Source organism: Schistocerca piceifrons, chromosome 5, assembly GCF_021461385.2.
Source record: "Schistocerca piceifrons isolate TAMUIC-IGC-003096 chromosome 5, iqSchPice1.1, whole genome shotgun sequence".
Lineage (NCBI taxonomy): Eukaryota > Metazoa > Arthropoda > Insecta > Orthoptera > Acrididae > Schistocerca > Schistocerca piceifrons.
In genome coordinates, this window is record NC_060142.1 from 267,265,080 (window position 1) to 267,553,437 (window position 288,358).

The window sequence follows — 288,358 nt, forward strand, 5'->3', positions numbered from 1 at the left end:
AAGTTTATGTGGTTATGGTGATTGTATGATCGTGAAAAAATCTGACTCTTTTACGTCGAGGCTATTTGCTTGCTTTCTTCCATCGCTGCTTCCAGCGGTCTCCGCAGTGGCTGTTCGCCTTCATGGCGCTTAAGTAAAGGTCGTTCGGCAAAGGTAAAGGTGAAGACAGCGACGGTTAGGAAGGCTGATGGTGTTCTTTGAATATGTTGAGAATAACGACTGAAACTTCAGATTATCCGTTTTTCTGTAAAATTGCGCTTAAGTAGAGTGATGAACTGAATTTGTTGAACAAGCAGTTGACACTGTTCTTTCATTATTTATCCCTAAATAACTTGTAAATGTATATTAGCGGACGTTTGATAGCAGGGAAGCAACAGTTAACAAAAAAAAAGGGTTTAAAGGAGTTTGAAGGGTGGATCTGACCAATTCGCATAGTAGTGCCATCTCGATTATTATGAAAATAAATTGGTGAATACTCGATTTTGTCTTGAATTGCCATCCGATTGTGACAAAATTATCAAAATTCACAATCTGCGGAGATGTGGTTCATGCAGATGCATAAAATATTTCGTTGGTAAACTAGTACACCATTCGCCTTGATTGTCTTGAAATTGGTATATAGATTTCCGCTTACGGTCACAAAAGGAATTAAAAGCAAATTACACGTTCAAACTGCCACACTTTCTTTTGGATGAATATACAGATTATGTGAGCACATACTACATATAACTCATCGTCATGCGTACCTGACGGGCATTCCTACCTTACAGTCTATCTTCATAAAATCAACGTAAGAATGTCGTTAAGAACACTTTCTTGTAATTGAGAGAATCCTTTACGGACAGTATATGCCATTTTCATCTTTTATCTGGCAGTTTATCGAAAATGAGCTCGTTATTGGTCTCATAGCTCATGATAACGCTGTTTCACCGCCTGGAAAAAGTAAATAACAAAACAAACGACTAGCGCCACTAACAGTCTGCCGAGTCGTTGTGCGTGCAAATCCATACACAGCCTCAATGCGGAATTTTGTCACTGGTCGTCTGTATAGGATCACCCTGAAAGTTCAGACATCGGCCACCATTGAAATTCAGAAATGCGACGTGTACCGCTCTACTGCAACTAGTTATGTACCTCTCAGCTGAATTACATAGTTTTTGTCGCTACTGGAAATTTCTTTGCCTGAGGAAACCGCTACATAGAGGCACCTGTCTAATGGAAGGAAACTGAGGCTACATTCTTGTCGTAGTTCAGTAGTGGGTGCGCTAACGTTCAAAGGGTCACTTCAAATGATCACTTCAGCCAGTGGTAGTCAACGTCAAGCACTATAGTTTTTCAGTCGAAAAGGCGTTGACCACTGTCATTTCGTTTGAAACCACAGCTGCTAACGTGATCCACAAAACATTGAAGCTGTGACTCGTTGTAGTCTTCCTCGGTGAACAATGGCAGCTGATGGCCGCTACTTGCAAATTTTGGTCGTAGGTAAGTTGAGAATGATACGGAATTGCGAGCTGTCTTTTTGTAGAAAACGGGGCGTCGTTTCGACCTCCTTCGCCAGTATGAACTGAATCCTCTTAAGCCCAAAAAGGGTGATACCGAAAGATAACGGCAAGGCAACAGTTGCAATGAAAGCTACAGTGATGGACGAAAATATGAAAACACTGCGAGAAACGCATGCTTGAACGTAAAAGCAGATGATAGCTAAGCCTGCTAGTTGCATTTTTTTATCTGGATACGTACGGTACCTGTGGAATGTCCTCAACACATTGCAACTGTCAGTCGTGGCCAGAATAGTGTTCTCTGTAGTTCGGAGTGAATTATGTCGGAGCTCACTGCATTCTAAAGTGGGAAAATAGTTTCTGCTCGTATGGTGGGTGCTTCGTAGCGAAGTTAGCCAGAGTGTTTAGTGATTCAAGAGGCACCGTATGAAATGTGTAAACAGCGCATACATTAAAAACGTAGAAACGACATCCGCTAAGTGACAACGCCGATTAAGGTGATTGTCAGTGAAATGGATGGCTAGGAAACGTAAGTGGACGACAGCTGCAAAAATCATTGCAGAACTGAAAGTAGCACTCACGAACTCTGTGAACACCAAAACAACACGAACGTAGTTGCAAAATCAGGAAGCTGCAGGGCGAGAAGGAACCCAGAACCGCTCATTAGTGATGCAAGTGCCGCTAACAGCAACTGTGGAGCCGAAGCAATAAAAGGTGGATTATGGAGCAATGGGAGAATGCTATTTGGTAGGACGCGCCTATTGCACACTATATCCTACTTCTAACCGAGTTTATGTCCCAAGAGTTGAAAACGACAGGTGTTCAGTGATGATTTGGGCAGCCGTATCGTGGTATTCCATGGGTGTCATGGGTACTCTGGAGTGTGGCATAATTGCGAAGAATTATGCAACCACTTGACTTAACAGGCCCATCGCGTGGTACAGTTTTTGTTCCGGAGTGGTTATGATGCGCTGCCAAGATCATGAGACTTATCAGCATGAAACTGGACTGTCACTCTTGCGGTTTATTTCCTACAAACAAGACCGATATAAATTTTTCCGATTCTTTAATACATTAGGAATCTCTGGATTGTTGCAGCGGCAAGCTGTTTTATCTTTACAACAGCAGAGCGTGTAATGACGAACTTAAAGGACACAGGAAAGCATACGAACCGAATCTGAGTAACAGCGGTTTGAAAAAAAAGATGGAAACATAGCGATAACTGCTTGCTTCAACGTAAATACAGACGCTCGCCAAGCGTGAAGGTTGCGCTGTTGTATCTGACTACGAACTGCTCCTGTGCAATGCACTCAATACGTAAAGGTGTCAGTTGTGATCAGAACAATGTTCAGTGCATTGCGACTGTATTATGTCCTGGGCAAATTGTAACTGCTGGCATGGTGCATGCTACTGTAACCAAGCGAGCCGAAGTGCTTGATGTTTCGAGACGCAGCGCATCGAAGATTTATACCGCATCAGTGCAAGCGGACAGAAGTGTGCGTTCAATGATCGCGAAGGACGGACACTGAAGAGGATTGCGACGAAAAATAAGGGTATGACAAGTGCAAAAGTCTCTGCAGGACTGAATGTCGCAATCGCGAACCCTGTCAGAACCAAACCAGTGCTAATGGAGCTGAACAAGCAGGAATTGCAGGGCGAGCTAAATCCACTCATCAGTAAATGTGGTGTCGAAGCAATAAAACCTGGACAGTGGGGAATGGAAGAATATCGTTTGGTCGGATGAGTTTTGTTTCACACAGTTTCCAACATCAGGCCAAGTTTACGTCGCAAGCGTGAAAAATGGTCGACGTTCGATGATGATTTGGGTGGCCATATCGTAATACGACATGAGCCTCATAGGTGCTCTCCAAGGTAACATTACTGACAAAGATTATGCGAACATTTTGGCAGATAAAATCAGTCCCATGATACTATGTGTGCGTTCCCCAATGGTGAAGCTGTGTTCGAAGATTCCCCTCGCGTCATCCAAAACTGGTTTTGTGATCACAATGATGAATTATAGCATCTCCCCCGGTTACAAGAGTCGCCAGATCCAAGTGTCATTGGCGTACTTTCCGGATACGTGATCCCTAACCCTCCACACCATTGTTACCTGAATTTTGCCACTATTTCCACAGAGGCAAAGTATACAGTTCCGTGTCAAACCACACGGGGTCTGTATTTATCCATTTGCAGGCGACAGGAAGATGCTTTGAAAGCCATCAGGTTTCCTACACCGCATTAGGCACCCATTGCGTTACGTTTTGGTGTTTCCAAAGTTTTGTCCCACCCCTGTAAGTATTTGCTTGCACTTCATCAAGTAGGCAGAACGTTGCTGGTACCTTACGACCAATTGATCGAGTCCAGACAGGGTTCACCAATGCCACAGAAAATGTATCTATTTCCACTTAAAAACAACGAAGTCTATGTCATATGATTGTAAAAACTACTTTCGTACGTTTCAAAATCTGTCACACTGTCAGCATAGCTTAGGAAAAACTGGACCTCGATACATTTACTCGTTCTCCATACATTTGGGGTTGACCAGCGTAGCAGCCTCACCATGTACATGTGTAATTGGATTTATTGGTAAAATATGGCAGACGAGCAAACTAATAAAAAAGAATTTTCGCTTAAATCCAAGCTATGACTCTGTAATATATCATAGAGTTTCCAATAAAATGATTCTGCTGTAGATCGTGTTGAGTCAGTTTGACTGAAATACTGTTTCCCTCTGGACATACCTGTAATAGTCCACAGTGCTTACATTTGATGATGTAAACACCAGTTTGTTGTAACGATTTGATATGATATAAAAAACATATAATGCTTGTTATCGCTATATTAAAAAAATGATATTCATAGGTTTTCAGCAGCACGTGGTATCGAGCACCATTTTCTTTTGTGCAGCAGATAGTGGAGTTTTGGGTGTCCTACAGATGTATTATAGTTCTTTTCGTGGGAAACTTCGTAATACTTTTTCAGCGAAAGTCCTATTTCTTCCATCGTCTATGATTATGACTGAAAATATACGTCAGTTTATGGAATAGTCTGCGTTGGGGGCATGCAGCAGCTTTATTAGCGTCAAGTGATGGTTTTCTGTTAATATTGAATTACTGCATGGAGTTATGTCTCTTTTGACACCTTTTCTTCAGGTGACCTACGCTGTGAAGTCTATGCGTGGCAAATGTAATTAGCTGAATCATAATTTTCGCAGTACTCCACCTGTAAATGGCTACCAGATTAGTTCTAACATAAATTTGAGATTCCTGTTACCAGAACGGTGACATTTCAGTGATGAAGGGAATTCAGTTCACTCATCTCAGATGGTAATTAGAGATATGGAATGTGAAAAGATTAATGCGTTACTTACCTGATACTGATTTCTCGTCTGCATTACGTAGTCCTAATGAGATTTCTGCGAAAGACAACTTGGAATAATATCAGTTAAAGGTTATTTCGTTTCTTGAAGTTTATTAAACAATTCTAATTTCAATAATAGTTATATACATTATTTGGTACTCTTATTCTTTGTTTTAAACTTTGTAATAACTAATGTAACCATTATTACATAGTAATTAACATTTTTTTCTTTGACCGCCACGGTTTATTTCGCGTAACAGTCAGTAATGAATCGTATTAAAACAAATTTATTTACAGTCAAGAATAGTTTACGCACCGCTGATACAAAAATATATATTGACTGTCCAGCAGCAGAACTTCATTCTGGTTATTGAAACACTCGATTTTCTCCACACAAGCGTTGGGAGAAATTCTTTGGATTTGCACAAATATATTATTTCTCCATAATATACAGTAGCACGTCTCACAAACGTTTCGGCACACAAAAGGAATACTTCAACAGGAGTGATCAACTGATGAAGGCGCTTAATTTACATTTTCTGAAATTATTTATTCCATTCGTTCCACAAATAACTCTTTCTGTGATTTTATATTAAGATGAAAAGTGTGATGTAATGCTTTTGTAACAAACACGACACTTAAATGACCGGTGTTCGAAAACCGATTATTGATGAAGCTTCTTCTTTGGAATGATTTCATATTGTGTAGTTCGTATAAAAAAGTACTTAAAAGAAAGTTCCATTACTTCCGTGGCGTGGTACTGCGTAGCCTTGACAGGAAACGCTGGAGTCCAGGACGCGGGGAAAAATGGGAGGTTTTAGCTCGTTGCCTCAATCATCATCCTGCTGGGAACATTAATATTCTGATCAGGAGCTGTTAGAACGGTAAAAATATGTATATGTAGCATAGATTTTCTCGCAGCTGTTCTCATCATAAGCGACCTGCCTTACTCATTTCTACGTTCAAATAAAACAATGATGTCTTAAGTCAAATGACACCACGGTCTCAAGAGTCCAACGTGCCCATTTACTGTACAATGATATGCGAGATGTTGCATGGAGAGTTGCGTACGAGCGGTTGTAGGAACGAAGGAGACTTATGTTGAGTGCAGTTTATTTCTAATTTTCATCCAGCGGTAATTTCAGAATAACATGGAGGTAACAGAAAGAGTATTACGGAAGACAGTATTTTACCGTTTCTTCACGACAGCTTTTGCGTATATGTCGTAGAAAGGGCAATTTATCCCTCCACAAATTTAGGTTTGTTAATATTTTCCCACTGAGCTATATGGACCATGGAAGCGATCTATACATTTTGCCTTTCCTTTCAGTGATATTTCGGTTATGTGGTGCACATGAAAGCGTGAGTTCCTAATCTGACCTGTGCGTATTTTTTATGCATAATTCGGCCTAGATGAATTAAGAATGATTCCGTTACATTATTCCTCGGTAAGTTTTGGGCTTGTCCCATAATACAGTGCTGTACTTAAAAACACTATTACCAAACTGAGAAATGTTGAGTAGATAATACGTCTAATTTTGTGGTTGTTTTTGTTCTTATTTTCAGGATCCAAATGTGGTAAAAGAGGAAACAAAGAAAGTGGAATAACACCCAGTTAATCACACAGGTCAATCTGATCGTCAACTCACGTCAGGAAATAATTTCCTTGATTTTTAAGCCCCTGCTCGTTATGAAAATTTGCATCACTGTTTATTCCGAGAAGTTATTTCAGTATGAGCATGTATAAAACACATATTTCGACATGTTTGTCTTGGAGAAAACATGATAAATTATCATTTGCTGTCTCCTGATGGATGATAAAACAACCCGCCTTGACAAGAATTAAATACTTATTTTAAGATACTCAAGGTCTTTTCGGAGTTTCAAGATGCAACTTTAAACGGTTTTACAGCCGTTTCCCGTTGACGCTTCCTACGATGGGCCTTTTGTGATGAAAGTGAAATAAGAATGGTCAATAATTAACGTCTCGTTGACGGAGGAGTCAATAGAGACGATATACAAGCTCGATTTAGACAAGGACTGGAAAGGAAATAAGTCATATCCTTTCCTACAGAGCAAATAAGGTAAGCCCCATGAGTAGATTAAAGTAACAAGACGAATTTTAGATACGAGATTTAGGCCGCAGGTGCCATAACAAACGGAAAGTAATTGGTGAGGCCTTGTGTTTTGTTCACGGCAGTCATATCGTCCTTCTACATATACAAACTAATTCATTTTACTCAGCAGCCTGTCGGAAGCTAATAACGAACGAGATCAGACAAGTAAAATGGATGCTACGATCCTGAAAACTGAATCGGATAACACTCGTCAATAACGAACAGACAAGTGAATTGTCTAATGTACGCTGTGTCTGCTTCGTCGGGTCCTCAGTGCTTACGTGTGCTATTACCAGTATATACGTGCTCCATTATCCATCCACTAAACAAATTCTCGAATTCCTTCTGCATTCTTGCTTGTCGCTTCTTGACCGGAATATCTCGCGCTATAAACAACATGAGGTACCCTGTAGCATATATGTAAAACTGAAGCACTTCCTCTCGTTATCGTAATATTTCTATCTTGAACCTCACGTCCATCATACAGGGAAGCGAATACTAACTTGCTCCCAAATGAAGCTGCCTTCTCTAACCTCTTTCAGGTAGATATACCATTTTATTACCCCTCTCGTCTTTCTCTCCTACGTACGAACTCGTTTCCCTTTCTCTCACCTACTATGTGTCTCTCACAAGATATTGCCATCTCTGTTAGTTCTGATATAATAAGCTTTGGCTCCATTATTGTTAACGTAAACTTTTGAGTTAGTGTCCGCAGAAAATAATCTTTTTGTATCATAAAAACGGAAATTAAAAATTGGTTCGGTGTAAGACGGTTCTTTGTAGGTCTTAGCTAGCATTGAGAAACAAATTAATAGTACATTAAAAAAGTAAAGAAAAAGTACGAATTCGCATAACCACTTTCCATGCCCTGTAGTGTCAATTACTTTCTTATTCTGATAAAGGGATAAGTATTGGGAACGGCTGCGGATTCGAAACGTGTCCCTCCAATATGAACGTTGAGTGACTCCTAGTGAGTATGAATCCATTTTCTTCACCACCCCACCACGTCATTCGGTTTCTGAAAGTGCTGCAGCATCCGAAAATTGATAGAGAGCATGCTTTTAAAACGAAAAAGCCTAACAATATTAGTTACGCATTTAAGTAAATAACACAGCAACAGCGCTCGTTGCAAACTTTCCGTCGTGTTTTATCTCCCGTTCAAGGTACTGAAAGTCCGTTTCAGGACGCGACACAACTAGGATTCCGTTGACAAACAGATAAATCTCTCCTGATAACCGATATTTCTACTCCAAACACATCATGGACCACCGTCTCTAAATTTCAAAAAAGTATTTTCATTGTCCCTGTTTACCAATTAAAATTTTTCTACCAAATGTAGCCCCTTTGGTCCACATTTCCGTTTATAAAAATTACGTTTACTTACACCTGTATCTATTCTTAATTTTGCTTGTTGCCAAGAATTATTTACTGTAAGCAGAATTGTTATTTGGAACTTAATTGATCTGGAACTAAAATACATTTTCGTTTGATTTTTTTGTCTTATGAAACGTAATGTGAACCACTTTGCTGGTATTATGCAATTTATAAATTTCATAATTTGTTTTGTACGTATTTGATTGCCGCGTTGGTACTAAGTCCACAGTTTGATATTTAGTGCTCCGGGAATGTTTAAAGTAAAATGAAGAAATAATGCAACGAGAACGTGTCACTATCGAATTACGCTCGTCTATCTCTTTCATTGCACTCAGTTCCACGAAATCATTGCACCTACTGTCAAGAAGTACGAGTGTTCAGCCTTGGAAGTAGCTGTCCGTGTATTTTGTTGTGCATTGTAAAGGAAAAGAATAGAATAAATTCTGTGCAGGCAGTGCGTTAGAATCATCGCTACACAGTTGTTTTCATTAGGTTCTTGTTTCGGAAATGCACCATAAACGCAGGTGCTATTTGTTCGCATGTGAGGAGCAGATGGAAACTAAAGATAACTTAGGCTGGATAAAGAAGAGGCACGAGCTACCTCCTCCACGTGAGATGTTAACGCAAAAGTGCTCCTGGTGTCACATTCCTGTTGCCAGACTCGCTGGTAGCACTGCCTCTGTGACGCGAGGTGCTATCGCGGTCGAGTGCGATCCCAGGTAGGCCCGCCGGCAGTAGCAGTGCTGTAAGCACGCCACAGACGCGCGCACTGTCCGAGTTCCCCAGTCTCCCACCACTGCACCACGGCACCACCGCCAACAGCACCAGTAGCAGCGCACCACCGCCTCAGGCCACCGCGCCGCATCACCTGCTGGTCAGCACAGCCGCCGCAGCCGCCAGCAGCGACGCAGCCGTCGCGACGATGGACAGGCACCGCGGCGCCGACGCGCCCGTCTGCATCGCCTCGGGACGCTCCCCTGTAACAGCGGAATGGAAAATACGTGTTCAGTAACAGTGCATGACACTGGCTACAATGGACTTTCACTCACGAGTTGTGGTCTCCCAGAATGTGCAAGAATTTTTGCACTCGCTCTCCAAGGTAAATTCTGTCGAAATACGCTACTGGCCATTAAAATTGCTACACCACGAAGATGACGTGCTACAGACGCAAAATTTAACCTACAGGAAGAAGATGCAGTGATACGCAAATGATTAGCTTTTCAGAGCATTCACACAAGGTTGGCGCCGGTGGCGACTCCTACAACGTGCTGACATCAGGAAAGTTTCCAACCGATTTCTCATACACAAACAGCAGTTGACCGGCGTTGCCTGGTGAAATGTTGTTGTGATGCCTCGTGTAAGGAGGAGAAATGGGTACCATCACGTTTCCGACGTTGGTAAAGGTCGGATTGTAGCCTATCGCGATTGCGGATTATCGTATCGCGACATTGCTGGTCGTGTTGGTCGAGATACAATGCCTATAAGCAGAACATGGAATAGGTGGGTTCAGGAGGGTCATACGGAACGGCGTACTGGATGCCAACGGCTTCGTATCACTAGCAGTCGAGATGACAGGCATCTTATCTGTATGGCTGTAACGGATCGTGCAGTCACGTCTCGATCCCTGAGTCAACAGATGGGGACGTTTGCAAAACAACAACCATCTGTACGAACAGTTCGATGACGGTTGCAGCAGCATGGACTATCAGCTCGCGGAGTCCATGGCTGCGGTTACCCTTGACGCTGAATCACAGACAGGAGCGCCTGGGATGGTGTACTCAGCGACGAACCTGTGTGCACGAATGGCAAAACGTCATTTTTTCGGATGAATCCAGGTTCTGTTTACAGCATCATGATGGTCGCATCCGTGTTTGGCGACATCGCGATGGGCGTACATTGGAAGCGCGTATTCATCATCGCCATACTGGCGTATCACCCGGCATGATGGTATGGGGTGCCATTTGTTACACGTCTCAGTCACCTCTTGTTCGCATTGACGGCACTTTGGACAGTGGACGTAACATTTCAGATGTGTTACGACCCGTGGCTCTACTCTTCATTCGATTCCTGCGAAACCCTACATTTCAGCAAGATAGTGCACGGGCCTTTCTAAATGCAGAAAATGTTCGACTGCTGCCCTGGCCAGCACATTCTCCAGATCTCTCACCAATTGTAAACGTCTGGTCAATGGTGGCCGAACAACTGGTTCGTCACAATACGCCAGTCACTACTCTTCATGAACTGTGGTATCGTGCTGAAGCTGTATGGTGATCTGTACCTGTACACGCCATCCAAGGTCTTATTGACTCAATTGCCAGGCGTATCATGGCCGTTATTACGGCCAGAGGTGTTTATTCTGAGTACTGATTTCTCAGCATCTATACACCCAAACAGCGTGAAAATGTAATCATATGTCAGTTCTAGTATAATATATTTGTCCAATAAATACCCGTTTCTCATTTGCATTTCTTCTTGGGGTAGCAATTTTAATGGCCAGTAGTGTACTTTTATACCTCCCTACTCTAATTACTCGCCAGCACCACAATGTTTTAATTTCGGCTGCACTACAGCCTTCTTTGATCTTGATATGTGTTGTCCACTCGTATTTATGTCTCTTAGACTGCGTCTCATGAAGTACATACCTGATTTCTTCAGTTTAGCACAAAGTGCCTCAAAGGAACGGGCCAATTATAGATATTCTAAGTCTGATGAAGTTATTATTCTGTGGACGGAGGAAGATATTAGTGACATACATCAATAAATAAGTGCAAAAAACCATAATTTTGCAGTTTTCAGTGATCATAATTCTGCTAGGGAGCCAGAGGATCATCGAAAGGCCTAACTTCAAGACAGGGGTGATGCAGTAAAAGGATGATAAGGACTTTTCCTTTTCTCTAACACAATAATTAGCGTTAGTTAAAATCAAGTATGTTCTGAGTTGTGGTAAAGAGAAATACATATCGCAGCATTCAGTTTCAATTTCGGAAATTTCCTTTTTGTAAGTATCGAGTGCAATTTTTGTGTGGAATTTCAATCCCTGGCATTTAGTTTTGTGTGGATATCGACTTGCTACAGAGTCGCTATAACTTTTCAGAATTGTAATTCTGTTTTATAACACCTCATTTATGTATACTATTTAAATAACCGCACTTAAGTATGTTATTATATGTGACATAAGGTAAAATACTGCAGGTTTTATTCAGTGCAATAAAACAAAATAGAAGGTATTTAAAGAATACTAAAATAATTGTAAAAATGAATGTTCTATAAAAAAATTGAAATTTTTCAATGATCTATGCCTTAAAACGTGGTCAAAACGATGTGGTCCCCGGGACCCCATCTCGTAGTATACGTTACAGAAAAGTCATCTCCTGAGTTGAGGGTTAGTACAACTTCTAGTTGCTGTCTCAGTTTATTAGGCTGTTCTGACGTTCTGCTTGACTATGAAACCAAGACACTGGAAAAATCGAGGCACTTCCATAAGACTGTTAACTTCATTTCCCTACCCAAGGACGTTAACAACAGCCTAACAAAAGGTGACTCTTTACCTCGCAAATATTACGGCCTTCCTAAAATCAACAGAATTAGACAGAAACAAAAGTAAGTGGTTCACAAAAAAAAGTAAACGTTATGAAGCATGTTTGGAGCAGATAATTCAACCGTTAATATTTAGATCAACAGTGAATTATATAGATGTACTTGCTCATGCGTTGCCCAAATGCTTAGCTTCGTTGTTGTGACTTCTGCAGGTAACTGTGTAGATAATATCAGCAATACAGAAGATTCTCTCAGTAGGTTGAAAACTTTGAAATTTAACTCCTCTGATTTACTGGTGAGGTTTGATGTCGTCTCCTTGTTTACTACAGTACCTATTGTTGATTCTTTATCACTGATTAGCAGCAAGTTTGTGGAACACATAACCGCATAATTCAGGCGTGGGCTATCTTCGCTTATTTTTTATTTCATAACCAATACTTTGAAAAGATTGATGGTGTCATCATGGGTAACAGTCTCGCATTGATGGTAGCTTACTTATTACATTAGGTTAAGGACAAAAAGCGTTCTAATCTGAAGTCATAAACACTGAAATGTTCTGAAGACATATCGACGACACAGTCATAGCTAATTCACTAGTAAAGACACATACATGATTTTCTAAGTGGTTCTAAGTTCTAGGGTACTGATGACATCAGATGTTCAGTCCCATAGTGCTCAGAGCCACTTGAACCATTTTTCTTGAGTGTCTTAAGTTCATTAATGAAAATAACACATTTACCATGGAACGGGAAACAAAGGGCTGACTAACGTTTCTCGATGTATGATTTCTACGTCAAAAGGATCGGTTCTCAGGGCACTGCGTTTTACGTAAGTCTATACCAGTCTATACTTGCAGGTGTCTAGCTGCCAAAATCCTTCGCAACCTATGTAATTAAAACAGATGTATGTAAAACTTATGTAGCGTCAGCTGCTGACAGCCTTAAGGGTGATCTGGTAGACTAGGATGAGATACTGAAGAAAAATGGGTTTAAAATCCTCAAATTAAGAAAACAGTGCAGGATAAAATACCACACCAACAGAACGAAGAGCAGGATGAAACAGATGTACAGTCAGTCACCATTCTACCGGATGCGGGAACTGATTCTTGAAAACGTATCAGGTTAATGAAGAAGTATAAGATGGATGTGATGTTCGCACCGGCCAAGATGGCAGGTATTCTGAGATCTGTGAAAGATAATCAGCGTTTACGAAAGGCGGGTGTATATGAAATTGTTTGTCAGTGTGGTTAAAGTTACATCGGATATACAATACGGCCCCTACAAGAACGCTGCATCGAACAATAGTGTCATTCGCCTTTAAGAGCTCGACGAATCTGCAGTGGTTGAAAATTGTTATTTTCACTGTTTCCTGCACTGCTCAGATACTGCCAACAGCTTCACCCTGTTCAGATTTAGTGGTCGACGAAGCCGTGGTAGAATAAGTAGCAGTTGCCCTGATTAGTGGGGACAAAGATTTCTAACTTGTCAAATCACGGAAACCACTCTTAAAACGGGTGCTTTTAGGGGACCTATGTTTCGATTCTTCACCACCTGGCGTTCCAACACATGTAATCTATTTCAATAACCAACCACATAATTCGTAAGCACTGTGAATTTGCAGACTCTCGTCTTGTATGTATGTATGTATGTATGTATGTATTAAACCGTGGATATTAAACTGGGGACCTAGAAACGACAGTGAGGCTTCGTGCGGCCGTAGCCCTCAGTGTTTCACAACCCCACAATAGGCCACAGCAGTCCACCCACCTCACTGCCGCCCCACACCAAACCCAGGCTTATTGTGCGGTTCAGCCCCCAATGGGGCTCCCCTGGGAATGTCTCATACCACACCAGTGTAACCCCAAATGTTTGCGTGGTAGAATAACTATGGTGTGCGCATGTGTGGAAACGGTGTTTGCACAGCAATCGCTGACACAATGTAACTGACGTGGAATAAGAGGAACAGCCCACATTTACCGAGGTAGATGAAAAACAGCCTTAAAAACCATCCACAGGCTGGCCGGCACACCGGACCTCGACACTAATCCCCCCAGGCGCTGTCGTGCTGGGGACTGGCACGCCTTCCAACTCAGGAAGCAGCGCGTTAGACCGCGTGGCTAGCCGGGTGGGTGAATCAGCGCTTGCTCTGTATTACTCTTAGACGCATAAAGTCTGATGTACGAATGACACTCTTGTTGCTGACAGTCTTATCTCTGATGCACGCGTGTTTCCTCCAAAGTCAAGTGGTTTCAGTTCTGTCACCCATTCACATGGAAGATGACTGAAGAAGAAATTATTCTGTTCCGGATGGACATCCGAAAGCTGATGGAATATGGTGCAAGATGTTCTAAATGTTCAGGAAAGCAGGTGAGAGTTATAGAGAAAGACGGTTAATCTACTTTATGATGAAGAAGGACGAGGAATAACAAAAAAGGAAAACCAAGGAAGAAGCACTCGGATGACAAAGGAAAGAAGGATGGAACGCAAGCATGGCTTTTAAAGCAACCATCCCAGAACGTAGCTCAAGTCATTTATAGAAATCATGGAAAACCTAAATCTGGATGGTCAGAAGTGGATTTCAATCATTTTCCTTCCCAATACGAGTTCACCACATTCGGCTGAATGAAATAGGGTATATGGCAACGATGCTGTACAACCTATGGGCTTACATCAAAGGAGAAATGATGGAAATAAAAAGAAAATTCTTAGGAGTGGGATAAAATTCAAAGTAAGATGATATGAATTATAGAATTCGTTGATCGTATTGCTGTCTTCAGTGAAAGTGAGGAAGAACTGCAGGAGCATCTCTTGAACAGATTCAGCTGTCTAATGAGCACATACAATGGATGGAGACTAAACCGAAATAAGGCGTAAGTAATGAAGAGTACCAGAAATGGGATTAGTGCTGTCTTACATCAAACCTGGTGAACATGAAGTAGATGAAGAGAAGGAATTCTACCACCGTGGGAGCAAACAGAATACAGTAAGCTGTGTAGCACGGGCAGAGAGGGCATTCCTGAAGAAAAGAAGTCTACTTGTATCAAATATCGTCCTTAATTTGAGGAAAATATTTCATGTATGTGCGTAGCATGGCAGTATATGGAAATAAAGCCCGCCCGGCTAGCAGTGCGGTCTAACGCACTGCTTTCTCAGTGGGAAGGTGTGCCGGTCCCCGGCACAAATCTGCCCGGCGGATTAGTGTCGAGGTCCGGTGTGCCGGCCAGCCGGTGGATAGTTTTTAAGGCGGTTTTCCATCTACCTCGGTGAATGGGGGCTGGTTCCCCTTATTCCGCCTCAGATACACTGAGTTGGCGACTGCTGTTCAAATACTGTCTCTACTGTCTCCACGTACGCTTACACCATGATTACTCAACCACGCAAACATTTGGGGTTTCACTCGTCTGGTATGAGGAGTTCCAGGGGGGGGGGGGGGGGGCGGGGTGTCCACCCGCACACTAACCCCGGGTTCGGTGTGGGCTGTCGGTGGGGTGGGTGGACTGGTGTGGCCTGTTGTGAACAACGGAGGGCTACGGCGGGATGAAGTCTCCCCGTCGTTTCTAGGTCCCTGGTTTAATACACAGTATTGAAGCTAGACTGTGGGAAAGCCAGAAAAGAGGAGAATCGAAGCATCTGAGATATGGGGCTATAGAAGGGCACTAAAAAGTAGGTGATGAAATGAAAGATGAGTAGAACCTACGCACATTAGGTGAGGAAATGAATATGTGGAAAATACGGACAAGTAAAAGAGACCTGATGGTAAGGATGTGTAAGACCTTATGTAATAATATCTACTATTCTTGAAGGAGCTTAGTGGTTAAAAGCTGTAGAGAAAGACAGATATTGGTGTATTCACCCAAGAAACGACTAAGGACATTGGATGTAAATGCTGCTGTGAGAAGAAGGGGATGACTAGGCAGAGGGATTCGAGGGGGCTCGCATCGTACAATTCAGAAGATTAATGACGATCTCTACCGACGGGATCAGATGTGTTTGATGCCAAAACTTGATACATTGATATTTTTAGTCTATAGTCATAGTTTTATTTTGTCAAATAAGTAACTGTTTATGTACCAGGTACTATCATCACGTCACTCTCTGTAACGCAGTAGTCAAGTGGTTAACTAATATGTCGACTGCACACCAGAGGTGAGCTTGAAAAGGGTACTGCATATCGAAAAATTATAGTATGATAAATATAACAAAATAAAAATGTGCGGTAATAGTTGCTTAAGATAAATGCAAATGTTATGAAAATCTGTCTACTTAGATTTTAATAACTCGAAAAACAAACGGTTTGACGGATATTTTACCAATTTCGTTTGTAGCTTCTGACTCAGTCTTTCCTAGTCCACGTTTACGTATCTCCCGTTTATACCTCTTCCCCTTGAAAATCTGATTCATTTAATGGAAGGCGTCCTGTACCATAAATTATGTGGGGAACTGGAACTTCTCCCAGCCAGAGTCAATCGTAGATACCACAGAGTCCAAAATGGAAAGAAAACCTCCGGTAGCGGCTATCTATAAGATTTTCGCGTATATCTAGTGACCCAGCCTCTTGTTGTGAGTCTGCTGTAGCATTGTGTAACGACATTCTTCCTGCATGAAGACGCTATTGTCGAATGACCAAACCTCTCTGCGGCGTCTCCAGCACGACTGACAGGGCTGTAACGTTGTCTGTCGTTTACAAATATTATGAAAAATAACTGTTCAGTTAACGTTAATTGAGAGTAATTTTCCTCAAAACAACGCCTCTCCTCTCTTAAGATGAAGGTATGGATTAGTGTATTTACGAAGTTCAGTCCTGTCACATCTCCGTTCCATCAATCCCTATGCCCGTGAATATTTTCGGTGTTTTAACAAAAGGATTTTTGAAATCAGAGAACATGGCATCAACTTGCATACCCCTATTTTCCGTTTACTGTCCATGATCAAATAAAACATGCATTCACGCAGTCAAAACTTGCGGAATATTTATTTACTCCTCCGAAGTCCGTTTGCAACACTAAACGATACTCTGTAGTGCAAGGATTAAGTACACGGTCAAAGAGAAACATTCTAAATAGGTCTCTCAAACCACAACACGGCAGACTAACCGATTATGAAAGATTTATATCAAGTTACTGGCCGAAAAATCGCGACATATTTCCGGAGAATATATTTCATACGACGAGAAGCCAACAGTTTTCAGTGTATATGTTAGGTACAATGGGTAAGTCGAATAAGCCCTAAAACCTTTAGTGAACGGATTTTATGGAAATGATCGCAGAGGGACACATAATTTTGTCATATTTCTAATACTTTCAGATGTCTCATGGAGATATTGAAGGATTTATTAAACGATGAAGTATTTTTACTACGACGTTCTAAATCTTTTCAAATCGCTATCTCAGTTATCTAATGTGTCTTAATGTTGGCGCTGTGAATTTCTGCTACAAGTTTTGACCATGCGCTAAAATTGGGAGATAAGGCGTCTTTAAACCACGTTTCCGGTGTGAACGTCTCCAATATGGCAGATGCAGTAGTTACATTTAACCTTTCAACTTTTTGTCTGCATCACAGAGCAAACAAACAAAGCATCCAGTATTGACGTGCCAGTTCTCTAACACAACTGAACTTCTGTATCAACGTTTCCTTCCTGCAGACAATTACATCAAACAGGAGAAAGTTGTTGTGTGTGTGAGAGAGAGAGAGAGAGAGAGAGAGAGAGAGAGAGAGAGAGTGGTGCTATCAGGGCAATACAACAGTAAATGTACGAGTATATCGACGCTGAGTAGAGTCCATGAAGAATAAGGTGCCCATTAGACCCACAGTCGGCAGGGCAGGCGTGGGGAGAGCAATAGTGGTGAGGGTTATGGGCAGGTGCTGTAGGGGAATTACCGGGCGCTGGTGGGGAAGTACCGTTCATAACTGAAGTCTACACTCATAATTTTTGTAAATATTAAGTAGAGCGCATCCGTGCCCACAATTGCATCGTGATCATTCAAAACGAGCTAAAGAGATTTTACCTGAAAATGCACAAAAAGCAGAGATTTATATTCGCCAGGCTTGTTAACAAATTGCAACTTTCAGAAAAGAGACATGAGTGGCGAATTTTGAGTAAAACCTACACATTTCTCTTATCTCTTATTGCCACATTGAAATTTGCTTCTTTTGCTACAACACAGCAAAGTTAGCGCATTGTCATCTCACCAACATGTCGTGCAAATGCAGTTGCAACAGAATTCCGAAACTGTGCTTTATTAAGTTTGTTAAGTAAGTAACTGAGGAAAAGCAAAGTCAATAGCTTATAAAAATCAACATAATCTGTACAGAAGTAAATTTACAATGTTTTCACCTGTGTAGTTCCAACTCCTAAGGCATTTCTTGTTTCATCAGCTATCGACGGCCCTTAAAAATTACATTATTACATAGAAAAACTCTGTAGTTAATGGAATAACATGGTAGTGATTGAAGTCTTGCAGACTAACCATTTGACAGAATACTCTCTTCTTGGCACACTATCATTTGCCTAAATCTCATCTTACACTGTTTATGAAATACGAGGAAAGTTGTGGATATTTCAAAAAATGGTTCATATGGCTCTAAGCACTATGGGACTTAACATCTGAGGTCATCAGTCCTCTAGAACTTAGAACTACTTGAACCTAACTAACCTAAGGACATCACACACATACATGTCAGACGCAGTATTCGAACCTGCGACCATAGTAATCACGTGGATCCGGGCTGAAGCGCCTAGAACCACTCGGTCACAGCGGCCGGCTAGATGGATATTTCACTCTAGCTTTGTCGCTGCCGCTCGCGATCGCAAATGAGTGTTCTACTTCAGATCTACTTTCTCGAGATTGGTGATAGATAGGGACATCCACCCAAATCCAAAGATAAATTCAATATGTCAAGTAAATTTCATACGCAGTAACATATTACGTTATAGGCACTAAACGCTAAGTCATGGCGATATTATTTTTCTTTGCAAACATTTTCGAATTTCGCTCATTGTTTACTTCCTTGCAAATATCACAATAACAATGACCATTAACGAAGCGATTGGCAAATCATCATAAAGGTCACATATAAAGCTATAAAAAAGGAAAGATGGAATTGTTTTACCGAATAGTTTGTGTAAAATCGTTTGAGAAAGTTTGCAAGGGGTACGCCTCGATTCTGCGATCGCCGACCTGCCGAAATGGGGCAAACACTTGTTCGACTCCCCTTCCGAACAAACGAATGAACTGGCCGTGCACTCTGGACGAAAGCTGGTCACTTCGCGTCGACCACCGTATCCTGCTTCGACACTACCTGTGAAAGAAGAGGCAACACTGGGAGGAGGTGTCAGACACATAGCGCAATGAATGCACAATATCTTACAGCAAATTCTTGACAGAGCATACCCAGTGATAGTCAAACCCGTAAACCAATCATATCTAAACAGGTGAAAGTGTTTTAGGCGGACATGACAATGTGAATAGCGATATGATTTATATTAAATAAGAAATAACAGAATTTAGTAAGCCACGTGACACAGGATGGCCGATACGAGGAAGGTACCACAAATACGTATATGCATTTGAAGAAACTGTACTTAATAAGAACCCCTAGTTGTACCGGACGTTCATATATCCAGTTGACAAACATGTACGTGATGTTTACGCCTGGAGGAGCACAAAACTATGTGGGAATAGACACGGACATCACAACTTTAGTTATAAGGCTTTTATTTTTAAATCACTACTAGTTTCTGGCTAACAAATGACAATCATCAGTCGTAATTTCTGAAAACAAGCAAGAGGAGTGCGCAAAAATAACATTTACATACTTTTGTAAGCGTGTATGTATGGGAATAAAATGTGGAGCAGGGAAAATCTAGTAAAGAGGTAAACTGAAGAACATGAAATAATACGCTATCGAGTAGTGATAAAAATTAAGCGGACAAATCAAAAAAGGAAATGAAGAAGTAATGAAGGGAATACGCGGGTGAGGGACATGTAAAATAATTATACAGAGAATATACAGTAAAGGATAATACCTGCTAAAGTAGAGAAACGATGCTGTTAATGCGATGATGAAAGTGCAACAGAGGGGAATAACTACAGGCAGACAAAAAAGGGAACTTGCAAAACAGATTAAGATAGATATTAAGTACATGCCTAGAATGAAAAGTTCAGCAGAAGGAAGGAAAATATGGAGGATGTCCGCAAAACAGACTGAAGCCTATAGAATTAGTTTTTGAAATTAAGACAGTTGAACGCAGTCAGTGTGAACCATGAATAGTAAAACAAGCAGTTGAAATACCATGGTTAAGTAGTTACATAAGATTCAATGTTTTATAGCAAATGTTTTTCGGATTTTCGTCGCCACTGATGGTACTTCATTCAGGCCAGTCGCTTTATACAATAATTCAATCGAAATTTCCATCATTCAACAACAGAAACCGCTTTTCGTTTTCTTTTCGTGTGTTTCTGAGACCTTGGCGTCGTCGTGGCACTCTCTTTGAAATTATACTAACATAAAAACGTTGTAACACGGTAACACCACACAAGAAGTGGACCAAACTAGATACAAGATTTTGGCGTGTCCCCAGTCTACAGGTATAAATGAGAACAAGAATTGTCCGAGGGATGACATTACAAAAATGACAATAATTCCGTCAACTTATTTGTTCAAATGTGAGTGAATTTCTAAGGGACCAAATAGCTAAGGTCATCGGCCCCTAGACTTACACAATACTTAAACTAACATATGCTAACAACAACACGCACACCCATGGCCGACGGAGGGCTCGAACCTCCGGAGAGAGTCAACTTGTTTCAAAGTAACTAACAACTTGATTTTCTAGTACAAAGTTTATATCAGCGTGAAAGAATAAGCGCTTTGATTTTTCCTTAAGCTGTCTACTACAGAAAGATAAAAGGGGCGATCAAAAAAGTTTCTATTCGAAGGCCGGACATTCCAGAAAAGGTTTTCCAACCAGTCAAAATCGCTGGGAGCATTGAGGCTATCGTTCCACCTACGCACCAGGTTGACGATACCAGGTCGGTAAAACACCGTGTACTGGTGAGTGAAGAATTTCGTAACTGCCTGCTGCACAACCTCGTCCGACAGCAATCGTCGACTCTTCAAGGACTGTTTTAAGCGACCAAAGACGTGATAATAGTGTGGGACATATCAGGACTACAGGGCGGGCGCTCGAGTGTCTCCCACTTTGGTTGGCTGGCCTCCAACATCGACCCGCGTTTTCTGTCGAATCGTGGTCAGTACGGAGCTTGATGCACCAGTGCTCAATGGTGGTTTTCGTCACACGTGCTGCCCCATGCACAGTCCCCATTCTGGGATGCATGTCTACCGGTGCTCGTCCTTCGATAGCTAAGAAAACGATACCAGCGCGTTGGTCCTGTTTGGACGCATTTGGCAAAAACGTCGCTATAGTACCCGTTTCCGCATTACCCGCAAGCAAGTCTGTTACCACAAGCACTTCCGAAAGACAAAAATGTCACATTAATGGCTTTCCCACGTACAGCTGCTTATACAGGGTGGCCCATTGATCGTGGCCGGGCCAAATATCTCACGAAATAAGTACCCAACGAAAAAAGTTCAAAGAACGAAACTTGTCCAGCTTGCAGGGGGAAACCAGATGGCGCTATGGTGGGCCCGCTAGATGGCGCTGCCATAAGTGTGTCTTTGTGTGTGTGTGTGTGTGTGTGTGTGTGTGTGTGTGTGTGTTGGAAATTATGGGCGCTCAACGTCGAGGTTATCAGCGCCCTGACACACATTAAAAAGAACGAATGTGGACAGACCTAATAAAGCTGAAGCACACACGCAAAGAAATCAAGAAAAGAAGGAAAATGCTACAAAGAAAGTAAAACGTAAGGAAAGGGAAAACGTAGCAACAAGAATGCCACAGGAAATTGTCATTGACTGGCCACTTACATAAAATATGGGCGAGCTTGTCACGTCAAACGGATATAAACTGCGTTTTTTTAAATAGAAACCCCAATCTTTTATTACATATTCGCGTAGTACGTAAAGAAATATGAATGATTTAGTTGGACCACTTTTTTCGCTTTGTAATAAATGGCACTGTAATAGTCACAAACAAATGGTTCACAATTTTAGATGAACAGTTGTTAATAGGTAGGTTTTTTAAATTACAATACAGAACGTAGGTACGTTTGAACATTTTATTTCGGTTGTTCCAATGTGATATATATACTTTTGTGAACTTATCATTTGTGAGAACGCATGCTGTTACAGCTTGATGACCTGTGAATACCACATTAATGCAATATATGCTCAAAATGATGTCCGTCAACCTCAATGCATTTGAAAATACGTGCAACGACATTCCTCTCAACAGGGAGCAGTTCGCTTTCCGTAATGTTTGCACATGCATTGACAATGCGCTGACTCATGTTGTCAGGCGTTATCGGTGGATCGCGATAGCAAATATCCTTCAACTTTCCTCGCAGAAACAAATCCGAGGACGTCAGATCCGGTGAACGTGCGGGCCGTGGTATGGTGCTTCGACGACCAATCCAGCAGTGATGAAATATGCTATTCAATACAGCTTCAACCGCACGCGAGGTATGTGCCGGACATCCATTATGTTGGAAGTACATCGCCATTCTGTCATGCAGTGAAACATCTTGTAGTAACATGGGTAGAACATTACGTAGTAAATCAGCATACACTGCACCATTTAGATTGCCATCGATAAAATGGGGGCCAATTATCCTTCCTCCCATAATGCCGCACCGTACATTAGCGGGCCAATGTCGCTGATGTTCCGCTTGTCGCAGCCATAGTGGATTTTCCGTTGCCCAATAGTGCATATTATGTTGGTTTACGTTACCGCTGTTGGTGAATGACGCTTCGTCGCTAAATAGAACGCGTGCAAAAAATCTGTCATCGTCCCGTAATTTCTCTTAGGCCCAGTGGCAGAACTGTACACGACATTCAAAGTCGTCGCCATGCAATTCCTGGTGCATAGGAATATGGAACGAGAGCAATCTATGTTGATGTAGCATTCTCAGCACCGACGTTTTTGAAATTCCCGATTCTCGAGCATTTTGTCCGCTATTGATGTGCGGATTAGACGCGACAGCAGCTAAAACACCTACTTGGACATCATCATTTGCTGCAGGTCGTGGTTGACGTTTCACGTGTGGCTGAACACGTCCTGTTTCCTTAAATAACGTAACAATCCCGCGAACGGTCAGGACACTGAAACGATGACGTTCAGGCCACACATCAACACGATATCGACGTTTTCCGCAATTGGTAAACGGTCCATTTTAACATGGGTAATGTATCACAAAGCAAATACCGTCCGAACTGGCGGAATGTTACTTGATACCACGTACTTATACGTTTGTGACTATTACAGCGCCATCTATCACAAAGAGAAAAAAGTGGTCCAACTAAAACATTCATATTTGTTTACGTACTACACGAATGTATCATACAAAATGGGCGTTCCTATTTTAAAAAACGCAGTTGATATCCGTTTGACCAATGGCAGCGCCATCTAGCGGGCCAACCATAGTGCCATATGGTTACCCCCTTCAAGCAAGACGAGTTTCGATCTTTGTAGAGCCGGCCGGTGTGGCCGTGCGGTCTAGGCGCTTCAGTCTGGAACCGCGTGACTGCTCCGGTCACAGGTTCGAATCCTGCCTCGGGCATGGATGTGTGTGATGTCTTTAGGTTAGTTAGGTTTAAGTAGTTCTAAGTTCTAGGGGACTGATGACCACAGATGTTAAGTCCCATAGTGCTCAGAGCCATTTGAACCATTTGGTCTTTGTAGTTTTTTCGTTTGATGCATATTTCATGAGATGCCCGGTCACGATCATTGGACCACTCTGTATACAAGCATAGCGGTCGCTCTACGATGCATATACGGTGCTGCAACACACTCAAACGGAGACTTTTAGATCGTCCCTTACGTAACACCAAAGACAACGAACGTAAACAAATATGAAAAACTAGAATAGTCACAACCTGGTCTGACAGGGAAGGAGAAACTCACAAAACCGCTGAAAATTTTTAAGTGACGTAGAATGACGACTAACTTACTGGGAATGCTCTTACGTCTTCACAGGAACAGGCAGTGACTGAAGACAATCTACTTACGATCCTTACTATGAACCGTTTTGATAGGCCCTACTGTCCAACTATGAATGGGACAGGAAACGCCTGAGAACGTACTTTGTTTTACGGAAAGAGTCCACTGTTACACTGGCGTAGTGAGTACAGATGTAGAAGCAGAGGATTGTAATCTTTAGAAAAGAGCGCTTTGTTCCGTAAATGCCAATAAAGCTGTCCAGGAAGCGAGGCAGCTCTCTGCCCTTTGATTCCCTGATAATCGACTGTTCGTTATGCCGTCGCCATGGCTACTGAAAGAGCGTTCACCATCGGGACGATTCCGAGAGGCGACCTCGTCTGCGTGCCAGCTCTTTGTGATTTCCTGCCTTAATTAGAACCGGGGGCGGCGATGCTATTAAAACTGCCATTGGGATCGAGCGCACCGGTACGTCCAACCGCCCTGTAACATTCCGGGAGAGGCGGTTCAGTTGGCACGGTGAACTTCTGCCGTTTTCAAACAAGCATCCTGTTTCGACTGCATCACGAGCTTGATGTTGCGTTTTAAATGGAAGGTATCCTTCTAATGCATAAGTTATATCAGTTTATTCTCTTCTCGTCTCTGCACTGAATTAGCTGTTTCTTGCTCTCAGGAGACCTACATGGGTACAACAGCTAACTTGCCATTACCATTAGTACTCATCTCCTTTCTTGTTTCTCTCGCAAGTAGAGAGAGAATGTGCACTGTGCAGCAGTTTTATGCTTAATCCGAAGAGTAACGTTGTCATTCAGGGGATTATAAATTATTTAAATACTTCGTAATATAACGAATTCAGTAACTCGTTTAACATATATGTAAAAGGAGATGTTTGTGCCTAGGGAGCAGTGTGTGCATGCACGGTATCTGAATGCATCGGCAGGCGTTAGCAAGCAAGCACACGATTTAATTGTCCAAAACTTTAATTTAGTGGTTAACCCTTCAAGATTTTTTTACACAAAAACAACGAATTAATTGCGATTAGGGAAAGCTAAAAGGCTGTTGTTTATACGACAGGAACGTTTAGCGACAGATCAACTTATTAGTTGCCGGTTTGCTTCGTTGAATGGTTTGGTACATTTTAATGGAATACCAGTCAATTACAAATAATTCGTATGAAAGTTATATATCGCTTATATTTTATTGCCTCGTATGTACTAGCTACTTAATTCGAACACAATAATCGTTTGTTGATTACATGCAGTTGTACATATAGTCATTAATACGTTACTTGAACAGGAAAAGTGTGCTGGAGCGGCATTACAAAATGTTGTGTGTACAGGATATACCATCGGAAAATGGAAAATACGCACTCACTGTACAAGCAAGATAATTTTGCCAAAGGAGCGTGTCATGACTGTCTCCGATATTAGGGCACAGTAGTAGCGCAATAACCATCATATCTTATTCTGACACTGTGCAATAGATTTTTAACCTGATCTCATTATTACCTTAAACAGGAAATTTCGGCGCCTTGAGATTGACACTTTTTTTTACTTATGCTTGATAGTGTACAACGTACACCCTGCTCGTTGTATTGTTTCTGGTAAATAAAGTATTATCATAAGCAGTTGGTAACTAGTTTGTGCCTAATAAGTTACAGAAGACTTCTACGTGACAGTGTCTCCCTCCAACGTATTCTTCACTAAAATGTTTGGGTTGCAAAAATTATTTATGCCTTTGTGCTCGGCTGTTTTTGGCATACTGTAAATGATACACCTAATCCCCGCTTAAACTTTTTCCAGAACGTAGTTACGACAGTTTGCGAGAGGAGGTGACCGATATCGTCAGAACTGACAAAAGACACGAGATTAGTTCGAACTGAGAGCCACCCCCCCCCCCCCCAAAAAAAAACAAAAACAAATGAATGCTACATTTAGTGACTGTGCTATGTAAAAACTGTTTGTCGGTGGGTATAATGAAATAAAGTGAGCAGTAAGTTCAACCTATACAATATCGATAAACAAGCAGAGGACAGACAGCTGTCCCAATTCCCTTCACCCTGCCCCCCCCCCCCCCCAACCTCCACCAACAAACACATAGAAAGGAAACTTTGCAAACCCAGATCGCTACTTGCTCTGCAACATAGACAAATTCATCACAAATTGTATTAGTCTGAAGAAAGCCACTGAATCATTGATGATGAAAGCTTCCAGGGTGTTATGCCACATTTTGTTCTGCTTCTTCTACACGACTGACGCTTCGACCCCTCTGCTGCGTCCTTTTCCTGATGATTTTCTGACGTTCGGTGTTACCTGAGTGTTTAGCTAATCGTGAACACCAGAAGATCCTGAGTAAGATTCCAGCAGAGGGGGTCTAAACGTCGATCGTATATAAGAAACAGAACACGATGCAGCCTTACCTAGAAGATCGTACCTTTTGCATTTATATCCAGGTACATACTTTGCAAGCAACGGTATAGTGTATGCTGGAGTTACATTGGGCCATTAGTGGTCATCTCCTTTCCCTTTTCTCTTCCAAATAGAAAGAAAAAAACGACTGCCTGTCTGACTCCGTATGAGCCCCAGTATGTTTTGCCTTGTTGACCATGGTCTTCATGGTCTTCGTTGGTGGCAGTTGAATTGTTTGCAGTGAGCTTCTCTAAATTTCCTCAATAGCATTTTGAGAAAAATAAAATCTCGTTTATATTTTGAGGGATTTCCATTTGAGTTCACAAAGCATCTTCGCAATACTCGGTTGCAGACTGAACCTACTAGTAACGGATCTAGGGCTCGCCTCTAAAATGATGTCTTCCTTTAATCAGATCTGGTTCTGTAACGGTGTTGGGGTAGGTTGAGGGGTGGAGTGGAGGGATGGGCTTGGAGGGTATCTTGTGCACACGAGTAGTAGTTTAGAATGGGACACCTTAGTGTTGTACACGTGGTATCGTTTATAGATCAGCTGTACTCTCCTAGAATTCTGCCAACAAACCGAAGTCAATCACTCGTCTTCTCTATTATTGCCTATATGTGCTCGTTCCATTACAAGGCGCTTTCAGTCGCTGGGCCTAGATATTTAATTGATATGACCGTATCAAGCAGCACACTTAGTACTTCTGTATTAGAACAGTATGGGATGGTTTTTTTAACTCATCTGAATTAACTTCCATTTTACTACATTTAGAGCAAGCTGCCGTTTATCAAAACAAATAGAAACTTACGATACGATTCGATATTGCTGTGCATGTGTTATTTAGAATTACGGTGCAAGGATCCTTCGGAGATGCATGTATAATTCGAAACAGCAAGGACACCGTAACATCGTGTTTATCCTCTGACTTTCAAGCAAAATCTCCTCGCTATACGGGAACATACATAACGGATGTACAAGTACAGGTTGTGGACAGCTGTAGATGACATCTGGACGTTTTGGTCGGGCCGTGAGTTATGCTCGGGCGACCGCTTGCTAAAAGTGGGAATACGGGTTCGAATCCTGCTGCGGTACATCGTTTCATTGTCGTTATTCCATTATACACATTAAGGTTGTCCGTATTCGCAACTACGAATGTATTTCATGTATAAATAGAAACTTTGTCTAAGTCACCCTGTATCCTCCTACGTCACTCATCGACCTCTACAGCATGCAGAATTACGCAAAGGAATTACTGTTTTGCCGTGGAAATTTGCAATATTGAATGTGGAGTGGCTGAATGTTTATTAAGAATAAAAACGGTAAAGTTAAACGGCACTTCAAACGAAACCTCCATGATTTCAAATGTCATGATGCTGCCCAGGAAACTCGTTCTATTTTGAGCACTGCCTCTAAAATGAATAAAAGATGATACCTGGCAATCACGCAGAGTTGTTACAAAACCAGATTAATCGGTAACGAATTTTTATGTGATTACTCAAGATGTGATGTGGCACGTTTACGTAAGGTTAGACACAATCTACATCTACATCTACATCCACACACCGCAAGCCACCTGACGGTATGTGGCAGAGGATACGCTGAGTACCTCTATCAGTTCTCCCTTCTATTCCAGTCTCGTATTGTTCGTGGAAAGAAGGATTGTCGGTATACTTCTGTGTGGGCTCTAATCCCTCTGATTTTATCCTCATGGTCTCTTCGCGAGATATACGTAGGAGGGAGCAGTATACTGCTTGACTCTTCGGTGAAGGTATGTTCTCGAAACTTTAACAAAAGCCCGTACCGAGCTACTGAGCTTCTCTCCTGTGTGGAATAGTCGATCAAATTGTATATCATGATATGTCGGCGATATAACTAAATAATTTCTCAGCCTTCCAACCAATTCAAGTGGTTGAACGATCACAAAGTTTCGACCGCGTCTTCGTCGGACATTGACAAGTGGTAGCTGAATTCCTTGTGACTGTCTTTCATTCTCTACGTTGATGGAGTTGCTTAGGTAACGAGCCATGCTAAAGTAAGGAATTTCTCAGCCAAATACCACAAATTCTGACACTGAGGTTTTTGGACTGGTTTTCCTGTTAAGAAATTTTCCTTACAACTATTGGCCCTAAAGTGGGTGGTGGGCGGATGGGTCGGCGGGGAGGGGGGGAGGGAGGGGAAAGGGGCAACTGGGAACTTGGACATCCACTGAAATCGAGCGCCCAGAGTTTTTATTCATTACTCAATTCTCATGAGCTGCTAGATTTGTGTGTGAATTCCTAAGGGACTGCACTGCTCAGGTCATCGGTGCCTGGACTCACACGCTAGTCAAAATACCTTATACTAAGAACAACACACACACCAGTGCCCAAGGGAGGACTCGAACCTCCGGCGGGAGGGGCTGCTGGATTTCCCGTGATTCCAGTACTACCATGGATTTAGCAATTTCTGTATAACATAATTTTAGAGTCTTTCCTCTCACTCTGGTTAAATTTCTGTGGACATCTATCCTCAGAACCAAGGAATGCTAAAAATGTTGGTTAGAAACGTTTGTAATTTAATCTTAGGACAATACAGTCAAGGGAAAACACTTAAAGGCTGGAGTACGTTAAAGTGTATTTCCTTACGTGAATACAATGTGATGACCTGCTAAACATGTGCAGCGAGCAGTCTTGTAGTAGCAGACCTCTCACCCTTAAGCGTACTTGTTACAGGCTGTGACGTCGGCCAAATAATGTAACGTTGTCGTCCCGCGATTATCGCGAGCGCGCTTTCATTTCACGATTATAGTGTTCCACGATGTTCTCAGCTACTAGCCGCCCTCTTTAATGAGATATCTTCAGGTATTTTGATCTCTATAGCATCGTTCATTTAGCTATTACAGAAAACTTCAGCTTCCATGGCGGTAGAGGTGTTGCTGAAGGCAGTTGATGGTCACTTACCGTCTGTTACGCAGTACTGCGTAGTTGCGCTCGGTCCTCCTGAGGTAATACTGTCCATACTGACAGGATATTTCTTGAACACCAGTACTTCCTGCGGCCTACCTTAACTTTAACCAGCCACGTGGGCAGCATAGTTTTAGTTGGAGGCGTGAAGAGTGACTTGACGCTACATCTCACCGGAAGCCGGGTAATTGAAACGATTTTGTAGATGGTTCGACTTTTGTGCCAAGTTTTCGCCAAAAGCGCACTGTCGATTCATCAAGTGGAAGCCGTCTGGCAGCTTAGAGTGGAACTGAGACTACATTACCTGTTATTTTACTCGAAATAACCCTCGGACGGACTCAAAATCAGCTTACTGCAACTTGTAATGCGTCTGCAGTGCTCTGTGGAGTTTGATTATGGAAGGAAGAATTATGTAACAGCAACTCGTATTCTTAAATAGTCTTGCGCAACAGCCATCACCACCGCATCTCAGCGCATCGTCGCCTACAAACTATGTACTATTTCATCCGATTTGTGAAAAATCCATCAATCAGTATCTCCTTTGCTGTGATCGAATACATTTGTAGAATTTAATATTCACGTGGTCCGACACAATTATCGACCTTAGGCACGTAACGTGCGCTAGGGTCATATTCCTAACTCCCAAAAATATTTGAGCGTCAGTAATTTTTAATCTAATTATAAAAATGACCTTAGTAATAAAAATAATTCAAGACCGAAAATATGAGTAAAATCACTACTACAGTTAAAGAATGGCTGCACTTTTTAAACTGCATAATCTGAACGGAATATTTACTGTTGGAAGAAAATAAATACTGGCCAATTCCATTATTTTTTTTGAGATATTTTGAAATAAGTGATTGATACATTGGTTGAACATTATGTAATAAATTTCTGCTTTAAGAGTGTTCCAAATAGGAGTTATGACATGTTATTATGTTGACAGGGACCCAATACTATAGAAGCTGGTTTTCTCATTGCATTGATATGATTAGAGAAATAATCTTTAGGTGATAGACATTTTGAAACGTCCCCTTAGAACAATTTATATACGACTGTGCTTAAACTGACACACAATATTTTTAGCGCAACGCAATCTGACTTTCAAAACTCCCTACTAAAGAATGGCCCTGACAAACATTAAACTATACCTTTCACAAATCACTTACCTCACAAAAATCTTCGCTGCTCAAGCTACTGCAATACAGCGAGCGCCACTACTGCCAGCTAAATAAAAGATTCAAACTACTGAAGGCACTAACTACTGATAGGGATAGTTAGCAAATGAAAGATATTAATAGAGAACAAACAATGTATTTACCTTGATATCATCATATATAAATATAGCAGTTCATGACAAATTTCAAAACTCCGCCATCTCTCTCCCCACATCCACCACTGCTGGCGGCTCACCTCCAACTGCGCAACGCTACGCGCTGTTCACAGCCAGCTGCCGCTGCCCAACACTACAATGGCAGACAACAATGCAAACTAGCCACAGACTGTACACAGCACAGCCAGTGATTTTCATATTGAGCGCTACGTAACGTTGCCAATAAGAAAACATAAACAGCCTACTTACATAGAGAAAACATAAACAGCCTACTTACAATTTCAGTTAGAAAATGTTATTATGAGGGAGAGATACATAAATATGTTAATATCTCATTTCAAAGAACTCTACACAAACTGTCGAAAAAGACCGATTCTGTCAATAAGTGGGTTAATGATAGAATGTTCCATTTTATCAAACGAGCCTCATAAGTTTAAAATAATTAATCATTCTTTAACTTTTCTAGTACTTTCGTCCTGAGCTACGTGCCAGTAATTGCTGTAGGTTCGTCTAATTACAACTGACTATAACGAATTTTCTGTCTCATACACACCTCTACTATATTACTTGAAAGGCATCATCATCAAGCCCAACATTTTCAAGAACATCCATAACAACATACAAAACATAAAAAAATGAGAGGTTATATCCTAGTGCTGTGCAAAACAAATTTCGTATGGCTCTAACAGCGAAACAAGAACACCTGGAGGGCAGTTTCTACGATATTTCCTAGTTATGAAGCCTTTCAAATAATAAATACATAACGTGTACGGCACGAAATATTCGTTTTATTCAGTTCTGAAACTAGCGTCGTACCTAACAACATATTATGTACATATATTTCAAAATTATCTGTTTGATTTGGATTAGAGAACTTATTTTACCTGTCAAAAACTAATTAGAACTGTTAAATGCATCCGTGTTCAGAAACTGCTCTCGAAACTATATTCTCTCGTATAAAAAAGTTATGTTTTGGAGACAAATGGCTTAAAATTACTTAAAACAGATTAGCTACACGAACACTGTCATAAATCCATGTAGATACGTAACATTAACTTGCTATTATAGTTCTGTAGTAAAGGGATATTAAAACAAATGCAGTATTGTAGCAACTATTCGTTATTTGCACGTGCCAAAGACGAAGCGATTGTTCTGTCTGCCCCATATATGTCGGGCACTTATAGTTGCTACGAAATTTCCGTAACCTCAGATTCTAATAATTCCACATTGTTCGTAATACGTAAAATCTTCTGAGGCTGTATGCTATTCCTACCGGCATCTTTGTTTAGCGTCAGTTGATACTGTTGATAGAGGAAGTAATGCGCTTCGTCAGTGAATTGTGTAACCTTCATTGTGGATAATTTTGAGTTGTAAATAGTTAAGTGGTATGTTTAGCACATAATAATTCAGGAAGAGCCGGACATTTGTCTAAAACCCTAATGTAAACCACTTAAAATCACGTTATGGGTGCCCGATAACTAAACCGACGACATTTACGTGGTGGACACATCCAATCTAGATATGGACCATCACAGTGCCTAAAAAATCAGCGCCATAAGCTTTAAACGTTACTAAAAGGGAAGGAAAATTCAACAAAGGGTATTAGAATGGTTTCTTCAGTGTCGACACGGTAAATGTTTACAACGAGAATAGGCAAACGAAAGCAATTGTGAAGCAATGTTTTACAAATTTTTCGTAGTTAGTGTAATTTCAACCACTGACCACAGAATTATAAGAAAAAATCATGACTCTCCGGTACCAACATTCCAACATATGGCTATGACTTATACTAATGCGAAATATGATTTCCACTGCTACTTGTAGGGATACAATTATTTTTATTTCGTTTATTTAGTCAGTCTTCCACAATAAGCCTACAACCATCATGAACGTAACATGTTATTCGTTCCTCTTAAAAGCCAGAAGTTTTTCCATGAGTGAATTGTGTCTTTCTGGGCGATCATCTGACCATGTGTTACCATTTATTCGATTTTCGTCTCGGAAAGTCGAAACATCACTACAGCTGTTCTAAAAACGACACGGTTTCTCCATCTTTCTATTTTATGCTCATTTCGTCCGCATATCTTTCCGTGTGCATGACCATGTTTCGAGTCAAAGATGTTGAAGATGCGTTGGGTCCCTTTCGAATCATCAATTATTCGTACATGACTATCAAAATGAACTCGTTTATGAATGGTGTTAGAATTTGTTATTTCAGTACTCTAACATACATCCCAGTGTTGTTATAGGGATCTCGTTTACTGCGTAAGCTCTTTCTTCCTTTTGTTTCTAATGACCTGGTAAATACCTCTCAGCGAGAGAGAGAGGGTAAGACACTAGGATGCATATGGACATCCGGTTTTATGACACTTGTAATGACAAATTTTGTAAATCTTTTTTTCTTTTTGTCAATGTCTCTTGTTCACTGGTAACCTATTTCTATTTATATGGCTCTTCCTGTAATTCATCTGATCAGATATCTGAAGTTATTCAGGAGTTTCTTTTTTTTTTTTTTTTTTTTTTTTACCGTGTCTGGTGTTAACATGGCCGTATTGTGCTTAACATGTGACATTACTTACTGCGTACATTATGTGTACAACTTTCATGTAATACTTTGCTACGGTGTAGCTGCAACAGCGAACTTATAAATTAATTTGTTCGTTGAATTTGCAATTGCTGCACCTCTGCGTCTATCTTCCGAAAGGGTTTTGTTAAAATTTGCGTTATGTATGACCTAGATACGATTAAATATGTCAGCACAAGTATAACGTACATAGCTGATATTCTTCAAATTATTACGTGAAATTCTTTCAGAATAGAAACCGTGTTGCTTGCTAAATTATTTAATATCGATGAAGCTTTTGAACCGTCATCTGATGGTAGAAACGTACTCCAAGATGTAACGCATCCGCCATAGAGCCGTATAAAATGGAAAATTGACAGAACATTAACTGGATGTCTAATCCATGCGTCCGAGAAACATATAAAATGCAAAGTGGACGTTAATAACACTAACTCACTCTGTCATAGCAGTGTAAAATAGGGCCACGCCTAAGAAATAAACGCGGTATGAGCCTCACACAGCACAATGTCCGTTTGAAGTGAACACAAATAGTACTGTGACCAGTACATGAAATTGTATTTTGTGCACGCAGTATGAGGGACAGAAATCGTATAATGCAAACAGTATTAATTTTTCATGTATCAAATCTATTGGTACCGCTTCCAAATGGATAAACAACAGATGATTGTACACAGAAAAATGTACGTGACAAATATTTTAAACAGGCATCAATAATGACATACAGTAAGGAGTTGATTCCTGAACGATTTATAATGTGATTCTTATGATCTTTTTATGGGATATTTACAGGGGAAATATTAGAGAAATAGTAAAAGGAAGAATAGAGATAGTTTACAGCAACTACACTCCTGGAAATGGAAAAAAGAACACATTGACACCGGTGTGTCAGACCCACCATACTTGCTCCGGACACTGCGAGAGGGCTGTACAAGCAATGATCACACGCACGGCACAGCGGACACACCAGGAACCGCGGTGTTGGCCGCTGAATGGCGCTAGCTGTGCAGCATTTGTGCACCGCCGCCGTCAGTGTCAGCCAGGTTGCCGTGGCATACGGAGCTCCATCGCAGTCTTTAACACTGGTAGCATGCCGCGACAGCGTGGACGTGAACCGTATGTGCAGTTGACGGACTTTGAGCTAGGGCGTACAGTGGACATGCGGGAGGCCGGGTGGACGTACCGCCGAATTGCTCAACACGTGGGGCGTGAGGTCTCCACAGTACATCGATGTTGTCGCCAGTGGTCGGCGGAAGGTGCACATGCCCGTCGACCTGGGACCGGACCGCAGCGACGCACGGATGCACGCCAAGACCGTAGGATCCTACGCAGTGCCGTAGGGGACCGCACCGCCACTTCACCCAAATTAGGGACACTGTTGCTCCTGGGGTACCGGCGATTACCATTCGCAACCGTCTCCATGAAGCTGGGCTACGGTCCCGCACACCGTTAGGCCGTCTTCCGCTCACGCCCCAACATCGTGCAGCCTGCCTCCGGTGGTATCGCGACAGGCGTGAATGGAGGGACGAATGGAGACGTGTCGTCTTCAGCGATGAGAGTCGCTTCTGCCTTGGTGCCAATGATGGTCGTATGCGTGTTTGGCGCCGTGCAGGTGAGCGCCACAATCAGGACTGCATACGACCGAGGCACACAGGGCCAACACCCGGCATCATGGTGTGGGGAGCGATCTCCTACACTGGCCGTACACCACTGGTGATCGTCGAGGGGACACTGAATAGTGCACGGTACATCCAAACCGTCATCGAACCCATCGTTCTATCATTCCTAGACCGGCAAGGGAACTTGCTGTTCCAACAGGACAATGCACGTCCGCATGTATCCCGTGCCACCCAACGTGCTCTAGAAGGTGTAAGTCAACTACCCTGGCCAGCAAGTTCTCCGGATCTGTCCCCCATTGAGCATGTTTGGGACTGGATGAAGCGTCGTCTCACGCGGTCTGCACGTCCAGCACGAACGCTGGTCCAACTGAGGCGCCAGGTGGAAATGGCATGGCAAGCCGTTACACAGGACTACATCCAGCATCTCTACGATCGTCTCCAAGGGAGAATAGCAGCCTGCATTGCTGCAAAAGGTGGATATACACTGTACTAGTGCCGACATTGTGCATGCTCTGTTGCCTGTGTCTATGTGCCTGTGGTTCTGTCAGTGTGATCATGTGATGTATCTGACCCCAGGAATGTGTCAATAAAGTTTCCCCTTCCTGGGACAATGAATTCACGGTGTTCTTATTTCAGTTTCCCAGGAGTGTAGTTGGCAACACACTGAGGAAACAAAGGTTCTATTTGTTTATTCAGCGGTTTATTTTTCCCTGTCGCATTAGTTAAATATTTCAAAAGTTGGGACAGATGGTCGTATAGTGGATATGGTATACAGAACATGGTATAGTGAATCAGCGATGAATTTAATTCGATAAGGAGCTATGATAATTACCCCTAACGCTGAGAAGTAAAGACATCTTTTTACGAAAGCAATCACTTTGCATGGTATTTATAAAAGAGACATACAGCAGACCTCGATGTTTAGGCCTGAGACTTACTTCCAGCATTTTCTGTTCGCCCCTGGCTCTAAAAGGTCAAGAGCTGTATGAAAACAAATTTTTCAGCATCGTTGATGTATGCACCGGGCTTCTAACTTTCCCTCCCCCGAACCTCTAAAAATTTATTTACGCTTCACGGAATTGCAGCTAAGCCTTTCATTACCCATTATCGTTGTGGATAGACGACGAGGTTTACTGTTCCAGCACTGTTGTTAGATCAACCTCGAACTAAGGTTTCCTTGAATCGGTTATAATTAGATTTTAAATTCAACTGAGATTTTACATCGCGACTGCTTACGCGAAAGGCGCAGAACACAACAATTTTGCGGATAACAATTTTCGTACCTGTGCTTTACTTCTAAGAGTTTGGTCATGTCATATTCATCTGCGAAATTGTAGAACACTGACGTTTCGACACCTACGCTGAGACCATTCTTCGGGTGCACATTTGTATTCAAGAACCCAGGAACACCAGACGAATCCTAAGAGTCATCTCTCGAAACGTCGAGTCCTCTACAACTGTGAAGAGGAAAATGGTGCGGCAGACATTTTTATCTTCTTTTAACAATCACAAAGGTCACAGAAATCTGTACAGTAATACAATAAAACATATTCTTTTTCAAAATAGTTTCTGTTTTATTTGAAGCTAGATGTTACAGCATTTCAACTGACTACAGTTCACTCGAACGATTTTAACAAGTAACATTGTTCGGTCATGGAAAGGTACAGAGAGGCAGGAACTGTTGATGACATGCCTCACTCAGGCCTCCCAAGGGCTCCTACAGCAATGGATGACCGCTACCTACGGATTATGGCTCGGAGGAACCCTGGCAGCAACGCCACCATGTTGAATAATGTTTCTCGTGCAGCAAGAAGACGTCGTGTTACGACTCAAACTGGGCACAATGGGCTGCATGATGTACAGCTTCATTCCCGACGTCCATGGCGAGATCCATCTTTGCAACCACGACAGCGTGCAGCGCGGACACATGGGCCCAACAGCATGTCGAATGGACCGTTCAAAATAAGCATCACGTTCTCTTCATCGATGACTGTCGCATATGCGTTCAGCCAGAAAATCATCGGAGACGTGTTTGGGGGCAACCTGGTCAGGCTGAGCGACTTAGACACACTGTCCAATGACTGCAGCAAGGTGGAGGTTCCCTGCTGTTTTGGGGTGGGATTATGTTGGACCGACGTACGCCGCTGGTGGTCACGGAAGGCACCGTAATGGCTGTACGATACGTAAATTCCAATCTTCAACCGATAGTGCAACCATATCGGCAGCATATTGGCGAGGCATTCGTCTTCTTGGATGACAATTCACGCCTCCATCACGCACATCTTTCGAATGACTTCTTTCAGGATAACGACGTCGCTCCACTAGAGTGTCCAGCATGTTCTCCTGACATGAACCATATCGAACATGCCTGGGATGGATTGAAAAAGGATGTTTATGGACGATGTGAGCACCTACCACTCTGAGGCATCTACGCCGAATTGCTGTTGAGGAGTAGGACAATCTCGACTAACAGCGCCTTGATGAACTTGTGGATAGTATGCCGCGACGAATAGAGGCATGCATCAACGCAAGAGGACGTGCTACTGGGAGTTAGAGGTAAAGGTGTGTACATTAGTCTGGACCACTACCTCTCGCTTTATAGAGGCACGACATGTAATGTGTGCCTTTCATGAGCAATAAAAAGAGCAGAATGTTCATGATTTGATCTCTATTCCAGGTTTCTGTACATGTTCCGGATCTCTCGGAACCGAGTTGATGCAAAACTTTTTTTTATATTTGTAATTGTTCTCTTTGTTCACAGTGTAATGGAAGATCATCGAGCAGACAAAAATCTTGATTAAGCTTAAAGTAAGAAGTAATTGCAGTGACTGCAATATTTCCTACAGCTGTTGGCTGACTGTTTCGTGGGAAGGGACCAAACAGCGAGGTCATAAGTCGCATCGTTTAGGGAAAGAAGTCTCCCGTGCCCGTTTTTATGTTATTTTTTTTTTTTTCTTTTTTGATGGGAAATGAATCAGGTCATGGGGTGGTGGAGGCAAGGCGGGCAGAGGTCGCAACCCGAGTCCTGGCCACAATGTCTCCTCCTTCCCATGGTACAAGGGATGCAATGGTTTTATTAGTTTGAATGTTTATTTACATTTGTTTGTAGTTAGTTACTTGGTTTTTACACTACAGGCCATTAAAATTGCTACACCAAGAAGAAATGCAGATGGTAAACGAGTATTCATTGGACAAATATATTATACTAGAACTGACATGTGATTACATTTTCACACAGTTTGGGTGCCTGGATACTGAAAAATCAGTATCCAGAACAACCACCTCCGGCCGCAATAACGGCCTTGATACACCTGGGCATAGAGTCAAACGGAGCTTGGATGGCGTGTACAGGTACAGCTGCCCATGCAGCTTCAACACGATATCACAGTTCAACAAGAGTAGTGACTGGCGTATTGTAACGAGCCAGTTGCTCGGCCACCATTGACCAGACGTGTTCAGTTAGTGAGAGATCTGGAGAATGTGCTGGCCAAGTCAGCAGTCGATCATTTTCTGTATCCAGAAAGGCCCTTACAGGTCCTGCAACATGCGGTCGTGCATTATCCCACTGAAATGTAGGGTTCGGCAGGGATCGAATGAAGGGTAGAGCCACGGGTGGTAACACATCTGAAATGTATAGTCCACTGTTCAAAGTGCTGTCAATACGAACAAGAGGTGACCGAGACGTGTAGCCAATGGCACCCCATACCATCACGACGGGTGGTATGCCAGTATGGCTACGATGAATACACGCTTCCAATGTGCGTTCACCGCGATGTTGCCAAACACGGATGCGGCCATCATGATGCCGTAAACAGAACCTGGATTCATCCGAAAAAATGACATTTTGCCATACGTGCACCCAGGTTCCTCGTTGATTACACGATCTCATGCGCTCCTGTCTGTGATACAGCGTCATAACTGTAGCCATGGTCTCCGAGCTGATAGTCCATGCTGCTGCGAACAGTTCGCGCAGATGGTTCTTGTCTTACAAACGGCCTCATATGCTGACTCAGGGATCGAGACGTGGCTGCACGATCCGTTACAGCCATGCGGATAAGATGCCTGTCATCTCGACTGCTAGTGATACGAGGCCGTTAGGATTCAGCACGGCGTTCCGTATGACCCTCCTGAACCCACCGATTCCATATTCTGCTAACAGTCATTGGATCTCGACCAAGGCGAGCAGCAATGTCGCGATACGATAAACCGCAATCGCGACAGACTACAATCCGACCTTTATCAATGTCGGAAACGATTTGGTATGCATTTCTTCTCCTTACACGAGGCATCACAACAACGTTTCATAGGCAACGCCGGTCAACTGCTGTTTGTGTATGAGAAATCGGTTGGAAACCTTCCTCATGCCAGCACGTTGTAGGTGTCACCACCGGGGCCAACCTTGTGTGAATGCTCTGAAAAGCTAATCATTTGCATATCACAGCATCGTCTTCCTGTCAGCTAGATTTCGCGTCTGTAGCACGTTATCTTCGTGGTAGCAAATTTAATGGCCAACAGTATAAAATTAATGTTTTTTAAGCTGTAAGTAACTGAAACAAATAAGGACACTCGTTGCGTCGAACAGGTGACGCACATAACTGAAAACATACTCATAGTTGCAGCAAAGTGCAAAAAGAAAGAGAGCAAAGTGTGACGATAAGGAAGCCATTAAAAAAACCTAAGGCTGGAATCCGTACTACCATTATTCGCTACTATTTTTGCACCCGCTGGAAAACGGAAACCGCGAAGAACCTTTCGCACTGGGGGCAATAGGAGGAAAGGGGGTGACGCCGAAACACTCCATCGCCTTAACATCCAGGTATGACTTCTCGCAGTTACCAAGGCAGAGTCCACTTTGTACCGCGTAGTGCTCTATCATCGTCTTGTAATTTTAGCTTGTCTTAACCGTGATCTTCGAGCTGCTTGGAGCGTCGCATTCCACAAATAATTGGAAAAATATTGTCGATATGAAACTTCCTGGCTGATTAAGACTGTGTCCCGGACCGAGACTCGAACTCAGGACCTTTGCCTTTCGCGGGCAAGTGCTCTACCATCTGAGTTACTCAAGTACGACTCACGCCCCGTCCCCACAGCTTTTTAATCTGCCAGCAAGTTTCATATCAGCGCACAGTCCGCTGCAGAGTGAATATCTCATTCTGGATATCGTCGATACTTTGTGTTACGGAGGATCTTGCAATGTCGTTCCTGCAAATAGTTCCACAAGTCTAAAGTGTCCTTATTGCCGTCTTGAAACAAATAATGCACTGCATGTTCATTAAGCCACGTCACTGCATTAGTTTCGGTGCGTGGGTAATACTTATCATCCGGGAATAATATAGTCTTTGGTTCGATGTGATTCTCCGTCACTCAAAGGAAGTATTCTGACGTATGCTTCATGAAGTGCCACACTGCCGGAGACTCGCCACAGCTGAGACTGTGTTCATCGTTGTCTTGAACAACACAGTTCGTTCACGTGGGTGAGTCAACAATATGGATCGCATGTAGCCTTGATTTAGTCATCTGCTTACCGTTGACAGTGATATACCACATCGCCGTGACGGAGGTGTCCAGTGTTACGTGGTGAATTGTCTTCCACACTACTCGGCAGTTAACGTTTGGGTGCTTCCTCTCCACGATGTTATCGGGTTGTCCATGCTGCTGGACACGATAAACCGTTCCTGCCGTCGCCAGTCGATTCGCTGGTAAGGCAAGTCGAACGTAACTGAGTTCAAGGTAAAAGACACTGATGTAGAAGAGTGAGGAGGGGACTTGGTGCATCGGCACAGGTGGCGAGAGGGAGGGTGGCGCTAGTCCTTCCAATAACAAACTCGTCAGACTGTCCCGACAGTGGTGTCATAGTTTGACTAACGTGCTCGCAAACCGCTCTGTCATGAACGTGATAAAGGCCAAGCCCTCTGCGATCCGGGGAAAAGGTGAGAGTCTTATGTTTGATCTTAAAAAGCATACCTGAACTCAGAAAGGACATAAACGCCGCCAGTATACGGCGAGCTAACATCACCGGAATAGATAGTATCTGGGTGGAATGGGTGACGCTAAATGTTTGTTGACATACTGGGTCCGTTGGGCGATGTCCAGTGCTCGTACGCAGTTGTTGGTTATCCCAGCCATCGAATGTTGTAAGCCGCGGTTCATCGTGTATCGTCTGTGAAATCAATGCCGGGGCATTTCAAAGTGAGCTGTAAGGGGGTGACGCGTTCCTCAGGGTCCGATGATGATGATGTTTGGTTTGTGGGGCGTTCAAGTGTGTGGTTATCAGCGCCTGTACAAATTCTCAAACTCTGCTCAATCCAAACTGGCCACTTTCAAGAATGATGATGAAATGATGAGGACAACACAAACACCCAGTCATCTCGAGGCAGAGAAAGTCCCTGGCCCAGCCGGGATTCGAACCCGGGACCCCGTGCTCGGAAAGCGATAACGCGACCGCGAGACCACGAGCTCAGGCATTCCGACCCAGATATTCATTGTCACTAAGTTTGCCACGATGATACGACTACCAGTGGCCATGCTACATGTGGCTGTGCAATTCAGTTCGCTGAAATGTCGTCACCGTTGTGCATGACAATTACCAGGTCGTCAGCGTATGCCTTACATCGGAAAGAGTGACCTCGTAACACCATCCCGTTAGTCGTTGGCGCAGGCCGCATAAGATTGGTTCCATAGCGTAAAGTAAAGTGGACCGTGTCCTTGGCGTATCAATCGAGAAATGGTGAGGGGCTGCGTAGGTCTGCCGTTGGCGATCACCTTGGATGTCGCGCCACGGAGTAGTCGCATCACGGACAGTGACAAATGGCTATGGATATCGCATATGTTGGAGGACCGCTTCTAAATTGAAGTGGTTCACGCTATCGAAAGCTTAACTGAAATCGATTGCCGTCAGCGCACCCTTCGGACGACATGCCCTCGCCGGTGATATCAAGTCACGATAATCACTGAGTGCTGTTTGAATGTTATTGTTGCCTCCTAATGACGTTTGATCAGGTGAGATGACGTGTTGTAAGGTCTGGTGTATCCGCGCCGTCAACAGTCGAGAAAAGATCTTAAAGTCGCAATTCAGTAGCGTCAGCGGGTGGAAGTCCTGCTTCCGTGAGCCACCGGACGGTTTGTGAATAGGGATAATTATCCTTTCTACGAGGACCGCAGGGAGCGTCACATTTGGGGATACTAGTTCACAACAGATGTGCGTCCATCGGGTGTTTAATACATATTGAAAAGTCCTGTGAAATTTTAATGGGGGCCATCAGCAGCTGGAGACTTGTTAACGGCTTCTTTTCTAATGGCGTCGATCACTTCTTCTTCCGTAATTTCATCCATCGAAGCCGCTTCCATTGCCATAGTGATAGTGACGTAAATCATCTGAGAGACGTCCTCCAGTACTGTCGAATCTGGAGCCTGATCTCAATAGATGTGGGAATAATGATCGTAGAACGCTGTGCTTATGTCTTGTTGCGTGGTGAGGCGACGACCGACCTCGCTGTCAATGAAGCGTATCAGCGCACTTTGGCGTCGTTTACGTTCACGAAGTACGTGGAACATCGACGGGCGTCCTCTAGCGGATGACCACCCCCTCTGAGCCTTAGCACAGTGAACTGCCGTTTGTTATTCCGGAGACGGCGCATAGCATCGCAGTGTCGCATTACCCTGACGCATAAATCGAGTGTGTGACTACGCCAAGCGCCGTGGTTGCGACCGTAGTTAACAACGTTCGCCTCAGTGCCGGTTTGGCGCAGTGCAGCCACCAGCAGATCGTTTTGCCACATACACGGAGGCGATTTTCACACGAATGCTAGGTATCCTCAACGGCTTGGCGGGTACGACAGGTGAGCGACGTTTAATTTCCACGGGCAGCGGCTTTTCCATACTTGTTCCGCCGTAAGCTGATTGGCCCGAGAAAGCTGCAGGGCACAGTTCCGCTTCCTGTGAGACATATGTCCGGTCGATGATACTGGAAGAGAGTGAACTCGTGAAGTGTGGGAATCCCGGTCGGTGGCTGTGAAGATGTTCCAAGTGTCCACCATCTGCAGGTCTCGGATCAGCATTTCGAGTACGAGGCACGTAGAACGGGAGTTGGTCTCTGGGTGCCAGTACGCAATTGCAGTCACCTCCAAACACCAGATGGTCGTGGCGGCCTTGGAAGAGCGCAAAGATTTGTGAACGTTCGCGACGTTTGTCCATCCCGGAAGGTGCGTAGATATTGATAATTCAGACACCCAGTACTGTGAGTGGCATTCCTCTTTCCCCGAGCAGAAAGAGGATAACGTCCGCTACTATCACTTCCCGAAGATGTACAGCGACACCGTTGCCTGTGGGGGAAGCTGGAGAGAGATATGCGCCATAACCGTACATTCCTGGGAAGTCGTTGACGTACACCACTTGAAGAAGAGCGATATCAATGGAAGCAGAATTCAACGTATCCTGAAACAAGGATGTCTATAGTCGCAACACGATAAGTTTGAAGTCTAACCATAGTACCCGCGTTGGCCTTCAACACACTTGAAATGGGTGTGTGGACGTGACGTCAGGCTGCCTCATCGCACTGATGGTGGAAACGGATCAATACTGGTGGGGTGAATTCCCCTGCGTGTCGTCCGACTCGATGGGCTAGGAGTTTTCCTAACCGTCGTCCGCCCAGTCAGCATGATATACCATCGGCTGTTGGTGGCTGTTGGTGGCTGCTGCGCCACTCGGCGCAGATACTTTCGGCGCTACTGGCTGGTAATCAGCAACGGCTGTCTGCATGTGATCCCGCTGTTCTGTGGGATCGGAGTGACTGAAGCCATCACCATGGAGATTTGTTGGATGCTATGTTACTGCTGCCTCTGTACCGCTGGTACCGTCGTCGGATTGTCCATAGTCCGTGTCAGACATTCGCTGCAAGCACTCCAATGGAGCACGCCGCCGTCTCTTGTGTTTCCGCGGGGATCGCTGTTTATGGACGTGTATTTCAGTATCCGAATGTGGGATACTGCGGGATTGTGATTTCAGCTGCTCCGGTGTCTGCAAGAGAAGCCGCGGTCTGCACAATCCGTGGATCAATGTTCATCCCGTCATTGTCCTCGGGAGGGGGCACCGTTGTAGTGGCTGGATCCAGTACTGCAGAATCCTGCTTGGCCGCGCTATCTGGGGCGGCTATCGGACGAATGTGGTCAGCATCGGAAAGGGTGGCCGCCCCTGCAACACCGGGATAAGAAGGGTCGTCACCGTAGAAGAAGTCATACATTCACCTGTCGGTATTGAACAAGCAGTCGTCGGAGACAATCCGACATGACGTGCCCTGCTTGGCCACAACCGCAGCAAGTGCGTGGCTGTCCGTCATACATAATGATCACCCTACAGCCGAGGATGAAAATATAGGATGGTACATGTTTTGTCAGTTCAATTTTGATCTGTGGTACCCCGTTAAGAACCGGATACGTTGTAAATGTGGTCAATTTTCCGGCCATGTGGCTGACCACTTTGCCGTAAGTCTGGAAAGCCGCTGTGACTACGTCCTGTGGTACTTCGAACGGGAGTTCGAAGACTCGTATTGTACGGAGGGCAAGTCCCACGTGATCGATAGAGTCTGCAGAAATCTGACCATCAGAATGTTTGAATTTAAGATCGTTCGCATGTGCGCGCACGATTCTGTGGCATACCTCGTCACTTACTAACTTGAAGTAGACAGCACTGCTCGTGACAGAGAGACGGATACCAATAATGTCCTGCGGATCAATTTTAACGTCGTCACGTAGAAAACGCTCCACTTCAAAAGCTCGCGGACTTGCAGGTTCGGGTTGAAACCTGATCTTGATGGTGGTTTGTCCGTATGAATGCGCCATATTACGTCGGTAGTGATGGACTCTAAAACTAGCGGAGACGAAATAGTAAGCAACTACGGACAATCGTGACCGTGCGGACGGGACGTAAACAGGACGTCCTCCCCGCAGCACTGCGGAAAGCAGACTGAGCCCTTTCAAAGGAACCATTTGCCTGAAGTGATTTAAGGAAATCACGAGGAATCTAAATCAGGATGGCCGGACATGGGATTGAACGGTTGCTCTCCCGAATGTGAGTCCAGAGTGCTAATCACTGTGTCACGTCGCTCGGTCCTTCCAGCTGTTCCGACATATATCGTACCAATAGATTATAGAATCAGATTTGCTTATAATAAGGACCATGCAAAACGCGCTTCCTAAAATGAGAAACCGTGCCACAATGTGACGAATTGCCAAGATCGCTATCTGTAAACGTTTATAAGTGAAGGCTCACTAACAGTGAAACGATCACAAACGAAAGATTGTGGAAGCGACGACAGTAAAAGAGATCTCTGTGATGTATCCACGAAAATTATCGGATTACTCTTAATGAGATGATGACTGGTTTCCATATTCACAAGGTTCTCGTAATACTGAAGCCGTGTGACTAATAACGCTTGCAGTAGAATTCATTGTGCTGCAATGGCCACAATGAAATGAACCGTTGAAATATAGTTCAGTGATATCGACCAAATTGTTCCCAAGCTGCTGATACATAAGATGAATTGTCGGACCTTAATTTACTTCCAGCAATCTTTACTTCTTCCCTAATTTCGATTCCACAGCCGGTATGAACTGTCTGACGATTGAGCAATGTGGATTGTAAGGCAACGAGTAGTGGTGACACTTCGCAATAAAGTTAACATCGATCCGAGGAACGTTTTTATATTTATTTGAGTTACGGACGACAATATTTTACACCAAAATTTAATTTCGGTATATGTCGATCGCCTTCAAGACCGGAGCACCAACAGTTGTTCAGTCACGAAGCCTTTGTCGCGCTGATGACGTGTTCGGCAAGTTACTTCGTATTACATGAAAAAGCGCCTTATGGCCAGATCGGAGCACGCTTATAGTTTAAATTTTGTGAAATTCTTAGAGTAACAACTGAACGACGTTTTAACTTTTAGTTTAAAAAAATTCTCGAAAGGAACTGCAGTTTAAAAAAAAATGTCGATCATAAGTTATTTAATCCTCTTGGCACCTGAATATTCACCGAAGTTAATTAACTTCTACTAAAATTTATGCTTGTTATGGCAGTTACTGAAGCCAGTGAGGAGCATTTGGTATAATACACCTGCTGTTAAGGATTTCTCCGAACTTCATTAATCTATAGGCTACCTCTTACACTCGCTATGGTAAATGTGGTAGGTTCAAAAGGCTCTGAGCACTATGGGACTTAACATCTACGGTCATCAGTCCCCTAGAACTTAGAACTACTTAAACCTAACTAAGCTAAGGACAGCACACAACTCCCAGTCATCACGAGGCAAATGTGGTAGGAAATAGACAGAACAACGTACACGTGTAGCTAACATAATGTAGACCCTCCAGCTGCCTGGACAACCTAATCGACCCCTTGTTCTGAACAGAGATCCAATGGATATTACGTAACACCTCACACAATAGCTGTTCCACTTCTTTGAGGGATGAGAAACAGTATCGGTACTATTATTATTTTACCACTGCAGACAATAGTGGCTTTATAATTTTCAGATTTGGTTAGTAGAGGAAATGAGTATGATTCATTTCATCCGCAAGAATGGAAAAATTACAGTGAGGACTGTAAACTGCCGTTTGGTGTTTTTCGCACGAGAAAACGTCCTGTGTGATAAAAGTTAAACATTTTCGATAGTTTGTACTGGAGGTATTTCATCCTTGTTTTAATTTACATGATATGCACAAGATTCCTCCAGTCCCATATCTTTTGCTGATAATGTTGAAAACATGACTGTTCATTTTTTCGGGGCAAACAAGTCGAGAACTTAGTTCATAGATGGGTTGTAAGGTCATGACCACAAACGATCGTGTTAGTGACAACGTGGTCGATCGACTAACTATTGAGGCCATTAGACATCGAGAAACGGCCATCCGTTCCTGAACAAATTTCTCGAGGTTTTTTCTAGACGTAAATTGTCTTACTTTCACGCACGTTGAAGTGTTGATTAATGTTTATTATCCATTTTTAGATTTAGAAGACGAGGATGAAGTATCTCCAGCTTTCCCCGGTGGTAACTGTTGTAGTTAATGATAAAACTAAAACAGTTTCAGTAATTTGCCATAGCTGGTGTCTGTATTCAGCATGACAGCAGAGAACACAAAACGACGATGATCAAGGCGTACTGACAGCTAAGGGTACCTCCGGTCGCATTGTAGCAGAATGGGATAACAGATTACACCTGAGTTTTGCAGGTAAGGAAAAAACAAGATGCGAAAATGTGTTTCCACTGCGATGCCCATAGTAATCCGTTCTTTCGTACCTAAGTGTAAGCCTTTTAGGTCACTGTGAGGGTGAGTGGTATGTGCGTGTTTGTGAAGCTGCGGGGTGTGGTCCGCTGCCTGTGGAGAAGCCACAGCTGCGTCCGCTGCCGGTTCCCCGCTGGGATTTGATTCAGTGGCGAATTTGCGCCACCGGTGTGTTCCCAAAGTGCGTAAGTACAAGACAAATGGCGGCAATTTGATAAATGTTCCCGTATCTGGCACGGTAATTCCTGCCGGTATTCACAAGAGAGAAAGACAGAACGAAACATGTACAAACTACACCTAGAGGGCGGCCAAAATAAAAACTGGCTCTGATAACCTTTATGTGGCTGACAAGGCACAAGTTACATCAGTTAATGCTAATAACTGCTGCTTTTTACAAAAGATAGAGGAAATGTCTGGCGTTAACGACGGTAGCAAACATCACTCTTAAGATCATTTTACGCATTTTTTAAGTAAAAATCTTGCACCCAGAGGAGACTACACGACCTCGAAGAAATACCCTCCCCGAGTACGAGGCGGCTGGTGTGAGAACGCTACTTATTTCAACCTAGATCAAAATTTCGGAATTCGGACCCTGCTTTTAAACTGATAATATTGTGTAACGTAGTAAGTAGGAATATTTAAAAAAATACTTTGACGAATATGGCGGCACTGTTAATTAAAAGACAATTTTTGACAACAAAAACGTGGTATTAAAACGTGCACCAAACATAGAAAGTAAAATACGTCACAAATGTCGTACGTACTACAGCAGAAAGAAATCCGACTCACAATTTACAAAAAGATATAATGAATTTTCATGTATATTACATGAGCTGCAGCTCCCACTAATTTGAAAAATGTCGTTTAGATGAAACAAGCGTTTAGAGCTTCGGCTTGCGTTATTTAATATTGTGTTTAATAACCGATACTGTCAGCATCGTACAGCTGGCCTTTCTTTTCGTTGATGTCGCAACACGATCATTTTAATGAAATTACATCGATTACCTGACTATCAACTGGTTTTTTGCACGACTACGAGGGGGAGCCGAAGGAGGAAGAAGAGATCAGTATCTAACGTACAGTCGACAAAAAGGTCATTAGAGACGGAGCGCAAACTCAAATTAGAGAAGGACGAAAAGGAACTTGGCTGTGACCTTCTAAGGAACCATCCCGGCATTTTCCTTAAGCGTTTTAGGCAAATCACACAGATTGCTCGGACGTATGTTTCAATCGTCGTCCTCACGAATGCGGGTCCGGTGCGCTTACCACTGCGCTACCGCACTCGGTACGCACGACTGGAAATAGTTTGTATTTGTATAAATACGTCTGTCTGCCGTTTTCAAGCACTAACGTTTTACTTCCTATAAAAAACAATCGAAATGACAAGGAGACGAAGCACGTGCTTTGAAACTGTTTACCATAACCAAATCATGTTACGAAGATATACCTTGTGGGGAATAGTAGTTTAGTTGATACTATTGCCCTCTGTGGTACTATCCGAAACTAACAGGACCTATGCACTAAATGCGGTTTTACGTTATTTTATCATTTATGACACGCTTTACAAGAACGAATCTTAATAAAAAGACTATGTGACGAATATTTTAAACCATTAAAAAAAATTTAGGTTCTAAAAAATTCTCCTTGGTCTAGCCACTTAAGATAAAAAACAAAACGAAAAAATGCCGGCCGAGGTGGCCGAGCGGTTCTAGGCGCTACAGTCTGGAACCGCGCGACCGCTACGGTCGCAGGTTCGAATTCTGCATCGGGTATGGCTGTGTGTCATGTCCTTAGGTTTGTAAGGTTTAAGTAGTTCTAAGTTCTAGGGGACTGATGACCTTAGAAGTTAAGTCCCACAGTGCTCAGAGCCATTTGAACCATAACAAAAAATGCACAGCACCTGGCAGAAACATCGAGGCTTGGTCTCAAAGTTCTCGTTTTTTTTCTCGGTCTTCAACCAGTATTTTCATGAGGTCGGCATGTTGATGATTATATTAGCCAATGTTTATGATAGTGGGTGGCCGGATGGCATTCCTGTCGTCACCCATGTCCCTCCATCCGCGGAATTTGTGTACGTCAGCTGTCAGCACTGAACGAAATGACGCAGTGGTTACCAAACTGGACTCTGATTCGTGAGAACGACGGTTGAAATTTCCGCCTGGCCACCCGGACTTACGTTTTCCGTGATTTCCCTAAAACTCTTAAGGCAAATTCAAGGATTGTTCCTTTGAAAGTGTGCGGCCGATTTCCTTACTCATCTTTCGATAATCTGAGTTTACACTCCGTCTTTTATGATACCTTTTTCGAGGGAACGTTAAGGACTGACTTTCCTCTATTCCCACTGTGCCTAGCGTCACTGCATGTGAAAAGTGTGTGAACATTATCGATATATTTGTTAATAGTGTAACACGCGGTTTGTGGTTACAAGCCCGGTATTCAGTTACTCACATGTGGTAAACCGCCTAAGATGCACGTTAAGTGTGGCCAGCACATGGGTTCCCGTCGTTAATCGTCTGGCGGATTCCATCCAAGACCGGCGCACCTCACCAAAGCAGGAAGCGACTTGATAACGCGCGTCAGCCATCTCGACGGGTTGAATATTTATCTGAATATCATAGTCGAAACAAGTTTGCAACTGTTCTTTTATTTTTCGACTGTAAGTTAATATATCTTGCGACTGATGTAACGCTGTCAACATTTCTCCTTTTATAGTCTGTTAATTTTTTTATAAGTACAACATGCAATATCCTTAGCTGCCTTTTCCACGTGTTCTATTCTATTCCTTATCTGCTAACATTTTCCTCACTGCTTCTATCAGAGCCAATTTAATTCCTTTTTTTCTGCAGTGTACTTTCCATTTGACAGGCCCTTCTTATAGCAAGGCGTTCGCACAGTCACTTACTCAGCCGTGTTATAAAGTACTTACATTTTCTTACGTCTTGTTTTCTCCTGGTTTCCCTCTACAGCATTGTACTCGATGTGCTTCATTACAATATATTTTTTATTGAATACTGACTACGGTGAAGCCCATTGTTTTAATGTTTCTTTGCCTTCACCGATATTCTTCCTTACTCCAGTCACCGCAAAAGGTCACAATTCTAATTGAGACACCTACTTGTATCTCTCTTTCCCTAAGCCTGATATCAGAGAGTGGGTATCATCTTCTTTTCACTTGTGTTCATTACCTCCCTTAATTGATTTTCTTGTACGTAACCCAGAGTCAGTACTAAGTGTTCTGCCCTCTCTAGAGACATCCTTTTTATCTGTCTTGAAGGGCTACGGCGTCTCTTTGCCACTGATCTACATTCCTGTTCATTCACTTCTTTCTTTACTTCTTCAACATACACGTGCGAGAACTGTACCTGACGTCATTCTTAAGAATGACTTTAGGTCATTCTTTGGTGATCTTTATGCAATAACGTTTTTCTGGGTGTAACGCCACGTCAAAATGCAAAATAACTATCACTGGATGCAACACGATGCGGGAACCATACGCAGATAAGATTTACGTTAACTAACGGACTCTGGCCGCGGAAACTCACGCAAATATGAGACCCCCATACTCAATCTTTGTCTTTCAGATACATAGATAACGGCATCCATGTGTTAATCTTATTCCTTAAGGGATTTGAGACCTATGCTTTTACATTACTTTCTCGGGAACGTTTATATATCCACAAATCCTATGAAGAAGATCCATTTGGTTGTAATTAAATAGTAAATTGTAATATGCAACGGCAAATTTCCATCTCTCATCTACGAGAATTTTAATGCTTCGCGTGATATATTGGGTACTTTGGGAACGATAGCTTCCATAAAAGGAAAGGAGCAATAGTTTACGTCTCTACGACGTTTGAATTTTAACGCCAGTCACATAATGGTACGTAGATTTATAATCCTAGAAACTAATAGAGTGAAAAACAATAATCGTTCTCAATCATAGTTCTTCTTAGACGGGAACGTAGAACACCCACGCGCGTGGTCATAAAATGCCTTCGTTTGACTGGAGGATTCAAATGTCATCAACTAATGATTATTTCGGTTAAGGATTATTATTTGGCCTCTCTTGCCAAATGTGGCGGTTTTTGAATGATGACTGGACAGATGTTACCACGTAGTAAATGCTCCATGTGATGAAAAGTACACTACAATGTCAATACTGAAAAGATGATTCAAAATTTTCCTGTTACGTACTTCTCATGTAGTGCCATGAACAACTAAGTGTTTCGGAGCACAGTTCGTCCATGGACTGCTATTATAACTTATGTAATTAATTGTTTTCGAATGGATTGAGACTATAAGGGATTTTATTTCGGAAAAGAATAGAATCTACGGAGATTTACACGTCACAACAGGAAAAAAAACTGCTTTTTGTTAAACTTGTAATCATCTGTGTGGTGTCACCGCCAGACACCACACTTGCTAGGTGGTAGCTTAAATCGGCCGCGGTCCATTTAGTACATGTCGGACCCGCGTGTCGCCACTGTGTGATCGCAGACCGAGCGCCATCACAAGGCAGGTCTCGAGATACGGACGAGCACTCGCCCCAGTTGTACGACGACATTGCTAGCGACTATACGGACGAAGCCTTTCTCTCATTTGCCGAGAGACCGTTAGAATAGCCTTCAGCTAAGTCCATGGCTACGACCTAGCAAGGCGCCATTAGCCTTACATAGTTTGATAGTTAGCGTATGAAATGTCTCCTCAAGAACGTTGTACCACAAGGATAAATAAAAGTTAAGTAAACCGACGATACATTCTTTTCTTATTAGCATTCAATAATTATCCTGTTCCAGAATTCACGCCAGTCGGCGTGTGTGTACGCGTGCCTTTCTTTCGGCTACCCGTCACTGTGGACTGGCTGCGTTGTCAGTCCACATCAATCTGACTCTTATACTGATAGAACAGTGGGTTGTATGTTCTGTGGGTGAATCTGGTAATCTTCTCACGTGGATAAGCGGTTTTTAAATATTGAGGTGTCATCTCTCACTTCAGACTATTCTTAAAGGCAATATGGAAATCTTATACGAATAATGCATTCACTGAAGAACATTATAACATCTAAATGGCATAACGCTTGGAATGAATTATTTGATGATGTTTACAAGTACTGTGCGGGTGCAAAGACGTAGATTCGTAAGTCATGCGTCAGAAAATTAACTGTGAGTTCTCAGTATATGTTCCATAAATTTCTATCTGATAATTGGAACTTTCTTATAAATTAAGATAACGAAAGGAAAATGTTGACAGTCTGAACTATATGAAGCCCCAAAATGGGACATTAATATCGAAAAACGCAGAGCTAATTAAAATTTCAAGGGAATTTGCAAACGAGGAGCGAGAACCTACCAGTCTTTGTAAGTATATCAATATTAAATGTAGTACCGTAAGCTGACGTTTGTTCTCAGGTTCGATAAACAGCATCTCAGCGAGCGAAGACGGAGACCATAGGAGAGAATCAACTGTACGACTTGTCCTTTCGGTGCTTATAATCGGGGGTGTTAGTGCACTCCGCATTAAATGTAAGAATTTATCTCTGTCCAAAATGGCCTCGTCGTTGACTGAACCTTAACTCCTAGTAGCCAAAGATTTTTGCTGTTAATGCTGACAGTCATCAAATGGTTTTCTTTGAAAGTATGATATACTACAATTATTACGAGGGCAGTTCAATAAGTAATGCAACACTTCTTTTTAGTTGAAAAAACCGGAAATTTCTTGTGGAATATTTTCAAACATTCCCGCTTCGTCTCGTATAGTTTCATTGACTTCCGACAGGTGGCAGCGCTGTACGGAGATGTTAAAATGGCGTCTGTAACGGATGTGCGTTGCAAACAACTGGCAGTGATCGAGTTTCTTTTGGCGGAAAACCAGGGCATCTCAGATATTCATAGGCGCTTGCAGAATGTCTACGGTGATCTGGCAGTGGACAAAAGCACGGTGAGTCGTTGGGCAAAGCGTGTGTCGTCATCGCCGCAAGTTCAAGCAAGACTGTCTGATCTCCCGCGTGCGGGCCGGCCGTGCACAGCTGTGACTCCTGCAATGGCGGAGCGTGCGAACACACTCGTTCGAGATGATCGACGGATCACCATCAAACAACTCAGTGCTCAACTTGACATCTCTGTTGGTAGTGCTGTCACAATTGTTCACCAGTTGGGATATTCAAAGGTTTGTTCCCGCTGGGTCCCTCGTTGTCTAACCGAACACCATAAAGAGCAAAGGAGAACCATCTGTGCGGAATTGCTTGCTCGTCATGTGGCTGATGGTGACAATTTCTTGTCAAAGATTGTTACAGGCGATGAAACATGGGTTCATCACTTCGAACCTGAAACAAAACGGCAATCAATGGAGTGGCGCCACACCCACTCCCCTACCAAGAAAAAGCTTAAAGCCATACCCTCAGCCGGTAAAGTTGTGGTTACAGTCTTCTGGGACGCTGAAGGGGTTATTCTGTTCGATGTCCTTTCCCATGGTCAAACGATCAACTCTGAAGTGTATTGTGCTACTCTTCAGAAATTGAAGAAACGACTTCAGCGTGTTCGTAGGCACAAAAATCTGAACGAACTTCTCCTTCTTCATGACAACGCAAGGCCTCACACAAGTCTTCGCACCCGAGAGGAGCTCACAAAACTTCAGTGGACTGTTCTTCCTCATGCTCCCTACAGCCCCTATCTCGCACCGTCGGATTTCCATATGTTTGGCCCAATGAAGGACGCAATCCGTGGGAGGAACTTCGCGGATGATGAAGAAGTTATTGATGCAGTACGACGTTGGCTCCGACATCGACCAGTGGAATGCTACCGTGCAGGCATACAGGCCCTCATTTCAAGGTGGCGTAAGGCCGTAGCATTGAATGGAGATTACGTTGAAAAATACTGTTGTGTAGCTAAAAGATTGGGGAATAACCTGGTGTATTTCAATGCGGAATAAAACAACCCCTGTTTCAGAAAAAAAATGTGTTGCATTACTTAGTGAACTGCCCTCGTATATGCGTGAGATCGGAGTAAAGGGTTAGTTTTATGCTGCTTCGCTGTCTATAATGTAATATGAAAAAAAAATGTAAAAATAAGAAGTACTGAAAATGTTTCGAGGTGGAAATCTGGAATTTGTTCTAATCCACCATAATTTTTTTTCATTGTTTAGCATTTTATGTTTGTAGATTATTCCCCACTCAAGCCTACCGACTGCCTGTGAAGCAAAAAAAGGAAATTTGTAAACCAAAACGAACCGAAGCATGTCACGGGAAAACGCTGCCGTTTTAATATGTGTGCCTCATGCTCTGGGTAACTAGTCCTAGCCTTCTTGTGGCGATAATTAAGTGTGCTTTACCTGTGTAAAAACACACGACAATGGGTTAAAAACTCGTAGCGACTTATCTAACGAAGAAGAGGTCTACATAAAAACATCTTACATACGAAAACGTCGCCTTCGTTTACTAAATTCTTGACTGTGGTGCCGACGATAACGGAGAAGCATAAAAATGGTTTTCCTTTTTGTAAACAGCTCATATCATCATCAGGACTGGGACTTTTGGTCTGTTCTACTTCTTTAAACAAATGGCCAGGCAATCTTTTCATTGGTCTTCCTAAAGACTTTTTATCTCCTAGTTTATATGATTTTATAGGTTTAATGATACTTGCATCTGCAGTACGGTCTTGTTCTTTCCATCTCATCTGATATTCTTTTATTGCTCTAGTTACGTTTTGCATTTTCGGTTTAGCTCGAATGTCATCATTTCCCATTTTATCCATAGAGGTTTATCAAGCCACGTACATAGTGAAATATTTCCTTTCTCCTCTCATTTCTATTCTTAAGGATCCACTTTTGACACTGACTGAGTAGATCAGGTGTACAGAACTTGTGTAATCTCTGTGGAAAGTTTCCCCAACGTTTTGTGTACTGAACCACAAAAATAGTTAATTAGATCTAACTTAATTTATGTTTGTGCTTCCTATGCAATACTGCACCATCAGTATTGAAGTATATTATTTTTCTCTATGATCCGCTTGTTAATTTAACTCTTAAGATGTATGTGATGGAGTGTAAAAACTGTCACTGATTCTGAGTTCGTAATGGGGATATTCAGAGTGCATTTTCTGGCTACGTTTCTTAAAAATCTTCTTGTAAAACTTCTTAATCTAACTATCAATTATTCGGTCGTCCACCAAAATTCGTGTCTTTAACATCAACAATATTAATTTTAAAATGTTATACTGTCTCTACCCCAGCTTCAGTTACGTGTTCGATATATGTATTAAAAAGAATGGGTTGAAATGAGACACATTTATCTAATTCCGTGGTTCATCTCAGCCATATCAGGTATGATTTACGCTCTCTGTATTAGTATTTTGTTACTCATATACAAACTCTGTATAGTTCTAACAAGATCAGATGGGATGCCTCTACTTTTTAAAATTTTCCACATTTTGTTTGTTTCTGCTATATCAAAAGCTGCTTGGTAGTGAGTGAAGGGAAGAAATGTTGGTAAGTTGAATCCAAGGTGTTTTTGTATTTGTTGTGTCAAAGTGAAAATCAGTCTACTCTTCCTTTGACAGAACCATATCGACAACGCAGTTTCAGCGATTGGAGATGGTCTGTTTTTTAAAGTTCTGCCATACAATTTACAACATGTATTTAAAAGACCACTTCCTCTGTCATTCTATCTCCTTCCCTACACTTTTCAGCTGTATAATCATTGTTCCAGTACTTACTCGTAAAACAGTGTAGTTTTATTTTTGCAATGTTCTGCACAGTTTTCGTCTGTTCTCTATAGATTGCATCACGATCTGGAGTTTCTTATTGTACGTACTTCCAGTGTTATGAAGCTACAACCAAAATAAAGAGTGTGTCTAGTAAATATTTCCTAAGTTTTTTACAGTACTGTTTTGTAGAATTTACTCAGAGTATTTTTCCATGTTTTGTTTTTAAGGTTTCCGTTAATTTTTTACGTAATTTGCTGAATTTATTAAGCTTAAGTTGTATATCTTTGCTGTAGCCACATTCCAGCTCACATCCTAAGTTAGTAAAGTGGTTTAGTTGCTCTATGATTCAATGATGTATCACTATTTTGGTTATAATGTACTCTTTCTCCAAAAAGGCCATTGTCTTGGTTTTTCCTGTTGGGATTTCCAGGTCAAGTTTCGCACTTATTTCTTTCAGTAAGTAAATACATTCCTGGCGATTACTAAATGTGATATCGACCTAGATCTCAACGGATAAATGACTAATCAGATACCAACTAACAAAGTAGTACGACATAGCTGCTGAGTCTCCCCAAATATGTTTTAACACTTACATACATGAAATAATGCGTACATGGAAAACACGATTTCAGAAAGATGTACGCCTAGATAGGAACTCTTTTTAAATAACTTACTATAGACTATGCTGAAGACGCAGTGATCAAAGCGGGTAAAGAAGAGGACTTTCAGGAAAGACTTGTGCTAATCTTACGTGTTTCATGTTTTTATGTGCATATGTGAAATATATACTTCTCCGAAGACTTGTTTGAAGGAGATCTCCATTTTACTCTACCCTGGAGACTGCATCCTTCTGAATTGTTGTTGTTGTCTTCGGTCCTGAGACTGGTTTGATGCAGCTCTCCATGCTACTCTATCCTGTGCAAGGTTCTTCATCTCCCAGTACCTACATCCTCCTGAATCTGCGTAGTGTATTTATCTCTTCGTCTCCCTCTACGATTTTTACCCTCCACACTGCCCTCCAGTACTAAATTGGTAATCCCTTGATGCCTCAGAACATGTCCTACCATCCGATCCCTTCTTCTGGTCAAGTTGTGCCACAAACTCCTCTTCTCCCCAGTTCTATTCAATACCTCCTCATTAGTTATGTGATCTACCCATCTAATCTTCAGCATTCTTCTGTAGCACCACATTTCGAATGCTTCTATTCTCTTCTTGTCCAAACTATTTATCGTCCATGTTTCACTTCCATACATGGGTACACTCCATACAAACACTTTCAGAAACGACTTACTGACACTTAAATCTATACTCGATGTTAACAAATTTCTCTTCTTCAGAAATTCTTTCCTTGCCATTGCCAGTCTACATTTTATATCCTCCCTACTTCGACCAACATCAGTTATTTTGCTCCCCAAATAGCAAAACTCATCTACTACTTTAAGTGTCGATTCCTGATCTAATTCCCTCAGCATCACCCGACTTAATTCGACTACATTCCATTATGCTTGTTTTGCTTTTGTTGATGTTCATCTTATAGCCTCCTTTCGAGACACTGTCCATTCCGTTCAACTGCTCATCCAAGTCCTTTGCTGTCTCTGACAGAATTACAATGTCATCCGCAAAAAACCTCACGATTCATCTCTTGGCATTCCTATACGATTTATACCACCCACACGCTTGCCTCCAATACTAAATTGGTGACCGCTTGGTGTCTGAGAAGGTGTCCTGTACACCGATGCCTTCATTTGATCAATTTGAGCCAATTTTATTAGGTATCTCCTCATTAATTAAGTGATCTACCCATCTAATCTACAATATTCTTCTGTAGCACCATATTTCGAAAGCTTCTATTCTCATTTTGCTTAACTGTTTATCGTCCATGTTTTACTTCCGTACATGGTTACACTCCAAACAAATACTTTCCTACTACATAAATCGATATTCGATGTTCACAAATTTATCTTCTTCCGAAATACTTTTCTTGTCACTGCCAGTGCTTCAAATGGGTCTGAGCACTATGGGACTTAACTTCTAAGGTCATCAGTCCCCTAGAACTTAGAACTACTTAAACCTCACTAACCTAAGGACATCACACACATCCATGCCCGAGGCAGGATTCGAACCTGCGACCGTAGCGGTCGCGCGGTTCCAGAATGTAGCGCCTAGAACCGCTCCGCCACTCCGGCCGGCGTCACTGCTAATCTACTTTTTATCTCGTTCAAATTGCTCTGAGCACTATGGGACTTAACATCTGAGGTCATCAGTCCCCTAGAACTTAGAACTACTTAAAGCTAACTAACCCAAGGACAACACACACATCCATGCGAGAGGCTGGATTCGAACCTGCGACCGTAGCGGTCTCGCGGTTCCAAACTGTATTTCATATCGTCTCTACCTCAGCCATCGTCACTTATTTTGCTGCCCAAATAGCAAAAATGGTCGACTCATTTAAGTGTCTTCATTCCTAGTCTAATTTCCTTAGCGTCACTTGTTTTAATTCGCTGACATTCCATTATCCTTGTTTTGCTTTTGTTGACGTTCATCTTGTATCCTACTTCGAAGGCAGTGTCGATTCCGTTCAATTGCAGTCCTTTTCTGTCCGTCGTTTATTCAAATGTGTGTGAAATCTTATGGGGCTTAACTGCTAAGGTCATCAGGCCCTAAACTTACACACTACTTAATCTAAATTATTCTAAGGACAAACACAGACACCCATGCCCAAGGGAGGACTCGAACCTCCGCCGGGACCAGCCGCACATCTGTCGTTTACTGCTGGTTCAATGCACCGACTGAATAAGATAGGGCATACGCTAAAACCCTGTCGTTTTCAACCACTGCTTCTCTTTCATGCCCCCCGACTCTTATAGATGCAGTCTGGTTTCTGTATAAGTTGTAAACAGTCTTTCGCTCTCTTTATATTGCTCCTGCTACTTTCAGAATTTCAAAGAGAATTCAGAGGCCGAACATAATTATTTGTATGGAGGCAGCGTCACTGACGAACAGCGCAACGAATGTCGTTTGTGGGGCCTCAGGAGCAGAGCAAGTGGGCGGCAGGTAGGCACGTGCAGACAGGCCGCACTCACCGTCGAGCACGTGCACGGTGACGGTGGCGACGTCCGCGTTGCTGGGCCGGCACGTGTAGTGGCCCGAGTCGGAGGGCCGCGCCTTCTGCAGCAGCAGCCGCGACGTCGTCTGCTCGCCCTTGTCCGTCACCACGCTGACGCCGCCGCGCTCGCTGTCGTAGCTGATCACCTGCCGACAGTCACGCACACACGTACACTGAAGCGCCAAAGAAACTAGTAGAGGAATGCGTATTCAAATACAGAGATATGGAAACAGTCACAATACGGCGCTGCGGTCGGCAACGCCTGCGTAAGACACGTGTATGGCACAGTTGTTATATGGGTTCCTGCTGCTACAATGGCAGGTTACCAAGATTTAAGTAAGGTTGACGTTGTGTTACAGTTGGCGCACGACCATTTCAGGAGTGTACCGCGAATATCAGTAATCTGGCAAAACAACAAATCTCTGGCAAAGCTGCGGCTCGGATAAGATCCTGCAAGAATGGGACCAACGACGACTGAAGACAATCGTCCAGTGTAACAGAAGTGCAACCCCTCCACAAATTACAGCAGATTTCTATGCTGGGCCATCAACAAGTGTCAGCGTGCGAACCATTCAACGAAACATTATCGATATGGGGTTTCGGAGCCGAAAGCCGACTCGTGTACCCTTGACGACTAGACGACTCAAAGCTTTACTCCTCGCCTGGGCCCATCAACACCGACGTTGGACTATTTATGGCTGAAAACATGTTGCCTCGTCGAACGAGTCTCGTTTCAAATTGTAACTAGTGGAGGGACGTGTACGGGTTGAAATGTCTCTGATGGATTTGTTACTTACGTGACATCCAAAGAGTAATCCACGTACGAAGCCGCAGAGCTCAACCGACCCATTCTGCTCTTATTGCTTCTCTACAAATAAACGCTATACTCCCCACGTATTATACTGCCAGTTCTGTTTCCCGCGACATTTAGTAATAGCTTTCGCATTGCATGGGGATGTTCAAATACTTTTGATAACATACTACATTCTCAGTCGATGTATTATTCCTCGCTGGGGCCAGGGGCCCATCCTATCAGTTAGTTTGGACTCCAGAGCCAGATACCCTTATGTGAGTGACAAAGGAATTTCTCCAGCGTGGAGACGTTGTTTCAGACCTATTACAGTCCAGAACGTGTTGTTGTCGGGGTCTACCACAATTGGGTACAAGCAAATGGCTATCCCATGGCAGACTATTTGAGATAAACGTCTGAATAGATTACTGGAAACCGAGGAGTTACTGGGAAATGTGCAATGAAAGTGCCTGCTGCATAATAGTTCGGCTAAAATCTGAGCAGATGAAAATTTTCTGGATCGCAAAATGAGGACACTTGTCGGAAGCGCTGGGGCGTGTAGGAACCAGGTCGCCGCCTCTGTAAGGTTGAGGCAATATTTTAAGAGTGTCGCGTGTATGAAGTAGGGAGTGAATCATCCCCAGTTATCGATAGACTTCTGTTACCACTGTTGCGAGACGAAGAGAAGTGTAATATGGTTAGAGGGAGGAGGAAGATGACATGGTCAGAGAGAGGGCCAGGAAGAAAAGGACAAATAGAAGGGGAGAACACATGCAGGTACAGATAGAATAAGGGGGAGGAGGGCATAGGTAGAAATGAGGGTATAAGTTGGTCAGAGGGAGGAAAATTTGAAGGAGGAGATGTGTCCAGTATGTGCCTAAACGTGAAATGCTGTATTGATTGCAGATGGAGAGCATTCTGTGATCAATTTGAGTAAAATGCCTTCACGTAGAGGGCTATGGTGACTACTGGGGCATCTGTATACGGATAATGCCAGAAACAATGCACCATGTGAAATGGTTGGCATGTTCGACTGGCCGTGACAGATAGGTGAAATCTGGCGAAATATTACAGGCAAAGGGTCACCATGAATACATTAGTGGAGACTTCGTTGAGACCTCATGTAGCCTTGCGTCGTTTATCTCTGATATCATACCACAGGCCACACAGACTTGTATGATGTAGAGCCAAAAATCAACTGGGATACTAAGTGGCATTATGTGGTGTTAAAGATGGGATCACACTTTTGGTTTTGAAGGCCAAATCGACGTCAGCATGCCCATGGATGACATGGTGAAAGGTCACAAGAAGCAGGAATTCTCGAGACACATATGTTTCCAGTTACTGTAGTCAGAGTGTGGGGGTATATATATAAGAACAGAACACATTTGGCAGTAAGTACGTGGCAAGAATAGTAAGCACTGGCCTCATATCTTTCACGATTAGCAGTCTTGCAAGTCTACTGACAAACGCCTTGAGGAGTGCATGGATCCCAGACTAGCCTGCACAGTAACCCACTTATCATCCACAGAGTGGGTCTGGGATACAATGAGATGAAGTAGACTTTCAGACCAAACTCCAGTGAGCAGTCAACGGGAAGGTTCAATGAATGTGTTTCAGTCATGTCAAAAGATTTATGAAGATCTCATTCCAATTGTGTTCCTCAATGCCACAACGACTACAAGAGTGGAGGTCACATCCGATAGTGGTGTTGAACATCTGAATGGAATGAAGGTTTCATTATTTATTGTAGCAACGCTGCTTTCAAATCTCCACTAACCTATCTGAAATTGATGTAGTGCTCTTCTGAACTGTTTTACTGTTTTTCAGTGCCCCCTCTGTGTCTTATTTCGTTGTGGCGTCACCAATTTAGTTAATATCCTTTTGGTATACGCAAGAGAAATCGTGAAGCAAACTGTGTTTCATTAGTCTTAATTAGTCTGAAGGTGGTCAGGCGTGTCCGATATGAGGAAGCGCCGTTTACACAGATATTTGCCTAACTTTCCTGCTGGGTTCCCACGCGTGCCGTTTATAACGCGAGTGTCGGCTGAATCAACAGGCGGCTCGTCGGTGCCTGTGTGCAGCTGATGAGCTGCGAACGGCAAAATGGTCCCTTTGCGTGCGCTTACACTGACGTGAAAATGTTAAAAAAATGGAGAAGACAGAGGTGAGCTGCTGCAGCAATGAAGTGGCGTGTCATGTCCGTCCCACAACGGGGTTTCAGTATTCCCTACAAATTAATATGTGTCTGCAGTATGATAGAATGGTGTTTGCAAAAGTGCACCTACGGTTTCATTCATATTGATGAGAGATTTGCATACTCCATGAATAATTAAACAGTAGCTATAAAATAGCTCGCCGAGGAGGGCTCTAGCGCTGCCCCCGGCAGGTGCGTCCGAGAGGTGCCGTGTATCTCAGCAAATGACCAGTCGCATAAATTAAAAGCCTCCCCGCAGACCAGCACTTTCGGGACTTACACGCTAGCTGAAAGGATCAAAAGGAATGGACTACCGTAGTTGTGGACTCTGCTGTTGTTGATTATTTTGTTTGCAATACAGTGGAACCTAAATGTTAAGGAAAATCTCAAATGCGGATGAATTTCTGGAAAGCTGAATAATTGTAAGGATGACGGTAGTGGCCAGGGTGGCTAAAGAGGACAGTTGTTTTATTCTTTTGGAGATTACTGCAGACTAATGACGAACACTTAAAACTATTTCCAGAGATTTCTTTCGCATTGTGGTGATAGTTGCACGTGCTCCTCTGCACGTAAATATATTTCTGTTTTCTATACGTCTGATGTAGAGTAAATGACAAATTCATTTGCATGTATTAAAAATATATACAGGGTGTTACAAAAAGGCACGCCAAACTTTCAGGAAACATTCCTCACACACAAATAAACAAAAGATGTTATGTGGACATGTGTCCGGTAACGCTTAATTTCCATGTTAAAGCTCATTTTTGTTTCGCCAGTATGCAGTGTACTTCCTCGATTCACCGCCAGTTGACCCAATTGAAGGAAGGTAATGTTGACTTCGGTGCTTGTTGACATGCGACTCATTGCTCTACAGTCAAGCACATCAGTACGTAGCATCAACAGGTTAGTGTTCATCACGAACTGGTTTTGCAGTCAGTGCAATGTTTACAAATGCCGAGTTGGCAGATGCCCATTTGATGTATGGACTAGCACGGGGCAATAGCCGTGGCGCGGTACGTTTGTATCGAGAGAGATTTCCAGAACGAAGGTGTCCCGACAGGAAGAGGTTCGAAGCAATTGATCAGCGTCTTAGGGAGCACGGAACATTCCAGCCTACCACACGCGACTGGGGAAGACCTAAAACGACGAGGACACCTGCAATGGACGTGGCCATTTTTCGTGCAGTTGACGATAACCCTAATGTCAGCGTCAGAGAAGTTGCTGCTGTACATAGTAACGTTGACCACGTCACTGTATGGAGAATTCTACGGGAGAACCAGTTGTTTCCGTACCAAGTACACCGTGTGCAGTCAATGTCAGCAGCTAATTGGCCTCCACGGGTACACTTCTGCGAATGGTTCATCCAACAGTGTGTCAATCCTCATTTCAGTGCAAATGTTCTCTTTACGGATGAGGCTTCATTACAACGTGATCAGATTGTAAATTTTCACAATCAACATGTGTGGGCTGACGAGAATCCGCACGCAATTGTGCAATCACGTCATCAACACAGATTTTCTGTGAACGTTTGGGCAGGCATTCTTGGTGATGTCTTGATTGGGCCCCATGTTCTTCCACCTACACTCAATGGAGCACGTTATCATGATTTCATTCGGGATACTCTACCTGTGCTGCTAGAACATGTGTCTTTACAAGTACGACACAACATGTGGTTCATGCACGATGGAGCTCTTGCACATTTCAGTCGAAGTGGTCGTACGCTTTTCAACAATAGATTCGGTGACCGATAGATTGGTAGAGGCGGACTAGTTCCATGGTCTCCATGCTCTCCTGATCTCAAACCTCTTGACTTTCATTTATGGGGGCATTTGAAAGCTCTTGTCCACGCAACCCCGGTACCAACTGTAAAGAATCTTAGTGCTAGTATTGTGGACGGCTATGATACAATACGCCATTCTCCAGGGCTGCATCAGCGCATCAGGGATTCCATGCGACGGAGGGTGGATGCATGTATCCTCGCTAACGGAGGACATTTTGAACATTTCCTGTAACAAAGTGTTTGAAGTCACGCTGGTACGTTCTGTTGCTGTGTGTTTCCATTCCATGATTAGTGTGATTTGAAGAGAAGTAATAAAATGAGCTCTAACATGGAAAGTAAGCGTTTCCGGACACGTGCCCACATAACATATTTTCTTTCTTTGTGTGTGAGGAATGTTTCCTGAAAGTTTGGCAGTACCTTTTTGTAACACCCTGTATACGCAGAGTGAAGCGACGAATGAAAATTTGTACCTAAACTGCGATTCGAGCCCTGATCTTCTGCTCAGTAGTACGACGCGCCACACCACCGCCACACCACCCTGGCACAGTGGCTTTGCACAATTATACAGACTATTCTAACCGCTCGCTCTTCAGTCCAAATTGACATTCATGCCTCAGGCCAGTTGGCATTCGCCCTTACTCAAAGTGTATTGCAGATGCTATTCGACAGTAGAACAGGGTTAGAAAAAACAGTTAGTGGTACAAAAGTGCCCTCCGCGACACACCATTAGGTGGCTTGCGGAGTATGATGTAGGTGTAGATGTAGATGCAGAGGATCTTTAACTGTGTTCGAATGACATCTAAGCATCAAACGAAACTGCAAATCCTGCCTAACACCCGGGCACAGGGCTTTAATGAAATCAAACCGTAAGGTGCTAGCGACACTGATAACTCTCAACATGTATAATGAATATATGCTGACCGAAGCGACGGATGAAGATTTATACGAAGGATGATGTTTGAGACTTGAAATGGTTTTTGGAACCATATAATTTCAACGAAAGAAGTGTAGGTTGTGACATTTAGTTGCTTCAATGCCGACAAAGGGATATATTTTCGCCTTGGAAATCACGTGTAATTTTGTATTCAGACAACATTTAACCTCGCCTGGAACGGCGAAGTGGCCATCTCGCGAGTTTGTCCAAACATATTTTTAAAGTAAATTTACCTTCCTCCAAGACAATTGATTTGATAATAAGACAGCTGGATTTCATAAAGTAAGTATGCTAAGGCAATAGCGTATTAACAGCTTGGAGGAGAGGTAAGTTCTTTTATTTCGTGATGTGTTTTAAAATTCTGTCCGAGTATTTAAAAATTCACTGCAACGATTATGGGGTTCCAAATAGTGTATTTTCAACATGAGGATTGGTCCGTTCTCTTACTTACTGATATGTCTTAAAGTGCTACCTAATTACTTAAAAAATCACTACAACTATCGTGACATTGCGGATAGTACATTAACAACATTGTGGAGAGGTACATTCTTTTATTTACTGATAAGTTTTAAGACGCTGTAAAATTATTTTAAAAAATCTCTACAACAATTAAGGGATTCCATAGCTATGTAACTGATATTGGATGCTGTAAGAAAAGAAAAGGTGCCGATGAAAATGGTGTTCTGCCTAAAAGAGATAGTGAGTGACAATGACAACAACATAGGCCCATTTTTGACTGATGTAAATGAGACGGCGACACAACCGTCCTGTTTAGCAGTAAGTCCAAGACACTCTGCCTCCGCCAGAATTAAAATTAGACCAACAATAACAACAAAAAACAAAAGCCAAAGAAGTGGCAAGTCAACAATAATAACGTTGGGCCCGTACAGAACTGAACTGTTAAAAGATAAATTTGAGAAAGCAATCCAGATTAACAAGAGGAGAATCAAGCCACTAGAAACGTTCGTAAAGAATAAAAGGTCCAAACCTGCTTAAATACACAACACGAAAGCAAAGATGCAACAGCTAAAGGAGGCCAGTGAGGCGCCAGGAGCAGCGTTTTGGAGAGTGCACTGAAGAAGACGAGTATACTGAATATTTGTATTGTATTGAAACCACCTTCAACTCTAAGGACAATGAAGGCTAGGGTAGATGCTCTAATTGCACGATGAATATGCTGGTTGTGGTAAGATGACATGTTTATGTGTAAATATTGTATTAATACTTAACATTTGAATCTTCCTTGACTCTGAAAAGATGACGAGTTTCATTGCGTAACTTATAAACTGAATCTTTTGCATAATTTGGTAAATTACTAACATATTAAAATTTTTTTCTAAAACTGAAATACATTTCATTCCACTAACATGTAGCTCCTTCATTTTACAATCTCTTGCTGTTCACACTGACCCAACATTTTCCCTGCATGTTATTTTTCTTCCCGGTTTGTGGCCACTTTGTCCTATATACTGGGCAAAGTCGCCATTATGCAGACTTCCATTTAACCGCTCTTTTCTGCTGCAAAAAGAGAATAGTTAGACACTGTATAATTTATACAAATGTATTTCATGAACTTATCTTCGAAATGAGTTGAGAGAAAACAACATTTTCCTTATGTTGGTCACTATAGCCAGCTTACTCCCTCATGAAATGTAGATGACCTGAAGAAGCACAAGTAAAATATGGAAGAGGACTATCAAGAACTTAAAATCGAGTTTACGATAATTTTGAAATTTTCAATAGAAATTTAAAGAAATTAGTGTTGTATATATAACCTCACTACTTGGTAGCGATACAACATGTATATATTCACCAGAAAACGGATTTAGCACGTAGAAATTGGGAAGCACTGAAATGAAACTTCAAATATTGACAGACTATGTAGTACTACTCAGTGATTAGAAAATGAATCTAAAAGAACAATTTGTTGTTGTCAGTAAGACAGTGAACCATGTTCGGTCTGAAATTTGGGACTACCTTGATGGATGTAACCACTGTATCCTCTTGCGAGCGACGGTGGTCAACAAGTATCGTAACAGGCTTTGGGTATTCTTTATGTAGCCACGGGATGGAGCTGATGACCTAGTTGGTCCTGCACAAATTGAGAATAGATGAGGGTCATATTGTGGCCAAGTGAGTTGATCACAATCAATATAATGTTAGGAATAATACGAGCGAACCTGTCCAAGATTCTTACAGAAAATATCCTCACCACTTGGTGTCATCCTGGAGACAATGGTGAATTACAGTCGAATCGTGATCCATCGTTCAATATGTTAGCACAGCATCAACCAGTAGTCCGTACTGCGGCAAGAGAAAGAGAGAGAGATAGAGAGAGAGAGTGGTCGAGCATTGGTTCAACAAGGGAAGGTATAATATAGTGGAGGAGGTACAGGACTCAAGACCCCCATCGAAGAAGGGATTAAAAGCCTGAATTGCTAGAGAATGGCCAGAAATCTGGAACAGGGTGGAACTAGGTGAGAGTACCAGTTATTTCCTAAGTCAAAGGAAAAACAAGAATGCCATATTTGTAGCTGTCAAAGAGAGCAATACACTCTCTGTCCAGATACTAAAAATGTCCCAAACAGTCGGCCGCGGTGGTCTGGCGGTTCTAGGCGCGCAGTCCGGAACCGTGCGACTGCTACGGTCGCTGGTTCGAATCCTGCCTCGGGCATGGATGTGTGTGATGTCCTTAGATTAGTTAGGTTTAAGTAGGTCTAAGTTCTAGGGGACTTATGACCACAGCAGTTGAGTCCCATAGTGCTCAGAGCCATTTGAACCATTTTTGTGCCAAACACCCGTGAATTTGGAGTAAACGGCACCCCAGACAGCATCATCTGGGAATCTGCCAATAGACAAGATGTTAGAGACAGAGACAAGAACATCTTAGGTAGTCGCCAATCAATAGCACAATTAGGAATGAGGAGGTAAAGTAGAAACTGAACTTCCTTGCAGTAAACACATCATATTACAATGTACAATGCTACATAGCCGAGAAACAGACTAGAAGCTATACACTTTGGGAATGAGGCGCATCAAGGCAGAGCACACGACGACATCGTCATTGCGTAGGAGTCAGGACGTGGCAGCCATATCCCCACCTCAGCACCTGGGACGGCAACGTGGCACAGCCTCTGTGAATCCTGAGGTACGGCATTATGACTTAACGAATCAGGAGATAACAATCTAACATAATGAGCATAACAAATTCTGCTTCTAAGACCAAGTTGAGTAGTGTGGTGTCTTGATGTGTAATGTAATGTATTTTTGTACAGCGTACTGTAGAACTGCAAAATGTATGATGTAGCAATGGCTTGCAGTACTATGTTGGAGTTGCATGTGCGTTTTCTATTTGGGACGAGAATATATCTCTCTGCCATGCAGCCAAAGCGTAGAATGTGAAAATTATTACTTTAAACGTAATTACTCCTCCTCTTTCTTTTTCTCTTGCTCTCGACTTATCTTCCTTCCTATTTATTTTACTTTCGTTAAGCAGCATAATTCTGAGACATAGTAACACATTTGCAATACTGCGTCTGATTTAGTATCTTCAAAACAGACTAAAGTAAAAAAATGTATAAACAAATAAACAGCTCCATGCAGCAAGTATGACCCGTCCCAGACATAACCGTTTGTGTTGTGATGTTAGCAGCATCCTGTTCACGTGATGGCGAGTTAATAATCTGTCTCCTATTGGTCTCCAATTAATGGAGTTTAATTACATAGCGTGTCGTACTGAGACCGTCTCCAGTCCCCGAATTTCAAATGCGGGTATGAGGGTATTACAATTTTCTTGGTATGGAATAGACTAATAGAGCAGTCCTGAGTTAGTATGGTGATTACTTTTCTCCCAGAATTATGATAATTTGTGTGGTGTCGCTCATGTTATCATATAGTACACTATTGGGCTAGTGCCACATAGAAATGCCCACACGTCTGAAAATGGCACAATTTGGCTGTTGGCCATAGGCAAACCCAAAATGATACGTTTTCGAAACGTTTTCAAACGTTCGTAACGCTATTTTCTTCCACTACGTAGATGCTATATAGGGTGCAAATTTTAAGTTGACAAACCAGAATAACTCGAAAAATAAGCTTCACACGAAAAAAATGTGTAGAATCCAGAGTGGATTATTTTCGAGGGGGACATCTGCTGTTGCTAAAATTTGACCGCCACCCCAGCCCCCTGGGGGTGGGGTAAGAGGAAACATTAAAACTTCAAACGGGAACCCCAATTTTTATTGCAGAATCAGATTCCACATAAAAAAGGACGTACATTTTGTCTTAAACATTTGTTTTGATCCTTGGTAGTTGGCGCTATAATTCAAGAAAATCCATGTCCTCATTTTTGCGTGGAAAATGGTCACGGGTAAATAAAAAGTAGAATGTTTGGTTAGTTAGTTAGCTAGTTAGATGATCTGTTTGATAATTAAAAGTTGTGTGGCCTCATGACAACGAAACAAACAAAATATATCCGAATCTGCGGAAAAAATTAATAGAGTGTTTGGGTCAACTTTTGTAAAATTCTAATTCCTCTCTCTCAATCCCCACCCTTTGAGGAGACAGAGAGAGTGTTTTATTTTTAGCGAATCAAAATTTACGAACAAAATAAGTACTTTTTATTTATCTGTAACCATTTCCCACGCAAAAATGAGAACATGGATTTTTTTGAATTACAGCTCCAACCACCAAGAATCAAAGCAAATGTTGAAGACAAAATGTACGTAGTTTTTTATGTAGAATCCGATTCTACAATAAAAAGGGGGGTTGCAATTTGAAATTTTAAAGTTGCCACTCGCCCCAGCCCCAGGGTGCTGGGGTGGCGGTCTCAATTTAGCCTGAGCAGATGTCCCCCTCGAAAATAATCCACTTTGCATTCTATTCATTTTTCTTGTGGAGCTTATTTTTCGATTTATTCTGGTTTGTCAACTTAAAATTTACACTCTGTATGACTTCATTTCCTTATCGTCTAGTAATTTTTAATGTTTAGATTGGTACATACGATATGTCAGTTACTGCAAATATATATGTCAATTTAGACGTTAAAGTCGGCGAGTTGAAACTGAATCACATCTGTCAGCTTCGGACTAGTTAACTTGTTTCTGTTGCTGTAGAAAGTATTATGATGTTGGTTTGCTAACTCAACGCAAAATCTCCTCCTTTCTCGACCGCGATTCTGCAGTCTTTGACATCCTTACACTCTGTAAGGCTGTCAAAAAGGCTTCGGTTGTACTCTCCTATGTGCCTTCCAATGGCCATTTACGCATGTGACACCCGTAAAATGCACATAAAATCGGAGCAGAAAATCAATATTTTTCACCAACGATGGTTGTGAATAATTCTGAAGATCAGTTTTCGGTTCGCGTTTGGAAAGGTGAAATGCTGAGGAGTCGTCCAAACAGTCTGCACAAAACCATTGAAAGAAAACTGACGCTTGCGGAACAAATTCTGTCTGTGAAAGTGAACGATAACTACGTATGCACATTGTCCATGATCGTATGTATCTGTGCGGCACTGGTTTCACATTGCACCAGTTTCTGTAGGTGGTTAACAGTACTTCTGATAGCAGCTTTTGTGGGACCCCTAGCAAATGCACTGCACTACTTGTATAAAGCCTTTTTCAGCTCAAGAAAGGAATGAGGAGGCTGTTCCAGGCAACAATAAATTATTCCAAGAGGCGCATCAGGTTTGAAGAAGGTCGCATCAAAAAATGCTGCATCTTATACCTTAAGATTTGGAGACTGCTGCTCTACAGGTACAATTCTTTGTGACGCGATGTTGGTCCACTTTACGTTCCCTGTGTGGTCGTATATTACCAGATGCATCTACTAAATCTGCCGAAGGGATATATTTGAGATTCCTAAATGCGACATTCTCAAATTCGTGTCATCACAATCCGTAGGGTAAGACATAAACTTCTGAGTGCTCGCCAAAACGTATTCTACGCAGTAACACTGTTCTGCCTGAAGGCCTCTCTTCCGCAGATGTTTGATGTATCGCAACTGTTTCTGGCTGACATCATATCAAAACACATCCGTTATTACTTTGCACTACAGACTAGAGCTCACAGGTGAAGGGTCCGGTGCTCCACTGATACGCAGTGCAGTGGTAATATTGACGTACTTGCTAATGCACTCCTTCCTATGATGTGATGTGGGCACTGCATCCATGACTGGTGTGTCGCTTTACGTGTATATATGACATTATCGAAGCCCTTTGTGTATGGTGCTTGGTGGCATAGCCCTTCTGGAAGTTGCAAGAAAGGACAACGGTACTTCCTGTATGGTTATGTCCCTATCTCTTGGAGCGTAACAACAGCAAATGGTGTTGAACTTTATATATCTTGGCTACCTGTTAAGACTGTCTATCCTATGGTCGTCAGGCAAAGATTAAAACAGCCTCCTGTTGCGGTCTGTATGTAAATGGTGTCAGGACGACTTTTTTGTTATACCAAACGTCTTCTAAGTACTTTTGTGGTTTTCTCTCTATCGGGAGAATCTTATAGATACAGAGATGAACGCTTTGTTTCTGTCGTTATATGAACGATACTTGAATATTTTAAACGATTGCAAACTAATTACTTGACTGATTTGTGAAAACATACTTCAGAACGTATATGCCAACTCAGTTTGATAGTAAAAAGTTTCAGAATTTATATTTAAACATAGTTTCTCTTTTTTTAGCTCGCAACTAGTTTGATGCAACACTCCACACTAGTCTATCTTGCACAAAAAGCTTCCTTTTCTGAATAGCTACTGTGGTGAGCATTGAGATCACTTGAACCTGTTTACTGTTTACAAGCCTCCGTCTCACTCTATACTTTCTCTCTCTCTCTCTCTCTCTCTCTCTCTCTCTCTCTCTCTGTCTCTCTTCCCACCCATACATCCCACCACTGCCAAATGAATTATCCTTAGTACCCAAAAATCTAACCCCCTTTCTAATCAAACTAAGGCAATAATTCCTCTCCATAATTCGATTCAGAACCCTTACATTAATTACGCGATTTATCCATCCAATCTTCAACATTTTTCTGTAGCATCACATTTTAAAAGTTTCTGTTCTCTTCTTATTTGTACTTCTTAGCTTCCAGATTCCTCTTCCATGGCTATAGCAGAGAAAGTCATTTTCAGAAAGGACTTCCTATCATTTAATTTTGTATATGATGTTAACGCATTTAGGTGACAAGATACATTTCTTGCTCTTGCCCGTCAACATTTTATATCCTTTTTTTCTGTTGTCAAAAGTTATTATGTTATTCAAATAATTTACCTCTGCTACTACTTTTAGTCACTCATTTCTAAATCTAATCCCCTCAACATCGGTAGATTTAATTAGATAACATTCCATTCTTCTTGTTTTTTCCTGTTAATGCTGATCTTATAGGCTCTTTTCAAGACACTATCTATTACGTTTAATTCCTAGTTTAACCCCTTTGGCGCCTGTGACAGAATTACATTGCTTTTCTTTCGCTCTGAATTTTAATTGCCTTTCCTAATGTTTCATTCATTTCCTTCACATCTGACCCAATCTTCAGACTGAATAACATTTGTTATAGGCTACAGCTCCGATCCACTCTCTTCTCAATTACTATTTCCTTTCCACGTCCTTGGGCTCTTACAGCTGCGGTCTGATTTTTGTAGAAGCTGTGGACAATAATTCTCGCCCTTTGTTTTATCTTTATTACCTTCAGAATTTCAGAGTGTGTTCCAGGCAAATTTGCCTGAAATCATTTCTAAATCTATAGAGACTTCAAACGCAGGTTTCTCCTTCTTGAGTCTGCCCTGTAAGATACGCCAAGAAGTCAGTATAACCTCGTGCGTGTCTTCTTTTTACTAATGCAAAATGTCCTAAAATGGCATTTCAGTGTTTCCGTAAAATGAATACAGCAAATTGCTTTGCGTATTAGCAATGTTGTGTCCTCTGATAGCACTGCTTAACGTTCGGCTGTATCGCCGCACACACAGCTCGAGCATTCGGTATTTATAGGTCCAATGGCTGTGCAGCTGCCACTGCGACACTGGGTCGATACCGGAAATTAGCGTCCCCACCGGAAATCGAGTCTGCGACGGCTGCATGTGAAACCTTGCATCTGAGCTAAAATACTGTTGGGACCCAAGAACGCAGCGGCACGGTTCTAAGGCAGTGTCCATGGACATATAGAAGCGTGGCCCACTCTTATGGTACTTTTCATCTGCAGCCTGACGTGGAAAGCTATTACTACAACTCGACAGATAAGGGACGGGGTTTGGCATGGGCCTTTGCTAGCGGAGTATCATAATTGTACAACTATGCACGTAGCATGGAAGCGATTATACGTTAGTGAGACCTTTGAACGGACATTATTCAGTGCATGTTGTACTCCAGTAAACTGATCAAAAGCATCCGAACGCCACTATGAGATACGGAACTGACCACAACATGGCATGAGAGGCGTACACGCGCCTATTAAAAGAGGCGGGTAATGCTGAGTTGGCAATACTGAGTAGTCAGAATACAAACAGTAACAGGAGAATGGATCGTTCAGGAGAGTTCAGTGACCTCCAACAAAGATTAGTCTCTGGATGTCACTTGAATAACAAATCCATCACTGATGTTCCTGTGTCGTGATGATGACGACACCGTTCCACGGCTGCCAACTGCGCAAAGTTGTATTTCGCAACGATATCGCTCTCTGCAGTAGCGAGGCATTCGAGACCGTACCTTTCTTGGTGCCGGTGCAATGGCCAACACCGCATGGTTAACTGCTTCACCTCTGCTAAGATTTGAAAGTCTTCCCGGATGTAGTGCGATCCTCCTCCGCTTCACACTAATAAGGATGTCAGAGCCCAGAAGGAACCTGAGGAAGACTATTTTTAGCTTTCCAAACAGGTGCTGAAGGAAATCTTCGTGTCTGTAATTGTACAAATTAATATTCAGCCTGTGAAGAGTCAGATTACCGGAGCTAGGTGTTATATGTTGCATTTTGGATGCTGGTGTGGCTGTTCAGTTCAATTTATTTTTTTAAAAATGTGTTCCTGGTGAAGTGGCTGTCAAGCCTAATCACAGAATTCAAACTGTTGTTATTGTTATAGCTCCTGTCGTATCTCAATCAAATTAAAATTTTAAAATATTTGGTAAAAAGATCATTGGCTCTAATCACGAAATTAAAATCTGAAGACTTTGTTTGTTAAGTTGGCCAGTGGGTCTAACGACTGAATTGAAATTGCTTCTTGTTAAACTCAATGTTGAAAATTTTTTGGTAAAGTTGCCGCTGTGCCTAACTGATTCAGATATGTTTCATTCAATTGCGATCACTAGGGAGCGATTAATGTTTGTTAAAATCTATAGGCAATCTTTAGGCTGTAATAAAAGTGGTTAAGAATAACCCAGAATGAGATTTTCACTCTGCAAAAAGAGTGTGGCTGATATGAAACTTCCTGAAAGATTAAAACAGTGTGCCGGAACAAGACTCGAACTCGGGGCCTTTGCTTTTAGCGGGCAAGTGCTCTACCAACTGAGCTACCCAAGCACGACTCACGCCCCGTCCTCATAGCTTCACTTCTGCCAGTACCTCGCCTCCTACCTTCCAAACTTTACAGAAGCTCTCCTGCGAACCATGCAGGACTAGCACTCCTGAAGGAAAGGATATTGCGGGAACATGACTTAGCCACAGCCTAGGGGATGTCCCAGAATGAAATTTTCACTCTGCAGCGGAGTGAGCGCTGATGTGAAACTTCCTGGCAGATTAAAACTGTGTACCGGACCGAGACTCGAACTCGCGACCTTTGCCTTTCGCGGGCAAGTGCTCTACCAACTGAGCTACCCAAGCACGACTTACGCCCCGTCCTCACAGCTTCTCTTCTGCCAGTACCTCACCTCCTACCTTCCAAACTTTGCAGAAGCTCTCCTGAGAACCATGCAGGACTAGCACTCCTGAAAGAAAGGATATTGCGGAGACATGGCTTAGCCACAGCCTAGGGGATGTTTCCAGAATGAGAAGCTCTCCTGCGAATTACTTGCCCGCGAAAGGCAAAGGTCACGAGTTCGAGTCTCGGACCGGCACACAGTTTTAATCTGCCACGAAGTTTCATATCAGCGCACATTCCGCTGCAGAGTGAATATCTCATTCTGGAAACATCCCCTAGGCTGTGGCTAAGCCATGTCTCCGCAATATCGGTTCTTTCAGGAGTGCTAGTCCCGCATAGTTCGCCGGAGAGCTTCTGTAAAGTTTGGAAGGTAGGTGGTGAGATACTGGCAGAAATGAAGCTGTGAGGACGGGGCTTGAGTCGTGCTTGGGTAGCTCGGTTGGTAGAACACTTGCCCCCCAAAGGCAAAGGTCCCGAGTTCGAGTCTCGGTCCGGCACACAGTTTTAATCTGCCAGGAAGTTTCAAGAATAACCCAGATAATCAACAGCTTTTCCACTCTCCTATCACCTTTATACAGCAGCCAAAGTTGACTGTTGGCAATGTGGTTCTGAAGTCAAACGCGAAGGTACAACCACGGGTAACCCAAACACGACTATTTTCTTTGGGATAATGCAGTGCCTGTATTATTCTGATTATGACACAAAGTTTCTTTGGACATGCAGGCACTGCGGCGACCACAGCCGATACGAAACACATCAAATGGATTCGCAATTGCGCAAAGGGACGACCATCAGCTGGAAAACGGAATGACGACAACGAAAATTTGTGCCGGTCCGGAACACGAACCGGATTTGTCGCTTGTACCAGTAGCAAGCGGGCACCATACCATTTGGCTGCGCATGCACAATCACGACCAGAGCAATTGCGAATTCGTTTGATGTATTTTCTCTATTTTCGGCTCTTGAGGCAGAATGGTCTACAGGCATTCAGATATCTCACTGAAAGTGTCTCTTGCAAAGTTCAAGCTGTCATATAGATGAAGAATGGACACATCCTATGTTAATGTCCGCTAACAGACGTCAAGATATAATGGGAAATCTAAAAGTTTCAGTTATAAAGCCGTACAGTACTGAATCGGTATGCCAATCAGGCAAAATCGCCGTGAGCACTGAAGCAATCATTCCAACGACGAGCCAGATTGAAAACAACCGTTTAGAATAACACCATCTTCTGCTGTACGAAGAATCTTATAACTACCTGCTGCACATCCTTGTCAGACAGGAATCGTCGACGATTCAAGAACTTTTTTAAGCAACCGAATGCATGATAATCGCGTGGGGAGAGATCAGGACCATATGACTGGTGTTCGTGTCTCCCACTTGAGTTGACGTAGATCCTGCTTTACGACATTATTATGAGTGGCCGTGCACCATCATGAAGCAGCTGCTCGCAATGTCACTATTTTCGTGGACATCTCGCCTTTAGTGCAAGAAGTAATTTCTCCAGCGTTGGACAGCACCGTTCTCCAGTGATGGAGACACCGGGTTTCTCCAAATCAATAAGCAGTGGGCCCCACTAATCGAAGAACAGCGTGATTATCAACTTTGCAGAACATGGATAGCTCTGGAATTTCTTAGGTAGGTGGTTTTCGATAGACACGTGGCCCTACGAACGTTCTTCATTCTCCGATGGATATCTGCCAGTGTTTGTCATTCGGCAACCAAGAGAAAAATAACATTACTTTTGTCTTTTCTTGGTAATAAAGTCACCATAGTTCACGTTCGGGCATTTAGCGCACGCACTTTGGAACGACTTGATTGTCACACTAATATCTGGCCTAATAGTCGGTGCTTATACACACGCATCGGAGTCGCGCTATGTTGCACATCCGCTGCAGCAACAATGCCCTCAAAGCGAAACCTTTTGATCGTGTAGTGGTTTTACCTGAAGAAGGTTATCAAGCACTATTCTTTATTTCCTCCGTATATGATCAAAATGATCAAATCAAATGAGTCGAAACAAGGCCCCGGGAGTAGACAACATTCCCTTAGAACTACTGACAGACTTGGGAGAGCCAGTCCTGACAAAACTCTACCATCTGGTGAGCAAGATGTATGAGACGGGTGAAATACTGCCAGACTTCAAGAAGAATGTAATAATTCGAATCCTAAAGAAAGCAGGTGTTGACAGATGTGAAAATTACCGAACTATCAGTTTAATAATTCACGGCTGCAATATACTAACGCGAATTCTTTACAGAGGATTGGAAAAACTAGTAGAAGCCGACCTCGGGGAAGATCAGTTTGGATACGGTAAAAATATTGGAACACGTGAGGCAATACTGACCCTACGACTTATCTTAGAAGATAGATTAAGGAAAGGCAAACCTACGTTTCTAGCATTTGTAGACTTAGAGAAAGCTTTTGACAATGTTGACTGGAATACTCTCTCTCGAATTCTGAAGGTGCCAGGGGTAAAATACAGGGAGCGAAAAGCTATTTACAATTTGTACAGAAACCAGATGGCAGTTATAAGAGTCGAGGGACATGAAAGGGAAGCAGTGGTTGGGAAGGGAGTGAGACAGGGTGTAGCCTCTAAATGGCTCTGAGCACTATGGGACTTAACTACTGAGGTCATCAGTCCCCTAGAACTTAGAACTACTTAAACCTAACTAACCTAAGGACATCACACACATCCATGCCCGAGGCAGGATTCGAACCTGCGACCGTAGCGGTCACGCGGTTCCAAACTGACGCGCTTAGAACCGCACGGCCACACCGGCCGGCGTGTAGCCTCTCCCCGATGTTATTCAATCCGTATATTGAGCAAGCAGTGAAGGAAACAAAAGAAAAATTCGGAGTGGGAATTAAAATCCATGGAGAAGAAATAAAAACTTTGAGGTTCGCCGATGACTTTGTAATTCTGTCAGAGACAGCAAAGTACTTGGAAGAGCAGTTGAATGGAATGGATAGTGTCTTGAAAGAAGGGTATAAGATGAACATCAACAAAAGCAAAACGAGAATAATAGAATGTAGCCGAATTAAATCGGGCGATGCTGAGGGAATTAGATTAGGGAATGAGACACTTAAAGTACTAAAGAAGTTTTGCTATTTGGGGGGCAAAATAACTGATGATGGTAGAAGTAGAGAGGATATACAATGTAGACTGGCAATGGCAAGGACAGCGTTTCTGAAGAGAGAAATTTGTTAACATCGTGTATAGATTTAAGTGTCAGTAAGTCGTTTCTGAAACTATTTGTATGGAGTGTAGCATGGACGATAAATAGTTTAGACAAGAAGAGAGTAGAAGCTTTTGAAATGTGGTGCTACAGAAGAATGCTGAAGATTAGATTGGTAGATCACATAACTAATGAGGAGGTATTGAATAGGATTGGGGAGAAGAGAAGTTTGTGGCACAACTTGACTAGAAGAAGGGATCGGTTGGTAGGACATGTTCTGGGGCATCAAGGGATCACCAATTTAGTATTGGAGGGCAGTGTGGAGGGTAAAAATCGTAGAGGGAGACCAAGAGATGAATACACCAAGCAGATTCAGAAAGATGTAGGTTGCAGTAGGTAGTGGGAGATGAAGAAGCTTGCACAGGATAGAGTAGCATGGAGAGCTGCATCAAACCAGTCTCAGGTCTGAAGACCACAACAACAACAACAACAACAACAACAACAACAACATCAAACTTGCATATTACTACCTTTGCTCTCATGACTTTAGTAATCTAGGAATGCTAGGTTTTATCGGTTACTAACAACCCGATCTAGACAGTTCCAAATGTTTCGTGCTTTACATGCCGGAGGTCATCTGTCTACTGGAACATAAATCTTGATAATCTAAAAATGACACTTGTAGCCACTTAAGTGGACGTCCGTTTGCGATCTTGGTGTGCGAATTCCAGCCTTCTTCGCCTTGCTTCGGCCACGGTTTTGGATAGCAACATTTTGGCATGCATGGTATACTTTAGCCACAATGACAAACGAACCGTTTACAAATTTAGCCGTTTCGGAAATGTTGCCACACTTGCCCAGGAAGGCGATGATCGTGTCCTTTTGGACGTCAGATTAATCGCTTCGTTTTCGCATATCTAGAATGGCTGCACTGTATTCCTCGATCCCCACCCCCACGACACCCTTTATATCTACTCAATTGCTAGTGCTGCCACATGCCATCTGTGAGTAGTTAGCTCCCGTGGACGTCGAACATGGACGGCGGTTGCATTAATGGGACTAGACCGAGTATTATAATACTTAAATCACCTTCATTCATTTCCTTACCTGAGTAAACACTGCATGCATCTCCACCCCTCCCACTTTCTGTGAACCCTGTGATTTGCACTTCGCTCCCTTTCTCCGTTTGCCTATGCTCCGCTCACTCCCTGAGCTGCGCGAGCACAACTCAGGACCAGATCAATTGCGAATTCATTTGATGTATTTTCTCTAACATCTACATCTACATCCATACTCCGCAAGCCACCCGACGGTTTGTGGCGGAGGGTACCTTGAGTACCTCTATCGGTTCTCCCTTCTATTGCAGTCTCGTACTGTTCGTGGAAAGAAGGATTGTCGGTATGCCTCTGTGTGGGCTCTAGTCTCTCTGATTTTATCCTCATGGTCTCTTCCCGAGATATACGTAGGAGGGAGCAATATACTGCTTGACTCCCCGGTGAAGGTATGTTCAACAAAAGCCCATACCGAGCTACTGAGCGTCTCTCCTGCAGAGTCTTCCACTGGAGTTTATCTCTCATCTCTGTAATTCTTTCGCGATTACTAAATGATCCTGTAACGAAGCGCGCTGCTCTCCGTTGGATCTTACCTATCGCTTCTATCAACCCTATCTGGTACGGATCCCACACTGCTGAGCAGTATTTAAGCAGTGGGCGAAAAAGTGTACTGTAACCTACTTCCTTTGTTTTTGGATTGCATTTCCTTAGGATTCTTCCAATGAATCTCAGTCTGGCATCTGCTTTACCGACGATCAACTTTATATAATCATTCCATTTTAAATCACTCCTAATGCGTACTCCCAGACAATTTATGGAATTAACTACTTCCACCTGCTATATTGTAGCCAGATGATAAGGGATCTTTCTTTCTATGTATTCGCAGCACATTACACTTGTCTACATTGAGATTCAATTGCCATTCCCTGCACCATGCGTCAATTCGCTACAGATCCTCCTGCATTTCAGTACAATTTTCCATTGTTACAACCTCTCGATATACCACAGCATCATCCGCAAAAAGCCTCAAGGTCATTTATGTATATTTTGAATAGCAACGGTCCTACGACACTCATCTGTGGCACACCTGAAATCACTCTTACTTCGGAAGACTTCTCTCCATTGAGAATGACATGCTGCGTTCTGTTATCTAGGAACCCTTCAGTCCAATCACACAATTGGTCTGATAGTCCGTATGCTCTTACTTTGTTCATTAAACGACTGTGGGGAACTGTATCGAACGCCTTGCGGTAGTCAAGAGACACGGCATCTACCTGGGAACCCGTGTCTATGGCCCTCTGAATCTCGTGGACGAATAGCGCGAGCTGGGTTTCACACAATCGTCTTTTTTGAAACCCATGCTGATTCCTACAGAGTAGATTTCTAGTTTCCAGAAAAGTCATTATACTCGAACATAATACGTGTTCCAAAATTCTACAACCGATAGACGTTAGAGATATAGGTCTATAGTTCTGCACATCTGTTCGACGTAACTTCTTGAAAACGGGGATGATCTGTGCCCTTTTCCAGTCCTTTGGAACGCTACGCTCTTCTAGAGACCTGCGGTACACCGCTGCAAGAAGGGCTGAATCGTGCTTATGTACCTTTTGGCAGGTTGTAAACTTCCCTGTTCGATGTCACCCTCAAAATTGAGCCCCAAAACTCCACTATATCCCCCATCGTTGAGATCTTTGTCTTGCTGCCGCGCCTTTGTCACCACGCCCCACTTCCCTTACATCGCCGTGCGGGATTAGCGGAGCGGTCTCAGGTGCTGCAGTCATGGACTGTGGGGACAATTTAGGTTAAATAGCATGTAAGCTTAGGGACTGATGACCTTAGCAGTTAAGTCCCATAAGATTTTACACTCATTTCAACATTTTCCCTTACGTCTTCGCACTGAGTCTTCTTTGACGGTAATTCCGCTTCATCCCCTTCCCTAACATCTACTCACCGTCTCGATTACAATATCTACTAACTCTTTTTCCAATGAAGGCTTTACCCCACCCTTACCCGTAGCGACAGCAATCCTGCCGCATCCTACCACCTGTAAGACATGATAATCTTCAATTCTTTCTCATTCTACTTTCTCCAACGCCACTGGCATCGAATCTCCAGAGACAAAAGTGTTTTCTAGGCCCAGAGCACCTTCATTCTTACAGATATAAAGTCCGCATACATGGGTACTGCCTGACCATCTCCCCTAAGAGACTAATATCAGTTTGGGCCACTTGTGGCGATTTTTAACATTGCACTAAATTTCACACTCCCAAAAACTCCCCCTCCAGCTCAGTTAGGATCCTATGCTGTTACTCGTGTTTCCTGCACTTTTTATGTATGTCTATTATTCTTTTGTTTGTGTCCCTGTCCTTTGTGTTTTCTATTGCTGCATGGAGTTCCCCAATATCTTTCCTTAATTTCTTTCATCTACTTCGTGGTGGTCTTACGTTTCTTAGTCTACCTCCAGATTCTCCAAAGCAATGTGCTGTCTCTAATTCTACGGCAATTTGTGGAAGACTTTAGTCGTCCTTTCCTCATTTCATTCGTCAATTCATTTGTGCGAATTCGTTCCACATAGCTTTTCGTTTTCCAAATGTCTTCCTCCGCTGAAGATCCCAATATGTTCCTTCAAATTTTTCATCTTATTTTCTCATCGCGTCGGTATCGGTTTTCATGATGTGGGTTAGACAATCGGCTGGATTAGGGCTTATGGCAACATCACAGTGTTATAGGTCCTCAATTTAATATTGATGGATATTGATTTAATGTTGTGTGTTTCTTGAGCTTGAAGAGGAATTCTGATATCTCCAGCCTATTTCATTAGCTTCTTCGTCTTGTCAATTTGGCTGTACCACTCGCAGAGATATCTGAATTTGTCCACTTCGTTAATTATTCCATATCCTGCTTTACATTCTGTCGCCATATTCATCAGTTTTATCACTTTAGTTAATACTTTTTGGTTTGTTTTCAGGGTTACTTCATGCGGCTTATGCAAGATCATTTCTTTTCAGTCGTCTCTTCTTCGACTGACGATCACTATGCAGGGCTATGCAGCTGCCCCTACAGTTGTCGTTTTATGCAACCCGCAATGTTAAAGCTAGTCTTCACAAACCACGCGCGACATTTTCGTACTCTCGCTCGCTAGTCGCAAACTGCAGGAGAGGTGAACTAGAGATACCTTAAGAAATTTGATGTAGGTAGATATTGTACTGGGATACGTTTGCACTAGACGCCGTAGTTTTCGAGTTATCAGAGAAAAACTTACAAACGTGACCTTCAAACGCACTTCCCTCAACCCCTGCTCCTCCCACTCTCAGCCTCTTTCAGTCAGGATTTATAGTACGTTGGTATTCTTTCCTACCAATGAGCAAAATTTCCGACTGCACTAATTCTATTCCACATTCGATCTTTTTTTAGTTTTCTTTCACTGGCATTATTACGCCAGCGGCTTCGCCGAGTACTTAGAGATTGTAAAAGTCATGTTTGTGTAAACTTTACCTAATAATTTTGTGAATAAACAGTTACAGCTCTGTATTCGTCAAGAATTCTGACTACGAACCTACTTCGCTTGTAAGTGCTAAGTTTGGATCGAGCTGTCAACGTAATTAGTTTTAGTGTAATGCTTACAACAGTTTTTCTTTCTATCATTAAGTTGACGGGCACGTTGAAATTAATAATGCTAACGTAGTAGCCGACTACGATGGTGGATGTTGTGCCCTTCATACGGGATTGCTCTATCCATTAGAGCATTAATATTGTGCTTAAATTACACTATTCTAGCACTGTATCTTACACAACTCTTGTTCTTAATTGACTCTGATACTTCACCCGGAAAAACGTGTAAATCTAACTAAATGTTTGAGCCTCCTTGGTGTGTTCTCTGGTATTGAGGTAATGCTGACTTCCTCCGAGATAGTATAAAGTGCATTTATAGGGAGTCGTACGCCTTCTTAAAATCCGCAGTCGTCCATATTCTTTTTTTCTTAGTTTCCAAATTTTTACGATCAGCTTCTGTTTAACATCTTACTTGTCAAAATTCTACTTGGTATTCGCTTGGTAAGAGCTCACAAACGTGAGAATTATCGCTCAAGCAGCTCGACAATTCTTGCATCAGAGTTACTTATAAGAATAATATACAGAACAATTGAAAAGAAAATCGATGATGTGTTAGATGACGACCACTTTGGCCTTAGGAAAGGTAAAGACACCGGAGAGGAAATTCAGACGTTGCGGTTGACAAGTGAAGCAAGAATAAAAAGAAAAGAAACATGTTCATAGGATCTGTCGACAATGTAAAATGGAGCAACATGTTCGAAATATTGAGAACAATAGGGGTAAGCTGTAGAGAGAGACGGGTAATATACAGTATGTACAACAGCCAAGAGGGAATAATAAGACTGGATGACCAAGAACGAAGTTCTCAGATTAGAAAAAGTGTAAGACAGGGATGTAGTCTTTCGCCCCTACTGTTCAATCTGTACACCGAAGAAGCAATGACGGAAATGAAAGAAAGGTCCTGGAGTGGAATTAAAATTGAAGGTGAAAGGTTATCAGTGATACGATTCGTGATAAGTGAATGAAAGTCAAGAACAATTATGTGATCTCCTGAATGGAATGAACAGTCTAATGATTACAGAACATGGACTGAGGGTACATCGAAGAAAGATGAAAGAAATGAGACGTATCAGAAATGAGAACAGCGAATAACCTCATGGTTGCGAAGTAGATGTAGTTAAGGAACTTTACTACCTAGACAGCAAAATAACCAATGGCGGACAGAGCAATCGGATATCAAAAGCACTGGAATAAAGCGCATTCCTGGCCAAGAGAAGTCTACTAATATCCAACACAAGCTTTAATTTGAGGAAGAAATTTCGGAGACAGTACGTATGACGCACAGCATTGTGTGGTAGTGAAACATGGACTGTGGGAAAACCGGAACAGAAGAGAATTGAAGCATTTGAGATCTGGTACTACAGACGAATTTTGAAAATGAGGTGGACTGAAAAGGTAAGGAATGAGGAGGTGCTGCGCAGAATCGGAAAGGAAAGGAATATATGGAAAACACTGACCAGAAGGCGGGAGTGAATGATAGCACATTTGTTAAGACATCAGAAAATGACTTCCATGGTACTAGAGGGAGCTGTTGAGGGTAAAAACTGTAGAGGAACACAGATGTTGGAATAAATCCAGAGAATAAAGGTAGCAAGTGCTACTCGAGATGAAGAGGTCGGCACAGGAGAAGAATTCAAAGCGGGCAGCGTCAAATCAGTCAGAAGATTGATGCCTAAAAACAAGAAATTACCGATGTGGCTTTCCCTGCGGATGTCACTCTGCTGCAGTTAATAGTATCTTTTGGATCTGTAATCATATATTTCGTAGCTCCTTCCTTGTGTAACGGACATACAATCCACATCTTACTCATCTGATATTTTTGTCCTTTCTCCAGATGCGAATAATTATTGTAGTAATGCTCTCTGTCATTTTGTTACCTACACATTTCATAATTTCAGTCGATATTTGTTGTCCTATCGCCTTGTCGTTTTTGAGCTCCCTAATGGCTCTTTCAACCTTTTCTTCCGGCTATTGACGCTGTAAGTTCGTTAGTGTTTCGTATCTCTTCTGGCCCTCCGCAATTCAATAGCTCCACGAAGAAGTGAGCTAATATTTTGCATTTAGGTTTATTATTTCCTACTACTCTGCTGCTTTTTTGAAATATTTTTTGTTTATTTATAGACGCAATCACATGTTTATGATACAGTCTAAGGCGGAGGAGCGTGCCATCACCTAAAGCAGAGAACTATACTCGTCGTCCTGCCCGTGTCGTCATTGTCGTACCCGTGGACAACGGCATAAACAGGCAATAGTAGGAAATACAGCGCCATCGGGCGTCGGAAATACACTCTACAGCCGACCAGAGTGGCCGAGCGGTTCTAGGCGCTACAGTTTGGAACCGCGCGACTGCTACGGTCGCAGGTTCGAATCCTGCCTCGGGCATGGATGTGTGTGATGTCCTTAGGTTAGTTAGGTTTAAGTAGTTCTAAGTTCTAGGGGACTGATGACCTGAGAAGTTAAGTCCCATAGTGCTCAGAGCCATTTGAACACTCTACAATGTGCTACTACTATTTTCATCTATAGCAATGTTTTCTCCTTGTTCTGAAATGTTATTTTACTGATTTAACGATCTGTTCTGTAATCTTAAATTTTATGTACAATTGACCTAAATATTAATAGCAAATTTGTTTATTTTAGGCTTTTGAAAAATTAAGACTATCTTATACAGGACACGCGCATCTAACGCAAAGAGGGTGAACAAAATCTAATAAAAATTTTATATCTATATAAGACCGGAGTTTTACATTTTATAGGTAGTTCGACAACGCATGAACCTGTGTTCAGTGTATGCTGCCTTTAGGTATGAACTATATGTATTTTCCATAAATTCAGTTAGATTACTAATAAGCTTTGTTAAATATTACACTTATTTTTAGGTTGTAATATAAATCTTCTTTTCTATTGTTTTAGAATCTGAAGATGGTCACTGTATGGCCGTAGCCGGTAATGACTGTGCCATAAACATGTCATTGTGTCTATAAATAAACAAAAAAAATTTTCAAAACCATCAATCACGCATCTCCATAGACAAAATGTCGTTTTTTCCTACCACTTTTTTCTCTGAAATTTAGTCTCCTCTGGTAAGTCTCACCTTTCTGCTTTTTAACACTCTACATGGAACCCTTAATCTATCCTTTCTAAAATATACTTGTATATCATCTGCCACAGGAGGGCGTAAAATAATGGAGATGTGAAAGTATGAACACCGTTGGCTCCTTCGGGTCACGTTACAGTCTGTCGAATGATTTTGAACACTTCATATTGATTCCACGCTTCATACCAGAGCACAAATTTTGGTCGCGCTAGACTCCAAAGGAGTCAGGTCACGTTCATTATTGCTGCAGCACCGCTTTGAGAAGGGGTGTGTGGTTCAGGTGTTGTTGGCAGTGTAAAATGTTATCAAGAATGTCGTTTTGGTGAACATCGCAGTGGAAACGTTTCCGACCGTGAAATTTGTGTGAATGAACGCCCTAAGGGAACTGGTGGGTCCACTGACGCTCCATACGCCTCCTCCTGAGGTCTTTTCCCGTCGATTCCGAGCAGATGGGTATCTGATAGTTTTCCTCAGTCGCAATAAGTAAACCCCGCGACATTAACACCGTTCCGACCTCCATCGCAGAGCCGTTAAGAGAAAGGACGAGATGTGGTTAAAGGTTGTATGACGATCTTCGTTCGCAACGTTTCACACGTTCACAGTGGCGTTGGGCAGAAATATGGTGAAATTTGATACTAATGTGGCCTCATTAACCTTCCTTGCACCTCAGAGTAACTTCTGAGCTCTGGTTTCTTTGACTGTGTTGGAACCTTGCTGTATTAAGCGGCACCAAGTGACACTGCAGGGGCACCGTTGAGAAAAAATTCACACTCGATTGCAACAACATGGGAAATGACAGGGTTTGAAAAAAGAGTTTCTTTAATTCTTTTGCGCAGTGCGTATATATAAACAGAAGGAAACATGATAGGAATATTTTAGGAACTACCGGTGCAGCGAATAGAAGCCTTACTGTAACCTGACTGGCCATATACACAGAAACAAAACGCAGTTAATTTCTCACGGTTCCGTTGCTCGGTATTACTCGATTACTCCCGAATGTTTGCCCTGTGACTGGCACCAACGCTCGATTAAACGACATGTATGTTCGTCCTAATGTGTACATAACTCGTTTTGTCAAATGTGCAAACAGGACTGTTTGAGTACCGTAAGTTATCAGAGTGCAATTCCAGTGCTGAATGTGGTTTCTGCCCATCTGTTGATCAGAGAATTCGATAAACTTTGTTCAGTCAACATTGCACACCTCTTCGCTTCATGAAGGTGCAAATCGTCCTTGCGGAAACATGTGATTTACTCTAAATACGGAATGTAAGTAAACTGTGTTAAAGAAACTTCGCTCGGAGCTTGCTATTCACTTCCGACTGCTATGCACATCACCAGGCTTGAATTGTTTGAAACTCAAATAATTACTATGTGGCTCGCGCGGGAGCAACAAATCATTCTCTGTCTCGTACTCAATGTCGTGCATGTAAGTAAATCAGGAGACTAATTTTTTTCCTTGACTTCATTGTATACATGATCACTGGTTGCCGCGTCTATTGTATTTACAATAAATTCACGGTGTATGTTATGCACCATTCTCCGAGTCGAATACAACTAAACCGTTAACTCGCGGGGTCTCTTATCGCGAAGGCAGCCGACTTCTTTACGTAGTCGGTGAGGACCGTGGAACTGTCGGTGGATCACATTCGTTTCCATTCACTGATCTTCTAGGGCATTTTTCCTCTACACCTATGTCTTGCGTTCATTTCGTTGAAACTGGATTTGTTTTTAGCACTATTACCCCAAATGTGTTGCTATTATTATTCCGTCAAATTGCTCTCTTTAACATTCTAGCCGAAAGGCGCCAATAGTTTCAACCTAGGATCACAGATGACAAAGAACGAGCATAACGTCATTATATTGAAACCATATCCATCTGCCCCTTAGCAGATTTCGTCGGCAGACGGTTTATGTTATCAGCATTATCTTCTTTATAGTCACATTTTCAGTAAAGGACTTTTTTACCACGGTGAAGTCTTGATCAACTTCTGGTAGCAACGAAACACATGTGATGGGAAGATACTTCATTCCAAAAATAAGGTACTTTTAAAAAAATATTCGAGATCAAATCAATAATTATAGGCTGAAACTGAAGCCCGTTATAGTTATCAACCAGGAGCGAATGGTATCGTGTCTAATATTTACTTTTTGTGTGTAAATATTATCAACTGGAGATGAGGTTCGCCATCTGCAAACATGTCTTCAAGGATTTGTGAATTATTAACTCCACAGTTTTTATTTCTTCTGTCCACCTCAAGACCTTCATAATTTCTTTCTTACGTTATTCAGCAGTGTTAGCAGTAACCAATGAAATAGTTTTTGACCCTTTGCCTAGAAGATAATTTAAAAACAAAGGGACACAATAATCCACGGTGTGGAAATTTTTCGCCTTTTGACACAAAACTCTTTCGTATCAAAGGAGACCGAAACGACATGATATACCACCGATTTTTGCTTTTCCCCATGTATTTTGTATGTAAAAAAAGAGAAAATTGCTATACTTTGGTTCCATCTACAGCAACCTTTAACTAAACTTCGGCTTCGTCTGTATAAAACTCTACGGAAAACAACATAATTGTACGTAGTCAATGAGATCTGCTATTATCAGATCATTGATAATCAGGATATTGCTCGCAAGGCCCCTGTTGCAGACTGTAATGTGTTTGCTTGTAGATGTTAGCAGAAAAATATTAATTTATGCCCACAGTCATTGCAGAATATTTAATTAGCACGATGCAGCAGAACTTCAGCTTTTGTGGTCAAAGGAAGAGCTTCTATTATCACTACAGTCCTTTGCTCATGTTTCTGTTGCGTTCATTGCTGTAAATCTAAGGAATGTCTTAGGCCCAGGCCAAGAGAAATTTTTCAATTAAAAGAAATTTCTTTTTCAGTGACATCGGACCAGGTAAGACAATTGTCCTTATACTCCCCCGCAACTTGCATTACTTACTGTTAATTTTATCTGAAACGTAACTAAATTGTTCTCAATGTGCATCCTTTTTTAATTTATTCTTCCTTATATACTGGCATTGTTTCAGCAGAAGCGCGGAATTTAGTAAACATCATGAAACACAGTTATTTGATGTATAAACCTGGTGTGACTACCTTAATGATTGTAATTTTCTATAACATCATTAAAAAGAATTCATATTTATTTCAAGCATTCTTCTGAGTAACAACTGATCCGTGCCAAACTGTATTGTGTCTTACATTCTTGTGGAAGCGGTGATCATGCACAAAGTGTAGCATAAATGTGGATATCACCGAAGAAGTAATTCTGGTGTTGTTTGTGCAGAAACTACTGTACGTATAATGTTTCAGGGTTTGTTTGTAACGCTTTCACCTGACCTATTGTTAAAACTGTGTAAAAACATATAATTCTATGTGGACCTACGATAAACAGAGTATCCGTCCACAGTCCTAATGATTAAGTCTTCTAGAAATGATAGACAGATACATATTTTAAGTCATCTCATTAGTCGGATTGTCTCTTGGATTGAATTAGCGAGGTGTATGTTTGTTCACCTTGGGACACACTATAAGAGGCCCATCTACATATCCTCAGAAGACTTTTGGTTTACGTTCCAGTGACTAGAGTGTTTCCTCCTCAAAGTCTTCCATAAAAATGGTTGCTACCAAAGGGAAGAGAGGACTACGAATGGTATCATCGTAAATTTGCTTAAGTATTCACTTTTGAATAATGTGGATGTAATTTGAGGAAACTTAAATCGAGGTAAACACACGACACAACACCGCTGTTACAACAGGTGCAAATTTACTGTCGATGACTACCAAAGAATTCCAGGAGAAATGTTAGACGACATCTAAACTTACTAATAAGTCCAAATCATTGAGTCGTAGCACCTTAGTCTTTTAATAAAGTTGACAGAATTGCGACTTGATGAGAACATTTCCCCTGAAAATGTGTCAGCAGCGAAGAATGATGTGTTGTTAAGTTAAAAGATTTGTAGGTGAAGATATAACCTGTGTGGAATAGAGCTTTAGGGTCTCGTCTGTTCCCTTCCGGAAGAATAGAAGAATTTAACAACACTGACGTTTTCATTTCAACTGAACCTGTAGAGTCCTTATCAGTCATACGGTTCGTTGGTTAATTAAAAAGGATGTTAATCTTCAGATTGTAGACATTAAGTGGCAACAGAACAGTTCTTTTGTTGGTATCTGCTATGTCCGTCTCTGTGTGCCCTTGTTACATGTTAGTAGCTCAATATATTCATTTGCGAAAAATATTACACGCACATTTGCGTATTTACCAAACATTTTTATAACAATTACATCTTAGCTACATATGCCGCTGTACCTTTGCGTTAAATTCATAGCAGCTCGTCAAAATTGCCATCTTCCCTTTAATTGGGTAGCTCTGTGACAAACACTTCCAACTCATTTCTTTTCGAAGTTGATGTTTAGGTTGATTCTTACGGTACTGATCATACGGAATCTAGTTATGACGCTATCTAGTGACGAAAATGCCCACAAAACAGTTAATTTGTTACAGGTACAAACTCATCCATCTCCACAATATGGTGACGAAAAAGGCTAACTCCAAAGCAAAACAGCTAACAGCATCCTTTGAGGCAGCATAAATGCTTACACAGATCCTCCATCTAAAGGGGTTCAAAATGGCTCCGAGCACTATGGGACTTAACATCTGACTCACTCAGTCCCCTAGAACTTAGAACTACTTAAACCTAACCAACCTAAGGACATCACACACATCCATGCCCGAGTCAGGATTCGAACCTGCGACCGTAGCGGTCGCGTGGTTCCAGACTGAAGCTACTAGAACGGTTCGGCCACACGGCTAAAGAGGCACCGCTGTAAATCACACTGTGTACCAGTGTACCACTTACCGTACAATATTTGCAGTAATAATCTCTGTGTAAAATCGAACGTATATACGCACATACACCGCATACATACAGTTTTGAGACACCAGAATCATTTTTAAAATGGAGAAAGGAAAGCTTCTAGGTGGGCTAAGTTGTGCTGTACTGGTTCCTGGCACAAAATCAAATACTTTAGAGAGATGTAAAGAATTTATTTCAGAGATGTCATAGTGATAATTGCGTAGAAATTAAAAAAAGGTTTTTTAAAACTTTACAGACAAAGATACAAAATCAGCTGTACTGGTAGGTCTCGGAGAACCCTCATACGAGGTTTCTTGATGTGACTTGATAGCTCAATAACCTGAAAGTATCTGTATAGCGCGTAAGAAGTTTACATTTAAAACTTAATAAACTATTTTACCTGTTTAATAAGACCGAGAGTTTATCACAAGTGACGGTACCAGTTGTGAGCAATGTGTGCCACATAGCTTTGTCCAGTTTCTAATTTCAGTTGCATAAACTTACAACTTCATCTCTTAGTTACATCCATGCACAATTTCATATTTCAGTTACAATTTTCTGCTATACAACCTATAGTGGACATAATATTTCAATGATCATCTAACTTTGGCTTTTAAGGTGCTACTCACTTTCCTTCATAAAAAAATCATCTTAGATTTTCCTCCACTCAACAATAATTCTAGATAACATATTTGGCCACTAGTGTAACTAGGCTGCACATTTAATCCCCGCTTTTCCTCCTTGTGAAACTTGCTGGGACGCAGTAATTTCCCTAGTGACCTCCTTCTTTAAACAACGGAACCTGAAAGACTGCTTTGCTTACCGCCTTTTTGGTCGCTAACAGTGAGGAAACAGTCCTAATGATGTGGTAGCCTTGTCATTTCATCTGAGTGACTACTAAAGAGTCATTGTCAGCATCATGTAACACTATTGACAGTTTAAGTAAATTAGCTCTCTCCTCTCCCTCTCCATCTCTTTCTTTCTCTCACTATCTCTCTCTCTCTCTCTCTCTCTGTTTCTCTTTCTCACACACACAAACACACACACACACACACACACACACACACACACGTATACACACACCCGCTGAGACAGGTGAACAAGTTGACCGCAGCAGCACCGTCGCTTGAATGGTAAGCCAGAAAGCTCATGACTAGAGATACTGGCAGTAGTGAGTTATATGAAATGGCTAAATACTGTAAAGAAATTGTGAACTACAGCTCCGTACTGTGCCTCCTTTGCCACCATATTGTTTCGAATTTTAAACTCTCAAGAAATTTCTACCAATGCTATAAGCCACTTCATAGTTAGTACGTCTCGAGAGTGAAATGATATCACTAAATGGGTATAATTTTATAATTCTTAGGCGAGTCCACTGCTAGATGTTAAGTAGATCTATTTCAGTCAATGTTAATTAATTTTAAATTATTTTCAAGGTAAGAATACAGGGAGTACTCAAGAAAGTCAGGATGTTTTCCCTCAGGAGGAAGAAGAAAACAGAAGGTTACCTACATTTAGAATTATTATATAAAGCATCTTCTAGTAGCCACAATGTAACTGTTTATTTAGGATATAATTAGCTTCGAGAGCCAAACTCTATTTTAAAATATCACACGTATTACAGGATGTGCAGCCATAACTGAAATACAGTAAAACATCTCTCTCCAAGCGGTACGTGTGAACTTTTCCATTGCAGTGCAAATCGTTATCAAATACCCGATCCCAGTTGTATAATTCAGCGGCCAAACAGTCCCAAATTTATGGTTTAGTGTCGGATTTTCATCGAAATTGTTGTAGAAAAAATTGAGCTGGTGGGGAAACGAAACTCCTGCATCGTTTTCACACACACTATGCTTAACCCACAGCGACACTTCACTCTGTCAATGAACAAGCTTTCTCAGCAAGTATCACAATCGCATATACAATCTTCTTTTCTTTGACTCATCAGTCTTCTGACTGGTTTGATTAATCCCATCACGAATCCCTCTCCTGTACCAACCTCTTGAAACCACTTGAAACCTACATCTTCAGTTATTTGATGAAGATATTCCAATCTCTGCCTTCCTCAACAGTTTTTGCCCTCTACAGCACCGTCTAGTACCATGGTACCATGGAAATCATTCCCTGACGTCTTAAAAGATGCCCTGTCATTCTGTCCCTTCTCCTTGTCAGTGCTTTCCACGAAATACTTTCCCCGCCAATTCAGTACAGAATCTTCTCATTCATTACTTATCAGTCCACCTACTTCTCAACATTCGTCTGCAACACCACATCTCAAATGCTTCGATTCTCTTCTGTTCCTGTTTTCTCACAGTCCATGTTTCACTACCATACAATGCTGTGCTCCAGACGTACATTTTCAGGATATGCTTCTCAAATTTAGGCCTATGTCTGATACAAGTAGACTTCTCTTGGCAAGAAATGCTCTTTTTGCCACTGCTTTTCTGCTTTTGATGTCCCACTTCCTCTGTCCGTCATTATTTTGCTGCCTAGGTAGTAGAATTTCTTAACTTCATCTACCTTTTGACCATCAACCCCGATGTTAAGTTTCTCTCTGTTCTCATTTTGGCTATTTCTCATTACTGTCGTCTTTCTTTGATTTACTGGGAATCTACATTCAGTAACCATTTGGCTGTTAATTACATTCAGCAGATCATGTAATTCTTCTTCACTTTCACTCAGGATAGCAATGTCATCAGTGAATCGTATCTTTGATATCCGTTCACCTTCAATTTTAATTGCGTTCCTGAGGCTTTCTTTTATTCCCATCGTTGCTTCTTCGACCTACAGGTTGAACAGTAGGGGCGAAAGACCATATCCCTGTCTTACACCACTTTTAATCCTGTCACTTCGTTCTTGGCCGTCCACTTTTATTATTCCTTCTTGGCTCTTGTACATATTGTACAGTACCTGTCTCTCCCTGTAGCTTACCCATATTTTTCTAAGGATTTCTAATATCTTGTGCCACATTACTTTGTCGAACGTCTTTCTGCAGGTCGACAAATCCTATGAAAGTGCTTTGTTTTTTCTTCTGTTTTGCTCCAGTTATCAACCGCAACGTCAGAATTGCCTCTCTGGTGCCTTTACTGTTCCTAAACCCAAACTGCTGGTCATATATCACATCCTCCGTTTTCTTTCCCATTTTCCTCTTTATTATTCTTTCAGCAACTTGGATCCATGCACTGTTAAGTTGACTGTACAATAATTCTCACACTTGTCAGTTCTTGCAGTCCGCGGGATTGTGTGGATGACATTTTTCGCTAAATCACTTCGCCTGACTCATACATTCTACACGCCAACCTGAATAGTCGTTTTGTTGCCACCTCCCTCAATGATTTTAGAATTTCTGATGGAATGCTACCCATCCCTTCTGCCTCATTTGATCTTACGTCTTCGAAAGCTCTCTTAAATTCTGATTCTTGTACTGGATCCCCATCTCTTCTAAATCGAACACATCAGGTAAAGTTTCCCGCTCATGGAAGCCGTCAGTGTAAGCATTCCATCTATCCGCTCCCTCCTCTGCGTTTAACAATGGAATTATCGTCGCACTCTTAATGTTACTACTCTTGCTGTTAATTTTATCGAAGGTTGTTTTTTGACTTTCCTATATGCTGAGTCAGTTCTTCCGACAAACATTTCATCTTTGATTTCTTCAAATTTTTCACGCAGATTTTTCGTCTTAGCATCCGTGTACTTACTGTTTATTTCAATCTTCAGCGACTTGTATTATTACATTCGTAAATATCCCTGAACATTTTGGTACTTCTTTCTTTTATCGTTCAGCTTAAGTATTTCTTCTACTACTCTTGGTTTCTTTGCAGTTATCTTCGTTGTACAAATGTTTTTCTTTCCAACTTCTGTGATTGCCCTTTTTAGAGATATCCACTCCTCTTCAACTGTACTGCCTTCTGAGCTAATCCTTATTGCTGTATCTATAGCCTTAGAGAACTTCAAACGCTTCTTGTAATTCCCTAGTATTTCCGTATCGCATTTCTTTGCATATTGATTATTCATGACTAATTTCTTAAACTTCAACCCACTCTTCATTTGTACTAGATTGTGATCTGAGTCTATATCTGCTCTTGGGCACACGTTACAATCCAGTACCTGATTTCAGAATCTCTGTCTGACCATGATGTAATCTAACTGAAATCTTCCCGTATCAACCGGCTTTTTCGAAAACATCCTGTCCTGTTGTGATTCTTGAACAGAGTATTCGCTGTTACTGAATTTATTGCAGAACTCAATTAGCTTTTCTCCTGTCGCATTCCCTGTCCCAAACCCATATTCTTCTGTAACTTTAAGGCATAAAAAGGAGTTACGCACGAAGCAATTATCAGAATGGGACGGAAATTGTTAAATGTCATGTGCAAGGATAGACAAACAAATGGTTCCAATTTAAAAAAAAATGACTGATGTATTCAAGACAAAATGGTTCACTAACTGAGCAAGGTAGTTACGCATTAGTCCTCCTGTGGCCCATATGCAAGAAATTCGGATTGCTATTGATTGATAGAGTTGTTGGATGTCCTCCTGGGAGATACCGTACCAAATACTGTCATACTGGTGTGTTAGATCGTCAAAATCTGCAGCTGGCTTTAGGGCCCTAACCATGATATTCTAAAGGTTCTCCACTGCGAAGAGAGTCAACGATGTATGGTTTTAAAATCTCGAAAACAAGCAGTAGAAACTCACGCTGTTTGCGAGGGAGAGTGGGGGGGGGGGGGGGGGGCGGCATTATCTTGCTGAAATGTAAGGCTAGGAAGAGCTTGTCTTGAAGGGCAATAATGCGGGGCGTAGAATGTCCTAGACATATCACTGTGCTGTAAGGGTGACGTGGATGGAAACCACAGAGGTTCTGCTACGAATATAAATGGTACCACAGACCATCATTCTTGGTTTTCGGTTCGTATGGCGGGCGGCAGTCAGGATGGCTTTCCACCGGTGTTCGAGGCGTCTCCAGACACGTCTTCGACTTGGAATCACATTTAACGGAGTAGAATTGTCTTCAGCGATGCGTCCCGTTTGAAGTGAACCCGAATGGACAACGAGATCGCTGTATTTCTCTCCAAGTGAGAGGATTTGGAAAATTATGGACAGGGCACTCCAACCAGCTCGGGATTTTAACGGTCTAAGACGCCGACAGAATTCGACACGATATCTCTGAGAAAGACATCCAACAACTCTATCAGTACCAAGCCGAATAATTTCTTGCAAATATGGGCCAGAGGTCGACAAACGCTCTATTACCTTGATCAGTTTGCGAAGTTCTGGAATAAATTATCTATTTTTTTTTCAATTGCAATCAGTCGTCATTTGTTTCTATATGCATGTAAACCACATCTACCAACTTCCGTTCGATTCGGATAATTTCTTCGTGGTGAGATTCTTTTTCTTCTTTTTTTAATCTAGAATGTACATCAGTGCACATCTAATTATTGTTTGCTACACGGTACCTCTGGATAGAAGCACATCGCTGAAGTATTTCAATCGGCTCTTTCTGCACTTAAATGTATTTGTTGCAATGAGTGTATCAAATTCAGAGAAGATTTTATTATTGAGACGTCGCTATTTATTTACATAGAAATAGTTGCTGAGGGACAGAACTGAAAGCCGTGTCCTCATAGCAGATCCCGTTCTTAACCCACTACTCACGTCACTCGGCCAGTGAACAAGTGCATGTAAGTTCTGTTTTTATTGTGATACTTCCTTTAGATCCATTACCGGTAACTTACATGGAGTACAATCTGTTAGCTGCATGTTGGGAAGCTATTTGTGGGGCGATGGATTAGTTCTTTACTCACGATAGGAAATCCACGCAATACATTTACGTGTAGTGTTAGCAAAAATGAAAAGCAATACCATTATTTATACAAATTCAGCAATGCAACTCATTGTTTTCTTGACCACAAAATGTTTTTAATTTAGACAATGACTAAATTGATGGAAGTTATTCTTAAAAAAATTAGTTAACAATTTACTCTGAAGTTTGAACTAAAACACCTAATCAAGTACTAAGATGTGCTATAATTTGGGCGTCTTAATCTCAGAATTATTGTTCTGAAACAAAACTATCACACGTAGATTTCTCTTTATGAATGTCAGTGGAACGTACCGCACATTGCCTGGTAAGGTAGTTCTCATGTGACTTCGACACCATACATGTGAGGCCCAACGTATCTGAGAACTGTATTGTTGCTTGTGTTTAGCAATGTCAAGGTGGGAACGGACCAGGCATTTAGAAGCCATGACGCTACTGTTTATGCTAACTACGAAAGTGCTGAGCGACTTTATCGCAGAGTAAATATCTTACTTATATAACAGCAACGCCCACCACAGCATGACGTTATCGAACTCTCTTCTCGGCCCTGACGTTTGACTTAACTCACTCTGACTGTGTCTTTGTGTGTCATTCGACATTTTGAATTCTTCGTGCCAGGGAAACAGTTACTTCTTAACAACCAAAGTTACTGTCGAATAACCCACAACTTAAAAACTCCAAAAAAAAAAAAAAAAAAGAATAGCATATCTACCTGAAACCACATACATAGACTAGTCACATTATTGAGACCACATCCTACGTTCAACGTCAACGTGCAATAAACACTCACAGACGAGAAGTGACCACACTAGCAGTGGGGATGTATGAATCGTGTCGGAGGGCGCTGAAAACAGTTCAGTCGTTATCACAATGCGGAAACGGAGGGATTTATGTGGCCATTGTCATTGGCTTTCGGGCCAAGGGTGGATGTATTTCCGAAACGGCTAAGTATGTAAACTGTTCCCGTACCGCTCTGGTTACATATGCCGTGCATGGCAAAATGACGCTATCGAAAACTGGCGCTGACGCAGTTGCAGTGCTGAACGTAGATGGCGTGGGTGAACGACGACTGTGGTAATGTGCGTGCGTGAATAGACGTGCAACTGTTGAGCAACTGACAGCCCACATGAACCAATGGGCTACCAACAATGTCTCCTCAACAACTATTCAGAGAACGCTGCCACGTATGGGTCTCCGCAGCAGGTGCCTGGTTCATGCTCCCATTAGCGCTGTTCACTGGCATTTGCACGCCAATGACGTACACACAGTGCAGACAGGTGGCCTTTCCTGATGAATCGCGTTTTATGCTTCATCGGACATATGGGTGTAGGCGTGCACAGCGTGAAACGTCTGAAAGCAAATAGCCTGATACAAGCGCCAGCAGGATTCACGCCAGAGGAAGGAGAGTTATGGTCTGTCGAATATTTTTGTGGCACTGCCTGACTGCTCTCGTCGTCCTAGAATGCACAGTAGATTTAGTACGCATCTACATTCAGCTCGTAAATTAAGGATAATGCTGATACATGGTGAAACAACGATCTGCTGGGAAGTTTGCGTGTTTAAATCACCTTGAGATATGACTATGCGGTGCGTTTGACCTGCGGTCGTTGCACGGTGGCGCTGGCAGCAGTCCACAAACGCAGAGGTGTGTTGGTGCATGTCAGAGTACGGTATAGCGAGAAAGTTTGCAGACATTTTCAGGCGTGCTAATGGTGACTGTTTGTTGAAAATGTCTCAAAGAACACATCAGGGGTAGAATACTAGGGCGACTGGAGGCAGGTCAAACACAGCAGGTCGTAGCACGGGACCTCAGAGTGCCACAAAGTGTGATATCAAGATAATGGCAACGATTCCAGCAGACAGGAAACGTGTCCAGGCGTTACAGTACGAGACGTCCACAGTGTACAACACCACGAGAAGACCGACATCTCACCGTCAGTGCCCGCAGACGGCTACAGAGTACTGCAGGTAACCTTGCAAGGGATCTTACCGCAGCCACTGGAACAGTTGTCTCCAGACACACAGTCTACAGACGACATAACGGACATGGTTTATTCGCGCGGAGACCTGCAAGGTGCATTCCACTGACCCCTGGTCACAGGAGAGCCCTTAAAGCCTGGTATCAAGAACACAGTACATGGTCATTGGAACAGTGGTCCCCGGTTATGTTCACGGACGAGTCCAGGTATAGTCTGAACAGTGATTCTCGCCGCGTTTTCATCTGACGTGAACCAGGAACCAGATACCAATTCCTTAATGTCCTTGAAAGTGATCTGTATGGAAGTCTTGGTTTGATGGTGTGAGGTGGGATTATGATTGGTGCACGTATACCCCTGCATGTCTTTGACAGAGTAACTGTAACTGGTCAGGTGTACCGGGACGTCATTTAGCACCAGTATGTCCGCCTTTTCGGGGGTGCAGTGGGTATCACCTTCCTCTTGATGGATGTTAACGCACAGCCCCACCGAGCTGCCATCGTGAAGGAGTACCTTGAAACAGAAGATATCAGGCGAATGGAGTGGCCTGCCTGCTCTCCAGACCTAAACCCCATCGAGCACGTCTGAGATACTCTCCATCGACGTATCGCTGCACGTCTTCAAACCCCCACGACAATTCAGGAGCTCCGACAGGCACTGCTGCAAGAATGGGAGGCTATACCCCAGCAGCTACTCGACCACCTGATCCAGAGTATGCCAACCCGTTGTGCGGCCTGTGTACGTGTGCATGGTGATCATATCCCATTTTGACGTCGGGGTACATACGCTGGAAACAGTGGCGTTTTGTAGCACATGTGTTTCGGGACGGTTTTCTCAACTTGTTACCATTACCGTGGACTTACAGATATGTGTCGTGTGTGTTCCCTATGTGCCTATGCTATTAGCGCCTGTTTTATGTAGTGTCACCTTGTGTAGCACCACATTCAGCAATTATCCTTGCCTACCGCAGTGGCCGAGCCGTTCTAGGCGCTTCAGTCCGTAACCAAGCTGCTGCTACGGTCGCAGGTTCGAACCCTGCCTCGGGCATGGATGTTTGTGATGTCCTTAGGTTAGATAGGTTTAAGTAGTTAAGTCTAGGGTACTGATGTCCTCAGATGTTAAGTCCCATAGTGCTCAGAGCCATTTGAACCATTTTGCAATCATCCTTAATTTATGAGCATGAGTGTGTCCTTGGAGATGATGTCGATCCCTGGATGCTGTTTTTTACCCCTCGGCGCGATGGCATCTACCAGGAGGAAAGCGCAACGTGTCACAGAGCTCGCAGTGTATGTTCGCGGTTCGAAGCACTACAGGATGAGTTTTTGGTACTTTTGTGGCCACCTAACTCTCCGTATTCTAATCAAATCGAGAATCTATGCGACCACCTGGATCGTGCTGTGAGCGGCATGGATCCTCAACTGAGACACCTTGTGAACGAGGTCACGGCACTGGAGTCGGCAGTGGGCACATTCCTGTCGCTACCGACTAGAACCTCTCTAACTTCTTCCTGCGCTGCAAAGGTGGTTATACAGGCTTTCCACAGGTGGTCAAAGTAAAGTGATTGGGCACTGTACAATTAGCCCTCCGAGACTGTCAAGGAATCAGCAATTGCTATATTGTGTGGAATCGAAAAACATACCACTCCGGGCATAATATACATCCCAACATTTGGTAATACAACAGTTGTCGACACCAACCTATTATCCTTAATAATTTTTATGATAGCAAACAAGACACCATACGAAAATTAGTGAAGAACCGTCTAGATCGCCAAACTATGTCAGCAACTGAGGTCTACTGACTGATCCGAACATCGTTAACTGTAGCTGATGTTGCTATTCTGGAGATGGCGTAAGACTAGGCCAAAACCCGTCATTTTAAATAAAATAACCTTTGCGATCTAGACTGTTTTTAACTAATTTCACATAGGTTAAAAGAACGGGTGTTCTCCGAATATGGTACCAAAACCTTTGAAACACCGTACCGTCAGGTGCTTCGGAGAAGTGACAACAGTTTCTTTCACATCGAAAACGCACCGTTGTGGAAGCATAATGGAACAACTGGTTTAGAAAATGGATATCGTGACGTGAGTATCACTTCCCGACAAAGAACTGGGTATGTCCGCCAACTGGTTTGCTGAAGATGGACGTAGGAAACACTCGGGCTGTTGGTGGCGGCGCGAGATGGCGCGGCTGGTATGGGCTGCAGCGGGCAGCTAACGCGCCGCCGGCACGCCAGGGGAGTCGCACGTGCAGATCAGGACCCCAGAACGAGTTCGCCGTGAAGAGGGGAAGGCAATAAGAACGTCTTCCTGGCGGGTTGCCCACCCTGCAGGCACGTGCTGCCGGTCCGCTTGCATCGCTGCCCCCACTAGTGGCCTCGACTACAGTCTGTCTGTTCTTCCAAGTAGTTCTCCGAAATGAACTCGTAACGTGTCTATCGACCGCTGACGTCTCCAAGTGCAGGTATATGACGGACGGAGCGAAAGTTGCAGTCGAGTGACGCTTCGCAACTTAGTATAACTCATCACCTGAGACCCTGCCAGTATCGCCATATGAAATGCACCTGTTTTTGGTTTACGTAAGAGTCTCTGAACGGAAGTTAGGACAAAAATAAGAAATATCAGCCGAGATCACAGACGTATTTTGCATCTAATGCTGTAACCTACTTATGTCATTACAAACATTAATAGCCAAATGTAGTTGGACACTTAGAATAGTATGTTTATCAGTCCATTGTGTGAGTGCCGTTATATTTTATTGTAACACTAGCTGACAAAACCCTCGTTAGTCGGGTACTCTTTTGGCTGATTACCTATTAGAAACGAAAAGAAAAAGAAACTCCTTTGCGGAATACCGAAAAAACTCGTTTCCATCTAATCATGAAGACACCTTTGAAATTATGAAACAGTCGTACCAAGAAATATGAAAAATATACAAATGCATTAGTACAGTATCCAAATATTGAACCATGAATCCAGACAGTTTCTACACCCTGGGCGCAGCTGCTTCGTGTCTCTTTAACGCGATTTCGTAAATGACTTTATGGCAACTCCTCTTCAGAGTTCTATAGATGGCTATCGTTTTCACCTACAACGTATGCTCTTCGCTGTTGAAAGCTGTCAAAATCTCTGCCGGGATCTAGAATTTCGTTAAGTTGGCTGTAGCGATGTTTTACTATTAGATAATAAATATGTATTAAAACTTTAAGCAAAATACGGCATTTTTCGGGTATCTCGGTGTTTATGACGTCGTATATCATGTACTATGTCTCCTACAGCAATATATCTGCGTAGGTACATTCAGCGGCATATGTGGATACTGTCAGCGAAATATGTTGCGAACAGAGCTAGTGTCAAAGAAGTAATAAATTTAAACGTCGTGCATTATGCTGCAGTTCTTCACGGATCTTAGGGCTTATGGCGTCGTATCTCCTGATCTATGTTCAGATAGTGATACAATTTCGTTGGTGCATTCAGCGGCATATATGGACGCGTTCTGCAAAACTTGTTGCGAATAATTATCAGAAAACAAGTAACAAATTTAAACGTCATGCATAATGAGGCTGTTTTTAAGACGAAATATCTCCTAAACTATGTGCGGTACCACCATTTTATTTCGTAGGTGAATTTAGCGACGTATGTGCACGATGCCTGCGAAATTTAGTGCCAATACAGTTAAGTGGAACAGAAGTAATACATTTGAAAGTCCTCAATCATACGGCTGTTTCTCATGCTTCTCAAATTTTTGACGCGATATCTCCTTCACTGTGATAGATAGATGATTTTACCTCTACAGCAGTCGTTGCTTGACGCCAAGTGTTTGATTGAAATCGGACTAGTAATTTACGAGGAGATGTTGAACATACTCACTCGCTCTCTCTCTATCTCTCTCTCTCTGTCTCTCTCTCTCTCTCTCTCTCTCTCTCTCTCTCTCTCTCTCTCATACACACACACACACACACACACACACACACACACACACACACACATTTTGAAAATAGAATACGTTACAGTTTTTCGCAAAGGCATATTTCATCTTGTAATAGACGCATTTCTCATCATTAACGTAATTTTCTCTTCCTTGTACATTTCCAGTGACTAGCGAGAAAAAGTCATGTGGTTTTGTATTCCAGCACCTTCCTTAATATACACTAACGAAAGTGATGTTGCGTCAACGGGCTCTGCCCGGAAGCCCGGAGGATATTTTTTTCTATGTTTTGTCGTTTTCCAAGCTTTTCTTCTGACAGCGTTTACTCAGAGAGCTTTTCGAGTTGGTCTGATGGGAAATCTAAAGTGAAATGACAACCAAAATTCGAAAATGTAAAAGAATATTCGGTTGAACGAGTTCACTAAAGGATTAAATGTGCTTCCTTTACACTTTGGACTACAATCAGAATGAATAGAACACTCTTGAATGACACAAGCTGGTGTGTTTTATGAAAACACTTGCACCAGAAGCTAATGTTTGGGATAACTAAAATGGTCGACGTCGGCTTTAAGTCTGTGACCTCATGACAACTCTCCTTATTATACCTCTGTGGTGGCGACCGTTGGTGTCCCCCAAACATCCATTTCTAGACTGGCTATACCATATGTAGTATAACTGAAGTAATTGAAGACAGCACTTTAGAATTGCAATATGGCAGCGGGCACAAAGGTCGTATAAACAGCTGTGTGTTCATTGATGACACTATCATAAGGAATGGGTATGCACAGATATAACAACGTTAACGTTTGAGTTTTGACGTAATAGTCAATACATGCGTCAGGTTAGTTTTTCGTACAGCATACAGAATATACAAGGAAAGGCTCAAGTCTTAATGTAAAGATAACTAGAAACATCATACATGCTTTAGTACTGTATGTAGGTCTCAATAATTACATTACTGTTTGTATTATCTGAAATATTGGCTGTGTTTAAATAGTTTGTGTATTTTTAAGGAGTTTAATAAATCTAGTATTAACAGACATAGCTTAATGATGTGTTTTAATTATCTTTCATCAGCTTCGGCTTTTCTTTGAACAGTATTTTCTTTACGAAAGTGATCCCATAAGTAACGCGTGTATTTGTCTATTAATGTGAGTGTATGCGGCAGAGCTCTATCTTGTTGAAAAATGATGTTGGGTGGCAAGTCTGTGATCTGAGGGTACACAGACTGTTCCAACATATCCAGATAAACTGACCCATTCACTGATTTAAAGTTTGTTCCGCAAAGAAGAACGGTCCAACAATCCTGTCGTGCATTAGCACGCACCAGACGTTTAGTTTAGGGCTATCTCGAACATGTTCAATGACAGTGTGCGGATTTTGCGAACCCCAAATCCGAACATAATGCCCATTAACCCTTCCCAGGAAGCTGCCATCCGTTTCAATACGGTGCAGTATACACGCAGAAAATTGTTGTAGGCGTGGTTTGTCTTTCGGCGTCAGATCTTGCAGAAGTTCTCTTTGTAAGCACACATACAAGGACGCTGGTGAACTACACGATGCAATGTTAATCGAGATACATCGAGTTGCCTAGATGCTTGAGGAATTGACTTAGGTGTACTTCTGAGAAACGTTTGTTTGATGTTCTCCAGTGTCTCTTCTGAAATTACGTAACGTGCACCGCCAGAATGTTTCAGAACACTTCCTGTTGCCTGAAACTTCCTGTACAATTCGTTAATTGTTTTGACATCAGGTGGATCTTATCTATACACACGAAGATAATTCCTTTGTACAGTAATTGGTGATTTTGTTTCTGCAAACCACACTACTGCTTGCGCGCGCTGCTGTGGAGTCGCCATTTTCACTTCATGCGAACATGCTGCAATCTAGCGACGATATTTGGCAGTTCTGTTGCGGAAATATACATTCTTTGAGACGCTCTTCAATGTGGTGCATTTTTCATTGTCTTATCTATTGTGGTTTATCTCTCCTGGGTCCTTGAATTCAGGGAGGTTTGAATGGGACACCTGTATATGTTAAACTCAACTAGTACACAGGTATTTGCTTAACTGCAGTACTTGTATCACATCTGCAAACTACTAGTAAATTATCCAAATAATGCAGTACACTGATGCACAGATACGCAAAGAACTCGCAAATCACCGAAATAATACAGTACTACTCGTAAAAGCCAGCTGCTGGTCGCACTATCAACTGTGATGCTTATTATCACAGTACATCAACAGTGTGTTTTCCATCACATCCATCCCTGGTACCCTGTTGGTTACGACACAGTAATTAATAGAAATCAATTTTTTGAGATAGAGAAAGAGTTTTGGTGGAGGGGCAACATCTTCTGGGGATGGCTAGCGCCAAAACAATAATCACGTAAATGAAGCATGCAGAGCCATCAGCTATTCTGTCACTGTGACAGATGAGTTTAAATGTAGAGGTCGTCAGTCACCTTCGGACAGCAGTTTGGAAACTCTTCACAATGTCACCAAGCTCTTGCAGGTTCCTTATATTGTAACTGTACTTTCCTTAAAATCATCCAGTGTGTGTGATGTGTTATGGTAGCAGCAGTAACAACGTGACTTATACGGTGCGAAATCTAGTTTTATGAGAAAGGCAATGGATCAGAACATGTTAATGTCAGTTTAGAACCTGACACAGAGCTCGAAGTCGTGGCGAAAAAAATGTATGGCAGTGTACAAAGCGTGTTACAGCAAAAAAAAGAGAGTGTTTCGAACAACGATACAGGGTCACAGAGAGTGTCTCTTTGACTTATAGTATAGTTTGTGGGATACAGTCATCCTCCTACAGTACAGGTACTGCAGCTTTACACTGGTCCATGCAATGAATCAGTAGCTGTATATTTAACAGATTCACCACATGTGCTCGATGCCAGCAAGCAGACGGTCTTTGTTTTCCATATTTGAGGGGAGAGGAATCCAGTAAAAATCTTATCGCATTCTCTATCGAATGAAGTTAGTGGAGTTGTTGTGGTTTGTAATTTTTCTCTGTTGGATAGTACTGACTAATGAAGATAGCATGCTGGGCTGATAGATGTGAATGGGCCCTGAAGGTCGCGGATCTGTTTCAGGTTGCGGTACTTGTATGTAGTTTGAGGACGCACCACAATGCAGTAGCAAAATACTCGTCCTTCCCCCATTTCCCATACTATCTTTTATACTCCTTCGTGTTGCAAGAGCAGGCTTCGTTTATCGCTGACTTTACACATCGTACCTGTTGTCGGAGCTACGACCACATGTTCCCATTTCCACCAAAAGGTCAAAACATGGCCCTGTCGCACTAACTCGGGTAACTCTGTTTCTACCCGGATTTCAGAAGGTGGTATATACTTCTCTCTCAGGCTTCAGCTCAGTTCCTACTTAAATTGGAATGATGACAAGCGCAAAGCTGCAGAAATGGCAGCAGTTGCATGAGGCACAGAGACTATCTAAAATTTTACTGCAGCTGATAGGTTCGTAAAAGGTGACTCGTTTCAGGATGTGAGAGTGCGAGAAATATGATTCACTAGTGGCTGTAATCATTGAAGGAATTCTCCATAGGGTATGTGGTTGAATGGAAAGACTTGATACCAAATCCCGGACCTCATATCTACTGGAGAGGATAACACTAGAGATCTGATGAGGTTGTGTACATTTATTATAACCTCAATCAGCACACCATCTACTGTTTGTGATCCTTCTCAATCAACCTTCGCCTATTACTCAGTAGCATTGAGACAGAATGCGTTACAAATACAGGAGAAACATCTACTGGAAGCATGAGGGAGTTGCAAATACTGGTTTCATACCATATTCCTTACCTTAATCACTTTCTAAATTCAGTGATTTTATTACTAGGTTGCATCGCCAGCTATGTGTAGCCACACTGTTGGTTTCTTAAAAAGACACTCCAGCGATCACCATCTGTATTCAGTGTCGCAGTATTTGTCTGGGAAAACCACTCCTTTTGGGAGGATTGGCATGCCTCGATTTATAAAGCTGGTATAACTATTAACATTGATATTTGTGTGTACCTGTAGAACCAAGACGCTTGCGATAGTAATATGGTCTTTGCGATCGTGTTTTTTTAACGTATGGCGGCTGGTAACACGATTATGCCTCTCTTTCCAAGACATAGTGATACCACTATCAAGAAAAACTTATGAGACGTGAACATCCATTGCTGATTTTCGGTCAGTATTATTTCGTATTGCTGGCAATCTGTTATTGGACAAGTATTACACTTCGTAGTAGGGGATGCATGATAGTTTCACCTTGAGCATCAGGCTTATAAAGTATGTGTGTGTTCTGACATGTACAAAGGAAATGACTGTATCCCATTGAGACCACGATCGTGTCATTTAATTGTAAGTGAATTGATAAAATATATATGTGACTGGTTTCCTAGGATGATTCTGTCTGTGATGGTGACCTGCAGCGGGAATGATTCACGTTTCCGACTAACTGTAGGAGCTGTCCAAATGAAGAGGCCTGTTGGGATGCAGGAGTGTAGCTGACTTAACCGTGTCGTCCTCTAGACGGCCGAATAGCGAACTAAAACTTAGTTCAGTTGTTCAAATGTGTGAGAATTCGTAAGGCACCAAACTGCTGAGGTCATTGGTCCCTAGACTTACACACTACTCAATGTAACTTAAACTTATTTATTCTAAAAGCAACAGACACACTCACGCCCAAGGGAGGAGTCAAACCGCCAGTGGGAGGGGCCACGCTATCCATGACATAGCACCTCAAACCGTGCAGCCACTATGCACGGCAGTATATACTTAGTATGTGTGTGGAAATTTGAGAAGATTCAATGTGGACGAGTATTTGCCCTCGACCATTATTCCCTGCAATGTAATTTGTCCGAGTGACTGTTTCAGCATATTTACCACCTTTATTTGGTTGAGAGAATATCGATTGTAGTGTGTGCATCTAGCAGGTGAAAGACAGGGGAAGAAACGTTTGCTGGTTATCTAGATATGAGAAACACCTTAGTTGACTAAGTAAATTATGAGGATGATTTCCAATCTGCTATAACACTGACATTTCCATTCACAAGCGGAAATATCAGTTTTCTCTATTTTCTTCGAGTTTTCACATAAAGTTCTGTGCAGGTGAGAGAAGTTTCTAGATGTACACTGGTTTACAGCACGCTCCACCTCGCTAAGGTTTTGGGTTCCTAGAAAAATAATTTTCAGTCTGTATCTTCGGAATTATACAGTGCAAACCATCGGTAGCATACTGCTATATACTTGATATCGAGAAGTATCGCGAAATTGATATGATTTTCTGAGAAAACATGTGAAAATACCTGTGTTCTTGTAATCCCATAGTCTGGAGATTGGTATAGACATAAGCAAGCAAGCAAGCAGTTCAGGACCAGAAACGGTGACACCTTTTTGCGAGGTGGACCGACCCAGCCTTTGTACAACAGTTCAGGGAGTGACTTTGGTCTGCTGAGGGCGCTCTGGTCACTCGTCAGAAGCTGTTGTGACTTGTGACTGAAGGTTGTGGGAAAATGTCTAGTGCTGTAAGAAGTACATATGGTGCTGTCTGTATTCACAATGGACGTACGAGTGTCTGACGGTCGATAGCTATATGGACGATGCAAAAGGGGCTACTTTATATGGCACAGGGTACGAATTGTATGTTTACTACATCGACATGGTATGTGGTGATATATTGCCGTGTTGGAGATCGGTTTCACACTCTAACATTCAAGCTTCTGTTTTCAGTGGCAGAGCAGTGCAATTGAGTCCTATGGTGAATGTGCTTATGCTGTCTGACGGTCAATATCTGTATGAATAACGCAATTGGAGCGATTTCATATGTCACAGGGCACGAATTGTATGTTTACTACATCGACAAGGTATGTGGTGATATTTTGTCAGGTTGGAGATCTTTTTGACACTCTAATATTCAAGCTTCTGTTTTCAGAGGCAAAGCACTGTAATTAAGTTTCTTTTTGTATTTGACGATCTGTAGGCCACTTTTGCATGGTTTAACTGTCAGTGCAATATGGCCATATGTGCTAACTAGTTTTGTTGCTGAATGTTTCATTTGCAGAAAGAAAAAGGTGGACAGTGTTTCGACACCAGCAGCATCAGTAATTTGGCTGGTAAATTCAAAAAGAGCCGATCATAATGCTCCATTCATTTATAAGACATCCATTGTACCATTGCATAGGAGCTTCTATATAGTGGTGAGAACGTTTGCATTTCAGAGATGTTTGTGGAAAGCAGCACTTAATGATATCCTGGAACGGTAAACCATGATGGATGCGTTGTACTTGTATGTAGGTGTCAGTCACAGTAAACAAGTGTGTGGCTGGAGGCGTCTCTTATGTCCCATTAGGACTGCTAGAAACAATGCATGCTGTGCTATTCTGGGAAGCACTGGAGCAGATTTCTATAGTGTGACCTGTGATGTCAGTATAGCATTGAGAACCTTTTAGCTGCGTCTGCGAGGATGAGTAGGCGAGCAATTAGGTCTTCAATGGAATGCAGGTAGAGTGACATCACACCAGCAACGGTGAACACATGTGCGTCCTGAGGGTGACTTGGCTCTCATTTACACTGACATTTCATGTCAGTATAACAACCATATACCCAAAATTAGATGCAACTTTCAACTGTTTGCTGTAGGCAGCAGTGGTGCTAGAGTGATGGCTGGCGCTAAGGCGCTGGCTTACATCCGGCTGACAAAGCACCTGTGCGGTGTCAGCATGTGCACGCATTGGAACAGTTTGCTGATACATCATGGTTGACAATAGTTCGAAAACATGTTTTACGTGCACTGAGTGTTCGTGTATTACATTATTTTCAGTTAAGTGTTGTGAGCATGTTGGCAGATAGCTGTATACGCGTTGTTTATGTGACTGACGAGTAGTCTGCAGGTCTGTAGGCTATATACTACGTTATCTGGACAGTTTAGGATTAGTGCGCATGTGTGGAGAGCGTTTTACATGTGTTATTTTGATGACTTACGAGTTGTTTGCGTGTCTGCACATCAGTGAACTGCATTATTTCAGTAATTTACGAGTTGTTTGCGTGATTTTGCATCAGTTTACTGCATTATGTAGATGAATTACGAATAGTCTGGAAGTCTGTAGGCTATGTATTATGACCCCAAATGTGCCAGAGTGAGTGCTTTGTATCAGTGTAATAAATAAACTACATGAAATACATACCTAAGTAAATTGTTCCAAAATAAATAAAGTACAGTCCTTCCTCTCTCCAGCAGAGCAGAACAGCCTGAGTCCTTTTCCTGTCATTTTCCTCACCCCAGACCACCATGGGACCACAGAGCCCTCTGTTGGCAGTACTGTGCACTACGTCAGTTGGACTCCAGACCTCATGGTGAACACGCTGGATAGAGCTACTGCCTCAAATTGTTTAAACATGCACTGCATGCAAAATAAGGACTTATACTCACCCTATTCAGTAGCCCAGCACAGGCAGAGTCCTTTTACTACCAATTCCTAGGAAGTGGTGGCGGTCAGATCACTTATCTTAGTGGAGGTAGCCCAAGTGAGCTATTTTCCTGCGATTTTCTTAGGTTAGTGTAGGTAGCTATGGTGTGTTGCATTGTCCTACTGGAATTTGTACTTACCACCACTTTCTGTGAGATGGGAGGGGATGGTGGGAGGGGAAGGTGTTAGGTTTGTGGAGGTAGCCCAATAGACCTATCTTCTCTCCATTTTCTAAATTTATTGGAGGTAGCCGTCGTGTGTTCTATTTTACAGCAAGAATTTTGACTTCCTGCCATTTCCTGGAGGAGGGGATGTAGAAGAGTGGGATTGGAGGGGGTAAGGTTGGGGGAGGTAGCCCAATTGACCTATCTTCAAGCCAAAATTTGAACTTTACGCCATGACGTCACTGTGATTTGCCATACCTATCGTTGCCATCTTCTATTCACCATCTTGAATAAATTTGGCAACAATGGATATTGGGGCCATAAGAACTTTGTCCCACTATTGTCCTTAATTCTGATCTTAAATTTGTCCCTTATCTCGTATATGCTCGATTCTTAAAATGGAGGAAACATTTTGAAAAATATTGTAATTCCATGCACCATGTAAATATTTAAAAATTAAAAGGTGATAACTACACTAGTTACTGTTGTTGGTGGAACAAGCATGAGATACAGAAAGTTGCCTTGGGAAGACATTGTTTTCAAAGTAATGTTCCAACTTAAAATTTTCGAAGGGAAAATGTAAACGCAACGGTAATTACGTGCCACTCACAATAAAAATGTCTTCATCTAACGCACGAAAGGAGGATCAGATATAAATAATTACGATGTGAATGTGATCTACATGCAAACACACAGACGAAAAATTATAAAGAAGCGGAAGAGAAACTGGATGTACCAGTAATAAACGTATCATGCAATAACTTGCAGTAATAAAAAATCACTTTTAATGAAAAATTTGTTTGTGGCAGCACAACAATAATGAGACTAGTTCTACACATGTGGGAATAAACGAATCAAACAAATATAATAAACAGTAAAACATCAAGTTTATAGTTAAAAGCTGCGACAGTATCCAAAATGAGGAAAATGAGATCACTAATAAAATGGCAGTGTTACGTAAAACATAAAAAGATAATCGTTACACCACGTAATTTGTTCATAGCAAAATAAAATGCTTGTGGGTCCAACAGGACTAGCTTAACTGTTATCTATTCACAGGTATAAGATAGACTAAGGCTTCATGCACTTGCGCGAGCCGAGGCAAAAGTTGGTAGAATACCATGACGGGCTGTGCAAGTGTAACAGTTACATATATCGACTAATAAAACGAATAAAAGCTAATATAATTACATTTGCGTGTACACAGAACAATGCATGATAAAAATACTTGACGAAGACATCTAATTACATAAAAACACAAAAAACAGGAATTCACATAATTAGTAGTTACAAGAAAATTACAATTAGTATGCTACACAGCAATATGGCATGTTACTGGCAACATGTTAAAAGATCATTATACTGCCGGCATATCTTACTACAAAATAAAATTAACAACTTCAGCAACAAGGCAGGTGTTACAGACGAGATACCACCTAAAGTGATTTGAAGGCAGTCCAGTTTATAGTCGAAACATGCTGACATTCTTACCATGAGTGATAAATTATTACCTTTGTATTTATATTGTCCCTTCAAACATTTAAACATGTCATTACTGTGTAAAGAAATTTATCCTAAGGCGACTTCCTGCTTTTTGTGCTTGTTCGTCGGTCTGATGATGACTGTATTGTCTACAAAAACTGGTGTAGTAACCATATATTAATTTTTATATTTCTCCGCGATCTGGACAATTAAAAGATTTTTTAAATAAAGATTTTCTAAACTTTAGTAAATACGTAGGATCACATTCTCCTTCCCTGAAGTTTTCAGACATAACTCACTTAAGATGCACCTCGGTACTTTCATCTTTTCTTAGTTTATTCTCGTTCCATAGTTTGTGATCAGTAGAATATTCATTCCACTCACCAAACGTAATTTATCCTCACTTCCAGAAGGAATCGCAATGTTATCAGCGAATCTTTAATTGACATCCTCTAATACTGAATTTTTAGCCCACTGTTGAAACTTTCTTTTAATTATTTCTATACTTATTCGATATAATAGCTCCTAAACTTTTTCTTCGAGCGATTTTCTCTTGGTCCTTCATTCGTATTGGTAAATTGATATACTGCACTACAGGCAAAATATTGAAAATCAGGCTCTATTCATGAGAGTTAGGAGTCTTACCTCATCGTGGTGATACCAGAAGATGAACGCAGGCGGTTCAGGCGAATACCTGATGGTACACGTGAGGTTTATGGTGCTGCCCTTATTCACGTACAGATCTGGACCGCCGAGGATGGTCGCAGTGGGAACTGGAAAAGATAAATACAACCTTCAGGCTTCTGTTAGGTAAAGCTTCCGAGCTAATGAGAGGAAACTTTGGAGAGAGTCACGGCGCTCAAAAGACAAAATTCCAGAATGTGATCAAAATTAATCCTTCATTACATATGTGAAGAACTCCATTTCTCTTTTCGACACATTTTTTTATTTGCGTACGTCGCAAATTTTAGATTGCACTAAAACAGATTGGAGCTAAAATAGACTGAATAAACATAAGAAGTTCAACCTTGCGGTAAGTACAATATAAAAAGAATAGAAAGCGTCAGAGAACTAGAACTTGCCGTTTGATTATCGTTACATGGTGTACTCTAAATGATTGAGTCATTAAAACTCTTGTGGGTTCTATGATGCTGCTATTACAGAAAGAAACAAACATGCATTCGATAAGGGTACCACTGTATGCAAAATTACACAGTAAAATTATCGTGTAAAAACAGAAACGCAACAAAAATGTTAGTACTTTAATTTAACAAATTGAATAGGGTTCAATAACTAATAATAATATAATATCGTGAGAGTATATGGGACGATAAAACAATTATTCCAATGAGCTAGCTGATAGTTTTTAATGGAAAGGTGCACATCAAGAAAATACGAAATAATTTAACAAACAAAATACAATAAATATTTTTAAATAGATTCGTTATTTGGTGATGTGCACCATTCCGTTACCAGTTAGTGTCCTGTTCATTTCAACAATACTATTATCTTCTCACATACACTCCCCGAATTTCATTAGTATTAGCTATGGAGCTCCTTCACTTCCTGTAAGTCAAACCGTCACCATTGGTTTAGTTACTTTACCGTTTTTACACGATAATTTAATTTCGTAATTGTGCATAACGTGGTGCCCAGTAGCAGACGTACGTTTCTCACAATCTTTTAATAACAACATCACAGAACACACAATAGTTTTAATGATAAAGCGCTTGGCTGCATATCACGTGAGGAGCTGCAAGGCAACGATAGTTGTATGATATGTTCTATGACACTTTCCTATCTTTCAAAATCGTGCTTGTCGTAAGTAGGTAGGACCTTTTATTAATAATGTATATTTCTTCTTTCCATTTTAGCTATCAATATAATTACTAGCACAACCAAAACCGGTGACAGCATTACCTTAATCTGCAATCTAGGTGAATAAAAAATCTTATACTGAAAATTAAGGTCGCTTTTCAACATATTTCACCATTTCAAGGCGTATAATAATTACTGTTGTTTAATTAAACCTAGTATAATTACCAACAACGCTGCAATATTGATAACTCAAATTAATGGCTTTTACATTACTTCGTTTGTACACGGTCAGATGACTTAACATTCAAAGACAATGACTAAGATAATACACAGGTGAACATCAAGATGTTTCTCAGCAAGTAACACCTGACAAACTTAAAAAGACATGAAGTATTGAGATGTCGAAGTTTAAGAACAAAGGCGCCGCAGCTCAATTGAAGTGTATATTTTATTTTATACAGTTATGATATTAGTAGTCAAAGTGATTTCTCTGGTTATCCCTGCCTACTACTGGGTGAATGCCCCATCCAGATTTCTCCTGCATTGCTACCCCGTCTACTGTTGGATGAATTCCACATCTATACTCATATTTTTCCATGCGACGCATCCCTCAGCCACACGTATACGTACCCACAACGTATATGCATGTTTGCTAGTGTCATCTGCCAGCTGCCTATCACGTCGATTTTTGTGTCTTTTTATGTCTTGAAATCCAGCAGATACCTTTCTACAGTCACCTTGACTCTAATCTATTCTTCGATACTATAAAAAGTGGAAGGGAAAAAATATAAAAATTGTCAACCTCTGAAATTTCTAACTCTCGTAGGCTGACTTCACGATGTAAAGACACCATTAAATATATCATTTTACTAACGCTATTCGTTATGTAGACGATGTAGTCACAGACATGTGGAAAGGCATGATCTTCTTCTTACTACAGAAAAAAAAGCGTCAGAGACCAAAAAAGCAGTGTGCTGCCTTGTATGATGTGTTCATAAGAACATTACAAAACGAATAGCAGGAAGGAAGAGAAAGAAACCATTGTTATTTTCTTACAACGGTGACAGTATAAAATTTAACTGTTAGGTCTTTTGAATTCAAGACGTAATTGCAAGAAAGTATTTTAAACACCTCCGATAATCCCTGTTATCCGGACACAAATTTGGTAAAATTTCAGATACTTTCATATACATTTTAATCTGCTTTATACACACAACAGACACACATGCAGTCACACTCACGCGTATACAATCACACATACACACACAATGTTAAGACTACGTGTTCAGTAGCGTGTTGGTCCGCCTTTGTTATTCTGCCTGCTTAGCATGGATTCGACATGACCTTGTCATGTCTCCGTAGGTATGTGGCCCCAGACGTCTACGCATGAGTCACGCATTCCCGTAAATGAGGGACTGTGGTGGTGCATGGGCGCGGAACTGGTGCCCGACATCGTCCATTGGTTTCCGACAAGTTGAATTCGATACCAGGCTATTTCTGACAGCTCTTTAGTGTGGTGCTGTTCATCTATTATCATCTCACATTATTAAATTACAATGTGTCTCTGCTACATATCTGAATGTGCTTCTGAAATATGTTAGTAACATTCGAGCGTAATGAATTGTATACATAGGACAGAATTACTGCGTTTCAGATGTTCCGTCATAATAGTTGAATGGGAATTAGGTTTCTACATTCACAACTCTGAGAACATAACTAAAATCCCCCTGCGCTCGGAAATACAGTGTTTCTTTCTGTGCATTTGCACTATTCACATTTACTCTGATGAAGATGCCTAAGGAAATGAACAGTACTATCAAAGAAGATATATTCGGTACGCTATGTACAACTTTAATTATTGGAAAACATTAAAAATTATTATCTTTTATCTTCACTTGTTCTTTGGGAATCACAGTGCTTGTTCGGGAGACAGAGAACAACACTCTTGTGTATAAACGGTCAGAAGAAATGAGTGCTTACATTGAGCCTTTCCTGATCATATTACTAGCAAAGAAGAAGAAATACAGCTCCGCTGGTAACATCGATGCTGTTCTATTTTCACTCGGGGTTACACGAAAACCGAATACGTTTCGACATCATTTATTATTATTGCTTTTATTTGGCCTGTAGAAGGAAAAATGGGGCGCATTTGTCAAGTATCTTAGTTGGCATGCAGAGCCGGTAAAGTCAATGAATATTCAAGCTAGAGCGTAGCGCTCGGAAATGGTATTTCTTCGCGGCTAAGTAAAAGTTGTCCTGTCCTCAAAGCCACACAAGGTAAATAAAATGGCAAAGGAAGGCAGCCAGACCTCTAACTTTCTACAAGATTTTAAATAAAGAGCTTCGGCAGATACGCTAACGGAACAAAAGAGAAAATGCTGTAAATTTCATGATTCGTGCTTCAGTTATAGATGATCGATCAGTATAGCTCCGGTAAAGGAGCTACCATATATTTGTATAACATGCACAATGTGTGCCAAACATCGTAACGTTTTTTCTGCTGGTTGCTGAGGGTGAATGACCGCCAGGTTTCCACAACCAGAGCGGGCTGTGTTGGTGTGGTCGGAGGTGCTACAAAATACGATAATCTGTAGTTATAGAAAGTTCATAAAATTGTCGTGTCTGTCCGTTCGTCTGTTTGAACAAACTTCTCCGAAACTAGTACACGAATTTTCATGGGATTTTCCTATGTAGCTTGAGCATGGCTTCAGGTATCGGTTTAGTTCTTCAAAATTGGATCATGGAAAAATGAGATGTAGTGATTTAAAGTTTTACTAAAACCGTCGGGAGTACTAGAGTAATTTTCGTGAGGTTATCGCAGTGAACTTGTGTATACAGAATGAGATTTTCACTCTGCAGCGGAGTGTGCGCTGATATGAAACTTCCTGGAAGATTAAAACTGTGTGCCGGACCGAGATTAGAACTCGGGACCTTTGCCTTCCGCGGGCAACTGCTCTACCATCTGAGCTACCCAAGCACGACTCACGCCCCGTCCTCATCGCTTTACTTCTACCAGTACGTCATCTCCTACCTTCCAAACCTTACAGAAGCTCTCCTACGAAACTTGCAGAACTAGCACTCCTGAAAGAAAGTATATTGCGGAGACATGGCTTAGCCACAGCCTGGGGGATGTTTCCAGAATGTGATATTCACTCTGCAGCCGAGTGTGCGCTGATGTGAAACTTCTTGGCAGATTAAAACTGTGTGCCGGACCGAGACTCGAGCTCGGGACCTATGCCTTTCGCGGGCAACTGCTCTACCATCTGAGCTGTCCAAGCACGACTCAAGCCCCGTCCTCACAGCTTTCCCATTCTGGAAACATCCCCCAGGCTGTGGCTAATCCATGTCTCCGCAATATCCTTTCTTTCAGGAGTGCTAGTCCTGCAAGGTTCGCAGGAGAGCTTCGGTAATGTTTGGAAGGTAGGACACGAGGCACTGGCGGAAGTAAAGCTTTGAGGACGGGACGTGGGTCGTGCCTGGGTAGCTCAGTTGGTAGAGCACTTGCCAGCGAAATGCAAAGGTCCCGAGTTCGAGTCTCGGTCCGGCACGCAGTTTTAATCTGCCAGGAAGTTTCAACTTGTGTATAGATTGGGTCACCATACAGGCTTCTTTTCATCAACTTCGGACCGAGCGAGGTGGCGCAATGGTTAGCACACTGGACTCGCATTCGGGAGGACGACGGTTCAATCCCGTCTCCGGCCATCCCGATTTAGGTTTTCCGTGATTTCCCTAAATCGCTTCAGGCAAATGCCGGGATGGTTCCTTTGAAAGGGCACGGCCGATTTCCTTCCCCATCCTTCCCTCACCCGAGCTTGCGCTCCGTCTCTAATGACCTCGTTGTCGACGGGACGTTAAACACTAACCACCACCACCATCAACTTCGGATTATGGGAAAATAAGGCATCGTAGTTTAAATATTTATCTAAAACCACATATCTGTTTGAACACCTTAATCTTTTTCATAGAGTTTCAACAGGTAACTTGAGCGTAGCTTGAGGCACAGTATAAGCTTCATTTCATCAAAGTTTGGAGCACGATAAAAAAGATATCGTAACTGAAAGTCTTAACCATAACAATATTATAAATGCGAAACTAACTCTGTCTGTTACGTTTTCACAAGTATCCCGCTGAGCCGTCACTCAGCTGCAGAATCTAAGTTGGACAGTTTCGGGTACTGCAAGTAAATCAGACTGTATATTCTGGAGTGATACGAATTGCATCCGCTGTATCATTGTGACTTGAGAGACTGACTACTTTCTCTCACTCTGTTTCACATCTCATACTTCTGTTCGATAATGTACAAACAAAGCTTTAATGGCAGCAAAACGTAGCCAATTGCTTCTCTGGGGTGCACGATTTTCCTACTTATAGTCTGTCAAATTAACTCTGACATTTAGTTGCAACATGCTCCAAGGCCATGATAAAATTCATGAAAGATAAGAGTTTCGTGCATCGCTTGACAGTGATTTACAATATATATTTTGTTTGTGAACTATGACGTTTCGGCTTTGTACACATTTTCAAGCGTTTCATACGTATCAGAAGGAAAATGTAATTAGAACGCAAACTTTTTATAGCAGTCAGACTAAAGCCAGAAAAGGGAGAGCTCTTACTAAATGTTTTGCGTTAGAGTCATATCATTTTTCGTGGGAAGTCCTTGGTTTGGTTGAGAATGGCTGGAGAGACAGAATGTCGTAATACACAACATAATAAACTACAAAGCAATAACAGGTAATGCTTTAAAATTGTTTCGTGTAAGCTGTCTTCGTGCATAACTGTCACCCTGCAACCGCTGTTTATTCTTCCTAGATTCCAACCCGAAAGGCCTGACAGGAGTTTGCTCTTCTTCCTCTTTGACTTCATACGATAATGTTTTCATAAAATACGAAATCATGTTCACTTCTGTATTCCTAATCATATTATTTCTGTTTGTCTCATATGCAAAATTATGTAAATAATTTAAAGCATTTGCTACTGAAACCAACATCGTTTATGGAAGCCTTCTCGCAGGATCTGGAGGAAAATAAATAAACAAAGAAATCACATATTTAGTAGTCAACAGTTGTCCTCATGGCACCTTTAAGTAGATATGGAAATGTCTACTCTTGTAAACAAGTACTTTATCTTACTGGGAGGAGACTGCTTACGTGCTTGTGTGTGAGTATGTGTGTGTGTGTGTGTGTGTGTGTGAGTGTGTGTGTGTGTGTGTAAGATTCTGATATCGGTACCAAGTACTCATAAAACAGAACACGGAATTTTTAGGTCGTAAAAAACTATCTTTTAGGCACCTGAAATAGGCTACTTCAGTAGTTCATTTAGGCTATATAAAACCTAAAATAGACTCTAAAAAAAATGGTGCAGATAAAATGAAAATAAATTAAAATACACAATGTTGACAGTATCAACATCTTATTAGACATTAAAACAAGGAGAATGAATATTTACACAGTTAGAGAGCACAGCAACATACAACATTAATGTTGAACATAACACCAAATATTTTTGAGTTCCTGCAAGATAAAGATCTCCGTAAAAAAGATGTGGCAGTGATTTAGTTAATACATTCGTAGTTTCACATATTCTGACCATAGTTGGCTTCACAATAAATAACCAAAATCTTTTCTAGGTTTTCTAGTGAAAACCTGTGGCGCTTGTCAGTCAGAATCAATTTATACGCTAAAAGTGAACGTTGTACATCAACAGATGTGACAGGGTGTACATCATTTTCGCACATGTTGGACAGGAATGCTGCAGTCAGGAGTGCTGGATTTTCCACTAAGTATGTCGACAGCTGCACACAACTCCTTCAGGCCAGTGTTCTGCAAAACCGTTTGCATTTTTGCCCGTACTTTTTCCCCTACTTCACCTGGCGCTTCATTAATTATTAATTTTCATTTTTACTTCTTCAAGCAAAGAAACATTGTCGTAGATGGGTCTCCCTTAGCCTTCTAACTGTGAAATTATTCTTGCCATAAATGTTTAGGGGGCCCTAATGTAAGATAAGTCCCGTTTTAAAGAAGAATCTTTGAGTAACTCCATTGCTGCAGTTACGGATGCAGCATCCTCCGGTATATTTTCAACCACCTTCTGGACAGCTGAGAGATGCGTACTATACCATTCTGCTGCTATCAGCCACGTGCCCCAGCGAGTGACAACAGGCTCTGGCGTCAATGGGACATTTGGAAGCCTTGATGGTGCCTTAACAAAAATTCTCTTCACCATAGATATTACTTCATTTACTTTAGGAAATTGTAGCCTTACCTGATCTGCTATGCGGTTCATCCCATGCACTACACAAGTTACGTGCAGCATCAATGGGTAGAATACTTTTAATAGTTGAAACGCTGCTATCATATATGCAGCAGCGTCAGTGACGGCCAGAAGCACCTTATTCTCATCCACTCCGTTTGCGTGTAGCACCTTAAGCCCATTGTTCACAAACTGTGCTATTGTTTGTTGGTTAGTTTTTGCAAGCTGTTTTGAGTCAATCAAATGAGCCCTGGATGGGGCATCTGGATCTAGCTTGCCAATAATCAGGTTTGCAACGTAACAGCCAAGACTGTCAGTAGTTTCATCCACAGAAATCCATATACAAGATTCTCCAACATCTTCTCGGATTCTGTGCAATGCAGCATTGTAAGCTGAATTCACATAATTCTTACGTAAAGTGGAGTCTGCAGGAATAGACGGATGGCAATACTTCTCAAGAAAACCTCTGAAAATAGGTTTTTCTAGTTTCTGAAAGGGGATGTTTGCTTCCACAAGTGCATGACACAAATCACTGCAGAACTTGTTTTTTTCGGAGGATTCAACAGATTTATTTGTTAAAAGAGTTTGCTTCAATTTTGACTTTCGTTCAACATTAGCTTTATGTGCGATTCCGTCTGCATGCTGAGTTAAGTGAGATTTCTTAACACTCTAAACCTAATACGAGAGGAAAGGGAAATGCAGTTTAGAATCGCATATAAAGAGTATTTCGTATTACTAAAAGATAGCGATAAAAAAGAATCCTAAGTGACAGGAAAATAAGAAGTCTAAGAGAAACATCAAATAACCTCCTTGTTGCTTGCTTGGCAGAAAATAATTTTCCCATCTGTTATATAATGCGGAAAGTCTTGCAGCCACTGCCTTATACGAGTAGACATTGAACTAGCTGTTTTCGGCATGGCGTAGTATTCTCACACAGAAACTAGAATTTATTTTGCACTTAGAACGTTAGTAACATTTTACACGTCGGTCGCTACACAATGTACTGATTTGTTTTCGCTGAGAAAAAGTGAACGATGACCTGTTAGTTTTTTTTCCTTTTACTGCGGTGCATGGGAGCGGTAGGGGAAGTACCGTACACGTTGCTGGACATATGGCACCTGACAGATGGCCGCCCCTTCTGAACAAGCGAATGGAATCTACCGGTGCTTCAGACGAAAACATCTCACTGCCGGCAAATTATTTTTCGAACCGGAAAATTCACGTATAATACCTTTCACGAAACAGAGTAGTTTGATAGGACTGCCTGTAGACAGCAGCGAGAAAATGCGGGAAGGGCAGTAATGTAGCTATAGAGGGCGTCTACGATTAACATTGTGATTTTTTAATCCGTGCTCAGCTTGAGGCCAATGAAACCGTTTCTTTGCGAAAATACACGGCTGGCCAGAATCCTATGAACGAAATATTTTCAAATATAACATTTAGTACTCCCACGTTTGATTCTAATGTGTAACTCAAATCATTGACCGGTTTCCATTCACTCATCGAAGTTAAGAACTGTCGCGCACGGTGCGTACTTGGATGGATGACCATTCAACCGTGCCGAGTGCTGTTGGTAGTAAGGCAAACAATGGAATTGCAAACAGTCTCTAACGACCTTCGCCTTCGACGAGACGTAAAGCCCTAAGTTTACTTCCTTTTTCTAATCTTTGAAAACACAAGAACTCTATGTCGGATTAACGAAATAGGTACTTTGATGCCGAAATTGGCAAAATTAGGAGTCAACGTCGAAATACGCAATTTTAGCTCCTGTAGAACTAAGGGTATTCAGTTTAGTTAGTCATGAAACGCCTAAGTACCAAGTGATACGCAAATTGGAGCTTAGGAAAGAAATAGGTTTTAACCTAAAGATCCGTGATCTATTTTTTACATATGAATAATAACACACCTATAAAGAGTATCTGGTATTAACAGGGATAGCGATATAAAACAATAAAAAAAGACTGAAGTGTTAGGCCAATACGAAGCATGAGCGCATATCAACTAGCCACCTTGCTGCACGCTGGGCAGAAAATATGTTTTTCCATCTGTCATATTGTTGTTGTTGTGGTCTTCAGTCCTGAGACTGGTTTGATGCAGGTCTCCATGCTACTTTATCCTGTGCAAGCTTCTTCATCTCACAGAACCTACTGCAGCCTACATCCTTCTGAATCTGCTTGGTGTATTCATCTCTTGGTCTCCCTCTACGATTTTCACCCTCCACGCTGCCCTCCAGTACCAAATTGGTGATCCCTTGATGCCTCAGAACATGTCCTACCAACCGATCCCTTCTTCTAGTCAAGTTGTGCCACAAACTTCTCCCCAATCCTATTCAATAGTTCCTCATTAGTTATGTGATCTACCCATCTAATCTTCAGCATTCTTCTGTAGCACCACATTTCAAAAGCTTCTATTCTCTTCTTGTCTAAACTATTTATCGTCCATATATAGTGTGGAAAAACTTGGAGCCACTGTCTTATATGATGAAATAGGCACTTTTTTAAGATATTAATATCGAAATAGCAAAAATAAGCACTAAAGTCAAAACAGGCTTTTTTAGGTCCTATAGAATTAACGCTATTAAGTGTAAATAGTCATGAAACGCATAAGTAAAAATTTTTATGTAAGTAGAAACTCAGGAACAAAATTGGTTTTTACCTAAAATCCGCGGTCTAGTCATAAAGGTAGCCAATTATAATTACTAGGAGATGATTTTTTCTTAAATTATGGCAGTAGCAGTAACCAGTTGATGACACCGCACATGTTTGCTCCTTCCCTATCAAAGTCCTCGAAGGTGTGCTTCAATTTCTGGAAACTGACGAAAGTTGAATAGGGTCAATTCGGGAATGTATGGGGATGATCCGTGACAGTAAACCAAAGGCGTTGGATTTTTGCTGTTGTTGCAACGCTTGCGTATGGTGGAGCATTGTAATGATGAAAGATAGGGCGTTTCATACGTGGATGAACTCTTCGAATTCGAAACTCGATTACATCACGCTGTTTCTGAAGCATCAACACAGTTACTTTACGCATAGTCATATTACATGCTACAATTTGGAGCCCTTTAGCTGCAGAGGGCTGAAATATGTAGACACGAAGAATGAATATGTAGAACGTTAATAATATTTGTTTTATTTAAAAAGCTTTACGAGTTTTCACTTAAAAAATTCGGAGGCCTTATCTTTCATCACGCCCTCGTAGGTATGAAATAATAAAAAGCCATAATGAAACTGAACAACATATCAGCATAATATGAGTAGAATGCACATATCCGCATGTCTCAAAAGGCAGGTGTTGTGAGTGATACTTATAATCTGTTTCTTTTTTTTTTATTTTCCCCCAGATCTTGGCAGCCGGCTTCGCGAGACGATGTTGGTTTTAATAGCAAATGACTTAAATGATCTACATATTCCCACATATTAGATACGCGAGAATAAAGACGAACAAGTTTCTAAATAACGTACGGTACCCCATTAATTCACCATCCAATACACAGTTATTATGTAGTCTTCTTGGTTTACTCTTTTACATCCATGTTAGTAGCCTATTTATCAAATGGGAACTGTGATAGCACAAACTCAGTATTACAGTATTACTCTGCTTCGCTGTTAGAACTAGTGAATTTGCAAAATGCTACAACGTTTCACCCAATGTTGCAACTGACGTTCACCAGTGTGACGGTGTGAAGTTGTGCCAGAGGCTGAGTTGTTGCAGAAATTCTCAACCAGGCACAATCACAACACTACAGATAATCTGTTGGTAGTGACTCCGGTTAGCGAAGTCTGTCGTAAAATATTGCTTCACATATGTCCTTGACTTCATTAATGTGTCCCAGGCTTATTTTAGTTAGATCATGTTTTGCACTTGAGGTGGTCACAACACCAATCAAAAGCTGTACAATGTGTAATGAATCATGATACCAAACTCTTCTTTTTCTTTGATTCCATCGTGTTGCTCTCATTTTCCATTTATATTAATTCCACCGGTAAGATTGTATGTACTGAATTGATCACTCTAGAGTACTGTAAACTATCATTAAATAGAATCGCCCTAATGATAGCATAGCAGAAACATTTTAAGTTGTATAAACAACCCGTTCGTTCTAACGAAGTTATGAATTTCAATTCCAAATGTTGTGCGAGCTTCATAATTAATTAATTTAATGTAGATGCTGCCAATATGGTTTTCTTTTCTACAATTATGCATCCACAGACGCCGCAAATATTTGAAGATGGTCTTCGACATCTTGCTTTGACTTTATTGAGAAACGCTATTGGCCAAATTCGACATTCAAATCATTCTCAAGGAAGCAACCACAGTGTTATAATATTGTTTCCTTGAGCATGACTATTAACAAAAAATCCAGACATGTACGAACTGGCCGCTCACTGAAAATTCCGTACAAACGTAATTAGGGAAACAGGCAATTCATCTACAGGCTTAGAAAAGCGAATCTGCGAGATCAAAATGTGACATAAATGGCCGTATCTTTTGACTGAATTGACTCAAAAGCTGAAATTTTTACACCGCTCAAGCACTATAGACCATAGTATCTGAGATTAATTTCGGTTTGATACCTCTACTTATTTACGACAAATACGGGTCATAACAGACAGACAGACAGATCAGCAAGAAATGAGAAAATTTGATTTTTAAGCGATTTAATATAACAATTTTCCGTTTCATTCATGTACTTGTACTGTAAACCCCTGTTACTTGTCAAATTTCATGATTCTAGATTAACCTTAACCGTACAGGTTTCGATAAGTGACTTCTCGAGTATCAAAATGTGTGACGTAAATGGCCATATCTTTTGATTTGTTTGACCAAGAAGCTCTGATTTATTATTCCGATAAGGTGCCATAGGGCTTGATAATTGACACTGATTTGCACTTGATATCACTGCCCCTTCCCGAAAATAGGTGTATTAACAGAAGGACAACAAAGTGATCCTATAAAGGTTCCGTTTTTACCAACTGAGGCACTTGAACATAACAGTTTTTATGAGATGATTGCGTGATATGGTTTGGAGATTAAGAGAAAGCTTTTTGAAATGTTGATTGGACAAAATTTTTTGAAATTCCAAATGAAGGAGGGATAGAATGGAGGGAAAAGAAGGGTTTTTACAACTTGCGCAGAAACAAGACTGCAGTTACAAAAATCGATGGACATGAAAGGGATGCAGTAGTTGAGGTGTGAGTGAGTGCTGTACCATGCTCCAGATGATTTCAGTATGCACAATGAATAATCTGTTAGGAAAACGAAGGAGAAATTTGGAATTTATATTACAGTTCAGGAAGAAGAAATAAAACAAATTTAATTCTGTCTATGACATCGCAATTCTGCCGGAGTCCATCGCAATGGACTTGAATGGAATGGCTAGTGTCTTTAAAGGACTTTGTAAGATTAATATGAATAAATGTGAGAGATGGATAATAAAATGTGTCGAATTAAATCAGTAGATGGTGAGGTAATTAGATTAGGACATGAGATATAAAAATAGTGGAAGAGATTTGCTGTTTGAGTAACAAAATAACTCATGATGGTTGAAGTAAACATGATACAAACTGCAAAATGGCAATCGCAAAAAAATCATTTCCAAAAAGGAGAAATTTGGTAACATGTAATATTAGTTTAAGTGTTAGGAATTTACTTAACGTATTTCTCTGGAGTGTAGCCTGGTGTGCAATGAAACATCGAAGAAAAGCTGTTCAGACGTAAGGAAATGCAAGCTCTTGATATGTGGTGCCATAGAGGAAAGCTGAAGACTGAATGGGTAAATCGAATAAAAGATGACGAGATACTGAAACGCATTGGTTAAAAAGTAAATTATTGCATAACATGGCAAAAGGGAAAGTTTTGGTTGGTAGGAGACATATTGAGGCATAAAAATAGGCGGTATGGTAATGGAAGGAAGTGGTGGTGTGGGGGGGGGTGGCGGTGGTGGGGGATGACGGATAGGAAGAGAGACGAAGGCTTAAATGCGGAGGGCAGGTTAAAATGGATGCAACTTGCGGTAGTTATGCAGACATGAAGAGGCTTCCTCAGGATAGCCTAGCGTGGAGAACATCATAAAACCAGTCTTCCGACAGAAGACCTCGGCTGCTATAACATCATTTCACTTCCACGTTCTTGTTTTTCAGTGTTTTTTAACAAATATGGCGCTGGTGACCTCGCCTTTTAACGCCCTATAACCATAGTCATTAAAAAAAGATAGCTTTCGAATTTCTCCTTATATATCATAAAAAATGGCTCACTGCGTAGTTAACTCGCTAAATCTAAGGCAATGATTTCCGTGAGCGCACAGGTGCTGAAAGATGATTGTGTAAAAACAATAGTTACCCAGTTGGTGTTTTGGTGGAGATGGGGACCAGAAACCGTGTTATCGTTTATATACTGTAGTACTGTTGTTAACAAGTCGACTTTGAGCTACAAGTAGTATAGTCCAAACGATGTGGAGTATTCCTAAAAGGGTACCCGAAACACCTGAGTATCGTATATAGGCCTAAAAGCAAGAAAAGTTCAAATTCATTAATGGAGTAGTGCTACACTAGCCCAACGACACAGAAATTCTTGCAGAATTACATAATATTTTTATTTATGTTTCCACAAAATAGGCTTACATTTTCAGTAGGCGGCATCGAAATCAATATTCACTATCTTCATGTGACAAACTATAATTAAAACGATGCTCATGTGGTGGTGTGCGCATTCTGATTCTTAAAGACTCTTTTATTTCTTCACGCAAAAGGAATATATCCGTGATTACATCATGCTTACCAGCAATATGAAACTCTTTTCAGCATTAGCTCTCATTCAAGTTTTAGATTCTGTGCGGTGAGGATAGATACAGACATTACTTAGCGACTACATGTTCCTATTCCAAGAGAAAAATGCCCTTTTATCCCTGAATGTGAGAAATAAAGACTTGCATAATTAGTTTCATCATCTCTGTTTGAGTGGGGCTGCAAGACGATCTTCTTCATTTTTTTTTTTAAATTCAGGCAGTTACCTCATTTCGGACAGGCAGGGGTTAATACCGATTCGATTATGTTTTCTGTGGCGTTATTCTCGTCGGATATGCAGCCATATAATAGAATCAAGGTGACTGAGTGATCCATCTGCAGATCCTATTTGAGTATCTACAGTTAATAGCAAATAAAGTACTGGGACCAATACTGACTAACATTACAAGTTAGTTGATCTAGTTTGAATCTTAGCCCTGTGATCGCTCCCAGGAACTCTGACAGAACTCTGATATTTGACGTAACGTCCAAACAAGAAAAATAAGATACAGTTGATAAATAGGAAACGGAGCTGCGTGCATTAATATCTCACAAAATTTTACTACCTATGCGAAACATCAAGAATGCAAGCAAACTGATATAGATATTTACTTTGAAAGAACCATAACACAACTGAAGACTCACTGCAAATACTACTAAACCCGTTCCTCATGCTTCTTCGCCCAGCCCTTTTAGTGATTCTATACGTGCGGCGCAAGAGGCTTGGATGCATGTCTGCTATACTTGTAATAACACACCTAATTCCCACAGAACCCACAAGTCCCGCTTTGTGAACCCGTTTGTACATCGGCCGATAGCAATCGTTTTTCAGAAGGTGCTTTTTGGTGTTATCGGTGAACAACAAGTACTACGGTAAACCACAGCCGTTAATCGTGGCGCAGTTTTAAATTAGGCCGTTTGTCATTGTCTTCGTTCGACAACGTGTACTGTTCTGTTTTCGGTAACCCAGAAATTCATGCGCGAAACGAATAACATACATTATGGAGCACAGTAATATATAAAACAATTTATAACACACACGATAGAAATGTTTGCAGAGTAATCATTAATGGTACTATTCCGTATTCAGTATGTTCCAGATAATTATGACGTGTTCGTAAATATACTACATAAACAGCCTCATCATAGTGTAAAAAACAATCTTATAATAGTTAAAACCAAAAGGAATCATATTATGAGGTCCTCTGTCATATCACAATAACATTGGGGGATAATAGTAGGGAGTGTATAGCAAACCAAAGGGCTTTTCCGGCTACTTCTATCTTCGAAGAACATTGCGCTTTCTGATGGAACAGAAACATGAGAAAATATCACTACAAGTAGCGATTTTACAAATATAACAGAAAAAGAAGAAAATTTTAATAACAGATGTTACATACGAATATTAACTCGAAGATGGTACGATGTAAGAAATCAAAGTGTTCTAATGAAGACTATTTCTATAGGAGAGTTAGATAGAAAAATGTGCTCGGTTTTGGTTACAGACAGTTATCAGTAAATATCCCACTTCAGTCAAGATCAACATAAGAGTTTGCTCTACGATAGTTTTTCAAAGCAAACACAGAATTTCAGCGTTGGCTTGTTCTACTACCTTCAACAGACAAAAACACAATAAAATATTCTCAAGCTTCCAGCAATACATGAGTGTCCACAAGCTTTCGTTTGTGTGCTCCTCGGCTACTGTCTAGCGACGACTGTCTGTAGTTGCTGCTTCCATCCCTACACAGTCGTAATACGGCCTGTGACGTCACTGATAAGCATCCTGGCGTCGTATATGATAATGTTTTCATTATGTGCCTGCCGCAATCGCTTCAACTTTTCTATGAACATAACCCACAGTCTCTTCTGGGGATTTTATAGGATATCGCTTTTTTTTATTAGTCTCAGAAACAATTTTTCCGTCTAGAAAGGTCACGTTGAATGCAAATCCAGTTTTCAAGAAAACATTCTGTTACCAGTGATTTCTCGAAATACTGTGGACGGAAACACCTATCGTGTTCTGTAGGGTCGTACTGTGGCATTCTGTGACTCCACGAGTGGAAAAAAACTATCTCGTTCCTGAAGAGTCATGTAATCGATTCTGTTTTCAAGCCTTTATCAGAACTATAAGGACTGTTAAGTATGATCTAGGCCTCAGAACGCCTAGGATATACAAAATACCGGGCAGCCGGGGCGGTACTATGCCGGACAGATTGTGCACTTTATTGAAAAAGACCGTGTAGGACACGAGGGATGGTTCCTCCTACCGTGTCCTGAGAAATCAGCAACACTCTGCTCTACTCTGTAAAACGGACACCGTATTGCATTCGACAAGACACGTACCACTGAGCACAGAAATGGTTTCAAGGATGGCGTAATAATAGTAGAGATAGGGGTGAAGATTCCCGATAACACCCTCAATAAAGACGGTGCTCTGCAGCTAACCACAGCTTGGTACCTGGCCATCTGAAGATTGAAGCTGGCGCGCCGGGCAAGCAACGATAACATTACCTTATATGACGCTGGAATGGGCACCAGTGATGTAGCAGGCAGTAGTACAGCTATTGCTTAACGTGCAGCGTCCTACCTCGCGATGCAGGAAAGTAAACCAGACACGTACCTAAATGTGAGAGTTTTATTTACGACCGTTCGTTCGGTACACTAGCCAGCATTAGGTTGGCTTATACGAGGTTTTCCACGCTCGACGAGGCAAACGGTAGACTGGTTCCCAATCTGCGCCTAAGAATATACGACAAAAAGTCACTGAAAATGTGATAGCACACAGCGCTAAGTTTAGACGATTTCCGGAAAGATAGCAACACACGACATCGTGGTCCAGAGGCAGCGTCTTTGGCTAGTAATAAAGAAATCCTTGGTATCATATTCGACCCCAGCCACTGCTCAAATACTAAATAAAAATCATTACTAGTAGCTAGCGCACACTTCAGGCGTAGTTAGTCACCCTCATTCTGTCAAGGGCCTAGTCAAAGACGGTAGAAGAACGGATAGGGGTTTGGGACACCCTCTGCCCTTAGTGGGAAACTGCGCCTAAGAATCAGCAATTATCAACAGCATGGGCATGATGACGACAACGGAAATCACTGGATTAAACACACTTAATGCCTTTCTCCTGAAGAGGTGTCGTGTGATTCAAAATTGTTGTAATGATGTCTTAATTGTAAAAGATTTTGGATTAGTCCTCCATTCGGATTTCCGAGAAGGGGATTGCTAAGGGAGAGGTGAACATGACAAAAAGACTGAATGAGCAACGGAAGCGTAAGATAGCTCGAGTCGGGGCAGGAATGTTAGAAATTTGTTAGTGGTAGGAAAGGAGCAAAATCTGAATAAGAGGATGCAAAAACTCAGTTCAGTTAGAGTGGGATCTAGTCAAGTGAAATGCGAAGAAGAAAAGATTCTTGTCAGACGAATACACGATAATATTAAAAGCGGCAGAAACTGCAATAGTGAGAGTAGAATGGAAAGGCACATCGGAACTGAAAGCAAATCAACTCCGACAACAGTGCTTCAGAAATATTTGCCGAAGTTACAGGCGGATGATGAGTAGGTATGGAGGGTATCTGAGGTCATTCAATGAGCAGTTCAGTATATCAGCGCTATAATAATTTAATAATCTTATAATCTAAGGATTGAAATACTTTGGACTTTGGTAACAGAAGTAACTGAAGAAGGTATCACGGGAGACTATGGCCTTGCTAGCACGAAAGAGAGACTGGAAAGACTGGTATAGTTTTTCAGTAAATCGCAGAGGGTCAAAGCGAATATACTTGTTTAAAAATCATAAGTGTGATGTATGTTTGGAAAAAGCTTATATATATGGCACTATGCCAGCTGTATCACAGCACCGTGAGACAGAGATTTCGCAATCAGATATTACATTGTAATGTGTATTCAGCAGCAGGTATAGACTCAGACTGCAATTAAGTAATGATGCAGACTGTTCTGACGTTTAAGAGAACTGTCAGGCAGAATTAACATGAAATAAAGTCTAATTCAGAATTACTGAGTAATGCTATAGGTACTGCACTAGTGAACACAAAAGTAGGTGGCGCATTGATAAAAACGGCAATCACAGAAACTGGAAAGACAACTGGGTACAAGGAAAATATCTGTGAAGAAGCAGTAGAATACAGATGAAATACTTCGGTTGAGGGACGAAGGAAGTAAGTAAGTAGAAAAACTGACAGGAGAATACAAGACTAAAGCAATGTGTCACTTAAGAGTGATGTAAAAAAGAACTACTGGCATGCTAAGGGGAAATGGATACAGAAAAAACGTGAAGATTTTAGAATACAATACGCTTGCTTGTACTGTCAAGAGCAGTGAGTAGTGTCTGCTTCTACAGTAAGTCAATAGTAAGACAACTGATGAAGCCGTGGTCTCCACCATTATTCAAATATACGTGTTACTATGGCACGTGAATCCCGCTTTTTCATCCTGTCATGGAATTTCAGTTGGATGGTAAAAAATACACTACTGGCCATTGAAATTGCTACACCACGAAGGTGACGTGCTACAGACGCGAAATTTAACCGACAGGAAGAAGATGCTGTGATATGCTAGTGATTAGCTTTTCAGAGCATTCACACAAGGTTGGCGCCGGTGGCGACACCTACAACGTGCTGACATGAGGAAAATTTCCAACCGATTTCTCATAGACAAACAGCAGTTGTCCGGCGTTGCCTGGTGAACCGTTGTTGTGATGCGTACCATCACGTTTCCGACTTTGATAAAGGTCGGATTGTAGCCTATCGCGATTGCGGTTTATCATATCGCGACATTGCTGCCCGCGTTGGTCGAGATCTAATGACTGTTAGCAGAATATGGAAACGATGGTTTCAGGAGCGTAATACGGAACGTCGTATCACTAGCAGTCGAGATGACAGGCATCTTATCCACATGGCTGTAATGGATCGTGCAGCCACGTCTTGATCTCTCAGTCAACAGATGGGGACGTTTGCAAGACAACAATCATCTGCACGAACAGTTCGACGAGTTTGCAGCAGCATGGGCTATCAGCCCGAAGACCATGGCTGCGGCTACCCTTGACGCTGCTTCACAGACAGGAGCACCTGCGATGGTGTAACCAACGACGAACCTGGGTGCACGAATGGCAAAACGTCATTTTTTCGAATGAATCCAGGTTCTGTTTACGGCATCATGATGGTAGCATCCGTGTTTGGCGACATCGCGGTGAACGCACATTGGAAGCGTGTATTCGTCATCGCCATACTGGCGATATCACCCCGCGTGATGGTATGGGGTGCCATTGGTTACACGTCTCGGTCACCTCTTGTTCGTACTGACGGCACTTTGAACAGTGGACGTTACATTTCAGATGTGTTACGATCCGTGGCTCTTCCCTTCATTCGATCCCTGCGAAACCCTACATTTCAGCAGTACAATGCACGAGCGCATGTTGCAGGTCCTGTGCGGGCTTTTCTGGATACAGAAAATGTTCGACTGGTGCCCTATAGAGCACATTCTCCTGATCTCTCGCCAACTGAAAACGTCTGGCCAATGGTGGCCGAGCAACTGGCTCGTTTCAATACGCCAGTCAGTGCTATTGATGAACTGTGGCATATTGTTGAAGCTGCATGGCCAGCTGTACCTGCACACGCCATCCAAGCTCTGTTTGAATCAATGCCCAGGTGTATCAAGGCCGTTATTACGGCTAGAGGTGGTTGTCCTGGGTAGTGATTTCTCAGGATCTATGCATCCAAATTGTGTGAAAATGTAATCACGTATGAGTTCTAGTATAACATATTTCTCCAATGAATACCCGTTTATCATCTGCATTTCTTCTTGGTGTAGCAATTTTAATGGCTAGTAGGGTATATATGTATATTAAAGACTAATTTATCTCTTCCTGAGGAAATGAATTTTTGTGCCGCAAGATGAATTACCGCATCTCAGAGTCAAGTAAAGCAAGAAAACTATATGAAATCTTCACTCTTCCTTTCCACCTTGTGCAATACCTTGACGGAGTCAGTATGTTATTCCAAATTTGACAGTGCTGGTGGTACAGTGCGTGTAAAAGTCCTTCCTGCCCCTCCTTTCCCCCTCGACCTTCCGTTCTTGTACTTCATATGTCTGAGTCTAGTGTTATCCATGTGAATGTATGAGACCATTTTCCAAATATTTGCGAATCGCGTAAGTGAGACTGGGCGGGGGTACCGTCCCGGAAGTGAGAAACCGCCTGCATTCAGGCTGGTCGGCACTTAGAACCTCGTCGTTATTCATCCAGACAGATTCGATCCGGAGTCTACACTCCTCCCCGCATCCCTGATACTGTGTGCTAATGCGCGCGGCAGTCCGGCTCGCTAAGTGGACTAAGTTAAATAAGCAAATCAACCTTCTATTTATACATTCTGAAAATAAAGACTATAATCGACATTATTTGTAGTCGCGGGTTCACTTACTCCCTCATATGAAAGAAGTTGTCTTATATTTTATTGTTTTTAGTTTCCAAGTTAGTTAGCTTCTTGCAGACAGCATACTAAAATTGTAGATACAGTTCATGTGCACTACATTTACGGGAATAAAACACAAACAAACAGACCAAATAAAATTGAACTCAAAACAAATGAGAGTTACAACAAAAAGTTAGAAACACCGTGTTCGTTGGGAATGGTTTTTAAAAATTAGTATCTATTTTACAAACAGCTCTGAGTATTAAATTGGTACATTTCCGGAATTGTTGCTACACTAATTCCACATGAACCTGACGAGAGCGTAAACACTGCATGATGTTAACAATCCTCCCCTTTAACGGTTGCATGAAGACCGTCCAGCAGAATTTGATGGGTGTTAGCAATTCCGAACCGTCCAAATCCCGCACTCAATAGCTTAATTATTTATCGCGATCGGAAGTTGGCCGCTCATACTGCGTTTCGCACGTTAATCTCTCGCGTATCCTGTTGAGCTTAGCGCTGTCGTCGCCGTCAATTTATTGCGGGTCACTGGGCGCCAAGTATCACGCGCTAATGACTCGCGTCTCGCGTGACCTCCCCCCCTCCTCCGAAACCATAATTACTGGGATAATTACCCGGGGATAAACCACTCATATCGCTCAAACTATAGCTACAAAGGACGGATTAAACACAGGGACACTTGTAAAGCTTTCATGTCTTTTCATTTCGTTGTTGATACTCTGTGCTATTGACTACTAGCACTTCCCAACACAACACCTAGGATGTATTTGTCCGAGCTTGACGAAGGATAAGCAATGACTATGTAGTTAAAGATGAATAACATATGTAAATTGTTACAGTTAACACAGGAGCATGCAGGATATCTGCGATGTACCGTTGTGCCACCAGAGGTCACTTAATCACTATCAGCCGTTGTCCTGACGTCATAATCATCGCTCCCCACACCATGAGACAAAGAATAATATCGTTATGGCATTCCTAAACACTGGAAAAATGGTCATCCAGTGTAGGGCAGAAACGAGATACATCACTGCATAACGCGACATCATTTATCTGCAGTCGTTCCTTCCCTGTCACCGTCACGAAATCACTCCAAACGCAGTCGTTTCTGCTGTGGTGTTGATGACAGCCTAAGCATGGGATGATAATCCCCTAGTCCACCTGCTGCTAGTCTCTAGGGTGAATGGAATGTTGCGGTGAGTCCATTACGCGTTGCCGGATGGTAGGTGCAGGTGTAAACGGATTAAGGTGAGCTTGGCGCACAGCATGGCGATCCAGCCCTCTGGTGGTCACATGTTGTTGACTGGAACCTTGACGACGCGTGTACCATCTCTCACGTTCGCATACCGTCCAACACTGGGCCACTGTCACATTCACGTGTTGTGCAACATCTGCAACCTTAATCACACCCATTGTTGATGTATATGTGTACGAAGTTATCAGAGATGTGAATTACATGAAATATATGCATTTGAAATTCAAATACAATATGCAAAACACCTGTTTATATTTTGCATGTGAAATACGTTTTTTATAAAAAAGGGCTTACTGTTTTATTTGAAATACTTAAAATACAGATATTTTGTATTCGTAAAATGCAAAATGCTTCTCTCGAACTTTTTATGTCATGCTTCTGAATGACGCATCGTTAAAAGGGAAGTAGTTCCACGACAGATAAAGATGGCGTAATAAGCACCAAATGTGCACCTGTCAAGTGAATATGATCATGGTCCTAATTGTTAGAAAAGTGAGTAAGACTTGGGTACACGTTATACCTTTACCATTGACAATTATTTAATGTACAATGTTCGTAAATCATCTGATAACGCCAAAGGAATGCATGAGAGAGCGAGCTCACACACATTACATTTAACATCTTCAGGAGATATTTTATAAGGCCGGATCTCTAAGAAATTCAAACAAAAAAGTTTAAAATGCAGCCATTTCAGAAGGTGTAACACTTTTTAATCCATGTTCAAGGTTTCCCAAAGCTTACTAAACCTGAAACTTCCTGGCAGATTAAAACTGTGTGCCCGACCGAGACTCGAACTCGGGACATTTGCCTTTCGCGGGCAAGTGCTCTACCAACTGAGCTACCGAAGCACGACTCACGCCCGGTACTCACAGTTTTACTTCTGCCAGTACCTCGTCTCCTACCTTCCAAACTTTACAGAAGCTCTCCTGCGAAACTTGCAGGACTAGCACTCCTGAAAGAAAGGATATTGCGGAGACATGGCTTATCACAGCCAGGGGGATGTTTCCAGAATGAGATTTCCTCTCTGCAGCGGAGTGTGCGCTGATATGAAACTTCCTGGCAGATTAAAATTGTGTGCCCGACCGAGACTCGAACTCGGGACATTTGCCTTTCGCCAGCAAGTGCTCTACCAACTGAGCTACCGAAGCACGTGTCACGCCCGGTACTCACAGTTTTACTTCTGCCAGTACCTCGTCTCATACCTTCCAAACTTTACAGAAGCTCTCCAGCGAACCTTGCAGAACTAGCACTCCTAAAAGAAAGGATATTGCGGAGACATGGCTTAGCCACAGCTAGGGGGATGTTTCCAGAATGAGATTTTCACTCTGCAGCGGAGTGTGCGCTGATATGAAACTTCCTGGCTGATTAAAACTGTGTGCCCGATCGAGACTCGAACACGGGACATTTGCCTTTCGCCGGCAAGTGCTCTACTACCTGAGCTACCGAAGCACGACTCACACCCGGTACTCACAGTTTTACTTCTGCCAGTACCTCGCCTCCTACCTTCCAAACTTCGAGTCTCGGTCGGGTACACAGTTTTAATCTGCCAGGAAGTTTCATATCAGCCCACACTCCGCTGCAGATTGGAAATCTCATTCTGGAATCAACCCCCTGGCAGTGCCTAAGACATGTCTCCGCAATATCCTTTCTTGCAGAAGTGCTAGTTCTGCAAGGTTCGCAGGAGAGCTTATGTAAAGTTTGGAAGGTAGGAGACGAGGTACTGGCAGAAGTAAAACTGTGAGTACCGGGCGTGAGTCGTGCTTCGGTAGCTCAGTTGGTAGAGCACTTGCCGGCGAAAGGCAAATGTCCCGAGTTCGAGTCTCGGTCGGGCACACAGTTATAATCTGCCAGGAAGTTTCATATCAGCGCACACTCCGCTGCAGAGTGAAAATCTCATTCTGGAAACATCCCCCTGGTTGTGGCTAAGCCATGTCTCCGCAATATCCTTTCTTTCAGGAGTGCTAGTTCTGCAAGGTTCGCAGGAGAGCTTCTGTAAAGTTTGGAAGGTAGGAGAGGAGGTACTGGCAGAAGTAAAACTGTGAGTACCGGGCGTGAGTCGTGCTTCGGTAGCTCAGTTGGTAGAGCACTTGCCCGCGAAAGGGAAATGTCCCGAGTTCGGGTCTCGGTCGGGCACACAGTTTTAATCTGCCAGGAAGTTTCATATCAGCCCACACTCCGCTGCAGATTGGAAATCTCATTCTGGAATCAACCCCCTGGCAGTGGCTAAGACATGTCTCCGCAATATCCTTTCTTTCAGGAGTGCTAGTTCTGCAAGGTTCGCAGGAGAGCTTCTGTAAAGTTTGGAAGGTAGGAGAGGAGGTACTGGCAGAAGTGAAACTGTGAGTACCGGGCGTGAGTCGTGCTTCGGTAGCTCAGTTGGTAGAGCACTTGCCCGCGAAAGGGAAATGTCCCGAGTTCGAGTCTCGGTCGGGCACACAGTTTTAATCTGCCAGGAAGTTTCATATCAGCCCACACTCCGCTGCAGATTGGAAATCTCATTCTGGAATCAACCCCCTGGCAGTGGCTAAGACATGTCTCCGCAATATCCTTTCTTTCAGGAGTGCTAGTTCTGCAAGGTTCGCAGGAGAGCTTCTGTAAAGTTTGGAAGGTAGGAGAGGAGGTACTGGCAGAAGTAAAACTGTGAGTACCGGGCGTGAGTCGTGCTTCGGTAGCTCAGTTGGTAGAGCACTTGCCCGCGAAAGGGAAATGTCCCGAGTTCGAGTCTCGGTCGGGCACACAGTTTTAATCTGCCAGGAAGTTTCATATCAGCCCACACTCCGCTGCAGATTGGAAATCTCATTCTGGAATCAACCCCCTGGCAGTGGCTAAGACATGTCTCCGCAATATCCTTTCTTGCAGAAGTGCTAGTTCTGCAAGGTTCGCAGGAGAGCTTATGTAAAGTTTGGAAGGTAGGAGACGAGGTACTGGCAGAAGTAAAACTGTGAGTACCGGGCGTGAGTCGTGCTTCGGTAGCTCAGTTGGTAGAGCACTTGCCGGCGAAAGGCAAATGTCCCGAGTTCGAGTCTCGGTCGGGCACACAGTTATAATCTGCCAGGAAGTTTCATATCAGCGCACACTCCGCTGCAGAGTGAAAATCTCATTCTGGAAACATCCCCCTGGTTGTGGCTAAGCCATGGCTCCGCAATATCCTTTCTTTCAGGAGTGCTAGTTCTGCAAGTTTCGCAGGAGAGCTTCTGTAAAGTTTGGAAGGTAGGAGAGGAGGTACTGGCAGAAGTAAAACTGTGAGTACCTGGCGTGAGTCGTGCTTCGGTAGCTCAGTTGGTAGAGCACTTGCCCGCGAAAGGCAAATGTCCCGAGTTCGAGTCTCGGTCGGGCACACAGTTTTAATATGCCAGGAAGTTTCATATCAGCGCACACTCCGCTGCAGAGTGAAAATCTCATTCTGGAAACATCCCCCTGGCTGTGGCTATGCCATGTCTCCGCAATATCCTTTCTCTCAGGAGTGCTAGTTCTGCAAGGTTCGCAGGAGAGCTTCTGTAAAGTTTGGAAGGTAGGAGACGAGGTACTGGCAGAAGTAAAACTGTGAGTACCGGGCGTGAGTCGTGCTTCGGTAGCTAAGTTGGTAGAGCACTTGCCCGCGAAAGGCAAATGTCCCGATTTCGAGTCTCGGTCGGGCATACAGTTTTAATCTGCCAGGAAGTTTCTTATCAGCGCACACTCCGCTGCAGAGTGAAAATCTCATTCGGGAAACCTTCCCCGTGGCTGTGGCTAAGCCATGTCTCCGCAATATCCTTTCTTTCAGGAGTGCTAGTTCTGCAACTTTCGCAGGAGAACTTGTGTAAAGTTTGGAAGGTAGGAGACGAGGTACTGGCAGAAGTAAAACTGTGAGTACCGGGCGTGAGTCGTGCTTCGGTAGCTCAGTTGGTAGAGCACTTGCCGGCGAAAGGCAAATGTCCCGTGTTCGAGTCTCGGTCGGGCACACAGTTTTAATCTGCCAGGAAGTTTCATATCAGCGCACAGTCCACTGCAGAGTGAAAATCTCATTCTGGAAACATCCCCCTGGCTGTGGCTACGCCATGTCTCCGCAATATCCTTTCTTTCAGGAGTGCTAGTTCTGCAACATTCGCAGGAGAGCTTCTGTAAAGTTTGGAAGGTAGGAGACGAGGTACTGGCAGAAGTAAAACTGTGAGTACCGGGTGTGAGTCGTGCTATGGTAGCTCAGTTGGTAGAGCACTTGCCCGCGAAAGGCATATGTCCCGAGTTCGAGTCTCGGTCGGGCACACAGTTTTAATCTGCCAAGAAGTTTCATATCAGCGCACACTCCGCTGCAGAGCGAAAATCTCATTCTTACTAAACGTGTTTAGAATCGACTGGAAAATCCCCTACTTACTAATGAATAACGCTATGGAATTCGTACTATAACTGAATTTAAGATCTACTCTTAGTCACGGGCATTCTAAATGAAACCTCAAATAACTTGAGTCAGTAGATTTTAAAGAATTAGAAATGTGGTTTCGTCATGAATATAGAAGTTGCTCAAACTCTATAGCCGGAGGCATCAGAACGTTGCAAGGGGACAAATATATCTGTTATGGATGTCGTCTGGCGGAATGAGAATGCAAAGATTGGTAAGCTAATTGAAGATGGATAAACCTACGTACTGTGGTGTGCAGACAGAAGTTATTAAAGAAAGTCTTAATAGGCATTTTCAGTGATTTTATAAATTAGAGGAACCACAAATAAAGGATACTACACTAGCAACCATATGCTACCCTTTTGTCAAACTGAAATGGCTACCGGAGGCCAGCAGGAAATGCGCTGAAGCACTGTTTACTTCACAAATTCAGAAGATGAAGAAGAAGAAAAAGATGGGAAAAACTTGCTACATTCTCGTAAACAACAGGTTTAATCTGATAATATGTTTATTGAGGACTCGAATCGTCTGTAGGGGGTGACACTGGCAACACTACAGTAAATCTGGAAACAATGCAATAGTCAAAAGTTAATGGTTTATATTCCTTGAACAGATGTCCATTTGTAAATTTTTTTCTTAAGTATAGCACTCGAGCCCGAAGTTATGCTCCTATTGACGATCGTTTGACTTTGGGGGGATAACAATGAGGCCACATAAGCGGAATACGAACGAATTATTGTTGTTAAGATCAGTGAAATAATCATCTTACCGCAAAAATGATTGTTTTCAACAAACCATAAGGACACTGGTACTTTATACTTTCTGTTCGGAACATGTGCAGGAATAGTAGGAACATCAATAGGAATACATATTCAAGCCGATTTAGGACAGGTCAAATGCAACGTAAAATGTTCGCTAACTAGAGATATTTAAGTATTTTTTCCAGTCACATATACCGAAGTAACAAGCAAGCAGTTGCATAAAGAAATTTAAATTAATTAGCGGTTTCGGACACCCAGTGCCCTTCTTCGGGAGTTTATACCTATCACAATATTTGCTACTGTCAACAAAAAAGATGCCTACAGTAAAATGCCATGGACCTAAAAAGTATACAGAAGCAGTAAGTTAAGCAATTCTGAAGCCATTAATACAACAAGAACTCTTAGATGTTTACCTGCGAATCCCACGGTCTACTAACATTTCTTGCGAATTCCCGAGATTAGACTTCACTTGCAGACACAAATTGAGTGATGGACCTTCACTTATAATACATATATATGCTAGTGGCACAAGAACTACTACAGAAGAAATCCTATAGTTCCTTAAATGTTTGTTTGGTTTAAGAAATAATTCAGAATCTTAGTTAATAACGAATATAATAATATTGCTATAATAGTGTTTGATAAGGCTAACATGCAAAGCTACCAAGGAAGGAAAGGTATCTTCTGATGACAGTATCGACAGAAATGATTGAAGCAACAGCCAAAATAATATGTAAAGAATTGGTGTTATCATTTCAATACTGGAAGAATGCTATACTTTGAGCACTTCACGAGAAAGGAGATACACAAGCTACAAAGAACTGTATACGTATGATACTCTTCTTCATAATTATTAAATACTCCTAAGAATTGTAGCCACCTGTAGAAAATAATCTACATATTTCGGTCTCACGATGGTACGAACTAGCGTAGAGGTGGATCTAGTAAAATTAGCTACTTCCAAGTCATAGACGAAATTACACAAGAGATCAGTCACTGGGAATTAGAACTTTGTGATCCATGGAGTATGAGTAAGATTTTGGCTAAACTTGGGCTTAGCCTTTACCAGCAGCCCTAGAGGAACTAGGTAGCGGTTCACACTATATTACAGAAATGAAAAAAAATATATATATCTCCGTACAATACGCTTCATTAGATACACTGTACCGGAAAATTCAGAAATGAATCATAAATGCAGCAAGAGGGTTCCGTATGATTATCAGTGCCATGGAAGAAGTAACAATCGTAGGTAGTGCAACCTAACTTCACGATATGTGTCGTTTGTGGACCGTCTAAGAGTGCGGCCGAATAATCTGACGCACTGTTTTACCTCAATGGATTCACGTTCAAGAAAAGTGGAGTTGAAACCGCCGTCTGAATATCGTGACATACGGTTTCCATGGCATTCCTAAATCGTCTAAGGTGGGCGCCAAGGTGATTCCTTTGAAATGAACACGTTGTATGTCTTTCTTCACAACTGCTCTCTTGTCTTATTTTTCTCCTCTAATACCTTCGTCGTTTACGAGAAGTAAACTCCAATTTTCCTTCCTCTCCTTCTGACTTCCGCATCTAGCGAAAGCAAAGACGGCGGGTCGCCGTTCGTAGAGAGGCTGGAATGACCGTTTAAAGCGTTGCGCAGCACCTCGCGGCACATTTTCCTTCGTGTGTGCCTCACTTCTGGCCCATCTGGAAAGTTCCTGACACTGCTGTTGCTTCCACACAGGATGCTCCGAAACTATTCGTTCGAATTAATTCAGAACATCTTGATAAGGAAGTTATGATCCATGAAGTCAGTTTGCAATTTTTGGGAACAGTTTGTTAATAGTGCTGTCGGTGTCGCTGATAGTGAATGTTTACTGATATTCAGAACTCCTCTTTTTATGGATGCTTGGAAACACGCCAATTCATTTGCAAGCTTCACGTCTTGTGATAACAAGTATGACCGTAAAGCGAATTACGTATGCTGAAATGGCTGGTATGCATCTAGTATACGTCTGTGTGAATTGTGAATGGACGAGCAGCAGTGAGAAAAAATCTACAGAGCTTTCCCAACCGACAGGTTCCATAAGACTGCACATTTGGCCGTCTGCATCGTCTTCTTTCCGTGCGAGTATGCATGATACAGGCTCTAATCAAAGAGTGCGATCTCCTGAAATGGAAGACGATATTCTGCATTATCCCTTAAACACTCCATTTAGAAGTATTGCATACATCCTTGGCATCGGCATAGCCTTGTGATGAATATGTTACATCACCAGCAGCTTCAACGTGTCGATCTTAAGCAAGTGGTAGCACTTGCACGTGAGGATTTTGGCCACCGTGTGCAATTCACACAATGGTTCCTAAAATAGAGTGACCTGTGCTCTTTATTTCTAGCGAAGGTCCTGTGCACCGACGAGGCTTTGTATACTGGTGAAGGCTGTTTCACAGTTTGTATGTTTGGCCACATGTGAATCCACGAGTCATTCGTCTTCATGCTCATCAACAGTGATTCGTTGTCAACATGTGGGTCGGCATTCTCGGTGATAGGTTGACTCGACCACACAGTCTTCCATTCCCCCTCAGCGGACGAAGACGTCACATCTTAGTGGAACTGCTGAAGGATGTGCCTCTGAATGTTAGACAAAACATGTACAGGGCTATTACAAATGATTGAATCGATTTCATAAATTCACTGTAGCTCCATTCATTGACATATGGTCACGACACACTACAGATACGTAGAAAAACTCATAAAGTTTTGTTCGGCTGAAGCCGCACTTCAGGTTTCTGCCGACAGAGCGCTCGAGAGCGCAATGAGACAAAATGGCGACAGGAGCCGAGAAAGCGTATGTCGTGCTTGAAATGCACTCACATCAGTCAGTCATAACAGTGCAACGACACTTCAGGACGAAGTTCAACAAAGATCCACCAACTGCTAACGCCATTCGGCGATGGTATGCGCAGTTTAAAGCTTCTGGATGCCTCTGTAAGGGGAAATCAACGGGTCGGCCTGCAGTGAGCGAAGAAACGATTGAACGCGTGCGGGCAAGTTTCACGCGTAGCCCGCGGAAGTCGACGAATAAAGCAAGCAGGGAGCTAAACGTACCACAGCCGACGGTTTGGAAAATCTTACTGAAGAGGCTAAAGCAGAAGCCTTACCGTTTACAATTGCTACAAATCCTGACACCCGATGACAAAGTCAAACGCTTTGAATTTTCGGCGCGGTTGCAACAGCTCATGGAAGAGGATGCGCTCAGTGCGAAACTTGTTTTCAGTGATGAAGCAACATTTTTTCTTAATGGTGAAAACAGACACAATGTACGAATCGGGGCGGTAGAGAATCCTCACGCATTCGTGCAGCAAATTCGCAATTCACCAAAAGTTAACGTGTTTTGTACAATCTCACGGTTTAAAGTTTACGGCCCCTTTTTCTTCTGCGAAAAAAACGTTACAGGACACGTGTATCTGGACATGCTGGAAAATTGGCTCATGCCACAACTGGAGACTGACAGCGCCGACTCCATCTTTCAACAGGATGGTGCTCCACCGCACTTCCATCATGATGTTCGGCATTTCTTAAACAGGAGCTTGGAAAACCGATGGATCGGTCGTGGTAGAGATCATGATCAGCAATTCATGTCATGGCCTCCACGCTCTCCCGACTTAACCCCATGCGATTTCTTTCTGTGGGGTTATGTGAAAGATTCAGTGTTTAAACCTCCTCTACCAAGAAACGTGCCAGAACTGCGAGCTCGCATCAACGATGCTTTCGAACTCATTGATGGGGACATGCTGCGCCGAGTGTTGGAGGAACTTGATGATCGACTTGATGTCTGCCGAATCACTAAAGGGGCACATATCGAACATTTGTGAATGCCTAAAAAAACTTTTTGAGTTTTTGTATGTGTGTGCAAAGCATTGTGAAAATATCTCAAATAATAAAATTATTGTAGAACTGTGAAATCGCTTCAATCATTTGTAATAACCCAGTACTTCCAGTACAATGGGGAGCCAGCCCATTTCAGCAGTTCTGTCAAGAATCATTTGAGGGTGACCTTTAGGATATGATGGCTCAGCCGAGGTGGACATGTGTCCTGGCCATCCAGGTCGCCTGTATGACGTGTCTGGATTTCTTCCTCAGGTGGCATGTGAAGCAGCTGGTCTATGCAACCATCGTGTATACAGAAGTAGAGCCTGTTGCTAGAATTTCCGTTGCTGCTGATACCACTGTGGGTGTACTGGGAATCTTAAAATATATACAACAGTCAGTGGTCTGACAATACTGTGTGTGTACAGACCAATGGTTATGTAGTCAAGCAGTTCCTGTGAATGAACTTCTGTAATTTTCATGATAAACCAACTTCTGTGTAAATCGTCCCTAGCACCAGAAACTGTCGTTGGAGACCATATGTACCATAATCAAATATAATTATTTCAATATTCTTGTGGTATCACGTATCGATAACACCCCACAGGTGTCAAAGTCGACAATGGAATCCAAATTTTCCGTCAGACAGTAATAGCAGTGGTGTGGAATCCAACAGACTCAATGGGGCACCAGTTCCATACCATTAGCTCCCTCTGCCATCGCGAAATAGAATGGCCAGCAGGAGCCACAGAGCGCACTTCCACTCACAGTCACTTTGGTACATGATGGAATGTAGAGGCCCACGTAGTCGTGGGTCTGACACCTTCATTAGCGCTTTAGTTGAGAGAGCTTCTTCCTTGTTGACATTGAGAGCTGCATTATTTGTAGTGAATCTTCACATGCTTGGAGGAATACATCTTCTGTATACCGCATTAAATTATTAACCAATCATTTCATCATCTGTCAAGCTTTACTATGATGACAGATATTGCACTGCTCTCTACCCCAACTTTACTTACTGTTGTGTACTAAGTCCTCCACAACAGTTCTCTACCCCCTGTGTTAATTTAAACGAAAAGCTTGGAACACCCTGTATAAGGAGAACACCATGCCAGCCTTGGCAGTCTCTTCATTCTATATTTCGAACTCTCTACAGCCTCAAACCACATACAAATTTAATAGTGTATTCTTCCTGTTGTTCTGTCCACACACAGCTAGTAAAACTTTCTTAGTTGCTCTTCTTCCTGAAGTGGTACCATTATGGTTAGACATGTGGATGTTATCCTCACCTTGTTACGAGCTGCATTCAAAAGGTTACATTTAACAATCAGATATAAGTTCCAGGCTCACATCATTACCAGTAAAAATATGTACAAAATTATAATCACAGAAATAAAATCCTGACAATGAGTGGCCAGGTGATAGGTCATTCATCCAGCAAAAGTCAGCCCACATTGGAAAGTTACAGCAGGTTAAAGCACAATGGCAGATTTATAGCTTAGAAGACAAAATATACCATTCATCCAGCAAAAGCCAGCCCACATTGGAAAGTTATGGTAGGTTAAAGCAAAACGACAGATTTATAGCGTAGAAGGCAAAATATACCTACGACGATCCATCGTTTTCTTATTGTTAAGTGGCTTATTTATTCCCGCAATACACCAGTTAGGAACAATGGGCCATTGGAGCGGCTGCCAAACACCCATACTGACCATACCAACTGCAGTAAAACGAGGGCGGGAGGGGTGGGAGAGAGGATGGTTGCAGAACAGTCAGCTGCCTTTAAGCGCCAGGATGGAGTGGAGTCGAGTGGAGTGGAGCGTAGGCGGTGAAGGGCATGGCGGGGAGGGGTGTTTAGGCTGCGGCCTGCGGATGAAGCGCGCCCAGACACGCCCGCCGGAATATTCATGAGGGCTGCGGCAGCGGCAGCGGCCGCCGAGCGCCAAGTGGGATAAAGAGTAGCGAGCAGCGAGCAGCGAGTAGCGAGTGGTGTGTGGCGGGTGGCCCGCCTTCAGGTCGCCTCACGCCGTCCCGCCCCGTATTGGACCAGCGGTCCTCCTGCTCTAAAGCTACTTATGAATTTTTAACAGTTTTATGAATACGAGCGCCCGCAGCGCGTGCTGTAGATACGTTTTGTATATGCAAGAAGACGAGAGATGGGGCAGAGCCGCAAGCCTGGCTCACACAATACTGTTCCTCGTGTTAAACGGTAAGCAAATGAAAGCTTTTAAAACTCTCACGCAATGTCGCAATGTGTTTTTGTACTTTCAAGTTTCTACACGTTATGGAGCTCAGGGTGGTGGGGATGGGATTATACGGTGAGATTACGACTATGAGGGTAGATGGTGTAATAAGGACTTAATTATTTTGACATCAGTCACTTCGGTATTGTTCATAAACAATGAACGTGCTATCATTCTCCAGGTCAATAGTCAGGTCAGCGATGTATGGTTAACAAAAAATGGCTCTGAGCACTATGGGACTCAACTGCTGTGGTCATCAGTCCGCTAGAAGTTAGAACTACTTAAACCTAACTAACCTAAGGACATCACACACACCCATGCCCAAGGCAGGATTCGACCTCCGAGCGTAGCAGCAGCGCGGCTCCGGACTGGAACGCCTAGAACCGCACGGCCACTGCAGCCGGCTGTATGGTTAACACGGATTTCTTTGAGTTATATGAATGCAAAACGGTTAATATGTTATTTCAACTAATTTGAAAGAGCAACTATGCTGGATAGGTGAAGAATCTACTGCTCGAGACCTCACCTGGATTGGACAGGGTGATTGGTTCAGGATCAACTCAGCAATACACCCTGTGGACTGCAAGTAGCTCAAATGTTTGATAAAGTTGTCTTTCCCTTGTGAATGGTGGGTCCTGTTAGAGGCAGTTTGAACCTCTTTGTGTGTTAGAAAAGTGTTCAAAATCTCCTCCTCATATAACGTCTAAATTTGGTAACAAACATATCAACCTCCTGACATGGGTGGCGTATTCCCATTAAATAATGTCTTGCGGAATAATTTTCTGGGATGACGGAACACATAGAAAGAAAGCACTGATTTCACAAAAGCGAGAAACAAGAATAATATATGTTGTTCATCGACGGACGTCATGTAGATACCTCTTCATGGTGCTGGGCAATTTAACTGCGCTTTCACAATGCACATATTCGCTAATGAAATTAGTCGCAAATAATCCACCTTAATTTGAAAAGAACAGTGATATCCATACACACAACACTAGAGGGAAAAATTACGTTTACTAAGCATTGTTAAAGGTGTCAATTACTCAGAATTAAGATTTTTTCAATTTACTGGCTTTTGGAACATGCCCACACAACCACCTCAATAACGGAATTTCAATTATGACGATTAAAAAGAGAAAATTTCCGACCCTGCTGGAAATCGACCCAGGCTCCATTGGCTAACAATCTTCCTCTCTGTTTGCACAGCTACCGAGGCCGAATAGGAGGGGAAATGAGTTCAAGTTTTAAATCTGATATATAATGGTATCTCCTAGACAATTCCTTCGATTGCACTGACGAATTTCTACTTAAAAGCTGGTAGCCATTAATATATAATAAGAAAAATAAGAAAAAGAATAAACGTATTTGCATGAATGGGATTAAAAATAATAATTTGTTCATTTAATGTTAACATCATGTATTCATATCCTTTAAGCTGACTCGTTTCACATCATTTAGACGAAAACCATCATTCAAATGATGCATGGGAAATGTAACTAGCTAATTCTATTGCACACTGTGAGGAGACGTGGCACAGTTTGGTTGGCGTGAGAGACACATACTAGGTTGGCTCGATCTGTCGCTGGAGGAACCAGTGTGTGAGCAATGGGTGCCCAATCAGTAGCCTTCACAGTGAAATAGCTATCTTCCAGAAGTTTCCTCCATACACGAAAAACATAAATATTTTTAACTGTGAACATGAAACACTCCATATTCATCCTTCAGTGCAACACATTTTTTCTCACCTATGGTGACTTGATGCAGACCTTGGTTGTACGTCCGCATTTTGGGCGTCCAGGACATGATCCACCTCTAACATCACCTCGTCATCATTCTGGAAGTGCCCGAAACGGAATGGTTTCTTGGTCGAACGAAAAGGGAAGTAGTCAATGACTGCCATCTTAAGAGTTGGGGGAGGAGGGAGAAAAGGAGGCGTGGGTGTTGTGGTGGAATTTGATAGATGAAAGAGCTCAAAGATACAGCAAGTGTTACTCTGTCTAAGTAGAATCTGTTGGGGCAAAAAACTGACAGAAGAACATCCTATTGTACACCTTCCCGCTACGCTTCGTCCATGAAGCTTCCTATCGGCTCGTCATAAGATTCAAGAGTATAGTTGGTTGGCTGGCTTTGGGGAGGACGCCAAACAGTGAGGTCATATGTCCCATCGGATTAAGGAAGGAGATCGGCCGCGCCCTTTCAAAGGAACCATCCCAGCATTTGCCTGTAGCGATTTAGGGAAGTCACGGAAAACGTAAATCAGAATGGCTGGACGCGGGTTTGAACCGTCGTACTCCCAAATGCGAGTCCAGTGTGCAAACCATTGCGCCACTTTGCTCCGTAAGCAGTATGCTACCTTTACTATCCATTGCGAGCGTAATTTGTTTGCAGCACACCACGGTAGAATCTGCATTCACCTGCCACAGGTGCCTCTTTTCCCCTGTAGCCTTGGTTCGACAGGCATATTTAATTAGTGTAAACGTTTACAGAACCCATGGACGGCGAATTTGTCATGTCCAGAGGCTCTTGTAAGGCTTAAACTCATCTATTACTGATTTCCACGTTGTCCACTACCGCGTCCGTCGTGATACGCCTGTCTTCGAGCGCAAAAGCCTGTACTTCTCTTGATATTCCATGTTCTGCAATGAGAAATGGTCTTCCGTGTCGTTCTTTGTCATTCAGGTTTGTTAGACCACAATGGAATTATCTACTCCACTTCATTACTGAGTCATATTGTGGTTCATTGTTGCTGCATACTTCCCCCAGCGCAGTATAGATCGTTGCAACAACATTCCTCTTAAAATTCAGAAAGAGTATTAACGCTCGATGCTACAATTCATCAAGAGGCCGTATCAGTTCGTTTAGGCTCCTCAGACAAGTTCCTAAATTGCAGTCGCGCAACGACTTCATTGTATACCAGAACTGCAGACATGAATGCGCAGGTTAATAGATAATTATGTAAATTTATTTTTTAGCAACGGTAAGTAACGCAACTGTGGTCAAATTACCCATGGTTTTCTAAGGTTTTTGTGACATTTGAAATGGGACTATTTTGAATCAATATAACCCTCGAGATGGTTTTCTCTGCTTTTTGGACAACAGCTTCAAGTGTTAAGATTAATCTAAAGGTAATACCTACATGTACATGCGAGAGAAATTACGTCTGACCGATCGTTAAATGGGAACCACAGCGAAAAGTAGAAGTGTTTTGTCTGCAGCACATAGATATTTCTCTAAATAGTCGCCGACCCGACTTAGACATTTGTCGTAGAGTTGTACCAAGTTTACACTACCCTCATCATAGAAGGCAGGCATCTGTGATTTCCGCTAATTCTCTACGATGGTCTGCTGCTCATTGTGCGTGCCAAAACGTTGTCTTTATAGACAGCGGTTCATGTGAGCAAAGATGAAACCCAGAGGAAGCCAAATGTGGACTGTATGGTGGGTGACCAAACACCTCTCATCGATAACGCTGCAGCAGTGTCTTCATTGCCCCTGCAGTATGAGGGCCAAGAATTGAAGAAGGAAATGCCGGGGAGTCACGTCATGTGGACTGAATGAAATCAGGCGAAATCTCTCAACAGACACTCACACTTGGCGGAAGACTCTATTTACATCTTAATGTACGCATTATGCTCTCAAAAATGAAACCAGTGGGCATGTTAAGGACGCTGTATAGCATATCTGTGCAAAGCTTCATGGGATTTTCATTGTGGTTTCTATTTTGCGGCTGATCAGACCTTAATAAATGGATAGCTCTCGAGTTTTGCATTAAATCTTCCTCCACTGTGAAATACATTCAGTAGATCCTAGATACAGTGTAGTAATATTCGGTGAATAATAATTTTCTTCCTTCGTTGATAAAATAGGTAGTTATTTACTTTAACGAAGTATTCACTTACTTTTAGACAGAATTATTTTACACAAATTGAGCATTGTCGATCAATATAAAGTTTTGTACTGCAGAATAACTAGATGTGTTAAAACTAACTGGTACTGCAAACCGTTAGATCCCTTGATAAATCTGTTTTCAACAATACAGTGCAGTAATATGCGGTGAATAACAATTTTCTTCCTTCGTTGATAAAATCGGTAGTTATTTACTTTAACGAAGTATTCACTTACTTTTAGACAGAATCATTTTACACAAATTGAGCATTGTCCATCAATATAAAGTTTTGTACAGCAGAATAACTAGATGTGTTAAAACTAACTGGTACTGCAAACCATTAGATCCCTTGATAAATCTGTTTTCAACAATATGAGTGTTTATTTACTCGGTGGATAATGAATCATAAGTGTGCGTTAAGAAGGTGTAAGGCAAGATGGAGATGTTGAAACCTTACTCGGTATTTTAACTTGCTCATCAAAGCAGTTGTAACTGAGGGGAGAGTAGAATATGTAGATTTTAGCAGTGAAATGTGCGAAAGCTGTGAAAACATGTAGCTCTCCCTGGAAACTATCAAAAAAATTTTGCAGTAATAGTTTCACACAATGGTCGGTTACTTCATATTGGCGGCACTTAACACTTGGTTTGAGGCTGCATTTATGCAAAGACATTGATTGGAGAAATTGGAGCAACTTCTTTCCTTCTCCGTCATTAACTAATCCTAGCTTGTGATGCATCTGTAATAACCTCGTTCTCTACTGCACGCTAAATTTTTAAGTTCCTCCCCCGAAATAACGTGCGCCATCATGTAAAGTGTAGACCGTGGCCCAACGCTCGGGCTAACATTGTCTGCTCGACTCAGCAATTTCAGCTAATATGGGACAGTTGTATGAATCAGTACGAACTCTGAAGTAGCTATCGTACCCGGCTGCTGTTGACTGACGATCTTCAAACCGGATATTGAATGTTTACGTAACTTACGCAAACTATTCTGGCACTGTTCCTCATCAGTGAGAAAGAAACAAGAAAAAATCCGTTCACATTTGTAATTACTGTAATGTTTCAAAATAATTTAACCTCTTTCCTGACACCTACATGTGAATGCATGTGGCAGAAAGTTAAGTCACTGTAAATTAAACAAGTCCATACTAAATTAACGTAGCAAAGCTATTGCTGTTCTCATAAAAGAGTGTACAGCAACACCCGAAATAGTATTCTAGATAAATAAGAGGAATATTGTTCCCTGCATTTCACATTTTCAATAATTTGTTTGAAATTAACTGGTTCGGCTTTTCCCGAATCTACAAATACTTTTCCCGGCTCTCGGTAAGTTTGAAAAGCCGGGTGGCAGGAAGACTATATGAGTACATTTCATTAATAAATGTGTCCAAATAGATTAAATGTTTCTCCGACATTTTTTTCTTAATAGAAATGGATTTTCTCTCACCCTGAGGCTGTAATTAAAGGGAACATTTCACAATGTGTACGTGCTCATGACAAAAAGTAAATTATCTTCAATACTGGTGACATAATTTTTTTCTGAATTCATCATCAATAAACCTATTTTATTATGTTTGGGCAAATATTTTATTGCTGTGTAGATTTTTTTGATGAGTCATAGCAATTTTTAATTTCTTAAGCTGTTGTCAAGGTCTTCAGTCCGTAGACTAGTTTGATGCAGCTCTCCACGCTATTCTACGCTTTTTGGTCAATTCTTGTCTCCCCAATTCTATTCACCACTTCTTCATTAGTTACGTGATCAAGCCGTCTAATCTTCAGCATTCTTATGTAGAACCACATTTCGAAACCTTCTATCCTCTTTTTATGTAAACTGTTTAACCCGTGTTTCGCTTCCATACATGTTTACGCTCCAGACAAATACCTACAGAAAAGACTTCCTAAGACTTAAAACTGTATTCGATGTTAACAAATTTCTCTCCTTCAGAAATAACTTCCTTGCCATCGCCAATCTACATATTATACCCTCTCCACTTCTGCCATCAGCAGTTACTTTCCTATCAAAATAGCAAAACTACTGTTTTAAGTGTCTCGTTAATATCTGATTCCCAACGCATCATCCGATTTAATTCGATTATATTTAGTTATCCTTGTTTTGATTTTGTTGATGTTCACCTTATATCCTCCTTTCAAGACACTGTACATTCCATCCAACTGCTCTTCCAAATCTTTGGCTGACTCTGACAAGTCATCGGCAAGTTTTTATTTCTTCTCCCTGCAACTTAATTCCAGTTCCCAAATTTTCTTAGATTTCCTTCACTGCTTGTGCAATGGACATCTTGAATATCATCGGAGCAGGCTAAAAGCCGGTCTCACTGCCTTTTTAACCACTGCCTCCCTTTCACGTCCCTCCACTCTTATAATTGCCGTCTGGTGTCTGTACAAATTGTAAATACCCTTTCGACTCCTGTATTTTACTCCTGCTAGCTTCAGAATTTCAAAGAGTGTATTCCAGTCAACATTATCAAACGCTTTGTCTCTAAGTCTATAAATGCTATACATGCCGGCTCGCCTTATTTTAATCATAAAGAAGTCGTATTGTCAGTATTGCCTCGTGTGTTGCTACATTTCTCCAGAATCCAAACTGATCTACCCCAGGCCGGCTTCTGCCAGTTTCCCCTTCCTTCTGTAAAGAATTCGTGTTGCTATTTAGGAACCATGTCAGAGTAAACTGGTAGTTCGGTAATTTTCACTCCTGTCAGTAACTACTGTCTTTGGAACTGAAATTACCGCATTCTTCTTAAAATAAGATGTTATTCCACTTGTCTCATACACGTTGCACAACAGATAGAAGAGATTTTCCATGCCTGGCTCTCCCAGGGCTATTAGTAACATTGACGGAATATTGTCTACCTTGGGGCACAGTTTCGGCTTAGAGCTTTCAGACCTTTGTCATATTCTTCTCGCAGTATCATATCTCGCACCCATTTTCACCTACGTCCACTCCCCTTTCTATAATAATGCTTTCAGGTTCACCTCCCTTGTATAGACTCTCTATGTACTCCTTCCTCCTTTCGGATTTCCCTTAGCATTAGTTGATTTAATTATACTACATTCCATTATCCTTGTTTTGCTTTTGTTGATGTTCATCTCTTATACTCCTTTCAAGACACTGTACATTCCGTTCAACTGCTCTTCGAAGTCCAGGTTAATCATCTTAACTCTTGACATTCATACAGCTGCTTCTCTTCTCCTCAATGCCGCTTTTATTTTCCTGCAGGTTTTTATCTGGTGAAAAGTGATTCTCTGTCCTTATACTGACCTATAGTCATTGCTGATTGCTAATATCGCACTTCCTGTCACTCTTATTTTTTTAACGACTTCATTAGTTTTCGCCTGGTTCATTTGCTGAATTTTTAAATTTTTTCGTTTCATCAATGAAATTCAGTATCTCTTGTGTCATCCAAGGATTTCTGCAAGGTCTTGTCTCTTCACCTGTGTGTGACCCTGCTGCCTTCACTATTTCATCTCTTAAAGCTACCTATTTCTCTGCTACTGCATTAATTTCTCCTCTTCTAGGTATCTGTTGCCCAACGCTCCATCTGAAAATCTCAGCAAATTCTGATTCTTTCAACTTATCGAGGTTCCGTCTCCTTCACTTACTATCTTTTTTCAATTTCTTTACCTTTATTTTACAATTCATAACAAATAATTGTGGTCATAATCCACATCTACGTTTGCAAATGTAACATTTGCCACGAATTTCCATCTCATAATCTCAGAGTAGCACTTGCAACTTAGAACCTTAATTATTTGCTAGATGTATTCCAATCTCTTTCTTCGTCTACAGTTTTTGTCTTCTACAGTTCCCTGTAGTACCATGGAAGTTATTTCCTGATGTCTTAACTGGTGTACCATCATCCTGTCCATCCACCTTCTCAGTGTTTTCCACATATTCCTTACCTCCAGATTCTGGGCAGAGCCTCCTCATTCCTTACCTTATCAGTCCACCTAATTTTCAACATTTGTCTGTAGCACCACATTTTAAATGCTTAAATTCTCTTATGTTCAAGTTTTCGCACAGTTTATGTTTCACTGCCATATAATGCTGTGCTCCAGACGTATGTACATCCTCAGAAATTAGTTCTTCAGTTTAAGGCCTATTTTTGGTACTAGTAAACTTCTCTTCGCAGGTGATTCCCTTTTTGCCAGCGCTAGCTAGTCTGCTTTTGACGACCTCCTTGTTCCGTCCCTCATTGGGTATTTTGCTGCCTAGGTAGTAGAAATCCTCAATTTCGTCAACTTTGTGTCCATCAATCCTGATGTTAAGTTTTTCGATGCTCTTATTTCTACTACTTCTCATTACCTTTGCCTTTCTTCGATTTACTCTCAATGGGTATTGTGTAGTCGTTAGATTGCTTATTCCATTCAGCAGATAATGTAATTCTTCTTTACTTTCACTCAGGTTAGCAATGTCATCAGCGAATCATATCATTGACATCAATTCACCTTGAATTTCAGTTCCAGTCCTGAATCTTTCTTTTATTTCCATCATTGCTTCTTCAGTGTACAGATTGAACACTTGGGGCGAAATACTTAATCTCTCTATTACACACTTTTAATTCAAGCACCTCATTATTAGTGTTCCTCTCTTATTATTCCCTCTTGGCTCTTGTACATACTGTAAATTACCGTCGCTCTCTACAGCTTACCGCTATTTTTCTCTGAATTTCGAACATTTTGCTCCATTTTACGTTGTCGAACGTTTTTTCTAGGACGACAAATCCTATGAACGTGTATCGATTTTTCTTTAGTCTTGGTTCCATTATCAATGGCAACGTAGTAATTGCCTCTCTGGTGCCTTTACCTTTCCGAAAGCCAAACTGATCATCATCTTACACATCTTCAATTTTCTTTTCCATTCTTCTGTATATTATTCTTGTAACCAAGTTGTAAGCATCGTCTGTTAAGCTGATTGTGCAATAATTCTCACACTTGTTGGCTCTTACAGTCTTTGGAATTGTGTGGATGATATTTTTTCGGAAAGCAGGTGGTATGTCACCAGAGTCATACATTCTACGCACCAAAGTGAAGAGCCGTTTTGTTGAAACTTCCCGCAGTGAACTTAGAAATTCTGATGGAATGTTATGTATCTCTTCTGCTTATTTGATCTTAAGTCCTCCAAGGCTCTCTTAAATTCAGATTCTAATTTGGTATCCCCTGTCTCTTTTATATCGACTCCTGTTTCTTCGAAAACAGTAATATCAGAAAATTGAGTCCGCCTTGATGCAAAACACGTTGTTATTCGTTTATTTCTTTGTTCTCCCAAACTAGTCTCGGCGACAAATATCAACATCACCAGTGGGGTTTCTTTAATGTAAAACATGCAGAAAATAGCATAGTTATACAAACACAGTAGCACATTATTACATTTTTACTATTCGTTTTCTGAAATATAGTTTTCTATGGATACTTTCATACTGCCTTATTTATTGTATGTTCCAGCATGTTTTAAGTAATTATTGGCGCTGTTTGCGACGTATTTTCTGTGACCTTTTTTTCTGTGGGCGTTTTCTACTTAGCGAACATCACGTCGTCTGCAACCATGTGAGCGGCTGTTAGTAAGCAAAATACTAAAAGGTGAACTTCGTATGTCAGCAATATGTACTTGGGGTTGTGGTAGTGTTGTGGAAACCAGTTACTTGGTGTGTACTGAGCTGTTACTTAGCTATTCGTGTACTCACGTTCCTTGGATGGTAAAAGCAGCTACACACCATCCAAAGAACGTGAGTTCGTGACACCTAGAATATTATTCTAGAGAAGCTGTACGGGCATCAATGGTATCTTTTTTTTCGAGAACAGTTACTATCTTCATGAATACCTTTTACCTAGTGTGCCGATGACATCGTTTCCTCAATGTCCAGGTGATTTTACCTGATTGGCATACCAAATCTGGACTGCACAGCCTTCGAACGGAAACTTTTTGATCGCCCCTTATAATTCGCTCAAAATTCTGTCACTATTAGACCAAATGGTAAAATATCGCCCAATCTGGTCACCCAGGCGGTACTCATATTATAAAAATCGGTTCATATACGGAACGATGGGAAAGGTTTATAGAAAGTAGGGATATGCGATGACAGCACACTATATATAGTTTGTTCTACAGTAAAATATTTTCTAAACAGGCTAATTCAATTTGTCCAAGACGATTGTGACCTGCGTCCACTCCCCCCACCCCACCCCCTCGTTCTCTCATTTCCTCCTGAATCTACGAATATTTCCTGTTTTGTAATACTAGGACATAACAATTAAAGCTTTAAAGTCTTAAAATGTGGAAGCATTCATGCACTGTCAAATTACAAAACATGCGCAATTAAAGGAAAAACATGTAGTATCAGAACTGCTTCTTTTGTAGTGATGCATTTTATTTTACCTGAAGAATTTGAAAACAATGCCCACCAACCAAATTCTCCTCCGACCGGGGTAGCTCTGCGTCTTGAGTCGTTGAGCTAACAGTTCCTAGAGTCAGGAAACGAGGTGGTTGGAACGCATCCCCAGCAACCTTGCAAATGGTTTTCTGTGGTTCCTATTTTCAATCTAGGAAATGCCGGGTTTGATTCCTCCCTATAGGTCACAGTCAATTCTTTCCCAATTCCTTTGTTTCCTGCCAGATTACAGTTCTCTTAAGGACGCCACCTCTCTGCTTAAATGGAAAGAGCTGCATCGAAGGCGTACCGTACATCTTTTCAAAGACTGTCGGCAATAAAAGCTGTATTTACATTGGAAGACGACTAGTAATCGTCATTTTTACTCGTATTGTGGTACGATGATATATCACGTCTGAGACCACCTGCTTAGCTGGGTGGTAACGTGCTCTCCTGCCATGTAAGCGGGCCCGGTTTCGATTCCCTCCCGGGTTGGAGATTTTCTCCGTACGGGCACTAGGTGTTCGGTTGTCCTCATCATCATTTCCTCCTCATCACCGGCGAGCAAGTCGCCCAATGTGGCGACGACGGAAATAAAAGACTTGCACTTGGCGGCCGAACTTCCCCGGGTGGGGCCTCCTGGCCAACGATGCCGTACGCTTATTTCATCTTCTGTCACGTCTGCAAGTTTTACTACCAGAAAAATATTGTATAGTGAAATGTCTTACTCCTATTGCTCTTGGAAAGGGAGTCCGACCGTCACAACTCTAACGTATCTGTAAATAAACGTCATGTAAACGACAAGGTATGTTGTACATCGTAGAGGAGTTTATTAGTATCAAAGACTGTATAACGATATTACCATGGTTAAATACAAACCGATTAGAATCGAGCAGGAATTGACACGTGAATCAACTTTAAGGTCCAGAAACTGTAACTTACAGAGTAAGCGTATTCGGTTTTCTTTAACTTTTTCTTTTTTTTCTGTTTATAACTTAACTTGGCTGCTATGGATTCAAGATGACAGTTGAAACAGTAATTTAAAAAAAGTTCTTGATCAGTGAAGGAACTTTAAACATTTTAATGCGCTGAAAAGTATTTAATAAAATTTGGGTCTGAATCGAGGAATTTGGAATGCTTAAGAAATTTTCTGTTGGCCTCATATATATATATATATATATATATATATATGCAGGGTGGTCCATTGATCGTGACCGGACCAAATATCTCAGGAAATAAGCGTCAAACGAAAAACCTACAAAGAACGAAACTTTTCCAGCTTGAAGGGGAAAACCAGATGGCACAATGGTTGGCCCGCTAGATGGCGCTGCCATAGGTCAAACGGATGTCAATTGCTTTTTTTAAAATAGGAAACCCAATTTTTTATTACATATTCGTGTAGTACATAAAGAAATATGAATGTTTTAGTTGGACCACATTTTCGCTTTGTAATAGATGGCGCTGTAATAGTCACAAACGTATAAGTACGTGGTATCAGGTAACATTACGTATATACATATATATATATAATTGAAATAAGAACACCGTGAATTCATTGTCCCAGGAAGGGGAAACTTTATTGACACATTCCTGGGGTCAGATACATCACATGATCACACTGACAGAACCACAGGCACATAGACACAGGCAACAGAGCATGCACAATGTCGGCACTAGTACAGTGTATATCCACCTTTCGCAGCAATGCAGGCTGCTATTCTCCCATGGAGACGATCGTAGAGATGCTGGATGTAGTCCTGTGGAACGGCTTGCCATGCCATTTCCACCTGGCGCCTCAGTTGGACCAGCGTTCGTGCTGGACGTGCAGACCGCGTGAGACGACGCTTCATCCAGTCCCAAACATGCTCAATGGGGGACAGATCCGGAGATCTTGCTGGCCAGGGTAGTTGACTTACACCTTCTAGAGCACGTTGGGTGGCACGGGATACATGCGGACGTGCATTGTCCTGTTGGAACAGCAAGTTCCCTTGCCGGTCTAGGAATGGTAGAACGATGGGTTCGATGACGGTTTGGATGTACCGTGCACTATTCAGTGTCCCCTCGACGGTCACCAGTGGTGTACGGCCAGTGTAGGAGATCGCTCCCCACACCATGATGCCGGGTGTTGGCCCTGTGTGCCTCGGTCGTATGCAGTCCTGATTGTGGCGCTCACCTGCACGGCGCCAAACACGCATACGACCATCATTGGCACCAAGGCAGAAGCGACTCTCATCGCTGAAGACGACACGTCTCCATTCGTCCCTCCATTCACGCCTGTCGCGACACCACTGGAGGCGGGCTGCACGATGTTGGGGCGTGAGCGGAAGACGGCCTAACGGTGTGCGGGACCGTAGCCCAGCTTCATGGAGACGGTTGCGAATGGTCCTCGCCGATACCCCAGGAGCAACAGTGTCCCTAATTTGCTGGGAAGTGGCGGTGCGGTCCCCTACGGCACTGCGTAGGATCCTACGGTCTTGGCGTGCATCCGTGCGTCGCTGCAGTCCGGTCCCAGGTCGACGGGCACGTGCACCTTCCGCCGACCACTGGCGACAACATCGATGTACTGTGGAGACCTCACGCCCCACGTGTTGAGCAATTCGGCGGTACGTCCACCCGGCCTCCCACATGCCCACTATACGCCCTCGCTCAAAGTCCGTCAACTGCACATACGGTTCACGTCCACGCTGTCGCGGCATGCTACCAGTGTTAAAGACTGCGATGGAGCTCCGTATGCCACGGCAAACTGGCTGACACTGACGGCGGCGGTGCACAAATGCTGCACAGCTAGCGCCATTCGACGGCCAACACCGCGGTTCCTGGTGTGTCCGCTGTGCCGTGCGTTTGATCATTGCTTGTACAGCCCTCTCGCAGTGTCCGGAGCAAGTATGGTGGGTCTGACACACCGGTGTCAATGTGTTCTTTTTTCCATTTCCAGGAGTGTATATATATATATATATACATATATATATATATATATATATATATATATATATATATATATATATATATATATATATACTCTTTAATAGAATTTCGTATATATGTACTGTTGGGTTTTGTGTTATAATGAAATACTTTTTCAAGATAAACTTTTCTTGCTTAATTTTATAGACTTCCCGAAGGCAAGCTTTGTATATGAATTTATTAAGTAAATAAAAGAATACTCAGAATAAAACGAAAAACGTGAGGGTTTTTAAAGTCCTATTTAACAAATCGGATCCCACTGCCCACCTCCTTTGATTAATCCTGATTACCTCGTTGGATGACATATCTTGAAACGTTAAATTTTCCTCCAAAGGGCAGTAAAGTAGTTCGGGGCAGATTTCAAACCCTTCAGTTTAGAAGCCCCACAAACTGCTTGCTTGTTAAGCGTAGTAAAGCGGATAAAGGGGATTGAACTCTGCTACACGATAAGCTTAGTTGCCTGTGCAAATTTCCCAAGGTAATCCAGTAGTGTTGTAAGTCTTCTAATCACTTACGCATGTCTGTTGTGTTCTCCCATCCTCTATCGTAGGATGTAGCACAAAGGTAGCTTTGTTCCCCCATCAACACCTGCCCCAGTAGCTGCTTGTATACTCGTGGTTACTGGAACGAGATGTCGTCAACGTAGTTACGATATCAATCATCACATCTCCTTCAACGAAATACAGCTATTGGCATTCTTTTGTCTGTATCATTCCCACATATAGACAGAACGCGGCATTTGAGTCTATATCCATGTAGTATAACCTTATTACTTATCTTCTGCTATCTGCTATAAGAGGGTGCGCAGTATCTCCTTTAGACTCATTTTGCCTGAATATTAGGAAAGTCGACATTCACGCTGCTCTTCATCGTATACGTTTACCCCATTACCGGACCTGTTCTTGATCGAAAACACTCTCATATGACGGTCCAAATGTTCTGCAAATCCTTCTTTTCATAGGTTTTAGGCCTGTCCCCTAGGATAAAAACAATAGACCAAAATTTTTGCTTTACTGTACACATCGTTTATTAGTGTTGCCCTTAATATTCCCTCATATTGTAACTCTACGTATATATAAAATTTTCTCGATGTTAGTTCTGATATATAAATCACATGCCCTGGTGTGAATTCACAAAGCTCACTTTTAATATACCACATTTAGTCCGAACTTTTCCTTATCCGAATAAGGCACTTGATCTTAGTTCGTGAATTCCTGTTTCTTCAGTAATAACACATGGTGGATCAAATTCAATTATCAGTGCGTTCTGTGCATCCAGTGGGGAGAAAATGTCTGAAAGCAAAATGAAATTTTGATTTTATACTCAACTGCAGAATCTACACCGGTACATGCTTGTTAAAGGTAAACTCACGTAAAATGGCTCATTCTTGTAATATTGTAGAATACAGTGATTCTTTAGAAAACCGTAATAGCCTTAGGTGTAAGTTAAAATTCATTCTAGGCTCTTGGCTTCATCCATATAGAGGGTATGCTGTAACTGTCCAGTTCAACGGAGCAAAATTTTGGGAAAATATCGTATACTCGCAAAATTTTGTACAGTGGTGGGAGGGAATGTCATGAGCAACATGCAAAAACTCCTGACCGGTGGGGTATGAGCGTCGATGTGGGATTGTGATGGGGGGGGGGGGGGGGGGGGGGAGGGTGACAACGTTTAAAAGTCACTTTTTTACTTTTTCTTCAACATCTCGAAAATCGCGGCTCTCAGCACAAATGTTTCGCACAACAATATTGTTGTTGTTGTTGAGGTCTTCAGTGCTAAGACTGGTTTCATGCAGCTCTCCATGCTACTCTATCATGTGTAAGTTTCTTTATCTCCCAGTACCTACTGCAGCCTACATCCTTCTGAATCTGCTTAGTGTAATCATCTCTTGGTCTCCCTCTACGATTTTTACCCTCCACGCTCCCCTCCAGTACTAAATTGGTGATCCCCCGATGTCTCAGAATATGTCCTACCAACCGATCCCTTCTTCTAGTAAAGTTGTGCCACAAGCTCCTCTTCTCCGCAATTCTATTCAATACCTCCTCATTAGTTATGTGATCTACCCATCTAATCTTCAGCACTCTTCTGTAGCACCACATTTCGAAAGCTTTTATTCTCTTCTTGTCCAAACTATTTATCGTCCACGTTTCACTTCCATACATGGCTACACTCCATACAAATACTTTTAGAAACGACTTCCTTACATTTAAATCTATACTCGATGTCAACAAATTTTTCTTCTTCAGAAACTCTTTCCTTGCCATTGCCAGTCTACATTTTATATCCTCTCTACTTCGACCATCGTCGTTTATTTTGCTCCCCAAATAGCAAAACTCCTTTACTACTTAAAGTGTCCCATTTCCTAATGTAATCCCATCAGCATAACCCGACGTAATTCGACTACATTCCATTATCCTCGTTTTGCTTTTGTTGATGTTCATCTTGTACCCTCCTTTCAAGACACTGTCCATTCCGTTCAGCTGCTCTTCCAAGTCCTTTGCTGTCTCTGACAGAATTACAATGTCATCGGCGACCCTCAAAGTTTTTATTTCTTCTCCATCGATTTTAATACCTACTCCGAACTTTTCTTTTGTTTCCTTTATTGCTTGCTCAGTATACAGATTGAATAACATCGGGGATGGCTACAACCCTGTCTTACTCCCTTCCCAACCACTGCTTCCCTTTCATACCTCTCAACGCTTATAACTTCCATCTGCTTTCTGTACAAATTGTAAATAGCCTTTCGCTCCCGGTATTTTACCCATGCCACCTTCAGAATTTGAAAGAGAGTATTCCAATCGACATTGTCAAGAGCTTTCTCTAAGTCTACAAATGCTAGAAACGTAGGTTTGTCTTTCCTTAATCTCTTCTGATGTAAGTCGTAGGGTCAGTATTGCCTCACGCGTTTCAACATTTCTACGGAATCCAAACTGATCGTCTGTAAAGAATTTGCGTTAGTATTTTGCAGCTGTGACTTCTTAAACTGATAGTTCGTAATTTTCACATCCGTCAACATCTGCTTTCTTTGGAATTGGAATTATTATATTCTTCTAGAAGTCTGAGGGTGTTTCGCCTGTGTCATACATCTTGCTCACCAGATGGTGGTTTTCCTTTCTCCAAAGGTCTCTTTAATTTTCCTGTAAGCAGTATCTATCTTACCCCTAGTGATATAAGCCTCTACATCCTTACATTTGTCCTCTAGCCATCCCTGCTTAGCCATTTTGCACTTCCTGTCGATCTCATTTTTGAGACGTTTGTATTCCTTTTTGCCTGCTTCATTTACTGCATTTTTATATTTTCTCCTTTCATCAGTTAAATTCAATATTTCTTCTGTTACCCAAGAGTTTCTACTAGCCCTCGTCTTTCTACCTATTTGACGGTCTGCTACCTTCACTACTTCATCCCTCAAAGCTACCCATTCTTCTTCTACTGTATTTCTTTCCCAATTACTGTCAATTGTTCCCTTATGCTCTCCCTGAAACTCTGTACAACCTCTGGTTCTTTCAGATTATCCAGGTCCAATCTCCTTAAATTCCCACATCTGCCCCTGGAAATGTCTTACAGTTTAAAACCTGGTTCCTAAATCTCTGTCTTACCATTATATAATCTATCTGATACCTTTTAGTTGGGTTCAAATGGCTCTGAGCACTATGGGACTCAACATCTTAGGTTATAAGTCCCCTAGAACTTAGAACTACTTAAACCTAACTTAACCTAAGGACATCACACACACCCATGCCCGAGGCAGGATTCGAACCTGCGACCGTAGCAGTCCCGCGGTTCCGGACTGCAGCGCCAGAACCGCTAGACCACCGCGGCCGGCTGATACCTTTTAGTATCTTCAGGGTTCTTCCATGTATATAACCTTCTTTCATGATTCTTGAACCAAGTGTTAGCTATTATTAAGTTATGCTCTGTGCAAAATTCTACCAGGCGGCTTCCTCTTTCATTTCTTAGCCCCAGTCCATATTCACCTACTATGTTTCCTTCTCTCCCTTTTCCTACTGACGAATTCCAGTCACCATGACTAATAAATTTTCGTCTCCCTTCACTACCTGAATAATTTCTTTTATTTCATCATACATTTCATCAATTTCTTCATCATCTGCAGAGCTAGTTGGCATATAAACTTGTACCACTGTAGTAGACATGGGCTTCGTATCTATCTCGGCCACAATAATACCTTCACTATGCTGTCTGTAGTAGCTTACCCGTATTCCTATTTTTTTTTATTCATTATTAAACCTACACCTGCATTACCCTGTATTCACCTGACCAAAAGTCTTGTTCCTCCTGCCACCGAACTTCACTAATTCCCACTACATCTAACTTTAACCTGTCCATTTCCCTTTTTAAATTTTCTAACCTACCTGCCCGATTAAGGGATCCGACATTCCACGCTCCGATCCGTAGAACGCCAGTTTTCATTCTCCTGATAATGACGTCCTCTTGAGTAGTCCCCGCCCGGAGATCCGAATGGGGGACTGTTTTACCTCCGGCACATTTTACCCAAGAGGACGCCATCATCATTTAATCATACAGTAAAGTTGCATGGCCTCGGGAAAAATTACGGCTGTAGTTTCCCCTTGCTTTCAGCCGTTCGCAGTACCAGCACAGCAAGGCCGTTTTGGTTAGTGTTACAAGGCCAGATCAGTCAATCATCCAGACTGTTGCCCCTGCAACTACTGAAAAGCTGCTGCCCCTCCTCAGGAACTACACGTTTGTCTGGCCTCTCAACAGATACCCCTCCGTTGTGGTTGCAACTACGGTACATCTATCTGTATCGTTAAGGCACGCAAGCCTCCCCACCAACGTCAAGGTCCATGGTTCATGGTAGTGGTATGCGAAAAGTGGCAATTGACAGTAAATAATGAAAAGGATGAGGCCATCCACAAGAGTGCTAAAAGGAATCCGTTAAATTTCGGTTACACGATAAATCAATCAAATCTAAAGGCCATAAACTCAACTAAATACCTACCAATTACATTTACGAACAACTTCAATTGGGAAGAACACACAGAAAATGTCGGGAAGGCGAACGAAATACTGCGTTTTAGTGGTACACAGACGATGGTAGACAGACGATGCAACAGTTCTACCAGAGACGCTGACTACACTACTCCCGTTCATCCTCTTTTGGAGTACTGCTGCATGGTGTGGGATCCTTACCAGATACGATTAACGGAATACATTGAGAAGAATGAAAGAAGGGTAGCACGTTTTGTATTTCCTAGAAATAAGGAGAGAGAGTGTCACAGAAATGATACAGGATATGGGGTAGATATCTTTAAAACTAAGACGTTTCTTGTAGCAGACGGATCGTCTACCGAAATTTCAATCACAAACTTTCTCCTCCGAATGCGAAAATATTTTGTTAACGCCGGAAATAAGAACTCGCACGACAAGATATAGTGTTAGTTCATTCCGCGCGCTCTTCAAGAGTGGAATAATTGAGAATTAGTGTGAAAGTGGTTCGATGAACCCGCAGCCAAGGACTTAAGTGTGACTTGCAGAGTAGCTGTGTAGTTGCAAATGTAGACATTTCCTACAAAAAATGTCGTATTCATTTTTTCTCAAGGATTAATCGTTTAGGCCGGCCGGTGTGGCAGAGCGGTTCTAGGCGCTTCAGTCTACAACCGCGCTACCGCTACGGTCGCAGGTTCGAATCCTACCTCGGGCATGGTTGGGTGTGATGTCAGTAGGTCAGTTAGGTTTAAGTAGTTCTAAGTTTAGGGGGACTGATGACCTCAGATGTTAAGTCCCATAGTGCTCAGAGCCATTTGAACCATTTTAATCGTTTCGGCGTTGCATGGAATGAAAAAGCCCTATATTACTGAAAACAGTATTTAATCGTATAGAATTGATTTTTACTGTTAAATGAAATAGGTTAAGAACAAATATTGAATGTGTCATGTCTAATCCCATTAGAGTCATATTAGGTGGTGCAACAGCGTGGAGCGAGATGGCGGTTCGTGTGCAGAAGCTCAAGGGAAGTTAGGTCGCTAGATTGTGCTTCCCTCAATCATAGATTTGCAGATTGAAGAGGGGGCACATGATTTTTCATTCTGTCTACCCAACAACGTCTAAAGAGGCATCTACACGGTGTTTCACAAAGCTATAACGAAACTCTGCAGCGCGCCTTCGTGGATCACTGGCGATGCAGTGCGGAGATGTGCTCGGGCGTGTCTATTTTCCACAAAGTGCACTGCCTCTGTAGCGCTTTTCCTGGAACGTCAACTTCCCCCACCAAGAGCGCTCCTCGCTTTTTACTTTGAAGACAGACTCTACCTCTCCAGAATTTCCTATTCGGTCCTCTTCAGTGAGTGCATACAATTTCGCCAAGATCATATTAAAATAGAGGAGTTATATTTAGTTTATTATATTTATTCGTAGTTTTTATGTGAAATATGTTCCTGTAAACAATGACTGAGAAGTGTATAGTTTGTGTTATGTTGTCAGTGACCTTTACTGTATTGTTGGGAAAGGTACTGGACTCATAAATGTGACAACTTTCTGATGTCTATCATGAAAAGCACACTGTGAAAGCATGTAATGGTGTAACACCAGAGATATATTGGACTTCACCATTAAGTGTGTTACTGGTAGGCTGCGTAAATCTCTTTGATAGTGGAACTACCCGCACGTACAGAGTCGGCTGCACTGAGTAGCGCCACCTACCACACAACCGCAGCGTATCTTCCAAGGTAGATGCGAATAATTTTGATGGACTGGGACTGATCACATTTCTGTCATGAACAGTAATCTGCTGCAATGTACTGCCTGACTTACACTGATATGTCTGAAGTTCCGTGACACTTACGTCATCCTTGAAATGCCTGGGCTATCAGGACAGAGCGGATTAGGTTGTGGAAAGGGGCCAAAATAAGTTGCTGTCAGTTGTACTCAACGTACAAACTTTATTCATCAACACACAATAGCACAACAAGGATGCAAAACACTCAAAACTTTAATCGACCTGCCGGCCGGAGTGGCCACGCGGTTCTAGGCGCTGCAGTCTGGAGCCGAGCGACGGCTAAGGTCGGAGGCTCGAATCCTGCCTCGGGCATGGATATGTGTGATGTCCTTAGGTTAGTTAGGTTTAATTAGTTCTAAGTTCTAGGCGACTGATGACCTCAGAAGTTAAGTCGCATAGTGCTCAGAGCCATTTGAACCATTGTTTTAATCGACGTCCTTTCCTTAACTTTAGATCGACTGAAGGCCACACTCAAAATCCAAGTCACTAGGCCTAAGCAAGAAATTGAAATACGAGGTTCTTCTGGAGCTTTCACCCAAGAATATTTTCTAAATCTTCAATCTAAACAGGCTGAAAGCCTTAACTATTTCATTTTAATGGAACTTGGCTGGAGGCCGCATATTAAGCAAGAAGATTTTCAATCAAAAGGGAGAAGGCCTTATCTTAAAACATTTCATGCAAAAATCCGGTTGAAGGACCCATACAAAAGCATAATAATCTTATGCCTTAAGTGCAGGACAAGAAAATTAATTTGAGAGATATTGATACTCGGCTGGAGGTCACACATCAACCTAATAACTAAAACCCAAACAGGGAAATTACTACGTAACATACAAGAAATGGCGCTCAGAAGTTTCCAAGGGTCAGCCTGGGATTGTAAAAGTAACGCCCGTTTAAGTGAGACAGGCAGCCTGTCCAACGTCTTCTTAATCTGAAGGCAACCCAACCAACAGACAGCCGACCGACCAATCAACAAAATCATTTCCCTTCCACGCAACCAGCAAAACGACCACAAGATTTCAAAACAACGACGTACAGAACATGGCGCCTACAACTACCAACAACACCTCAGCTGTCGAATTACTTGCCGCTCTGGACAGCAACAACACGATGAGAAAAATACACTGCCTAAAATTACGTCAACGGCCACAAAACAGAAGATACCGCTGGTCAACTTCAACGACAGGGAATAAATTAAGTTAAACTCCACAGGAAGACGGCTGGAATCTTAGCTGACTTGAATACACACATGTTGTTGCTCACAGAATGTCCTAAAAGCGACAAACAGGATCAAACGAAGAAATGTAAACAGTTGAGGCTCGATAGCAAGTTAAGTGAGGACTCAACTTTCATGTCCAAGATCGGTGGGTGACGAACTTCGTAGCACTCGCAAGCAGCACCTCACACTCCAACTGCGCGTGCACACCGCCAGTGGCCCCGGCCAGAGTAAGCGCGACAGAGACTTCCTTGCTGCTCCAAGCCAACCGACCGACTTCCCAGGCCCGGAAACGGTGAAAGGACCAAATATACGACGGCCGATGAGACGAACAACCGATCGACCAGTCAACGGTCGTCCCGCTCCAATCTCCGTCAGTCGGACAGTTCATGTTTGTCGCCAGCGGTCGGCGAGCACTGGCTGTCAACGCCTCACTGGCGCTCCGTCCCCGACTTCATTGCTGCTTCGTCCCGACTGCACTGCTGGACCGTCTCCAAGTGACTGCCGGACACACGACGACCCTTAAATACTATTGGGCACTCCACAGATGGTACAAGAGTGCACCTATCATTACGCGCTGCTGCTGCCGCTCATGGGCAAGTAAGGCAGGAAGTTAGTGACGCCAGTAAATGGGATAAGAAAACGAGGCGGCAGTACCGCAGAAGAAGAAAAACAGTAAATGACATAAACACGAGCCGTGAGTGGCTCAACCGTCTTCTGTTCCAGTGGGAGAAAATGTAGGTCACTGGGCCTCTTCAGATGTTTGGAGAGTCGGAGACGTGGTGACACACTATATGCACCCTGCAACCCCCCCCCCCCTCCCCCCCTCAAGCTGTGAAAAGTATTCGATTCAGCAATGCACTCACTTTAACAACCAGTCTACCAGTCGAAAACCTGCATAGCCATGTTGCAGTGTGATCCGCTATGAAACGTATGGGAAGACAGCCGGTGAGGTTCTGGAAGATACCGGCTGTGATGTGCAGCCATACCGTCTCCACAGCTGTGTCCGACTACGCTAGATTTCTCGATTGAGGGTCCATGTCGCGAACAGCCCGATCGCGGTGGAACCATTGATTGGTGGTTGGGTTTGAGTCCGGTTAGTTTGATGACCATCCGGATAGTTTGGTAGCCACGCAGTACAGTAAACTCATCGGAATGCTCTTCGAACCATGCAGCTACACTGCTAGCGGTGTGACACATTGCATTGTCCTGCTGGTAGATGGAATGGTGCCGAGGAAAAACTAACTGCATGCAAACTTATAATGGTCTATTGTGTCTTCCAGAATGGCGATGCCACCCAGGGAATGTCTCGAAAAGAATACCCACATAACAACGCTCCCTCCTCCAGCTTTTATGTTTGCTTACAGTCCTTCCAGTCAACAACAGTTATCGATCTGATGGAGCAAAAAAAGGTGATTCATCCAAAAAGGCCATCTGCCGTCACTCAGTGGACATCAAGTTGTGAGAATGGCATGTGAATTCTAGCTTTCGTCGCCGATGCACAGCAGTCAGCATTGCTGAATGCTCCTTTGGAGGCTGATATACAGCAATGGTCATTGAGCAGACATTGTTGATAGCCCCATGGTTCATCCGGGTGAGCAGCTGCTCAAGAGTTGCACGTCTATTCATCTGTACACATTTCTGCAGCCGTCATTCACCACTGATATCTGTAGCCGGTCGTGCGCCATAGCCGGCCGGTGTGACCGAGCGGTTCTAGGCGCTTGTCTGGAACCGTGCGACCGCTACAGTCGCAGGTTCGAATCCTGCCTCGGTCATGGATGTGTGTGATGTCCATAGGTTAGTCAGGTTTAAGTAGTTCTAAGTTCTAGGAGACTGATGACCTCAGATCTTAAGTCCCTTTGTGCTCAGAGCCATTTGAACCATTGTTGCCTCGGCACCGGTTTTGGATATCGCAATTTTGCCATGTTTACAAACTTGACCGTTTCGGAAATGCTTTCACCCTTGCCCCGAAAGCCAATGACCAAGCCCATTAGGACGTCAGATAAATCACTCCGTTTGTGCATTAAGACAACCGCTGCCTTGTTTCCGCGTCCCGGCGGACACATTTTATTTGCTCTCAACTGCTGCTGCCGTCACCTGCCGCCTGTAAGCGGTTACTGCACATGACGACAAACATGTGCTGTGGTCACATTAATGTGACTGGACCGTACTCAAAGCAGTCTATACATGCACTGAATTTTAAAGTACCCACCACCCCGTTTCTCCTACAACGGTTTCTACCTTTATGTTCACACTAAACTCAGGTACTACCGTAGTAATATTAATATCGCTTTCTCTAAAGAGTTGTTGTAACTCACGAGGAACATTTGTGTGTATAATTTACTATAGAGTCGGATTGATGATTGTGTAATTCAAGTTTTGTTATCTGTTCCACTTTTAATTGATGTTTGGATTGACGTTTCGTGGCAATGATGTCAGCTATGAGTTGGTCAGTTACAAAGGCGGCGCCATCTCGCGGGAAAAGAGGTAAATTAACAGTGAGCGTATAATAAATTAAAGTCTCGCACAATATTTTTCTCTCTGCTTGTGAAGGCTAATCTCAGAAACTGCTCTGTAGTGATTTTACTACGGTCTTCAGCAATACACAGATTCACGAGGAAGTTTAGATTTAATTTATTACGGCTACCTCGAACAAATGATCTGACTATTGACACGTGGTGATACCAGCTTGAGGCGGGTTTGTTGTTAGATTTATACACGAGGTTTCCCAAAGAAACACCGGCAAACCTTAGGGATAGGTTCCTCATACAGAAATACGTAAAATATATGCGGTAAATGTGGGCTGTTCAATGCTTACTTTAGGAGGTATGAGCGCTTGTTCACTTTTTGATATAACGAATCAGATTTCTTTCACTGCAGAATCTCTTCCTTTCATGTTTTGCAAAGAGGAAATATTGACTCAAACAGGAAAAATATCTAGTAAACCTGCGTACTTCATGTGCTATGAGCACAAGTTCATGTTCGATAGTGTGAAACCCATTTCTTCTACTGAAGAAGTGCTCATGGCTGCTAAGGTGCGTTTCAGAGATCATGCTTACCACACATTTTTTTCTTATTTTTGTCCATACTATTTCCTGCCAGAATATGAAAATCAAAGTTATTGCACTACGATGAATTTGAAAACTTTCGAAACGACGTTTTATGCCCGTAAGACGATGATTAAAGTATTTGTCATTCTGATTTTGGTTTTCTTTATCACGTCCGGTTTTTGTATAAATTACATATCACATCTGACATTTTAGCTGCAACCACACTTTTTAACAGAGAACTTTTTAATCACATATCACATCTGACATTTTAGCTGCAACCACATTTTTTTTTAACAGAGAACTTTTTAGTTGCATTAGAAATAAATTATTTATTTCTTCACTCTGTATAGAATCCTTACACTTTACATTAGCGAAGGCAGTGTTATATGTAACCTTAAAATGCTAATAATCGTTACAAAAACACATGTATGACAATTTTATTTCCCTTCTCTAATTAAACTGCATCACGTTCTTTCTGACATGTCCGCAGCTCGTGGTTTTGCGGTAGAGTTCTCGCTTCCTGCGCACGGGGTCCCAGGTTCGATTCACGACGTGGTCAAGGACTTTTCCCTGCCTCCAGATGACTGGGTGTTGTTGTTTTGTCTTCATGATCATCATCCAACCCCATTATGGTGGGAGGAAGGCAATGACAAACCACCTCCGCTACGACCTTGCTTAGTCGGCGGTGCGGGTGTCCCACATCGTTCCTTACGCTCCTCGGAGTATGGGACCCCATCATCATCTTCCTGACATGTGGGAAAAATTCTTTTCCTTGACAGTCTCCATTCAACAGTGCCCCACTGTTTAGCATAAAACAGTAGCCAGCCATCATATTACGATTTCACATTTCATCGTATGTCCTTTCCACCTCCTTGATACTGTGATGGAACCGTGTCCTACACATGCATCACCAAGCTTATAAGGGAAAAAATTAATAAGCGACTGTAGAAATTGAAGTTTCACTTGTAGAGCGGCGGGTGGAATTTTAATTAAGAATATTCGTCCCTGTTTTTACAAGCTCCTGAAAACTATTTTTTTTCTGCATTCAACCAGAAAGCATTGGATAACATATCGACCATAATTTCCTTTCTGCAAGTTTACAGTCTTCTTGTACTCAATGAAAGAAACTGTTCCTGCTAGCTATTTACCCAGCAGGGTTAGCAGCTATGACTATAAATAAAAGTTTTGAGTTCGAACTGCTTAACATACTCAGTGAATAGCTAATAGCAATAGTTTCTTTCAATGAGCCCAAGACGAATGTGGACTTTCAAACTGGAAATCATGGTCAGTATGTTCTCCATCGCTTTCTGGCTGACCGCATAAATATTTTTCGGGCGTTTGTAATAACGGCGATGTATATTCTTAATTAAAACTCCACCCTTCGCCCCACTATGGTGGAAAAAGCAGGCGCCAGGTTGAGATTCATAGGAAGAATTCTAAGAAAATGTGACTCATCGACGAAAGAAGTAGCTTACAAAACGCTTGTTCGTCCGATTCTTGAGTATTGCTCATCAGTATGGGACCCTTACCAGGTTGGATTAATAGAAGAGATAGACATGATCCAGCGAAAAGCAGCGCGATTCGTCATGGGGACATTTAGTCAGCGCGAGAGTGTTACGGAGATGCTGAACAAGCTCCAGTGGCGGACACTTCAAGAAAGGCGTTACGCAATACGGAGAGGTTTATTATCGAAATTACGAGAGAGCACATTCCGGGAAGAGATGGGCAACATATTACTACCGCCCACATATATCTCGCGTAATGATCACAACGAAAAGATCCGAGAAATTAGAGCAAATACGGAGACTTACAAGCAGTCGTTCTTCCCACGCACAATTCGTGAATGGAACAGGGAAGGGGAGATCAGATAGTGGTACAATAAGTACCCTCCGCCACACACCGTAAGGTGGCTCGCGGAGTATAGATGTAGATGTAGATCTGCCGGGAAACTGATTAGTGAAAGTGATCAGTACAATACAGGAAACTCGATAGGCACTAACAGGATACCAAAATTAGCGTTAAAAACTAAAATTGTAACCAAGACTGTTTTTAACCAAAACTTTGGTATCCTGTTAGTGCCTGTTGAGTTTCCTGTATTGTACCGATCACTTTCACTAATCAGTTTCCCGGCCTTACTTAGGGGCCTTATAAGGCGAAACGCGTCGTTGAAAAATAAAAAAAATAAAATTGCAACCAAGACTGTTAAGCACTGGTTTGCTGTATGCCACACATGGATTGGAAGAATTTCTATAGTATGCTGTCTTGTCGGGCAGAAAAACGTGTGGCTTCATCTCCGCGTAACATCAAAAACAAGGACTCTGTTACTCGCTCCTGTGAACGGGAACGCGTTGTGCAGATCTTGGTGCCTCTCGCAGCCATCCAGAAAAGATAACCTGAAGATACCTAAATAAGGCGAAACGCGTCGTTGAAAACTAAAAAAAAACTAAAATTGCAACAAAGACTTATTTTACCAATACTGTTAAGCACTAGTTTGCTGTATGCCACATATGGATTGGAAGAATTTCTATACCAAAGTTTAATATGCCGAAACCAGCGCGGGAACAGTCTTAAGATTTCTCACGAATGTTGAAACTAAACTGTGACTGCTAGCCACAGTAACCTGTATCGTGACGAAAGGAGGGAGAAGGCGACCCTACATCGGGACCGCCATCGGCGCTGAGGTTAGAACAACACGGTGCGACATCACGGAGATGATTGGACCTACTATTTACCTGCGAGCTACGGTGTGCGCTCACCAGCGAACAGCCCGCCTGGAGCTACTCCAGTAGGCGAAACTCATCGCCACAGTTGCTACTGCTTGTATAACGATGCGTACACAGCACCGGCATTGCTCATCGAGGTCAAGCAATTAACTTAAATGAAGAACATTTAAAGTATTTGCTAACTGTTTCTAGCAGACTATTAAAAATGGAATGTAGTGATAAGAATAATGTGAAATTTAAGATGGAACCACTCTCTGATTGTTACTCTACAGAATTAGGAACTGAAATTAATGAGGAGGTTTGTGTCAAAGTGATAAATTCAGCATCGGAAGTAAAATTCATTGTTACAGCAAAGTTAGAACCATTTTCTGCCAACGAAGCAATTGAAGTTGAGTTCAGAAAGGAAAAAGCAGAGTGTCAGCTAATGAAACTGACTTCAAAATTTCTGAATTTTAGCGAAGCCTGGGAGTGCTAGAATCTCCTTTAGGACATGTTGAAATGCCAAGTCGCAAGGTAGAAGCACCAAATTGAATGCAGTTGCTATTTTCCAAACTGGAATTTCATCATAGAGCACTGAACAATGGGATTGAATCTAGTAGTAAGGAACTAAAGGATAGTCATAAGGAACTGAACAGTAAGGAGGAATCTTATAGCAAACAGTTAAACATTAAGACTGAATCTGTTACTGAGAGCTAAAAGATAAAATGACCTCAAAACTGAATGACTTAAATTGTAAAATTGATTCCAATCACCATGACCTGCAAGTCAAAGTAGGGCAACAGCTAAATAGACTGCATAGTATTTTCAAAATCTAAATTAGCGAAGTTCGCAAAAATTTCAAAGACGCAGATGGACTTATGAAAGGGAGGTTGTCAGAAATAATAGGCAAGGAATCGAAACTTTGCTCTAATCGTTTTGGAAAAGTAACTATTGAAGTAAATGCTTGTCAAAAAGATATTAAGAAACTACAGTCTGACTGCGTAAAATTGTGTGAGGATATTGATAAAAGATTTTCTGACAGAGTGGAAGCAGTAGAACTACAAGTAGGAGAACTAAGTACTAGTCTTACTAACATTGGAAATAGAGTATCCTCTGGCAGCTCTTGCAATACTACAGAACAGCATGTTCCCTCCGTTGACGCTGCTCTCATTGGATGTCGTCAGTTGGAACATTTTGTTGCAGACAAACAATTTCATCCATTAGAGTTGCAAATGCATGGTCAAAGCGAGAGAAAATTTCTTTCATTAAAACTCATTTGTCGGAAGATGCTTCACGATAGTCAGCTGATGTAATGATTTGGAGTAAGATTCTTTTTTAATTTAAAACTGAATTTCATATTGATTACTGGTCACACAACAATGAAGTTCTGGAGTGGTAAAGAGTTTGCTCAAGGTCCTGAGTCAGTAAAAGAGTTCTCTAGAAAGTAGCTTTCACAGCTGTCACGTCTGACAGAAAAGATGAAGTCGGAAATGATAATCATGAGACCAGAAGATAAGCTGCCTCCGTATTGGCAGAAAAGTATCATTTCCGTGCCTAGACCTAACATGGATAGGTTCATTGAGTACCTGGAGCCACTGGGAAGAGTACCTGCTGTTGAGGAGCAGATGAAAAATAATAATAGGTCTTCTAACATTCACATAAACAACAGAAATAATGAGAGTGGTAACGTGAATGTTAGAAGTATGGTGGTTCCGAACACACGACCTAATTATTCTGGTCAAGGCCGTAGTAGAGGAAGAGGAGGTAGACAGCCACCGCACTTGCGCAGTAATTATTATGACGAAAACAGAAATGTAAATAATGTGCCGGTGAGAGGAGACGGAGTGCAGATGCTAAGCTATCTGATTCAGTGTCCAATGAACACAACAGGCCGAGTGTGGTAAACTAAGTCCTGTCTTTGAGGAAACGGGCGATCACAAGGCGGAAACAGAAACACAGCCAGCGACAAAAACACATACCACACTCAGTCATCAGACGTCAACCGATAACAGGTATGATGAAATAGGAACGGACAGTACCAGTGATGTGCTAAACCACTCGCTTCATATAGTTTCCAGCGTTTTGGACACATTAGAAAAACGTGTCAAGAGGGAGAAAGAAAACGCTACAGATAATGGGGAGGAACAAATTAACGGGTTTAAAGCTGATACAGACGAAGATGAAATAAAGGTTTACATCTTCGACATAATGACAATCTGAAGGTTAAGGTTTCGATAGAGGAAGTAGAGTCAGTTTTGCCAAAGTTTTGAAGAGGAGGAGTTGATTGATGAAAGGGTAGTAATATGTATGAGGTCAAGGAATCTATTAGCTGTATCGACTTGCTAGAAGCAGTAAAAGTCGAAGATAATGTTATAGATAGCAATGGTGCGCACAGCGCAGTTCCTTAGAAGTAGTGAGTAGTTTAGCTGTTGTGCAGCAAACTAAAGTAGAGGAAGTCGTCAAGTGCATTGATTAAGAATTGGTGGATAGGTTGGAAAATGCAGCTGAGAATATAGATATTGGTGACCCGGAGAATCTGAATGTAAATGTACTTCCAAGTGAACAAAATTACTTTAGCTAGAAACATATTGAAAAGAATTTAGTAGAAGACTTTTATGAAGAACCTGATCAAACTAGAATAACTCATCGTATTGATAAAAAATAATATCTCAGGAGTAACCGTGCTTTGTCTTCTTGATAGTGGCAGTGGAACAAGTGCTTTGTCCCAAGCGTTCTTTGATTCTATTCCTAATAACAGTAAATTACCTGTCTTGAAAGTAAGCGAATGTGAGAGATAGTTTGCAATAGTAAATTCTAAAATTAACAGCGGGTAGCTTTTCAGTTCCAATTATGGAAAATACTAGCTAAAGTAAGTAAATAATAAATGAGATCACAAGAAGAATTAGTTAGAGTAAAATACAGATTTTTTGCCGTAGAGAAGTCACTGAAGCTCAAATATGTGAAATAATAAACTCTGCGTAAATTAATAATTTTCAGTTGGGAGTAAGGTTGTCTAAAGGTAAGGGAGAATAATAATATGGTGCCACTAGAGGCAAGCCAAAGCGATTTGATATTAGTGAAAGGAGTCACTTCGCACCCAGCATTCAATCTGTCCAAGTCAAACGGATAACATCAGTGCTAGGCACCTACCAAACGTGTTCGGTAAAAGTAGGAAGTGAATTTTCGAGGACTGCACATCGTCCTGTATCGCTTAGATTTCACTGAAGTAACTTCATGTGTGGCACACGTAATGTTGACAAAACCATGTGGCAAGTGGTGAAATAATTTTCCAATTTTGTGGCGAGAAATTAACTGTGATGATTAGAAGTCAGATCAATAGACCATTTTACTTGGAACGTACCGTAGAGGTCGCCTCTGAACTGTTGATAGTGCTGTTATATTGGGATATTATTATTATTATCAGGAATATTATTACGTGTGTACGTGTGAACGTTTACTGAATACATTAATCAGTTAGAAATCTAAACTTTTATTTATGGTCATAGTTCCTCATCCACCTGAGTCAACAGCGAGTAGGAAAATTTTGTTTCAGTAAGAACAAGAAGAATGAGGACTTGCAGACGGGAAATTATGGTTAGTATGTTCTCCATCGCTTACTGGCTGACCGGAAAACCGTTTCCAGGCTCTTATTAAAAAAAAAAAAAAAACCGCGAAGCTGTAAGTTATTATTTAATCCACCACTCCACACGCTCTCATGTTAAATCCAGACTTGATGAAACCATGAAGCATCATCGTAACTATAGCTTTCTAATTTGGATATTTGCTTGTTGCTCAAAAAGATGTCCATCAGTTCTTTAAACGAAACCCGAGGCCTCTACTGCACTGGCTTCATTATGCTTTCAATAAAATTCGCTCTCACTAAATTTCTCATCTGCAGGTCCATAAGGATACTTGTTTTAATTTTCTCACACAATAATTTGGAAAATTTCCTAACCAAGTACGGGAAGTTGTCTCATCTTTTGGTAGTGGTTTAATGAACTGCTTCATTAATTCAAGTTGGATGTGAAGAGCAGGCAATATTATCTTTCTTGTTTGATTAATTGGCTCATAGTTTAAACTGATAGTGCCCAACAGCAATAAGGACAAAAAAATAAAAATTTTGAAGAAGGAATTTCGTAACATGAAAACATCCTTATGCCTCTACGTGAGGTAGTAGTGTGACCAGACGAGAGAAAGCGCAGATGTCAACTAAATATGCGAAGAACTGTAAGAATCACTAATTAGGTAAGAAATTGACGTGAATTCTTTTATAATCTACACAAAACGCGTACAAAAACATACCTATCGTTCTAAATCCCACTAATGGTGCCTTAAAGTAAAAAGATGAAAAATTCTTGGAAGAATTAAAATACGTTGCAACAAGGCGGTTTTTACAAAACATTTCTGTTCTCGCTGAGGGTGATGCCACGCAAACAAACTTGTTAAGACATAATGCATTTGGGTCATTCAGACCCATAGAGGGACTCATTTCTAAGAAACTGCAAAGCCACATTTAACAGCACAATTATAACCTCACAGCATAATAGTATGTCAAAAATGAGCTAAGTTACCCGGCTAAATAGCCCGTGAAAAGTATGACCAACTACTGTATCTTATTAAAGAAAATTTCTTTTACTTGGAATAAAATTTCTCTCTCTGTAAATTTGGGTTGGATGAAAATTGAGTTTATGTGATATGTGGTAATCTGTGCACCATAGAAAAAAAAGAAATCTATCTAAATAAAGTCCAAAAAATGCTACCTACGATCATTACGTACAAATCAAAACCACGTTTTATATTGTTATTCTTACTATTAGTAAAATCCTTGTACGGTAAAACTAATTGTGGCAGCATATTGCATTACGGTGGAATAGAGATGCGTGCCGGCTGCTGTGGCCGAATGGTTCTAGGCGCTTCAGTCCGGAACCGAGCGACTGCTACGGTCGCAGATTCGAATCCTGCCTCGGGCATGGATTGGTGTGATGTCCGTAGGTTAGTTAGGTTTAAGTAGTTCTAAGTTCTAGAGGAGTGATGACCTCAGATATTAAGTCCTGTAGTGCTCAGAGCCATTTGAACCAACTGAATTGAGAAGAGTACAGAAAATGTGACATATCAGAAAACAACTGAAACTTGTAAACAAGGGAACTACCTTCTCACGTTAGAGAATAGTATATGAAACACAAACTCAATAATAATTTTTTATAAAACTTTCATTTGTTACGTTGGGCCCCTACTTCTGTTTTAAACAGACAAAAATATCTGTTTGTCAAACGACGATATCGTTCTGTGAGATCAGATGAATCTTTTTGAAACACATTGTATAATTATTATTATGCACAGTTCATGTACACTGAGGTGACAAATGTCCTAGGATACCTCTTGATTTCGTGTCGTACCTGGTTTTGCCCAACGTAGTGCAATGAATCAGACACCATGACACGATGCATTTCCATCGTTGTTTGATAACACGAAATTCCATGAATGGCTGCAAATGGTCTCCCAAGCATAACCGTTTGCTGTCAATGTGCGCTTCAATTGGACCGGAAGGTCCATTCTATTCCATGTAGTTACAGCCCACACAATAACTGAGCCACCACGGATTGTACAGTGTCCTACGTCAATGGCTTCGCTGGGTTCACCCCACATTCTAACCTTTCCATGAGACCTTACCAACTGATCACAAGCCCAGTGAGGAGCTGCAGGTGATGTCTTGTTAGCAAAAGCACTCGCGTCGTTCGTCTGCTGTCATATCCCATTAACGCCAAGTTTCGCCACACTCTCCTAAAGGGTACGTTCGTCGTATGTCCCACACTGATTTCTGCAGTTATTTCACGCAGTGTTGCTTGTGTGTTAGCACTGACCGCTCTAAGTACTCACTGCAGCTCTAGCTCTTTAAGTAAAGGCCGAAGGCCACTGCGTTGCCTGTGTCTGGTGACGAATGAAATTTGGTATTCACGGCATATACTTTTGACGTTGAGGATCGTGGAATATTGAATTTAGTAATGAATTCCGAAATGGACTGTCTCATGCGTCTTGATCCACTTGCCGTTTCGCGTTCAGTCTATTAATTACCGTCGTGTGGGTGGAATCAAGTCGGACACCTTTCCATGTAAACTACCTGAGTACAAACGACAGTTCTGGCAATGCGCTGCCCTCTTATACCTTGCACTCGTATACGTGATTCTACCGCCATCTGTAAGTGCATATGGCTGTTTCATACCTTTTGAAACCTCAGTGTACATTGCTAATGGTAACTGTTAACTTGCCAGCTGAAGTAAACGCATAAATAATGAACATGAATCGAAGACATGACAGCGATATGTTCGACGGTATGACTTTACGGACGCGGCCACAACCGTAGCGGGGTTGCACCACGCCGCTGCCCGATTTAAAATCTCGCCGGCTGGATTGCAGCACTGGCCCTGGAGAGGGGGGGGGGGAGAAGGGGGTAGGGTTGGGATGGTGGCGGTGGTAGGGGTGGGAGCAGCGATAGCCCGACCGTCCGTCACGGCCTCCATTAACGACAGCGGCGGACGCCGGTGTCGGCGATTTATGCCCACCATGCGTCACCCGCCCAAAGCCGCGGCCCTTCGCGAAATATTGCCACTGCCGCCGCCGCCGCCGCCGCCGCAGCCGCCGAAGAAGTCAATTCCGTGTTGCGCTACGAGGCGGCAACGGGTTCGATGCCTGATTGACGTCAGAAGTGAGAGAAGTACACTCAGTAGTGAAAAGCCCAAGCGACGCAAATCAGTCGACGGTGTGGCGTCGATAGTTACGATGCCACATAGTAGGAGCACGCTCTCGTAAGTTGGCACTACGAGAGAAGTCTAACTACGTCGACCACAGCGCCCTCTGGCCGACGCTGTGGAGCTCAGCGAGTGCTGTCTTGATTTCGCCAATTTCATCAAGGGCAGACGGCCTGGAAAAATCGCTTCTGCTACCGAATGAGTTAGCTTGATATTGAGACTTTTGTATTAGTAACGTTCCGTTAAAGTTTGAACAGCAACGAGTATTTGTTAGTTTTGAGATTATACAGAAAAGTCATCCTAACTTTACGTAATTAGACATGGACTACGGCTTCACACCTACGTACTCATCCTAGCCAATACATTTTATATTTACTTCTGTTTTTGACTCTATTGAAAGTGTCAAAGTTACATGCAGTACCGCCGGCCGGCGTGGCCGAGCGGTTCTAGGTGCTACAGTCTGCAACCGTGTGACCGCTACGGTCGCAGGTTCGAATCCTGCCTCGGGCGTGGATGTGTGTGATGTCCTTAGGTTAGTTAGGTTTAAGTAGTTCTAAGTTCTGGAGGACTGATGACCTTAGAAGTTAAGTTCCATAGTGCTCAGAGCCATTTGAACCACGCAGTGCCGAAGTGCTCCACCTCCCCTGCTCCCAGTCGCTTCCTTCACTCTCGGCCTATATAACAGAAGCAGTTCACAGGAGCAGACTCGCGCATCGCCTATCCAGGCGGGATACAAAAGACGGCAACTGAAGCCTGTGCAGTGCATTTGTCTCTGTACAGTTCCTCACGTCCCTGCTTTAAATTGACGGCGATCTTAGTCACATGAAACCGTCTGATGTACCGCACGGCTTTGCGGAGACTCGGGACGTCCACCCGTCAAACAGTCCGGCGTTGTGTGCGGCAGTTTACGCGTGTGGAAACGTTGTGCGATAAAAAGTTACCAACTGTCAAAATCATTAATGACCACGTTTTACAGCGCAGACCGCAGCGAAAAGTGCAGAATGAGTGCCAATGAGATTACAGAAAATACAGACAGGGATGTGGAACCATCCCGATGCAAGTGCCATGATTAGCTGCACTTGGTTTCTCGGTTGTGCATGCATTGCAGGCCGATAGTGTAAGTCCCACAGATTCTCTGCTAGACTTAAATCCGGGGCATCTGGTGGCCAGGGGAGTACGGAAACCTCACCCTGGTGCTCTTAGAACCAAACACCTACACTCGAGCTGTCTGACACGTTCCATAATCCTGGTAGTAGATGTCATCGCATGGAAAAGCAAACTGCATGTAGCGGTGGATATGGTCCCGACGGGTAGATGCATTCTCCTGTTGATCCAGAATGACGAGATCATCCAGGAAATGCCAGACCATAACGCTCTCTCCTCCGGCCCAGACTTTCCCGACGAATGTTGTAGGGCCTTGCACGTCAACGGCCATCGTGCGATGGAGGTTAGGACGTGCTTCATCTGCAAAGGCCAACTGACGCTAAGAGGACTTCCAGCTGCGGTACTGGAGTGCAAATTCCAGGCTCTGTCGCCGATGAACAGCAGTCTACATGGAAGCAAGAACCAGGCTTCTACTGCGACGGCCCATACCCAGCAACGTTCGCTGAACGATCGTTTAGGAGACACTTGGTATCTGCTTGTTTCATTTCGGCTATCTGTTTGTCCAGATACATCTCCGTATCCGTCGTTTTTTTTTTTTTCGCTGTTATCTTGGCTTCTGGATAACTAAGGATAGAACTCCGAGATCGAGCGGACTCTAGCATTTCAGCTAATGTAAACCGCCATTGGAGGCGTCTGTACAACAGTAGATTGAACACCCTTCATGTCATGACGGAACAAAGGCGAAAGATGGGGAGTGCATGATATTGTTAGGCAACCAGGAAAGTTACTCCACGTGTGCCCCGGAGACAAAGTGATGTGGTGCGGTCATGGAATTGGTTCCAGTTGAGAGGTAGTGTTGAGGCAGTCCGCATTTGACAGATGCACAATATGGTCGATATATACGCCTCTTCAATCAAAGGAACTTCGGGCTCAGTGCTCCAAAACAGAACTCGGCATTCGAAGAAAGTACAGGAAGTCATCTATCGCATCAGACTGTTAGGAGACGATTACATGATCCACATGCCCATTCCCTATGACCGTGAAGATCACAGCGTTGCACACAACAGTATTGACTCCACTATACTTGGCAAGAGATCATTCAGAATGGACGGTTCAGATGTCGCTTACTGTAAAACTTGGATCTGTTTCCACTGTGATAATCGCCTAAAATATGTCTTCAGACAACCCAGTAATATCAAACGGCTCCAATACTGTGCCTCACACGTGCCTCTGAAAAAATAGGCAGAGCATAGACGCATCCCAGTCTACCATAAAGATCAGTATTAAGCAGCCATCCAACCCCAAATCACCTTATCACCATAATTTCAAAAACTCAAGCTAACAATAAGCTGATAATACCCTGCTACAACTGCGTACCAATCACAGAACAAAACTATATCTACTGCTTATACATCAAACATAACCCTTTCTGCGACTGTTAGGAGAAAGAAGAAGGACATGTAAAAATTAATTTCTTTTGTCATGTTTCCTCAAGTACAGCTAAATCAGTCGCTTTTTGCAAAGCCAATCTGAAACTAAAGTTGCCCCTACTAACAAGTGCCCCGCTTTATTACGTCATGTAGATACTAAAATATAGAAAGCAGTTTATGATTTCATGAGAGATGGTAAAATATATTTATGATACATTGTGCACCAACTCTGTAACTGGTTACATAAACTCACTTATCCTCATCTGTAGTCTCCCCAATATCTGATGAGCTCGTTTCCGCATTTTATTTTTCCTATACAATACTTGCTATCGTGTCGATATTCTTTAGCTACGAGTAAAGGATGTAATTGGATACCGTAAAATAATTGTGACTGTTTGAACTCATTACACTGTGATTTATCTGCAGACATGTTCTTTTTAATGTTTGTCCAGAACTATGGTCCAATAAGACCAACAAAAGCAAAAAAAAAAAAAAAAATCTTACAGAGGCACTGGTTAACTTATTAAACAATCTATTGACATTTCTCCCCCATTTACAGGAGAAACCTTCAGAGATGACAACAGAGTTTGTTTTATACATGTCACAACTTCTCGCCAGGAAGTTGAAACTTACGTCTCCATCACATTGTTTGAAATAAATACTCTGAGTGCAGTTACCTTCTGTCACGAAGTATCCGATATTGGTGCTGAAGAATGCACGGGGTTTCGCCGTTGTAAGGAAAACGTTGTGCCATCTCGTTCAGCTGAATTCGGAAAGTAGGCCTGCTGGTGTATTTTATCCCCGTCCTTCGTACCAGCCGGAACACTTGGTGGGGCCTCATCGAATTTCAGATGAATTTCATCGGAATGACGGGCCGCGACCCGCATCACTCAAACCCGTTGTGCGGGTTCGCAGAGGTCTGCCTGCCAGGAGCTAATGTATAGCCTTTCTGCACGGAAACGTGTCGTGATCAGAGAAGAAGCAAAAAGTGCGCTAAGTGCACGAGAGGGGTGCCACCGCATTGTCAAAAATAACGGACTGAAACACCAAGCATTATATCTGTGCAACTCCGCAACCTATACATGTGACACGTAGATCAGACTAAAAAATGAAATTATGCGCTGATACAGAAAGGTCGCACAAGAACATGGAACCACCGCAGTAAATAAATACCTGGGCATAAATGCTGATGCTAACAAATCCCGCACGTTGCGCTGTTCGGTGTGACCATGAACGGGGTCGGCCTATGTGGCCGAGCGCTTCTAGGCGCTTCAGTCTTGAACCACGCGACCGCTAAGGTCGCAGGTTCAAATCCTGCCTCGGGGATGGATGTGTATGATATCCTTAGGTTAGTTAGGTTTAACTAGTTCTAGGGGACTGATGACCTCAAATGTTAAGTCCCATAGTGCTCAGAGTCATTTGAACCATTTGAACCATGAACGGCACTTCCACAATATCGACAATAAATTACGAGTTTCAGTCGTGTTCAGAATAGTGTACTGTGTAGTTGGAGTGCATTATGCCGGTGTCACGTGAATTAAAACATAGACATATTGTTAGTGCTCGTATGGTGTGCTCTTCCGTTGTCACGGGAGCCAAACTCTTTAGTGTTTCAAGGGGATTTACACCATGTACAGAGAAATCAGAAGATCGTAATCGATTAAGTCTCGACGCGGACGTACGCGTGTGTTGAGCGATCCTGATCGAAGGTCACATAAAAGATTGTGATGAAAAAAGAAGACGACGACAGCTGCAAAAATCACGAACCCTATTAACACCGAAACAACACGAAGAGAGCTTCATAAGCTGGGAACTGTAGGGCGAACTGGGATTATTAAACCACTCATCGCTGATGTAAATACCCGTAACAGGAAAAGATGAGGCCGAAGCCACAATGCCTGCAATACGGAACAATGGAAGGAAGTGATTTGGTCGGACTAGTCGTGTATCCCACTTTTCCAATTTCTGCACGTGTTTACATCCCAAGAGGGAAATATCGCCAGGTGTTCAGGATCCATTTATACAGCCATTTCGTGATACATCATAGGCCCCGTGGCTACTCTGCAACATTACATTCCTGCCAAGGGATATGTGCCCATTCTGGATGATCAGCTCCAACCCATGATACAACATTTGTTTTCCAATAGGAATGCTGTGCTCCGAAACGACAGGGCCCCCATTCACACAACCCGCATTGCCCAGGACGGATTTTGTGAGCACAAGGACGAAATGTCACTTCTCCCCTGGCCACCAGTCACCAAATCTCAAAATTATTAAGCTCTGGAGGTCTATACTTTGCACAGAAGGATGAATGATCGCTACCCACCTGCATCATCGTTACCTGAACTTACCACTATTTTCAAGGAAGACTAGTTTAAGATTCCACTGAAAACCAAATAGGTTATATTCCGAGACGGATGGAAGATGTTTTAAATGTCTGTGAGTTTCCTACATCATATTAGGCAAGGTAATGTTTTGTGTTTTTGATGTTTCCATATTTATGTCCAACCACTTTATTCCATAACCTGTTAACAGTAACAAATAGTGCGTAGAATCTACTTGTACGACGATAGTGGACTGAAAGAGTAAATAGAAACCGCTTTATGCACCAAGTTTGGTATATTTCCTAGTATTCTCTAGAGGAAGTAATTCTGCGGTTGTTAAACTCTTTCTTTTTCCTGGCGCTTCTCCCGCACTACAGAGATCGCTGTTTTTCGTGATTTGACAAATTGCTTGTAGTTTAACTTTGTTCACGGATTCCTTCCCTTGGACCATCCGTCATTTAACCAAAGTCAAGAAAATGGCGTGCATCACCAGTTTGGGATTCGTGCAAACTATGTTCTGTGTGTTATGGTAATTTAATTGTTTGTATACTGCATATTCTAACTCAGACACTGGCAGTCAACCCAATATTTTCTAAAATGAACTTTGAAAAATACCTAAAACCATACCCAAGTTTGCTGATGTAACAGATTGACGTGTGAATTCGATCGTGTCGGACTTACTTCCATATTTTGCAGGCTAGCCCGCTGCGTGATAAGCTATACGAACGGCTCCGTGTGGTATTTTTTCTGTTTCTAAAATATGTTAAACTATCGTCGAAATGTTTCAAAGAAGACACACTGGTGTAACGCGTGAAGGTACTTTAGCAAAAAGGCTCCACGTCACACAGGAATACGGATAAATTATATAGCGTAGGCCAAATATGCCATCAACCATTAAGGGAAATTTCTGTGAGTGTATGGCACATTCGTATGACGGTATAACATGAACTTCTGGCTTGCTGTATGGTCTCCCATAGCTGGCGGTTAACAAATGGCTCTAAGCATTATGGCACTTAACATCTGAGGTCATCAGTCCCCTGGCGGTTAATAGTGGATCAAGTTGGTAATATGTGGATTGCAGTCTCAAGGCCTGAAACGTTCTTATTTACATTCAATCGCGGGAAAGGAACTCATAGGTGCAGAAGAGGGATGTTCTGTATGTACACTTCCAACGAACGTGGTAAGATATTGTCACACGGCAGAAGGAACATACGGCGAGTCTTAGCATACGTCGATGACGCACCTTTTCTTTAGTGTCATCTGTCTTTCCACTGATTCAGTGCTGCCCTGCGACATATTTCGTGCTATTAGTTTCTTCTCTACATCCTCTATAATCCACCATCCTCCATAATCTGCTTTGCGTATAGTGGCCTATCCCCACTAGTTTACTTCTCTATTGTTCCTCCTTCCAGCACCAACTTCACTATTCCCATCAAATATCTCAGCAGCCTCTTCTTCCGGTAATTGTCTTCAGCAGAGTTCCATAAGCTACAATTATTTTTAGTAAGTCTAGTGTTTAACTGTTTCCTTAATTTTTCAACATTTCTAGAATGCACCATATTTGGAACGCGTCAATACCATTCTGTAATTGGCATTTCAACTTTAGATCTTTTATAGACAGAACCTTTCACCCATCCCAATCAGTCTGTCATATGTTGATTCTTCCTGCTATTTTGTTGACAAGCGGCAGTGATATTTCACCTCTCTTCCACACTCATATTACATAATAACTTATGTTAAGACAAGGAATACATTACTGTTCACGAAGTTGGAAAATATGGTGTAGTAAACCTAAGTGATGCAGTCCGCACATAAATGGAACTTATGATCTGATTTCTTTGCAATTTTAAAGTTAGCGGAGTATTAGAATTCAGGGGAGTGGAAAGCGCAACTAAACCATGTCTGCTATTGTTCCGGAATGCAAGAGAGAAACGGCGGGACGAGCAAAGGGGACAGTGGAATGGGCTGTAACTGTGTGTTTTGGAGGGGCATACGTGGCTTCTGGAATCTTCTAGAAGGTTTGGGTATGGGCACGCTTCGGCGTAAAAAGTTTAAGGATCACTTTGAGTGAAGAAATACTCCTTGGTCGCAGAAGAATTGATTTGTTCGTGTTCCTGAAATGGGGAGGGGGGGGGGAGATACAAAATAGTTCGGCAGTAAACAAACTGCTTAGTTAATAAATATATCTACTAAAATTCTCATGAAGTTGATCCGAGTGTTGGTGCTAACAACAATATTTTAAACGCTTCTCTGGAAGTCTTACGAAGCCTATCTGGCGTCGCAGGTGGCTAAAAATTTGCAAACAGGTGTTTTGGCAAAACCGTAACGACTACTGGCCGAAAGCAGGTCGAGGGCCGGTGTCGGTCGAACCTCTCTCGCGCCACAAGCTGTTGTAGTAGTCTATCGGATGCTGCCAAGTGAAATATATACAATAGCGCCGTAGTGACACGGACTGGTGAATGAAAGTTTTATTTCAAATGCTGACATTAATCACAGACATGGGGGTGGTTGAATCATGAGACTAGGGTTTACGTCGGTCCACTACGTCATAGCATACCACTGTAATGGGAAGTAGGGCCGTGCTAGCAATCTTGTTGGAGATATTGTCTGTGGTATTTTAGACAATCGCCGACGTCTGTATGGTTGTGACTGGGTTGGTCAACGTAATAGGAGTCGAGAATCGACGGTGAACGGTTTCAGGTAGTATTTCAACGTTCTGGTGTTTAGTGTATAATGTCCTGCATGGCAGAATGTTTGATGCAGTCTTCATTAAATGCGTGCGAGTAATGTTATATCATCGACTGGTGTCACTAGTTTGTAAAGAGTACGTTGGGAAGACGATTGTTCTGAACTAGTGGCTCCTATGATGACTACTTGACGCCAGGTATAGCAGCTTAGCTGGAGGACACGTGTTCTCAACAATATACTTCGTTTTTACAAGACGAATTTGATATTGATTTGCTGGACAACAAACCTCTTTCCTGGCCTACCGTGTTATTCAAACAGTACAGTGGAGTCACCAGAAGGAACGCACCGTTAGTGGAGCTTCCGCGGTGAAGCTGAAGGAGCTGAATTTTACAGGCTGTAGTGCTTCTGGACTCGCCAGCTGGCTTAACTAAAGAGGTGGGTGCGACTAAGATTGTGATTCTGAGCGCCTGTAGCTTAGCTAGACACCAATGACGGGGGCATTTTTTCGTAGAGTCGTAGTGTTGGTAGGTCTCACCGAACCGTGAGAAACTGTTGCAACCTTAGAAGTTAGATGATTAACTTGTGTACCGTTCTGCCTTAGAGAATGCTTTCTCTATTCCGCTATTGGGTCGTTACCAGGTTTCATGTTAGGCAAGTCGATAATCTCTTTTCTATTAATCTTCATCTTCTTTGCCTTGTTTAATACTGAAAGCATATATCACGGTACTATATCTTAAGTTTTGACTGAATGTGTAACAGTACCCTTTGGAATCTGATACTGCCACGATGTTTTGAAATGCCAATATCAAACTCTATTACACAAAAAGTACTGATAAATTTATGTATACTGCTTTATATCTGCACAAAAAACAAAAGAAGCCTTGACCTTCAACGGACTAATAGTAACAGTCAACGAGTTTGCAGAATGCAGGTTTAGTAAACATTGTCCATGATTTCAACAGTTTTAAAACTGTTTTCATCAGAAGGTATTGTACGTAGAACCGTATTATCTATATCCAATGTGGGAGTCGTTGGGTATCGGTAGTTAAGTACATGTTATCCACTTAATCGCCATCTAAAATACACGATTCAAAAGTAGTAGCTCTCTGCTACACAGCTACGTCTTAAAATTTTGAGAATATCACACATTTGGCATTATACCCATGAACATGTAGTGTGCCCCTGACAGATTTGTATATAAATATATGACATTAAATAAAGAGAACGTGCAATCGTATCCTACAGAACGTAAGTGAGCCACCTACAGAACTAGTGACATACATCAAGCTCTAAATCTTAAAATAACGCCAAAGTTGAAACTAACTACCATTTTATAATCCTCTAGCAGTGGGCCATCTCATTCGGGTAAGACAGTAAACTAGCAAAACACTTCATAAAAACCAAGGGAAAATCGTATTAAAATGGCATCCAGTAATCTTAGCATGTTTTATTGAATTACTTGTTACAGGTAAGTTTTTTAGAGAAAATTATAGAAAATTGCACAAGTCGATCCTCACTGGCTAAAAACGTAACAGAAACCGCTACCCGTTGTGGCTTGTGAATCACAACCAGTTTTTATTTTTCAGTCTAGGATTTTGCTTGAATTATTAAACTGTACAAACCTCTTCAAACTGAGCAACTGTCACTTTTACTTTATTAGTATTATTTTGAAGTCTTCTTCCCTCGTTCTACATTTAGTAGAACCAACCTTGGGGACATACTTAGTTGTCACCTGTGAAAAAATGAATTCCCGTCAAAACTAAAAACTAAATAAACTTTTATGGGATGCCTAGCTATCCCAAAGATGGTGTTCCAATCGGCAGCGAGATATGGCCTTAGTGTATCATCAAACAAGGTTTACAAGAACATAAAGAGAGACATCACGGCGGTATGCAGACCTATACTTAACACTGAAATGTAAGTTTCCGTAACTATTCACGGTCTAACTTAACGGAAACGTATTGGCATGCTATATAACATTAAGGTGTATTAAATACTAAAAATCATAAAATTATTTACTTTTTGCTGAAATAAAGATCCAGCGAAAGCACGAGCGCCTCACTTGCGACGAAGACTCGCTATCAACTGACCAGCAGCGCTATAAGGCGGATTGTTGGAGAACCACAGTAGTTGGCCATATCCCCCCTACGGCTATACATCCTTGTTTTGCACTAGTTCCAGGCAGATTAAAATTCTGTGTAGGGCCAGGACTCGAGGCCGCAACGTTGCCTCCCGTGAGCAACACTGATATCGGCTGGGTTATCCAGAAACGTATCAATAGCAGTCCTCCCACTAACAGTTTTGTCTCTGAAAGTACCTCTGTCCTATTGTCGAAACCTTACAGAACTTCTCCTGCACTGCTTTCGCGACATGCTTCGTTGGGTGTCGAACCAGGTACCTTTCATTTCTGCCAGAAGTGCCAGTGCCGCAATGAATGCGGGATAGCTTCTGTGAAGTTTGGATGTGATGTGGAGGGGGGGGGGGGGGGGGGTGTAGGAAGACGCGTTTGAATGTTTCAGTCGGTAAAAGCATGGTATGCAAGTTTAGAGGTGGTGTCTAAGTCCGACACAAAATTTTTTAATCTGCCACAACAATTCGAAACACCGCACATTCCTTTGAATGCTGAAATACTTTTATGCAATTTAAAAGTAGTTCTAATCCTCTGCTTCTGACCTAGGTTGTGGAGATTTTCCTGATCAATACGGTGAATGCTGGAATAGGATATTCCATCGCATACAATGCAAGTAGGAATCTCCTTCATCTAAATCCTTGTCTGAAAATAGCTCCTTCGCCACCACCATTATGAGGGTGAATTAAGAGTCATTATGATCATAGCCGCCGGCCGCTGTGGTCCAGTGGTTCTAGACGCTTCAGTCCGAAAGCGCGCTGCTGCTACGGTCGCGGGTTCGAATCCTGCCTCGGGCATGGATGTATGTGATGTCGTTTGGTTAGTTAGTTTTAAGTAGTTCTAAATTCTCGGGGACTGATGCCCTCAGCTGTTAAGTACCATAGTGTTCAGAGTCATTTGAACCATTTTGTTTTCGATTGCCTGCTGAACTGTGACCGTACGCAGGCGTTCATGTCTTCATCGGAAGCAAATCGAGGGTCACATAATGTATTCCTTCAGGGAATACGTCAATCGCCCGGAGAGAGATTGGCACTGTATGGAGTAAGGGCTTCCCAGTGAAACTTCTGCAGCTTAGTCGAAGCAAGTGACATGCCAGCTGCAAGAAAGTCATGATACCTCTTTCTTTATTGCAAGGGCTCACTGACATTCTGGAACACGGCACCACAATTAACGCAAAGCGGTAAGCGGACACTTTGTAAAGTATAAACGTGCTATCAACTCAAAGCAACCAGGAATGTTGATGCGCGGGATCACTGTGTCGTAGGATAATACCTGCTCACAAGCTGTCAAGGTTATCAAGATTACGCAGCAGAAATTTCACTGGGACACTCTTACACATTCTGCGTAGAGTAACGATCTCTCCTCACGCCGTTTCCGTATTTTTGTTGCCCTGAACAAAGCCATTCTGGCCGTAGATTAGCTTCGGACTAAGAGATGCATGGCAGCGTGCAATTGTGGTTCCATAAACTTTTGAAATAATGAACCGTTAACTTGAGTTTTTCCATCTGTCTCATTTTAATTACAGTGTCTCTTATATGTGACGTTAATCTATCTGGTAGGTGACTATTCTACAGAGAAAATTTTCAAGGCTGATGGTGAACAATTAGTTGTATGATCCAGAAACGTTCATGCGCTTTCTATCAAAGTCAGGTACTGAAGAGATCAAAAGTCATGAGCGGCTACACGCCAGGTTAATGATGCGTCCACTCCGTTGTAGCAAGTGGTCGAATTTTCTGTGCGGTAGTTGAATGGTCCCTTCCTCCTCCACATTTCGCCATCAATGTTAAAATAGTTATTACCGTTTTTATAACACTTCTCGTCGATCGACCAATTAATGTTCTTTATATGTACTTCAGCTTTACGCTCTTTGCTTCTTAGCTACAGTGTTCCAGTTTTCACCCTTGAGTGCGGCAATACCTTTCTGAAATCTAGGGCCTTCGTCATGATGACGATAAGGAATTCGACGGCTGGGACAAGGCCATAACGATTGAAGTAATTTAACGACCCAGTCAAGTTACTGTCTTTTTCTATTGGAGGAGGTACACTGTTACGCGGGGTCTGAGGTTACAAAACTATTGATAGATGCTCTCTCAGCCCCTTTTCATTGCATTATTTATCGGAGTCACATCGTCACTAGCAGTAATACGGGATTTGACGCCATTCCGCAACAGTTATGTTATTTTCATTCACCTCACAAGCAGCCATTGTAGATTTGGTCTGCTTTAGTCAAAACGTTTCACTGTAGAGTACTCGTGGGGGCTTCGTTCACGATTAAGATGCAGATTCTCGATTTGCTCTACGAGTAACCAGCATTGCGGTTCCACTATGTTAGATCAGTAAACGCTCGCGTCCTGCCCCTCGATATGTGCTGGAATTACGTGACTTTTCATGGCTAACTGCTTTTCTTCCTGATTCTCACTCCCCAAGATTCATCTCTCTTTGCAGTTATCATTCACTATAGGAACTGAATCGGTTGTCGCAGTTTTTCGTTTGATTTTGTATCTATTGTACGTACCTTTGAGTTAGAACAGCATGCCGGCAGCTGGCATTATAGCCCAGAATTTCAGACTGGCTAAATCCCATTTTTTTGTGCCAAGAGTACTTCGCATTTATTTGTTTTTGTAAAACATATACATTCGAAGGTAAAGAAACGACGGACCACGTAGGAAATGTCCGAATGGGTCGGAAATCTGTAGATGTGCTGTACATTCACAGAAACACAAATTATTACAATTTCAGAAAAAATTGATGAATTATTGAAGGGAAACGGGTCAACAATTTAACACGTAAATAACGCCGTTGTCCACCTCTGGAGCTTGTGAAAGCAGTTATTCAGCTTGACACTGATCAGCAAAGCTCTTGGATGCCCATCTGAGAACTATCATGCCACATTCTGTCCAAGTGTCGCCCTGCCCAGAATGCTCCAAACGTTTACAACTGGGGAGAAATCCGGCGACGTCGCTGGCGCAGGTGGAGCTTGGTAAGCACGAAGACAAGAGGCAGACACCTTCGCTGTGCGCGGGCAGGCGTTATTTTACTGAAACGTAAGCCTAGTATAGTTTGCCATGAAGGACAACAATCAACAATAAAATATCGTCGACGGACCGCTGTGCTTAACCTTTAAGCACACGCACTGTTTTTTTTTTTGTTTTTGTTTTTTTTTCTTTACCATACACTCACTTGTGGGTTCTAGAAGTACTTAGAGTTAATACATGTTTATAAATAGTTGTTGGGATAAAATAAATGTCGTGTGACTAGGGCCTCCCGTCGGGTAGATCGTTCACCGGGTACAAGTCTTTCGATTTGACACCGCTTCGGCGAAATGCGCGTCGATGGGGACGAAATGATGATGATTAGGACAACACAACACCCAGCGGAGAAAATCTCCGACCCAGCCAGGAATCGAACCCGGGTACTTAGGATGCAAATTCTGCCTTGCTGACAACTCAGCTACCGGGGGCGGACAATTGTTGGATATAACTTGAATATTTGAATATTTCCGTAGCAAAAGGTAACATATTTCTTATTCAAATCGTTTATTGTGCTTATAACAATGTCTTAACAGTAATTTTAAGTTATTTACAAAATAACGTCTTTTTTATTTTATATTTTGATAGACCCCGAATGAACCATGGACCTTGCCGTTGGTGGGGAGGCGGGCGTGCCTCAGCGATACAGATAGCCGTACCGTAGGTGCAACCACAACGGAGGGGTATCTGTTGAGAGGCCAGACAAACGTGTGGTTCCTGAAGAGGGGCAGCAGTCTTTTCAGTAATTGCAAGGGCAATAGTCTGTATGATTGACTGATCTGGCCTTGTAACAATAACCAAAACGGCCTTGCTGTGCTGGTACTGTGAACGGCTGAAAGCAAGGGGAAACTACAGCCGTAATTTTTCCCGAGGGCATGCAGCTTTACTGTATGATTAAATGATGATGGCGTCCTCTTGGGTAAAATATACCGGAGGTAAAATAGTCCCCCATTCGGATCTCCGGGCGGGGACTACTCAAGAGGACGTCGTTATCAGGAGAAAGAAAACTGGCGTTCTACGGATCGGAGCGTGGAATGTCAGAGCCCTTAATCGGGCAGGTAGGTTACAAAATTTAAAAAGGGAAATGGATAGGTTAAAGTTAGATATAGTGGAAATTAGTGAAGTTCGGTGGCAGGAGGAACAAGACTTCTGGTCAGGTGACTACAGGGTTATAAACACAAAATCAAATAGGGGTAATGCAGGAATAAGTTTAATAATGAATAGGAAAATAGGAATGCGGGTAAGCTACTACAAACAGCATAGTGAACGCATTATTGTGGCCAAAATACACACGAAGCCCACACCTACTACAGTAGTACAAGTTTATATGCCAACTAGCTCTGCAGATGACGAAGAAATTGAAGAAATGTATGATGAAATAAAAGAAATTATTCAGATTGTGAAGGGAGACGAAAATTTAATAGTCATGGGTGACTGGAATTTGAGTGTAGGAAATGGGAGAGAAGGAAACATAGTAGGTGAATATGGATTGGGGCTTAGAAATGAAAGAGGAAGCCGCCTGGTAGAATTTTGCACAGAGCACAACATAATCATAACTTACACTTGGTTTAAGAATCATGAAAGAAGGTTGTATTCATGGAAGAACCCTGGAGATACTAAAAGGTATCAGATAGATTTTATAATGGTAAGACAGAGATTTAGGAACCAGGTTTTAAATTGTAAGACATTTCCAGGGGCAGATGTGGAATCTGACCACAATCTATTGGTTATGACCTGTAGATTAAAACTGAAGAAACTGCAAAAAGGTGGCAATTTAAAGAGATGGGACCCGGATAAACTTAAAGAACCAGAGGTTGTGCAGTGTTTCAGGGAGAGCATAAGGGAACAATTGACAGGAATGGGGGAAAGAAATACAGTAGAAGAAAAATGGGTAGATTTGAGGGATGAAGTAGCGAAGGCAGCAGAGGATCAAGTAGGTAAAAAGACGAGGGCTAGTAGAAATCCTTCGGTAAGAGAAGAAATATTGAATTTTATTGATGAAAGGAGAAAATATAAAAATGCAGTAAATGATGCAGGCAAAAGGGAATACAAAAGTCTCAAAAATGAGATCGACAGGAAGTGCAAAATGGCTAAGCAGGGATGGCTAGAGGACAAATGAAAGGATGTAGAGGCCTGTCTCACTAGGGGTAAGATGGATACTGCCTACAGGAATATTAAAGAGACCTTTGCAGATAAGAGAACGACTTGTATGAATATCAAGAGCTCAGATGGAAACCCAGTTCTAAGCAAAAAAATGAAAGCAGAAAGGTGGGAGGTGTATATAGAAGGTCTATACAAAGGCGATGTACTTGAGGACAATATTATGGAAATGGAAGAGGATGTAGATGAAGATGAAATGGGAGATATGATACTGCGTGAAGAGTTTGACAGAGCACTGAAAGACCTGAGTCGAAACAAGGCCCCAGAATAGACAACATTCCATTGGAACTACTGACGGCCTTGGGAGAGCCAGTCCTGACAAAACTCTACCATCTGGTGAGCAAGATGTATGAAACAGGCGAAATACCCTCAGACTTCAAGAAGAATATAATAATTCCAATTCCAAAGAAAGCAAGTGTTGACAAATGTGAAAATTACCGAACTATCAGTTTAATAAGTCACGGCTGCAAAATACTAACGCGAATTCTTTACAGAGGATTGGAAAAACTAGTAGAAGCCGACCTCGGGGAAGTTCAGTTTGGATTCCGTAGAAACACTGGAACACGTGAGGCAATACTGACCTTAGGACTTATCTTAGAAGAAAGATTAAGAAAAGGCAAACCTACGTTTCTAGCATTTGTAGACTTAGAGAAAGCTTTTGACAATGTTAACTGGAATACTCTCTTTCAAATTCTGAACGTGGCAGGGGTAAAATACAGGGAGCGAAAGACTATTTACAATTTGTACAGAAACCAGGTGGCAGTTATAAGAGTCGAGGGGCATGAAAGGGAAGCAGTGGTTGGGAAAGAAGTGAGACAGGGTCTTAGCCTCTCCCCGATGTTGTTCAATCTGTATACTGAGCAATCTCCTGCTTTGCGCAAAATTCAATCTCCTGCTGCTTTTAAGAAGAAGTTGAAGCATTTCCTACTATCATCCTCATAAAGTTCTCCACAAAATTAATGTACCAGGCCAATCCTCTGATCTCTCAAATAGCAAAGCTAGCGTCTCCTATCTTGCTCCTGAGATGCCTTCCTCTTCATCTATCTCTATTAGCCAGGCAATCTTCTTTTCCTTTATATTTGATTAATTATGTTTCATCATGTCTATTCTTCTCCTCCCTTCACCATGAGTCTCCCTCATACTCCCTGCTGCCAGCATTCCTATCTAAAATTTGTCTCTTCATTAATGTCTAATTACAACAGTACTTATGATCTACGAATATAAACTCTATATGTATGTATTTTTCCAGGTGTTCCTTTCTAATTGTTTATTTTACTTTTTCATCTACATCGATACTCCGCAAGCCACCCAACGGTGTGTGGCGGAGGGCACTTTACGTGCCACTGTCATTACCTCCCTTTCCTGTTCCAGTCGCGTATGGTTCGCGGGAAGAACGACTGTCTGAAAGCCTCCGTGCGCGCTCTAATCTCTCTAATTTTACATTCGTGATCTCCTCGGGAGGTATAAGTAGGGGGAAGCAATATATTCGATACCTCATCCAGAAACGCACCCTCTCGAAACCTGGCGAGCAAGCTACACCGCGATGCAGAGCGCCTCTCTTGCAGAGTCTGCCACTTGAGTTTATTAAACATCTCCGTAATGCTATCACGGTTACCAAATAACCCGGTGACGAAACGCGCCGCTCTTCTTTGGATCTTCTCTATCTCCTCCGTCAACCCGACCTGGTACGGATCCCACACTGATGAGCAATACTCAAGTATAGGTCGAACGAGTGTTTTGTAAGCCACCTTCTTTGTTGATGGACTACATTTTCTAAGCACTCTCCCAATGAATCTCAACCTGGTACCCGCCTGGTACCCGCCTTACCAACAATTAATTTTATATGATCATTCTACTTCAAATCGTTCCGCACGCATACTCCCAGATATTTTACAGACGTAACTGCTACCAGTGTTTGTTCCGCTATCATATAATCATACAATAAAGGATCCTTCTTTCTATGTATTCGCAATACATTACATTTGTCTATGTTAAGGGTCAGTTGCCACTCCCTGCACCAAGTGCCTATCCGCTGCAGATCTTCCTGTATTTCGCTACAATTTTCTAATGCAGCAACTTCTCTGTATACTACAGCATCATCCGCGAAAAGCCGCATGGAACTTCCGACACTATCTACTAAGTCATTTATATATATTGTGAAAAGCAATGGTCCCATAACACTCCCCTGTGGGACGCCAGAGGTTACTTTAACGTCTGTAGACGTCTCTCCATTGATAACAACATGCTGTGTTCTGCTTGCTAAAAACTCTTCAATCCAGCCACACAGCTGGTCTGATATTCCTTAGGCTCTTACTTTGTTTATCAGGCGACAGTGCGGAACTGTATCGAACGCCTTCCGGAAGTCAAGAAAAATAGCATCTACCTGGGAGCCTGTATCTAATATTTTCTGGGTCTCATGAACAAATAAAGCGAGTTGGGTCTCACACGATCGCTGTTTCCGGAATCCATGTTGATTCCTACTAGTAGATTCTGGGTTTCCAGAAATGACATGATACGTGAGCAAAAAACATGTTCTAAAATTCTACAAGAGATCGACGTAAGAGATGTAGGTCTATAGTTTTGCGCATCTGCTCGACGACCCTTCTTGAAGACTGGGACTATCTGTGCTCTTTTCCAATCATTTGGAACCCTCCGTTCCTCTAGAGACTTGCGGTACACGGCTGGTAGAAGGGGGGCAAGTTCTTTCGCGTACTCTGTGTAGAATCGAATTGGTATCCCGTCAGGTCCAGTGGACTTTCCTCTATTGAGTGATTCCAGTTGCTTTTCTATTCCTTGGACACTTATTTCGATGTCAGCCATTTTTTCGTTTGTGCGAGGATTTAGAGAAGGAACTACAGTGCGGTCTTCCTCTGTGAAACAGCTTTGGAAAAAGGTGTTTAGTATTTCAGCTTTACGCATGTCATCCTCTATTTCAATGCCATCATCATCCCGTAGTGTCTGGATATGCTGTTTCGAGCCACTTACTGATTTAACGTAAGACCAGAACTTCCTAGGATTTTCTGTCAAGTCGGTACATAGAATTTTACTTTCGAATTCAATGAACGCTTCACGCATAGCCCTCCTTACGCTAACTTTGACATCGTTTAGCTTCTGTTTGTCTGAGAGGTTTCGGCTGCGTTTAAACTTGGAGTGGAGCTCTCTTTGCTTTCGCAGTAGTTTCCTAACTTTGTTGTTGTACCACGGTGGGTTTTTCCCGTCCCTCACAGTTTTACTCGGCACGTACCTGTCTAAAACGCATTTTACGATTGCCTTGAACTTTTTCCATAAACACTCAACATTGTCAGTGTCGGAACAGAAATTTTCGTTTTGATCTGTTAGGTAGTCTGAAATCTGCCTTCTATTACTCTTGCTAAACAGATAAACCTTCCTCCCTTTTTTATATTCCTATTAACTTTCTACTAGATGTAGTTTAACATGCCTACTAAAACGTATGAATGTAAAATAAGTAGAATGCCTGGTTAGATGTAAGAGAGGGCCTGATGGCCCTAATCTTGCCAGGTTAAATAAATCAATAAATAAATAAATAAATAAAGGAAACAAAAGAAAAATTCGGAGTAGGTATTAAAATTCATGGAGAAGAAATAAAAACTTTGAGGTTCGCCGATGACATTGTAATTCTGTCAGAGACAGCAAAGAACTTGGAAGAGCAGTTGAACGGAATGGACAGTGTCTTGAGGATATAAGATTAACATCAACAAAAGCAAAACAAGGATAATGGAATGTAGTCTAATTAAGTCGGGTGATGCTGAGGGAATTAGATTAGGAAATGAGGCACTTAAAGTAGTAAAGGAGTTTTGCTATTTGGGGAGCAAAATAACTGATGATGGTCGAAGTAGAGAGGATATAAAATGTAGGCTGGCAATGGCAAGGAAAGCGTTTCTGAAGAAGAGAAATTTGTTAACATCCAGTATTGATTTAAGTGTCAGGAAGTCATCTCTGAAAGTATTCGTATGGAGTGTAGCAATGTATGGAAGTGAAACATGGACGATAAATAGTTTGGAAAAGAAGAGAATAAAAGCTTTGGAAATTTGGTGCTACAGAAGAATGGTGAAGATTAGATGTGTAGATCACATAACTAATGAGGAAGTATTGAATAGGATTGGAGAGAAGAGAAGTTTGTGGCACAACTTGACCAGAAGAAGGGATCGGTTGGTAGGACCTGTTCTGAGGCATCAAGGGATCACCAATTTAGTATTGGAGGGCAGCGTGGAGGGTAAAAATCGTAGAGAGAGACCAAGAGATGAATACACTAAGCAGATTCAGAAGGATGTAGGTTGCAGTAGGTACTGGGAGATGAAAAAGCTTGCACAGGATAGAGTAGCATGGAGAGCTGCATCAAACCAGTCTCAGGACTGAAGACCACAACAACAACAACATTTTGATAGCTGAGATGACATAAAAATCAGCTCAATGATTAACTTCTCATTAAACTCTTTATTTTTTTTAAAAAAGGAATTGCGACATAAAATGAAATTAATATCATGAAAGAAATATAACTAATAATAAGAAAAAATAACAGCACAGTATCATGTGTCTACAAAATCACTCGCTTTCTTTGGGTCCTCAAGACGAAACATAATTCATTGTCTTTCTATGAAGCTTAAAAATACTTTTTTTGCAAGTATTGCTTATTAGAGAACTCTTATTATCTTTCTACGTCGGGCAAATATAATGCTTTCCCTTTTTAGATGCACTAGAATCAGGCTTATCTTCACTAGGCACTGATACTGTTTGTTCTCTGCCCACCAATTTGCACATTATTTTCCGTATATCTTTAGCCATATTGCTATTTTCTAATCTGCAGCAAACGTATGGCTTTGCAAGACTCATTGCAGTGGAATTTATGTACTCTTAACGGCAGATTTTTTTTGTTGTTGTATTTTTTTTTTTTTTTTTTTGCTTGTTTGGATTAGAACCGATCCAAAGAACGCATCCGTTGGCAAGAGAAATATTCAGTATAGCAGCGAAGATTGCGTTCGACCTTCTTCTTCTACGTGAACAAGAGTAATTTGAACATTTCGAATATAAGGCGTCAACTCCTCCTTTAGTGCTATTCTAAAGTTCTATATTTTGAAGTTTCTTCTATTTTTGAATTGCAGACGCTTCATGATGCATAGAAAATAGTAAATCTACACTTTTATACTTCTTGAAGTGAGTAACACCGAAGTCTTATCTGGTACAAATTCAAATAACAATGATTCATGGGGTCTTCTATGGTTAAGGAAAAGCTCTTGAGGAATTCCCCGTTTGCTTTTTCTTCGTACGGATCCCATGTTTGTTAGTCCTCGGGTGAACAATTCATCTACTAGCTCAACAGATATGAACCAACTGTCTCCAATGATATTTCTATTAGTTTCATAAAATGGCTCTTCAAGTCTTACCACATCCTCCGTTGGTACTGCGAAAGGGATGTTCCTTTGCGCTAGCGGTTTTCCAGAGTGTAGAAACGCATTATATCAGTAATGAGTTTTCGCATTAAAATATATTGCATTTATAGGCCATATTTTCCAGGTTTACTTTCGATAAACACTCTGAATGAGCATCTTCCTCGTAGTTTTACCAACATTTCTTCAACGCATATATATTCGGAACAAGAATAGTTCGCGCTATGACTTTTAATGAACTTATCAAAAACAACTCGTATCAATGCAAGCTTAACTGTAGAGTTTCTTTCCTCCCGTGTACTGATGTCGTAGAAGATTACATTGAAATGAATGAGTAAAAATATGTTTATTCCAATTACACCTCGAGAAATAACTCTACCACTAAAATCAGTTGCCCGTAGCGATCTAACATCTATATGAATTGACTTGAATATCTAAATATACAGAAACAATCCAAAGTAAGGTCGCAATTCACATAAAATCAAAGTTTTTAGCACAATACGGCCGTAATAATGGAGTTGAATATTTTTCCTCACGTTTTTGTTCGTATAGTGCACGATAGTCTCAATCACACCCAACTGTCTACTGGCGACATCTCATTTCAAGCAGCAGTTCCTTCAATCCAGTGCCCTCTCATACAATAGTGTGCTGTCGTATACGAGATGAATGTGGGACAGATTAAATCAATTTACATCTGTCTTTCTGCAAAAGTAGTTACGTTGGTTTACGTTTTCTTCCTCTCACTAAAAGATGAGCCTTCATTTTATTCGATCTCTGTACTGTACCAGAAGGTGTTCACTGTGAATCGAATCATGATCGCTAATGTCATCAACTTCTTCGCTTCTTCTTCTTCTGGGTTATTTCTATCGATGTCTTCGCTTTCTGAGTCAGTGCCTTCTTCAACAGTCGTAAGATATCCTGAACAAGGAGAAATGCTGAAACAAAAGCCAGTTACTGTGTCAGCATATTGTAGATAAAGCAAGCGTGGAGTTTACAGAAACCCTAACAGTGTGACATAAGTACTTACCGTTGCGAGAGTGTTGCGCACATCCACCTGTCGTAAGTCTCCGCGGCATGCTGAGAATACCTGTAGAGCACTAACAAGAGAAATTATGAACAACAAATGTAGTTAGAGATTAAGAGTGCCACGGATGAAAACCAAATGGGTCCAGTTATGAAAAGAAATGGCCATCATTCACGACTGTCGCACTGCATCGTGGGCGACTGTCACTTTGGTGTCCCTCCGCTGTACGGATCGTCTGCGGACATGTCGTCGGTCTGGAATCTCACTGAGTAGAATTATCTTCAGTGATGTATCCTGCTTCTAAATGAGCCCCGATAACCAGAGAAGACGTAAGAATATTTAGAGCATTATGGGGAAGGCCCCGGAAGTAGCTCGGGATTTTGACGATCGAACGCTACGGTTGGAGCGATAAACCACAGCACGAAAAACTTTAAAAATCGAAAAAGAAATGTCGGAAGGACTCACTCAGCTTTTAGGAAAGTCAAACAGCTTTAGGCGAAATTGAAACAAGTATGATAACGTTAAGAAGGCAACAGGGATTCCGGAGGAGAGAGTGGATAAGTTGAGAGTGTATACTGAAAGCCTCTGTGAGGAGTAAGATTTGTTTAATGCGATAGAAGAAGAAACAGGATTCGATTTAGAAGAGATAGGGGATCCATTATTAGAACCAGAATTTAAGAGAGCTTTGTAGGTCTTGAGATCAAATAAGGCAGAAGTGATACATAACATTCCACCAGAATTCCTAAAATCATTGGGATAAATGGCAACAAAACGACTGTCGACGTTCGTTTTTAGAACGTAGAAGTACTGACGACATACCATCTGACTCCCAGAAAAATATCATCCACACGATACCGAAGACTAAAAGAGTCCACAACTGCGAGAATTATCGCACATACAGCTTAACAGCTCATGTGTGCTTACAAGTATAATACAGAGAAGAATGGAGAAGAAAATTGAGGGTGTGTTTTATGACGATCAGTTTGGCTTTAGGAAAGGTAAGGCACCAGAGAAGCGATTCTGACGTAGCGGCTGATAATGGAAGCAAGATGAAAGAAAAATCAAGACACATACATAGATTTGTCGACCTGGAAAAAGCGTTCGATGTTCAATAAGTAGATCAAAGAAGCAAAGATATAAAAGAAAGATTCAGGGGTGAAATCAAGGTCAAAGGACATTAATGATACGATTCGCTGAAGACATTGCTATTCAGAGTGAAAGTGAAGAAGAATCACAGGATCTGCTGAATGGAATGAGCGATCTAATGAGTACAGAATACGGAATGAGGGTAAATCGAAGAAAGAAGAAAGTAATGAGAAGTAGCAGAAATGCGAATAGCGAGAAACTTACCTTCAGGATTGATGGTCACGAAGTAGATGCCGATAAGGAATTCTGCTACCTGGGCAGCAAAATAACCAATGACGGACGGAGCGAGGAGGACATCAAAAGCAGACTAGCACATCAAAAGCTACTAGCACTGGCGAAAAGGGCATTCCTGGCCAAGAGAAGTCTACTAGTATCAAACATTGGCCTTGATTTGAGGAAAAAATTCTTGAGAATGTACATTTGGAACACAGCATTGCATCGATACGAAACATGGACTGTTGAAAAAGTAGGAAAGAAGAGAATCATAGCATTTGAGATGTTGTACTACAGATGAATGTCGAAAATTAGGGGGCCTGATAAGGAACGAGGAGGTTCTGTGCAGAATCAAAAAGGAACGGAATACGTGAGAAACACTGACAGGGAGAAGGGACATCAGCGAATAACTTCCATGGCACTAGAAGGAACTGTAGAGGGCAAAAACAGTAAAGAAAGACAGAGATTAGAATACGTCCAGCAAGTGAGGACGTGGGCTGCAACTCCTGCTCTGAGATGAACAGGTTGGCCCAGAAGAGAAATTCGTGGCGGGCCGTATCAAATCAATCAGAAGGCTAATAGCTCAAGAAAAGTCTAGGAATCAGTGCCAAGCCGAATATGCACTTGCGTAAGGGCAGAGTTGTACCAAAGTGTTATTGACACGTTCGGTTTGTGAAGCTCTTTCTCTTGAATAAATCATCCAAATTTTCTGAAATTGATGTCTTTTGTTTGTCTGCATGTACATCACATCTTCCGATATCTGTTCCTTTAGGATAAATACTTCGCGGTTTGTCGATTGTTTTCCTTTATAGTGTATGGTATATGCTTTAATTACAATTTACCTTCTGTTACTGGTCAGTAACTCTCCCCCTATCCCCTTCATTAATCAATTCATTTATGTCGGCAGAAGTGTTTCCTTGCATATGTAATCTTGTATGAGATATCTACGGTCCTGTAAATAGAAGATTAGCAGCTCGTTATTATCTTCGGGTAGGAGAAACGGTGACAGGCTGATTCTGTCATTTACCTCACACCGAACAACTACCGAGTTAGCAATCCCATCTACGCTCTATGAAGGGGTCTTGCAACTCAGTACATTTTTTTTTCTGTGCGACGTTTATTATTATTAGTAATCATTCTTATTATCATTGTTATTACTATTAATATTAATATTGTGGTCGTTATTAGCTGCTGGTAGGAGAAACGGAGACAGGCTGATTCTGTCATTTACCTCACAACAAGCATCTACCGACTTAGCAGTCCCATCTATGTTCTATGTTGGGGTCTCACAACTCAGTACACTTTTTTCTATGCGACCATTAGTATTATAAGTAATAACTGTTATTGTTATTCTTATTATTATTAATATTATTATTGTTATTTTAACTTTTGTTGGACCAAATTGTTCCTGTGTATAGAATCAAAAGATAATAGAGAATTAAATCGTGAACTGATAATATGTAATTTGTTTCACTGATGTTAAATAAAATTCTTCTTTTTTGCTCTGGGCTAAACTGTGTCACTGAAAGCATCACGACGGAAAACGTTTTACTCTGTTAATAGCGAGACCACCGCAGACCAGTTTTGATCGGCCGTGTTTTGTTTAAAATTAGGAGCATTATTCAGTTTTAAAATGTCGGAACGACCAAATAAATTAATGTTACCCCTCGAGGATATCGTTTTATGCGTTTCCAACGATACAATTATGGAAACATTTGTCATTATTTAATGGCCCGGTCAGAACCGCGCTTTCAGCGGCGATGCGATATGACCAGTGAGGTCCGCTGACGCAACACGCTCAGCTCACTCGAGGCACCGGGCTGACAGTCCAACTTCCCTGCGCCCGTTTCATAAACTGCGATTTTCTTTTTCTTCCTTTCTTTCATTTCTGCTTTCTGGTTGAGCTTGATCTTGTGTTGATCATTCTCTTGGACAAAAGCATATGAAATTCCCTGAAACGAAGCCGTCTGCTTGAATAATTAAGATACATTTTAAGCTTCATTTGCCTAGAGATCCACATGGACTATGTATTCTCATTTCATATATGTGTGGGTAAACACAAGAAGTTGTTGCCGAAGCTGATAGTACATTTTCGGTGGATTATGGATTTCGTGTACATTCAGCGGGTCGTGTAATTACTCATGAAGTTAAACATAAACTGCAGTGTACTGCAGGCTAGGAACTGGACCTACTTAACAATGGATAAAGCTATTGCGTAATGTGGATGAAATTATATTTGGAACTAGATAATATTTCACAGAAGGTATGACCTTTCATGGCTATATGCATCAATAATTTTGACGAACTTGCGGTGATGGTCACGAACTACTGATAGCTCCGTGCGTTACTGATAATTTTACGTTTTTACAAAATTATGTAAAAAGATATTTGGATAGAAATTCTGAGAAACGAAAATCTGTTTTTTTCTAACATTTGTTACGTTTCTACCGCAACAGCCAAAGGCGTCGATATCCGGAGGCAAGGGAGGGCTGCCGCCCCTCTCTAGCTCTTAGAGAAAGGAAAAAAAACTAATGTAGTCATTTGATATTATTTCAAGAAAATGACGGTTTTACGTAGGTGTTTAACAGGATCGTATATCAAACTACACTCCTGGAAATTGAAATAAGAACACCGTGAATTCATTGTCCCAGGTAGGGGAAACCTTATTGACACATTCCTGGGGTCAGATACATCACATGATCACACTGACAGAACCACAGGCACATAGACACAGGCAACAGAGCATGCACAATGTCGGCACTAGTACAGTGTATATCCACCTTTCGCAGCAATGCAGGCTGCTATTCTCCCATGGAGACGATCGTAGAGATGCTGGATGTAGTCCTGTGGAACGGCCTGCCATGCCATTTCCACCTGGCGCCTCAGTTGGACCAGCGTTCGTGCTGGACGTGCAGACCGCGTGAGACGACGCTTCATCCAGTCCCAAACATGCTCAATGGGGGACAGATCCGGAGATCTTGCTGGCCAGGGTAGTTGACTTACACCTTCTAGAGCACGTTGGGTGGCACGGGATACATGCGGACGTGCATTGTCCTGTTGGAACAGCAAGTTTCCTTGCCGGTCTAGGAATGGTAGAACGATGGGTTCGATGACGGTTTGGATGTACCGTGCACTATTCAGTGTCCCCTCGACGATCACCAGTGGTGTACGGCCAGTGTAGGAGATCGCTCCCCACACCATGATGCCGGGTAATGGCCCTGTGTGCCTCGGTCGTATGCAGTCCTGATTGTGGCGCTCACCTGCACGGCGCCAAACACGCATACGACCATCATTGGCCCCAAAGGCAGAAGCGATTCTCATCGCTGAAGACGACACGTCTCCATTCGTCCCTCCATTCACGCCTGTCGCGACACCACTGGAGGCGGGCTGCACGATGTTGGGGCGTGAGCGGAAGACGGCCTAACGGTGTGCGGGACCGTAGCCCAGCTTCATGGAGACGGTTGCGAATGGTCCTCGCCGAAACCCCAGGAGCAACAGTGTCCCTAATTTGCTGGGAAGTGGCGGTGCGGTCCCCTATGGCACTGCGTAGGATCCTACGGTCTTGGCGTGCATCCGTGCGTCGCTGCGGTCCGGTCCCAGGTCGACGGGCATGTGCACCTTCCGCCGACCACTGGCGACAACATCGATGTGCTGTGGAGACCTCACGCCCCACGTGTTGAGCAATTCGGCGGTACGTGCACCCGGGCTCCCGCATGCCCACTATACGCCCTCGCTCCAAGTCCGTCAACTGCACATACGGTTCACGTCCACGCTGTCGCGGCATGCTACCAGTGTTAAAGACTGCGATGGAGCTCCGCATGCCACGGCAAACTGGCTGACACTGACGGCGGCGGTGCACAAATGCTGCGCAGCTAGCGCCATTCGACGGCCAACACCGCGGTTCCTGGTGTGTCCGCTGTGCCGTGCGTGTGATCATTGCTTGTACAGCCCTCTCGCAGTGTCCGGAGCAAGTATGGTGGGTCTGACACACCGGTGTCAATGTGTTATATTTTCCATTTCCAGGAGTGTATTTTATGGCTTCTTATAAGCCGTGATTCCTCTTCCTAGACAAAAAATATTTCATTTTTCTAGGTCTTGCTCACATGCCTCCACCCTTCCCAGCCTACAAATTATCCTCTAGGTGGCCTTTACCGCAAGCAGTGTAAACTCTATAGAAATCAGAAACATTCTTGAAGAAGTCTGTTTGTCAGTCGAATCTGAGATGTTGGAAGCACTTCGAAGACACCAAGGAGCTTGAAATAAATACCACCTACAGCCACAACTACGGCAAGGACTGTAATAAGTTGACTAGGAGAATTATTTGGTGATGATGCAGCCAAAGTCAGAGCCACAATATCTTTCATATCAGTCCTGCATTGTCTTCTGGAGAAGGTGATACTGCTGATGATTTACTGTTGATTTTGTACAACATAATAATCAGGTTTACGATGTGTGTCCGCACCTTATAGTACATGACGTATCTGGGTGCCGTGCGGTATCAGGTATGTGTATTGCAAAGACGAAATGTGTATCATTGTAAACAAAAACATAATGAAATGTAACGCAGTGCGCAGACACAAGCAGATTGCAGGTCAGTCACTGGAATCACGAACGTCCATTAAGCATCTGGGAGTATGTGTACGGAGTAATTTTAGGTGGAACCATCACATACAGCTAGTGGCAGGTAAGGCAGACCCCATTTTTTTTTCCTGAGTGGTTACATGCGGGACGGCCGGCCGTTGTGGCCGAGCGGTTCTAGTCGCTTCAGTCTGGAACCGCGTGACCGCAACGGTCGCTGGTTCGAATTCTGCCTCGGGCATGGATGTGTGTGATGTCCTTAGGTTAGTTAGGTTTAAGTAGTTCTAAGTTCTAGGGGACTGATGACCTCAGATGTTATGTCCCACAGTTCTCACAGCCATTTCAACCATTTTTTGATGCGGGACGCCACGTTTTGTTCTTCTGTGCCAACCTCTTTATCTCAGAGTAGCACTGGCAACGTACATCCTCAGTTATTTGCTGGATGTATCCCAATCTCGGTCTTCCTGTGTAGCTTTTGCTGTCTACAGCTCCCTCTAGTATCACGAAAGTTATTACCTGGTAGCTCCGTGGTACACGGTAGTGGGACACGCTGTCGTTTCTTCTTGTCCGTGCTTTCGACGTGCCGATTCTGCCGACATCCTCCTCATCCCTTACCTTATCAGTGCAATAATTTTCAACATTCTTGTAAAGTATTTCATCTGAGATGCTTCTGTTCTCTTATGTCTCGTTTTCCCCTAAGTCCTTGTCTAGCTTCTATAATATGCCGTGCTCTGAACGTATCACCTCAGGAATTTCTTCCTCATATTAAGACCTATATTTCATACTAGTAGATTTCTCTTGGCCGTCATAAGGAAATGTAATTCAATCATAAAGGAGGTAACTTAAAAAACCGAGCAATACCTAAGCATTATTCGTCATTGGCGGATAACAAAGTTAGAGAAACCAGAGAGAATCCAGGGAAGAGATGGGAATTTAGCTAAATGTTGATTTAGTCACGGAGATATCTTGTCAACTCCAGCGCCAGACATTACAAGAGATGCGTTCTGCATGACCTCGTGGTTCATTGTTAAAATTGTGGGAGTGTACTTTCGTACAAGATGCAACTAAGATATTGCCCCCTTCTACGGAAACCCCGCGAAATGATCATGACAGTAAAAACAGAGATATTTGAGCTCACGGAGACCTGGTAATAAACGTAATTCTTTTGGATTACTCCCGACGGGCATAGGAAAGTTGGTAAATGACAATGGTGCTTCATGTATTCTTCACCATAAGATCGCCTGTGGGGTATAAATGATGATGTAGAAGAAAGAAGAGTGCCAAGATTGATGCCATCAAAACGTCTACCCTTCGCTTTTGAGGATAACTTCCTCGTCTCTGGATAACAGGTCAAGATTCGCACATGCGTTCACTCCATATGTCACAGTGAAGGAAATTTGAATTTTACCAAGGACAGTGGCGCAAAATCAGGTGATCAGGAACCGTATGCTATACTTTCTTCTTTTCTTGTCGGTCAGATGTGTTACTAAGAGGACTGTGAGCATTTACCATTCCATCGAGCGGCAAAAAGGCAACTATTGTGTAATATAGGCTGTGAAATCGAATGTGTGCGATAATTCACGCCCGTTAATCCCTCGCATTTCAGACAACTGGTTATTTCCGTAACTGATAATGTCGAGGTAACAGGCAGTTCAGGTCATTAGAATTACTGCCTTAGAAACTGTTATCAGAGCAATTTATGTTTATCATCATTGAAGCCGCAAACAACGGTCGTGCGAACCTGGTTTTCTCTACACGACCACGAGACGTAGAGCACAGTAGTTACCGGAGGCCAGGTGGATGCTAATTTCCTTGACTGGTGGAAGGTTTTCGATAAAACTCCGCACTGTCACCTAGTGAACAAAATACGGGCATACATTAGGCCAGCTTTATAACTGCGCTAAGGAATTCCTAGGAAATAGAACACAGCATGTCTTTCTTAACGGAGAGGAAACTTCAGGCATCTAAGTAGCTTCAGGTGAACCCAGGGGAGCACTAAATCACCGTCACTTCCACTATGTATGTAAATGAACAAATGGGAAACGTCGGAGGCTACATGCGGAAGATTCTTATCTAGGACTGACAGTTGGTTCTCGTCATAAACGAATTTACTATACTGTGCGTAAACAGACGGAAATCTCCGTCAATGTAAGACACACGATTTCTTCACTGTCATTGTGAGATGCTACATCAGTTAGGTACGTGTGATCATGTACGTAGTATTTAAAATTGAGTGACCCACAAACCAAATCGTAAGAAAGGTAGATGCCAGACTGAGATACATTGGAGAAATCCTCTGTAAATATAGTCCACACACAAAGGAAGCAGTTTACGAAATCCTCGACAATTGTTACAGGAGCATTTCGCGCCGGCCTTGGACCCTTAACAGATATATTCGATAGGTGAAGTAAGGATCGAAAGGGATACAACTTGTTCATTTAAGAAATAGTAGAGCAGAAATACACGTATATATTTTTAAAGTGTGCTATGTATTGCATGTTTATATAGAATAATTGGGATAAGTTCTAACCACTATTTGGGATCTGCATTTTTTGTTGGTGGTGGGAAACTCCAAAATCTAAGTGGGAATGGCAGAGAAATTAGAACTTAAAAACTGCAGGCAGTGGGAAATTTAAAAATCAAAGATGACAAATGATGGAGAATACAAATAATGTAAGATGGTGAGATATTCAAAATGTGCAAAATGGCTGGAAACTTAAAAATCCAAGCTGGCGGAATTAGTCTGGTTTGCTTTGTATACTAACCCCCTTTCACCTTCAGGTGTAGCCAATGAAACTAAGATTCAGTCTCAAAGCTCAAAGATGTGAATTATTTCTAAAAGTTAAATACGAAAGTGATGGATATTTACCTTTGAACTGCATACACATTCTTACATCTGCATTTCATCACCATAGTTATAAAACTACAGCGTACATGATCACAGATACTTAACTGATGTAGCATCTAGCATATGAATTGTAGACACACACACACACACACACACACACACACACACACACACACCATAGCTACATAGAATAGCGCCATGTTAAGAAAAACTAATTATGGGCTATCTTAACAGTCACATTTGTAAATGTAATTGGGAGCTGTGTACCTTTCGCTTTGAATCTAAGACCTAGCATAAAAAAAAATCTCTCCAATAATAGTTCAATATTAACATACACAATGTAAGTAATGAATTAAAGGTACGTATCTGTGAAAGATGTGTTTTACTTTAACCACTATTCCGCAAAATATTAAAACGCGAAATAGAATCAACTCCTGCTTTACGCTCCTGTTGCTTTTTGTCATCAACAGATGACAGTGTTCATAATCTGATCCATGCACTACACTTAGAGTAAGGTACAATCAACCCCCAGATTAAATATTTATACAGATAAACTGCACTGTAAGTGTTAGAATGGTAGCTAGACATGTAAAGGTGTTGATATTTCAATCCGGTGCTGTGTCATACAACATACTGTCATCAACATAAGGATTTCACAAGAATTTCAATACCGTTTCACCACTAATTCGGGGGGGGGGGGCGGTGAAGTTAATTTATCACGAGGAGATGCAGTGGGTTATGAACACCTTAACATTGCTTTTGAAACAAACATGGTAGAGGTTAAACACAAAACAAATTGTAGACAACGGCTGCAATATTTACCAATGGTAACTATGGTCCCTAGACTTCCACGAACTGTATTTCCTATAAAAAACTACTAAATAAGACGGACATTAAATAAAAATGCGTGGCATGGGAAAACCACACTCACACAGGAACCAATTTATGAAAGAATTACTTAGGAGCTTTTATTATCGAGCATCACTCAAACTCCTGTACATAAGAAGAATGATTACTCTCTTTAAAAACAACGTCACCAAAGATGGTGATAGTGATGAAACATAGTTTAAAATAATTGTGTAACACGACAGATTCGATATCTCTAAAATAACGAGATTATCAAAACACTTGCAAATTGTATGCAAGTTTAATTGGTAAGTACAATGGACCTTCAAATTTAGTATTTACACAGCTTAATTGTCTGTAGTACGTATTCAAATACACACAGCTTTCAATTTTTAACTACCATAATAACTTATAGACAAGCAGACCAATTTAATTCTACCTTAGTAGCATACACGAAGTTTGTGTAAATACATAAAAATTGGTTGTAAAATACACATGAGCACTGCTACTGACCTAACTAAGGCGCACTTGTCGACCAGGCTTCACAATTTTTTTTTCACCTCAAAAATTAGTCTGATATAAAATTCAGTCACACGTTATAGTTTCACAGCTCAACAAGCGTTTCGAGAGACTTCATCAGATTGCAAAAACTTAGCTTATGAAATTAAAACACTAATAAGTCTACCAACATAACTGCGACGTTTTAAAAATTATTAGCAAGTGTGGATTCAGGTTAGAAGGAAACAATGTGCTTCTTTCTAAGCTTGTGGTTGTTAATGTTTTATTAGTTTTATCTTCCACATTCGAAGACGATCATTGAGTGGTGGAAGGAAGTAATCATTTATGATACATACATGTGAGACTGCGAAAATAAACAATATTAGAAGTGTACAGATGCAGTATATTTCAGGATGTAATGCCGACTGCTATCAAAATACTGCATATTACGATTTCCGTGAATTATTCTGTTCATAGTTGAAGTGCATCATTGTTAGTTAATCTGTCAGTTACAGGTTTTCCTGAAACTTAGCAAATTAAGTTTCGTAAAATTCTATTTGTGTCTTTCACGTTAGAGGTAATGCACAAATGCGTAGCCAGAAACATCGAGTAGGCCATTCAGGAAAGAAGGTGATGTGACACGTTTATCAGTTTAGCTCATAACAGATTTATACGCAAATAGAACGCAGTCGCTTTGTAACGTGAGTATAGCTCTACGCGGCTATCGGTAGTTCACCGGTAACGAGGCGTTTGTTAGATTGCGGATTGCGTGTGCTTATAGAGCGTTGCCGCGCAAAAGTTGTAGTATGGGAGATGACCTGATAGTGTGTGTGTGAGAGAGAGAGAGAGAGACTATTATGTGTATATAATGTGAATGCATAAACCGTGCAGCCAGGAGAAGTAACATTTCAGAATAGAAATCAAATTTTGGAAAGAACTGTGCTACAATGAACAGTAAAATAGTCCCCATTTCCTCCTTGTTAAACTATTACCTTTGTTCATTTCAGAATTTCTAGCATCGGTACTACCATGGAGGCGGAAACAGCCCACCATAAAACTACTGGAAGGTGACTTAATTTACAGCCTTTGAGCACTCGCGTATTCCACTAATGCCGTAGATAAAACCTTATTACTCTTCCATACTACATCTAAGACAGACCATCCCAAGTATATCTCGAAAGAATAAATATATCGAGATAAGGATTTCACCAAGTTGTAGCGGACAATATGGGAAATTTCCTCATGATCGCAAGTAACTTTTGTCGTATATAGTCCGCGAATTACGAAACTGATCTTCTTTTTTCTAACGGACTTCTTATGTGACATTCTAAAAAAAGCTTCTAACAGGACGTCAGTGACGTAACATATGTGGGACTTGATCAAATAGTATCACGATAACAGCGCTGCGAAGCAGTATTCCACTGCCAGGAGAAGAGGTTCCACATATATTTTCCGTGTTATACCAAAAGTAAGCGAAGATGTAACTCAGCTGTGGTTCTTGTGTTTATCTATGCGCTTCAAGCTCATCAGTATATGTTCTGCTATTGCAGCAATCAAATAACATACTCATACAGCTAATGAAACGTTCCCAATGTATGTTACAGCCGAAAGAGTGAATGTCTATTATGGCGAATGGTCGCAAAGTAATAGAGCAGTGGTCCAGTTGTATGCTGAAGAGTGCCAAGATCGTGCCAAGCACTCAAGACCTGTCTTTTCAAATATTATCAAAAAGTTCTGGAAACTGGAGGTGATACTGTACAATGCAAATGTCACTAAGAGGCATCTCGGAAGTACGAGTGGGACAAATAGAAATAGTGTTCTGCGAGCACTACATTCCAGTGCATTTCTCCCTCTTCACATTTCGATGCATCTACAGCTTCACGGGAATGACATCGAAACTTGATTAAAATTTTCCGAATGTTATCTCCGAAAGGCGGAAATTGATGCGTCGTATCCACGTCTGGTTTCGTTTAAGTAAAAAGTATCATTTGCAAATCAAGGGCAAGTCAATTTTCGCAATATGCACACTGACTCAAAGAAAAGGATATATTCAGCGCTGTTGGTGCGTTTTTTTCGAGACCCGCATCATTGGTTCCTATTTTATTTATGGGAATCTAAATACACTCAAGAGTCTCGAGTTTCTAAGATATGCTGCTGCTGTAGTTACTGCAAGACATCCCACTGGAGATAAAGCAGCCAACGTGATACCAACATGATCAGTGTGAAACAGATATCCCTTCCACTCTGCACATGTAATGGCAGACTCTCTTAAGAGAACTTTTGGAGAACATTGGAAAGGTCGTTCACACTAGTCAGCACAAACCCCAAACTTAACAATTCTGTACTCTCCTCTGTGGAGAAAATTAAACCAAGAGGAAACACCAATGACTCCCGGAGGCATGAAATGCCTTATAACTCGGGGCTGTTCGGCTTTTAACTCCAGACGAAATCCAACGAGCAGTATTATTTATTCATGACCATAATATCTGAAAAAATCTATTCAAATATCGATTTTGAGTTGATGTCCGATACCAATATCAATTTTCTGTCATCTTTTTCATAATTGCAAAGATTACAGCAAAGTACTGTTGAAAACGTTCATCAACCCAAAATAAATATTTTAAAGCGATCTTGGCTCTGAAGTGCTTCTTCTAATATTACAATGTACAGATCGTCCCCTGATCAGTATGTCAGTAACATATAATCTTCAGAATCACTTTATAGCGTGTACCAATACTCAAAGTCAATACGTCGGGTTCTTGTTATTACGGCAAGAACTGTACCTGAGTTACCTGTTGGCCTACATTTGGTATAATAGGGTAGGAGTTTGTGGAACCATTATATTTGTTCAAATTCCACTCTTGTTACGCCGTCGAACTTCTCTTTGAAGCTTCTTTCAAATGCCACAGAAAGAAAATACTGTCCGCTAAACCCAATCTCTGCATATTTATTCATTCTGCATGTATCGGGGTGGCCTGTCTTTGCTGATTAAACCTTACAGCTTATACCAGCCACTTGAAACTTCTCCGGCAGTCTGTTAAGAGGATCATCGTCCACTTAATTATAAAGCTGGACGAAATGCATGCTTTTGTATATCAGAGGAAAACCTTCGAATCGGATTTGGACGCCTGTCGACACTGAAGGAGTGTAGACCGGAGCTGCAGAGTGTTTGTCTCGCGGCAGTGTAGTGCCTCCTGTGTTGCCGAGTAGTACCACAAACAGGGACCGCAATCGGCTGAAAGTGCCATCAATCTCGTCTAAGCGACCACAGCCCTACTGTGGGCAACCGCATCCATTTTGCAAATGAGTATATATCGTACCCTACGCCGTCCATTGCACACCAGCAGAGAATTCCAGAAGAGCTGTGTACGCGGGACTCTTTCGTTATCTTGCTACTGTCGTGTGAATTGGACACTGGTTATTGATTAGCGAGACCAAGTAATTATGGAGCCACTGCAATAAGCCGTAAGCAAGGCGGCGACGAAGATAAATGGCCGAAAGCTGCCGTTGTGCTGGTCGAAGCCGCAGCCAAGAACCCCAAACAAGAAGCTGCTACGTTGATGAATGTCGACACACGACAACAAGAGGTTTCAATTCAAGCGTTAACGTCGTGTTAGCCATTAATCTTCGGAGGTACACCTCGTGGCTGAATACTAGTAACTCAAGTCTATGGGGGCGTTATTCAGTCTCCGCTATCCTTAACAGTTAGCTCGTAGTCATTGCGGTAGGAAATGAAGTTCAACTACTGACTCTGGAATGTCGCTACCATCCGACACTTCGTGGAAGTGAAGTTCTGTTGCGAAAATTCAAGATTGAGCAAAATGTTTCTGGGTCTGCATTTTCTTAATACATCCTCGATTCTCAGCTAAAGGTACAATGTACCGTAACAAGAGGAGGTTAATACTGTAGTACATATTTACTACATCATGACTAGAGTATCAGCCCACTGAAGTGAAAACTCAAGGCAGGAAACTAACTAATTTTTCGACCTTTAATACAAAGCGGAAGAGTTGCTATAGATGTAATTAACGTTAACGTTGATGTAAATTTCATCACAGATTACAGAATTAGCTCTTTCCATAACGGTTCCATGATATTGTTCCTGCTTTGTTTTTTATATGAAAACAGATTTTGGTCTGTTTGGCAGATTTAACAGTTAAGGAAGTTACTGAGTACATTCCACTGCCATTGCAAGGATATTGCAGCTGATTACCTGACGTGTGAAAGTAGCTCTTTGACCATGTACACAATTTAGCAAATATTTTAACTAGCTGGTGTAAGTTATTTCGTTTTGATATACAATTCTTACTTCCACATCTAATAGTGCCCCGTCTCGCTGATTCGTTTCTTATTTTCAAAGCCATGTCAATCACCACCAAAACCTTTCAGTTTGTACTCACAGTGTATAATTTACTCCGAATTTCATTAACATCCAATTACTACATCCTACGTTTCTCATTATTTTCTCTCACCAGTCCCTCTCACAGTATTTCATCGGCCTAAATATTAGCAATCCACTTAAGAGAGTGCTTTAGATGATAAGCAACAGCTTCTAGGGGATCATGTGACTCTATACTGCTGACGTAAGGCATGGAGTGCTGTTTTTTTCAAATGCCTCTGAGCACTATGGGACTTAACATCTGAGGTCATCAGACCCCTAGAACTTAGAACTACTTAAACCTAACCAACCAAAGGACATCACACACACCCATGCCCGAGGCAGGATTCGAACCTGCGACCGTAGCGGTCGCGAGGTTCCAGACTGAAGCACCTAGAACCGCTCATCCACTCCGGCCGGCCTGAAGTGGTGTAGATTGCGTGTATGTGTCAGCCTCTTGTAAGGAATCAGTGTACTAAAATGGGTCGCCATGAAGGCGTTTCCCAGCAGAAGGACTGAAACGTGCCTTCGTGTTTGGACGTGACTAAGACCACACCGTAAATGAAGTTGGTCTTTTGGTTGGTGTATCTCCAAGGAATGTTCGACGTATCTGCGAAGAATGGTACGCTACTCGCAGTCACGCAACATGGCCTAAGAAAAGTAGACGCAATAACATCCGAACCGAAAGGAGAGAGAGAACTATATAACGCCTTGTCAATGACGGTTCCAGATCAATAGAATTTGCTACCGTCAGTGAAAACATGTCCATGTCAAGAGCATCTGAGCGAACATTACGAAGGGAACTGCATGCAATATTCCCCTATTTGGAGTCGGATACCGCAAAAAAGGCCAATTCTCATGCTGTACAATAGCCAAATGACCAGGAACTGAATAGTAACTAACAAGAGGAGACTGGAGTGGTCCAACGGGACACGAGTTTCCTCTTTTTCAAATGATGCTGGGCGTCAAGAGCAGCGATGCCACAATTTGGCGTTTCATCCACAGTGTGTAGAAGGTGCACGTCAGGATTTCTCGAACACCAGCAGAGAGTGGTCCTGCGACTGTGGTGGGCCCAATTACAACAATGTTCTCTGGAGCAGCAAAAGGTCACCTTTTCAAATGTCTCTGCGGCATCACGATAGACGTATTTTTGTGTGGGGCTCCGATGACAACGAGCGTTGCCAAATTTCGTGCGTCATAATCATACGCTACTATCATCTATTATGATAGAATGAGTACAGCGAGTTTCAAAATACTATCATCTCTGTTATCTTTGTTGGTAATTTCGTCGTGAGCCGTTACATTTATGAACAGCTAATGCTTGTGGATGTGTCCAATCTTCGAAATGTCTGTGATGTTACCTCTTCGGGAACATAACGCAAGACCTCACGCTGCCGTGATGACATGACCTCCAAAAGTTATCCTCACCGCTTCCACTGTTATCCTGGCATTCACGTTCTGTAGACCTCTCACCTTCCGCGAACATTTGAAGACTGTAAAAGGAAAACGTTATAACTGCAAAATACGACATTAGTCAGAAGAATGTGAAAATAACTATAACTTAACTTTATTTGCAACCGAAAAAACTGAGGAGGTATTCTGATGATATTGAATTATGCTCTTCAACTCGTCACGTGCAAAAGGTAATGAGGTGAATTAGGTATTTAATTATACAAATCGTGCCGATATCAGTTTCCACCAGAGATTTTCATCTTCATCCTGCTGTTCACTTTATATTACATTAGTTGTTGGCTGTTTGTTTCTCTTTTTGTGTTTCAACAACATACGAAACGAAATGAGCCTAAAACAAACGAGAATAGCCTTCCGAAGATGAATCTGTCGGTTCGCAAACGGTAACGGCGCTATTTGGGCAAGTAAATGGCATTATTAATTGCAGCTAGTGACAGTTTTCGTCTTTGCAAGCACTAAAGTGTAATTTGAGCGCTGACACGGTCTTAAAAATTGTTTTCGACGATTTAGCATGAAGAAGATTTATGTTGTAAGTACCATTAATACCCGGGTTCTACGTTTAAAACCATTTATACTTGGAACTCCACACGGAAGTAAAGCTTGGCATAAACATCATGTGCCATCCACTGAGGCGTAATTGAAAGACTTTCTCTGTGGTTTGGCTCCTGGTTCGAGTCTAGGGACAGGCAAGAGAATACCGAGAACATAGCTGCACTGATAATTTAATTTGATAATGAATGCAACTTGGAACGTTTCCCATTTCACACCTTATTTCATCATGGGTTAGTTGAGGTTCTGGTACGCCCCCACTACCAGTGATGAACTTAAAGACAGAGAACTTAAGCAGGATGGATTAACGTAACATATATTTTTTTTTTCCTTTATTATGATTTTGATCACCTTATACAAAGGCGGGCTGTCAGCAGCATAGTATGCCGCTCTTCAGCCATGAGTGGTACAATAAGTATTACATATGGGTGGCACAGAGAATACAATCAAAACGGCGGGCAAAAACTGTAGACACTAAGAACAAAAAACATGGAGCTGTTCACGCTGGACGAGAAATATCACTAACACTAGTTGACACGGCGCACATAACATGGACGACGGCGACGGAACACGTGAACAGTGGTGGCGTGATGGCGAAAGAACACTAAACACAAACGAAGGCACCCACACGAGACACTGATGGCGATGATCTCCGGCGTGCGAATGTTCACTGAGCATGCCAAGAGAGGAGGAGGAGGAGGAGGGGGAGTGGGAGAGGGAGAGGGGAGAGCAGAGATGCCATGGGCAGGGGAGATAGGGGGAGGGAGGCAGGGGGAGGGGAAGGCCAGGGGAAGAGGGGCGGAGGAAGGTGGATGGGGGAAAAGGAAAGAGAAGTGAGGGAGGGTGCCTAAAGGAAAGGACACAGGAAGTGTGAGGGGTGGGGGGAAGATCAAAGTTGATAGGAGGGGTAGATGGAGGGGAGGAGGACATCATCAGGGAGTGGGAGCTGGCGGAAGCCACCTTGGGAGAGGGTAAGGAGGGTGGAGAGATGGAGACCGGGTGGGACTTGGGAATACAGGTGCGGCAGCGGGCGGGGGTGGAAGAGGATGGGTGAGACAAGCGGGTGAGGAGGATCGAGCTTGCGGAAGGTGTACTGGATCCGTATCCTTTCAAGGAAAAAGAGGAGGTGGGGGAACGGAATGAGATCATACAGGATCCGCGTGGGCGAGGGGAGACGGATGCGATAGGTGAGGCGGAGAGCATGGCGTTCAAGGATTTTAAGAGATTTATAAAAAGTAGGGGGGGGGGGGAGCGGAGATCCAGGCCGGATGGGCGTAACAAAGGATAGGGCGGATGAGGGATTTATAGGTGTGGAGTATGGTGGAGGGATCCAGACCCCACGTACGGCTGGAAAGGAGCTTGAGGATACAGAGTCGGGAGCGTGCCTTGGCTTGGTTGTCCGGAGATGGGGATCCAGGAGAGTCGACAGTCGAGGGTGACGCCAATGTACTTAAGGGTGGGGGTGAGGGTGATAGGACGTCCATAGATGGTGAGATAGAAATCAAGGAGGCGAAAGGAAGGGGTGGTTTTTCCTACAATGATCGCCTGGGTTTTGGAGGGATTGACCTTGAGCAACCACTCGTTGCACCAAGCGGTGAACCGGTCAAGATGGGATTGGAGAAGGTGTTGGGAGCGCTGCAGGGTGGGGGCAAGGGCAAGGAAGACAGTGTCTTCGGCAAACTAGAGAAGATGGACGGGGGCGGGGGGGTGTGACGGCGGCGGCATGTCCGCCGTATATAAAAGGTACAGAAGGGGGGAGAGGACGGAGCCTTGGGGCACACCGGAGGAGGGAAAAAAGGTGTAGGAATCCGTGATATGGATGGTGACGTAGGAAGGACGATGGGAGAGAAAGGAGCCGATCAGACGGACGTAATTAATGGGAATGGTGAAGGTTTGGAGCTTAAAGAGGAGACCGGAATGCCATACGCGCTCATAAGCACGTTCGATGTCCAGGGAGAGGAAGATTGCAGTGCGATGGGAATTAAGCTGTTCACCATAAACTGTCATTCAAGTTTATTTTGTCTCTATGAGTAGCTCGATCACGGCCGTTGTTGTTGACAGAGGTGATAGCTCGGTATTCTAAATTTCGCATCCTGTGAACCCCCACATACCCTACAAATCGAAATTTGTCGAAAGGCACGTTGAGAGCGTATATATATAGAGGGTGGTCCGTTAATCGTGACCGGGCCAAATATCTCACGAAATATGCGTCAAACGAGAAAACGACAAAGAACGAAACTTGTCTAGCTTGAAGAGGGAAACCAGATGGCGCTGTGGATGGTCTGCTAGATGGCACTGCCATAGGTCAAACGGATATCAACTGCGTTTTTTTTTTTTTTTTTTAAAATAGGAACCCCCATTTTTATTACATATTCGTGTAGTATGTAAAGAGATAGGAATGTTTTAGTTGGACCACTTTTTTCGCTTTGTGATAGATGGCGTTGTAATGGTCACAAACATATGGCTCACAAATTTAGACGAACAGTTGGAAACAGGTGGGATTTTTAAATTAAAATACAGAACGTAGGTACGTTTGAACATTTTATTTCGGTTGCTCCAATGTGATACATGTACCCTTGTGAAATCATCATTTGTGTGAAAACTTGCTGTTACAGCGAGATTACCTGTAAATTCCATATTAATGCAATAAATGTTCAAAACGATGTCCGCCAACCTCAATGCATTTGGCAATACGTGTAATGACATTCCTCTCAATAGCGAGTAGTTCGCCTTCCATAATTTTCGCACATGCATTGACAATGCGCTGACGCATGTTGTCAGGCGTTGTCGGTGGATCACGATAGCAAATATCCTTCAACTTTCCCCACAGAAAGAAATCCGGGGACTTCAGATCAGGTGAACGAACAATCCATCTGTCATGAAATATGCTATTCAATACCGCTTCAACCGCACGCGAGTTATGTGCCCGACTTCCATCATGTTGGAAATACATCGCCATTCTGTCGTGCAGTGAAACATCTTGTAGTAAAATCGGTAGAACATTACGTAGGAAATCAGCATACATTGCACCATTTAGATTGCCATCGATAAAATGAGGGCCAATTATCCTTCCTCCCATAATGCCGCACCATAGTTTAAGCCGCTAAGATCGCTGATAGTCCACTTGTCGCAGACATCGTGGAGTTTTCCGTTGCCAAATAGTGCATATTATGCCGGTTTAGGTTACCGCTGTTGGTGAATGACGCTTCGTCGCTTAATAGAACACGTGCAAAAAATCTGTCATCGTCCCGTAATTTCTCTTGTGCCCAGTGGCAGAACTGTACCCGACGTTCAAAATCGTCGCCGTGCAATTCCTGGAGCATAAAAATATGGTACGGGTACAATCTATGTTGATGTAGCATTCTCAACTCCGAAGTTTTTGAGATTCCCGATTCTCGCGCAGTTTGTCTGCTATTGATGTGCGGATTACCCGCGGCAGCAGCTAAAACACCTACTTGGGCATCATCATTTGTTGGAGGTCGTAGTTGACGTTTTACATGTGGCTGAACACTTCGTGTTTCCTTAAATAACGTAACTATCCGGCAAACGGTCCGGACACTTGGATGATGTCGACCGGGATACCGAGCAGCATACATAGCACAGTCCCGTTTGGCATTTTGATCACGATAGCCACACATCAACACGATATCGACCTCTTCCGCAATTGGTAAACGGTCCATTTTAAGACGGGTAATGTATCACGAAGCAAATATCGTCCGCGCTGGCGGAATGTTACGTGATACAACGTACTTACACGTTTGTGATAATTACAGCACCATCTATCACAAAGCGAAAAAAGTGGTCCAACTAAAACATTCATATTTCTTTACTTACTACACGAATATGTAATAAAAATGGGGATTCCTATTTTAAAAAAAGCATTTGACATCCGTTTGACCTATGGCAGCGCCAACCATAGTGCCATCTGGTTTCGCCCTTCAAGCTAGACGAGTTTCGTTCTTTGTAATTTTTTCGTTTGATGCTTATTTCGTGACTTATTTGGCCCGGTCACTATCAATGGAACACCCTGTGTATATACAGCTATGGAAATTAATCTGTGGCGTCATCGAGTTAGTGGACCTGTCTGGTATCCTTCTTGCGGCCCCATTGGCAAAATTTATGAGGGAGAGTTGGTATCTGTAGGTTATGTCCTTAGGAGGTCTTTGGTTGCCGTTTTATATATGGGTTCGCTGGACCGAGAGGAGGCGGCACGAAGTTTGGGGATTGGCGATAACGTCGCGACAAGAGGTGGTCACGGGGTCCGAGCGGCCGAAGCCACGAGCTACGCAAGGAGGGCCTGCGCAGAGCGAACATACCGGAGTACTTCACGGCGGTCTGCGTCGATTACAAATGTCAGGCCGACATCCTTGAAGACAACCGCTCGTGGCCTGGCTGCCCTTTTTCTACCTGGTTTTCATCGGCACCACTCAGTAACAACCGCGACACACCGTGGATCAATGGAACTGCTTGCTCATTAACGGGAGTAACATTCTGTAACCCTAGTGGTGATTTGTGTCTATCTGCCTTCCTAATTACTTTCCGGTTTGTACCCGACCCTCAGAGTTTTACTTGTCTGCTCTTTGGTGGTAAATATAGGCTGTAGTATTGTACTAAGACACTGCTACCGTTTAAAAATTTGTCCCTATAGTACGAGGGCGGTTCAGAAAGTAACCTCCGATTGGTCACAGTGCGGGTTGTGGGGGGAGTAGCGACGCCATCTGTGCGTTCACGCACTCAACAGGTCAGTCGGCATCAAGCCGTGGTCGAGTGAACGTCATACCTGCGCTAGTTTAGTTTTTGTGGCAGTTTGAAATGTGTGCTGCAATAGAAAACCCCGCCAAATGTGAAGTGCGTGCTGTCATAAGGTTTTTTACAGCCAAAGGATATTCTGCAGCAGCTATTCATCGTGAGCTTTGTGCTGTGTGCGGACCAAGAGCTATGAGTGAAGGAGTTGTCCGTGAATGGGTACGTTTATTTAAAAGTCGACGAGAAAACGTTCATGATGAAGAGAGGAGTGGTAGACCATCGTTGGTGACTGACGAACTCGTTCAGACAGTTGATGCAAAAGTTCGTGTAAATCGACGTTTCTCAATGTCGGAGTTGTCTACTGGTTTTCCACAGATTTCTAAGACTCTCTTGTACGAGATAGTGACAGCAAGATTGGGTTACCGTAAGTTCTGTGCACGATGGGTGCCCAAAATTCTTACCGACCACCACAAAACTCAAAGAATGACCTCTGCATTAGACTTTCTGTCACGTTATGAGGACGAAGGAGAACCATTGTTAAACAGAATCGTGACCGGTGACGAAACCTGGATTAAGTACGTGAACCCTGAGACAAAAGAACAATCAAAGATGTGGGCACATTCAAATTCGCCTACCAAACCAAGAAAAGCCTCGCAAGATTTTTCTGCCAGAAAACTGATGGCAACGGTGTTTTGGGATGCCAAAGGGGTGTTGTTGGTTGAATTCATGGAACGTGGTACGACCATTAATCAAGACGTATACTGTGAAACAATAAAAAAATTACGACGGGCTATACAGAACAAACGCCGTGGTATGCTGACTTCCGGTATCGTTTTTTTGCACGATAACGCCCGTCCTCACTCTGCTCGCAGAACAACGGCCCTTCTTGAGTCCTTCAAGTGGGACGTTATCAACCATCCACCTTACAGCCCAGACCTGCCGCCAAGTGATTATCACCTCTTCATGCATTTGAAGAAATGGCTCGGGTCACAGCGGTTTGATGACGACGAAGAGCTCAAAGATGCGGTCACAGGCTGGCTCGAGGCACAAGCGGGTGATTTTTATGCAGAAGGAATTTCAAAGCTTGTGAAGAGATACGATAAGTGCCTCAATCGCTATGGAGACTATGTAGAAAAATAGTGCAAAGATGTAGTTGTAAGATGTACATATTAAAATATTTTTATTTAACTTGGTGTATTTTTTTAAATCAACCGGAGGTTACTTTCTGAACGGCCCTCGTATATTGCCTTTCCATATTATTTTCTTATTTGTACCCGACTCTCAGAGTTTTACTCGGTCGACTGTGTAGTCGTAAATATAGGTCATAGTGTTGTACAAAGTCACTAGTTGTCATTTGAAAATTTGTTCCGCTATTATATTGACTTTCCTTTCTGGTTTATACCAGATTATTAACATTCTACTGAATCAGCTTCTATTCGTAAATACAGCGGAACAATTGTACTAAGGCACAGGTTTGTCTTTAAACAAACAGGGGTCTTGTGGTTAGACGTTAACTCGTTAAATTATTTGGTTGTAATTGTATTATTTATAATCTGAACAACCGGTTGTACTAAGCAGTGCGTTGCTGTCTTTGAAAGACCGGTTGATTTTTGGTGTATTTTTAACTGGATCTTGTTGTTCCGCCGAGTTCATTTTCTTGTAATAAGTGATCACGAGTGGTTTTTAAGACGTTCCTTTAGAGCAATCTTGATAACTGACAATCAATTTAACTTGAAAAATATTAACAGCCAACTGTCATCAGGGCTTTAGTCAAAATTAGATTGCCAAAAGGAATGAGTTGGAATCCAGTCGAACCATGACTGCCGGTTGAAATTAAGAAGTAGCTTGCTTTGAAGTAAGCCTTATCATTGTCATATTGTTTCCTAATCTGTTTAACCTTTATGTAAATGTGCGCATCGGAACCCCGAACCCCTGGACATATAGCTTTCAAAATAAAAGTTATGTCATTTGTTTGAGTAATTGAATCACCCTTGTCATCAATGGTGCTGCTACAGTTTCCATGTGTTGCAGAAGGGCATGTAATAAGACAGACTGTGTCCAGCGCGGTAGTCAACACTGCTCTTTCACCCGATTACGGGCGGGCTGCTGGTCCGGCTTTTTGTAATTATTGTGACATTGTTTGCTGCTTAGATTTCTCTTGAAAAAGCTTATTCATACTACAAATTTGTTCATTTTGTAAAAAAAAAACATTTATGGGTATATATTGTTAAATAAACAGGTTATGTGAAAAGAAAGTTATATTGTGGGTCCTCCCTTGCACGTTTTCCTTAATTCCAGTGAGTACCACCTATCAGAAATTAATACCAAAAATTTAAATGAAGATCAAGACAAAGTTTTATTTGACAGTCTTAATTGACCTGCTAAATTTAAAGAACTTATCCATTAAAATCGGCCAGCTGTTTCTACACAGCTTTATCGCTAGCAATTTCCTTCGTCATTAAATCTGACAGATTATGGCTTTCTGCGTTTTCACGGTTGATTTGGCTACACGAGTGTATACACCTATAGATCAAAACATTACGACCGTCGCCCACCAGGGCTTTGAATGCCACCTGGTGACGTTGTGTGCACATGACGCGGTAACAAAAGTATGTAATCGGAGCAGACACGGACGGGGATCCTCCCAGCGAAGATATGAACTGGAAATGGGGAAATCCGTAGAGATAAGCGACTTTGACAAAGGGCAGATTATTATTACGCAGAGGCTGTGAACGAATATCTCGAAAACGGCGAAGCTATCAAAAGTTCATGTACTACAGTCATGGGCATCTACTGAAAGAGGTTATAGGACAATGAAATTATCAAATATATATAATTAAAAAACAGTCTTAATCGCTAATTTCTTTTTATCGGAGTGACCGGTTTCAATCCTAAAGTTAATGATTATAAAGAATATGCCTCGATTGCAAATAGAAACCAGATGTTGACCTAGGTTTCGGCGCTGATAACCACACCTCCTTCGGAATACACTAAAACTACAAACTGCCTAAAGATGCATGGTCCAATCCTTAAGGATCATCTTCAGACTCCAGAACGGCAGTGACTTCCATGGAGCAAGCTGCGCAGACCCACGACGCAGTCAGTTCACCGTGCGGGTCGACGCAGCTTGTTCCATGGAAGTCCACCTGCCGTTCTGAAGACTGAAGATGATCCTTAAGGACTGAAACTGGAAACTCCGATTAAAAGATATTTGCGATCAAGACTGTTTTTTTAATTATATATATTAAATTATATTATATAAGATCGCTTACAATGTTTTCAAAAATTTTAGTGAAATTATCGCCACGCGCTAAACGGTTGGTCGTCCACGACTCTTCACAGAACGTGGGGTTCGGAGACTTGTCTGCTCTGTAAAGTAGGACAGATGGTTTTCTGTGGCATCTCTGACGAAAAAGCACAATGCTCGTGCATGTGGGTGTGTTTCGGAGCACCAAGTTCATCGTACATTCTTGAACATGGTGCTCCACAGCAGACCACCCCTACGTGTTCACATGTTGATCCAACGACATCGTCAGTTACGATTTCAGTGGGCACCAGACCATCGGGGCTCAACCGCCGATCAATGGATACGCATGTGTTCCCCTATGGCAATGTCATCTTTCAGCAGTATAATTGTCTATGTCTCGAAGCCAGAACCGTGCTACAGTGATGCGAGGAGCGTTATAGTGAACTCACAATGATGTCTGTCAACCAGATTCGCCTGATGTAAATCCTATGGAACCCATCTGACTCGCTATCAGAGCCTTCACCGAGTACGCAAGTCAGCAGTCCGTTATTTACGCGAGTTACATGACCTGCTGATAGACATCTGATGCCACATTCTCCTACAAACCTACCAACAATCTTCTGATCCCTGATACGCAGAATCAGTGCTATATTTTCTTCCAAAGACGGACAGACAAGCAATTATGCAGGTGGCCATAATGTTTTGGCTCATCGGTGTATGCCTACAGTTTGAGGCGAAGGTGGCTTAGCCAGTATCTAGCGGGCGCGTGGTCACCAGACGTAGCTTGCCGGTTCTGAAGGAATACTAGGTACTCTACTTCAGAGTATTATGTATTAAATCCCCTGGAGTTAAATAGTGTCGTACTTGAGTACGGTGTAGTGAGCTATCAACTGAGGCTGCATTGTATCACATTGAGAAAAATGGAGAGCGATAATTAAACGTAGCTTATGGTTTGCATCGAGGAGGTGGTTCTGAGAATTGTAGCCTATATATTATTTTCTATACACCGACTCCAAAATACAAATTAACATGTATGTATATTTTACGACTAGGCGAGATGTACTGCAGCACTGTGCTAGCTTAGCCAATGTATAGCACTTTCGGTTAAGGTCAGGGTGGGGCAGATTCCGTCCTGGTTAGGTGTCCTGTCTGATTCGCAACTGGCTTTAGCAAGACGACATTTCTCTCACCAAACAGGTTGAGCCGTTGTGCGCTTATTCTGGCACACCAGCTCCTTGTCACGACTATCGATTACCCGGCTTCACTACAATCTTTGCCCCTGTTGGGATATGGTGGCGGGTATTTGCGGTCGGGCAGTTGGTCGTCGGACTGGTTACGAGACGCTAGGACGTGCTTGAGAGGACGAAGAAGCAAAACACCCTGGGTCAGCCAGCAGCGGCGCGGCCGGTCTACCTTGCAGGACGGTCGCGAGTTTGTGGTGCACCTGCTTGATGTCAACTCAGGGTGCTGCTCGTCGCATTGCTATGGTGCCTGTTTTCTCGGGCAGACATTTACCTCGAGACCATCTCGTAGAACGCTCTCCATCGGAGGTGTAAGTGGTTTTGGTGCATTCGTTTTGTGGAACCATTTGCGTTGTAGCGACTGTCACTTGTTGGTTGGTTGGTTGCCCTAATGTATGTGTTGTTAATAATTTATCCGAGTGTTTTCATGACTTTCAGATGTACGTAGTAGAACTGATCTTTGTGTGACGGTGTTGAGGGCATTACGTAGATAATGTAACATTAATTTCATTGTTCTGTATAGAATCCTTCCACATTTCGAATCACATAAAAACCCTGAGTGTAAAAAGAAAATTTCACGTCTTTGTTCCCTAAGTCGTTCTTTTGATCCATTTCATGAAAATTCATTAAGCAACTTTTGCAAGACAGCAGCACCGAAAATTCAGGAGGCTTGCACTAACGCCTTATGCAAAGGTAATTACGGAAATTTTCTTGTGCTTCAACTCGTCGTCTAAGTGATACCACCTGCAGTCCGAAAAATTTATTCAAAAATTAAACATTCATTAGCATTAGTGGGTGTCTTTTTGCGTCAATAGTTCCAGGGTAACAGGTGTTTCATCTTCTCTATATATGTGTGAAAAACGTTACATTACTAGGATATTAAATCAACAGTAGATGACTTCAGGTGCCAGGAGAATTTCAGCTGTTTTAGGTATATGTGTCTTTGACGAATCATTCCTGAAGACCGGCAGATCGCATAATGGTATTTAGATTTTATTGGCCACGCATACCAAGGATCTTTAACTACGGCAACTTCAAGAGGAAACTAAATGTCCACTGCTACTAGGGAAGATATAACGAATTTATATAATAAACGCCATACAACGTACTTTTCCTAATATTATGTAGCCTATCCCCGATGTTATTTAATCTGTATATTGTGCAAGCAGTAAAGGAAACAAAAGAAAAATTCGGATTAGGAATTAAAATCCATGGAAGAAATAAAAACTTTGAGGTTTGCCGATGACATTGTAATTCTGTCAGAGACAGCAAATGACCTGGAAGAGCAGCTGAACGGAATGGACAGTGTCTTGAAAGGAGGATATAAGATGAACATCAACAAAAGCAAAACGAGGATAGTGGAATGTAGTCGAATTAAGTCTGGTGATGCTGAGGGAATTAGATTAGGAAATGAGACACTTAAAGTAGTAAAGGAGTTTTGCTTTTTGGGGAGCAAAATAACTGATGTTGGTCGAAGTACAGAGGATATAAAATGTAAAATTGGAATGGCAAGGAAAGCGTTTCTGAAGAAGAGAAATTTGCTAACATCGAGTATAGATTTAAGTGTCAGGAAGTCGTTTCTGAAAGTATTTATATAGAGGGTAGCCATGTATGGAAGTGAAACGTGGACGATAAATAGTTTGGACAAGAAGAGAATAGAAGCTTTGGAAATGTGGTGCTACAGAAGAATGGTGAAGATTAGATGTGTAGATCATATAACTAATGAGGAGGTATTGAATAGAATTGGGGAGAAGAGAAATTTTTGGCACAACTTGAGTAGAAGAAGGGATCCGTTGGTAGGGCATATTCTGAGGAATCAGGAGATCACCAATTTAGTATTTGAGGGTAAAAATCATAGAGGGAGACCAACAGATGGTACACTAAACCGATTCAGACGAATGTAGGTAGCAGTAGGTACTGGGAGATGAAGAAGCTTGCACAGGATAGAGTAGCATGGAGAGCTGCTTCAAACGAGTCTCTGGACTAAAGACCTCAACAACATGTAGTTTTCTTTGAATGTTACCCTTCCAGAAGTTGGCCTTCATGCAGGGCAGTTCAGATAGCGGGAGCGGGTGTAGGGTTACTGCGGCTGCGGTCGCGGGTACTCACCGACAATGTTGAGCGTGACGGCGAGGCTGCGCACGGGCTGCGTGCTGACCTGGCACTCGTAGACGCCGGCGTCGCGGCGCTGCGCCCACTTGATGTGCAGCGTCCACTCGTCCAGGTCGCGGTGGTGCGACGCCTGGAAGCGCTGGTCGCTCGTGTACGTGTACGAGCCCACCGTCAGGATGTGCAGGTCCCGGTGCCGCACCCACGACACCTGTACAAAGGGGAACCTCAGTTCCCTATCTCTGGTGCAGACCACGCAACGTACTCCAGATAATTTGCCGCAGCTGCTAAATAACAGTACACCTCTTTAACATATACAACTTTATAATATGGACAGCCACAGCCGTTCACATTCATAGCAAATGAAACGCGAATAAAACCTCAAATAGCTGTTAACTGATCATTTGTTCACGACCAGTATTGGCACTTTGAAGCAGCATCTGCAGGTGGTTCTAGATAGGAACGAAAGCATCCTTGTAACGTGAAAATAAAGATTAAGGATGCTGTGAGTCGACCTGTTGAGTTTATAACGACTCGAACTTTGTGGAAACGATTTCAACGAGGTGTCCGAATGTCTGTGGAAGTACGGGAGCGCATTCTTTTTCAAGAGTCGAAACCAGACACGGTGTTAGACGCTGTAGACCGGAGCGCATTCGACGATCTAACTCACCCCAAAAGTGTCCCACCATTTCCAGGGTGGTACTCATGGCAGACTAGTCTGTTTCTGAAATGTTATTCTCCAAAACATTGCCTCAGAGATGAATGTTTGTGACAGAGTGGATTGTCAGACTGATATAATCATCGTCTCCGAGCTGTTTCCTCTACAGCACGCAGCACACAATGCTCTAAAATGTGTTCATGGCCTTCTACATTTAACATCTTCTTAAGCACAATAACGGAACTACTAGCTAACCATGCTAAAATTCCCTCCTTCCGCACCACCTCCTACATTGTACATCACTATCTGAGCTATTCTAACTACTGTTTGCTACACTGGATATCTTCGCAAAAGCAGTCGGCAACCGTTTGGGCAGCTCAGGTACGCGTGTAGCCCTCACTGCCCCTGCAATCTTCAAGAGTCACGAACTCGTCCTTCCGCAGTAACGGAGCGACACCAGCTGGCGGTACCAGCGCTAGCGGAGGTCGCCACTTCCAAGGGACGTATTTGCGTCCGCCACACGCGTTACCAGAAAGTAGTGCAGCAAGTCATTCAGTGAAGGCTTTCACGATCGGATGTTTCAGCTGCAGAGATTTTTTCCGGGTAGTATAGCCGTGGTCCATGGAACTCTTCAGTCCCTGACGTTTTGTCCAAGGCTACGTTGGGCATCTTCGGAGGTGCTCCTGGCTGTGCTGAGCCAGCAAGACTCAGCACAACCAGGAGTAGCTCCGAAGATGTGCAACGTAGCCTTGGACGAAACGTCAGGGATTGAAGAGTTCCACGGACCACGGTCATACAACCCGGAAAAATTCTCAGCAGCAGTGCCGTAATTATTCCGCCGCCGGAAACTGTAAAGGTCGGTGCCAGAGCTGTACGGATCAGCTCTTTCGGCTACGAGACCCTCTCCTGTCATCTGGGTGGGTGCTAACTGTCCCATCTTCTTAGGACACCCTCGAAGTCTATCACAGGGACCGACGCCGCCATATTGAGCATCTGTCGTTTCGCCTGGTGCAGTCAGACTGCATACAGTATAGACTTTTCTGTTCCCATGCTGGTGCTACTCAGCACAGCTTCATCGGACTTTTCCATACAAGTGTGTTTGTCTATGAAGATCCTAACTGTGTTGCCGGCCGCGGTGGCCGAGCGGTTCTAAACGCTTCAGTCCGGAACCGCGCGACTGCTACGGTCGCAGGTTCGAATCCTGCCTCGGGCATGGATGTGTGTGATGTCCTTACGTTAGTTAGGTGTAAGTAGTTCTAAGTTCTAGGGGACTGATGACCACAGATGTTAAGTCCCATAGTGCTCAGAGCCTAACTGTGTTACTTTGTCAGACTCTGGAATCAACATACCGCAAAGTCTTCATACCTGTGGGACACTGTAATTGTAATCTTGTTACTGTCGTCGAAGCAGACTTTTCTTTCGTTGATCAATAAACTTTTGTAAGATTCGATTAATGTTTCCCCTGTGTCGGTGTGAGCGATGCATGCTATTGGTACTTCTCTACGAATTCTCCAAACCCAGAGCGTCCCGCCGGTTAGCTACAGGCTATGGCGTGCTCCGTCATTCCAAACAACTTGTTTACAGTCTTGCACTGTCCAATGGCGTCCCCCTTTCACCATCTCAAGCGTCACTTGGCATTGACTACGGAAATGTGTGGCTGAAGTGTGTCTGCTAGTGCAGTGTACCCAATTCTTTTTAATTTCCTACCCACACTCTGTCAGGTGGACTGTTGCTAGCACTTTGAAAATCACGAGTGATTCCCTCCACTGAGCTCATGCGATATTCTACAACTAGCCTCCGTAATGCTTGACGGTCTGAGTCCGTCAGCGCATTAGTCTGCCTCGTCCTCATCTAGATGGGGTTGTTCCGTGACGTCTCAACTTCACAGTCACATAACCAATAGTCGGACACATTCATAAGGATTGAAATGTTCTTCATGGATTTGTTACTAAGGTGATATACACTGACTAGTCCACGTTCGAAGTCAGTGAGCTCTGCTGACTGTTCCACCGTGACATTACTACTTTACTACTGATACAACACGCCGCCTCCTTTTGTGTTGGCGGGTCCGCGTCTTATGACATCTACTCGTCTATTCGGAATGACATGGTGTCCAGATACTTTTGATCAAACAGTGTAAGTGCCAATACATCCAGATCTTCTTTTTGGGCACTAGGCAGCGTAGAAGCGGCATTAATCCTTCGAGGTTTGGTCGCCCTGAAGAAACGTCGGTTTTGAAAGTGGTTCCAGTGTCAAATGAATTTTATTCTCGATGTGCTTCTTGCCCTGTTGAATCTATTCGATCCTTTTGGAGGAGCGAATGTAGTGAAGTGTCTAAACTCCGCAGTTTGTCATGTTTTAAATAGTTCTGGTAAAATGAACTTGAAAAAAACCGTAAACGCCTGTAATTTGGTAATTTATTTACGATCAGTTTCTCTTCGTTGAAGTAGCATCTTCAGATGGTTCTAAGTAGAAAGGAAAGCATCCTTGTAATTTATAAATTTAAAAATTTAATTGAGGACAGCCGTTAAAAGTAAACCTAAATGATAAGTACTTACAGTAGTGTAACATAGATTAACATACCGAGACAACCCCAAAGTTATAAGTCACAGATTCCAGCCCCTAGAAAAGGGGATGTAATGAACAAATAAGAACCGGTAGAGCATTGAGGGGTGCAGTACAGGGGATGAGGAACAATGGTAAGAAGAACAGTGGTTAATGTGTTAAATAGGATGTAAAAGGAAACATAATAAACAAAAAATAGCTTACACAGACGCTCCCCTCAATTTTTTTGGGGGGAGCGTCTGTCTAAGACATTTAACCCATTAACCAGCCTCGTTACTACAAATATAAAAACCCTTTGAGGAAAAAAGTTAGCCAAGATTAAAAAACGGGAAGCAAGAAGGTAATTGGTGTATCCTGCCTAGTTTCAAAGGTGAGGTGTCTAGGAAACCTGCTTCTCGAACCGCTAGACAGTAATTCAAGCAAATCGTGTTAAACAGTTTTATTACGATTTGAATGTCGGCCCCCGGTAGCTGAGTGGTTGCCGGAACGGTAGCTCAGCGTGTTCGGTCAGAGGGTTAGCTCCCTCTGTAATAAAAAAAACTGAGTTAATCGATCAACAACAAACTTAAACGGATGTCTTACGACGTCCGCCCTGAGCAGATGCAACGAACAAAATCGAACAAAATGAGATAAAAAAAGGTGGTCAGCGTGACAGAATGTCAATCTGAAGGGCCTGGGTTCGATTCCCGACTGGGTCGGAGATTTTCTCCGCTCAGGGACTGGGTGTTGTGTTGTCCTAATCATCATCATTTCATCACCATCGACGCGCAAGTCACCGAAGTGGCGTCAAGTCGAAAGACTTGCACCCGGTGAACGGTCGACCCAACGAGAGGCCCTAGTCACACGACATTTATTTTTGCGCATTAAATCAATGACAATAGTTTGATAATAACACAAAAGTGTCGCAAGGAAATTGCGACACGCAAATAAGAAATCTCTTATGTCGCGTTGTCGTCCGAGAGAGGGGTCGGTCAGCGTGCTGTCGTCTTCATCACGACCCTCTCTGCTCTATCGTTGCCGAAGGGCGTTCGGACGTTTGACTTTACGTCGTAACCATAATTAAACTGTTCGACCTGCGTGTGAGCTAACTGGCGTCCGGATACTTTTGATCTAGTAGCGTGTACCGGAAAGCACACAGAACGGCGACATCGGCTTGGATAAGTACGATCGGGCTTCTGACAGGATTCAAAGACAGTGTTCCCCCACGCCAAGGAGATAACACTGCCAGTATTACTTCGAAAGGGAAGGGTAACTGGAGGAGTCGAAGGAAGGTTTTCTTGGACAACCCGCTACGATAATAATTCAGTGAAGGCAGTTTAGCTTTTTACCCAAGACTTAAGTCTTAAGCTCATTATTATTTTAATACTCATAGAAGTAACTCACCAGCAGAGCGGTTCTAGGCGCTACAGTCTGGAACCGCAAGACCCCTACGGTCGCAGGTTCGAATCCTTCCTCGGGCATGGATGTGTGTGATGTCCTTAGGTTAGTTAGGTTTAAGTAGTTCTAAGTTCTAGGGGACTGATGACCTTAGAAGCTAAGTCCCATAGTGCTCAGAGGCATTTCAACCAAGTAACACACCACAATATTATTCACATTACAACAAAAATATTGTCTACTGCCCACATCTGGCCCCAGCTCTTGCACAGGGAAGCTAAAATTAGTGTCCTTTAAGCCATTCGCCAAGCATCAATCTCTGTGCGATGGCTTTTCATTGTGTTGATAAGCATTTTATTACTGCAGAGTGGTGCGTTTCCTATGAGTTAACATATCTGAGCAGGATAAACCTGTCGCATCTGAGGAAATGCAAGAATGTGGAACAAATTACTAACTACCGCTTGATAACAAGAACATGCTCCATAGCAGAATTTCCAAAGAAACAGCGACTGCCGTACAATATGCACAAAATAAATCATAGAACTGTCGATAGCTGGGGAAAGAAACCCACCCGACTGTCATAACAGTAGTTCTGAAGACTTAAAAGACTGAATCAGCAGAATCTTGTCGAACGACCCTTCACAAATGGCAAAGAAAAGTTTCTTGTGTTTAAAGGCTGTCAGTATCACCAACTTTGGTATCTAAAGAGTGTATAAAACAATATGTGAAATTATTGACAGTAAAATAATAACATAAAAGCTGAAATACGTTATCAAATGTTACTTTAGGAAAGGGAATCTAGGGGGACTGCCCCAGTTTCTCACACAAATGTTACGAAAATTGACTAATCAGGGGCCGCTCTATAGAACGGGCAGGTAAAATTATGTTTTAAGAATAATTTCGTTTGTAACAGGAAATAAACTGACTGGGCGTTGCATGAAAGATGTGATGAGCGTATTTGTTTGGGCTTACTCCAGCTAGGAAACGCGGTTGTCGACACTAAGGAGTGACACCATGTATACTACTAAGATTTGTGAAATAGAAAATGCTACTCCGTTTAGATGCGACGACCCTTTAATTCTCATATATACAACTACCAGCTTTGTAGCTTTCGTCCCATTTTTCCATAGGCTGTCTTACACTTGAGCAACATTTTCTAGACCTCGGCTTGTTTCGGATGGTTGTTTAAAGATATCATCGCTGTTTTACGATGTTACTTTCTTAATTAAGATATTCAGCGAGGCAATAACTGCGAAGATAATATGTTCGTATCTGGCTGGTAGTAGAAGATCTGTGTCTAAGTCTAAAAAGACACAATATGCTTTTACTATATGCAAAATGTCGCCAATGAATAAAGCAAGTTATGACACAAACACAGAAACATCGAAGGCTACATGATAGATGAATATGTTCTTTGGATGACAGCGAGGTATGGAAGAGTTCACCATGATTGTATAACAGTATAATAACCATACCATAAAAGCAGACTCAATAGTGAACAGAATTCCTGATGACAAATAAAAGCTGAACAAAATCAAATCAAGAACAAGGACAGCTAAGTGAGCGGTATTCTTCAAGTTGTTAAAAAAATATACAAAAATTTCGGCCCTGATGACGAATGAAACGTGGACAAAATCAAATGAAGAGCAAGAAATGCTAATCGAGAAGAGTTCGAAAAATAATTCTTATATGTGATCTGATGTTGCTCCGCCGTTGACGATCACAAGATAATTCAAGTTTTCCACCGTCGGGCTGCCGCATTCAGATCTTGGTTATCACGTAATTAAACAGCTATACTTTTGATGAAAGAACATCTGCCTTCCGTGGTGGTGTTAACTGTAGATTCGGCATTGAATATTAAGACACATACGACACAGAATTTCGGAAAAATACCCATCGACACAATTCCAAAGATACAAGAGCAGTTAAGTACGAGATTATCGCATAGTCTGCTTAAAAGGTCGTACATCCAAGTTGCTGATCTGAATTACACAGAAGATTGAAAAAAAAAACTGAAGATCTGTTAGGTGAACATCAGTTGGACTTTGGAAAGGCAAAGACGCCGGAGTAACAGTTCTGACGTAGAGCTCGATAATGGGAGCAAGACTGAAGAAAAATCATGATTCGCTCGTTAGATTTGTCGACCTATAAAAACAGTTCGACAATGTAGGATTGTGCAAGATGTTCGAAATTTTGAGAAAAACTAGGTGTAAGCTACAGGGAAAGAAGCCGCGTGGGATTAGCCGAGCGATCTAAGGCGCTCAGTCATGGACTGTGCGGCTGGTCCCAGCGGAGGGTTCGAGTCCTCCCTCGGGCATGGGTGTGTGTGTTTGTCCTTAGGATAATCTAGGTTAAGTAGTGTGTTAGCTTAGGGACTGATGACCTTAGCAGTTAAGTCAGATAAGACTTCGCACACATTTGAACATACAGGGAAAGAAGGCAATACCAATACGAACCAAACTATATGAACAAAATGAAGTAACAGTTGATAAAACTCCTGCATACAGCACTCTCCTTTGGAGACCATACGGGAAGTATAAAATGCCCTCATTCTTAGCCAACACAGTGTTGTCATGAAAAGCAACTTAAACACAGGGTAACTGTATGGAACAATACGAATCAAAATGGAGAATAAGACTGGAAGACCAAGAACGAAGTTCCCTAATGAATAAGGATGTAATACAGGGATGCAGTCTTTCGTCAGTATTATTCAATCTGTACATCCAAAAACCAACGATGGAAATAAAAAAAAGGAGAAGGAGAGGAATGAAAATTCTGGGTGAAAGGTTACGAATGATAAGATTAACTTATGACGTTGTTAGCCTTAGGATCTGTTGAATGGAATGAACAGCCTAATGAGTACAGAATAAAGACTGAGAGTAAATAGGGGAAAGACGAAAGTAATGTGAAGTAGCAGAACTGAGAGTGGCAACAAGCTTAACATCAAAATTGGGGATCACGAAGGAATTCCGCTACGTAGGGAGCGAGGTAGCCGATGACGGACGAAGCAAGGAGGCAGAATAAAAGAGGGCATTGCCGGGCAAAAAAATCAAACATTGCCATTATTGCATTAAAAAAAATGAGAATGTGCTTTTGGAGTGCATCATGGACTGGGGGAAAACCGGAACACATGAGAATCAAGATGTGGAGTTACAGAAGATTATTGAAAATTACGTGGACTGGTAAGGTAAGAGATGAAGTTCTCTACAGAATGGTGAGGGAGTGTTCAAATAGGAAACACTCAGAAGTAGGATGAAAATGAGATTTCCACTCTGCAGCGGAGTGTGCGCTGATATGAAACTTCCTGGCCGATTAAAACTGTGTGCCTCACCGAGACTCGAACTCGGCAAAGGTTCCAAGTTCGAGTCTCTGTCCGGCACACAGTTTTAATCTACCAAGAAGTTTCATATCAGGAGTGAAAATGTTCAGCTGTGTGTTTATTCCTAAGGGACCAAACTGCTGAGGTCATCGGTCACCAGGCTTACACACTACTTAAACTAACTTACGCTAAGGACTACTAAACACATCCATACCCAAGGGTGGACTCGGACGTCCTGCAGGAAGGACCGTGCAATCCGTGACGTGGCATCTCAAACCAAGCGTCCACTCCGCACGGCAAGTAGAAGTGAGAAGATGATAGAATATCTTTCAAGAAACCAGGGAATTACTTTCACTATAGTAAAGGGAGCTCTAACATAAAAATTGTAGGGGAAGACGGGAGCAGAAATACGTCCTAGAAACAATAAATGTTGTAGGGCGCAAGTGCTTCTCTGAGCTGCAGACGTTGGTACAGGCAGGAAATGAATTCATTATGGGCCTCATCAAACCAGTCAAAAAAAGGAGAAATGGCTAAAACACTTTCAAGTGCGTCAGAGGTCGTTGAAACAGCTGAGTGGAACAGTACGTACACTTGATAAGGACGGCATGCTATTTTACAACCATTTCTGCATGTCTGAATTGCAGCAGTCCGGTATCGAAAGCCACAGTATGATCTTATTAAGCTGGTATCCAAGAACGGTTACATTCCACTGTTTTAATAGCTTCTTTGGAATTCTGGATTTGCGCTTCGATGATACGTAAGGGGAGAACGTACGACATCACAGCTACTATACTGTGTTCATCATAAGAATAAAACTGATGTAAACACTGCATCACGTTTTCTACCGCGTTTGCGGGAAACTCATTGGATTTCGCTTCACGTGTACGTAACGGAAGCAAAACCTTCTCGGTACAGTCAAGAGGAATAATAAGGATACTTTTCATGACGTACCGACTGAGGTATAATACGGAACAACATTTTAACTGGCCGATTTAACTTGGAGAGCAATGGCTAGCCAGCTGGTCCCACCAACCTGTAGCGGTAGGAACAGCGGCAGTTACGACGTAAAACGAGACGAGACAAGACAACAAGAGAAACAACGTAGCTTCGAATGTCACATAATTATTAAAGATAATGAGCTAACAGTCGATAAAACTCCTGCAATACAGCACTCTCCTTGAGGACCATACGGGAAGTATAAAATGACCTTATTCATAGCTAACACAGTGTCGTCATGAAAAGCAACTTTAACACAGGGTAAGATACGTCTGATGCAAAAGCGTGATGCTGGGATTTCACCGTATAGTTAAATATTGAAGCCATTGTAGGTATTACTAACACACAGTCGTCAAGCAATTTCTGAATTCCTTCCATATCTGAATTCCAAAAATACATTTCATTACTGGAACTGTCGTCTGCTACAGTGATCAACGAGTCATTCAACAGCAGAATCCAGAGCTATCCAAGTGCCATATTTTCTCCTCTTCTTTCATTACGTGCCTTTCTGTATCCCATCAGCGTTCAACAGTGAAGTATGACAACGCTTAGAGCATTATTTCCAATACGTCTGTAAGCTTAAATATATTTTTATTTAACGCGACAAATCCCTTAACATGGTTCCAGGTCAGCTCTGTTGGGTTCATATTGCAGTGGTATGGTGGCAACAGTAAAAATTCAGCATTTGTGTGGTGTGCTCAGTGCTGTGAAAATTACTATTGTCCATGTTTCCACAACGCTTATCACTCTGGGTCGTCTAAGTCCACATACAACAATGGACACAGTCCAAATAAAGAGTATTTCTTTTTTCATTTTTCGTTTTTCTGCTAAAAATTTTAGTAGTTGTGTTTTCTTATTTTAAAAAGTATATTTGTAATGAAATTTTACATTTTGCGTGTAATGTGTAATTAGTAACAAAAAATGAATTTTTCATTAAAATGATTATTATGTACATGTTAATTAGCATAAATTTGATGAATTTTAAATTTAAAAGATGTAGGTATCCCAAATTCAATGAAAGAAGCAGGATTTGAAACCTTGCTCAATCGACTGTACTATGTTACCATTCTACATCGCTACCAGTTCGATTATGAATCCCATATTGGAAAATTCCTAAGCGATAGCAAATGCAGCTCCTCGGAAATGTTCAAAGCAGATTTTTTTTCTATAAATTTGTGGAAAACATTAGAACATCCTACTTCTGTCCACTTTTTCACTACGTTCCACCACGGAGTAGGAAGCAGTGTCAGCGACTTTCACATTACGCGTTAATATCGCGACAATCAGAAAAAAAGGCTCTGAGCACTATGGGACTTAACAGCTGAGGTCATCAGTCCCCTAGAACTTAGAACTACTTAAACCTAACTAACCTAAGGACAGCACACACATCCATGCCCGAGGCAGGATTCGAACCTGCGACCGTAGCAGTCACGCGGCCCCGGGCTCCACGCCTAGAACCGCTCGGCCACCGCGGCCGGCGACAATCAGAGAAAAACACTACAGGGACTGCAACCGTACGCGATTTTTGAAACAAAAACTACAGGGCTAAAATATATTTAAGAAAAATGTTGATGGCTGTTAACATGTTACAATATGTTAATATTTCATTTACCGTAAGATAGTAATAAGATATCCAATATACAAGCACCACCTATCTCCAAGAGCACAACAAAACCAGCGTACGCGTGCTACGGCTGCTGATCAGTCATCGCGTTTGTGTTTGTTTACATGAGATTCATTCTTATGATGAAATAAGAGTACTAGTCGTAATCTGTAGGACACGGCCCTGCAGGAACAGCATAACCTTACAGACAATATTTCAAGCAATTGTTTGTGTTTTTGCCAAATAAATTTTCATTTACTTGTCCCTCCCCGATAACGATGCGCATTAGCAAGTCTATTCCGGGATACGGGGAGACGCCTGCTCCAGGTGTAATGCTCATGGTGGCCAGCCTGGATGTGGTTCCTAGGCGATCTCCCAAATGCTAGTAAGTGAATACCTGTCTGGTATCCACGTCCTGCCTCAGCTACACGATTGGCAGAGATTTCGAAAACGTTCGCACACTTTCACATACGAATGAGAATTGTGAGTGAGGTGTGATACCATTTTTGATGCTTTTTGAAAATGATTCCAAAAACGCTGACAGGTCACCAAACGTCGTCACTAGATGTTACATTACCATTAAGTGACTAATTTTTGCGACCTACTAGCTTTTGTTTTCAGAATGTGATATAATTAAATTTTCCTTGAGACATAAGAGTCTCATACTGTTTTATAAAGAAACTTTCACATGCATGGCTGGTGGTGAGGGGGAGAAAGGGGGGAGGGGTGGCTGACAGGGGAAGCACCCGGCTAGCCTCTACCAGGAACTGGCCAAGTCCTGATTCGTGTAAACACAAGGCCGGGAAAAGAAGAAGAAGAAGAAGAAGAAGAAGGTGACCTCCATTAATCTGCTTATCATAATTGTCTGTATCCGGAATTGTTTCATCAGCAGTGTGTGCTTATGTTCCACGTGAATCTGTCAAAATTGCGTATTACATGATATAGCTTTTTCAGTGACATGTGACTCAGTTGTAATTACATTTCTTAACCTGCAAATGTCAATGGTAACCAAATGGAGAGTTTTACAGATAAACCATCTAGATATCTGTTATAAGATTAAAAAGATTTTCATTTGGTTTGGGCCATTCAAGACGAAGCACTTAGTAACATCTTTTAGGTTGCCGCGTCGTTCTATTCCTCCTCGTCTTCCTTTTTTCTTTTTCTTCGTCTTCTTCTACAGTTTCTTCATCATCTTCGTCACTACGAGCCATTGAAGTAGGTGAAGAAGAAGAAGAAGAAGAAGAAGAAGAAGAAGAAGACGAGAAAGACGATAATGACGCGAACTGAATATTGACCGCAGTCTAATATCGCGCAAAAGTATACAGGATGATTTCGTGATAATGTTACAGAAATGATGGAGAAAAGCAAATGTCTCAATTTCGGGTAAGAAATCGTCGTTCAGTTAAGACATAGTCGAAATGTAAAGTGTAAATCTGATATCTGTGACAGTGGACATCTACTACAGAAAGTTCTTTGCTTTCCTCGCTTTGAGAGGAAATGGTGTGCACAAAAACAAGGAAAACACGTCCAGCACACATCGGCTCTAAAGTGGACATCTTTAAAGCTATGAGCATTTGTACATCTTTGCTAGTGTGAACACAGCTATTGAACATGTGGTAATCGTTATTAGGAAAGGTGTGGCGTTAAGAGTCTGCGTTTAGTGAACTTTTTCTTTGTTTTTGTCCTAACTAGCTTCTCACCAAATATGATAAGCAAGTCTCTGCTGAGTACCTGTTCAGTAGACGTGTTTCAGAACAGTAATGATGAACAAATACTCTTTGCTCATAACGTATGCATTTTAGAACCCACGTTTACTGGGCTATTTTTCTCTTGTTTTGGTCCACGTTATCTCTTGCTAAAACGCGGGAAACAGAGAGATTGCAGTACAAGAGGTTAACTGCAGGAGATGTCACTACAATTTCCGCTTATAACTTTTGAGCCCGTCGTTTCCTAACCAGAATCTCTTACGGAGACTGATACTTTTGTTCGAAGAGATTTGGGAATTGCAGGCGGTCGTCGTAAACTTCACGATATTTCGACTGGACACCTGCCAGTCCTACCCAGGTGGAGGGAGCTAGCCGGCCGAAATGGCCGTGCGGTTAAAGGCGCTGCAGTCTGGAACCGCAAGACCACTACGGTCGCAGGTTCGAATCCTGCCTCGGGCATGGATGTTTGTGATGTCCTTAGGTTAGTTAGGTTTAACTAGTTCTAAGTTCTAGGGGACTAATGACCTCAGCAGTTGAGTCCCATAGTGCTCAGAGCCATTTGAACCATTTGGAGGGAGCTTACGACGAACGGCTGCATTCCCGTGATCTCTTCTAATATTTAATTCGTCGGGAAAAATTTAAATTTCAAACTCCTCTCCATCATCCCTGAAAATTTGTATCTTCATCACAGTAATCCCCTATAGAAGTTTTTCGTGCTTTATTAATATGTATCTGCCTGCCAACGAATACTCACTCCTATCATTTGCCACGAGGATCTTTTCATGATAACGAAAAGTTTTTGTAACTGTCATCGTATTCCTGAGATGGAACTACAGTCTTCGCTGATTCTTTGGTCCTCGCAAGCCAATACGCAGAACCCTGCCGCTTTCATTTGCGGACGATTATACCCGTGGATCAGGATGCGGTGCACGCACGTTTTGTGTGCAGCTGCATGCAACAGGAGGAACAATTTCCGGTGCTGAGCACACGACGAGCGCTTTATTCTTACCAGCAGAACCTCAGAGGGAAACATGCTCCGACTGCAGTGCAGTGCAGTGAATGACGGTATAATGACGCTTTTTCGAAACACAAGTATAGAAAAATTGTTTCTACGTCGGTCTGCTCTGAGATGATTTGATGACGGGAAGGGAAACGCTCATCTCATACTTTGAGATCAAAGACAATCGGGGACGGGATTGGAAAGAATGGAGAGGGGAGGGGCTCTAGAAGCAGGTAATTATCGAGGTTCTTCTATAGGAACGTCATTGTTTCTTGGCTGCAGCGAAAGCGTGTACCAGACTTACAGTCTCTGCTCAATGCAACTGCATAGCTGGAGCACCCTTTCTTCCATTTTTTTACTCCTAATGGGCGAAGGGCTGTTTTGGGACATTTTCATATTTTGGTGACTGTACCACGTTTTTATGTTTGTTTCGTAGTAGACACTCATAAGAAATAAGCGAACCTTAGTGAAAAAATTTCCCTACTTTTTATCCCCATGGCATATGGAAAACTAATGTACTCTTTTTCCATTGAACTTTCTGTTGTGTATATAATTGCTTCTGGATCTCAAATTTTCTTACGAACAGTATAGGAAAAATTTATTCACTTCTACAATCAGCACGAAAAGTGACAATCCTTCAGTTAACGATACATTTCTTAAATTTTAGAAATAAGTGTTGCGGTGCAGTACGACATTTTATTGATATTTTTTCTACCGTAATTTGAGATAGCAAAAAGAAGTAAGATTAGAGTTCCATGCCGTATGGACAAAGAGGTCTTTAGAGACAAGCCAAAATCCCGAATTGTGGAAAGATAGGGAAGGAATTCATACGTGTCATTTTTATGGCAGCTCTACCGGTATTGGACTTAGCGATTTTGGGAAATCATGAAAAACTCATATCTGGTTCGCATGCCGGGGCTTTGAACCACTGACCTCCAAAACAAAAAACTCACCTGTCATTCTTTACCATCGGGCTCAACACTCGGTGACATATCCGCATGATGAGAAGTATCTCATTCCACAGTAGTAAGTTTTACACATTCACCACAGCATCTCTTATAGCCGAATGAATATCCAATGATTTTCACACTTCTTTCATTGAACATGTTCACGGACACTGAGAATCTCCTTTCTACATCGGCACTGTCATCCATAACTGCAAGTCCAGTCTTTACAATGTTCATAACAGTACAGTATTTGTTTTCTCTACTTTAGAATTGTGACTTCCCATATACAAATATACAATATTTTATTTATGATTTACTTATCATTTTTCTTTCGTGAAGTTTAAGGTTTATCTTGAGATTTGCCAGATGTCTTTATTTTTACAGTGACTTCTCATCACTTAGATAACATTTCCAATTTGGACATCAAGTGCAAAAGTTTGTTAACGAAGCTATTAGCTCGGAGCCTTCTGAGCAGCATCTTCTAATATTTAATGCTTTTGCCTCACAAATCTGTTTTATCTGCCACAAACGTTCTTTTCTCATATCACATAAATCTTTTTAAAAAAAACGTATAAAGCTGACCAGCGACAAAAGTTGAGAAATACGGGCTGAAACTAACCCATTTGGATAATACTGACGTTTATCGCTTTTACTGGCAATTTTCCATTGCCGCGTAAGGACTGCATTATCCACAGAAAAGAGTAAAATCCCATCGCTTTTTATTGTCTACCATCTGTTGTTTATTTTATTGTCTTTAATTTCGGAGCCAGTAGCTGGAATCTCGTTTCTTCGTAATCCCGACATGCACAGAGATATTAGCGAATGTACTCAATACTGGTGTTTAAATATTAATGTCCGCCCGTAGAATGTTAATAACGGGCTAATTTCGTCGTAATAACGCTACCGCAACCCGCTGCGTTTGCTCTGTACACATAATTATTAAAGTTTAATGGATAGTGAAATTAGATTAAAATTTGTTCGTAAACATCCTAGACTAACAAAGATGCCGGAAAGCATATATTTTTGTTATGAGTAATATTTATGTGGTTTGCTTTAATATTAAAGCAAATTTTTGTCGGTTTAGAATTCACTAAATTAGCCAGTGTAAAATATCCAGTGAAGATGAGGATAAAACGTACATCACAAGTGTACAGTAAAATGGCGTAAATAAGACTAGATCTGTGTACCGGATCTCAGATGCAATTTTAGAGACAGCGGAGTTTGTATCTACCATGGATATAAGATGAAAGACGAAATCCTTGACTCCGCTGCTGAATTTTGCAGATATATACTTACCTACTGACGATGTTAAGAGAAGATGGAGAACGAACATTCAGATTGCTAACGATTTTCAGTTATGGTGTAGCTGAGACTGGGCTGAAACATTACGTACTTGATTCATTAAGACTGCGCCGCAATCAAATAACCTCTTTACAAGTGCCTAAAACAGTTACCAACTGGTCAACAGTTCTTTGCTTAATTTACAACGAACAGATAGTCAAGGTTTTTAGTAGCAATGAACTCTGAATGGAAATGCCGAATATAAAAGAACTAGCTTAGTGTGCGCTGCTTCGCTCGTGTAGACTATGGCCTGCAAAGACTCTTTTTGTTTTCCTTTAACCGAATTTTTATGTTTTTCAGAAATGGCGACACCTTCTAAAATTTTCATCCTAATTAAGGCCGCCTTTGAAGCTTGGTCTTATCCGAGAGCACTTGTTACAAAAAAGCGGTTCTGCTAGCTTGTGTCCTAGGTTTCTGTTAATCATAGCTTTCGCATTCTTATGTGATATTGCAAAATAAAGTTTCATTTGCTATAATATATTTCTTTATATCCAGCCGAGAAGTGAATTACCAATTGTCATAAATTTAGCTTTTTTTAATATAATAAAATGTTTGTTTAAAAATTTTTATCCCTAAGGTTTGAAATTTTAAAAACAGTGGAACAGGAATTTTGTTTCTAACAGAGAAGCCAAATACAAAATTTCATTGATTTAGCTTTGAAAAGGTTTTCATAATGAAAGAAATTCATAAAACTATTCCTCCCCTTATTCCCCCCTTAGGAGTGGAATTTCAAACACTCCCTTCTTAAACGACGCTTATGGTTCGAGATCAACACGATATCCACGTTTCAAGTTTCTATAATTAGCATTTTTGACACCCCCTTAGCGCTTGAATTTTAAAAAACAATGAAACGTATTTTTTCATTTGTAACCAAGAATCCTAATACCAATTTTCAAAGATTTAACCTTGAAAATGTTTTCACAATGAAATGTTTTCTTTAAACATTTTACCCTATTTCACCCAGTTAGAGAATCTGTTTACATCTACACCTACATCTACGTGATTACTCTGCTATTCACAATAAAGTTCCTGGCAGAGGGTTCAATGAACCACCTTGAAGCTGTCTCTCTACCGTTCCACTCTCGGACGGCACGCGGAAAAAATGAGCACTAAAATTTTTCTGTGTGAGTCCTGATTTCTCTTATTTTATCGTGATGATCATTTCTCTCTATGTAGGTGGGTGCCAATAGAATGTTTTCGCAACCGGAGGAGAAAACTGGTGACTGAACTTTCATGAGAAGATCCCGTCGTAACGAATAACGCCTTTGTTTTAATGACTGCCACTCCAATACACGTATCATGTCTGTGACACTGTCTCTCCTATTTCGCGATATTACAAAACAAGCTGCCCTTCTTTGTGCTTCTCGATGTCATCCGTCCGTCCCACCTGATGCGGATCCTACACCGCACAGCAATACTCCAAAATAAGGCGGACAAGCGTGATGTAAGGAGTCTCCTTAGTAGACCTGTTGCACCTTCTAAGTGTTCTGCCAATGAATCGAAGTCTTTGGTCTGCTCTACCCACGATATTATTATCTATGTGATCGTTCCAATTTAGGTTATTTGTAATTGTAATACCTAAGTATTTAGCTGAGTTTACAGCAGGTTTGTGTGGCTTATAGCGTAACAGAAATTTAGCTGATTTCCTTTACTACTCATGTGAATAACTTCACACTTTACTTTATTCAGGGTCAACTGCCACTTTTCGCACCATAAAGATATCTAATCTAAATCATTTTGAAAGTCGTTTTAATCATCTGATGACTTTACAAGACGGTAAATGACAGCATCATCTGCAAACAATCTAAGACGGCTACTCAGATTGCCTCCTTTGTCGTTAATATAGATCAGGAGCAATTGAGGGCCTATAACACTTCCATGGGGACCGCCGGATATTACTTCTGTTTCACTCGATGCCTTTCCGTCTATTACTACGAACTGCGACCTTTCTGACAGGAAATCACGAATCCAGTCGCACAACTGAGGCGATACTCTGTACGCACGCATTTTGGTTAGAAGATGCTTGTGAGGAACGGTGTCGAAAGCCTTCTGGAAATCTAAAAAACGGAATCAATTTGACGTCCCCAGTCGATAGCACTCCTTCCTTCATGAGTGTAAAGAGCAACTTGTGTTTCACAAGAACGATATTTTCTGAATCCGTGCTATGTGTCAATAAATCGTTTATAAGAGCATTGAAACACGAATTTTCTTTATTTGTACCTAAGAAGCCAAATACAAATTTTTACAGATTTAGCTTCAAAAATTTTTGCATAATGAAATATTTCCAGAAAAATTTTCGTCCCCTATTTCCCATCCCCCCCCTCCACCCAGGGCCAGAATTTCAAAATCAATACTTATTGTTTTTATTTGGAACCAAGAAGTCAAATACCAGTTCTCACAGATATAGCTTTAAAAATACTTTAGTAGTTCTTTAATAACCACTCATTTTCAAAAATATCTGTCACCCACTATTTCACCACTTCTTTTTTCTTTCTTTTAGTGTTCAACCGTGAGGTTGATTTGCAGCAGAGCGTGATTCCTTTCTTCTGTTTGACTTCCTTTCCATTTCTACGCATGTGTTACATCCAACGTCATTCATTAACTGCCGGCCGAAGTGGCCGTCCGGTTAAAGGCGCTGCAGTCTTGAACCGCAAGACCGCTACGGTCGCAGGTTCGAATCCTGCCTCGGGCATGGATGTTTGTGATGTCCTTAGCTTAGTTAGGTTTAACTAGTTCTAAGTTCTAGGGGACTAATGACTTCAGAAGTTGAGTCCCATAGTGCTCAGAGCCATTTGAACAATTTTTTCCATTCATTAACTGTTGCATGTGTGACATCCTTGATCGCCCCCGCCGATTTCTTCCCTCAATAGGTCTTTCCGCTATTGTTCCAGTGATGCAGTTGTGTCGTAGGATGTGCCCTATAAGTTTGTCTCTTCTTTTTTGGATGTGCCTCCACAGAGATATGGTTTCCTGTACTCTTCTGAGCACCTCTTCATTAGTTACTTTGATCTTCATCACTCTTCTATAGCACTACATCTCCAGGGCCTCTAGCCATTGTCTCAGTTTCACATCCGTATAGGGCCACACTCCAAACGAAAGCTTTCATGATACGTTTCCTTATTTCCATACTGATGTTCTTGCTGGTGAGTTAGTTACTCTTCCGATTAAATCCAATTTTGGCCTTCTGTGTTCTGCTCGCAATTTCTTTCCGGCTTCTGCCATCCCTTGTGATATTGCATCCCAGGTAAGTATATTCCTCTATCACTTCCATCTCCTCTCTTTCAATTCTCATAACCAGAGGATCATATTCTGCTTCTGTACTGCATACCATCACTTTAGTCATTTTCTTGTTTATTCTCATTCCATACTGATTGCACAGAAGCTTTTCCATTGTTCTGAGGTCTTCCTCTAGATCTTCTTTTGTCTCCGTGGCTATAGCAATATCATCTGCATAACGTAGCATATCTATCTTCTGTCCGTTAATTCTGATCCGCACTTCAGTAGTTTCTCAAACTTGGTCTATAGCTTCCTGGATATAAGCATTGAACAAAAGCGGAGAGAGAGCACATAATTGTCTTACCCCTTCTCTAATATTTGATTCTTGTTCCCGGTGACAGTTCCTAATCACTGCCACCTCACTCTTATAGAAACTATCACACGGATGTTTATGTACTTCATTCCAGTTTTATTCAGCACTCTGAACATCTCTTGCCAGATAACGTTATCAAATACCTTTTTCTGGTCTACAAAGGTAATATAAGTTGGTTTATTTTTCTGTAATTGCTTTTAGATAAGGAGTCTCAATGCCAAAATCGCTTCTCTTGTTCACAAATTGCGACTCCTTCTAAACTATTCATACTAATTAAGGCCGTCTTTGAAGCATTATCTTTTCGAGTGCACTTCTGCACTGTTGTGGTTAAATTTACAAGTTACTGGAACATGTATTTCGTCATTCCTGACCAAGAAACCAAATACCACTTTTCGTAGGTCTAGCCTCTAAACTGTCTTAATAGCGAGGTGTTTTCAAAACAACCGTTTATCCGCTATATCACTCCCTTAGGCACTATATTTCCAAAAATCCATTCTTAAACGACACGTACAGTATAAGATCAACACCTCTGCAGTTTCTAGTCCGGTCCTCAATGGTTTCGGGGGGGAAGGGGGGGGGGGGGGGAGGGATGATGACTCAGTGAATCAGTCAGTCGATGAAGATGTCCTGCCAGTAACATGAAACATGATAACTGATGAATTTTTGGTCCAGTAGATATCTTTCTTTCCATAGTCGTATGCTAAATACTGCCCTTTTATCACATTAAATGATTATCAAAAGAGAGGAAGCTGAGTCTGACTGCAATAAACCAGTCTGAGGACAAGAAAAGGTAGAAACCTTTCTACCAGTTGTTCCTATTTTTGAAACACTACATTAGTTTGAAGATTTAGACTTGATGTTAGATAACATCTTTTCATGCCTTAGTTTCCCCATCAGAAAAAAGAAACAGATGAAGCAAATATTCTCACTTTCAATCTGTTTCTCGACTTCCCCATTGTCATGTTATGTATCTCGTATCGATACATATTTTGCTACCTTTTTCGAGGAAAAGGAAGAACGCTGATGGGATGATATTTTCTCACGTATAAGATATGGAGTGGTAATGGATGATAACTGGAGTTGTAAAACTACCGTAGGCTATCGTAGACTATCGTAATATTCCCCTAAAAACGGGAAGCGGTGAACCCTATGGAAACAGAGTAAAGGCTTATAAAAGGCTGGTAACCGACGGAACATTTTTGTTCTACATAGTTATCCTCATGTCTGTTACTTAAAAGTAAGCAGCGTTTATTGCGAAATTATAATTCTCGATGTGTAACTGTTCATTTATAAAGTGAAAAAGGGGGACGTTGTTGTAAATATAAAGAAAACAATACACATTTGCCTTCTAGCGGTAGAAAACGCAATTTTCTGACCAAAGATAAAAGAAATAAACGCAAAACAAAATACATATGTAAAACATGTTTCGGTTATTCACAAACTATTTTCGTATTTATTAATAATAACAGAAAGTTGCTACCTATGATCATGGTGAAGAACGTTCTTTTGAGTACAATATAACAACATTAATGAATCATATTTTTATGCTTGTGCTTGTAAACGGAACTTCCTTTGAAGTAATTGCTTTGGTTACATAAAGGTGCAGAAGTTACACGATCAACTAATTTTATTACTTATTAAATGCAGTTTATATTTTGTAAGCGATGAAGTATACAATGGATTGATAAGTAATGAAAAAAAAGGTAAGTCTTCGACTCCCAATTTCTCTCTTACAAATTCATTTACGTTCGTTTGCCTACCAATCCTACCAGTAACCTACCATTTACTGCGTCATTTATAGAGTGTACCAAAACCACCGAACCGTACCTTTGGAAGAGTGCAACTCTATTTATAAACTTTCTCTCGCAGTTTCTGACAACGCGAGGCAAAACAGGTTATAACATCCCCATTTCCAAGCAGTGAACTACCGAGTATTTTTATTCGTTGCTGTACAAAAATTAATATACAGAAAGAAGCACTGTGGTGACGCCGAATGAAAGAAATTTTCTATATGACAATGCGGTTTCCTTTCCGTGAAACGGAATCCAGCCAATCTTGTTTGGTGACAGGGTTCGTCCGCCACAGGGGCGTTTATAAAACCGTCTGTCGGTTGCTCTGCCAAGTTTTTTCATTAAACTGTTGTCCGTGAGGCTTATGAGTTTAAATTCCCTATAAAACTTGAAAGACCGAGAGGAAAATTAAAAAAATAGAAAAAAAGGGTTGAAACTCCTCGCTCAAATATTGATATTTGCTTTCCTCATTACACAGGCAAGCGGTCAGTTTAATCATCCAGCAGCGACTGAACATTGCTTCCTGGCTGCGGTATTATTATCAACGTACTTCATCAGACACTTGCAGTGGAATGTTGCAAAGAAAATCTAATTGCAACTTCTTGTTGTCGCTAGGAATACTTGTAATTAATATACGAAAAATATGCTGACCAAGTTTTTAAAAGTGCTAGTTCGTTTCCATTCTTTGTGAAAATCCTCGAAAATGTGCAGGCAAATGACGACGAACATATTCACTAGAAATATTTAAAATTCTCACGTGTGTTGTGAGATGAATCTACTTTATCTGTTACTCCTATCCTCAAAACGAATTTTTTACCTACTCTCCCTCAATCTCAAAAACCAACTACTGTGTGATGCTCTTGTGCTATCAGACCGACTTTTAACAATAAGGGTGATGGGTGACCTGTTGAACACTTCCGCCATACATCGAATTTTAACTGAAGATTTGCACGTGGGAAAAGTATGTGGCAAAACGGTTCTGAAAAACCTCACAAGTTAGCTGAAGGACAGACGAAGTAACGTGTGTGTTGATCTTCTGAAGGGGATTGCCAGTGACCCTGAATGCTTCAGTCGTGTGGTCACAGTTAATGAATCCTGAAGTTTTGAGTATAATGCTGAGACAAGCCGGCAAAGTGGGGAGTAGTACACTGAGGCATATCTTTGACCGGAAAAAAGCTCCTATGGACAAATTAAACATCAAAACAATGCTCATCTGCCTTTTTGACAGTAGAGGTATCGTGCATAAAGAATTTATTCCTCCAACAGAGTCAATCAAGTGTTTTACACAGATGTCCTTGAAAGACTCGGGTGAAATTTGAGAGACCGGACATTGCAGATAAGTGAATGCTGCATCATGACAACGTTCCGTGTCACACGGCCACTGACATCACGGAATCTTTTATCTCAAAGGGCATATCCGTTGTTCCACAGCCGCCCCAGTTCACCTGATCTGAGTCCTTGTGACGTTTTACTTTTCCTGAAATCGAAGAAGTTTTAAAAGGATGTCATTATGGGACTGGAACAGATTAAAAAGAATGTGACTGACATGTTGAAGGGCCTACCAGTTCAGCGGTGCTACTGAGACTGAGAACAACGACTCCCAGGTATATAGCTAACGACGAGAACTACTTTGAACAGGACAATGCTGTTGTTCGAAAAAAATTAAAAACTTTAGTAGGTTAAAACTCAGCCTCAGTACCTTTCTTACACATTCATAACGCTTGTTCTCATCGATGCTGGATTATTAGGAACATGTTCGTACTTACTAGACTTCATACATAGGGTACGACGGAAATAAGTTCATAGAGCTTCTCAGGATTGTCTCCATCCAATGCAGTGGACGAAACCATGAAGAGCAAGTACGCCTGATATAACTAAATTTGGGCTTATCTTGGGCCTCTTTCTTTCTTTTATTCTGATTCGTACATTGTGTCTAGTTTTAAATGTCTTTTACAAATCTTCGTTTGAATAAATAGAAAATACGTCACTGTTCTCAAAAGAACGGAGACCTTGAAGGTGGCTAACACGTAAAAGTAATTACCTATAACTAGTAAGTGAAGACGTCGAGTGAAAGTGGTGCTGTGTGACGAGAAGTATGGTACAAGACAAGAAACGGTGCCCAACCGCATCAAACAAGTCAGACCAGTGTCTCCGCTTCACCCTTCTCCCGCCACCCCTCAACCCAAAAAACTGGACATATTAAATTTCTAACAAATGTGCGAGAATGAAAAAAATTTGGAAACAAAACAGTGGATGAACTGTAGGTGACAACATGTCCAAATTCTCAAGAAATGAAAGCACAAGCCACAGAGGACTGATTATTGCTAAAAGCGAGTGGCCATTCAAGCTACTTATTGTCCCGTGTTCGAACAGAGAAACTTAGATACAACATATTGCAGATGAATTCCAGAACGGCTCATGCAAGTATTTGTAATCTCTCTCTACCGTAAAGAAAGTTTAATTTCTCAGTACAGCCTAGTTGTGAGGATACTGGTGTGTAGCATCTGTAAGTGGTTGTTCTTTGGAGGGCGAAAATGCCCAGTGGCGCAGAGAGTCGCAAGCAGAGGCAGTTGTTGAGAGGCTGTGGAAGGTGTGGGCTGCGTGAGCCAAAGGCGGTTGCGTAGCGAAGGATTTATCTCTATGTTTAATAGTAGTGGCACACAATTTGAATAATAGTGTGTTTATATTTGTGCAGTGTGATAAAGGAAATAAATTAAATTTTACCAGTTCTTAATGCGTCTCCATCGGTTAGAACCACACCATTGCATTTAACAATGAACGAAGTCTCGATATACACGGTCAACTACAACAAGAGGATTGTAACATAATAATCATTAATTAACACATATAATCTCCAAGGAGACGAGAGCTTATATAGTGAATAGCAGATTGATATTTCCGATAACTAAGGAAGAACTCATTACATTGTCAGACTTCCTAAATCCAGTGTTACACACAGTTCTTTATATGACATTGGGGGTTGTGGCATTAATCAGACTGTCAATGGCTACAAGCAAGTTTATCTATTTTAACAGCTAGTTGCTAGTCTTCGCACCAAGTTCATATATTTTTAAGATCTGATTACACGTTACTAACCTTTTTAAAGGATACAGTCGCTCTTTAATGTTGAATATCTGAAATGAGTTGTCATCGATGCATCGTCCTTCCTGATCTACCTCTTGCTCTTCTACTCCTTGTTGGTGCTATGAGTATTTTATTTAGCTAGTTCTACATATTTGGCAAAACAGTGTGAAGCTGTATTATTGTAACTGGGGCATGTTCTCAGTATGTCGAGGAAACTGATGAGTAATATTGCTGCGAGACTTGATAATCTGAGGATGGCAGCTAGTTACTGTCGAAAGCTATTTCACATCAAGAGATCTTTGTGTCTAATATTATAAATTACGCCCTGAACTGATGTGATCGTTTACTGTGAAGTGTGTTTCGTTTAGTCCGAATTTCCTATCGTGTACTCCAACGATGAAGAATTGTCTATCGCTTCACTCTTCAATACAACGACATTGTTCTTGAGGCTGCAGTCTATAAGGGAAGGCACCAACACACATTAGAGTGTTTTTGCCCTGAAATTAGATGTGATTATAATTTTGTGTTCAGTTTGATGTATGTTCGAGCTTCCCTTGCATTTTGTGTTGCGCTGTGAAATCAGTTCCTACTACTTATTTACACCCAAGTTCAAAAAATGCAGAACATCTATAGCGACTAGAGATAGAACATTCATATTAACAGGACATGTCTATGTTCTGCAGAAATGATTATAATTTGAAACATATCGACACACGGGTTCAAGGTCAGCAGCGCAACACCAACTACCGGCAGAACGTGCCTGCGTCTCTCGTTATCGCTATAAATCAAGGGTGATGGATCAACGTGACTTGAGCAGACGTGCATTATATCTCCCAGGCATATGCGGGAACCGTACAGACAAATCAGTGAGTTTGAAAAGGGGTGCGTTACTGGTTGAGAGAACGTGATTCATACATCCGGGAAATTGCTGCTCATGTGGGACGAAATGCTTCGGCAGCGCAACGGGTGTGTGCCGCAGATGGTTAACAGAAGGCCGTAGAACACGAGTTGGGTCGGGTCACGCCACAGAGACCAACTCCTGAGACGATCGACAGCCACATTCGAATGGCATTGCAGGACAGATCTTCGTCCTCCACGGCTCTGACTCAACAGCGAAACAGTCGAACACATCGAACACTATCAGGGGTAACAGTCCGTCGCCGTTTATTACGGGATGGTGTTTGTGCGCATCGTTCACTTCTCTGCACACCTTAGACGAACATTAAAAAAACATGTTGTCTGGAATCGGTGTATGGAACGACGTCACTGGGGACAGAAAAGGCATCAGGTAGTGTTTTCGGACGAATTCAGGTTCTGTTTGTTTGAAAATGAAGACCGCATTTTGGTTCGCCGCGGTTAGGGGGAGCGGAATCACAGTAACTGAATTCGCACGAGACACAGGGCATTATGGTGCGGGTGGCTATTGGATGCAATCACGAATCACGTCTGGTGCCTATTCAGGCCACTGTGAGCAGTGTGACATAAGTGAATGACATCCTGCCATCCGTTGCCATACCCTTGCTGCACAACAGCGCAGGTGTCATTTTTCATGAATACAATGCAAGACAAATGTTGCTCCTTGAACACGTGCCTTCTTGGTGTCACAGGATATCAGCCTTTTGCCCTGGCCCGTCAGACCACCAGAATTGTAGAGAGTCGAAAATGTGTGGGATATGAGTGGAGCCCTGGGACCTAATGCCAACTACGACAGATCCACTTTGCGACCAGGTAAACGCTGCACGCATAGGTACATGGCGTCATTCGCGCCTTACACGCGTCGATACCATCTCGCATTGCGGACTCTGTACTTGCACATGCTGAACCGAGATGATAGAGATGCTCTCTAGAACATACTAATATACATGTCCTACCACTAGTCCTATAAGAAGTTCCGTTTTTCTTTCTTCTGAATATGAGTGTATCAATGAAATCAGATCACGGTAATTTTCATTCTCGGGTTAAGATTTTGTCTACAATGGGAGACTATTTTCAGGGAAATTTCACTGACGTCATATCATCTATGTAATATGTAATCCGCTAAGTTCAAAAGAATTAGGATGGTTTCAGGTCATCCGTAACGTACCTGTGCCGTGTGCACCTGCGATTTCATTGTTCCGGTGTAGTGTGTTCGGTCTCTTTCGGTTCGCTTTGTGGTGTGCGGGTTGGTGCGCCCTCTGGGATTCCGTGGGGGAAGCCGAGAGGGAATCTCGGTCAGGGTGAGAGAGAGACGAGCTGGCCTAGGCGGAGCGACGCCGGAAGATCGCTGAAGTCGCGTCGGCAAGTGGTGTGAGTGTGGCAGTTGCATTGGGGCCGGCCGAGCAGCGGATCTGGAGGTGCTGCAGGGACTCACTGTCGTTCGTTCTGTTTACGAGTTCAACCTTCCTCACGCTGTGGCTGCGGGTTGGTGTTATTCTGGCCATTACCTTCTTAGCGGCATTTGGATTAATATTGTTAAAGGTGAGCTGTTTGTTTGGTGCATCTTCATCTGGTGAAATTGCAGTGAGACTTCTTCCTGTCGTATTCTGGCTGGCACTGCTGAGCAGTGAGGGTTTCCACGTCGCGTGTCGAAATACTGACTTGTACCCTGGTTGATTTGCGTATGAACTGGAGTGCCTATGTGGGCATGTTTGCTCAAATTGTTGATGAAGTGTTTCACAATACCCTTAATTGAGTGTCTTTAAATGAATTTCAGTTTGTTACTGAACTTATGTCAGTTAAGGGACGCCCAAATTGTCACTCTAGTCAAGTAAAGTTTAAGTCTACTGTGACACCACTGTTTACCTGTTGCATTACAATTAATTAAATCTTAACCACACCTAGGAATAATTCAAGGCTAATTGTAAGTTCCGTGTATGTTTGTTTTTTGTCCTTTTTCTCTTACTCACTATTGTTGAGTGTTAAACTGTTCTGAAACTGCTTTGACTCCATTTCACGGTGGGGTTTTAGAAAGAGTTTTGTGGGTATTGTTAACGGCTCCTGTTGCAAACGGGGTTTCTGGGCCACACACCTATCGCACTCCAGGGGTTTAGTGCCGACCGCCAACAGTGCGGTAGCTTGTTATCAGTTCTTTTCGAATCACCGTCTGGCCTACGACTATTAATGGATTTCTGTGGGAAAATTCAGATGGAGGCACTGTCTTTTTAACTTGTCTGAACTGAATGTGCTTGCCTTGTAAAACAGTTCATTACTGATTCTGAGTAGTTTAATCAGTGGTAGGGCACTCGTTATTCTGAACCAGACTGTACTTGGCATTAATTGCGTTGTCTTCGTAAATAGGTGTGCTACGTAAGATTATAGCGCAAGCGCCATTGTGGGTAATATTTACCATTTAACTATATGAGTTGTTTCTGTGAATCATTGTGGCACACAAGGTCACGTAAGACAGTGCTGTAGTGGGCAGATATTGTTATACGTCTGTGATATAATTTCCTGTAAGCCATTGTGCCCATTAGGTTAAGTAAGACTTAAATACAGTAATCAGTTTGGTCATTTTCAGTGTTTCGTAATAACATTTTACAAGCATTAAAATTTTGGGATAGGTTTAAATCTCATATTTGCAGATTGTTTGATGTTAGGGAACTTGTTGATGATTCATGTTAAATCAGCCGATATACATTTAAATTGAAAAAGTTATATGTCATTATGTTGTTACCAGCACCTTGCATGAATTTTTATTGCGCAATAAATTAAATTTTATGTTCTATCCTCAATATGTTGCTCAGTCTTCCACTCCATCAGCCCCTGTATCTTGCTCACAACCATATCAGTACCCTTGACCACACAAAAGAAACTGGCAGGGTGTTAATGTAGATGTAGACTGTTGAGCGAAATAATTGCTTCGAAAAGATTTAGTGCGATTGACGGACTGTACTTTACGACTCAAGGACAAGGGAAATGATGTATCGTAAATGGCTCTGAGCACTATGGGACTTAACATCTACGGTCATCAGTCCCCTAGGACTTAGAACTACTTAAACCTAACTAACCTAAGGACATCACACAACACCCAGTCATCACGAGACAGAGAAGATGTATCGTAAAGGCAGCGATTTGAATTCCGGTGGGCACAGCCGCGCAGAGCAAACGCAGGCGTGCGATGCAGCGTGGTAAGGCGTCCTTTCAACTGGCGGTGGCAGAGCAGTGTGCAGCCGTTGTGTGGGCCGCTGGCAGTGTGGTCAGCGCTCGCACAAAGGCGCGGCCAGAGTTTTCTGGGACGGCGGGCCTTCCTGTGGCCGGAGCACAATGCCGCCCCATGAGCAATGCAGATGAGGAGCCGCTGCTCGGGGAGGCGGGCCGCAGAACACACTGCAGGCACCAGAGGTGCCAGCCACGGCTGCTTCTAGGCCCGAACTTCTGGGTACTGACAAGGGAACGTCCCCATCGCACCCCCCTCAGATTTAGTTATAAGTTGGCACAGTGGATAGGCCTTGAAAAACTGAACACAGATCAATTGAGAAAACAGGAAGAAGTTGTGTGGAACTGTGAAAAAATAAGCAAAATTTACAAACTGAGTAGTTCATGGGAAGATAGGTAACATCAAGGACACTGGGACCGAAGGAGCGCCGTGGTCTCGTGGTAACGTGAGCAGCTGATTCAAATCTTCCACCGAGTGAAAACTTTAATTTTTTATTTTCAGTTTATGTGACAAACTCTTATGTTTCCATCACTTTTTTGGGAGTGATAATCACAACCACAAGAAAACCTAAATCGGGCAAGGTAGAAGAATGTTTTTACCCATTCGCCAAGTGTACAAGTTAGGTGGTTCGACAACATATTCCTGTCATGTGACGCACATGCCGTCACCAGTGTCGTATAGAATATATCAGATGTGTTCTCCTGTGGAGGAATCGGTTGACCTATGACCTTGCGATCAAATGTTTTCGGTTCCGATTGGAGAGGCACGTCCTTTCGTCTACTAATCGCACGGTTTTGCGATGCGGTCGCAAAACACAGACACTAAACTTATTACAGTGAACAGAGACGTCAATGAACGAACGGACAGATAATAACTATGCAAAAACGAAGAAAGTAAAATTTTCACTCGTGGGAAGACTTGAACCAAGGACCTCTCCTCCAGCAGTTGCTCACGCTACCACGGGACCACGGCGCTCCTGAGCTCACGTTCTCCTTGATGTTGCCTATGTGGCCCATGGACTACTCAGTTTGTATATTTTGCTTATTTTTTCACAGTTCCACACAACTTCTTCCTGTTTTCTCAATTGATCTGTGTTCAGTTTATCAAGGCCTATCCACTGTGCCAAGTTATAACTAAATCTGAGGGGGGTGCGATGGGGAGGTTCCCTTGTGAGGTACCGCTTTCACTGCCCCACCCCTTTCCCCCTCCTCACCGTTCCCTGATCGCAATTAATGCGTCTATACCAGCCAGGTTCCTTTCAGAGTATGCTGATGCAATAGTTCCACATTTAGCAATCATATACAACCGCTCGCTCGGCGGAAGATCCGTAACTAAAGACCGGAAAGTGCCACACGTCACACCAACAGTCAAGAAAGGAAATACGAGTAATCTGCTGAATTACAAACCCGTACCGCCAACTTCGATTGGCAGTAGAATATTGCAACATACCGGGTCATCAAAAAGTCAGTATAAATTTGAAAACTGAGTAAATCACGGAATAATGTAGATAGAGAGGTACAAATTGACACAAATGCTTGGAATGACATGGGGTTGTATTAGAGTAAAAAAAAAAAAAAATACAAAAGTTCAAAAAATGTCCGACAGATGGCGCTTCGTCTGATCAGAATAGCAATAATTAGCATAACAAAGTAAGACAAAGCAAAGATGATTTTCTTTACACGAAATGCTCAATATGTCCACCATCTTTCCTCAACAATAGCTTTAGTCGAGGAATAATGTTGTGAACAGCACTGTAAAGCACGTCCGGAGCTATGGTGAGGTATTGGCGTCGGATGTTGTCTTTCAGTATCCCTAGAGATGTCGGTCGATCACGATACACTTGCGACTTCAGGTAACCCCAAAACCAATAATCGCACGGACTGAGGTCTGGGGACCTGGAAGGCCAAGCGTGACGAAAGTGGCGGCTGAGCACAACACGACCGTCGCCAAACGACGCGCGCAAGAGACCTTTCACGCGTCTAGCAATATGGGGTGGAGCGCCATCCTGCATAAACATCGTACGTTCCAGCAGGTGTTTATCAGCCAGGCTGGAGATGATGCGATTGTGTAACATATCGGCGTACTTTTCACCCGTCACGGTAGCAGTCACTGACGTTTTGTTGTCCAGCACCATCTGTCGGACATTTTGTGGGTTTTTTTCGGTTCTAGTAATACCCCATGTCATTCCAAGCATGTGTGTCCGTTTTTACCTCTCTATCTACATTATTCCGGTGTTTATTAAGTTTTCAAATTTATACTGACTTTTTGATCACCCGGTATATTGTGCCCGAACATTAAGATCGGCCTCGAAGAGGACGATTTGTTGACAAACAGCCAACATGGATTCAGCAAACATCGCTCTTGTGGAATTCAATTAACTTTTTATTCTCACAAAGTAACGCGTGCTATCGACAGCGGATGTCAAATTGATTCCATACTTTCAGATTTTGAGAAGACTTTTGACACCGTTCCTCGCAAACGAGTTCTAAACAAACTGCATGCCCACGGAGTATCGTCTCAGTTGTTGACAGGCTTTGTGATTTCCTGTCGGAAAGGCCACTGTCCGTATTATTTTACGGGTCATTGAGTAAAACAGAAGTAATATCTGGCGTTCCCCATGGAAGTGTTACATGCCCTGAAGCTGTTCTTGAACTACGTCGACGATTTAGGAGACAATCTGAGCAGTTCCCTTAAACTGTTTAAAGATGATGCTGTCATTTACCGTCTTAAAAAATTATCAGATGATCAAAAGAAATTACAAAACGATTTAGGCTATATATCTGTGTGGTGAAAATTGACTCTAAATAATGGAAAGTGTGAACTCATCCACATAACAAATAAACAGAATTCACTAAATTTTTGTTACGGGATAAAACACACAAATCTAAAGGGTGTAAATTCAACAATCAATTAAGGATTACAGTTACGAATAACTTAAAGCTGAAGGATCACATAGATAACGTTGTTAGGGAAGGAAACCAAAGACAGCGTTTTATTGGCTGAACACTTAGAGAATACAACAGGTCTATTAAAGAGACTGCTTACGCTAGTTTGTCCACGCTCTTCTGGAGAGTTGCTGTGTGACGTGGGACCCACATCAGAATGCTCAGAAGGAGGAAAACGAAAAATTTTAATGAAGGGGAGCTAGCTTTGTGCGATAGCGAAATAGGACAGAGAGTGCCACGGATATGATACGAGAATCGGGTGGCCAGTCATTAAAACAAACGTGACTTTCGTTGCTGCCTGACCTTCTCAAGAAATTTCAAGCACCAACTTTGTCCTCAGAGTGCGAAAATCTTTTGTTGGAATGGACCTACATAGGGAGGAATGATCATCGTTATGAAATAACAGATATCGGAACCCGCACGGAAAGATTTAAGTGTTCGTTTCTTCAGCACACTTTTCGAGAGTGGAACGGTAGAGAAGTAGCTTGAAGGTGTTTGGTAAATCTCTTCCAGGCACTTAGCTGTAAATTTCAGAGTAATCATGTAGATGTGGATGTAGACTGCCTGCAAGCCTTACAAGGGAACGGTCCAGTTTGACATGTCGAAACCTGCGTTGAAATTTATTACAGAGGAAAAATAAACCGAAAGTAACTGTATGTCAGAATATTATTCGTTAAGAATTTCTTAAGAAATATGAAAGCTGTCGAATTTGTAGCTCGCCAGGCCGTTGTAGAAATGTACACCTTTACCGTAGCTCTAGCAGACAGCACACGCACAGCACGGCAGGTGCGTAGCGTTGATTGACGGTGCATAAGTAAACAGGTAATATGGTTCAATACGATCGTAATTTGTAAAGCGAATTTAAGTTTGTGTTAATAGAGTCCCTCCCACAACTGTTCACAGTTAGTATTCTTTGGAGTCTGCATCTCATTTAAAATCCATAACAATTAACAGCTGCCTTTGTGTTATCGCTAAGTCTTAACACTAGAGACATAACTGAATTCATTTTGTTAGTGTTTCCTACGTATACGCTTGCCAGTAGCATCTGTCTTTGTGCTGGATTCAGAGTTTGCAGTAACTTGTAACCTAAATGAATAGCTTATTTCAGAAGGGTCCTAGGTCCATCTGACATAGCTTCGAGGAAAAGTGGAAAAAAACTTTTAACATTTAACAGGACATTTTCTTAATTGTTTGCAGTGAGTATGGAGAGATATCATTGTGAAAAATTATTCTGCCTTATTAACCAGAGCTGACTATCTCTCTTAGGCATATGGCTTTACTGAAATAAGTGAGGAATGAGACTCTTAGCACCCTTACATCACACAAAGAAATTGTTTAAAGAACTAACAAGTAAACGTTACAGACAATGTTTAAAGAACTCACAGTGTCTGTTCATTAAAGCAAACTGACTATCAATACTGTAAATCACAAATCGCACTTCTGTATCCGATGCTCCCGCAGAAGTTGGACACCGACGACAGCTTTCCACGACTCTGGGATGTGTTCTTCCTGCACTAAGTAAGAAGCAGATGTCTTTACATCTGTGAGATCCTTTGCGTTGATAGGAATGTAGTCATCTGAATAGGATCCAACAGCTGGGAAGTTGACGCTGGATCGAGAAACTAATAGTAGTCCTAATCGGAATGTGTGGGCATTTAAGCTATTGATCATACTGCAGGCTGTTACAGTTCCAAACACCTCAACCCTCAAGTGCAAACGATGAAATGTTTAAACAATACATGTTACTTACAAGACGCTTCGTGACGTAACTGTCTCTAGAGTGAATGAGCTGTCCTCTTGTAAAGTCTCGTCCACCACGACTTCAAGTCCAAGATTTCATCTGATGAGATAACCTCTACAGAGAATTATCGTCTTACACTCGATGATGTGATCAGTTCAACATAACCCATAATAGCGTATATTCTGCCAATTATTCGCTGTTATTTCTTCATTGGGCCAAAATCTGTTTCAGACAGTAAGAAAGAAAGCCCCCTGACAGGAAAGAACACGTCCGTCTTCTGAAATTTTCCATCATCCACGGAAGCGTGACACATTCTTATTGAACAGTGATTTTTGTTTCGCGCTGAGCAGTTATCAAAATCAGATAAACAATTTTTGTATCCTTGGGGATGTGCGTTCTTAAGTAGTGATACAAGAAACGCCAAACTTCGTTAAGACCTTTGTGCAAGACACCTTCGTTATAAATGTAATGAAATGCCTTATTGTCTTTCAAGTTGTGAATGTCGAAAACACTAACCGTCAGTTGCCAGGAATAAAATAGATTTGAAAAGGCACTCTTGGTAAATGGAGATAATGCATGAAATCAAAACTTAGACTCAATATATGTTTATTTTCTTTGCACAGCCTTTCACTTTTATTCAAAGCAGTATAAAAGTTCTTGGCTCTTCTCTTGTCCACCATTAAATCACAAATCGCAATCCTTCGAGACTCCTCATTCAGACTTTTGTTTTTAATTTTCAGCATTAATTGCACGCATTAACAACACACTTCTACTTGTGGTCTGCCAACATGAAGGTCAAATTTCTGGTTAAATATTTTCTCATAGTATTAATATTTGATCGGAGAAAGGGGAGCCACTTCTTTGAAAAGCTTGTACATGATCTTTCTATTCGACTCAGCACTCAAGTAAAGATACGTTTTACCAGCATGATGAAACACTTTCCTCGGGAAGCTCACTGATCGCTGCTCATGAGCTTTGTCAATTTCGAGTTCTGATACTGAATTACCCCTCTTTGACTTTCCTCTTTCATGTTTAAGGTTATTTGCAAGCTTAAGTAGCTATCTTATTCTTCTCATCCCTTTTTCGCCAGCTGATAATAAAGTTAGAAATGTCTGTCTGCAGATTTAGATACGATTTGCTCGCACTGCGCAATGATATTTGAGAGAGTTTGCTTTGGACTTTTTCCTTTCCTTGGTCTATGTCGTTTTACTTTTCCTGACTGCTCTGAAGGTAAAGATACTGTTTATCTTATTAACATCAAGAAAATGTATGAAAACTGATCATATTAATTAATGGTTTCAAAGCACTTAGAACTGCTTGTACAAATTTGTCTGAGAGATTTTGCTGGTATTAGCTTTCCTCGGTAATTGGTATGCCACAGTCGCTTTAGTTTAGCAGTTTTGATTACATTTCCTTCTTACTGCTCAGGATGACATACAACCTCCCTCCTCCTTTCCTTATCGATAAGTTCAACTTCATAATATGATTCACTCTTACTGATAGGATATTAGCTACTATTCCGACACAATGTCACATCCTAGTGCTTGTTGTACTACAATGACTTTGAAACAAACCATAGATGCCTTATTTATAAAGTTCTTCCAACCGTATCTGACAATCACAGAATCTCAATAAAGAACATAGAGTTAATGTTCGGAACTGTTGAGAGCAAAAGTGCCTTGTCCTTTTACAATCAACGAAAATTTTTCCACTGTATATTTCAACTAGCTGATAAAAACTGAGATCCTTTCAACACTCAATGATGAGTCGACCCTTAAAGAATTCAGAAATATACATAGTACAGACTGTCATAAAAGTGGACTTAAGACCCTTCTGAAATAATTGAGTCAATTAATGTTTTCAAGACGGATACGACTGAAGTCACCTACTTCTAATGAAAACTTACACATGTGTTATTTAGCAGTTACGTTCATGAACATTCACTCAAATGATGTCGACATTTCATTAGATTCATAACTGCTAACGACAGTCATTGCACTTTTACGAGTGGGATCTACGAGACTGGGCCCTCTGAATCGCAACTGAGATGAACATCACCAATTTCCATGTTTTTTCTAGTTAAGAAGATTCCTAGAATTATATGGAAAGAGAAGTCACAAAATTACGAATTTTACTTCATGTAAATGTGCAGAAGAGATATCATTGATAGATGATACTATCGAGAAATTCATGTCTCACATGAGATTAAACTTCTTGTTATCCCTTAAAATGCTACGTATAAAGCCAACTAGTCATGGTTTGTGCAAAAACTGCTTGCAAACCGCAATTTATTACATCGAGTGGAAATAAAAGACAGATTTGGCTGTCGATAAATGCTATGACGAATTAGTATAGAACAACGTCGGTGATAAGTGTCAGTAAATTACTTTCTTTTCACCTTCATAGCTCTCTTTAGGAACCTCAACTAACGGCTTTCAATGAGTCACATATACCCTTCCAGTATTGCGTGTTATTGCCGCCTACATATAGATCGAAAACGTGTATTCTCGGCCGGCTGGGATGGCCGACCGGTTCTAGGCGCTGCAGTCTGGAACCGCGCGACCGCTACGGTCGCTGGTTCGAATCCTGCCTCGGGCATGGATGTGTGTGATGTCCTTGGTTAGATACGTTTAAGTAGTTCTAAGTTCTAGGAAACTGATGACCTCAGAAGCTAAGTCCCAAGGTGCTCAAAGCCATTTGAACCATTTTTTTGTATTCTCGGTATTAAAATCCTACTTGTATCACTTAGGTCTATCGTATAATCTGGCGAACGTAAATCGTCTTCAATTCCAAACACGTAAGCTTGGGGAACTTCTGTGGAACGTACAGTGTAATAAGGGCTGAGACACCTCTCATGCTGCGTATTCGCACTTGGGTGATGGACATTTGTCTGCCTCAGAGACCTGCAGTCACTTTCCCGTCTGCAACGGTACCGCATCGTCCATTTGAATCCATAAGCTAAGTCGTCCGAGCTCTGGCGAGACTCATCCACTATGGTAGTTTTACAGTAGAATCAGTCTGAGGCTAGAAGACAATAACACACTCACTTTCCGCATGCTGCCGTGACTCTACCTCGTGTGCAAACGCCTTGTCTTGTAGTAATGGACTTCGTTCTTGGTTTAATGTGGCTGCTGGCTCGCATGCTTCCTCTGCAGTTAAGTACTTGAACGTTACGTGGCTTTCAGATTATACAGCACTAGATTTCTTTTTGCGATACGTGTTGCAGTCAAGTCTAACGTGAGAAATGTAAGGTTTTTGCTCGTACTTTCAACTTATCAGAACACTTGGGATGACTATCCAATTTAATTTCTGTCATACAAACTTTGAAGTAGGTTTTCTCAGCGTTCTTCCACTCATCACGTAATATGTCCGGTGTTAATGTTGACATGGGGTGATTTCTTTGTGTCTAGTCCGGTGCAGGAACAGCCGAAGTTGCAAGAATCTTTTTTATTTAATTGATGACTAATTTAGGGTTACCTGAACTCACTTTCAAGTCACCCAGAACGAGTAAACACTATTTTCTGACATATAAAACAAATCAGTTCAAGATTATGAATATGTGTACAATAAATTTAGCCTTGAACAGTGAAGGAAAAGTCCGGAGTATAACGTAAAGACCATGTTCTGGTCATTTCGATATGTACAGCAAATGCGATCATTTGTGCTCACTTATTGAACATTATATTGTGAGCAGAATTTGGGAATGTTACCATCTCATTTTCACTACCCTAGATTTACGATCACGTTAACCTTCCATGTGCTCCATACCTCCACATATGTCACTTAAGGACTACGTCCTTGGAATGTTCTTTACTCGATTTACTTTCATCTAAAGTGTAGAGGGAATGAGCAGCCTTCAGCAAAGACGAGAGTTTTACTAACTAAATAAAGTTTTTGGTTATACAGTTAAGTTTATGACGCAGTTCGACACAAGAGCCAGCGGAGATATCGAGCTGATTTTTTTACGTATATGAGATATAATTTTTCCACATATATTGTGAATAGCTGTATTAGGTCTTTTGTAAGAAACATAGTTTCTGATTTATCTTGCTTAATTCTTGTTATAAACACCTTTAATTAATTCTTTTCACTTTGCGAAAGCTCGTGCCTCTACGAGATTTAAAACAAATATAGTCATAAAGCGTTGGTTCGCATAAGGGGATAATGTTATGGAAAGCAGTAACATTTCAGGGCGTAAAAACCAAGGACATAGTATCTTATGAATTCACAGGTTAAACTAAACAGTAGTGGCAAGATTTCTGTTGCTCTGATTTTCTGGCGTGGTAGGAAGTCATATCCTACTCGAATTTTCTTGAAGTGGATAATGTCTGGAAAAAATGTATGCTGAACAACAGCAAAGGAGATAATGGAACGTAGTAAAATGAAATCAGACCATGCTGATGGAATTACGTTCTGAAATGAAGGGAAAAAATTAGAATTTAACACCCCGTCGACAGCGAAATGAGACATGAGGGTAGTAGATGAAAATGACGATATCCGAAGTAGACAGGATATAAAATCAAGACTGGTAATAGCAACAAAAGATTTTGTTTAGCAGGAGAAATTAGTTAGTATCGAATATAAATGCAAATATTAGGTACCTGAGGGTATATTTTTCTACTGTAGCGTTGCATGAAAGTGAAATGTCAATGACAAACAATCCTTACTACTCAAGAACACTGATGGTTATATGGGTAAGTGAGGTACTGAATCGCACCGAGGAGAAAATGAATTTATTTGTCAGAATTATAAGAATTGGATGATTGATAGGAGGTATACTGAGGCATGAAGAAGTCGTAATATTGGTAGTGAATATATGTGGGGTAAAAATTGTAGAGGAGGACGAAGGATCGACTTCAGTAAGCAAGTCCAAGTGAAGGGGTGACAGTAGATATACAAAGATGAAGAGTCTTTCATGGGATAGACTTTGGACCGAAAATCACAGCAGCAACAACAACAGTCTCAAAACTTTGATGCTATTAATCTCCCGTGATACACAACGCCTCTCTCTTATGACGTCTGCCACAGAGATTTGTTGAATCTCTTCGTAACGTTCTCTTTGTCCGCAGCTCGTGGTCTAGTGTCTAGCGTTGCTGCCTCTATATCACGAGTCATTATTATGGTTTGTGAAAATGACTAGATTGGATTGTGAAGAAATAAAAATGGACTATGGAAAAATGGAGACTTTGCACTGGCGCTGATGACCGCGCAGTTGAGCGCCTCACAAACCAAACATCAACATCATCGTAATGTTCTCGATATTCCTGACCGAAGCAGTTACGAAACGAAACTCTCTTCGTTGAATTTTCTTTATCTCATCTACTAGCCAGATATGGTAAGGGTTCCATAGTAACGACAGACACTACCATCATCTCTCCTTCTGTATTCCACTTGCGAACGGTGCGCAATAAGGATCACTGTTGATAATGAAGCCCCACTCCCTCCATAGAATGAATGCTTTCTATGATTTTTCGGTGATTGGAGGAAATATACGTTGCCCGCTTGTTCTTGGAAAGAGCAGTAAACCGATCCTTGAAGCGAAACGCCTCCCTTATGATAGTGTAACAGTCATAATTCTAACACTTATTAACTATATTCCTTATCGATATCACTTAATACATTTAAATACCTTTATAAAATACGTGGAGATTGTACTCTACTTTGTAGTAAAGACACGTTGACTCGACAGCACATGTTTGCAGATATGCGACTAAATACATCGACCGTGACTTCCGATACGGCAGTAGTAGTGTCGCTATTTAATTGGTTCAGTGCTCTCGTTTGGTTACTCTTCACCTTCTTCTTAAGATGGTCCCACAAAAAATAAAGGTGTGGAAGTTAGATCTGGTGTGTATGGGGTCCACGGATTTTTAAAGGTTAATGGATGATTGAAGAAATCACGAAGCATCGCCACGTCGTGGTTTCACGGGAGGTATCACACGTTTCATCATCTTAAACTAGTAATAAGGTTTCTTCACGTCAATAATGACTGTAAATTGATTTATGTTTGATTTAACAGCTGCGGTAAGACATACTGGTACAAGAATTCGCTCCCTAGATAAGACACACCACACAAAATGCTTTTGTGGATGAAGTTGCGACTCATGCAGTGTGTGAACATTTCTGGCAGTCAATATGCGAGTGTTCCGGTTGTCAACATATCCATTTAAGTGAACTATGCTTCTCCACTGAAAAATTTTTTGTGTATTTTTTTATTCGCATCGTTAAGAATGAATTTCTTAAACCACTGACAACAGGTGACACGATTTTATAAATCCAAAGGAGGTAGTTCTTAAACTACTCTAAATCGGTATAGCTGCAATGTCTGATGTTTACTGGCTCTCTGGTAAGTTGAATAAGATGCTCAAAGCTGTTGAGGCAACCGACGAAGCAGAAACTGCTGATTACGCTCCGTAAAATAAAGTATTAAAACATCAGGCTGACGGCCTCGTGACATTACATTAACACTTCCGTTAACAGTGTCATAAACTGTTGTTTTCCCAGGAACATTAGTGAACTTCTCGCAGAACAAGTCAAAGGACGGTTTGTAAGATTTAACCGCGTTCTAAGCTTCCAACAATGCGACCTCTGCTTTTGCTTGAGCATCATGGTGGGTTCAGTAGCCGCCAGCCAACACCAGCGACCATATGGCGTGTGTGCAGACTGGTGGAGTGATGCATTACTACTCAACATTTCCCAAAGTCGTTGGTATGAACAGAGTCAAACATTCAACAAGACAGAGGTATCTTTGTTCCATTTAAAGTAAACCGCATAAATATTTACGTCTTTGTCTTTCTGAATCACCCTATAGAACCTGCCATTGCATTTTGTTGATCACCTTCGTAAAGATCTTTCGCTTACTGAATAAGCCATTTACAAAATGCGTCGCTTTCGTAAGATCGACTGTGTCTCTTCAATCAAACCATCTTGATGCTGCGACCAGACTGAAGAACAATACTCAAGAATCAGTAGAACGAGTGTTTAAGAAGTAATTCTTCCATGAATGAGTCAATTCCTTGGAATATTTAGAATGTCCTTTTGCATGGCAGCTGTCTTTCCTGTAAACAGAATTAGGTTGCCATTCCTATTTAGACGTTATGGAAGAAAAATTCTGGTATCGGCTGCAGTCTGGAACTGGGATAAATCCATTGACGACAAGTGAAAATTTGGCCTGATCGTGACTGTAACCAGTATTTCCCGTTTGCCGTGAGCAGTTGCCCTAAAAACTTCGGCTATCCGTGTCCAGTTAAACCCAAATTTCCATACGTCACTTACTACATTCGTAGAGTCTCATGTTCACTGTGCTAATTATTCTCAGCCTCACCTGATTCCCACAAGAGGTCGAACGAACAGTGCATCTGCACTGAAGATATGATTATTCGACGTCAAGGCGTATATATTTGTCGGTTCGGTTCTGTTCTTTTGGACATGTCGGAAAGACGAGTCACTACTCTTTATGCTGCAGCATGGTATGCAGGAAATATGGGTTCCATTCACAATTCGGCATAATTCTTCCCTTTTCATCCTTGGATTTGTTTCAACGCCCGACTGCAGCTTGTGTCGGAATTTCTCTTCCGTCATGTATACATATGGCTGCGGGATCGTGAATGGGTCACTTATAAGTTCCAGTTTAGATCATTCCGGAGGATTAAAACGTTGGTAATTTACGGTTGTTGCTGTTCGTGGTGATTAATACCCAAAAGTACAAGAGGCGATCAAAAAGTTACCGTTCAATTACTCTGATGCAGCGTACGAAACGCAGAACGACTCCAATGCGGGAAAACAAGCGCTGACATGGAAGCAAGGGACTTGCGTGAACTTTGAACAGAAACTCTTGATCACTCTTTATGTAATTGAAGAGTGACGGACTTCTTCGCTTATTTACACTTAACATTTATTTAAATTCACCATCAACTTCTTGTACCTGAGCGAATTGTCGATCCTTTGCAGTTCTACCTACATTCCGCTACAGTCTTCCAGCATTACAAATTTCATACAAATAACAGCTTCACCTGCGAAAAGCTTCACGATACTTGTCATCTTTTTCACATGATTCCTTAATTTACTACAAACTGCAGCCTTTTTGCTTGGGGAGTTTTCCAAATTACTTAATCTTTAGCTTTAATTTCATTACGAAAGACATATTTTATTCCATCTGCTTCGAAGAACTGAATTCAGTTATAGCTCTAGTCCAATAATTCCCCCGAGGATACTCGGAAAACTCGTATTCTGATGATTAATGTGTTGAGTGGAACTAGGTTCTTTGTCTTCCGGAAGTAAAGAAACTACGGTATCCATCTGACTACCGATGTGTATCGTCTTTTGGATCCTATATAGGATATAGGATAGTTGTAGAATATTTACGTTACTGCAGTCTACGTTGATACCCGTGCATGAGCCTTAAGCTCTCCAAAAGTATCAAAATATGTAGAGGTGGAGCACAAACGCGTTATGCATGTTCTACACCCATGCTTTGGCAGTTACGACAGCCGCTTCATTCATCGCCACTGCCTACCATCATGGTATGAGGACTGACGATGGTCAAAAACTAACCATAACCGGTTACCACAGAAAAACGTTTATGAGGTAGAAACTGTTTGTGTTCATTTTTATAGTTCCATGAGATATTGTAATGCACGATGTGAAGTAAATTAATGCTGTAAGCACTGAATTTTAAATTTCGTGTAGTAGGTGTACCAACTGGATCACAAGATATATATCTTTGCATCTTTCGTGATCTAGTTACCATGGCTTCTACACAAAATTTCAACTTCACTGTTTACATAATTATTTCACCAGTTCTATAACGTATATGGTACGTAGAACAGAACATAAATTCACAGCAATTCATGGAACTGCTCTTACAAAGCTTTATACTACCGAGCGTGTTGCAACATCCCACAATGCTTGAAAATGACTACATGTCGAAATTGTAATAGCAGTAAATCAGGTTTTAATAGCCAAAAGCAGAAAGATTTCATTTCAATATTTCCAGAATAAGCAAACTCCCCGCCTGTAGTGAAACCATAACCGCAACTCCTAAAGAAAGCTCTTCGGGAGGAATAGTAAATCTGATACGGTTCTTTTTGAAAATGGACTTTTGCCGGTCGGTGTGGCCGAGCGGTTCTAGGCGCTTCAGTCTGGAACCGCGCGACCGCTACGGTCGCAGGTTCGAATCCTGCCTCGGGCATGGATGTTTGTGATGTCCTTAGGTTAGTTAGGTTTAACTAGTTCTAAGTTCTAGGGGACTGATGACCTCAGATGTTAAGGCCCATAGTGTTCAGAGCCATTTGTAATTCTAATTCATCAGTGGCGGCACAAACAACGCTTATGATTACTCAGGAGTACTGAGTGTTGAATACACACTTGGAAAACGACGGCTGATGTCTTAGACTTTGTAGAAGACTAAGTAGGACGTGGTTAATGACTCGCTGATGTCGTTTAAAGTTGCGTAATTTTTTTTTGCGGTTTCAAGGTAGCTTTTGAATGTAAAAATCATTTGTGCATAAATACACTATTGCAGTTAGTACATTGGACAGTTTTGAGTGGAACACTGTTAACAATTTGTGATACAGCACATGAAAAAGTTGCCACACATACACGTATGTATGTATGTATGTATGTGTGTGTGTGTGTGTGTGTGTGTGTGTGTGTGTTCATTTATAGTGTTCCTTCTCTGACGTCAACGAAGAACATTACTGAAAGCAAGTTCAAATACAACGAAAAAGGAATGGGAGGCAAATGAAGGTAACCTAACAGTACCAGGACCTCCACGGCGACTATGCAGATAATGAAATACAAACAGTTACTACCCAGATAAGGCGTGCATACGCGGAAACTCATTATGAAAACAATTCAGTTCAGTACGCGCAGTAATCACGATTAAGTCGGGTAACTATTTAATGTGTCATATGTAGCGTTCTGATTAAGCAATCAACACGGACAGAGCTACGCTCGCAGTGGCATCGTATCGGGTGGCACAGAAATTTTGTTATACATTCGCATATAAATGGAGAATCAGTTTGCTACATGCGCTGGTCGAATGCGAATGAGAGCCACTACAAGCCCCGATACAACGGCTGTTATATTTCATTACAGATTCCTCCATTTCATCCCATTCGTTCCCGCTACAACATTTGATCCTGAAACGTCTTATTTTGCTAAAATTACGTAAAATGTGTCTAATGTTGAGAGCGTTTATGTGTAGTGTTTCTGTTTCGATTGGTAATTCTCAAAAAATAAGCAGTCTTGACCTACAGATAGCAACAGTTTGCGTGAACAAATCGTTTATAGGACAAGAGTAAGGTAAAATTTTTAAGAAGCATTCTCCTTGCCTAATTATTTTAGTTTGTATGAAGTGCGAGATGATTAGTTAAATAACAGCACTATTTATTACTAGGATTCCCAGAAGTAACACCATTGCAAAATTTTATCTCTGTTGTTGTGGTCTTCAGTCCTGAGACTGGTTTGATGCTACTCTATCCTGTGCAAGCCTCTTCATCTCCCAGTACCTACTGGAGCCTACGTACTTCTGAATCTGGTTAGTGTATTCATCTCTTGGTCTCCCTCTACGATTTTTACCCTCCACGCTGCCCTCCAGTACTAAATTGGTGATCCCTTGATGCCTCAGAACATGTACTACCAGCCGATCCCTTCTTCTAGTCACTCCATACAAATACTTTCAGAAACGATTTCCTGACACTTAAATCAATACTCGATGTTAACAAATTTCTCTTCTTCGGAAACGCTTTCCTTGCCATTGACAGTCTACATTTTACATCCTCTCTACTTCGACCATCATCAGTTATTTTGCTTCCCAAATAGCAAAACTCCTTTACTACTTTAAGTGTCTCAATTCCCACAGCATCACCCGACTTCATTCGACTACATTCCAATATCCTAGTTTTGCTTTTGGTGATGTTCGTCTTATATCTTCCTTTCAAGAAACTGTCCATTCCGTTCAACTGCTCTTCCAAGTCCTTTGCTGTCTCTGACAGAATTACAATGTCATCGGCGAACTTCAAAGTTTTTATTTCTTCTCCATGGATTTTAATACCTACTCCGAACTTTTCTTTTGTTTCCTTTACTGCTTGCTCAATATACAGATTGAATAACGTCGGGGAGAGGCTACAACCCTGTCTCAGTCCCTTCCCAACCACTGCTTCCCTTTCATGTCCCTCGACTCTTATACACTCCTGGAAATTGAAATAAAAACACCGTGAATTTATTGTCCCAGGAAGGGGAAACTTTATTGACACATTCCTGGAGTCACATACATCACATGATCACACTGACAGAACCACAGGCACATAGACACAGGCAACAGAGCATGCACAATGTCGGCACTAGTACAGTGTATATCCACCTTTCGCAGCAATGCAGGCTGCTATTCTCCCATGGAGACGATCGTAGAGATGCTGGATGTAGTCCTGTGGAACGGCTTGCCATGCCATTTCCACCTGGCGCCTCAGTTGGACCAGCGTTCGTGCTGGACGCGCAGACCGCGTGAGACGACGCTTCATCCAGTCCCAAACATGCTCAATGGGGGACAGATCCGGAGATCTTGCTGGCCAGGGTAGTTGACTTACACCTTCTAGAGCACGTTGGGTGGCACGGGATACATGCGGACGTGCATTGTCCTGTTGGAACAGCAAGTTCCCTTGCCGGTCTAGGAATGGTAGAACGATGGGTTCGATGACGGTTTGGATGTACCGTGCACTATTCAGTGTCCCCTCGACGATCACCAGTGGTGTACGGCCAGTGTAGGAGATCGCTCCCCACACCATGATGCCGGGTGTTGGCCCTGTGTGCCTCGGTCGTATGCAGTCCTGATTGTGGCGCTCACCTGCACGGCGCCAAACACGCATACGACCATCATAGGCACCAAGGCAGAAGCGACTCTCATCGGTGAAGACGACACGTCTCCATTCGTCCCTCCATTCACGCCTGTCGCGACACCACTGGAGGCGGGCTGCACGATGTTGGGGCGTGAGCGGAAGACGGCCTAACGGTGTGCGGGACCGTAGCCCAGCTTCATGGAGACGGTTGCGAATGGTCCTCGCCGATACCCCAGGAGCAACAGTGTCCCTAATTTGCTGGGAAGTGGCGGTGCGGTCCCCTACGGCACTGCGTAGGATCCTACGGTCTTGGCGTGCATCCGTGCGTCGCTGCGGTCCGGTCCCAGGTCGACGGGCACGTGCACCTTCCGCCGACCACTGGCGACAACATCGATGTACTGTGGAGACCTCACGCCCCACGAGTTGAGCAATTCGGCGGTACGTCCACCCGGGCTCCTGCATGCCCACTATACGCCCTCGCTCAAAGTCCGTCAACTGCACATACGGTTCACGTCCACGCTGTCGCGGCATGCTACCAGTGTTAAAGACTGCGATGGAGCTCCGTATGCCACGGCAAACTGGCTGACACTGACGGCGGCGGTGCACAAATGCTGCGCAGCTAGCGCCATTCGACGGCCAACACCGCGGTTCCTGGTGTGTCCGCCGTGCCGTGCGTGTGATCATTGCTTGTACAGCCCTCTCGCAGTGTCCGGAGCAAGTATGGTGGGTCTGACACACCGGTGTCAATGTGTTCTTTTTTCCATTTCCAGAAGTGTAACTGCCATCTGCTTTCTGTACAAATTGTAAATAGCCTTTCGCTCCCTGTATTTTACCCCTGCCACCTTCAGAATTTGAAAGAGAGTATTCCAGTCAACATTGTCAAAAGCTTTCTCTAAGTCTACATATGCTACAAACATAGGATTACTTTCCTTAATCTTTCTTCTAAGATAAGTCGTAGGGTCAGTATTGCCTCACGTGTTCCAACATTTCTACGGAATCCAGACTGATCTTCCCCGAGGTGAACTTCTACCATTTTTTCCATTCGTCTGTAAAGAATTCGCGATAGTATTTTGCGACTTATTAAACCGATAGTTCGGTAATGTTCACATCTGTCAACACGTGCTTTCTTTGGGATTGGAATTATTGTATTCTTCTTGAAGTCTGAGGAAATTTCGCCTGTCTCATACATCTTGCTCACCAGATGGTAGAGTTTTGTCAGGACTGGCTCTCCCAAGGCTGTCAGTAGTTCTAATAGAATGTTCTCTACTCCCGGGGCCTTGTTTCGACCTATCTCTATGGAGCGTTAATGATTCAAATGGCTCTAAGGACTATGAGACTTAACATCTGAGGTCATCAGTCCCCTAGACTTAGAACTACTTAAACCTAACTAACCTAAGGACATCACACACAACCATGCCCGAGGTAAGATGCGAACCTGCGACCGTAGCAGCAGCGCGGTTCCGGACTTAAGTGCCTAGAACCGCTCGGCCACACTGGCCGGCTAGCGTTAATGGCGCTAGCTGTAGTCTCAACTCTTTCACAGAGCAGTATCAAATAATTTGTTTTCGCACACAAACTCTCATCAAGATAACGTTGACAAAGTCCTGGTGAAGATGTAGCGTGGCTCCTGAGACCTCCTTCCACCTTCCGTGCAAAATCTTGTTCATAGGATTATCACATATTCAGTGGGAGCGCGGATGTCTCTGAAACGCAAAGAGCATTGCTAACGCCGCTGTTCGCAAGACGCAGCCGGGCGAGAAATGAGGTATCTCGCGTCACTCCGCCAAGGAATTATATGTTTTATTTTCTGCTCCCGACGTCCCAACTCCTATGAATCCAATTTTAAGCAAGCAGGGCGAGCTATCTCATAGGGATCACATATGGTATTCTGTCACTGTCATACAGTCCCTCAGCGCGTCTTCAAAGACGTGAATCCTGACTGTGACGAACGCATCTGTTGCCCAAGGGGAATAATGTTAGTGAGGTTTGGATATACGGCCCGAAATATGTGATTTAAATTGAAAATGGAACCACTCGGTGTTCAAGGAATACTGTATTTCCTGATAATTTCTGGTAGGCAGCTTTCCAAAAATTGCAATATACTTGTGGCAGTGATCCTCAACGGCATTTCAAATTTTTTACTATATTAACTTCAAATGCGAATACGTATAATTTTACCTTTGTTAGGAATATAACTGTTGCACTTAAATGTTTTCAATATGACACTTATTACATAAAAGAGTATGAAATTTGACCTACGTAAACTGCACACAAATATGATTTTTTTACTACTTGAAATACTTGAAATATTTACAGTAACGTATGTATTCATCAGCTCAACCGATGACTTGTACGAAGCTTTAAAACCTGATACGAAATAATGATGTTTTATTCCTATATGTTCATTCTACTTTGAAAAAGTATTCTTGTTTTTTATGTTCGTTCTTCGTAGTTAGTTCTTTCCAGACACTATCATCGTTTACAAAGTGTGACATATTATATGGGATGTGTTACGACAGAAAAAGGAGGCTGCGACCATTTGAGGTATTTTATTTCAGTTGTTATATTTTCATATTTACATTTAGTTTCTAGTCAAAGACCTCCAAAGAGCCATGTTTTGTAATACTGTTTTGTTTCTTCACTAGACAGTGCCACAAGTTCACCGAAAGTCCTAACACAAGTCACACATGTCGTATTATAAAATAAAAATCCACCTGATGATGGAGGCTTAAACCTTTGATATGTACCGGGTGATCAAAAAGTCAGTACAAATTTGAAAACTTAATAAACCACGAAATATTTTAGATAGAGAATTAAAAATTGACACACATGTTTGGAATGACATGGGGTTTTATTAGAACAAAAAAAAAACACAGTTCACAAAATGTCCGACAGACAGCTACCGTGACGGGTGAGAGGTACGCCGATATGTTACAGAATCGCATCATCCCCAGCCTGGCAGATAAACACCTGCTGGAAAGTACGATGTTTATGTAGGATGGCGCTCCACCCCATATTGCTAGACGCGTGAAAGATCTCTTACGCGCGTCGTTTGGTGATGATCGTGTGCTCAGCCGCCACTTTCGTCATGCTTGGCCTCCCAGCTCCCAAGACCTCTGTCCGTGCGATTATTGGCTTTGGGGTTACCTGAAGTCGCAAATGTATCGTGATCGACCGACAACTCTAGGCATGCTGAAAGACAACATCCGACGCCAATGCCTCACCATAACTCCAGACATGCTTTACAGTGTCGTTCTCAACATTGTTCCTCGACTACAGCTATTGTTGAGGAATGATGGTGGACATATTGAGCATTTCCTGTAAAGAACATCATCTTTACTTTGTCTTACTTTGTTATGCTAATTATTGCTATTCTGATCAGATGAAGCGCCATCTGTCGGACATTTTTTGAACTTTTGTATTTATTTATTTATTTTTGTTCTAATAAAACCCCATGTCATTCCAAACATGTGTGTCAATTTGTACCTCTCTATCTACATTATTCCGTGATTTATTCAGTTTTCAAATTTATACTGACTTTTTGATCACCTGGTATAGTGGACATAAATAAACAGTGGCCGATAAATGTAAACTTGTTGTCTCATTCGAGATCCTAATAAATGGCCAAAATACGTGTTTTTATTGTATTTTCTATGAAAAATTTCGATGTAACTATTGTTAAATTTCGTTGACTTCAATAATTTTGTCACATAAACTGAAAATAGAAAATTAAACTTTTCACTCGAGGGAAGACGTGAACCAAGGTCCTCCGGCTCCTCACCCGCTCACGCTAACCACGGGACGACGGGACCACAAGGACACTGTCCTTGATGTTGCCTATCTTGCGCACGGACTACTCAGTTTGTATATTTTCCTTACTTTTTCGTAGTTCCACACAACTTCTTCCTGTTTTCTCGATTGATCTGTGTTCAATTTTTCAAGGCCTACCGACTGTGCCAATTTATAACGAAATCTGAGAGGGGTGCGATGCGGGGGTTCCCTTGTTAGTAAACCGCGGATTTCTCTTCTAATCGAAAATTCTGGTTTCGATCTGAGGCAGTGTAGCTAGTCGTCTGTGGCGGCCAATCGCTTTCCGTACGATATAACTTCTTCTTTCTCCCAACGGCTATTAAAATATAGGAAATCCAGCAATTATCAACAGCATTAATGATACAAATCACGTATCCATGAAATATACCAATTTCTAAACTTTTCTCACGACGAATTCTTCAATATGAAAGCATGGCGTAAATTTGAATTCCAGGCTGCAGCACATAAAGTAGTTATCTGTAGAGGGATGAAACAGGTAAAATGAAGTGCAACTGAGTGTACAGCATAAAAGGAGTGTTTTGGTGAAATAAGAGAATTTAATTCAGAAGTTTTCCTCATTCATCATGACAAAATGAAGCATAAATGGGTCCGTAATTTCACGTCAGATAGTTGTAAGGTGGTGACTATAATATTAGTAATATCAACTAGCACTGAAATTACTACCAATAGGAAGAGAGGAAACGAAAAAAATGAGTGAATGAATCATTCCTCCGAGGAAATATATGAACCAAGAACAAAACAAGAGTGTGTGGGCTTACCCAGCAGAAGCTAATTTTCAGGAACAAGGTTTTTTCAGGAAATTTAGAGATTTGTGAAGTGTGTGAAGGGTAATGATAATTCCTGCATTAGTTGTTCATTTTTCTTCAGAGTTAAAGGGTCAGTGATATTTTTACATCACAGTGTTGTAAAGTTATAAAAACTCTCGTTTCTAATTGAAAACTCTCCGGAATTTAAATCACATATTAAGCATGAATAATCTATGCAGGAGTATGATACGCGTTATGAAAGACATAACGCAAATAGTTTTTTACGTGTACAATAACTATTTAAAACAGATACTTATTCCAAATATGAATACCCAAACATATTGCACTTCCACAATTACATGTTTCCTATTTTAATTGCATATATTCCCTGTGTTAAGTACTTGTTTATTCACAGTGATATTCGTATAATACGAAAACATAATACGCGAGGTAGATGTTCTAAGTCGTAACACTTTCTCATACTATGTCGATGCCAGAGATATAGAGTTTTGGACTATAGGAGATCAGACAATGTAACATGGAAAACTTAATGATGACAAACATGTTAAAAGGATAGCGACTATAGCAATTCAGAAAAGAATTCATTGTTTCTCTCCCCCACATTACCATCCCTCTATGGTAGTTAAATGGGCCACTGCATACATCGTGTACCTGACATCACTGCTTAACCGGTATAAACATCGGTTTATGAATGGTGCCTCGCCCCTCTACAATGGCGCCTCTTAGTTAACGTCAGTACGTTGGCACTCATAAACCAAATAACTTGCCAATTTATGCTGTTAACAACACGAAACAAAAAATACTGAAAAATTAATGGAGAGAAAATGTTAGCGTTACTTTAATGGTGAGGACATTTGTAAAAAGTTTGTGAACATTTATATATGTATTAATTGACGACCAAAAGACTGCATTTTATTGGCAGAACACTTAGAGGACACTAAACATCCACAAAAGAGACTGCCTATACTACGCTTACCCGTCCACTGGTAAAGCGCTGATGAGCGGTGTGGGTTCCTTACCAAACACGACTGACGATGATACAGAAAAGTTCAAAGAAGGGTTGTTCTCTTTGTACTATCGCGATATAGGGGAAAGAGTGTCACGGATACGACACGAGAATTAGGGCTACGATCCTCAAAGTAAAAGCGTTATTCGTTGCGGCTAGAATTTCTCCAGAAATTTCAATCACCAACTTCGTCCTTACAAAGCGAAAATACTTCGTTGACACTTACCTCTATAATGGGTAACGAACAGATGTCGCATGATGAAATTTGAGTTTTTATTTTCCCTTGTGATATTAAATAGAGGAACGCTAGAGAAATACTATGAAAGTAGTTCGATAAACCGACTGCCAGGTACTTCAGTGTGAATTTCGGAGTAGTCATGAAGATGTAAATATAGATGTAGATATGGAACTCAGCTCTGCTATCAGACTATAAAATACAGATAATTTAGTAATAATGCTTCGATCTTCATTTAATTGCATTACCTTCTCTAGTTGGTGAGTTATTAGGATGTAAATCTTTGCTGCACCATCAATTTTTTCCTGTGGTACACAGTCATTCAGATAAAAGTATAAGTATATCTTCCTTTAACTTTACTTTTGGAAACAAAAAGGAACTTCGGATGAAAGCGAAAAAATTTAATGTGTGGCTGCTGTTCAGGGAGTGACTGAAATGTTAAATATACATCATTAAAAAATTGAATACGTCGATGTAAATCGGCCAAACACAAAATCATTTACTTTCACAAATTTTAATCGTTTTCACTGAACAGAGGGTGCAATGGACATAATATCTCGATATGAGTATAGAATGCTTGTTACCCCAGTTGAATGACGACGGTGATGACTCCATAATGTGGTAAAAGAATGGCTCTGAGCACTATGGGACTTAACTGCTGAGGTCATCAGTCCCCTAGAACTTAGAACTACTTAAACCTAACTAACCTAAGGACATCACACACATCCATGCCCGAGGCAGGATTCGAACCTGCAACTGCAGTAGTCGCGCGGTTCCAGACTGTAGCGCCTAGAACCACTCGGTCACACCGGCCAGCCCATAATGTGGTGCATGACCTCATTGCCACAGGGAGAGAGAGTTTTTGTACAAACAACAACCACACCGATGAATCGGACGTGGATCAGATGCTGATCAGATGCTCTTGCCGTGGCAACAATATTCAGCAGACCTAAGACCAAGTGATTTCTTTTTGTGGGGGTACGTTTAAGTCTCTATTCCTCCTTCACCAGCTAAAGTAATGGACCTGAAGCGACACACCCTCGCCTCTGTTGTCAGCATCATCGCTGACATGTTTGGGCATAAGTGGAAAGAGACGGACTATCGCGTGTGTGTCCCTCGATGGACAAATGTCGCAAATATTCCGTGTTTGTAATTTGTGTAAACTAAAATAATTACTTTAGGATTACATAAAGTACTTTGTAAGCTGAAGCACAAAATAATACAAGGGAGCTTTCTTTCTAGCCACCGAGAAGCGACTATATAGATAATTAGGTGCAGATAAATGCTGCAAATAAAGACTTTTTGGTTTTCACTGTCGTATCTCTTTCTCGACCGATGGTAAGTTGAGAAAAAAATAGACCTCGTAAAAATTTCGTACTCAGTGAAAATCCGAGCTGTAAGGAGGATGTTGCAGTGATACCCAACCAAACAGCTGAAGCGTAGCCTTTGATCGATTGACAGTGTGGCAGCAGGAGGAATAATTCCGTCCGACGATACCCCGAGGGAAGCAAACGTTGGACACATTCTGCATCGCCAAAGTTATCCAACGCATTTCGCGCAAGTTCCGGTAAGGTAATGACGCCCTTCTTGGTCTTCGGCTTCAGGAGCGATTTGTTGCAAATGGGTGTATAACTCATATTTTTTATGGACACATTTCCACACATATATGAGGATTTTAGCAAATGGTAGTTTAATTGGTGGGGTTTTCGCGGATGCACCTCTACAGGGTGTCCGAGAAAAGTTGTGGCAAACTTCGATAGGTTGTAGAGGGTGTAACGAGGAACAAATCGAGGATAGGAGACCGTATCCAGAAACGTTATCCAACGACTCTACAGATTACCAAAGCAATAGGAATCAAATGTGTGTGACATCTTATGGGACTTAACAGCTAAGGTCATCAGTCCCTAAGCGTACACACTACTTAACCTAAATTACCCTAAGGACAAACACACACACACACACACACACACACACACACACACACGCACACATGCCCGAGGGAGGACTAGAACCTCCGACGGGGCCAGCCGCACAGTCTGCGACTGCAGCACCATAGTCCGCGCTGCAGGAATCGACACCTGCCATTAGCCCACCCCTTCTACTGCAAAAGTGACTTTGTTTGATGACGGACTGTTTGCGGAACATCTCGCCATGTTGCTTGTTATTTAGTGATCGCGATTGATTGCCACAATCGCCAGTGAAGGATATGGTATCAGCTGCAGAGTAGAAGCTGTTGTCTCCCATAAATACGATGCTCTCTTGAATCGGTGGATGACGGTTTTGGAGAAACGTTTCCATCGACTGTTTTTCTCCTGTGTACCAAAAAAAAAAACAAAAAAAAACAGAATTTCAACAGTTCCAAGAGAAAAATAAACTGCAGACGGAAACGGGTGTCCGAAACTGTCATCTGAAAATGGATCGGAGCATCGAATTCATGCGAGACAAGGCCTGTCACGCTTGCAGCTAGCTGCATCTTCTCCGCTGGCGATCGTGGAAATCAGTCGCGATCACTGACTAGTAAACAACATTGCCGGATTTTCTTGATGCAATAATTTACCAACAGCCGTATGTATTGTCGAAATTTATTTTATTTTATGAACTTCTATGTGCTACCAGTTTCGGCGTTACATTGATGCCATTTTCAGGCCCCACTCGTCATAGTCGGTGGTCACCAAGAGCTGTTGAAGGACGATTTGATTCACGGATCCAGTTACATGGCTCCTTCCGTGTATAGCGATTTTACGTCTATGACGAGTGGGGCCTGAAGATGGCATCAATGTAATGCCGAAACTGGTAGCCCATAAAAGTTCATAAAATAAAATAAATTTCTACAATACATATGACTGTTGGTAAATTATTACATCAAGAAGTTCATGCCAGCCGTCGTCCCAAGATCTATAATGGATCAACGAAGATTAAACATTGCCGGATGTGCCGTTTACGATCGGTCAGCGTACAGTCACACATTGCTGACGAAAGGGTGGTCTATACGTAGGCGCCGGTACCTACAACTCAAAGTCTCTGTAGCGTCGTTAGGTGACGTTTCTGGATATGGGTTCCTATTTTCGATTAGTTCCTCAAGGCAGCGCCGGTACCTACAACTCCCACGCTCTGTAGCGTCGTTAGGTGACGTTTCTGGATAGGGGTTCCTATTTTCGATTAGTTCCTCAAGGCAGCGCCGGTACCTACAACTCCCACGCTCTGTAGCGTCGTTAGGTGACGTTTCTGGATAGTGGTTCCTATTTTCGGTTAGTTCCTCAAGACACAATGTAAAACACTTCGAAGTTAGCCGCAACCTTTCTGGGACATCTTATGTATCTGCTCTTTGACAGGATACGAGTTCTTCCCTCTATCGTTACTGGCTGTGTAATCCGGGAGTGCTGCTGTCACAGTGGTGTCTCTGCAGCAGATTGCGGAATTTTTTTTGGGGTTTCATTGACCGCGATCGCCTATTAAACATCAGCTGTGAAGAGCATCAAAAGAAGCCATAAATGTTTAAGAGACTGGCAGTGGTGGTAACAAGGCAATAAGAAGCACACCTGGAGTGAGGACACCTTTAACTATATGCGTACAGTAATTCAAAGCAATCCACGGAAGCAGAAGCCTCGTGTTTCCAGAGAAGCAAACATACCTCTGAGCGCTGTGGTGAAGATTTGACAAAAAGACTGAATTTCCCTGTATACTAGGTTCTACTACAGCAACCTTTGGAGCCAGATGATAGACCCAGACATACTAAGTTTTGTAGGATAGTGCTGGAACGAATCAATGGAATGAAAACCGTAATACGAGATGGTACACCGCCACACTTGGTGGTTATTTATTCGCCAGTTCTTGAGTGAAACCTTTTCGGGCGCACAGATCGGTAGAGATGGTCCAATATCATGACTCACGATCACCAGACACAGCACCTCTTGATTAACTTTGTGGAATTACGTTAATGATGAAGTGTTCAGAGCAATTGTTCCAAATGTGAAAACATATTGTACTAATACGAGAAGCTGTAGAGACGGTGACGGAAGCGATGTTAGCAAAGACACGGAGAGAAATTCAGCGTCACCTAGACGTTCTACGGGCAACAAGTATATGTGGAAGTTTATTCAAAGGAAAAACTTTATGAGTTACCCTGCTGTTCAGAAAAAAACCGCCTAGTTGTGTCTCCCACACTTCCTCGGGAATAATATCTTCGTCGGATAGCGTGTCATCGGGTGACGCAGCTGTGACTTTGCGGGAAACCTACCGGCTGTGAAAGTGTGATAAATCCATAAGTATTATAAAAATGTATACACGCACGTGCGTATGTTCCACATCACCTCCTAAGCCACTGAATGGATTTCAACCAAACGGTACACACATCACTTACTATCTGGAAAGATGTACGGCTAGGTTAAGAACCACCCACCTCGGAAAGGGAAGGGGACCGGGGTGAGAAAGAATGGTAACTGCAGGCGCGCAAATTATTTCAACTATTACTTGAGAATAAGAACACTTAGTGACTTGCGACAAATTTTACACATAATTTCGAACATTAATGAAAATTTTTCTCTCTACCACCGCTTACAAAATGAAGAAAGAATTAAAGTTTATAGCTTATTACATTTTCGCAGTTCATACAGCAAAACTGCCGCATCGGACATGATGTTCTAATTTATTATTTCTTTACTGCGATCTCTACTTGCAACACAGTTTGCATATTCCCTTACACCATTATATGGAGCTGCAAAATTATAGCGGTACATAGTTCAGAAGATATGACGTAATAAACATTGAGATGCATTTCAAATTGCTGTTCTTAAAACGGAGAGCAAATTTCCAAGATTATACTCATCCACTGTTTGATAATGAGAATATTTAGTGAATTCATACAAATTTTAATCACAATTTCAAAGCTTTGCTAAAGTACTTCTCGCTTACATGCTTAATGACATATGTTTAGCACATAAACTCATTCGGGAAGTAATCAGAACTTTAAAGTGGTTTTATACGGGCGGTTTAGTATTTAAGGACTCTGGGGTTTAGCGGCTACTTAAAATTTTTTAAGAAGCATTATGGTGCTAAGAATAACCTACATGCTGTAGGAGTGGGAATGAAAACGGGGTGACGTTAAAGCATAACTGAAGAACATCTGGAAAAAGTCCAACCAAATTTGCTGGTTACATGATTTATTATTTCTATGAAAATACTAAGGGAAGAATATTCCTCACTACCATCCACGTGGTTCACAACCTAATAAGTTACATATCATATATAAATTTAATAATATTTCTGTAGTCGTATGAGCCGGCCGAAGTGGCCCCGCGGTTCTGGCGCTGCAGTCTGGAACCGCGAGACCGGTACGGTCGCAGGTTCGAATCCTGCCTCGGGCATGGATGTGTGTGATGTCCTTAGGTTAGTTAGGTATAACTAGTTCTAAGTTCTAGGGGACTAATGACCTCAGCAGTTGAGTCCCATAGTGCTCAGAGCCATTTGAACCATTTTTTGTAGTCGTATGGCGTGAAATGCAGACAATTAGACAAACCATATGTGTGTTCAACATACTTAACATATACGTATATTCAACATATTCTCCTAATGCACTGAAGATGTTTCAACCTAACTTGCTAGACATATTACTCACTTTCTAGAAAGAAGTACTGTGTAGAGAGAAGCCAACAACCTCCCATTAGGGAATATGTGGGGGCCAGAGTGAAGGTAGGAAAGAGGAGATGGAGCAAGAGGAGGGAGAATTTATGAGGAGGTGGACCGACAGAGGAGGGAGGGGGGGGGGTTATACGAGGGTGGAAAGGATGGACAGATAGAGGAGAACGACATGGATATAGGGGAAGGAGAAGATGGATAAAGACAGGAAGGGGAGGAGAACATGGATAGAGGGGGTTAATGGTTGGAGAGGAGAAGACGAAACGTACAGAATAGGGGGACGAAAGAGATGGACAGAGAGAGGGAGGTGGGGGGGAGAGAGAGAGAGACAGAGAGAGAGGGAGGAGGGGAGGAATTGATATAAAACTGGAATAAATAAATACGTGAGGATGCCGGGTTTTTCAGCTAGTTTACAAACAAAGGAAAGCGCTTACCTGTTCATCGTCAGCTAACATGGGGCCGACGTGGGCAGGTTGTACGTCTACCACTCTGTCCAGCGCGAACTGTGCCCAGCAATCTGCGCGCCGCTGTGCCACGAGTCGTCACTCTGCGGGCGACCCTAATTAATATTTCCTGGCCTGACAGTTCCGCAGCCCTGCTTGTTGCACAGCAGTTGCAAATTTCCCAGAACTGCTGTCAACACGCCGGCGACTGCCGAGTAACAATAGGCGCCGCGCCGCTGCGCGCAACACGATGACCGCCGAGCGCTGCTGCTACAGGATTACTCCAGCAGGCGCACTGCCGTTCTGACCGCACTCTAGAGCTCTGGCAGTCTGTGCTGACTCGCAAGTGCTGTATTGCGGGGAATAATTACGTTGCGCAATGTACGTACAGCAGTAAACGTTTCAAATCTTCTCCCTTTTTAGTGTTCTAGTCACATCACCCATTGCATTACCCATTCATAAGATGCCACTGGAATGAAAGAATCTGCTGGTAGCTAACACTAATCGGTATAACTGTATTCGATACTATCAACAACAAAAAATATTTAGTTGTCGCACTCGATCACAACCTTGATTTACACAAGTGGCATTCCCTAATCACAAAGTTGAAACTGGAAGCCAGGTTTAACATCCAAAGAAGGCTGATAGGTACAGGTGGAGCTCTCAACCACAAACTCTTAATAACGAGAGCATTATCACCCTGCTACTCTATAGCAGAAAACGTATGGCGTATCTGTCACGGGTTCACCCAACACACAGTAGCTTAGAATTCACTAAACGACTCGTCAAGGCTTACCACTGAAAGGCTACGGCCTACATCATTTATTGTTGTCTGCAGCCAACTCCGTTTGACAAGATTTATCTTCTGTCCACAAATTGTCTCCCATACGCCCGTCAAAAGTTTTCTGCTAGAGTGAGAACAACAAATCCGGTCACTAAGCCTAACCATGCACGAAATGATTATTTATACCTGCCATCCAGAGAGAGAGACCAAGGCAAAGATTCACGAAAACCAGCAACATTTTGTAAAACGACTGTATCCAAAGGAGATATTGAAAATGAGGAAATTACAATGTGTAACCGATTCTGTTGGCCTCAACGCTTTCCTGCCAAGAAAAGCAGGCTACAAGGCATGTCGCTTACGCTCCAAAATTTGAAGATCAACGTTTACTCTCAAAAAATGGAAATTTCCAATCGGCACTACCAACGGTGATTTGGGAGAAGAACAGATCATGGACCATCTGCCACCTCTAACCTGTGTCCTGCCCTGAAGGAGACATGCTTCAGGCAGCTAAAAATTCACTTCATTTGGCCCACTTTTTGTCATCCATCTTCTAATCTTCAATGCACCACCACACGTAGAAGTTTACTCTGCATTATTTTTTTATGTTTCTGCTATTCCCTTTCAGGGTTTCTTTGTGATGATGATTCTGACAACAAAAGGGGAAGGAGAAACACAATTACTTAGAACTCCCAACAATCAGGTTTCTCAAAAAATGGCTCTAAGTTCTGTGGGACTTAACATCTGAGGTCATCAGTCCCCTAGACTTAGTACTTAAACCTAACTAAGGACATCACACACATCCATGCCCAAGGCAGGATTCGAACCTGCGACCCTAGCAGCAGTGCAGTTCCGAACTGAAGCGCCTAGAGCCACTCGGCCACAGCGGCCGGCAATCAGTTTTCTCTGCGCGATTGTAGAAATACTGTAAAAGAAAATTTTTCTTTGAATTCACCGAAACAAAAATAACATAACAGTATCATTAGCTGATCGATGTAAGTGAACAAAATGAAATGTTTGCTCTCATTAGTAGTGACCCTTCGGATGAATTCAGGGCAGATAAAATACAATACCGGTTTTTATATCACACTGATTGCTGTCTTTTCTGTTTCGTCGTTTTCGTTTCTTGCTGAATATTTGTTGTTTTTGACTTCGAACTGTACCTATACTTTGAAAGCGTCAGTCGTTAACATAACAGCGTTCTGTGTATTTTTGAGTGCATTATGTCGCAGCTAAGTGACTTCGATGTAGCTCAAAGCGTTGTTGCTCGTGTGGTGCATGCATCCGTGATCAAAGTAGCAGAAGCCCTTTGGTTTTCAAGAGGCACTGTGTGGTGTCACCGCCAGACACCACACTTGCTAGGTGGTAGCTTTAAATCGGCCGCGGTCCATTAGTACATGTCGGACCCGCGTGTCGCCACTGTCAGTGATCGCAGACCGAGCGCCACCACACGGCAGGTCTCGAGAGACGTACTAGCCCTCACCCCAGTTGTACGGACGACGTAGCTAGCGATGCACACTGACGAAGCCTCGCTCATTTGCAGAGCAGATAGTTAGAATAGCCTTCAGCTAAGTCAATGGCTACGACCTAGCAAGGCGCCATAGCAATTGATAGTTATCGTATGAAGCATGTCTCATCAAGAACTATGTACCACAATGATGGAATAAAGTTAAGTATTCCAGTAGCTACGTACTTTTCTTTATAGCATTCATTACGTATCCTGTTTCAGACCTATCTCTAGCCTGCGTGAGTTTAACGCGTGCCATTCGGCTACTTCCGAGTGGCGTGGCTGTCTTGTTACGCCACAACACACTGTATCGATAATTTATACGGAAAGTAGAAAAGCATCAGCCGCTGAGTCACAACCGGAAGGAAAGTGTTTGTTCTGTGCTCATGACATACCGTTATTGAAGGGGACTGTGACGAAAAATAAGGAGGAAAAAGTCATTGCAGAAATTAATGTAACTGTCGCGAAGCCTGTCAGGACCATAACAATACGACGGAAACTCTATAAGCAAGGAATTTAAAGGCAAGCTGGAATTCCAAAACCACTCATCAGTGATTCTGACGCCCCTAACAGGTAAACGTGGCGCCGAAGATATAAATCTGGATTTGGAGCAATGGAAGAAAGTCAGTTGGTTAGATGAGTTTTGTTTCACACTTTTTCCAACTTCATTTGGGCACTCATATGTAGTGGTATTCAGTAGGGACCCAAGTTCGAATTACTGCCAATGATCATGTGACCATTTTGGGTCATCAGTCAACCCCACGGAATAATGCTTTTTCCCCAATGCGGCAGTCCGCTGTGGCAGAGCAGTCTATGCGCTTCAGTCCGGAACCGCGCTGCTGCTACTGTCGCAGGTTCGAATCCTGCCTCAGGCATGGAAGTGTGTGATGTCCTTTGGTTAGTTAGGTTTAAGTAGTTCTGAGTAAAGGGGACTGATGATCTCAGATGTTAAGTCCAATAGTGCTAAGAGCAATCTAAACCATCAGAACCATCCTCAATAGCGATGATGTGTTCCAAGACAACTGGGACACTGATCAACCAGCATTCATCATCCAGAACTGATTTTGCGACTACGACTATATATTTTCCCATCAGCCCTGGCCACCACTGTCACTAGATTTGAATATTATAGAGCCTTTGTGGACCTCCATCATCGTTAACAGAACCTGGCGTTATTTTAAAGGAAGAATGGTGTAAGCCCGACTAGAAAACAATAGTGTACCTATAGTTATTTGAAGAGGATTGGAACGGCTATCGTACAACTTATCAGGCATGGGAACGTGTGTGTGTTTCCCTGTTTTCATCTGCCCCAGGTACGTGTGCCTCAAACTCCTGAAACACCAATCTTCTCGCGATATACTGATGAAGATGCTCGAGTCTGGACTTCAGAACCCCACCTATACTCCTTACTTTTTATTTTCTTTGCATTCTCTCATTCAATTGTGAACGGTGGAGTGATTTCTTAAACAAGATTTCGGTATGCTAATTTTCTGTTTCCTTATTATAACAACTCTGAGAGACGTGAAAATTAAAAACTGTTGTTTATGGTTTCGCTTCTCGATGTTCGAAAAAAAAAGGCACGACGCCCTATGGAGTATGTATACTCTATAAGCAATGTCAGCTCTTCTTAAATGTGGACACTAGAAGGATAGTACCCTCAATGAAGTGAACAACAGGATAGAACATACCTAGAATCAGAGCTATGTCCATTGCAGGCAGGACATGCCTTTAATTTCTTTCTTTGTTTCAGTACGA

The 288,358-nt window shown here is 42.1% G+C and overlaps 1 protein-coding gene across 1 annotated transcript; it reads right to left on the bottom strand.

Annotated features, from left to right (window-relative positions):
- Window positions 1–9,217: 9,217 nt before the first annotated feature.
- Window positions 9,218–228,126, bottom strand: LOC124798934 (zwei Ig domain protein zig-8-like). Its single transcript, XM_047262468.1, has 5 exons — window positions 228,073–228,126; window positions 227,770–227,980; window positions 111,762–111,889; window positions 58,889–59,057; window positions 9,218–9,330 (listed from the first exon to the last, which is right to left on the bottom strand). Exons 1-5 carry the CDS (start codon window positions 228,124–228,126, stop codon window positions 9,218–9,220), a joined length of 675 nt encoding a protein of 224 aa, XP_047118424.1.
- Between the last annotated feature and the right edge of the window lie 60,232 nt (window positions 228,127–288,358).

Bases quoted from the DNA above. Each gene is read 5' to 3' on its own strand.
- LOC124798934 (XM_047262468.1), bottom strand. From the start codon at position 228,126: ATGAATGTGAACGGCTGTGGCTGTCCATATTATAAAGTTGTATATGTT. The intron at 227,981-228,072 runs GTGTACTGTTAT...CCCTTTGTACAG, and splicing joins AAGTTGTATATGTTAAAGAG to GTGTCGTGGGTGCGGCACCG. The intron at 9,331-58,888 runs GTGAGTGCGGCC...CCGCTGTTACAG, and splicing joins CACCGTGCACGTGCTCGACG to GGGAGCGTCCCGAGGCGATG.